The sequence below is a fragment of the Castor canadensis genome, chromosome 11 (genome assembly GCF_047511655.1).
Source record: "Castor canadensis chromosome 11, mCasCan1.hap1v2, whole genome shotgun sequence".
NCBI lineage: Eukaryota > Metazoa > Chordata > Mammalia > Rodentia > Castoridae > Castor > Castor canadensis.
The window spans coordinates 20778684-21056299 of record NC_133396.1 but is presented as its reverse complement, the minus strand read 5'-3'; the positions used below and the strand labels follow the sequence as shown (position 1 = coordinate 21056299).

Genomic DNA, 277616 nt, shown 5'->3' with positions numbered 1-277616 from the left:
TTCATATTGCATTTCTATGCAGAAGACTCCCAGACCTGTATTTTAGATCCAACTTCTTTCGACCCCCCCCCCATTGCCAATTCTCTGTGGGACATAACAGCTTGTTCCAGTTTTACTTTATGTGGCACATCCTTTTCTTTAGGTCAGTTCCTCCTCCTAATGGCCCTTTTCTGTTATTATTACCATCTTTGTCTAGTAACTCAAGTTCAATGTCTGACTCATCCTTAATGTTTCCTCTCTTTCATCCCCAAGTCCTCCTGATTTCTTTCACTGTCGTTAATCATATTCCCTGCTTTATAATTTTTTTCCATTTCTCCATTCACCATTTCTTTGGTCCATATCTTCATTTTCTCAAGCCTGGATTATTGCAGTATTTTCCTAGTTCTTCATCACCCCTTCCCTTCCCTCCCCTACAGGAGTGCATTCCATCTAAGGCCTCATCAACTACCAACTCTGCAGTCACCCTCCTGCATGGTTTGGATATGAAGTGTTCCCCCCAAAAAAAGCTCATATATTGAAGGCTTGGTCCTCAACTGGTGACACTACTGAGGGGTGAGTAGATCATGAGAGCACTAAATTCATCAAGGGATTAATCTACTGATGAGTCCGTACTAAATGGGCTGTTAGGAAATGGGGTCTGGAGGAAATAGCCCACTATGGGCACACCCTTGAAGGGTATACCTAGTCTCAGTCCTCCCACATTCTTTTGCTTCCTAGCCACCATGAGGTAAGTAACTCTCTACTCTGCCACATGTTCCTTACCGTGATACTCCACCTCGCCACAGCCCAGAAACAAAACCAAATGACCATAGACTGGAACCTCTGAAACCATGAACCAAAATAAATATTTCCCCCTTTGTGTTTTTTTTTAATCAGGTATTGTGTCACAAGAACACATCACTCACCTGTAATCATCTTACCCAGATGTGATTCCTTTTTCCTTTGAAATTGAGTAACAATTTGGGTTGCATCCTTTCTATGATTGTCATCACACTCTATGGTTTTTATTTATTTGCGCACATGTCACCTTCCCCACTAGATGAAAGCCACTGAAAGCGGAAACAAGACTAACCCATCTTCCATGGCAACACAATACACAACACAGTGCCTTATACCACCAGGCCCCTGACACACATTAATAACATGGATGAAGGCAAACATGTGACAAGGAGGAATAGATATATTCTTGGGGGAAGACAGATGTATTTGTGGAAATAGAGTAAATATTTATCTCAGCTAAAAACAGAGGAACAGATGAAAAAAAGAGGGATGTGTCCTGAAAGAAATGTATCTTTGAGAATGAATAGGTATGTTCTAGGATACATGGGCATATAGCTATGAATAGACAGGCATGTGTGAGAGAATGGATGTGCATGTACACAAAGAGGCAGATATTTCAACAAGAAAGAAACTCTCTAAAGAGGCTGAGGGTGCCACAAGGAAAAAACAAGTGTCTCCATGGAATACAAAGTTGTTTTGTAAATGTTTTTGGTGACTTGGCAAGTGCATACTAAGGAGGGATTGAGATAAGGGTTCCCTGATGAAAACTGGGCTTATTATACAGGGAATACTGTTCATATACAGAAATGGTGAGTTGCAGAGAAGGGCTAAGTCAGTCCCTAGAAAATGGGAAGGTGTATTTTTGTGTGTGTGTGTGGTATTGGGGCTTGAACTCAGGGCCTAAACCTTGAGCCATTCCACCAGCCTTTTTTGTGACTGGTTTTTTAAAGATAGAGTCTAGCAATCTATTTGCCTGAGCTGGCTTTGAATCTCGATCCTCCTGATCTCTGCCTCCTGAGTAGCTAGGATTACAGGTGTGGGCCAGCAATGCCTGATTAGGAAGGTGTCTTAAAATAATTATCAATATGTCTTAGGAGGCTGATAGAAGGGCCTACCTAAGAATTTGGTTGCTATGTAAATAATGGCTCTCTGAATCCAGGGTCCAGTATTTCTCAGCCTTGAGCTTTTTCCAAATCACATACATCATCTGGTTGTTGGCTTTAGTGGACACCAGGGGGCAGTGTGCGGCCAGGCTGTAGGCCACACCCCAGTCTCAGACAAAGTGGATGAAAGCCTGGGACCTGGAGGGGGAGTGGTCAACCTAGTAGAGAAGCCCCCACTGCCTTTGGCCAATGCTAGGCTCTTAGGGGTGGATTCTTGATACTAGTCAGATTTCCTCTTCCCAGGCCCTGGGAGTAAACTGAGATACGCAAGTTGGGGGAAAGTCAGGGCTCCTGGATAGCTTCTCTTCCTTCTTGCAGGAGCCACAGCAGAGATTCTTCCTTTGACCCTCCCCCAACACCTCCCTAGTCACAGGCCCCCAGCTGCTGTCCAGACAGGAAGGGAGTCTCTTCCTGCTAGTTTCCTGGAGCTGGAGTGGACAGGGGCAGGAAAGGCCCCTCCCTGAGAGGAAGGAGTATAGGGGTATGGTTTTCATGTGGGGGCAGTTGAAAAAAACAGAACGGACCATCTAGAGTCTTCCAGCTTTGCTGCCCAGAGCTAAGGGCCTGCAGGACTAGCGTTGACTATGAAAAACAAGCTGCACTACAAAGGGTTCATTGTACAAAAAAAATTTATTTTTTATTTTGAAGATTACAGAAATTGTCCACGACCCCACCTGGAGACCATTTTTTATCAGTCCAAGGATCTGCAGTGGGGATGAGAGTGAAAGAATGGGATAAGAAGGGTAGGAGAGAGACCTGGTGGGGACAGGGGAGAGGAGAAAGATGACTGTTGAGAAGCTTGCTCCACGCTAGGACTGGGCCTCACTGTCTTTACTCCTCCACACCACAAGAGTGACGAGGAAGGGAATAAGGCAGATGGGGGCTATGATCATAGCCAAGAGCACATCTTCCGGGGGATCAGACAAGGTGGGCTGCACCAGGGAGCAGTTGGCAAAGTGGATCAGGTGGGTCTCAAAGATGATTCTCTCTGCCCAGGGATTGGGAAAGCCCAAGCCAAACTCCTCTGCTTTGTACTCCAAACAATACTGCAGGTCACTATAAGGCCTGGGGGCAGTAGAGGACTTGAGTGAGGGAGGGGTTGGGCCCAGGAGAAAGCAGTGCCCCGCATTCACTCCAAGTCCACCCACAAGGAGTAGGCCTAACTCTTGGCCTGAGCCACCCCCGGGACTTCCCTTACCTGCTAATCATGGTCCAGTCACACCAATCCTTTTCGATGGAGTCCATATGACTCTTATAATCATTCCAGCAATGAAGAACATTTGCCTCATAGTCCTCCACCATCTTCCCTGTGGGTACAGATGCTGCACAATGACCATACCCCTGGTCCTCCCTCAAAACCTTCTGGCCAGGTACTTCCAAGGTGGAGCCCCTGCCTTTAAACATAAAAACCCCTGCAAAAGTTTTTCCTTTTTTCTGGCTGAGGAGAGCGTCTGGCTCTGGAATCCTTTAATGACTTCCATATGCACAATACTTTCTATTCCAGCCCCACAAGCACTTCCACACACACCTTGTTTGGGATGTTCTCACCCACCTGTGATGTGGGCCAGCTCAAAGTCAGACAGGAACTTTGTGGGATGAGAGGGAGAAGGATCACAAGGAACCTCAAGAGAGAACAGGGAGTGTAGTGGGGGTACCCACTGGGGGTTGGGTACCCACCTTCTGACTTCAAGGTGTCCAGGGTGGGAGAAGGCTGAGCCATGGAGTCCTGGAGGTTGAGGACAGCTGTGGGAAGAAAAGGGAAAGAAGAATGGGATGGTGGTGGTCTGGACAGTGGGGTCGAGACTGAGACCCTAGAAAACCAGTGCTACCTTGGCAGAGTGAGAGGAATAATCCATCCCCCCATAAGTTGTCTAGTGACTGGTGTGTGGGGGGGTACCAGCTGCTTCCCACTTGCATCCCAGCCAAAAGCCCCTTTCCCCCTTGCCAGCCCCCCACCCCACCTCCGCCTCCCAAAACTTCTCCACTGGGCCCTGGCCAGGACCCAAGCTTCCCTTAAGTGGTGAGCCGCTCGCCTGTTCCCGCTCGAAGATGAGATCAGGGGCCGTCGGAAGGGCAGCGCTGTCAGCCCGTCGGTCCGCACCAGCACCGAAGGTCCAGTCCTCCTCCCCTCCGGGGCCTCCCGCGCCTCCCGCCTGAGTCCCGGGGCGATGCACTCACCGCCCAGCAGCAGGACGAGGAGGCGGAGCGCTGCCGGCCGCCCGGCGCGGGTCGCTTGGAGCCGCTGGCCACCGGCAGTGCGCTCCGTTCGGAACGGGGCCATCGCGCGGCGAAGAGCCGAAGAGGGGCGGCGGAGCTGAGCCGGGCCCGGGCGGGGGCGCCTATATCCCCGGCCCGAGCCGCAGGAAGCCGCGCCGTTTCCTCGGAGGGGCTGGGACGGCTGCGGCCACGTGGGGGGCGGGGGCGACGCCCCGGGCCGGCGGGCTGGAGGGGGAGTCGCTGCCGCACCCGCGCCTGGCGCCCGCGGCTCCCTCCGCCTTGGGGGCGTTGGCCCACGCTCTCTTCCAGTTCACCCTGCGGGGCTGGACAGCTCCCCTCGTAACCCCAGAACCGGGATCCATTTCCTGGGCCCGACCGCGTGGCGCCCGGGACTGGCTCCGGTCTCCCCGCATTGGCTCCCGGATTCCAGTCGTCTCCTCCCTCTCGGGCTGGAGAGATGGGGGCGAGCTGCTCTCTCTGACCTGGAGAAGAGGGAGGGGGCTGCGAGCTCCCAGGACCTCTCAGCGCCGTGGTATCTTGAGGCAGGGGGTTGGGGGCTGGCCTGGGACGTGGGGGAAGGGGCGCCTGGAGCTGGGCCTGCGGCTCAGAGTTCCTTTTCGCTGGGAACACCCACTGATGTCAGCCGGTCTGCCAAAATCGGGGAAGAGAAGTGGGAGCCAGCCCTAACGAGTAGGGAGAAGGGGCGAGAGCCTGGGGAATGGGGTAGTGGGGAAACCGAAGTCTAAATATCCTCCCTTTAAGGCACATCCTAGTTCCAAGACCCACAAACCTGATGGCGGGCGGGGGCGAAAGTAAAGCGACTGTATTCCCAAGGAGTAAGGTGATCATACTCTTCCAGATCAAGGTTGCTGGAAAGAAGGGAGGGGTTTCGAGTTTACGAGGTGCCACTTTATGTAGGAGGTGGCTTATTAGTATTATTATTGTATGGTTTATTAGTCTTATTATTACTGGGGATGGAACCTAGGGCCTTGCACATACTTTCTACACTTCCACCTTCAAGTGGGTATATTATTATCACCACTTTACACTGCAGGAAGCTAAGGCTCAAGGAAAGAGCCCAGGATTTGAATTCAGAAGCTCTGGGTCCTAATTCTAGCTCCCCACTCTCCAGCTATCCAGCCTTGAAGGAAGTATTTTCCCTTCAGGGCTTCTAATGTAAAATGAGTCAAGACCCTGCCATCCTCCCTAACTTGTAGTGAGGCATCATATGTGCAAGGGTGTTGCATTCACTCCAGAGAGGCTGATTTCTTTTTCTTCTTTCCTCAGTGACTTATCTTAGGTCACATTGCAGAGGAGCTCCAAAGCTGAGCCTGAGCCCCCAGGGGCCCTGCCTTCTGCCACAACACAGCTGCCTCTGCATCCTGGGCCAGCATTTCCTTAGCCTGAAGCAGCCCAGGAGCTAGTTTGGCCACGATGTTCAACTCCAGACACACAGCTGTCAGCACCAAACTTTCTTAATTACTCCCAGACACTGACCCTTGGACTCAGCTGCTGCTGTTGTATTGGTTTACTGAGTCTTGTCCTTCACAAATTATCTTTCATGATCTCGCTTAAAATCATCATCTCAGAATCTCAGGCTCTTGCATCATGGCCACAGATAGTTTGTTGTTCTCTTCCATGGCTAGAATCAAGAGACTGCTTTAGCAAGGCATCTATGAGATTGGGGAGGTGACCCACTTGACATGTGCCTCCAAAGCATTTGTGGTTAAGGTTCATTCCTGAAATGGAGCAGAAAAGAGCCAAGCAGCCTCAGAGCCACTTCAGGCTGGGGACAAATCTATCTCTTCCCTCCTACCCAGAATTATGCTTTTTAAGAAGGAAGAATGGTCAAGAGGTTTCTGGGTGAAAAAAATGGGAGGAATGAGCAAGGAGGGGCAGAAAGCAAAAGAAGTCATTTCCACTGGTGGGACCAGAAGCATACCAGCCCATTGTGGGTTAAGACTAGGTCCAGGGTCAAGATTAAAGGTGACAAAAAAAAAAAAAAAGGAATTAAGAGATTCTATAGTTAAAAAAAGAAGTGGAATTAAAGGTGACAAGAGCAAATGTTGGGTTTTAAATAGGACAGTAGAGCATAATGGATAAAACAACAAACATTGGTTAGGATTCTATTCTGAAAGCAGGTTCTGTCTCTGTCATGCTGTGGAACCTTGGGCAGGTCATTTCCCATCTCTGGAGTGGAACATTTTCATAGATAAAATGGTCTTAGAATCAAAAAGTTAGCTTGGTAGGAACTGGATATTTCTTTTTTCTTTCTTTTCTTTTTTTTTTTGAGTAAAGTCTGTATCATGATGTAGAAGCTGCCAAAGTCATTCCTGAACTTGGGAGTCCGAACCCTCAAGTCGGAGAATCTGGGATTTTTCTCTTCTTTTAATTTTCCTCTTCCCATTTTTCCATACCAGTTGGATGTTTGGATTTTTCATTGACTCCCCTGAAGGCATCCTGGTAACTGAGGGTCTATTTGGGGGTCCTTTGGGACTGAACAGGGACTGGAGACTGTACCTTCCTCTTCCAAGTGGTCATAGGAGATAGTCCCATGACCTGCAGCAAGGGAGAGTGAAGGGCTTCATGGTTCCTTCATGAGAGTCCTTTGTTTGCTATCTCTAAGGGCCATTACCTTCCCTTTCTAAACCCACCTCTGTTTTGCTATTAAAAATATGCTTTATTTTTTGCAAACAATACACAAGTATAAAAATACTTAATACAGAAAACTTTATACACCCAGTCCTGTCTCACCTCCCTACACGTTTTGGATTCTAAAAAAGCATAAATGGGATTTAATATGCCTATTGTTGAGTGACTTTTTTTTTTTTGAGACAGGGATTTGCTACATAGCTCAGGCTGGCCTGAAGCTCACCATTGTGGCCCAGACTGGCCTCAAACTCTCAATCCTCCTGCCTCAGCCTCCCAAGTGCTGAAATTACAGGTGTGCACCACCCTGACCCTCTAGTCAGTGACTTTTTTTTTCCCCTGGAGATTGAACCCAGGGCCTCCTAGGCAAGCACTCCACTGTTGAGCTACATTCCCAGCTCTATTTAGTGACTTTTTGATACTTGGCTGTTTTCCCATGATACTGCATATAAATATGCCCATTTTCTTTCTTTCTTTCTTTTTTTTTACAGTACTGGGGTTTGAACTCAGGGCCTCATGCTTGCTAGGCAGGTTCTCTTACTGCTTGAGGCATTCTACCAGCTCTTTTTTTTGTGATTTTTTTTTTTTTCCGAGATAGAGTCTTCTAAAGTATTTGCCCAGGCTGACTTCAAACTGTGATCCTCCTGATCTCTGCCTCCTGAGTAGCTAGGATTACAGGTGTGAGCCACTGGTGCCCAGCTCAACTCCTCTTTTAACTGTCCGATAGTATGTGACAAGTTTACTCTTTATTTCCCCTTTGCATTCAGTGCAGTCTAAGTCTTTAAGGTTCTTACACACTCTCTTATCCCCTGCTCCATCCCACCGCTGATGCCCCAGTGCTAGCAAAGAGAGACATCTGATTCTTACCCAAACATTGTCCTGAGATTTCTTGCCCCAATGCAGATTGATTCCTCCTGAGTAGGGACCTTGCTGCCATGTAAGTTTTCCTTCTTGTTATAGGCCAAGGATCATCCTGCCTTTTTTGGGGGAAAGAGGTGACTCAGCCTTTTGAAGGAGTGCCATTTCTACTCTTCGGCCTCTGCATCCACATGCCCACAAATCCAGAACAACACAGGAGGGAGTAAAAAACACTGGGGGCCTCCTACACTATGAAATTCTATGTGGAGCATCCTGAAATTAGTTCACACATACATGCTGGCCTCTTCCCCAGCTGTCTGCAAAATAAAAAGCAGAGCCCAAGAGAAGATGTGGGGGAGAGTCAGGATCAGGAAAGCCAGAAGTCCTGGCTGGGAGAGGCTGACCCTTCTAAACCAGGGAGGAGACATACTTCCTCAGAGGAAAGGAGGGCAGCAGGGAGAACAAGAGAAGCTGCATCCCAGGAGCCCGTTGGCTAAGGGAGGGAAGATGAAGGGGGTAAGGACACAACTCCTCCTCTCCCCAGCCTCCACATGTCCAGAATATGCCACACCTGGTATGAGGAGCCCAACTACCTCTCAGAGGAAAGTATGGTTACTGGAGGAAACTGTGGCTCCCAAGTTGGTAAAAAGCAAAGAAAAATGATCAAACTTCTAGTTCAATAGTTACGCGTTTTCAGTGAAACAATGTATATGAAACACTGAATAGATTGCATGGCACCCTCAGAGCTTGGTACATAAAATGAGTGTACCCTGTTACACAGCATCCAGGCTCCTGGGGTGCTGAAATGAGATAGAAGTGTTCCTGAGCGTGGTGTCACAGAATGGGTCTGAGGAATAGGGGGAGGGACACAGCAATCCTGGCAAGTGGCATTGGGTTTGACAGGAACCATAAATCAGCCCCAGGTACTGAGGGACTGACTACCTGTGTTCTCAGCTACTGCATAGCTACCATTTATTCAATACTTACTATGTGTGTTGTGCTATGTGTTCTTTGATACATTCTGAGTGCTTTGCACATATTCTTTTTTTTTTTTTCTTGGCACAGTGCCAAGGATCAACCCCAGGACCTGCTGCGTGTTTGGTAACTGCTGTACCATTGAGATATACAGCCAACCCTTTAGTGCACATTCTAAAAACCTCATCAGCATAATGTCAGAATTATCTTTTTCATGAGAGAAATGAGAGAATGAACAGAGTTAAGGTCCTGGAGAGTAATGACAAGAGCTAGGATTTGAACCCAGGATTGTTTGATACTAAGGTTCATGTCTTAACCAATATAATTTATCACCTCCCTATCCCTCCCACTCAAGTAAAAAATATACATTTCTTACTGGGTCTTTTTTTTTGTGGGGGTACTGGGGATTGAACCCAGGGTCTCAGACATATTAAGCATGTACTCTATCACTGAGTTGTACCCAAGTTCCACTTACTGGATCTTGAGAGGAAGAGAGAAGGATAGTTTCTCCCACAGCCAGCTGGAGTTCTCCAGAAATAAGAAAATTCCCAGACACGTGCACAGGCTTTCTCTTCCCTTCTTCCCTGACCAAGGCTGGACCATGACATCACATGGTATAGGCTGTTTTTTGAAAAGAACCCAGGCCAGATTTGTAAGAATGACACTCAGACAGCGTGACTGAGGAGGGCCATGGCCAAATGACCATAGCACACGCCCAGCAGTACTGAGAACACAGCTAGTCCCTTAGCACCTGGGGCTGACTCATGGTTGCTGTCAGGATCCAATGCCAGATGCAAGGATTGCTGTTTCCCTCCCCCTATTCCTCAGGGACATCAGGCAAAAAGTCTTCCCCAGGAATTCGTTTACCCCATCCCAGCACCCCAGAAACTTGGATGTTGCATACCATCCTAATGGGTATAACATGCTAATATCCCAAGCTCTGAGGATGCCATGCAGGATGCTTAATGCTTCCTACAAATTATGTATCACAGCAACCCATGTGACAGACAAAGAAACCAAGGCTCAGAAAAGTTAAGTAACTTGTCTAAGATCATGCTTCTAACACTGACAGATACTCAGCTCTGCTTAATGCTGAAGTCTGAGCACTTTACCTCCAGTCCACAGCACCTGATGGAAGCCAAGCTGCTAGACAGAATCAAACAGAAAGGGATGAGGGAGACTGGCCAGAGGACAGCCAGACATCTTGGTAGAGTGCCTTCCCCACTCAGTACTATCCATCTCCTCACTGTGCTTGTTTCACCTGTACACAGTATCTTTGCACATTCTTTCCCCCAGTTAAGACCTTAATACATTAGACAATGAAACAACCCCATGACATCATGAAATAAATCATTTTCTCCATCATAACAAGAATCCAACATATATTAAACAAATACGACAGTAATAGCCCAGAAATGTGGTGTCTGTAGTATGAGCTTAAATAATATAAAACGCAATGTTTTCCTTCATTGTAAGATGGGAATGATAATATATAAAAGTTATAATCAATAATACACTTAAAGCAGAACTTGGACCATAGTCAACGTACACTGCAATTGTTGTTATTATTATTATTATTACTGCTTTTGTGTTTGAGAGCAAACACTTTGGAGTCAAGTTGACTTGGGTTTGAATCCCAGCTCCATTGCTTATTTAGCTGTATCTGACTTTGTGCAAGTTACCTAGTCCCTCTGAGCTTGTTTTTTAATCTTGGAAATGAGATTTCTAGCATGGATCTCACTGAATGGTATAGATAATATGCATAAAGCATCTGGCCCAAAGCCTAACACTTAATAAGCATGCAATAAATAGAAGTTACTATCATAATGTGTAATGCATATACTTTTGACAACTGTATTTCCAAGATATTTTGGGATCTTCCCAGTCTCATAGTGTTCATTACATAACACTCCTTTTATTGAAAAGAATGCAGACTTTGGAATTGGACCCTAGCCTAGGTTTGAATTCCAGCTGTCATCCTTATCACTATGTGGCCATGGACAATGTGGTCAGTTTCTTTGGGTTCAGTGTTCTTCTCTGTAAAATGGGAATAATATGGCCTATCTTTCAGGCATCCATTGCAATATCTGCTGATTGTGTGAATGCTAAAAGCAATTTTCTAAATGTATAAATAAATGTAATTAAAAAAAAATTTTTTGGCAGAACTGGGGTTTGAACTCAAGGGTTGCAGTTGCTAGGCAGGCACTCCACAACTTGAGCTATGATCCCAGCCCTGTGATAGTTTTGGTTTGTTTTTGTTTTCTTGAGATGTGGGGAGGGGGAGGGTGTCTCACGATGTAGCCCACATTAGTCTCCTGCTTCTACCAAGTGCTGGAATTACAGGAACGTGCAACTACAACTAGTGATTTATGTGATTTATTTTTTGTTTCTTTACATATGGTATCATAGACATGATATGTAGATCTATGTATTGTGAGTAGAGTGACTACTTATCTTGCTCAGAAGAGTCTCTGTCGACCAGTGTCCCATCCTCACCACACTGAGGTTCAAAGGACCATAGCAGCCACAGTGTGGGGCCCTGCTGATAAGCCAGGAAAGAGAGAAGGGAAGTCACAGGACCAAGGGGAACTCCCTTTTCCTGCCTGGCTAAGATTTGTTTGTCTTCCATACAGACTGTTCCCTACTGATATAGGGGTTTGTGGAGTGTCCAGCTTTGATTGGCATCTTCAGTACACAGGGAGAAAGGAGCCCTTTAACTATCAAGAGCTATTTTCCTTTGGATTTGCAGACTAGAATCCCAAATACATTCTCTTTCTGGCACCACTGGTGAGAAGAGAAAGCCGTGGAGAGAATCCAGAATCATGTCAGAGCTAGAAGACTTTGGCAAAGGGAGGAGGTATAGTGGAGTGGTTCAGAGCATGGATTGAAGAGTCAGAATGACAGGGCACAAATCCTGGCCATACCACTTACTAGTTGCATAACGTGGGGAAAGTTCTAGAATCTCATAAAGCCCTAGTTTCCTCAGCTACAAAATAAGGAGAATACTCCTGACTTCCTATAAAATGAAATGAACCCTGTAAAGCATGTAGCACAGTCCCAGACACATAGGGAGTGCTCAGTATTTGTAGGCTGCTATCATTTTTTTTTCTTGTTCTACCATTTCACTTTTACAGTTGAGTATCCTAATGGCCAGAAAGGAAGCATAGCTCATTAGCTGTCCAGCTGACCAGAGCTACTTCCCAGGCAGGGCTGTGCCAAAGGCGTGTCCTAAGGGATCAAGGCTCTGCATTAACTGTGCTGAACTCACGGAATGAGAACAGGCAGCACCATCCTGTGCTGTGGGGTTGGAGCTTTTAAGAGTGTGTGCAAACCAATGCATGAATCCCACCCAAGAAATCCCCAAAAGACAAAGTCCCTTCCGGCTGGAATTATTGATTTTGTAATTAACAAAAGCTAAGGAAGTCCTGTCTCATATTTTGGCTTGGTGGCTCAGAGTTTAAACTTCTAACAGCCATGGACAAGGGTTTATTGTGGACTTGTTCTTACTTGCTGAATCAAATGCATTATTATGATCCCTAAGCGACTAAGGGTCAGGAGCTAAGGACCTACGGCAGAAAGTGGGTTTTCTGAGATCAGAGGACAAAGTGTCCAGCAGTGGAGAGACTTCAGAAATTGAGCCATTTTTCCAGCTCCATAATGGCCAGACGTCGACTTGCTTTGGAGCTGCATTTGCCTCTAAGTGTTCAGGGAGGGGTCTGGCACTTCAAGTGCCCTTACCAAGTCCTGGGCAGGGCCCCAGTTTCTCCTGACCTTCATGCAGCCATTTAGGTTGTATTTTGCTTTGTTTTCTTATTTGTTTCCTCATGGCAGGGTGGCCTTTCCCTGCTTCTGGGTGGGAACTGGAGGAGGGAACATGGTTTGCTCTCATCTCTGCAGCTGTGTTTATACTTCCCTGTCAGGGACTGTCCAGGGCCCAATCTTTCCTCAGTCCTTTGTGTCCCCTCCAAGATTTGCTATTTGATATCTCTGTGGCCTATGCAAAGGAGAGGCAGAATGGGCCAAGGGGGTCACCATCCAAAGGGGACTCAGGTTAGAAGGGAGGCAGGAACAGTACAGAAAGCCCTGTTTGAATTCTGGGAAGCGTCATCTCTATCTCTTTCTACTAATGGCCTGAGGACCAGCAGAGGATAAAAGTACACTTAGAACTCACTCATCCCAGAAGGAACAGAACATGTGACATGTTTCTAATCACTGGGTTGAACAAAATCTTTCTTTGTGATGAGGGTGTGAGTGCATACAGCAGGGAGTCTTCCCTCAGGCTTCACTGGGGCTAGCGGTCAGAGAGACATCATGTTAAAGCCAATAAGATTTTGCTAAAATCTAAGCAAATTAAAAAGGATTTAAGAAAATAGTCAAGTAAATAATGTTCTTCTCCAGGGAGCAAGTTGAGCTGGTATTAATCAGTATACTTGTGTTGCCAGACTTTCAGCCAAGCTGGGGAGAATGACTGCCAAGGCAAATCAGGCATTAGGTTTCAGAAATTAAACACATAATTTTATTTTTCTGTAATAGGGGACTTTCAGAAAAAAGAACCAGTCCTATTAGACTACTTAGCACACTTTGTCCAGTTTCTTACAGCCCCAGAGGCCTCCAATTTGAAAGCAAGATGAGCAACAAGAAGCCAAAAGTGACACAGTTATTCCTTTCTCCCATTAACTGCAGGGGGGTGGGGCCGGGAGCAGTGGGGCAGGGGTGATAGTACTGTGTTTCAAAGGTCCAGTTGCTGACCACTGGCCAACACTTTTTCTACGAATTTACAGGACAAAGACCTGAAGGATTAGAAAAGAAAAAGAGATGCAGAGGAAAAGCTAGTCAAACAGAGGTTGGCTGATTGTGTCTTATGGAACAGAGTCAGTTGAGAAAGAGCCTGGTGTCAGAAAAAAAAAAAAAAAAAACCAAAACAACAACTCTTCCAGCACAATGAGGAGGAACAAACTGCAAAACAAATTTCTCCCCAAGAACCCTATACTTGCTGGTGATGTGGAAAGCTGTTTTTATAATCCTTCAGTGAACGAGGATTACTAAATTTAGTGTTTAGTCCTATGCTCAGTATTATGGTGGAAAAGAGATAGAACTAAAAGTTGAAGCATCTAGAGGGTCCAGGGGGGCAAGAAGTCTTAATGAAGAGGTGGGACTTGACTTGGGCTACGCAACTCATCCTCAGCTTCAGCATAATCTCTTCAACTTCCTTCCTTTCCACCTCAAAATATCTCTTTAACCATACTATTTTTTTTTTTTGTGGCACTGAGGTTTGAACTCAGGGCCTTGCACTTGCTAGGCAGGCATTCTTACCACTTGAGCCACTCCACCAGCCTTAACTATACTTTCTTATATATGTTTATTGTTTTTGGCAATACTGGGGTTTGAACTCAAGATCTCACACATGCTAGGCAGGTGTTCTACTACTTGAGCCATACCTCTAGCCCTTGGCATGCTCACCTAAGACAATGTTATCCACTCCCATTCTTTCATTTGCCAACAATATGTTCATGGCTCCCAAATCTCTCACTAGTCTCTATCCTGATACTCAGATCTTCTGAGTGTCTCTCCTTAGATAACCCACATTCTTTTGGGACAGCTAGGAACCACCATGAGAGGATAGAAAGCAAACAAACTCCTGGGCCCCAAGCTTGTTACCAGGTAAAAGAATGGCATGTTTGTTTTTGCTTTTTCTATCCCAATCCTCATGCTTACTCAGCCACTGCAGCAACTTAAGCTCCTGAAGTCCTTTAGGCTAGATGATGACTGCCCCCTTAGCCCACCCCAGCAAATCAATACAAATACCTCCCTTTGTTTGGGGAGAAGCTGGTCTCCTCCTTGGTCAGTGCTGGCTCCCTTCTATTCATGAACCTAAGCTCTATTAAGGTCTTGCCTATATTCCTGCACTTTTGGCTCAGTCTCATTTTTATCATTTCCATGCTGAAAGGAAAATTTCAGCATGCTTTCAGCATGCTGAAAATGGTAACACTTTCTTTCTATAATTATAAGCACAGTGCAATGGTACTCATGTTATGACTACATGTTATAATCACTTGAGAGCTTTTAAACTCCTGAAACCCAGGCCATACCCTAGACCAACTTAACAGACTTTCTGGGGTAGGAAGCAGTCCTTCTTAGCTAGTAGGGCTTCCCAGGTGATTTCAATGTGATCAAGTTTGAGAATCACTTATCTAAAAGGCATCAGAAATGAAAAGGCATGACATTCCAGGTAGAGAATAAAGGATTATTTGCCCTGATTGGTAGTTAAATAGGGAAAACAGCAAAGTCAAAGTTTTTGACATAAGGAAAAGAATAGTAAATCTGGAACCAAGAGACTTAAATTTTCATCTGTGTAAAGGATGTCATTTAACTCTTTTATGCCAGAGTAGCCTGGTATATAAAACTGAAACCTGCCCTACCTACTTCATAGGGCTGGGGGTGCGTTCAAGTGGTAGACTGCTTGCTCCAGGTCCTCAGTTCAATCCCCAGTACAAAAAAAAAAAAAAGAAAATGAAATAAAATTATTTGAAAGAAAAATTCTGTTTGAGACAAAGGCAAAGTAATAAAGTAATGTTATTTTGTATTTTAATTTTTTAACCTTTATATTTTGAAATTTCAGATTTACAAAATAGTTGCAAATATGGTACAGAGTTCCTGTATACAACTTCATCCAACTTCAAGTAAATGATCAATACCAGAAATTAAGATTGATAAAATACTACTAACCAATCTACAGATCTTTTCACTAATGTCCTTTTACTGGACTGAGATTCAATCCAGGATCACATATGACATTTACTTGTCATCATGTCTCTTTAGTCTCTTCCGGTCTTAGACATTTCTTTGTCCTTTGTCTTTCATGACCTTGACACTTTTGAAGACACTGGTCAGTTTTCTTGCAGCTTGCAAGATTTTCGATTTGTCTGATGCTTCCTCATGAGTGAATTCAGTTTATGCATTTTTGTCAAGGATTTACAGGATGATTTCGTGCCCTTCAACATTGCATCATATTGAGAGTATCTACTAAGTATATCTCGTCACTAGTGATCTTCCTCACCTGTAAAGTTACTTTTTCCCCTTTTGTAACGAATAAATATCTTTCGGGGAGGCATTTTGATACAAGATTATTGTTTTCATTTAAGTGACTGGAAGCCGGGCGTCGGTGGATTATAGATATAATAATCAGGAGACTGAGATTAGGAGGATCCCGGTTTAAAGCCAGCCCGGGTAAACAGTTCGAGAGACCCTATCTCGACCCTTCACAAAAATAGGGCTGGTGGAGTGGCTCAAACCCTGAGTTTAAGCCCCAGTTACACACACACACACACACAGTGAATGGAAGAACCATTGACAAAAATAATGTAATCAGGTGTAAATAAAGCAAAAACTCAAAGCCTTTTCTGCAAGGGTGTTTTGGGTATTAGTAAGTGTGAAACGTCAGTTTGAAGGGCTTCTAGATTGGCCTCAAACGCAGAAGTGAGAACGTGGCTTGTCACCAGCATGTGGGGATGGTGTGCCGCTGGATAAAGACTTCAAGAAGGTATAAGTGACTTTAGTAAGGTTTCTCCACAGCCTCTCTTCTCCCCTGACAGCGCCAGCTTGGAAACTGTCAGGCCTCGGTTGCATCACCTTGGTCGCCGAAGTCAGAGCCACCAACAGCTGAACAGCAGATTGGCGAAGAAGGAAGCCCAGGTGCTCCACCCACTCAATGCGCACGCGCGGGGCGGGGCCAGGGCGCGGGGGCGGGGCCGCGGCGCGCAGGCGTCCTAGCGGCGGGTCCCTGCGGCTCGGGATGGAGGGTGAGTGAGTAAACAAGCCCGGGCTGGGCGGTGGGGCTGGGCCTCGGCACATGGCCTTCCCGACCTTCAGGAAGGACCGGCGAAGGGATCTGGGAATTGGGAGGAAACCGAGGGATACACTACCTGTCGGTCCCGGGGTAGCGGGGCGCCCCTCCCCTTTCTGAGGTCTGAAGGGACGGGGGTGACCCGGCGCGAGCGAGGACCACGTCCGAGGCCCGGGAGGGGTGTGTGTCTGGGAGGAGGAGCGGCGGGGGCGGGCCACGGGACGGGTAATCCCGTTGGAGGGCGGGGTGGGCCGGTGGGCGGGAGCCTAGCGCAGAGAGGGCGCGGGTGGGCGGCGGCACCTGCTGGACCCCTTAGCGAGGTGGACACAGGTGTACCTCGGGGTGTGTAACGGAGAGGGTCAGAGACGCGGGCTGAGCTTGCGACGGCTTTGGGGGGATGTTGAGGAAGTGGTGACAGTGAAAACCAGGGCCGGAACTATGGTGAGGTGAGCCAGGCTGCTGAGGCGCGAAGTGTAAGGGGCAGTGACTCTCAGGTCGTGCGAGTGCCCACTGAGCGCATCCTTACCTTACCTTTTGCACGCTGTCCTTCGCACTCGCCTCCCTCCATTCTCGGTCCTGAATAAGAAAACTCTCCATCTCCAGACTTGGGGTTGGCTCCAATCACTCCCTGCCTGCCCTCAGAATTCTCTTAAAGATCAAATGATAAATGAAAGTGCCTTGAAGAGAAAGACAAAGTGTTGTATTTGGGACGAGCCTGTCAGGAAAGAAATGTGGGACAAACTTTTTATTTCCGTAAAAAGTCACTACTGAGCCGGGCGCTGGTGGATCACGGCCTGTAAGCCTAGCTACTCAGGAGGCAGAGATCAGGAGGATCGCGGTTCAAAGCCAGCCCCGGCAAGTAGAGCGCGAGATCCTATCTTGAAAAAGGACATCACGAAAAGGGCAGACGGAGTGGCTTAAGATGAAGGCCCTGAGTTCAAACCCCAATACCGCAAAAATAAATAAATAAGTGGCTACTGAGAAATTGGGGGTTGGGAGGGGAAGAGATGCGGAAGGATGTTTGTGCTGCCAGTGGAATATTGAGGGCAGGCTTTTGATGGGTGAAGTACAGGATTATAAAAGAAGTAACCCTAGTATAGTTGGTGGGAGAAGACAGGGAATAGAGCCAAGGTCCATGAACGATTGGGTGTGCACAAGAATGGCGTTGAAAGTGTCGGTTTCTTTTGGTACGTTTGTGACCATGATGCCTCTCAAGAGAAAATCCCCCACTCATTGATTTTAAGGAAAAGGAATTAAATGAAGTTTCAAGCCTGAGAAGGTGTTAACTCTATGAGAGGCTTCTTGGAGAGCTTGCCTATTTTAAAGCTTGGGATCCCCAGTGTGGCATTTGATAAAAGAGATGACTAACTTACATAGGAGATACTGTGAGTTAGGAGAGAAGTACTTAAAAATATACAAACACAGGAGAAAGGACCGTCTATAAAAATGCAGTAATACTTTTATCATCAAGCTTTATACTTGATGTATATATCCCAGTGTGAATCAACTCTCCAAGAGTGGGGATATTTATCTTTTATTTGCTGATGTACCCCAAGCACCTGCAATAGTGCCTAACAGGTGCTGAAAGCTTTGCACATGTTTGTGGAGAAATAAATAGTTGGAAATTTTATGGGAATGAGAGTTAGCAGATCTGAACCCTAATTCTGCCACTAACAGAGTACTTCTAGGCCAATCATGGAAGATGGTGGTAAAACACAGCTTTAAAACTCTGAGGTGTAAATGACCTCTTCATCATGGTGGTTCTCTTAGTGCCCTTTGAAAATACCTCTAGAATAAGGAGTCTGGAATTTTAAACTGAAATTTTACTTTCAAAGAGACTTTTGGGAGAAGAGAAAAAAAAAAGTGAGGGCTAGCTCAGTGGTGCTGTTTGCTTGCCTAGCGTGCATGACTCCCTGGGTTCCATCACCAGCACCACCACCACCACCACCCACCAAAAAAAAAATTTAAAAAAAAAAAAAAAAAGGAAGGAAGAAAAGGGGAAAGAGGAGAAAATATAGTCAGATTTGTTACTCTTACAATTGCCTTTGAATTAGTAAGCCTTTTTAAAAAATGATTTGAGGGTAAAGTGCTAGCCTATCATGCTCAAAGCCCTGGGTTCAATCCCCAGCACCACAAAGATAGATAGATAGATAGATAGATAGATAGATAGATAGATAGATAGATAGATACTAGTGGCTCATGCCTATAATCCTAGCTACTCAGGAGGCACAGATGAAGAGGATCATGGCTTGAAGCCAGCTAGAGCAAACAACTTGTGAGACCCTATCTCAAAAAAACCCATCACGAAAAAGGGCTGGTGGAGTGGCTCAAGGTGTAAGCCCTGAGTTCAAGCCCCAGTACCATAAATAAAAAAATAAAAAAAAAAATGTTCATTTTGCCTGTTTAATTCTTAGAATTTGAAACCTAGCTTTCTTAGTCCCTGTAATAGCTCCTGCCCTTGATTTGTATCTTAATCATGAACTGTTAACAATTCATTTTATTAAGTATATCTTTTTGTGGTCTTGGATTTTATGTTTAAAAAGTTTCTACTTTGTCCACTGTGTCTACTTTGCTCACTAGCAACTTCCCAGAAAAGATTTGAGGCAGCAAACCTTCTATCTAGAGGATAAGAAAAAAGGAGAGAGAGAGAGAGAGAGAGAGAGAGAGAGGAGAGAGGAGGGGGGAGGGGACAATGCAGAGAAAGGTAAAGATAATTATAACAGATTGATACTGGAGAGGGACATTCAAAAACAGAAAACCTGGCTGGTAGAGTGCTTGCCTGCCATGTGCAAGGTCCGGGGTTTGATTACCAGCAGCATCACCAAACAAAGTTCTCCTAGGAAATACTTTCATTCTCAATTCCAGCTTCTTTTGTTTTCTTTTGTCTGCACTTGTGTTGGGTACCTTCAGTTGGAACTTGTATTCCAAACCCTAAACTCATGAGTTACGTAATGGGTGGTTGGAATTCAGTGTCTCTGGTGTGTTATATTCTCTGACTCATTTACTTTTAGTAATTTGATTTAAAATAGATTTCACTATGCGCTGGGGTTTGTGGCTCAAGTGGTAGAATGCTTGCCTAGAAAGCATGAGTCCCTGAGTTCAAACCCTAGCATCATCAGGCTGGTGAGGTGGCTCAAGTGGTAGAGCACCTACCTAGCAAGTATGGAGGCCCTGAGTTCAAACCCTAGTACCACCAAAACAAAAAACAAAAAACCCCAAAAAAACAAAACATAGCATCACCAAAAAAAGAAAAAGAAATAGACTTAAGTAAAGTTTTGTTTCTATTGATTGATAATGATATTATGTGTGTGTAAGTGGGACTGGGGTTTGAACTCAGGGCTTCATGCTTGCAAAGCAGTCGCTCTTCTGCTTGAGCCATACCTTCAATGTATTTTGCTCTGGTCATTTTGGAGGTACAGTTTCTTGAACTGTTTCCTCAGGCTGGCCTCAACCTTGATACTCCTGATCTCAGCCTCTCAAATAGCTATGATTGCAGGTGTGAGCCACTGGGACTGGTATGTGTTAACTCTTCTAAATCAACATTGTACATCCCAAGAGCCAGCATTTTCCTTTGGGTCACCTAAAAAGCTTATACTACTTTGATTTGTGTCACTCTTGCCTCCAGTGCAAATGACCTGATTCTTCTAATGAAGCACTAGAAATATTAGTGTTATAATTTGATTATAACTTAAAATTCAGGGTCCTGTTAATAAGGTTTTTTCTGTGCATATATCACTCAGAAGCTAAAACTAATGACAAATGTCCATACCTTGGAAAAGGGGGAAGGTATAAATGAAAGACATGCTTAATAAACCCTAATTGAGGCTCTATTTAGCTGTGTACTTTGCCACAGAGTTGATTTTTTTTAAAAATTTTGTTCATTTATTTTTTGTCAGTACCAGGGATTAAACCCAGGGCCTGTTAAGGAAAAAGTAGTAAAGATGTGTCACTTGTTCTTAAAACAAGCTGCTTCTGCAAAGAGATGCTTTTTGTAGATGAAAGAGTTTCATAGTTTTTTTTTTTTTGTTTTGTTTTTTGTCTTTTCTTTTTTGGTGCTGGGATCGAACCCAGGGCCTTGTGCATGCTAGGCAAGCGCTGTACCACTGAGCTACATCCCAGCCCAAGAATTTCATAGCTTTGTATGAACTTTTATATTCTGATCTCAGTCTCTCTAAGTTAAAGAAAGTTGTTTCTTAAATGTTTTATCCTCTCACAATTCCCATAGTGTTTTCCCATTTTCAGTTAGTTGACAGACAACATTCTAGTTTTAGCCTTTGAAGCAAATGAAGATCCAATTTTCTGGGAAAGAGCTCCAAGTTTTTATGGCTTTCTTTTCCTGAAGACATATGTAAATAAGGTAGTTCTTATTGCTAGTGATTTATATTTTTTAAAATTTTAGGTTTTAGAATACTTTTTTTTTTTTTTTTTACAAAATAAAATGTAAAACTAGTACAGGAGCTCCCATTAACTCCACATCCAGTTTGCCCTGTTTTAATATATTTCACTGGAGGATACATGATGCATCTGTTACAGTTAGTGAACCGGTATTGATCCTTCTATTATTATTTTTATTACTCATTCTGAAGTCACTGAAGAGTTTAAGAAAATAAAACAGGTTGCTGGGTGCTAGTGGCTCATCCTTGTAATTGTAGATACTTGGGAGGCCGAGATTGGGAGGATCTTGGTTTGAGGCTAGCCTGGGCAAATAGTTTATAAGACCTCATTTCAAAAATAACCAGAGTAAAATGAACTGGAGGTGTGGCTCAAGCAGTAGAGTACCTGCTTTGCAAGCAGGAAATCCTGAGTTCAACCCCCAATCCCAAAATAAATAAATAAATAAATAAATAAATAGGTGAAATTACCAACAGATTTTTTGAGATGGTGGGGGGACTCTTAATACATGGCGTAACCTGGCCTGGAATTCATAATTCTCCTTCCTCAGCCTCTCTAGTGGCTGGGATTACAGACACTAATTGCTGCACCTGGCATGCCTGCAGAGTTTTAACAGTAAAAAGTCTCTAGAAAATACTAGGTTGATCTATCATTCTTATTTTTTCTCTAATTAGCTTTATTCAGGAGGTAGAATTGACATACAATAAATTCACCCACTTTATTTATATAGTTCACTGAGTTTTCATGTGCCTATAGTCATGTAACCATCTCCATAACCAAAGTAAAAGTGAAGAACATTTCCTTAGGCTAGAGGTGTGGGTCAAGTGGTACAGCACCTGCCTACCAAGCACAGGTCCCTGAGTTCAAACCCCAGTACTGCAAAAAAAAAAAAAAGAAATTCTGTCACTCCAAGAGAGTTCCCTTATGTTCCTTCCCATCTAATCCAATATCCAGTCCAGCCTCTGGCAACCACTAATCTACTTTCTGTCACTAGTTTTGCCCTTTTCCAAATCATTCTAATAGAATGCCTTATAAGTAGAATCATACAATATATAGTTTTTGTGTCTTCTTTCATTTTAGCATAATGCTTTTGAGATATGCCCATACTTTTTTTATTTTAATTTTTTTTTTTTGGTGGTTCTGGGGTTCAAATGCAGGGCCTTGCACTAGGGAGGCACTCTACCACTTGAGCCATACCCAGCCCTTTTTTACTGCTACATAGTATTCCTTTGTGTATACATACTCCATCTTGTATCCTTTAGCCAATCCATTGATCTTCGTGTTGTTTTTACTTTTTGGCTATTATATATAATGATATTATGAACATTTTTGTGTACAGGTCTTTACAGGTACATATGTTTTCATTTCACTCGGATTAATAATTAGAAATTATATGTCAGGTTGTATGTTGAACACATATTTTGTTTTTTTTTTGAAAACTTGCAAACTGGTTTTCTAAAGTGGCTGTGCCATTTCCCACTGACAGTACTAATCCTTGAGGATTTCAGTTGCTCCATGTCCTGACCAACAATTTGTGTTATCAGTCTTTTCCATTTTAGCCATTCTGGTGGGTATGTCTAGTGTCTCATTCTGATTGTAATTTGCATTTCCCTAATGACTAATGATGTTGAACATCATTTTGTCTATTTGTCATTTCTATATCTTTTTGGAGAAGTATCTGTTTGAATTTTTACCCACTCTTTATTGGCTACTTACCTTATATTGAGTTTTTGGGGTTATATAAAGACTTATGAGGGGACCGGAGGTGTAACTCAAGCAGTAGAGCACCTGGCTTTGCAAACATGAAGCCCTGAGTTCAAACCCCAGTCACCCCACGTAAAAAAAGACTTACGAGGGCCAGGTATGTTGGCTTATACCTGTAACCCTAGCTACTCAGGAGGTAGAGATTGGGAGGATCAAGGTTTGAGGCCAGCCCAGGCAAAAGGTTAGCAAGACCCCACGTTAACAAACATGGCAAGCATGGTGGCATGTGCCTAAAATCCCATCTACTTGGGAGACATAGGTAGGTGGATCATGGTCCAAGGCTGACCCCAGGCAAAAATTCGAGACCCTATTCAAAAAATAACTAAAGCAAAAAGGGCTGGGGGCGTGGATCAATTGGTAGAGCACTTGCCCAGCAATCGTGAGACCTTTAGTTTTAACCCCAGTACTGCCAAAAACCAAACTTAGGCCCAAAACAGCATATGTTTTGGAGTTTGTCTTCAATGTATAAAATGTATACTAAAAGGCTTTAATTATTTAACTGAAATATGAGAGCTGTTTTGCTATATAAGTAACAAGAAAGCTCTAATATGAAGTACTAGAATTAGAAATATGAAGTATTTTTTGTGTGCCATTTCCTTTGTCCAAGATGGATGACCCCATTTCTCTCCAAGCCTGTTCTAATGAATGCTGACTTTTTTCTTTGTTTGTTTTTTTTTTTTTGACTTTGATATGATAACTGTTGGTTAGGATCCAGCTGCTATGACGTCTTATGGCTGTCCTTCAGGTGTTTATTTTAATCATATCTATCTGTCCCCTACAATATGTTACATCTTCCTCGTACACTCTGTGGGGACTGATCAACTGCCAAATAAACTTTTAGAGACATTCAAGACCCATTAAAAAGCCAAATGAAACAAATGTTGGCTCATGGACACACAGATTCAAATATCACTTTAATCATAAAAGGAGGAAGTGGGGTTTATTTTACATTGTGACTGGTTAGAGCTCAGTGGCGTTTTCACGTATATGTGTATGAGCCTCTGGCCAAATAAAACACTCGAGAAAAATTAGAAGTGGTGCCATTAAATGGTAGATTATTGCGATGTGTTTACTATCATCTCTCATGACAAACTGTAAGGGTCACATTTCATTTAGGGCTCCTTTCCTTAATGAAAATACTGATATTTTTCTGTGTCTGTTTCCTCTAAGAAATCTACACACACATACACACACACACACACACACACACATACACATACACATACACACACCAGCAGCTGTGGCCTGAGTAAGTTATTTTCCGTGACTTGGTCTCTAGTTTTAAATGGATAGAGCAATCTGCTCTAAACTTACTATTTCAAAAAGGGAAATGAAGCCGAGTATGGTGGTGCACAGCTGTAATCTCAGCACGCAGGATGCTGATGCAGAAGGATGTGGAGTTGGAGGCAGCCCAGGCTACAAAGTGAGGTCCTGGCTCAAAAAAAAAAAAAGAAGAAGAAAACTCATTTCAAAATGAGTTCTGAAATTGAATTGAAATTAATTGCTGTTCAAGTTTTTTTTGTTTTGTTTTGTTTTTTGGGCTTTTTTTTTTTTTTTTTTTGGTGTTACTGGGATTTGAACTTGTACTTACAAGGCAAGTGCTCTACCACTTGAGCCACTCCACCAGCCCTGTTTTGTATTGGGTTTTTTCAAGATAGGGTCTTGTAGTAAACTATTTGCCTGGGGCTGGCTTTGAACCTTGATCCTCCTGTTCTCTGCTTTCTGAGTAGTTAGGATTACAGGCATGAGACACCAGTGCACAGGCAAAAAAAACATTCTTTTAAGGGAAGTTGTGATGTCTCATTGAGCTGTAATTTTATAATATTTAGGTTTCAGTGAGGGTAGCCTAAGCCTTATGGGAAAGCTATTTTTGTCCTTGACTGAAACATTTTTTCATTTCTTGGACTATGATTGAGTTTGTGCAGGATAGAAATTATAAGAGCAATCACTAATAGTGCATGCGATTATGGTATATGTTCTTTTTGGGGTTTTTTTTGGTGAGACTGGGCTTTAAACTCAGAGCTTCATGTGTTATGCAGGCTCTCTACCACTTGCGGGAAATTCTCTTTTTAAGGGTTGATCACTTGATTTGGGTTAACAGTAAACACGGAGAATCTCTCTGCATCTTTGCTAGTCCTCCTCCCTTTTTGACCCCATCTCAAAAGACAAACAAAGCTGGATGTGGTGACTCATGCCTGAAATCCCAGCACTTGGGAAGTGGAGGCAGGAAGATTACAAATTTGAGGAGACCCTTATCTCAAAAGAACCAACTAACCAACAAAACAAAAGCAGTCACTGATTTGCAGTGTTGTCAATTTTCACTCTTCCCTAAATTTAACATCACGTTAGATGCTCTATTTGGTTCTTTTTTACTTCTTCTTTTTTATGGTATTGGGGCTTGAACTCAGGGCCTACACCTTGAGCCACTCTGCCAGCCCTTTTTTGTGATGATTTTTTTTGAGATAGGGTCTCGTGAACTATTAACCCAGGCTGGCATTGAATCATGAGCCTCCTGATTTCTGCCTTCTGAGTAGCCAGGATTACTGCGTGAACCACCAGATCCTGGCAATTTGTTTCTTCAGATGAAACATTCGTGTATAGTCCTCTTAAAATCCATGTGCGTGAGATACTATATTCAAGATCTGATTGTGGCATATGTGTGGTGGTAGATTAAATTTTGCTTTTTTCTTGTCTGTATTATTCATTTCTTATAGGCCCAAATAAGTAATTTTAAAACTGTTCTTAAGAGGAAATATAATATTCTACTCTGAAAGAAAAAAGGTTTTTAGAAATTTTTTTTTTTTTGGTGACACTAGAGTTTGAACTCAGAGCTAGATAGGCATCTACCTCTGAGCCACTCCACCAGTCCCCAGTTTTTAGGAATTTTTTTAAAAACACAGTCTGAAATTCTAGTTTCTGTTTCAATTTTTGACTTCTCATAACTCCTTGTAATGTTTTTTGGAGCTTAAAATGCTTGGTGAAATGAATAGAGCTAGTTCTCTAACAAACCTAACTAATTAATATAGAGTGAAAACATCACACTGTGAATTTCATTGAATTGTCATGTATTTAATGTTTGTTGGACCTGCTGGCTAAGCCTAGAAATTGGTGAAAATAGCATTTACAAACATGGTGACTGTGAGAATACACTTATATATTTATTTAGGCAGTATTGGGGTTTTGAACACAGGGCCTTGGGCTTGCTAGGCAGGCATTCTATCACTTGAGCCACTCCTCCAGCCCTGCAAGAATACATTTGGGCACATCGATGCAAGGATAGAATTTACTAAAAATCACCAAATATTTTTGACACCTGACTTATGTGCAAAAGTAGTGGTAGCAGAGACCTTAAAGGCTTCCTAGTTCTGGGGGAGCAGCCTGCTCAGGGCTGCACCGATTTCTTAGAGCCACCGTCTGTTCTCTTTGCAAAGCTGAACGCTTGTTCTACCTGCGCATCCTGCCGTTCCTCTGAAGGACAGAAGCACCTTAGAGCCTCTTGTACTTCCCCCTTGCACTCTGTGCTATAGGTAAAGTACCTTATGGTAAATTCCTTAAATTTTTGAATGCTAGGTCAGATACCAAAATGAAAGTGATTTGCGGCGTTGTTAGTTTTCATGTCTTGCTGTTGATTTGGTGATGAGATTATACAGTTGTCATATTGCGTTTTTTAATTACTAGGCATGTAGTAGGTTTAGGTAATTTGGTCTGGACATTCTTGTACTGTGGGCAGCCCTTTCCATGAAGTCCTTGGGTATGAGCTTGATTCTATCTGAACGTTCTGTTAAAGTAGTGAGTAGCCTGCCATATATCTAAGAAATCAAGTTCGTAATGTTTGTGAGAGAACCTTCTGTGTGTTTGTGTTTGTCTGGTCCTGGGAATTGAACCCAGGGCTTTGTGCATACTACACAAGCACTCTACCCCTGAGCTACATCCCCAGTTCTTGGTTTTTTTTTGAGACAGGGTCTTGCTACATAACCCAGGTTAGCCTTGAACTCAAGATCTTCCTGCCTCTGCTTCCCACATGCTGGGATTACAGGCACACACCACTATACCCAGTAACTTGTTTTTTTTTTTTTCTTTTGCAATACTGGGGATCAAACTCAGAACCTTGCACATTCTAAACAGGATTTCTGTCAGTGAGCCATACTCTGCCTTTCCCTCACTTGAGGGTAGAGACTAAGTCTTTTGATAATCACACTGGAAGTCCTGGCTCTTTAAATTGAAACTTTTTATTAAACTCAGGTGTTTGGGTTCTATAAATGTGTGTTTTATGAGTAAATTTAATGAAAATAAAAACATAATTGATCATTTGAAGAATGCTTCATTTCCAGGTAATAAAATGCTATTTCTCTTCTCTGTGTCTCTTAGAGTACAGCAAAATGGATATACCAAATCCCCCAACCTCCAAATGCATCACTTACTGGAAAAGAAAAGTGAAATCTGAATACATGCGACTTCGACAACTTAAACGGCTTCAGGCAAATATGGGTGCAAAGGTAAAAACAGTTCTCAAGAGAAAGGTGATACGTGGAAGGGTTGGAACTTTTTTTAAACTCATCTTGATTTTTTTTTTTTTTTTTTTTTTTGGTGATACTGGTGTTTGAACTTAGGGCCTTCATGTTGAGCCACTCTGCCAGCCCTTTTTGAGATAGGGTCTGGCAAACTATTTGCCCAAGCTGACTTAGAACTGTGACCCTCCTGATCTCTGCCTCTTGAGTAGCTAGGATTTCAGGCATGAGCCACTGGTGCCTGGCTTGTCTTGAAATCTTAATAGTTTTTTCCTTGGCTTTACTAGGCCCTGTATGTGGCAAATTTTGCAAAGGTCCAAGAAAAAACCCAGATCCTTAATGAAGAATGGAAGAAACTTCGTGTTCAGCCTGTTCAGTCAATGAAGCCTGTGAGTGGGTATCCTTTTCTCAAAAAGGTACTTCTGGGTCTAAGCCCGCCTTCCTTTCTCCCTTGGCAATGAAGTTTTTTATGTATTTGTGAGCTCTTGGAAAATAAATAAATAATGAGGAAATGGATTCAGCTATTATAGTCAACTTTGAATAATTAGGATAGCAAATCTATAGCTTAAAATAATCTTTTCAGAGCCAGGGGTAAGAGTACACAGTTGTAATCCCAGCACTCAGGAGGCTGAGGCAGGAGGATCATAAATTCTGGGCCAGCCTGGGCTACATAGAAAGACCCTCTCTCAAAATAATAATAATAATAATAATAATAATAACTTTTCATCTGTTGTTCTCCTCAATGAATGAGTATGATAGTGACTTTTATAGAAAAATAAGACATTTACTGTCAGCTTTCCTGGGCTCTATGTCCAAGCTCCAAAGTCCCCTGTTTTGTGCTTTGTTTGGCTTCTAATGTACTTTGACATTAGGAGAGGAGTGCCCTGGGTTGTGGGTAGAAGTATATAAGGTTAGAGGGACTTCCCTTTTGGAGGCATTGGAGCTCGAACTTAGGAGCTCACAATTGCCAGACAGACACACTACCTCTTGAACCACTCTGCCAGCTTTGTGTTGGGTATTTTTGAGACAGGATCTCTCAAATTATTTGCCTGGGCTGAGTTTGAACTGTGATCCTTCTGATTTCTGCCTCCTGAGTAGCTAGTAGTAGCTGTAGTGGCCCTCAGGTGTGGACCACAGGGCCTGGCTTTTCCACAGGTTTACAATCTAGGGGTTCCTTTTAGGAGCTGATGTTTCAAAACCCTCAGCTTATTAATTTATAAGCATTAGAAGAACACTGGGATCTTTTTTGGAAGCAAACTATAATTGTTTCTTGGATTGTGTGCTTGCCTTTCTCTCTACGTCATTGCTTGTGTTTCAGTGTACCATAGAGAGCATTTTCCCGGGGTTCACCAGCCAACATATGCTAATGAGGTCTCTGAACACCGTTGCATTGGTTCCCATCATGTATTCCTGGTCCCCCCTCCAGCAGAATTTTATGGTATGTACTGAAAGCACTGGGGTAGTTGTTTAATCTACACAGTTATCTTATGTTGATATGTTGACACTCCTTTTAGGGTAGAGATTGTCAGAATATTTAGCAAAGTTTGGGCACGCAGAGCAAAACATTATTGTAGTTTACTTACTGAATATATTTACTTATTTTTGGCAGTATTGGTTTTTTGGGTTTTTTTTGGTACTGGGGCTTGAACTCAGGGCCTACACCTTGAGCCACTCCACCAGCCCTATTTTTATGAAGGGTTTTTTTGAGATAGGGTCTCTCAAACTACTTGCCAGGCTGGCTTTTAATGGCAATCCTCTGATCTCTGCCTCCTGAGTAGCTAGGATTACAGGCGTGAGCCACCCACGCCTGGCTGCTAGGACTACTTATTTTTCTGATAATTAGTCTTCTCTAAATACTATTTTTGCATATCATCTGCCTGGTGACAGATAGGAGTACTGCTGATTAGAACAGAATATGAGTCTACAGAAGTGAGTCATCTCTAAGAATAAAACTTCAGAGTAATTTTGCTTGATACTGGAGACTTGAGAATGACTGTCTTGGGATTGGGGGGGTGTAGCTCAGTGGTAGAGCATGTGTTTAGCATGTGTAAGGCCCTGGATTCAATCCCCATCATGAAAAAAAAGAATGCTTGTGCTATGTTCTCTGCTCAGTCCCCCACGATCCTTTACTATCTGTTATTTATTACCCACAAATATCCATAGCCTATATTGCAGTTGACTTTAAGTTTCCATTGAGTCTGATTGGTATGAGTTGTACCCATAATTTTTTTATTAGTGGGGAACCAGTCTGTTTTCTAGATTATCCTCTCCCTCAATTTTACCATTGCTCAGTTTCTTTTCTAGTTCTATGGCAAATCATACCCTGGGAGGCCTTCCTATTCATTTATCTATCTTCTGAAAGCAATTAGAACTTTTGACTTTTTTGTTTTGTTTTGTTTTTTGCAGTACTAGGGTTTGAACCCAGGGCCTTCACCTTGAGCCACTCCACCAGCACTTTTTTGTGATTTTTTTTTTTTTTTCAAGATACAGTCTCACAAAGTATTTGCCTGGGGTTGGCTTTGAACAGCAATCTTCCTGATGTCTGCCTCCCAAGTAGCTAGAACTACAGGCATGAGCCACTGGTGCCCGGCAGAACTTTTGACTTTTGACTGTCGTTTATGTGGTACTTGTACCTATTTCACAAATATATTTTGTGGGTAAAATGAGATAATGGGTGAAAATGTTGTAAAAAATGAATGTGCTATCAAATTCTAGGTGCTTGAACTGATAGAGTGGCTCAAGCAATAAGAGTGCCAGCCTAATGATTGTAAAGCCCTGAGTTCAAACCCCAATGCCACAAAAAAAAAAAAAAAAAATTCCAGGTGCTGGTGGAAGCCTTGTTGTTCAAATCAAGCTAAGCATTTGGTAGCTAGTATCAACTAAGCTGACTTCTTTTCCCCTTACGAGTCACATTACCCCTTCATTTGACAAAACAAAATGGCCAATTTTTAAAATGTGGGAAACTCTGTGACCAAAGAAATTTGCAGGAGACCCAGAAGCAAACAAAACAAAACAAACAAACAAAAAACAACCAAAGAGAAAAAAGTGCAGCAAAGGTTTCATCAGTAGGAAAGAAGAAACGTATAATGGCTCATGGAATGAATCACTCTGGTTTAATTTCAGGTAGAAGATGAGACGGTTTTGTGCAATATTCCCTACATGGGAGATGAAGTGAAAGAAGAAGATGAAACTTTCATTGAGGAGTTGATCAATAACTATGATGGAAAAGTCCATGGTGAAGAAGGTAGTGGTGCCAGACTCTTTGAGAGAAAACTGTTAGAATAGTTCCTCTTCTTTGGTGTATCATCATCCCCATGGAGGGTACATGCTGCAGAATCTTTTGATGTCATCACATGACTAGGAGTTTAAATTTTATATTAAAAATATCCCAATTAAAACTGGGTGCCAGTGCCTCCTGCCTGTAATCCTAGCTACTTACTTGGGAGGCTGAGGTTAGGAGGATTGTGGTTCAAGGCCAGCCTGAGCAAATAGTCCACAAGACCCCATTTCCAAAAAAAAACCAGAGCAAAATGGACTAGATGTCTGGCTCAAGCAATAGAGTGTGTACTTTGTAAGCACAAAGCTCCAAGTTCAAACTCCAGTTCCAACAACATACATGTATATATTTTGGTTAAACTTTAAAAGGAGTCGGGACACAAAAGGATTATTAGTAATCAGTAGCTGGAGAGAAAGTTGGTTGTACAAATAAGTTTATAAATTTTTCCTTTTGGGTGGATCTGGGATTTAAATTCAGCCTTCGCACTTGGAAAATAGGCACTCTACAGCTTGAGCCACACAGCCAATCCACAAATAAGTTTACTCTTAGAGGTTTTCCATAAGTCCATCCAGGCCTGTTCTGTTCTTCATTTCCCTTTCTCTGAGAATAGCAATGAACATAACCTCTCTGCCATATTAACTTTGATCCAAAGTATCTTCTGGATCTCCCAGAAGTTGGCTTAAATATCCTTATTTCATAGAAAAACAAATCAATTGAACTTAGTTGTAATTCAAAAAAAGGGTGTCAGTAAATAAGAGTAGGAAGAAGAAGAGAAACTCCCCATGGATTTGCAAACCCATAGCTCTCCCTGCTCTTTTGCCAATTGTGGGTGCTGTTGACACTGCTCAAATGCATCACTTACAGCACCCCTAGTGTTCAAAGGTGTTCTCTCACATTATAATAGTAAAACCCCATAAAGGAAAAGTGCTGTCTTTTGATTTAGAGAAGTCACTATGGATTCATCCACAGCAAAACCAAGTGAATTTTCACTTTATTATTCTCTCTCTGCCATGCTTATGATTATTGACACACTTTTTCAAGATTTTTAACCATAAATACAGAATTGACCTGTGATTGAAGAAATGAAGTATCCCAGTAAGAATAAAGTCTGACTGGGTTTTCTACTAGTCTGCTGAACGATTGCAGTTGTAAGAGCTGATCAAATGATTGTAATTCCCTGACTGTCCATATGAAAATGTTCATATGTTACCTCTCTGGGCTTTGGGACTGAATATAAGAAAGCCTGCCTAGGAGGACAGAGTGTGAAGTAAAGCTCATCCTTCTATCTTCATGTTTCAGAAATGATCCCAGGATCTGTCCTGATTAGTGATGCTGTTTTCCTGGAATTGGTAGATGCTCTGAATCAATACTCAGATGAGGAGGAAGAAGGGCACAATGATACTTCAGATGGAAAGCAGGATGACAGCAAAGAAGATCTGCCAGTAACAAGAAAGAGAAAGCGACATACTATTGAAGGTGCATACCACTGCTTCCATATTCCATTTTCAAAGTGATAGGGTTAGGAAAGAAGAGAAAATCTTATTAAAGGCTGTTGGTACTTTTCATTGGTCTACTTAAAAGGAAAACAAGTTCATTAAGTGATAGCTTAACTTGGCTGTGACCCAGCTGAAGAAAAAAGTAGAATGTACAGAATATTCCTTGTTCCTTTCTAATTATGCAAGTAATGTGTTTGAAAAACCTGGAAAGTTATAAAGAAGAAAATAAAATTACCATATAATCTTGCTACACAGGAATAATAACCAGATGACTATTTCCTTCTAGACTTAAAAAATGGACATACATAAATCATCATGTTTACTTGTTATGTGAAATTGGGATTGTGCTATGTGTGTATACAATTTTTTCTCATTTAACCTTATGAGCATTTTTCCATATTGTTAATATTTAACTAATATTTAATTTCTTGATTATACTGTGCTATTTAATTATATTATATATCCATGGACAGAGTGTCTCTCTTTTACTATAAAATAGCTGTATTATCAGTCTTGTTATATAGTGTAAACACTATGATAGGATTTGTCTATATTCAGCTCTTTATGAAGACTTTTCACCTCCAGATTCTAAAAGGGACTGTGGATTTTGTTACCAACTTATTTCAGTGTTTAGGTTAAAAATGTAGCTCTAGTCCAAATGCTATGAGAAAGGAAAGAGGCCAAATAGCTTTGTTTGCACACTCTGATAATAGTATTCAGAAGTTTGTCATTTCCAATTCAGGCAACAAAAAGAGTTCCAAGAAACAATTCCCAAATGACATGATCTTCAGTGCAATTGCCTCCATGTTCCCTGAGAATGGTGTCCCAGATGACATGAAGGAGAGGTAGGGAAAGCTGTCCCTCGGGGGTCTTATACGGAGTATTTGAGCAACACTTATTCAAGGCCTATTTTGGGGTGGGGATTAATGAAAGTTAATGGTAAGTTCATTATGATTTGCCTGCACTTCTGATTGTTGCTTTCTTACCTCAAATTCCTCTTGACATATTAAGGGTCATCATGTGCTGGCTTTTGAAGAAGTGTGAGCAGAAAACTTACTCTGCCATTCTTCTGGGGAATGACTTCAGCATCAGATATATCACATCTTCCCTCCCTTACTTTCAGACATATGCACAGCCCCACATAATTTCAATAGTGTACCCACTTAGAAACCATTCCCTCCTCTACCAGACCCATAAAAATACCTATCCTCCCTTGGCAGCCCAGGACTATCAATACCCAGTCCCCATTTTCTCAGTGGAGACACTCCCTTGGAAGAACTCTTCTCTTTTCTTAACTAGGTATCGAGAGCTAACAGAGATGTCAGACCCCAATGCACTTCCCCCTCAGTGCACACCCAACATCGATGGCCCCAATGCCAAGTCTGTGCAGCGGGAGCAATCTCTGCACTCCTTCCACACACTTTTTTGCCGGCGCTGCTTTAAATACGACTGCTTCCTTCACCGTGAGTGGGGCTTCTCTGTTTGACATGCTGTCCTCTTTTCCACCCCCACCTCCATCCCAATCTATTGTATGGAGTACCCAGCCTCTCCTCTCAAGAGGGTTTCACGAAGGGCCAGTTCTTTTTTCATTTGTTTAGTTATAAAGTTTTGCCTGATGGAGACAAACTTATTAGCAACCTAATTGTCCCTCTGACACCTCCTAGCTTTGAGAGGATTGTCTTGGTATTAGTATACCTTGATGGTTACTGTTTATATCAAATTCTAGCTCCTATAATAGCTCCCTAACTCAGTTTTGTTCCTCTTTATCTTGCCATTGGAAACACTTCAATTTTTGTTTTCCAGCTTTTCATGCCACCCCTAATGTATATAAACGCAAGAACAAAGAAATCAAGATTGAACCAGAACCATGTGGCACAGACTGCTTCCTTTTGCTGGTAGGTTCTTAAGCTGTTCTGGCATTGTTAATTCTGTTTAAAATTGAGCAGGAAATGTTCCTTGGGCTTTCTGCCCCTGGGAACACAAGCCAAGTGAGTGAGTACACAGCACTAGGGGTCATAATGCCCAAAGAAAACATGGCTTCTGCTCCTAAGGAATGCCCCAGAGATAGTAGGACTGTGAAGTTAGTCTGATAGAGTAAGATTTGGAGAACATTAAAGGATTTTCTACTGTAAATATCATCTACTTAGATTTCAGAATCTAAAACTGTGTTGTTAGATTTGTGACAAAAGGGCTGGAGGTATAAGGGCCAGTGGTACAGTGCTTGCCATGGGTTTATCCCCAGCACCAAAAAAAAAAAGGAGTTGGAGCAGAGAGTAGCCATGTGGCAGTATGCACTCCATTTTCTTTGCTGTCTTCCTTTTTTTTAAGCACTGGGGTTTGAGCTCAGGGCCTCATACTTGCTAGGCAAGTGCTCTTACCACTTGAGCCACTCCACCATCCCTGCTGTCTTCCTTTAAATGAAGACAGTCATTAAGAAAAGGATCACACGGAGGCAGAAATGTCTTATTATAATCAACTAGATGAATCCTCCCTAATGGGCAAACTTTATGTAGCTGCATAAATTGTCCTGCATATCTGGTGGGAGGCTATATCTTCAGAGCTAGAAGGGAATAGGTCAGTTGTGTTACCAGACCCAGGTCTGGCTTCTCGCCACTCAAAAGTTGAACTTAGGAGGTAAGTGTTGGGGTAAGAAAATCAGTTTTATTCAACAGCTGGCACCTAAGAGAAGGAAGGGGGGCTATTTTCTCAGAGACCCATCCCAAGAAACTCAGGGGCACCAAGGGCTTTTGTAGGGAGGAAAAGGAACAGGGAACAAGTGGGCAGGAAGGCTACATACTATGTAGGATCTTTGTTATCCAGGGCATGTGTTTTCTCTTTTTTTTTTTTTGACTGGCACATCTCCACAAACCTTGACCTTCTGGAGCTAGTTCCTAGAATTCAGTAGATAGACATATCACTTTTCTGCACGTTAAACCTCACGGTAATTTACATGCTTTGTATTAGAGATACACAGAATTAAAGAATAAATAGGAACCCCTACACATTCTGATGTTATTATCTGAAAGAAGGTCACCAGCTGTTCTGGGTTCTGTAAATCTACAGAAAGATTATTTAGCTGTTAACAACTTAATTCTTTAGGTGTACTTCTCTTTAGAATTTAGAATACTGGGAAAAATGAGGGGAAGTAAATGTAACTGCCAAGACATCTCTTGGGGCTGAGGGGCATTGTTACAGTTCCTCACTGTCAACCCTTAATTCCATTGCTATGGAAAACAGGGTGATTCCATTCTGGCTCCTTCCTGCTAAACATAGGCAAAGAAGAGGGATTTTGGAATAGAAGGCTTTTTTCTTAGGGAACAGTGGTCAAAGGCAGTGGTTGGCATAGCTTGTGTATACATAATACAATGCTTATAAACCCTGTAGGCTCCCATTATTATTAGGAATGTTAGCCTTAATTTTAAAATTCCTTCAAAAATAGATCTGATCCCAGATGGCATCCAATATAAAAAATTTGAAACCAGTCTGAATCCTTGGGGAAAAAAAGTGGTGAAATGCTCCACAATCTGTTGGAGCCAGGTAGCCTGTTACCTAATTTTATCAATGCTCATTTCTATTTTGGACTGGGTATTAATGTACAAGCAACAGGATATATTAACAATTACTTAAACATCCCCCCTGGTGTGGGCACTGGTGGCTCACACCTATAATCCTAATTACTTGCTAGGCTGAGATTGTGAGGATTGAGGTTTGAGGTCAATCCAGGCAAACAGTTCAAGAGACCCCCCCCCATCTCCAAATTAACCAGAGCAAAATGGACTGGAGGTATGGCTCAAGTGATAGAGCACCTGCTTTGCAAGCATGAAGCCCTGAATTCAAACTCCAGTCCCATCAAAAATAGATAGATAGATAATAAACACCCACCCAGACTGGAGGTATGCCTCAAGCAGTAGAGTACCTGACTAGCAAAGCAAAGTCCTGAGCTCAAACTCCAGTACTGGAAAAAAAAAAAAAAAGGAAAGAAGAAAGCCAAATCAAATAAACAGAGTACTCTTAAAAGAAAAAACCAAAAAACCCCAAATTTCCCCTGAAGGAGAAGCTGGGAATACTAGTCTCAGAGTCTTGTGTCTGTGATTGTAGCACCACAAACAGCCTGAGTGAGGTCCAAATGACTATTTAAGCCCCACACAGTAAGGATAGAGATTCCCAGTGTGCACCATGGTGCAATGTACTCAAACTGAAGTCCTTCTACTCCTTAAAAAACTTATAATCAAGGGCTGGGGGTGTGGCTCAAGTGCCTAGCAAGGTCAAGGCTCTGAGTTCAAATCCTAGTGTTGGGGGAAAAAAAAAAAACCTTCAGTAGCCATTTCCTTCTGCAAAGAGTGTTTATAGGCAGTCGATGTCATGAGGAGGAGAGAAAGGAGAATTCCTAAGAAGAAAAGACTGAGCAGCTGCTGGGAAGTCCCTGCAATCTCAAGTGCTGGGTCAACTTGACACAAGCAATTGGCTCTTCACAAGTGATCATTGCTCCTCCCATAGATATCAAGAGGGCACAGATCCTGGCTGACTTGCCAGATGTGTTATTGGGCGTTTTTCTGGCTGGGAGACAAGAGTTAATAGAAAGGAAATCAGTTTTACTCAAGGGCCAGAATCCTGAGAAGATGGGGAGGGTGACTACTGACTCAGATCCAGCTCAGGGAACTCAGGGGCACCAAGAACTGTTTTGGGTTTTTTTGGCAGCACTGGGGTTTGAACTCGGGGCTTCACGCTTGCTAGGCAGGTGCTCTTACCCCTTGAGCTACCTCCCCAGCCAGGCTTTTATTTGGGGGGAAAGGACAGTGGGCAGGAAGGATACATGCTGTATAGGTTCTTCATCATCCAGGGCATTGTCTTCTTTTTTTCTCTGACTGGTACATTGCAATGAACCTTGGCCTCTTGGGGATAGTTCCTAGAATTCGATAAATAGGGATATTACTCTTCTGCAAGTTAAACTTCACAGTAATTTATATGCTTTGTGTTAGAGATGCACAGAACTAAAGAATAAACAGAAGAGCTGGAGGCTTGGCACAAGTGGTAGAGTTCAAAGCCCTGAGTTCAAACCCCAATATCACACTCCCCCACAAAAAAAACCAAAAAACTAAAAACTAAAGAGAAGTCACACCTAACAATGTTAATGGCTAAATAATCTTTCTTTAGATTTACAGAATCTAGAACAGCTGGTATCCTTCCTTCAGATGATAACATCAGGGTATATACTGGCTCCTGCTTATCTTCCACTAGACATTTTTGGTTTTTGGTGGTTCTGGGGTTTGGTTTGGGGTTTGAAGTCAGGGCATCATGCTTGCTAGGTACGTGCTCTACCACCTGAGATACTCTACCACCTCCTTTTTGTATTTCTTTTTTTTTTTTTTTGAGATAGGGTCTCGAGAACTATTTGCCTACTGGTTTCGAACCACAATCCTGCTGATCTCTGCCTCCTGAGTAGCTAGAATTATAGGCACAAGCCACCAGTGCCCAATATATATATATATATATTTTTTTTTTTTTGGTGATGACTTCTCTTTAGAATTTAGAATACTGGATAAAGGGAGGGAAAGTAACCTTGCAAAGGGCAAAAGAGGAGAAGTAAAAGTAAGTGCCAAGGATACTCTTCAGCTTTCTACAAAACAGGTTGAGTTTAGGTAAAGAATAAAATATCTTGCTGGGCACCAGTGACTCAAAAAGTTCATGAGTCCCCACCTCAATGGAAAAAAGCTGAATGTTGGAAAAAAGCCACAGTGGGAAGCATAAAAATAGTTCAGGCTGGCCTGAACAAAAATGAGATCCTATCTCAAAAATAACCAGAGCAAAAAAGAGCTGGAGGTATGGCTTAAGTGGTAGAGCACCTGCCTAGTAAACACAGAACCCTGAGTTCACAACACAATAAAATACCTTAATAAAATTTTTGATATCAATTAAAATTAGATTATATAGCCAAGTGCCTTTGGGAACGTCTTTAGAGATAACAGAAGGAAAAATGGTAGAGAGTGCTGTTTGGTACATATGGCTAAATGAGCCATGTGGTAGCAAAAAACAATAGGAGCTGGTAAGTGGCTCAGATGGTAGACTGCCTGCCTAGCAGGTGTAAGGCCCCAAGTTCAAACTTCAGCACTGCAAAAAAAAACTTAATAAGGAGGGGCGTGGTGGCAAAGTCTGTAATCCTAGCTACTTGGGAGGTGAAGATCGAGAGCATCATGATTCAGGACCAGCTCGAGCAAAAAGTTGATGAGACCACCCTGGGTGCCGTGGTATGGACCTGTCATTCCACCACATGGTCCAGACCAGCCCAGGCAAAAATAACCATCACAGAAAGAGCTGGGGGCATGGCTCAAGTGGTAGAATACCCGCTTAGCAAGCACCAGGCTCTAAGTTCAACCCCTAAAACCACCAAAATAAATAAATAAAAAATAAGTGAATTTTATTCAGTTAATTTTCTTCCCTAACATGTATTTACTCCTTCCTATGTTCAAGTACCATACTAGGTCCTTAACATACACTTAACAAGACTCCGAGGTGGAAGAAGTTATGGCTTATAGAAGTTGCATATTTTGCCCAGAGTTTATTAATAAATCAGTGGTGTAACAATGATGAGATTCAAGGCCTGGTCTAACTCCACAGCCCATGCTTTAATTATTCCATGCTCTTTTTTTTTTTTAACAGCGTGCTACATCAACATTCCAGCATTTACATAACTCAAAAGGCTATTGTCCTCTCACAGTCATCCTCTGGAACCCTGCATTTGCATCAGGAAGCTGCGTCAGTGCCCAGAGTATGTTCACTTAATGAGATACCTCCAAAAGTGAACTTACTTTGCACATCTTTTCTTTTATTGCTTTTTAGCTATGTATATATTCAAATATAATGCTGGAATATTTCCCTCAACTTTTGGTTTTCCTTAAGGACAATATCTTTAATCATAACAAGATGTCTAGCCCTGCCAAAATAAAATCAGCTAAAAACTCAAGAGTTGCTCCTCTCCACAGAAATCTTTAGTAAAACGCAAAGGGTTTATGCAATCTGAAGAAAGTAAGAATATTCCCTCAAGTTTTTATTAAAAACTTTTTTTTGTGGTACAGGGTTTAGAACTCAAAGCTTCACGCTTGCAAGGAAAATGCTTTACCACTTGAACCAAGTCTCCAGCCCGATAATATATTCAATCATGCAAAAAACGTTGAACAAGTGCTGGTGGAGTGGCTCAAGTAGTAGAGCCCTAGCTTAGCAAGCATGAGACCCTGAGATCTAACCCCACTACTATAAAAAAACAACAAAAACAAAGTTGAATGATACCTTCTCCCTGGCTTTTAAATATTTTTCCATATTATTTTATCTATATTTTGGGGAATTAGGTTGGTGCTGAGAATTGAACCCAAGATCTCACACATGCTAACCATATGCTCTACCACTAAGCCACATCCCCAGCCCTGCAGTTTGGGTTTTGTGATCATCACATTTAGTACATGTTGCTTTTTTTTTTCTTTTTTAAATCTCAAATAATTACACTGCTTGTTTCTTCTTTTTGAAAGTCCCAGGCCATTTGTCTTATACGATAACCCACATTCTAAATGTGTCTGGTTTTCAGTGTGCCACTTAAGTTGTTCCTTTATCACCTACTGTTATAAACTAGAAATTAGCTCTGGAGGCTCGATATTATTTATGTTAAACATTTTGATTTAAGAATACTTTATCTTCAGGCGTGGTGATACATGCCCATAATCCCAGCATTTGGGGGCAAAGGCAGGAGGATGGCAAGTTCAAGGGCAGCCTGGACTACATAATGAGACCCTGTCTCAAAAAAACAAGAAAATTAAAAAGAAAGCACAGTTAGTTTTTAGAAACAGCAAAAAGTCTTTTTGAACCAAGCCTGGTGAAAAGGTATCAATGATCAAGCCAAGTCATAGTCATTTGTTTTTTTTTTTTTTAAAGCATAGAAATAAAATAGTATTTCTATAAAGAAATGAAATAATATTCTTCTGATACTTCAGTAAATTTTTTGGCCATACTGGGGTTTGAACTCAGGGCCTCTTACTTGCTAGACAGGTGCTCTACCAGTTGAGCCACTCCACCAACCCCAGAAATAGTATTTTTCTGAGTTTCGTTATAGACTCAGGAGGAAGTTTCAAAATTTAGTAATAATAGTTAACCCATTCAAGAATTACACAGTTATTATTGAAGCAGAGGCAGTGTGGTAGAATGTGAAGAGCAGTAGCCTAAGGAAAGAGCCCTGATTCTTATGCCCACAATGGAACACTGAGTTATATTCTCTCAAACAGACCTCTCCTCCCTCTACCTCATTTCCTCATCTGCAGAAGATGTTCTCAAATTCCAAGTGTGAATGAATGCATTTCAGGTACACCTCCCTGGAAGATTCAAGATGGATAGATAATATCTTTTTTTTAAGATTATAGGACAAGTCTTTTGTGAAAGGTATAAGTTTTTAAGTTTTAGAATGTTAAGCAGCAGCTCTCATTGCAACATGGTCACACTTACATGGAACAGTTTTCTTTTTTTTCAGTATCTTTGCATTTAAGCATAGATGTTGATAAAGATCAAGATGGTGACTCTGGGCCTGTTCCTATTTACTATTGTAATGTGCCCACTACAGGAAGGGGCAAAGGAGTATGCCAAACTCCATAATCCCCGCTCCAAGTGCTCTGGGCGTCGCCGGCGAAGGCACCATGTGGTCAGTGCTTCCTGCTCCAATACTTCAGCCTCTGCTGTGGCTGAGACTAAAGAAGGGGACAGTGACAGAGACACCGGCAATGACTGGGCCTCCAGTTCTTCAGGTACAATGTAAAGAAAATGAAGACCTTTCCTTTCCTCAAGGATGCTGGTAAAACCAGGATCACTGTGTGACTCAACATTTCAACCTTTTATAATTGTTAACTCTTTCTACCAGTTCACCTATAAGTAGAGAAGATGGGGAAGTTTATTAAATAGAATGACTTCTGAGTTTGTGACAAGCTACTAATGACAACTGCATTCCATTGTCTTATGTTTCTCTTTCTTCTTTGCTTAGAGGCTAATTCTCGCTGTCAGACCCCCACAAAACAGAAAGCCAGTCCAGCCCCACCTCAGCTGTGTGTTGTGGAAGCCCCCTCGGAATCTGTTGAGTGGACTGGGGCTGAAGAATCGCTTTTTCGAGTCTTCCATGGCACCTATTTCAACAACTTCTGTTCAATAGCCAGGCTTCTGGGGACAAAGACATGCAAGCAGGTACTTTGTGAATGAGGCATCCTTTTATCTATTGCTCTGTCCTTCCTTTTGCCACTTTATCTGATTGTGTGTGTTTGGAGAGAAATCGTTTTAGGTTTAGTCTTTCATGAGCCAGGGGCCAATCTGCAAATCCAAGTCCTGGCAGTGCTTGGAGATCTGCTGAACACTAACTTCTGCCTCTAGCCACTGTTTAACTATGCAGAATGGTCCTACACTTCATTAGCTGCTTTGTGGATCCTGCCTTCCATTCTAAATATATACCCTGTTTCTAGAAGGGACTCTTAGGCTCTCTGTGGGTCTTTTTACTGCCAGTGTAACTGTTACCCCTCCCTGAGCCTCCACACATGCATTATTCTCCAGACTTTATATCACTAGATTTTCTATGCCATCCCCAGTAACTAGGCCCAAACCTCAGTCTTTCTCGCTCATACTGCCACTAGAGATGCAACTTGACTGCAGCCACTGCTGCTCTGGAAGCAAGAAAAGACTGCAATGAGAAGTCAGAGTATAGAACAAGTTCAGGAAATGGGGGTTTGGGCCAGTCTTTCCCATAGGAAGGGAAGCCCAGTGCAGCAGCCCTGCTCCTGCAGCTTCCTAACTTCTGGAGATGTCTCTGTGACCTCTTCTTGGGATCAGATCCCCAAGCATTGCTAGGCCTGACATCTGCAGAAGGATCCATGTTTGGGAACCTATGTCACACTCCTTTACAAAGAACAATTAAGAGAACTATGAGTTGAAGTGCCCTGGGCTTTGATTTTGGAACCCATACCTATTTCCTTGCAACACAGGTTCTTCTCCTAAAAGTCTATAAAATTGTATGCAAAAAAAAAAAAGTGTATTTTTCTTGGGTGCCTGTAATCCTAGCTACTCAGGAAGCAGAGATCAGGAGGATTGTAGTTCAAAGCTAGCCCCAGGCAAAGTTTACGAGACACTATCTCAAAAATGCCCATCACAAAGATGGGCTAGCAGAGTGGCTCAAGTGGTAAAGTTACCTGCCTAGCAAGTGTGAAGTTCTGAGTTCAAACCCCAGTGCCACCAAAAAATAAAAAACTTGTGTTTTTTCCTGATAAGATTTATGACTTATACTGAATCTCAAAAGTGCCTATAGCCAACGAGAGAGAGAGAGAGAGAGAATATAAAGCAAAGGGCTGGGGGTGTGGCCCCTAGTTCAAACCCCAGTAGTGCCAAAAAGAAAGAAAAGAAAAATGTAAAGATGAGTGCTATAAGAAACATGATGAAAGACAACCAACTTTCCTGAGATGCTGTCCTATTGAAATAGTCAAGGCTCTTACATCTTTCTACCAACAGAGGGAGCTACTGCTTAGGCCAGTGGCAGGGTTCACATCAGGCCTAGCACTCAGTTTCACAGCGCACACACAGTTGCCCTTTCTAAAAAAGGCAGGTCCGTTAGTAAGAAGCAGCCCACTTGTGACTTAGTGGAAAGAGCAGTAATTGAAAAGTGCTGATCAAGGAAGGTGTTACTGTGCTCAGTGTTTCTCTCTTCCTGAGTCATTCCAGTGGTACTCTGTTTCTCTCTGACTAAAAGGATGTCCAATCTGCTGCCTGCAAGCTCTCTAGAACTCCCACAAGCCTAGTATCTGGCTTGGCCACTTAACTAATCACCTGGCCCCAGAAGGCATGACAGGCCCTGTTGGATATTTCTCTTCCAGGTCTTTCAGTTTGCAGTCAAAGAATCACTTATCCTGAAGCTGCCAACAGATGAGCTCATGAACCCATCACAGAAGAAGAAAAGAAAGCACAGGCAAGGGTTGGACAAAGGACTTCTTATGGCTAGGAAGTTCTCTGTTCCCTGACCTCCCCTTGGGCTTGCACCTGCCTCCCTCTTGGCCAGTGCACAAGACTGAGTGAACCCATTATTCAGCACACACAGCTGAGCACCAGTGTTCTCAGTTCTCCCTGAGGGTCCAGTCCTGCTTCTGCCCCCACAGGCTGTGGACCCTCAGGCAGCTGTCAGGTTTTCCATTTAAGCTCCTGGCCAGTAGGACATAAGTTGGCTCATAACTTCATGCTAAGGCCATTTCTTCTCACTGGGTGGTTACCACATTACCCACTTCTCAACTCTGACCAGTTTATTCCTTTTCTTTGTCCACATGTATTGTTTTTCTGAGTTGCACAGCACTGATTTATAGCTAGTGTTTATTTAAGATTGGAAGTTTTTTTTTAAAAAGTCAGCACTCTGCCTTGCTCTGTTTCCTAATGGCTGTTACCTACCAAAGGAAGGAGCTGATGCCAGTTCTTGAAACAGAAGGAAGTTCCTGTGGCTCCTCCCTATTAGTTGGTTCACTCAGAGAAGATTCCTGAAAGGCCTTCCCACCTGCCATCTTAGAACTCCCCCACATCTCCACCTCAGCAAAGAGGGGAGAAGGGGGAGGTTAGGATGAAACAATAGTCATAGATATGTAAATTTGGGCTTTGTTTTGTGTGATTTTTATTCTGTTATGTTTCTTTGGGATGAGGTTGTGTTAAATGTAAATCTTGCAGCATAGGTCAGCTGGATATAAGATGGGCTCTAACTTCTGTATACAAAAGTAGGGCCCTCCTGTTAAAGGATTTTTTTTTTTTTTTTTTTTGGCAATTCTGGGGGTTGAACTCAGGGCCTCATGTTTATTATAACAAGTGCTCTACCACTTGAGCCATTCCACCAGCCCCTGTTAAGGGATTTTGAAAGGATACTTCACAGTTATTAAACAGTCCCTTAGAGAAGATCACCCTGTCATTTCCCTACATCTGCAGAGCTCCCAAAGGCCGTGACCCAGACCTATCCCTTCCCTTTTTTTAGATTGTGGGCTGCACACTGCAGGAAAATTCAACTGAAGAAAGGTAAGTTCAAGGGGAGAAGTGTAGTTTAGTGACAGAGCATGTGCTTAGCATGGACCCCTGGGTTCTATCCCCAGCACCACCAAAAAAAAAAAAAAAAAAAAAAAAAGAAAAGAAAAGAAGAAGAAGAAAGAAAGGAAAGGCAAAGAAAAAGGGAGGTAAGTTTTGCCAGGTCCTGCTATAGCAGTTCAGCTTGAGGCCTCACCCTGTGCTGTCACCCTGCCCTGCCCCACCTATAGCTGCACTTGTTGACTGTGGCCGCTTCCGCAGATTGCAGATTTCTGTGCAGAAGCTGGAAGAGTTGAGCTCACTGCAACTGAGAAGACCTCTGAGGAGACAGAGTTAAGGGCCTTGTGGTCCCCAAGTTTCTTAGTGTGCTGTGTGCCAGGCTCCAGGCCTCTTTTACTATTTCGAATAGCTGCCCTCTTATCTCGGACTATCTCTACACCCTGCCCACAAAGCAAACCGCCCATGTAGCTTGTGCACAACGGTCATCTGCACTGTCTTCTGACTTCAGGTGCTATGTTGGTGTCCAAGTTAGTTAGAATGAACCTGCTTTGACTCAGGACCCTGGAACATTTGGAGGGGAGGGCAGTGAGGGAGCCTGGTCACAACTGTGTCCTGCTTGATTCTTCTCTCTTCTAGATAACTCTTCTACACAAGTGTATAACTACCAACCCTGCGACCACCCAGACCGTCCCTGTGACAGCACCTGCCCCTGCATCATGACTCAGAATTTCTGTGAGAAGTTCTGCCAGTGCAACCCAGACTGTAAGAGAACCAGGCTTTCCCCTATAGTCTACCAAAGTATTCAGCCTCCAGGGTAGCTGAGACTCAGGTGTGTGCTACCTTGCCCAGCTGGGAAAGTCATTTTTGAAAAGCCCTTAGGTTCAGCTTCTAGAAGCAACAATTATACAGAAATAACATGCTTCTTCATCTTTTCCCTTCCAGGGAAAACTAAAAAACAGAAATCTTTTTCCTTAAGCCTCAAGGTGCATGCACAGTCTCCTTTATCAGGATATTCTGAAAAAATTTTTTAGCTGGGTGCAGTAGTGCACAGCTATAATCCCAGCGTTCTGGAAAATGAAGTGTGTAGATCACTTGAACTCAGGATTTGGAGACCAGCCTGGGCCACATAGGGAAACCCCGCCTCAGAATATATACATTCATAATTCTTTAGATCACAACTCTGTGTTTAATAGCTGGAGGGTTGTTTTTTCTTTTTCTTAGTACTTTTTCTTATTAGCATATATTAATGTTCAGAGTAAGGGGTTTCGTTATGATATTTCCATATATGCATATTAGCTGGAGTTTTAATAACAGGTAGGAGACAGGGACTGGATGTCAGCAGAGGCTAAAAGCAGTTATCTCTCCTTTTATCCTTGCCATGCCCATCCCCATTTGGGGGTGAGCAGTTAATGGCAGCCCCCAGGGCCTGCAGATGGTGCTCAGGCAGTTGTCTGTAGCCACCTCGTAATAAGGTACAGATACTGATCTTAGCCACAGCAGAGAGGTGCCGGTGGTGAGGAAGGCCGTGGGTGGAGGACGATGGTGTAGAACGGATGCATTCTGTTCTCAATATGATGCTTGTTTTGATGGTGAGGATTTACCAGTAAAAAGCCCTGATTTTATTTTTTCTGGGTTTCTCTCCACCTCCTTTCCAAATTCTGCCAACAAGGACAGATTGGGGGCACTGTTGAGGAATCTCCAGGAGACACTTCTCAATAGTCATACCTACTTTTTTTAACTCACAGCTATGAGTGTTGGAGGCACTTTGTTTTCAAAGGAAAAACATTGAGAACATGATTATTGAGAAGGAAGATTCTGCCCTGTTTTGCCAAACATCCTTGAACACATCACTACTCTGCTATTCTTGAGTACAACCTGTGCCCAGTCTAAGTCTGCTTCCTGATCGTACCTGTCTCTCCATCCAGGTCAGAATCGTTTCCCTGGCTGTCGCTGTAAGACCCAATGCAATACCAAGCAGTGTCCTTGCTATCTGGCAGTGCGAGAATGTGACCCTGACCTGTGCCTCACCTGTGGGGCCTCAGAGCACTGGGACTGCAAGGTGGTCTCCTGCAAAAATTGCAGCATCCAGCGTGGTCTCAAGAAGGTGGGGCCTTTGTGCAAGTTGAGATAATGGAGTGGGAGAGAGGAAATAGTCTCAGGCATCTTTTTTCCTCTGGCTCCTTAGAGGGCTTATATATGAAAGTGCTTGATAAACCCTAACAGATACATGTTGTCAAATTAATAAAGTTTTCTGTCCTACTAAGGGATCAGAAGTGGCCCCTTTGAACTGGTCAAACTGAGTGCCATTGATGTATTGATGTTGTCCTTTTTTTTTCTTTTTGGTACTGGGAATTGAACCCAGGAACTCACAGAAGCACTCTACCACCATGCTACCACCCAGCCCCAGTGTTGTTCATTTGGACCTCCCACACAACAGTGAGCGCCCATAGACCCAGACCCAGGAGGTCCCTGGGGAAGAAGACATGTCCTAGTTCATTTCATCACCTCTCCTTCTCATTTTCCCTCACCAGAGCAGATTAGCTTGGACCTGTTTTCAGATCCTCCTAATAGTTGCTAGTTATGTCCACCAGCCCCCACCACACACGTGCATATGCTCACAGGCCCCTCACCCACACCCGCTTGTCATCTGAGGCTTGCCTCCCTCTCCCCAGCACCTGCTGCTGGCTCCCTCCGATGTGGCCGGATGGGGCACCTTCATTAAGGAGTCTGTGCAGAAGAACGAATTCATTTCTGAATATTGTGGTGAGGTGAGTGCTGTGAGTCTGGCCCATGTTCTTAGGGGAGATGCTTATGAGAAACTTGATTTTCTGTGGGTTAGGCTTCTGTAATTTAATCTCTAAATAACTCAGCTGAGCTCTCATGTGGCCTCTCAGGGGACCCCACAGAACTGTTTGCAGTCCTGAAACAAACCACTGTTCTTCAACTCTTTGGCAACTCAGAGCACACAAGGTGGTTGTGGGGGAGGGGTCTCTCTTCAGCCTTAGTACTTGGCCTGGGTGGAAATGGAAACAATATAGACTGGGCTGTCTCTCCTATAGTTCTCATCATCATGTTCAGTGAGCACCTATATGTAATACTGCCTCTTCCCAGCCCTTTCTGGAGGCAAGGTGCCATGCCCCAAGCAGGTAGCCAGACACCCCCGGTTGTTCCTTGTCTGTGTCTCCAGCTCATCTCTCAGGATGAAGCTGATCGGCGAGGGAAGGTCTATGACAAATACATGTCCAGCTTCCTCTTCAACCTCAACAATGGTATGGCAATGGCATCTTTCTCTTGTCCCAAAGTGGTCTCATGCTGATCTTTCTACCAAATCACCTTTGCTATTTAGTTCAGCTTCAGATCACATGCACAGAGCAAGGTGTTGAGATCAAACTCAGAGACCCCATGGGCTCTTTGTAAGTGCCTCTATGTCTGGGTTGTGTTTGGACTAGGGGCACTAAGCACTTCTGTTTCAGAAACCTCCCTGCTCAGTACATAAGAGGAGGAGATCTGCAATTGAAACAAAGAGGTGAAACGTAAGGGAGTGCTCCCACTCAGTGTAGAATGCTCAGGCTGCATGCTTAGCACATTGGACTTCACAGTTCCATTGGACTAAATTGTTTCTGTCACAATTTAACTGATTTTAAACTCAGGCTAAAGAAGTGTGGAGTTGCCTAGTACATTCATGGTCTTCATTTATGTCATACAGACTTTGTAGTAGATGCTACCCGGAAAGGAAACAAAATTCGATTTGCAAACCATTCAGTGAACCCCAACTGTTATGCCAAAGGTGAGTTCTCAGTAACCTAGGAGTGGAGTGGGGGTAGATGCCTCATTTGCTATGATTTCTATCCACTATTCAACTTCTTTCAGAGTCGAACTATTTTTTGTCCAAAGTTAATCATGATTAGTATCTGGCATCATGTTAGATCCTTTCTCTCCTCTCTTTTCTCTTCTCTCACTGTCTCTCATAACCTACTTTTTTTGACTGACTACATTAAAGTCCCTTTCTAAATCATCTTAAGGTGATTGTTTTCCTGTAACCACTATGACAGATCCAGAAGCACAAAGATAAGTGCCTTCATTGATTAGTTTCTAATTCTATTCGATTCCATTTGGAGAAACCCAGCCCAGAATCCTCTTGAATGCGGACGTGCAGTGACTGGGAAGCTAGCCTTAGGTTTTTACTGTTTGCAGTGGTCATGGTGAATGGAGATCATCGCATTGGGATCTTTGCCAAGAGGGCAATTCAGGCTGGCGAAGAGCTCTTCTTTGACTATAGGTCAGGAATGATCTTCTGGAGGCAGAAGGGGTGGCTTGGGGCTTACGGTGGGTATGGTGGGTGGAGAGGGTCTCCTAGTGGTCAGTGTTGATCCCAGAAGCAAGACATTAAAAATGGCTGTTAGGGTGGGAGGGGGTGTGAAACAGGAGGGGACCTCATGTTTTCAATCACAGAAGTCTTGAGAGTAACCTGGTTCCTCCTCCCTACTCTGCAACAGGTACAGCCAAGCCGATGCCCTCAAGTACGTGGGGATCGAGAGAGAAACAGACGTCCTCTAGCCCTCCTGGCTCTGCGCCAGCATTGTGGTAGCAGCACTGTCTTTGCTTCATGCACACACCACTGCTGCTCAAGCTCCTGCACTATGTGTCTTCCATACCCCAAAACTCCATCCCCCACTCCTTCTGTAGTGAGGCCTCAACTGTGGCCCATGAGGACAGATCATCTCAGTGAGAGAAGAGACAGAGGCAGCCAGGGCCAGGTCTACAGGAAAGAGCTCTGATGTGGGAGGCTACATCGCAGACCTCAGAGGAAGAGGGCACAGGCAGGGTGGATGAGAATGCTTGATTTCTCCTCCACACCCCAGACTGTGGACCTCAGGAATCTTGGCAGTTCCTAACAGGCACTGTCATTTTAGCTTTCCCAGTCAAGGGTTCTTATATAATTGGGGTGCCAGGTATATCTGAGTGAAGTCTGGTCCCTGGCGCCTGCAAGTGCTCTGGGTTAGAGGCAAGTCTGCAAGTAGTGCAGACTGAATGCAAAGGGAGGTGAGTCCCCTGCCTACCTCTTCCATCTGATGGGGTCCAGATTGAAAGAGGGATGCAAGGTTGGAGGAGGGAAAGCTAAGTGCCGCCCCTCCCATGAACAAAGCCAGCCAGATGACCATAGTTCAGCTGCAAAGCTGGGGCCCAGGAGGCTTTGAGAAGGCATTCCCTATACTGTAGAAAGAGTGGGTATTTTTAGACTCCTGGGAGCAGATGCCAGCACCCCAGCACCTTCCAAAGTGTGACTCAGTGACTGCAGGCAGGCCTTATGGTGATGAAGCTTTGGTGTGTGTCTGCTTCGCTGGACACGTAGTTGTTCTTAGGCCTTTCCTTCCCCAGAGAGGCTAGGTCCAAGGGGCCAAGAATAGAGGGACCTGGTTTGGACTCCAGAGGGAAAGGTTTTTGGTTTGATTTAGTCCCTGTCTGAAGTGCCTGCTGTTTGAAAAGGGTAGGTTGGCAGTATGTGTTTGCAGGTGGATGCATGTGTTTAGGGTGGCATCATGGTGCTGGGCAGACTGGCACAAGGTGCTTGCAGTGTGGAGAAGCAGTAGGCAAACCACCCGATCCAGTTCAAGCTGCCATTCTGTCTGGGATTCCTGCAGAACAAAGCACTTTAACTTTCTTTTAGAAGGTCTGTAGATTAGGGTAGAGGTTGAATCAAGGTCTCTGGAGGACCCACCCAAATCTCACTTCTGAAGGAGGAAGTGGGGGTGGTGGTGGATATTTTTCTTCTGGTTCTAACTCCTCTCCTGGGGGAGGCAGGAGGAGCTGGCTTGACACAGAAGAATTTACAAGACTGGAGCCAGCAAGAACAGCCTGAGTCTGTGGCAGGTGTGCTGAGCTGGCAGGGAACAGGAGCATTGTGCTGGGTAGAAAGGGCTCGGACAGGTGCCAGCTGGCCTAGGGAGTGATGGAATGGGGAGTAGGCTTCTCCATTCTTTCTGGGAAACCAGAAACTCTCCTTCCCCAGTCTATGCTGGCACTCCCTTCTTCCCACCTCAGTGGTTGTCCTATCAAAAGAAGTGGGCCCCTATGGCATGGCATGCACATGGATGCACACACACACACACACACACACACACACACACACACACACACCAGTGGGCACATGTGCGTCCCACCATCAGCACATGCACAGCCAGCTCCTGATGGCAGCCTCTCCCCCCACCATGATTCTGAAATCTGTATCTGCTGTGCTTTGTATTCGTTGAGTGGGTCAGGGATACCCTCATGCTAGACTCTGGACTCAAACTTACTCATTAATTCTCGGGGAAAATCAGAGACAGGTGGAGGAGGCGTTTAGGTGTGTCTGAAATGCCAGGGGCTGGTCATGAGGAATAGGTTTTTTAAAAAATTCCAGCTTTCAAGAGGTTAGACTGAACCTACCCTTCCTTCAGCAAGTATAATCACTGGTCAATCCTCTCCTTCCCAGTTCCAGACCACTAATACTCCTGTTCCTCCAGCATTCTCATCCTTTGTCCCAGTGTACCCTACCTTTAATGACGGGTCTCAACCCCTCCCCCATGTGTGATGATGATGGATGGAGTGAGGTGATGGGGACTGGGAGGAGGGGGTGGCTGGTGTATGTGTGGCTTTATCACCAGTGAATTTCAAGCACTTTAAAGTCCTGTGGCTTGTGACCTCTTATCTAATAAAGTATTAGAGTCCATTTGGGCAAGTTGTGTACTATGTGCTTTGGGGCTGGAAGGACAGAGATGGAAGTACAGGAGCCAGTTGGGCAGAAGAAAACTTCAGCATTCCCATCCCCACTATCCACTGAAATGAGGGCCAGTGGAGCCTCTGGCAGGTTATTCAAATGTTCTGAGAGCTAGAAATGCCCAAGCCCTTGGATTATTTCCTTTAAAATTCCCCCCTACTTATCCCCTGAAGATGACGTTAGCCACCACACACAGACCAAAGCTCTGCCACTTTGCTTTATTGGACCAGCTCAGAGTCAAGGGCACAGCAGGCTCTGCCCTATGCCGAGCGGGCTCATGAGTGGCTGGCAGGACTCGTGAGATATCCGACACAGGAGGAGCTCACTACAGACTGTGGCACAGCACAGGACAAGACAGCAGACTGAGTTTTTCTTTTATATATAAACATAATTAAAAAATTAGAATAATATATAGAATTTCTCTAGAGAGAGACTTTGCAACAAAAAATATATATAAAGAATATGACCTCCTGGGCAAATGAAGCAGCATTTCTGAGCGGAGGAAAGCAGGCTCCTCATGCATTGGAGAGGGGGCCAGGCACCAAGCTATTGCATATCTTGGAAAAGGGTGGAGGCGCAGAGGACTGGTTAGCAGGGTGTTGGCACTATTTTTTCTACTTGCAGAGTTTTTATGGCTTTGGCTAAAGCAAGTGAAGCAGTGGGGGTACTAAGGTGCTAAACTGAGGCCTCTTGGTCTCTGTGTAAAAACAAAAAGGGGGATGGGAGACAGCAGTGAAGCCCTCCCTCACCCCCAGCTGAGACAAAGCAGATGGAAGAGGGTCAGTCAGTGGGGCAGGTGGGAGGCTGGGGGATTGTTTTAGCAGCCTCCTCCCCCCATGCCCTGTGCAGACCTGCCATCCCACACATCTGTCCCTATTGATGATATGCGTGGGAGGAGGGGCAGTTCATCTCCCCTACACTCTGTTGTTAATCCCCAGCAGCAGATAGGGCAGAGATAGCAGGAAGGTCTGTCTTAGCCCACGAGGCTTCTCCTTTGGGGCAGACAGCCAGGAGCCTGGGGAAATGGATGAGCAGGGCATTGGTTTAGGCAGTGAGGCTCGGCCACTCCCTTTGGTCCCATCTGTAGCTCTGTCCACCAAACTTGGCAGGAGGGGAATCTTCTGGATGAGCAGAGCCAGCTAAGAGGAGCCAAATGTCCCTGATAGGATGGAGGAGAGGCAGGAATTGGGGAACTCAGAAGAGTTGGACTTGGTCCCTGAAGCCCTTCTCCTGATTCATTCAGACCTGGATTCCTCCAGAATTTGGGGTAGGTTCTGGTCCCGGGGGCCTGGACCAGAGGCAGGGGCTGGGGCTGGGGCTGGAACTTGGGTGGGAGTTGGCGTGGGGGCAGGGGCCTGGGCAGGGCCTGAAGAAGGTAGGGGAGTTTTGCTGCCAGGATGGTAATCATGGGCAGCCTTGGGCTCATTAGTGTGGTAGGAGCCCTTGTAGCGATGATTTTGCAGATAGAAGAGCACCAACATCCCCACCAGCCCGAGCAGCAGGAAGGCCACCAAAACTAAAAGGAAGAAAAGGAGTGATTCAGGGAAGAGCTTTGAGGTTTCACCTACACATAGATACACTCGCACGAGCTCATGAGTGCACACACACACATTTTAGCCCAAAACACTCATGTACAACTGTGACCTCATCACTATAGGACCTCATCAGAGTTCCTGGCTTATCTCCTGCCAACTTCTATATCTAATATTCTCTTTCCACTTCTCTAGTACTTACCCTAATTTCCCATCTGTAGCTGTCACTGCCTCCCTATTTCCTCATGTTAGCTACAGCTACATTTTAATATTTCAATTAAAAATTTAGAGCATCCTCAAACATTAAGAAATCTCCAGCTCAGTTTTATACTACTTTCAGCATAGCCTATCTCATCCTTCTTTGTACCATCAGGAATGTATCACCTTTACCACTCTTAAGCCTTGGGGATAGGGCAGGGAGAGAATGGAGATCAGGTTTGTGGTCAGTGCTACTCACAGCCTAAAAGTATGGCAACCCATCCATCGTCATGGTAGTACGGGAAGTCTGAAAAGGAGAAAGCACCAGTTAGGAGACACCTCCCCCGTGTTAAGGATCATTTCCCTGCCCTGTCATCCCTCATCTGTGTCTCAGGAATGTACCTGGGGGCAGATACCAGGGATCAAGCTCTGGTGGCACCTCTGAGACCAGACGTGGCATAGCTCCACAGTTAGATTCAGACAGTTCGCCTTGAACTCGCAGGGCCTCAGCCAGTTCAGCAGTCATCGGCCGAGGGGTTCGGAAGTGGGTCTTGAGGGGAGCGACATTGTTGAACCGAACACCAGACAGACAGCCTGAGAAACCTGGGGTGTTGTAGCGCTGGATCTCCGGGTCAATGACTCCTGTCTCTGAGGGAGAGGCAAGCCCAGAAGGAGAGGGTCTTGGACCACCCAGAAGTCTTGCCCCTCTTGCCACCAATCTTTCTTACCACCCTCACCACAATTCCTAGAGTGCCTCGCTCTCTAGGCTCCCAGGACCTTACCCAAAACTCCTTGCCCCATATCCACCATCACCCACAGCTTACCCATCACACGCCCTAGATACAAGGCTTTGGGGGAGTCCAGCTGGCTGTCCACTAACAGTGAGAACTTCTGTTCTGTCAGTGGGAAGTAGTCCACCTGTGGGGAGGAGGGCAGTGAGGGAGGGAGGGAAGGAGGATTCAGACAGACACAGCCAACAACCACAAAGGAGCTTTCACTCAACTCTCATTCTGCTCAAACTAGAGCTCCCATGTGTGAGTCCAGGGGTAACTCTTGGTCCCAGATGTAGGACTTGGCATGTTTCTTTCTAAAACAATCTGGGTGTTTTGTGTTGCTTTGCAGTACTGGGGATTGAACTCAAGGACTTTGTGCTTGTTGGGCTAGCACTTTACCATTTGAATCATGCCCCCAGCCCTTTTGTTTTTATTTTGTTTTTGAGATAGGGTCTTGCTAACTTTGCCTGGGATGACCTCAAACTTGAGAACCTCCTGCCTGCACATCCTGAGTAGCTGTGATTATAGGTATGAAACACCAAGCCAGGCAAATAATCTGGTTTTTGAGCCCTGTCTTTGCAGCACTACCAGTTTGACTTTGAGAAAACCACTTTATATTTTTCTGAGCCTGTTTATTGATTTGTTAAATGGAGATCAGAATGTTTGCCAACCAAACTATCTCAAAGAGCTTATAGGAGAGTCACATTAGGTAACACACACGAAATCCTCAGTGTGTTTGCCAACCAAACTATCTCAAAGAGCTTACAGGAGAGTCACATTAGGTAACACACACGAAATCCTCAGTATACTGAAATATGCTTGACGCATGTTAAGCATTTGACATTTTCTTGGGTGCCACAACCAAGATTATGAGGTTGTGATCAAACTGGTCCACCTCTCTCCTCACATACCTGGATGAAGAGGTTGCGGTAGACCCGGGTGATGTTGACACTGTGGGGCTGGCCATCGGTTACTGGCCGGGTAGTCAGCTGGTACACATAGGGACTGGTACCCAGCTGATAACGCAGCTGCAAGGTCCCTACAGGACGGGGAGGAGAAATAAGTTCTCTCAATTCCCACAATCCCCATCTTTTCAGAGCATTTGGGTCCTTGTGAGTCAATAGCTATGGGAATTAGGGCACCTGGAGGAGGCTAGGGAGGGAGCCTGTGGGTGGGGAGGCTTACCATCTTCCTTGATGAGCACAGCCATGTAGTCACGCACAAAGGAGCTCACATACAGCAGGACTGCCGGGGCGGAGTTGGTACTGAAGCTGAAGGAGACCTCCTCTCCTGTCACGTTGTAGACAGGCCCCCGATACCCAGGTACAGGCCGGCCAGGCCGTGGGTAGTCAGGCAGGCGGTACCCAGGACCATGGTAGCCAGGCACGTAGCCAGGGGTATCATAGCCTGGGATGTAGCCAGGCTCGTAGCCTGGCACCGGCCGGCTTAACATATGGGAGAACTCCTGGGCTGCAGAGCGTAGTGCTGACTGGAGGTTATAGCGCATCCAAGTGCCCGGCTCAAAGAAACCACCAATATCTGAAGGCAGAGGCAATGAGGTCAGGACCCCTGATTCCTCATCTCCAAATGCAGAGGGTTTTTATGTCACCTGTACACATGCACCCTGAGACTCACTTCGGTTTCTGCCACTCTCAATACCCCCATTTATTTTTAGGTCCTTTTGAGGCCCTCTGTCCCAAATGGACTCTTGAAGCAATGAGAAACTTGAAAGATCATCTAATCTGACCCCTGCATTTTACAAGTGAGGAAATGGAAGCCCAAAGATGGGTAGTGATTTGCTCAAAGACACACAGTGGAGAGCCAAGATTAGAATTGAGATACCTGATTTCATCCAGTATATGTGCTTCTACTCACACTCCCAAACCAAGACTGAAGTCTTTCGTTGGTCCCTAAGTCCCTGTATCTCCCTAGGCTGCCAGACTCCTCCCACAGCAACCTACCTGCTCATGAATCACCCTAGGTCAGCCTTAGAGAAGATGCAGTCTGGGTATCTGTGCAGAATCCTGCTATGCTGAATGTCAAAGGCTCGCCTTAACCAAGAACCCAGTTGTAGACATGCTTTAGGAATGCAGTGACCATCAAGCAGGAAATGGCATGGGACAGCATCGTGCAGTCAAAAGTCAGTATGCATGTAAGGGGGCAACCTGTGTTACCTTGGTGATAAGTAGGAAAACGAAGTTATTTGCTTCATGCTTTTGAGCTCTTTTAGCACCAGCTAGCTTTAGCATCCCTTCCTTGTCCCCTCTTTATAACTCTGGAGTCAGCATCTTCAACTGCCCGACTCCCACAGCTCAGAGCTCAGGAACCCAGCAACAACTATAGTTTTCCAGGTGCTAACTTTGCACCCTTTTCCCTCCCTCCTTCCATCCCATTATGCCCTATGGCTCTCTGACCCCCGTAACCAGCGGCACTGACCGTGGTTGCAATACGGCCCATCAAAAGCTGTGAGGTCACAGTCGCATGTGTAGTAACTGTAGCGCTCCACGCAGCGGCCTCCATGGGAACAGGGAAACCGGGGATGAACACAGTGGCCTGTGCAGTTGGGGGATGTGCCCTCAGAGGCATTGGCACGGCCCTCCAGGTTCAGAGTGACTCCGTTCAGCCTCATAGCCCTCAAGCAGCCCACAAATGGGCGCCTCTTAAGCTCCGCAGATCCTGGTCAAGAGAGGAGTGGAATGGCTGGGGGTGTAGCTTGGGGGTGGGTAGAACATGCACATAGCATGTGCAAAGCCCTGGGTTCCATCCCCAGCACACACACAAAAGGCTACAGTCAGAAACAGAATAACTGTTGTGGGCAGGAAGAGAGCTAAGGAGGCTAAAAGAATGTCCTAGGATGCCAGGGAGGGGAACAGCAGCACCTTGGCTCACTTTGAGGCAGTGGGGACTGGGATCTAAGACATGCGGTTCCTGGAAACACAGAGCATGGATCTGAGATGGTAGGAAGGTCAAGGAGGCTCTCACCCTACCTCTGGGTTGCCACTCACCAACATAGAGAGGCTGGTCATACTCCAGCCAGACGTAGGTCTGCAGGGGCATGGGCCGCAGCACCCAGGGCCTGTGATCCACTCGAAGCCGGGCCTGCTTCACATTGATTTCAGCCCTGACCAGGTGCCACTCGTCGTCATTGAACTCAAAGTCATCTGAGTGTACAGTCAGGTTCTCATCCCCATTCCCCACATCAAAGGCAAAGACCACATCCCGGGACGCTGGACAATGTGACAAGGAGCAAAGGGAGAAAAGGACTCGAACCTCCAAGATACCCACAGCTTCCTTGCTCTGCCAAACCTCTCTTCCTTATCTTTTATGAGCCCCCTCAATATCCTTCCAGTTTGTTCACAGCCTAGGACAAAACCTATAAACTGTATAAAACTGCATACCCTCCATCTCCCCACAAATCACAGATTCCCAGACCCAGCTTCCTAGCCCCGCCTCTCAGGCTAGAGGCATAGCTAGCTAGTCAGAGGTGAGAGAGACCTCAGCAATCCAAATCCTCTCTTCACAAGTAAGGGGTTAAGGATCAGAGAGGTAAATCAAGTGCCTAATATCACCCAGCCAGCCATCAAGACAGAGCTAAGTCTAGGACCCAGAGTCATCTAAGGCCCTTTCTCTGCTACCTCTCAAAAGGATAACTGGCCTGGTCTCTTACCCCAGCCTCCCCAGAGATATCCTTCATCTACCCCACATCCCTCCCAGAGTCAGCCTGCTCACTATTGAGCTCCACCCGCACGTAAGGCCGGCGCCACTGGCAGTAAGGGCCCCCCATGTTCTCCAGGAAGACCCCTGAGGGAGCCGAGGTCCTGAAGTAGAAGGAGACGTCGAGGCTGTGGTTGGCACGTATTGGGGGAAAGCGTAACGCAGCCCCAGTGTGAAAGGAGATAGTGTTCCACGAATTTCCTGCAAAACCAGAGAGAGGCCTTGTCAGGGAGATAGGAGGATGGAGGAACAGGAAGCCTCAGCAGGGTGGGGAAGGGAGGCCAAAAGGGGATTGGGGGTGACCAAAGGAAGACTAAGGAGTGGAATGAAAGAATAGTAAGGTGCAGAGGAACAACCAAGTTTAATATCAGATCACAGCAGGAGTGTCTGGAAATGTGGCCTAGAGACCTCCAGGGGGGCTGTTGTCCTAGATTTTGGAAACTGGAAAGCCAAGCCAGAGGATACACAAAAGGGGTCTGCTACTCACGGTCGCCATAGCAGCGCAGAGGCCTCAGGAAGAACTGGGCCTCTGAACTGGAGCGATTTGTATCCCCTACCACCACCTGAGTGACAGGCAGATGGTCCACAAAGGTCAGCAGCCCCTTGTCCGTTCTCCTGTGGGGACAGGAGGTGGTGACTCAATCATGCCTCTAAGCAACCCCTGGAACCCTAAAAGCTCTGTCCCCATGAGCTGGTGGCATGGCTCAAATGGCACTGCCTAGCAAGTGCAATACCCTGAGTTCAAACTCCAGTGCTGCAAAAACAAAAACAAAAAACCCTGTGCCTTTGCCCCCTCACCACTGGGGCTGGTCAGCATCACAGTTGCAGTGCAGAGCAGGGTCCACACAGCTCCGGTCCAACCCACAGGCACAGCGCTGGATCCCAGGCTGAGAGCCTCCCCAGTAGAAGTGCTGCTCTTCATTCCGACCAATCCAAAAGCTGTAGGGGTAGCCTCCTGGGGAAGACAGGCAGGCAGCTTCCAGGCCCTACCCCTCCATTAGCCTCTGGGCTCCTTGTACCCTTCCAACCAGCTCTGACTGACTTTGCTTGAGTCCTTCAGCTGAACCCTCTGGCTTCCTCCTCCCAACTCCCCAACCCCTATCTCCACTCCAGCTCCTCCACCCCACCCTCCCTGATACCAGCCAAAACCTGCTGTGTTGAGCAGCCGGGAGTTGTAGCAGGAGAACTCAATCCATTGCTCACAATGCTGGGAAGCATTGGCCAGGGCACTGACTTCCTCCCAGGATGCATTCCAGTACTGGACAGCCCCCAGGAAGGGCCGCTCCATGCTGGAACCTGTCACCCGAGTTGTCCATAGCCTGTCATGCCGTACAACTGTCCATGCTCGGTTCTCTGGGGGTGAGGGGAGCAGACAGAGCTTTGGCTGAACATAAGCATTCTCTACCCATATGCCCTGCTCACATCCATCAACCACCACTGCCACTTAGAGCCCATAAATGTAGCCAACAGCTTCACTCCAGCCCAGTCCTGGGTCCTCCACTTTGGAGGTAGGAGACAGCTGGAATAGATCAGGAAGTGGGAGTTTATCTGCAAGGCTAGATTACAAATTCTTAAGTGTCCCCCTTCTCCTCTGTCCTCTTTGGTGGCACTGGGGCTTGAATTCAGGGCCTCATGCTTGCTAGGCAGGCACTCTACTACTTGAACCAATCCACCAGCCCTCCTCTGTCCTCCTTTTACCCTCATCACAATTTCATCTTACTGGCTCCCACCCCCCATTCTGTGCTTCCCTATTCTCCCCACATCCCCTGCATTGTCTGGCCAGCTGCCCCCTTACCCACCCATCAGAGCCACTTACCTCGGATATCACAGTACACTACAAATGGTTTCAGAGGGCCACTACCATCAGGATCAATGGTGAAGTTTCCAGAAGTTTTCCCACTGAGTCGATAAGCCTCACAGGATTCCTTATATAAAGCTAGTAGATGGTAAAATGGGACAAAGCCAATTGTGGGGTTAGAGGGCTAGCAAAAGGGCCAGTCCCCGGAAACTTCTTTCTCCTGACTCACCACCCCATCTGGCTTACGTTGGTGGCAGGTTTCTCCCTTGTAGCCAGTAAGTTCGCAGTAGCAGATGAAGTCATCCCAAGATTGGTAGCAGCGTCCATCGTGCTCACACATGTTAGGGCTACACCTAGGAAAGGGGTCAGCACCAAGGGAAGGGGCTTTGCTGGGAGTTTATGAGGGAGTTCTATCCCTACAAGTTCCACTCCCATTTTCCCAGAGCACCAGGACCCAGTGTGACACGCATCCCACCTAGTCTCCATTACAAGCACTAGGTACTAGGCAGTCCTCAGGCTCAAGTATTGCAGTTCTTCCTTCCCAAAAAGATGAAAAGTACCTTATTCCACTCCCCCACCCCCTGCCAAGAAAAAACCCTCTAGGAGTAAGAGCAGACCCTTTTACTCCTTGCTCATTTCCATTCTGGAAGAAATAGTAAGTGAGAAGTCAAAGAGGAATCTTTCCCCAGGTTGAGGGACTAAGGAGCTAAAACAGGAGAAGGGAGATTAGGGGTAAAAAAAAAGGCCACTCCCACTAGGAGACCATGGATGAGGCCTTCTGAGGAAGTCACTTCTTATTAGGGAGAGGAGCTTCTGGATACCTATCAGTGATGCCACATGTGTCAAAGAGGACCTCAGCATAGTATCCAAGCCGCCGGCCCTCCACCAGAGTCAGGTTGACCAGTTGACCATCCACCTTGAGCAGCTCCATGCAGCCATGGAATGCCGTCTGGTTGGAGTGGCAGCCCCATCGACTGGCTGGTTTGGGACAACCTGGAGCAACCACCCCTGTGAGGCCCTCCCCAGGGAAGACCCCAGAGACCCTCCCCCAGGGAGATGCCAAGAGGGAGCCAGACATAAAGGAAGAAAGAAGGATAGAACCAAAATGTACATTATGGCAAGAACCTTCTATTTCCCAAGGCCCCAGAAATGAAGAGGGCTTGAGCCGTACAAAACTGTATGTGGCCCAGTCTGGGTGAACTTGGAAGGGGCCTTCCCACCCAGAGAAAAGGGTCTGGCCAGGTTGGCCCCTACTTACCACCAAAGAAGTATGAGGTCCCTGTACGGATCAGCAGTGGGTACGAGACCCTTACTTCTGCCCCCTCCACATCATCAATGCTGATGACTGCATGGTTTTCTTGTGCCACAAAGTTCACCTCATGCCAGAAGCCATCATTCAGGCGATACCCTGGACAAGGAAGCAGGATGGGTGCATAGTAAGCAGTAACCAGATCAGGAGAAAAGGTCTTTTTTTTCCCAGTACTGTGATTTGAACTCAGGGCCTACACCTCAAGCCACTCCACCTGCTCTTTTTTTGTGTTGGGTTTTTTTTTTCCCCCCGAGACCCGGTCTCATGAACTGTTTGCCTAGGGCTGGCTTCGAACTGTGATCCTCCTGATCAACTAGGATTGCTGGCATGAGCCACTGGCGCCTGGCTTCAGAAGAGGTCTTGAGTGGGGAAACAGCAGCCCCATTCTGTGTCCCATTGTTACACTTTTCCACACTGAGCTATGACATCTCTGAATGTCCCTCATCACTATCCATAACCCCATCAATTGGCAGAGTCTGAAAAGTCTGAAATGAATAACATCTCCAGGGACTCCCCCGGAGCTGGAGAACACCAGGACTCTCAGCCTTCCTGCTTCTCCCAGAGCTCTTAGTCCATCAGACCTGCTCCATCCTCTCCCATCTTTCCAATACCATGGATCGCCTGCCCTGCTCCCCTCCTCTCTCTAGTATACAAAGGCCTCCCTACAGCCTATAAAGCACCTGGTGCTCCCTTACCCTTCTCTGGTCTACTTGTGCCTTCCCAATCCCCTCTCACCAGCAGCGAACTGAAGCTTCTTGCGGCCAGTTTGTGCGATGGACACATTGACCTGCCCTTCACTGAGCATCAACTCCACGTGGCCCAGCCCGTCCCCCATGCTGGAGAAGAGGAGCAGCCCAGTGAGGTCCCAGGTTCGAAAGCGAAAGGAGACTGCTAAGCGACCACGACGCGGGAAACCAGGCACTAGCACAAAGTTGTGAGGGCCTCCAAAGTTGATGGGGTGTGGAATGGGATCCAGGCAACGGAATGCCACCTTACCCTAAGGGCAAAAGAGAAGCTGCATCAGCACAGGGAGTCCATGCACTCTGACTCTGTTGGGAATTGAATTTTCACACTTGTCTTAAGATCCTATTCCCTCACTCCCTTGGTGTGTGGTGGGGGGCTCCACCGGCAGGTGAGACTTCCACCCAACCAAACATATCCACTTGTGGAGGGGTACCCAAACAAATCTGCCTGCATGTCTCTCTGCTCTCCTGCTTGCTTTTTACTGCTGATCTACACTGTCTGCAAGGTTACTACTTCCTTCTTTTCCTTTGAGTGTGAGAGGCAATTTTGGGCCACAAGTCAGGCTCCCTGGCCCAACCCCCTACCCTGTTTTCCGGCTGCTGAGCATGAGGCTCAGAGACAAGTGTGGAGACTATATCAAAAGAGCCCTGGATTCAAGTCCCTACTCAGTCACTGGGCAACTGCATGATCCCTGGTCAAGCCACTCTCTGTCTCTGCTCCTCATTTAACCTCAACTATTAACTGAGGTGATTTTTGCACTTCCTGTGCATGGCTCTTGCACCTCCTGTGAGTCCCTGACACCCCGCACTTGACAATCTGGCTGAGAAGAGTCCTCTGATTTTCAAGATCTCTTCCCGCTCCACCTGTTTGCTTTCCAAGCAGCTTTGGTGTCCCCTCCTCCCAGATCCCCCTGCCCACTGGCCTCGAAGGTGATCCGTGAATGACGCCGCACAGCCAGGTCCGCGATGTTAACGCGGTTGAAGATCACGTTTTCCATGCAGCCTCGGAAGTTATGCCGATAGGCGAGGTTCTTCTGCGCGGCTCCTACCAGACCTCCGATAAACATCTGCAGCAGGAGTGGGGAAAATAAGGACCCTGTGCATAGGGGCGCGCTTGCCTTTCTCGTACACCCCCTCTAAGACTCTTTCTCCAGCGCTTTAGAAAAGACTTAAAGAAACATTTCCCCAGGGTCGGTACTAAAGCTTGTGTGGTGGCTTCCCGAGGTTTGGGTTTGAGCCCTGACTCCACCACAAGTTGGCTGTACCCCTTGGGCAAGTCAATCAACCCGTTTTAGATTCTTTATCTGCAGATCCGGGACAGGGTTTATCAACCCCACAGAATTGTGGGAAGATCCAAGGGGACAATTTTCCTGTCTTGCTTGTTCTCCAAACTCTGAATTTCTAGACACCATCTCAGTAGTGGGGCCCAAGACCAAAATCCCCAGGTTTTTCTTGGCAGCAAGTTTGTCAAGAGAGGCTAGGAGAGAAGGAGGGAGGCAGAAAGGGAGGGAAATGGGCGGGAGGGGAGAGAGAGAGAACCTCCACCCACTCGCTCAGCTTCACACCGAGCCAAATGGCGCCTCCCCGCTCACCTCCGTGTCCAGGTTTAGCCTCTCAAAGTCTCCATTGAGCACGAAGCGCTGTACATAGCCATCCAGGGTGAGATTTGCTTCGCGGCCATACCGGTCCACACGCACGTAATGCCAGTGCTGGTCGTTGAGGACGCCGCCAGCGCTCACTGTCGTGTGACCCGGCCTTGGCTGGATGGGACTGCTGCCTGAAGGTGGGACGGACGGGACTGAGTGAGACCTCGAGCCTGAACTCCAGAGAGCTTTAGCACCTGTCCAGGAGCAGTCACCTGGGGCAGTGTGCTCCGGTGTGGAGCAATCGCCATTGGCGAGCACGTAAAGCCATTTAACCTCTCTGGGCCTCATTTCCTACCTGTAAAACTAGGGCTACGATAGCTATTTGTATCTTATTACACAAGTGTTATGAAAATGAGATACAAAATAACTCGTGGTGTGTGTGTGTGTGTGCGCGTGTGTTTACAATGAGCCTACCGAGGCCCGAGGAGTGCCTGGTCTAAGGTCACACAGCTGATAAACGGTAGAACCGAGACTAGAATCCAGTTCTCCTGACTCCGATGGAGTCCACCGTTTTGCTAGCACAAAGTGCTACAAGAAAAGGGCAGTTTTGTAGGGTGCCAGTGGCTTGCGTCTGTAATCCTAGCTACTCAGGAGGCAGAGAGAAAGAGGATCGCAGTTCAAAGCCAGCCCAGGCAAATAGTTCCCGAGAACCTATCTCGAAAAACCCATCACAAAAAAGGGCTGGTGTACTGTCTCACGATGAAGACCCTGAATTCAAGCCCCAGTACAGAGAGAGAGAGAGAGAGAGAGAGAGAGAGAGACACACACACACACACACACACACACACACACACAGAGACAGAGACAGAGACAGAGAGAGAAGCAAGCAACAAAGGGCAGTTTGGTCCAGACAGTAAAGGGGAAGCGTGCGTGGGCGCGGGTGCGCATCAGGAAAGCGGCACACGGTGTCACCAAGCTCACCCAGGCTCATGTGCAGCAGCAAGTGCGCCCCCTGCAGCTCAAGCGTCACGTAATCGCCCTGGGCGCCCTCCGCGTGCAGCAGGAGTCCGTCCTTCTCTTCGGTCTTGAAGCTGAAAGCGAACACGTCCCACAGGCTTCGGCTGACCCCTCGCGGGAAGCGGTACGAGATGGCATCGTCGCCGTCGAAATAGAGGATGTCCGACTCTGCGCGAAGGACCGTAGGTGGGCGAGGGACCGGAGACATCGTCTGTCTCCCGGGCTCCCTCCGCGATCTCCGCACCCTTACTGTAAGGGCAGCCGTAGAGACCCAGGCGCAGGCCGATCTTGCCGCGTGGGTTCCACGCCAGGGGAACGATGCGGATGTAGCGTGCGGTGAAGTGGTAGTGCAAGTCGTGGCGCACCACCGCCGACTCATTCACGTTACCGAAGAAGGTCTGCGGGGGGCGGGTAGGGTTGAGGAAAGTAGTAACCATGTCCCCAACCTTCTGCTCCGTTTCTCCACAGCCTCTCAGGCTATGGTTTTCAAGGGCAGGGGGTGGGGGCACTCCTTAATGTCCCCTGCTTGGCTGTTATGCGTACACAGTTTCCTTAACCTAGCGTGTTCTCACCACCATCCTATTATTTCCTCAAAGCCCAAATCAAATGTCACCTCTTTCTGGAAGTTCTCCCAGAATTGTGTTAAACCCTGTGATCCCAGAGTGTCTTGCACTTGTGATGAGGTGATAGTCCCACTGGACTTAATCCCAGGAGTGGAATCAGGCCCTCACCCCTGTCCCCTCCCCTTCTCCGCAGGCTATTGCCCAGCCCAGGGCCCTGAGCAGAGGAGTGTGCACGCCTGGGCGCCAGGAGTACCGCGTTGTGCCCTTGCTGGTAGAACGGCGTCCAGCTGTCCACACGGTCGCCGTAGAGCAGCATGTAACGTGTGACCCAATCCCAAGAATTAAAGGAACCCTGTGTGGCCACAGCTCGGATCCGGTGCTTCTTCATTAAGTCTATCTGGAGCCAGGGATTCGGGTCCCCAATCCGGGGCGACCATCCACTTATGCCTACAGAAAGGGCAAAGGCTTTTACCACCCACCACCTTCTCTCTGCAGCCCTCCCGGGTTCCCCACCCAGTCCCCTTCCGCATGCTCACCGTGCAACCTGGCGAAACGGGCCGTGGTGAAGAGCCCATAGTAGGAGGAGGCACCCAGGGAGCGTGCATACAGGGGCCCCACAAGCTCCTCATCGCAGCCATCTAGGGTGAGAAAATGGACTTGTTAATCAGTGTGGCCCTTCTTGGGCCCTTCCAAAGGCCTGGCCCATTGGGCAGTCAAAGCTCCCTCTTTTCTGCCCCCCCCAGCGGACCCCAGCCCTACCTTAAAGCCATCCATTCAACCTGGGCTGCAGCAACAGCTGCTTGCTCAGGAGAGGCTGCCTTCTCCTCCTAGAGAAATCCTTAAGCTGGATCTATGGGTCCACTACCAGACCCTTCTTAGCCCAGTATCTGCCCTGGTTCAGTACTCCCTCAAACACAATCCCAAACCTCAGCATGTTTCAGAACCTAAATCAGCCCAAAACACCAATTGGTCCCACCCATCAGCCCCCAAACCTGCACCAACCCCAAATCCAGACGTTGCTCCCAACCCAGTCACCTCCCAATCCCAGACCTAACACTGTCACTGGCTCCATGTCCAGCTTTGGCCTCAGTCAGGGTCAACAATTCCTTTTTGGATTGGAGCCATAAAACCCAGCCCCAGCCACAAACTCAGCCCCAGCCACAAACCCTAGCCCCTGGGCCAGCTTCAAAGTCCAGCGCCAGCCCCTGGCAAAACCTTACCCCTAGCCTGGGTCACCAGTACAACACTTATGTTCAACCCTAACCTCAAATCCAGGCATCAGTTCCCTCTTGGATTACAAACCCAAATCCCTGCCTGGGTAGACTCTATCCTCGGCTCCCAGCCCAGCCCCAGTCCGGGGCGCGCGCAGCTGTCTCGGAGCTGCATTGCGGAGCGCGGGGGAGAGGCAGGAAAAGATGGGAGCGAGCGGCCGCGCGCCGACCGGGAAGGACCGGCGACCACCCAGCCGCAATGCGGTTCGTGACCCGCCCTACAGGCTCTGGACTCCTGGGCCCCACCCCACCTGCCTTGGAGCCCAGCACTCACAGTAGCCCCAGCCCCAAGCTCCCGAGACCGCGGCGGCGAGCAGGATGATGAAGAGCCCGAGATGCATCTTGCAGGGCTGACCGGCCCGGGAGGCCGCCTCCCTATGCCCGGTTCCGGCTAGGGATCCAGTGCTGGCTCAGGCTCTCAGCTTCCCTCCTGGGGTTCGCAGTAGACTGCTGTCTTTTCTCCCTACCCACCCCTCCCTCTCTCTTTTTTCCCCCTGAGCCTGTCTGTCTCTCTCCCTCTCTCTCTCTCTCTCCTCTCCTTTCTCCTCTCTCCTTCTCTCTCTCTCTCTCCCCCTGGGTCTCCGCTCTTCTCTTTCCTCTCCTTTCCACCCTCTCTCCTCTCACCTCCCCCCTTCCACAGCCTGGCTCTCCCAGCACGCGCGTTTTCCCAGAACCCGCGCAAGCGCGCACCTCAGCCCTACTGCGAAAGGGCGGGGTAGAAAACCTCCAGCCATCGGGAAATCCCCCCCCCCCTCATGTAACCGGAGGCTGGCAGGGACTGGAGCAACAGAGATGGCGAAAGGGAGTCAAGAGCCAGAAGGATCCTGAAAAATTAAAAAAAAAAAGAGAGGAGGAGGGAGAGGGGTAGTTAGAGATGAGATAAAGAGTAAGTAAAAGAATAACATTTTCTTAAGGCCAGTAATGCCCTAGACTCGGTGTGGGCACTTTCTTAACACTCACTATGGATTCAGCATTTTTATCTTATTCCATTTTGCAGATGAAAAACCTGAGGATCAGAGAGGTCAAAGGACTTCTCGGGATCACACAGCTAGATAGCACACGGTGGTATTCCAAAATCCATTCTCGGGGTTGGGAATTTAGCTCAGTGGAAGAGCGCTTGCCTGGCAATTGTAAGGCCCTGAGTTCGGTCCCCAGCACCGAAAAAAAAAAAAAAAAAAGCAAAATCCATTCTCATTCCACTGGCAGGGAAATCCTTTTAAGCGAGGTGGAATGGAAAAGTGAGCCCCACAGACCCTAATCCTCACCTCCCCTCGGTCCTTCTCCCCGCCCCTTCCTTCCTGTTTCGTTAGTTATTTAACTTCTATCCCCTGCGGCTATACCTCAGAAACCCTTGTAGCCAGAGATGGGGACGGAGCCCACAGAGCAGGTGGGAGTGGGGGCAGGGAGGGGGAGAAGGGTTTCAGAAAGGGCGGAGAAGGGGAAGGGGTGGGATTTTCTACCTGACAATGGGCCTCGGCCATCCTATGCCCTATACAAGGGCCCAAAAGCCTGAGCCCCAGCCTGTGAAGATTCCTCTTGACATGAGTGGCTCAGTGTGCCTATGCTGAAGATAGAGGTGGGATAGGGGAGTGAAGGAGGAAAAAGAGACCGAAACCCACTCCACACTGAACTCGGAGTCCAGGGTCCAGGTCTGACCTATGGCCTGCATCTGATCGGCCTTCCAGGAGAGGGCGCTGCAAAGGGAACAGAAGAGCCAAGGTATATTGATAATACAAACGCTCTATGGAGAGCAAGATGCTTCACATTCATTATCTTCCATATTTCAAACAGTCCTCATTGCAAACCTTGCCAGATGGGCTGGACAGGACTTCTGTTTTCGGCATTACGTATTAGGTAACTGAGATCGAATAAGAGCAAGTTGCTGTTTGCTCAATGTCACCCAGGTAGTTGGAGGCCGAGATAGGAAGGGTGCAAGGGAAGCCAAGGCCTGTTCAGGGGAGTGTTAAGAAGAGTATAGGAGCTTCTGTTTTCTCCCTGTATGCTGTTATCATTGATCACACAGGAACTCTGAGCGTGGAAGGCGTGTGTGGGAGGGAAGGCGACGTGGGAAGATGTCTCATAAGGTCCCTCCTCTCATTTTGACCTCCCCAGGTTTCCTGGGACCCCTACTCCGGGGATGATGAGGAGGCATATTCGACTGAGCTATTGCCCGAGCTCTGCTACAAGGCGGATGTCCAGGCCTTCAGTCGAGCCTTCCAACCCAGTGTGTCTCTGACAGTGGCTGCGCTGGGTCTGGCTGGCAATGGCCTGGTTCTGGCCACCCATCTGGCGGCCCGACGCACTGCTCGCTCGCCGACCTCCGCACATCTGCTACAGCTGGCCCTGGCAGACCTCCTATTGGCCTTGACCCTGCCCTTCGCAGCAGCCGGGGCTATTCATGGTTGGAGTCTAGGAGGTGCCACCTGCCGCGCCATCTCGGGCCTCTACTCGGCCTCCTTCCACGCCGGCTTCCTCTTCCTAGCCTGTATCAGCGCTGACCGCTATGTGGCCATCGCGCGGGCGCTCCCAGCCGGGCGGCGGCCCTCCACGCCTGGCCGTGCGCATTTGGTCTCAGTCATCGTGTGGTTGTTGTCGCTGCTCTTGGCACTACCTGCGCTCCTCTTCAGCCGGGACGGGCAACGGGAAGGCCAGCGACGGTGTCGCCTCATCTTCCCCGAAGGCCTCACGCAGACCGTAAAGGGGGCAAGCGCCGTGGCGCAGGTGGTCCTGGGCTTCGCGCTGCCGCTGGGCGTCATGGCAGCCTGTTATGCACTCCTGGGCCGCACGCTGCTGGCCGCCAGGGGGCCAGAGCGCCGGCGTGCGCTGCGCGTCGTGGTGGCCCTGGTGGCGGCCTTCGTGGTGCTGCAGCTGCCATACAGCCTCGCTCTGCTGCTGGATACCGCCGATCTACTGGCTGCCCGCGAACGGAGCTGCCCTGCCAGCAAGCGCAAGGATCTGGCACTGCTGGTCACTGGCGGCTTGGCCCTCGCTCGCTGCGGCCTCAATCCCGTGCTCTATGCCTTTCTGGGCCTGCGCTTCCGCCAGGACTTGCGGAGGCTGCTACGGGGTGGGGGCTGCAGCCCAATGCCTCACCCCCGCGGCGGCTGTCCCCGCCGGCCCCGCCTTTCTTCCTGCTCGGCTCCCACAGAGACCCAGAGTCTCTCCTGGGACAACTAAGGCAACGAATCCAGTGGAAGGGGAGGGCTAAGGGAAAGATTCCAGGGAGGGTAGTGGGAAAAAGGAGTAGGTGGGGGAACCCTAGGTCCTAAAGGCATTGCTTCTGCGCCTTGCTGCACATTAAATTGATAACAAGGAAATGAGATGCAACCCAAACAACTGTTACTATTTTTGAATCACCGACTTGGAAACGATTTGTAGCAGGACAGAGACAGTGGGTTATACCTCCCACCCCACCACCCACCCCACCCCCGCGTTTGAGTCTGAGTGGGAGGCGCCGAGAGTGTGGGGGGGGGGGATGCTGAGTCTGCTAAAGCTTTGAGCACTGACACTCCACTCCCTCCACCTTCACTCAGTCTCTGCCAAGAAGAGGTGAGGTGGGAAAGCAGCCAGGCGAGGAGGGGCGGGGGTTCCTCTTCACATTTAAGGCAGGGCTTTCTAACAACCAGAGCTCTATCCAGTAATGGCTGCCTTAGCAAGTACTGAATGTGCAAGCTGAAACTGTTGGGCTCTGTGTGTGCCTATGCCTGGTGTTGAGGTAAGAGTAGGGGGCAGGAGATTCCCATTTGGGGTGGACGTTTGGATTAGATTACCATTTTACAATCCCATATATAATTCAGTGATAGAAAGAAAAAAGGGGAAAAGTTGAGTTTGTCAGTGTGGGGGAACACGCCTGTAATCCCACCACTCGGGAAGGTGAGTCAGGAGGATCTTGAGTTGGAGGTCGGTTTAGACCGTATCAGTTGGAGGCCAGCCTGAGCAACAGAGTATGATCCTATCTCCAAAAAAAAGGGAAAGAGAAAAGACTGAGTTGGAGTTTTTCATCTTGGAGAAAAACCAAGGAGGGAATTGCAATTTACAAATTTCCAAAGAATAATGGGAGTGATAGGGATGAGAGGATGCTTTGCCCTTCTCCATCTAACGTGGGGAAGTCAGAGGGAATGCACTGAGCCTGCCAGGAAAGAGGGAAGTTAGACATCAGGAAGAACTTCCCTGCAGACAAGGGTCTGGGATCCAGAAGGGAAAGAGAATTTATGACTGTGATGTCTCCAGCCCTAGGAAATCTCAGTACAGAGCACTTTCATCTGAGGCGAAAGTACTGCCAGGATGGCCTCTAGAGACGGAGGCATTGACTCTTGGTCATTATTTTGCACAATCACAACAAGCAGAATGGTGTTCACGTGCAACAATTCTCACAGTTTAATATCCGGTCAGGAAAGCTTTACCCACCGCTCCAGCCTGGAGTCTAGGGACGAAAAGGGCGTGGCGTGGTGAGGAAGTCTCCAGGGAGGTGCTGGCCTGAAGTCCCCGCCCTCTCCCGCCCCACCCAGACGGACTACCAAGAGCCTCAGGGTACAGAGACCGAAAACCTGGGCCTCTAAGGCCCACGATCCAGAGAAGGCCCGAAAACGGCACCGATCCTCCAAAGGGTGCCGCACGCCAGCCCTCGGGAGCGGACCTGGAACCCTCCACCACTGACCGCGGGAATCGCCGCTGAGTCAGCACCGCGCGCGCGCACCCGCTGTCTCCTGCTGTCGCCTCGGCCCCGCCCTGGACGCCGAGCGCCTTGATTAACCCCTTCTTGCTCAGAACCGCAGAATATTCGCCCTGAGGGGCCTCCACTGTATTCGGAGACCACAGAATTCCCTAGGATGCCAAGCCACTCTCCCTAGTCGAGTTCAGTGAGCTATGAGCTCTGAGGACGATTTTATTTCCGGTCTAGGCCTGCACCTTGCCAGAGTCACTGCCTCAGCTTCTTCACCTCAAAAATGAGGTGACTCGGATTTACACACTGGGCTCCTAAACTCCGGGGGTGGAGGGCTACCTCTAGAGGTGGGTCCCGTGGGCAGGTCCGAGCCCCCACGCGGTAGCTAAGGCTCGTCCCTTTTTCAGGAACCCTGAGATCAGACAGACGAGCAGAGGGCAGCAGTCGGGCTTCCCTCCAGCCCCACGCCCTACGGTCTCCAGAGCTCTTTCTGAAGAGGGTTTTTAATTTGCTGGTTGGTGAACCAAGAGTTAAAACAAGAGCATGAAGGCGGGCTTCCGTGACGTCACTGGCACCCCGCGACCGACCTCAGAGATTGGGGAGTGGTTAACACGCACCGCCCCCTCCCTCCCCATTTCTCCTGTCCCTCCCTGCTGTCACCCAGCCAGGGGCACATGATGCAACCCGCCGCGGTTTCAAGCGTGTGATTGGTGGCCGCGCCCGGCGCCTGGCACAGGGATTGGGCGGAGGAGGCTGTGACGCAACGCGAACCCGGCCTGGTAAAGAAGGGAGGAGAGAAAAAAGAAGGAATGGGAGGGGACCTTGCGGGGGAGGGGGCTGGGGAGGCGGGGTCCGGGAGCTGTGCTCTCGCCCCCAGCGCGCCAGTCCTGGGGCTGCAGGGAGCGCAGCGCGCGCCGCCCGGGTCCGGGCCACCGGACTCCCTACCGGACACGACCCTCCCTGGAGCTTGGACAACTGCCCACCTTGGACACTGCACCGGACACTGCCCCCCACAGGGCTGGACATTACAACGGACACTACTTCCCAGCTCCGGACATTGCTCCCTCTCACTCCCCTTCTCCACGGCCTTGGACGCTTTCCCCCTCCCCCTCCGGGGGCCCAGACATTGAGCCCCCCGCAGGTTCTAGCTAGCGTCTTCTTGCACTCCAGCACTGGACACTGACTCTTCCCAGTCCCACTCTCCCTCCTCCTCCCGCCTCATCTTTACCCCTCTTGGGTCGGAGCCCCGCCAGTTTCTCCAGTCCTCTGCTGCTCGGCTGCGGCTGCCTGCGCCCCCATCCCCCGGCTACTCGCCCGGATGCCTCTCCCCGGGGGATTGTGGTGGCTCCTCTGCTGCCGTCGAGGTTTCACTCTTCTGCACCGGGACTACGGGGACGGCGAGCTTAGCGGGGACGGGGACGAGGACGAGGACGAGGAGACCTTTGAGCTACGGACCCCAAGTCCAGCGGGCGGCGGGAGGGTAAGTCCCAGGGGATTTGGAGCCTTGTCGCAATCCCTTGTACTACAACCGACCGCCACGCCTGATCCTGCTCCAGACTCCAGCCAAACGCTGCCGAGCTCTTGGCGAACTGGGGATGGGGGAGATTCTTTGCCTGGAGGCCAGAGCCCCCGGGAGCTCAAGGAGTAGCCCTACTCAGAATGTGCCTGTGGGCCTCGCGCTGCACACTGGGCGCTGTCCACCTGCTGGGGGCCCTGGGGCAGAGGAGGCGTCACGCGTGGCCCGACCTAGCCTTGCCTCTCCCTTCCCTGCCGGGTCGGCGTCCCATCCCGTCTCCTTCCGCCTCCGCCAGCGCCAAGGAATGTGGCGAGGCCGGCTGGGCGGCTCGAACGCCTGGGTCCGCTCTGCTCCCAGTTCATGAGCTCTAGGGCCAGATGCGGGAGCTGCCACCGCAGGAGCCTGGGCGAGGGGGGAAAGGCATCCTAAGACTGGGGTCCGCGGCGAGGACTCCACGGAGTGGGAGCCGGGGGCTCTGGCACTTTGAGAACCTCTCCTTCTTATCCTGCCGTTCAAGGCAGAACTCTTCGCCTTTCCTGGTGAGGCTCCTGGGAAATCCTGAGGGAATGGTGAGGAACACTTGGTTGCCGGGTTTTGTCAGATCTCCCCATGGGGAAACTGAGGCACGATTAGATTGTCAGCCCTCCATCCCCTGACGTGCCTTCTTTCATACCCAGTGACCAGACTCCCGTTTTCTGTGACCTGGGTCAGGCTCCCATCCCCCGCTCAGGGGTCCCCAGCAGGCCTTGTGGCTCAGTGCCCGGGTGGGGCCGGCTGCACTGTCGGGCAGGCGCCAGCACCTGGCGAGGCAGAGGGCAGATAAATATAGAGGGGAGAAGGAGGGAAGCAGGGGACTGCGATCAGGGGAGTTGGTCTAAGAGGGTGATCTGTACCTGCCTTTGTGGTAGTGTGGAGGATAGCCCTACCCAGAAAATAGGTGCTCCCATGGAAGGTGCAGGACCCAGGTGTCCCCTCAATTCCAGCCTGGGCAGATCTGCTTTGTCAACCACTCCATTGCCTTCCTCGGTCCACCTCCACCCCCTCCTCTCCAGAGCTTGGGGACAGGTGTCTCTGGTCCCCTTTCCTCCCTCCTCCCTCCTGGCTTTAGCAGTCTGAGCACATTGGGACCATGGCACCATTCCTGCCTGGCTTGGCTCTGGGTTGGGTTTTAAGGCCTCTATCAGACTCGGGGCTACAGTTGAAGTTTCAGGGCAGGGGTTGCCCGTGGACTGGGTGTGAGAGAAGGGTAAAATCCCCAGCTACACCTGACCTGAGGATTGTGTGCTCCTCAACCTGACCAGGCCTGGTTTCCTGAGACCCAGCAAAGAAAGGTCTCCACTCACACCTAAGTCTCAGGGGTGTCTGTAGAAGAACATAGCTTTCTGAGAAAGTCCCATACTAAAGGGTCCCTCTTTTTATTTATTTATTTTTTGATGGTACTGGGGTTTGAACTCAGGCCTACACCTTGAGTCACTCCACCAGCCCTTTTGTGTTTGGTGTTTTCCAGATAGGGTCTTGTGAACTATTTGCCCAGGTTGGCTTTGAACCACAATCCTCCTGATCTCTGCCTCCTGAGTAGCTAGGATTACAGGCGTGAGCCATTGGTGCCCAGCATCCCTCTTCCCTTCGTTCATCTCTATGTCCACTACCTGCCCTATCCTGGCCAACAAGGCAGAGTGGGTGAAGGAAAGATGAGAAGGAGGGAGTGACTTCCAGGTAGCCACAGTGAGAAGGGACTTCATCACCTCTCAGGTTTCAAAGATGGGGAAACTAAGGCCCAGAGATGGGAGGAGACCCTAGTGAGTTAGTGATCCAGCTGGTATTAGAACCCAGGTCTCCTAATTCCCTGCCTCCACCCTCTCCACCCCTGATTGCATCTTCCAAGGGTAATGGAGACTAGGCACGAGCTTTGGTTTCTTAGCTTCTGGCTGTTTTGTAGAGTCGTTACTCTGAGACCGGCACAAGGGGCGATCCCAGAGTGGATCTGGATCCGCCGCCTGGTCACTATCCCAACTCCTTGACTCCTTTCTCAATCCCCTGATCGGCGCTGTCCTAAGCGCAGAAGCCACAGGCATTACGCCGGGAGAACTGATGCTGAGCGTTTCCCTGCCTATCTCCCCAGAGTCCCCTGGACGTGACGCTGACCCAGCCGGTGAGGAGCGGGCCGGTCCCGGAGAGGTGAGCCTCGCCTCTGCGTCCCGTAGTTTTGAGACCCGGGACGGTTCCCAGGACCCCCGTCCTCGCTGTCTTCCCTCGCGGGGTTGTGCAATAAGGGAGAGGCCCTACGCCGCCGGACGCTGTGGTTTGGCCGGGGTCCCGGGGGGCGGTCCGGCCGGGGGCGCGGGGAGGAAGGGGGAGTCGGGCTATTTCTGGTATAAGGTCAGAACGGCCCCGCGGTTCCCACAGCCTGGAGGATGGGTGCTCAGCTTGGAAGGAGGCACCCCTTGCAGTCCGGGGAGCCCCTATGGAGAAGCCCCCTGGAGGCGGAGTGGAGGCCCAGCAGCCTCGCCCAACTCTCTTTCTCTGGCCCAGGCTGCCGAGCTGGGAAGAGACCTGGAGCCTCATCCCAGAAAAGGGGCTGCCGGAGGACGACCCAGACGTCGTTGTGAAAGGTGGGGAACCACTGTCAGCGCACCCTAGAGACCCGCAATACGCAATACCAACCCTTCAGGGGATAATGCCTCTTGCTAATCCCCTTCCCTCCATCTCCTCCCAGGCTGGCTGTACCGGGAACCCCGGGGTGTAGGGGCGCGGCCATGGCTGCCCCCACGCCGAGCCTGGTTTGTGCTCACGCGAGACTCCCTGGACCAGTTCAGCAGCAGCGGGAAGGGGGCGAGGCGCCTCGGGAGCCTCGTGCTTACGAGCCTGTGCTCTGTGACTGGCCCGGAGCGAAGGCCTAAGGAGACCGGTGAGACCTCTTGGGAACCGTCCTATCTACCTGGCAGGGGCGCCAACAGACCCTGATTGCCTTCTGTGCCCTCTCTCTCCACCAGGTCTGTGGTCAGTGACTGTGTCTGGACGGAAACACAGCGTTCGCCTCTGCTCCCCGCGCCAGGCAGAGGCAGAGCGCTGGGGGGGGGCCTTGCGTGAAGTGATTGCCTCAAAGGCTCCGCTAGAGACCCCCACCCAGCTACTCCTCAGGGACATACAGGTGAGAGAGTGGAATCCAGTGAGAGCCAGGGGTGGTGGGCCCAAAAGCTTTCTGGGCTCATAAAGAGCTCCCTTCCCCCATCAAGGTAACCCTCTTCTTGGCCTCTAGGAGAGTTGCGGGGACCCAGAGGCAGTGGCCCTAATCTACAGGCGGAACCCAATTCTGAGGCATACCAGTGGAGCCTTGTATGCCCCGCTCCTGCCCCTGCCCTATGAAGTCAGTGCCCCAGGTGAGTGGTGTCCAGGCTCAAGTCCCCTGGATGGGATGGGGTGGATCAGAGGTAAGAATCCAAATGCCTTAACTGCAGGGAATCAAGAGTCTTCAAGGGCTCTTGAAGGTGAAACTTGAAGCTGGCCAGTATGCCTGGGAGAGAAGTCAGAACAGAAAAAAAGGGCACACTGTGACCACTTCCCTAAGAATCTCATTCTGACCACAGATGTTCCTTCAGGAGTGTTTATACTCTCCTTTATTTTTTTCCATTATAGCCTTAAGACCATGTCACATTACCTTTACAAGTGATGGAAAAGCCATCACTTGGAGGAAATGTGGTGGTCTCACCCAGCTATACTTTTCTCCCAAAGGGTATAGTGATTTGCCCAGTTCCTAAACCTAGAGGTTTAAGAAAGCTGGGAGGCTGGGAGAAGAACGCTGGTTTTCTGATGCTCAGTCAGGCTCATTTTTTGGCCCACAATGATGGCTCTTAGTACCCAGTTAGAGAATCTGGGATTTGAACCTAGGTCCCTTTGTTTTTCTCTTTACCTTAATAACTCAAAGTCCAGGATTAGCAGGATAAGGGGAGGGGTTCTTGGGAGGCAAGGGTTGAGAACTTGGTTCTGTGGGACCATTGCTTTCCCTTCATTCTTCCTGTCGTTCGTACCCTCCCCTCCTTGCCATCCCTGATCCCCTTACACTCCCTCTGACCTTCTCCTGGTTCTTGCTTTCCTCCCAGGGCACAGCTCTGTGTTCCCTTTCCAAACCATCCCTCCGCCCCAACCCTCCCGCAGGTCCAGGCTATGCACCTTTGCGAGAGGAGGCAGTGCGGTTGTTCCTGGCACTGCAAGAGCTGGAGGGAGCAAGGCGCCCGGGGCCCCTGATGCAAGGTGTGCTCCAAACCTGCAGGGACCTGCCTGCACTCCAGGACGAACTCTTCCTGCAGCTGGCTAAGCAGACCTCAGGTCCCGCAGGTCCCCCTGGGCTCCCTGCTACTCAAGACCCTGCTACCCTGCGGTACTGGCAGCTCCTCACTTGCATGAGCTGCACCTTCCGACCTGGGAGAGCTGTACGGGGGCACCTCCTAGGACATTTGGAGAGGTGAGAGAAGAGGGGCCAAGTGTGAGACCAAGGCAAAGAAGCTACAGGACTGGGCAAGACAGGCAGGCCTTTGCAAAGAGTTTGGCAAATGTAGAACCTAGATCCAGAGAAGGGAAGAGACTTGCCCATGGTCAGGTCTGGTGCTAATGTAAGCAGTGTCACTGTGGGAATTACAAGATCATATCCCACTTATGACTAGATAAATTACAATAAGGCACCCCCTTTGAGCAGAGCAATTATTAAAAGACTGTTTTCTCCTCCGATGATGCAGGCCAGTGTCTGGGCTTAAGAAGGCTGGGTTTAGGAAAACGTAGGAATGTGGCTCAATTTCAGATTTCAGCCCAGATCACTAAGATGTTGGAAGTGGATGGGTCAGTTGGGAGGGAACTGCCTGGAAACTTTGAAAGCAATTTGGCTCCATGCAAAGGACCGCAGACATTTAGGCTGTTCTCAAGGAGCATGAGTTGGAAAGGAGGAAATTGGCCAAATGAAATAATTTTTCTTTTTTTTTTGCGGTGCTGGGAAGTCAAACCTAGGGCCTCAAGCATGCTAAGCAAGCACTGAGCAGATGAAATAAACCATAATACAAGAAAGCGAGAGGAAGAGGGAAGAAGATGGGAAGGAAAGCCTTTGGAGCACTGATCCTTGGATTCTTCCTAATCCAGGACCGAGCAGGCACTCCCAAACTCAGAACTAGCAGAATATGCACGCTTTATCCGGAAAGCGCTGTGTCGAACACGTGGCCGAGAACTAGTGCCATCGCTGGCCGAGATTTCCGCGCTAAGTAGACGGCAGGAGCTGTTATGTACGGTGCACTGTCCTGGGGCTGGCGCATGTCCTGTGGCCATCGATTCCCACACAACAGCCGGGGAGGTGAGGCCAGAGAAAGGCCCCGCTTCCGTGACCCGACCTTCTAGTTTCTCATGCCTGGCCCTCCGGGCTCCTGGCTCTAGGTTTGCCCCAAGTTTCAGATTTCCTAATTTCGGTAATGGAAGTGACAGGACTAAGAAGACCTCTGTAGTTGGCTCAGTCCTTTTCCCAGAATCCTGGCAAGAGCCCTGGGTGGTCTGATTTTCCCCTTTCCTTCCCTCCCCTCTAGGTGGCTCGAGAACTGGTGGGGCGGCTGGGTTTGACCCGGAGCCGTAATGCATTTGCGTTGTACGAGCAGCGAGGGGCCCAAGAGCGAGCCCTAGCTGGGGGAACCCTCGTGGCCGACGTCCTCACCAGGTTTGAGAAGTAAATGTCCAGTCCCAGTCCCATCTATTCAGCTTCGGTCAATCGCTAAGCAAATGTCTATCGAGTGCTTGCCACTGCCGCTGATTTACAAGCTGACCTCCTACCCGCGGGTGGTGTGTCGTCTGACTTCCAGGTTCACCTCTGTGACCCCGCCCGAGCCCCGCCCAAAACGTGTGGCCACGCCCCCACTCGTGCTTTCTTCAGATGCCGGCGCCTTAGGGGCCCCAGCTTCGCTTTTGCATCCCGTCCTTTCCTCTTCTGCAGTTTGGCCTCAGAGGAAGCCGGGCAGGAAGACTCGCCGGACTCCGGGTGGAGACTATGTCTGCGTCTTCACGGACCTCTACACCCTGAGGGGCTGTCCCCAGATGGTCACGAATTGCCTTTCCTCTTTGAGCAGGTGAAGATTTCCGCATTCATGCCTACAAACAGACCCTTAAGCCTGAACCCCTCTTCTTCCGGGTCATCTCATTTAATCATTATGGCAACCCCGCAGGAGACTTTCTCCGAACCCAGACCTCAGATTCCACGCCCCGACAATATTTTCGCGACAATACCGTCGCCGCTCCTAACTGACGCGAGCTGCCTCCCTTGCAGGCTCATGCTCTGCTGCTGCGCGGCCGGCCACCTCCGCCCGACGACACGCTGCGCGCCCTGGCGGCGCTGCGCCTGCAGAGCCTGCACCGGGACTTCTCCCCGCGGGTGCCCTTGCGTTGTCTGGACCGCCTGCTGCCACCCCCCACCCTGCCGCGCGAAGACCCGCCTCGCCCAGCCCCCAGGCCGCCGCCCTCCGCCGCCCTGCTGGCCGGGGCACTCTGGAGCCCGGGCCTGACCAAGAGACGGGCCGAGCGGGCCCGGCGCGGCAGGACGGGCCACACGCCTGGAAGCGCGGTCCGCGAGGGAGGAGGCATGGCGGCTGCGGTGCTGGGCGGCTGGAAGCGGCTACGGGGCATGGGCCGAGCTGAGGCTATGGCTGCCTACCTGGCTCTGGCGGCGCAGTGTCCGGGGTTCGGCGCTGCTCGGTATGACGTTCTGGAGCTGAGCACGGTGAGGGGGAGAAGGGAGAAGAGGTCTCTGGCGGCCCAAGCCCCACACCTTTGCCCCAGAGCCACAGGCCCCCAGTGGGGGTCATTTCATTCCCTTACATCCTGAACAGCTGTACCTATCAAACCCCAGGAGTTACCAGCCTTTGGGTCTGCACCTCCCATTGCCTTAGCATCCTTCCCACATGCACTGTGAATCACATGGGTATCAGGAAGTTCCCTGATTACTGTCATCACCCTCCACCAAAAATAATGCTGCAGCATCCCCTCCTTCCACTTGACTCTGTCTGCAGGAGCCTGGTGGAGGTGCTCCACAGAAGCTATGCCTGGGCCTGGGAGCCAAGACCATGTCCCTCTCCAGGCCTGGTGAGACAGAACCCATCCACAGTGTCAGCTATGGCCATGTGGCCGCCTGCCAGCTAATAGGCCCCCACACTTTAGCATTGAGGGTAGGCGAGAGCCAGCTCCTCCTTCAGAGTCCCCAGGTGAGTGGGAAGAAGGGTTGTGGAAGAAGGGAAGTCAAGAAACATTTAATAAACATCTACCATGCATACAGCTGTAGACACTGGAGTTTCAGCAGTGATCAAAGACAAGTTCAAGGAGCTTACTTTTGAGTGGTGGAGTCAGACAATAAACAAGGAATCAAAGACTGAGTTAGAGATAAATGCCACAAAGGAAGTGACTGTAGTGGCCATAGCATTAGGTAGTCAGGGAAGGATTTTCAGAGAGTGACAGAAGGATCTTTATTTTTGACACAGGGTCTCACTATGTAGCTCAAGCTGGTCATGAACTTTAGATCCACCTGTCCTCACTTCCCAAGTGCTAGGAGCATGTGCCACCACACCTGGCTCTAGAGGGTGACATTTAAGATAGCCATAGGAAGATCTGGGGAAAAGCATTCCAGGTAAAGGGAACCACAAGTGCAAAAGTCCAGAGAAGAGTAAATTTGGCATGCTAGGGGAGCAGAAAGAAGTAACAATGCCCGGCACAGTGGGTAGAGTGGTGATGGGGGTAGGGAAGGGTGCCAGAACATTCAGAACATGGTGAAGAAGCTGGAGCCTTAGAGCCTGGATAAGGAGAAAGAAGAGAATCCAGCAACTCCCGTTGCACACTGACCTCTGCCCTCTCTTAGGTGGAAGAGATCATGCAGCTGGTGAATGCCTACTTGGCCAACCCCTCCCCGGAGAGGCCCTGCAGCAGCTCTGTTCCTCCATGCCAAGACCTGCCAGACATCTCCCCTCCCAGCCAGCACCAAAGCCTGGACGAGACCCAGGGACAGTCTGGCTGTTTGGGGCAGCTGCAGGACTGAGCCTGCCAAGAGGTCACGACTTTTCTTCTGCCTTCAGCCTGGGCCAGGACTGCTCTGAGATTTGAGGAAACCATGGACCTTTCTGGCCCTGCAGGGACAGGGTGCACCCACACCGAAGGGCTGCAATGGGTGTGGACAATTTTCTAGTTTGTTTCTTAATTTATTTGTAGAAGAGAACCAAAAAAAAAAAATCCTTATTTACACAAATCCTTCCTGTGGGAGTGTTGTCAGTGGGACAAGTTGGAGCTCCACTGCTTAGAGCTCTGCCCCTGGGGACGCCCACACTATGTGCTTTCAGCAGGCATTGAAGGCAGTCTGGATACCACAGAGCTCCACCCTCCTTGACCTTCTGGATTTAACCTCCTCCCAGCCAGAATGCTGCCATAGGGTAGTGGGTGGGGCAGGGAAGAAGGCAGTATTGGAAGCTGGCAATTACTCATTCTCTCTTCTCTATTGAGTGTCGTAGGGTGGACCCTTGTCATCCCTGAGGCTGGAGGGCAGTGAGTCATCTGGAATGGCACTGCCCATTTCCTATCCTGGTATCCAGCTTCTGAGCTCTGTTTGGGTCCATCTTTGGTTGCCCACTGCTTTGGGACTGAAATGGAGAGATGATGGGGCAGCACACAGTCCTAAGGACTTCTCTGGCACAGAAAAATAACAAAGGTTGGGCTCAGCCCTACTCCCGTGTTCTGTTCCTGCTTATCAGGGTGGGTTGAACTGAGTTGAGTTCCTGAGACTGGTGGTCCTGGGCACTGGCAATCCAGAGTCTCAGCTTTTCTGACTTACTGAGAATACAGTGGGCTCTAATCCCTAGCCCCCTTATCTCCATCCTGAGTGGAGGAGGTTCGGGCAGCTTGACCCATGTGGGGACGGGAGCATAGGAACTGAGGAGACCGCAGATATCATACACCTTCTAATCTTTAGAGAAGGGTTGAGTGGTTCAAGGCAAGGGATGCCAATGGGAATAGTAGACAAATTAAGACCTGGACTAAGTGGCAAGAAATTAGAGCAGGTGAAGTCCATTCTACCATCACATGTCTGGAAACTGAGGATGCCCTCACCATCCCCCATATTCATAATCAAGCCCTGACTATATTCACCACTAAGCTTTATTACTTTATTAGAAGTGAACAAGCAAATCAAGAGCTCAAGAACCAGGAATAGAACGGAGGCTGTTAGAGGCAACTCCTGGTTGGAGATGAACCTAGATGTGGTGAAGTTGGGTCAGAGAGTCCAAGCATTGTGGGGGCTGTGCTTCCTGTTCAGGGAGGGAGTGCAGAGAGAAATCACTGCTCCTGGGTGCCCCAGGAGATATAGTCCGGCCTTGTAGCTGCATGGTACTCATCAATAAGTTCCTGAACAACCTCCCGGGACCTGTCCATCTCATCAAAGTTATCCTTGAAGATGTCTTCCTTTCGGAACTGCTCCAGGAAGGCCCCACGCTTCCACAGCTTGTCGTACTGCTGGCAGGAACTTTCAAAGAGCTAAAAAGAAGGAAATCTTCAGAATGGAAGCAATTTTAGGGGATTAGGTGAGCCTGGTGAAGTTGGATAGTAGAATAGAATGGTCAAAGAACAAGAGACTGTACTCACCGAGGAGATACTGGTGTGGTTGGCCATCATGAGCCCACTGACCCGGTGGGCTGAGGGCAGGTAGGGAGACTTCCTGGATAGGGCCACCTGGATGCTGGCTGGGCCCCAAGGGATGAAGTTGGCCAACTTCCGTTCCCGGATCCTCTGTAGGCTCTTGTGGACCTGGGGTACAGAGTGGTGAAGGTTGCTTCTCCTCTACCCTGTGGTCCAGGGGGTAGGGCGAAGGGGCCTCACGTACCTGGGTGGGGTCTACCTCTCCCTGGATGATGTTGAGGATGGCAATGTAGCAGTGGTTGGTCTGGCGGTCTCGGCCTGTGGATACCATCACATTCTTGGGCTGTAGCAGTCGCCTCATGACATCCAGAACTGTGGTCTTCCTCACACTGGCCACCTGAGGGGAAGTGGGTCACAGGGACCAGGCCAGCATTCAGGGCTGAGTCCAGAGATGCACAGATAGAAGACAGTAATCATCTGGTTTGGGGCAGGATGGTACTGGGGTTTGAATTCAGGTTCTATGATTGCTAGGCAATCACTCTACCCCTTGAGCAAGCCCTTTTTGTTTTACTTAATTTTTCTAAAGGATCTCCCATTTTTGTCCTGACCAGCCTGGACCAACATAGCTGGAATGATAGGCACGCATAACCATGACATCTTGCTAACTTTTTCCCAGCTGGCCTGGAACCTGAGTAGCTGGGATTATAGGTGTGAACCACCATGCTTGGCCTAGGGAATGTCTTTAGCTCATTCTACACTGAATCTTTGCCATGGAATTAGAATATCAACTCTCTGTAGCTCAGCAAACTCATGCCCTTGTACAGGAGCAGAAGCTGATCCCATTCAGACCAGCCCCTGTAGGAACCAAAGGCAGAGGGATAATGCAGACTAGGCAGTAAGCAAGTTGTATGCTGTGTGCCAGTCTGAGCACAACACCTCTGGGGGCTGCAAAGGGAAGCTCCTGGGACAGAGGAAGAAGAGAAAGACAGGGTCAGGGTCTGCTGGACCTAGGGCCGGGGTCACTGAGGGCTCTTACTGATTGGTCCGTGGTGAGGGGGGTGTAGCCGGTCATGAGGAAGTGGAGCCGTGGTGTGGGAATGAGCGAGGCAATGAGGCCAATGAGGTCATTGTTCATGTAGCCAGGATAGCGCAGGGTGGTGGTGCTGGCTGACATGATGGTGGAAACCTGAGGACAGTGGGAAAAGGGTGCTGTGTCAAGGGCCTCAACCTGAGTGGCCCTCCCTTAATGTCTCTCCAGGAAGAGGGCTTCCAGTTCAAAGGAGTCCAGAACTAGGGGCTCACCAGCTGGTTGATCTGAGAGAAGGATGGGTTTTGGATGTGCAGGCGGTCTGTGGCGATCCGGTTAAGGGCTGTGTTGTCCAGTACCACCTGGGAGGACAAAAGGGGAAGGTCATAGCATCTTTTGAGGAGAAAGGGACATAAAAATAAGATATAGTTAGGCTGGGGCATGGCTCAAGTGGTAAAGTGACTGCCTAGCAAGCACAGAGCCCTGAATTCAAACTCAAGTACCACAGAAATAAAATATAGTTTAACTTCTGCTAAACTCCAAATCCAAGAAGTAGGTTTGCTACTTTAAAAGGAAAGTACTGTCTCTGGGGCATATAACAAGATATCTATAGACCATGCAGGACAGTAAATAAATATGTGAGTGCCCTCATGTGCCACACACAATGCCTGACTCTGGAGAGACCATAGAAAGAAAAACAGACATAGTTTTTGCCCTCAGGAGGCCTACAGTCAGTGGAGAGGGACAGGTATTCAAACAGGCTGTAAGGTGTAGCTCAGTAGTGGAGCACGTTTAGTATGCATGAAACCCTGGATTCAAATTCCAGTACCAAAAAATAAAAATAAATAAAACAGTCAAGACACACATTTGTAATCCCAGCTGAGGCAGGAGGATGCAAGTTGAAGGCCAGCCTGGAAAACTTAATGAGATACTGTTTCTAAATTAATTAAAACAATAGGAGAGTTTGGTTAACAATTTGGAATATGCACAAAGAAATCTGGTCTTGACTGGGTAGTTGGGAAGGTTTAGCTAAGAAAGTAACCCTTGATTTGGGAGTTCAAATATGAGTAGGCATTGAGTAGGCAAAATGAGGGTACAAGGTGGGGGTGGAGCCATAGTCACTATATTGAGAGTCTTTCTGCCTAAAAGAACTGGAAGCAACTTGGAAGTTGGGGCCTTGTTTCATAATTTGGGCCACACAGCATGACTTTGTTGGTCCTCTGTTCTCTGTGTGGGCCAGGGCTTGGGAAAGATAAAGGTGTATGTGATTGACTGGCCTTGGAGGGCAGTCAAAGCCTCTGACTTGCTCTTCCACTGCTCACCACACAGTCTGCGTTCTGGGTCAGCCTCTTGAGCGTGAGGAGTGAGTTGTAGGGCTGGACCACTACATCGCTCATCTCATCCTGGCTGGGAAACACTGAGTATGTCTGCACCAGCTTCTTAGGATACCTGAAGGCCAGGAAGAAGGAAAAAGGTAGATCCCTTTGGAAGGACCCCTATGACTGCCAGCCTCTGTCTTCTCTAGGAACAACAGGGACCATTCTTTTCTAAGTGCCTCTGTGTTCTTGTACAAAAGAAGTAAAAGCAGAGCTGGGTCTTCAGAGCCAAAAATAAGCCACAAGCATCAAATTCTGTAGGTCCTCTCCCCACCCTCCCCCCTGCCCACCATTACTGCTTCCTAAATGTTCCCTGGGTGGTCTGTCCCTATGATTCATTGGGGGCTAGTGGCAGATCTTCTAGCTTAAGAGACAAAAGTGACAACATAGAACGACTTTACCCAGTAAACCAGGTCTAATGCCCTCTCCTCAAATACCAGCTTACCTGTCATTAAGTCGCTCCAAGAGGTAGGAGCCCAGACCAGAACCCGTCCCTCCAGCAATGGAGTGACATAACTCAAATCCCTATATGGGGAGAGATGGAGAGGCAGAGTCCAAGGATCTAGAGGAGAGACTTCAGGCTTGTTTCATTCTCCACTTCAACACACCCATGTCTCATGGCTTCCTCTTTGTTCCTCCTGCCCCAAGACTCCTTGGCAATGTTCACAGCCTGAGCAGAAGCTGAATGATTCATGTCTAAGGAGCTGATGCCACCTAGATTATTATTGCCTTGAGATCAAGGACCTTATTTACCTTGGCATCCCACATGTGATGCCCTGAAACAGGTTTTCAGTTGAATTGTCTCCATCACATCACCTGTTCAGGCTACCACCTGATTTTTTTTCCCCCAACACTCTAAAATGAGGGATAACCTCACCTCTAGACTGTCACTTCCATCTGCCTCTCGGTCTATGATGTCAAAGATATCTTCATGGATTTTCTCACCCTGTACAGAGATGAGTAGAGGAGTGTCAGGCCAAACACTCATTTTAGCACCCTGGGACACTGTTGCCGCCCTGAAGCAGAGCCTCTGTGTAGTCTTCAACCAGAAATACTACTTTGTGAATGATTTACACAAAATTTGCATAAACTTTTCCCTAGCTGTCCCTCTTATCAGGGTATCCATTTGTCTCTTATTGTCAATCTAGTCTGATTAAATTCCAAGATTGCTTGAGCCTGCCTTGCCATTGGGTACCACTATCAAAGGAGTGTGGAATCCATGAACACCTGGGAGAATCCCCTGGCCCAGTTGTTGCCAGCTCCTCCTCCATGCTCTGCCAGGTAGATGTTCTCTGGGTTGTAGAGTTTGGCGTATGGGGAGTTGAGGATGGAGTGGATCACCCGGGGCTCCAGGTCCAGCAGCACTGCCCTGGGGATGTAGTGCTCATCGTCTGCCTGTCAAGGTGAGGGCACAGGAAGGGGCTCAGCCTCCCAACTCATTTTTCTTTGCGGGGCTGGGTATGGAACCCAGGGCCTTGTACATGCTAGGCAAGCACTCTACCACTGAGCTGCCTCCCCACCCCCCTCTCAACTCTGACTCCTACGGGTCCTCCCTACTCAAGGCCCCACCTCCCACCCTGGACCCTCTGCCTAGCGGGTTTCCCAGTACCAAGCCGCTGCCCTTCCCTTCAGGGCCCCTGGACTACTGCTGGCCCTGGTCTAGTCGCTGGGGGGCACCTGGTAGAAAAAGACGTCCTTGCGGTCAGTGCCCTCAGTGGCGAACTCCTCCACGATGCCCTCGGGACTGATACCATGCTCGGCACACAGTTGTTTCCAGAACTCGAACCCAACTGGGGGGAGGAGAGGAAGACGCCCGGGTCTGTTAGAGCCATAAGGCCTGAGGAGCCCGGTGTTAGGCTCAGAGGCTGTCATACTCAAGAGAGGTGGACCCAAGATGCCTGGGCCTGGGAGTCATCACAGCCCAGGGCTAGAGGGGCAGTTCTTGGTCTGGCTCATCATGCGCAGTAGGGCAGGTGGTTCATGAAAGAAAAAGGGGACTGGTGGGTGCCAGGCAGTTGAGTGTGGCCCTAGGGGTAGAAGCAGAGGTTGGCGGGGCCCGGCGCTCGCTTGCTCACTCTGGTTGCCGCACTGGCCCAGCTGCAGGGTGATGATCTCCCGGGGCATCGCTGCTCAGACGTGGCCCCGGCCGGGCGGGAGTCACGGCTGAGACAAATGCCTGGCAGCCGGGAACCCAGGATTCAGGGAACGCGAGCTCTCTAGGTCTTTTGCCGCGGGTGCTCGGTCTGCGCGTGTGCAGTGGGGGCCTCTCCTCAGCCGCCGAGCCGTGGAGCCCAACCTGGGCATCATTTTCTCCCTTAGCAGTCGCAGCTGGAATTCAGCACAGGCGCAGAGTGAGGCCACGCCCCCTGCTGCCACTGTTCTGCGCCTGCGCCTTGAGACTTTCGCAGGGTCGCGACCAGAGTATGGGGGGAGGGGAGGGAAGGGAGGAATCAGGTGGACGCTGCTGTCCAGGTGTGCGAAGACCTATCTAGGTAGGTGAGAGATTCTGCAGGCTGTGCAAGCTCGAAGGGCTGGATTCAAGCCAACTTTTTAAAAAATTGTGTTACGATATACATAGTAGAAAAATTACCATTGTAATCATTTGTAAGTTCTATGGCATTAAGTACATTCACATTGTTCTTTAACGACCATCAGCACCTTCCTGAACGTTCTCATCTTCCCAAACTGAAACTCTGTACGCTTTAAAGAGTAACTTTCCTTTCCTCCTCCCCTCCGCCTGACAGTCGCCATTCTTTGTCTATGAATTTTTTTTTTTTTAATATGGACTGTTTCACGAATTTGGGTTTCATCCATGCTCAGGGGCCATATTAATTTTCTCTATATGTTCCAAGCTGAAGCGAGCACGGTCTATGAGTTTGATTTCTCTGTGAACCTAAATGGAATCCTACAGTATTTATCCTGTGTTGACTTCTTTCACTTAGCATGATGTCTCAGGGTTCCTTCATTTTATAGCTTGTGTCAGAATTGCTTTCCTTTTTAAGACTGAATTTCCATTGTAAGTACTACTTTTTGTTTAGACATTCATCCCTCTCTGGCCCCTTGGGTTGCTTCTACTCTAGTTCTTACCAATGCTGCTGCTTTGAACATAGGGGTACAAATACTTCTTCATGTCCCTGCTTTCAGTTCTTTTGGATGAATACACAGAAGTAGAATTGCTGGATCAAATGATGATTTCATGCTCAATTTTTTAAGGAATCCTCATATTTTCCACAGCAACTGTAAAATTTTACATTATCACTAGCAATGCAGAAGGTTCCAAGTTCATCGCCCCCCACCCCAACAGTTGTAACTTTGTCTTTTCATAATAGCCATCCTAATGGTGGTGAAGTGATATCCCATGGTGATTTTTATTTTAAATTTCAGAAAACTTTGATGATATAAGCATGATTTTGCATTTTAACTAGTTTTTTATTTTGAAATTTTATGTAAGTGGTATGAAAGCATAAAATTATAGAAAAGCAGTGTGTGTTTTTTCTCCCTACACTAAGGTTGAGATTTAGCCATGTTTATACATGTATATCTATTTATTTATTTTTGGTCCCAGGGCCTCACACATGCTAAGCACATGCTCTACCACTAAGCAACATTCCCAGCCCTGTTTCATTCCTTTTATACTATTTCATTGGAAAATGAAACCAGTTTATTCTACTTTTATAAGCCCAGGAGTTGTCTGCTTGTGAACATAAATGAAAATGTCTGTATAGGGACACATGTGACTTTAGCTTTACCAGATTTTGCATATTTTCTCTTAGATGGCTGTTCAATTTATACTCTTATTAGCAATGGAGTTCTCATTTCTTTACATCCATATCTACACTTGGGTTAGCAGATGCTAATTTTTGTCAGTTCCGTGGGTGCTGGATGGGATTTCATGGCTGAAATTTCCATTTCTGATCACAAGCAAAGTTGATTCATTTTTCTTTTTTCTTTCTTTTCTTTTTTTTTTTTTTGGTGGGACTGGGGTTTGAACTCAGGGCTTTGTGCTTACAGGTGTTCTACATCTTGAGTCACACATTTAGTCCACCATTGTCCTTTGATTATTTTGGAGTTTGTAAACTATTTGCCTTGTCTGGCCTAGAACCTCTATCCTCCTGATCTCATCCTTCCACATAGCTAGGATTACATGCATGAGCCACCGGTGCCCAGGTCACTTTTCTTTTGTGTCTAACCATGTTCGAGATTCTTCCTCCATAAATTATCTGTTCATATTCTTTGCCCATTTTTCTGTTGTGTTGCTTCTCTTAGACATTTTAAGATAGTCTGTAGACCAGGTGCCAGTGGCTCACATCTGTAATCCTAGCAACTCAGGAGGCAGAGATCAGAAGGATGGCAGTTAAAACCAGCCCCAGGGAAGTAGTTCTTGAGACACTATCTCAAAAAAATCCATTACAAAAATAAAGCTGGTGGAGTGGCTCAAGCAGTAAGAGTGCATGAGGCCCTGAGTTCAAACCCCAGTGCCACCAAAAAAAAAAAAAAAAAAAAATTCTATAAATTAATTCTCAAGTCCATGGCTTTTTTTCTTTAATGGCACTGGGATTTGAACTCAACGTTTCAAGCTTGCTCGGCAGGCGCTGTACCTGTTGAGTCACATGTCCAGCCTATGGGTTTTCTTTATACGTCGCACATGGAGTCTTTTGCCATGGATTTAAAAAAAAATTTTTTTTTTCTGGTGCTGGGGAAACCCAGGACCTAGCAAAGCATACACTCTATTACGGACCTACAGCTCCAGTTCAAGATTTTAATTTTCATATACATAAAGTCATCCATCTCTCCCAGTATGTTTTGCATGTCTTACACCTTGTTAAAGAAGCCTTTCCCTATCCTAGTACCATACAGATAGTCTATGTTTTCTTCCAAAAACTCCATAGCAGTTTTGCTTGTTCCCTGTAGGTCTTTAATTCATCTGGAATTTATTTGGCAGCCTGCTGTGAGATAGGGATCTACTTTATTTTTTCCATATGGATGGCCAATTGTCTTCAAACCAATTATTGAGGAGTCAGTGCAACTCCCCCACCCCCTGGAACATTCCAAGCCAGCACTCGCTGGGACATGGGCCGGCTTCTGGCCTCTCTGGGGCTCCCGTGGTCTGTCTGGCTGTCCCTGTCTGGCCGGCTTTCTCTGGGAGCCGCTGCAGAGGAGCTGGCAAAAGTACCACCGCCAGGAGTCGTGCTCAGAGGAGATTTTTTGTTTTCTTTCTCTTTTTTTTTAAAGAGAACTCGGATGCCTTCCAGCCCCCGCCGGACCAGAATCCTCTGGGCTTCTGCAGAAGGTTCTGCCTTGCCCCACACCCACCCCCTCCTTGTCCTCTCTTTGCCCAGCCCAGCCTCCAGATCTTACCATCTATCTCTGGCCTGGAAGATGCCCCATTGTGTGGCCTTTTCAGGGAGGTTCTGACTGCATTCTTTGAAGTTTAAGAGTTGGGTCCAAGCTCATTCATTACCTTGAGGCGCCCCCACCCCAACCCCTCAAAGGCCACTGTCTTCAGAGGCTTTGCCAGGACCCTCTCCCAGAGTGTGCCCAGGTGGCTTTAGAGATGAGAGCAAACTTGCCTCCTCACCGTGTGAACCTGGTAGGGCTCAGTTTACTGCCTTTGAAATGAGCTGTAAACAGCTTATGAACCCTTGGGAAACAGGAGAGTTCAATTTCAGCCTTTCTTGTGATTAATAACAGTACCTTACTCCAACTTTTAGTTGGTCAGAAGTGGGAAAACTTTCTTCAAATCCTAGTTTATAGGCAAGCAGGTTAGAACGTGTAGATTTACCCAAATTGGAGAATTGGCAGTGAAAGTTTCATGTGAAAAGCCACCTCTGCCGAGCCCCAGTGGCTCACACCTACAATCCTAGCTACTTGGGAGGCTGAGATCAGGAGGAGGTGGCCTCAGACCAACCAGGGGAAATACTTCATGAGACCCCTATCTCCAAAATAACCAAAGTCAAATGGACTGAAGGTGTGGCTCAAGCGGTAGAGAGCCTGAAGCCCTGTTGGTTAAATGAGATGATGCCATGAGCAGGTAGCACATGCCTGACTGAGTAAACACTCAGCAAACATTAGCTGCTATTATTGTCACTAGATGCAATCGGAACTGAAGTATACCTTGGCTGCTGCTGCACATGACAGGTCTTATTTAGGGTACAAGCAAAATGAGTGTTTACTTTAAATAATTAAAAAACAAGCCCATGTATTTATGATTCTACAAATTCCATTTCAGGTGTAACGTCTATTGAGGTTGAGCAGGAAATCCAAGTTCATGATCCTTCAGATCCAGAATCTCAAGGTCATTTATCCATGTTTTGATTGTGGCTGTTGACTTGGCTCCAAGTGCTCTTATACAGGTTGTGATAACATAGTTGTGGTGATCTTTTGTCTGAGGCCTGGCTTTGTCTTTGATAATAAATGTAGCAGTTGTAAACTTAGCAAGTGTGTTAAATGTCCAGAGTCTTTATTGGATATCCCAGGTTGAATAAAACGTGTTTTTGGATCCACCTCAGTTTCTGGCCTTTCCTGCATACCTGGCCTGAAGGATGTCTGGGGCTCAATTATCTCGTGGGAGTGAGGAGATGTAGGTGCGAGAAGGGAAATTGAGGCTGTTTCTCAGGAACAGGATGGGGAAGAGCATGTGCTTATCACACAAAAGCAGCTAATTAGAGCTACTTCCAGTCATGAGACAGGGAACCTGTGACCCACAGGAGTTAACTTTCAAATTAAAGAAAGGAAAAATTAGCCAGGTACTGATGGGTCACACCTGTAATTCTAGCTACTCAGGAGGCAGAGATCAGGAGGATCATGGTTCAAAGCCAGCTGGAGCAAACAGTGCTCAAGACCCTATCTCAAAAAAAAAAAACCATCACAAACAAGAGATGGTAGAGTGGCTCAAGGTGTAGGCTGTGAATTCAAACCCCAGTACCACAAAAAAAGAAGAAGAAAAAAGAACCAAATGGAGCATCTAACGTGATGTTAAAAGAAAGAAAGGAAAAATTAAAACAATGAAGGAACTGAAGCTCTTTTTTTTTTTTTTTTACTTTGGATGCCACTGGGGTTTGAACTCAGGGCCTCCATGCTTGCTAGGCAGGCCTCTACCACTTGAACCAGTCCACCAGCCCTCTTTTTTTGCATTGAGTATTTTTGAGGTAGCGTCTTTCAAATTGTTTGCTCAGACTGATTAGGCGTGAGTCAGTGGTGTCTGGCTGAATTTCTTTACATGAAGGGAATTATGGTAAATTCATGTTTTGATTTTGAAATAGATCAAAACAGATTGGGCTTCATTGTTTTTGTTTTCTGTATTGTTTTCTCAATGGATAGGAAATAAGCCTAAAAATAATCAAGTAAAACATTATGGTTTGTTTGTTTATTCTTTCATTTTTTTTATTATGCACCTATGGCTATATGAGCCACACTGCCTTGACCTGGGTAAATAGAGATAACAGGCCAAAGTGCTCATGGTCTTGTGGAGGAAATAAACATGCAAAATGAGGAAGAGTGCAGAATGGGGAACTGAACTTGATGAAGGGGAGGGATAGTGCAAGGAAAAGCCTTTTTTGGAGAAGGTGGCACCTGGCCCAAGTCTAAAAGTCTGGAAGGAATTGGCAAGTGGAGAAAATAAAGGGTAATGCAAATGAATAATAAGAAAATACTCAATGCCTGACACCAGTGACTCACGCCTGTAATCCTAGCTGCTCAGGAGGCAGTCCAAGTAAAATAAGACCTTATCTCAAAAACACCCATCACAAAAAAGGGCTGGTGGAGTGGCTCAAGGTATAGACTCTGAGTTCAAACCCCAATATGTTAAAAAAAAAAAAAAAAACCTCAGAAGAAAGTGGGTAAAGGGAATAAAAAGTTCATGATAAATAAAAATAAATAAAAGATGCCCAGTCTCACTAGTAATCATAAAAATACAAAAATTTAAAGCAAAAAAAAAGGGATGAACTGGGAATGTAGCTCAGTGGTAGAACACATGCCTAGAATGGCACAAGGCTGGGCTCCATCTCCAGGAATGGGGGGGAAGATTAGAGGAGCACAGATTTAAGGATTGATAGATATAATATCTACTGTTGATGAGGATTCAAGAAATGTGTATTTCTACATACTACTTTTGTATAGAATTAGCAACATTTCCAGATATGTTCTTGAGAGTAAACTGATAGTTCTGTCTCTCTCTCTCTCTCTCTCTCTCTCTCTCTCTCTCTCTCTCACTGTCTCTTTCTGTCTCAGGCTCTGGGGTTTGAACTTAAGGCCTCATGCCTGCTAGGCAGGTGCTCTGTCACTTGAGCCAGTCCTCTAACCCTTTTGTGCTTAAGTTATTTTTCAGATATCATCTCAAGATTTTTGTTGGGGGCTGGCCTCTGACTACAGTGCCCCTGAGTAGCTGGAAGAACTACCAGCAAGGACTACCTTGTTGAGTTTGTTGGTTCAGATGGGGTCTCACTAACTTTTTTCTCAGACCAGCCTTGAACCGTGAACCTCCCAATCTCTGTCTCCAAAGTAACAGGGATTATAGTAGTGAAGCAACCACACCCCGCCTGGTAGTTTTCTTGACATATAAAATGCATATAACCTTTGACCCAGCAAGTCTACTTTGAAGAGTCTAACCTACATAAATACTAGGACCTGTGTACAATGATGTATGTATAGGGGTGTTTCCTATATCCGTGTTTATAATGGTGAAATATGCTCATGTAATCTGTGCTACTTGGGAGGCAGAGATAGCAGTATCATAGTCCTAGGCCAGCCTGGACAAAAGTGTGAGACCCTTTCTGAAAAATAACTAAGACAAAAAGGGCTAGGCATAGCTTAAATGATAGCATGCTTGAGGCCTTCAATTAAAAAACCCCGGAACTTAAAAACAAAAAAATTTAAGAATAAGCAGGCACCGGTAGCTCATGCCTGTAATCCTAGCTACTCAGGAGCTACTAAGGAGGCAGAGATCAGGAGGATTTCCAAGCCAGAGATCTTTTCTCAAAAAAACCCATCACAGGCTTGTGGAGTGGCTCAAGTGGTAGAGTACCTGCATAGCAAGCATGAAGTCCTGAGTTCAAACCCCAATACCACAAAAAAAAGAAAAACATCACAAGAAGGGCTGGCAGAGGGCAGTAAAAGTGCCTGCCTATCAAGCATGAGGCCCTGCGTTCAACCCCACTGCCACCAAATAAATAAATAAAATTTAGAGTGTACCTAAATATACTACATAAATCATCATGAAGGAATACAAAGGAGCCATTTTTAATAGAAAAAAAAAAGTTAGAGTTATCACTGGCATAGAAAGGTGACTGACACAAGGTAGGTGACAAAAACATGTTACAGAGCAATATGCATAATCTGATCCCATGACAAAACCAAAACTACTTTTTGAGTGCTTCTGTGTGTGTGTGTGTGTGCTGTGTGTGCTGTGTGTGCGTGTGTGCTGGGGGAGCTGGTGGTATACAGAAAGCAGCATGTGCACAGGCCAGATGTGGGAGATAGCTAGTTGAGTTGAGGGTGACAAGGCAAGTTTCAAATAGTGAACTGGGTAAGTCAGGAGGGGTTTGATCTGGATTCCACTTGTGGAATATGTCAGTGGTTCACACCTGTCATCCTAGCTACTCAGGAGGCAGAGAGCATGAAGATTGTTGTTCAAAGCAAGCAAATATTTCATAAAACCCTATATCGAAAAAACCCAACACAAAAAAGACTGGCAGAGTGGCTCAAGTGGTAGAACACCTGCCTACCAAGTGTGAGACCCTGAGTTCAAAACCCAGTACCACCAAAAACAAACAAACAAACAAAAAACAAGAAGCCAGTGAAGGATCTTCAAGGGCTGGGCCAAAACAGAATCAGATTTGCATTTCAGAAAGAGTTCCTCAGCATCAGGGAGACAGGCAGGAGGCAGGGTTGAATGGAACAAAAGGAGAGGCAAGCTGGGTGTTGTAGTTCACAGCTGTAATCCGAGCACTTGAGAGGCTGAGGCAGGAGGATGGGGAATTCAAGGCCAGCCTGGGCTACATAGTGAGACCCTCTTAGAGAGAGAGAGACAGACAGACAGACAGAGTGAGGTCATTGCATTAATCAAAGCATGAAATGAGGAGTGTCCTTCCGAAGGATGAAGAGGGTAGTGAGTGCAGAGATTTGGAGTGGAGAGAATTGTCAGAGTTGCAGGTTAGTGAGAATGCATAGTGTGGAATGGTCCTAGATGGGAAGAGGACTGCAATGGAACTGAAAAGATTTAAGGCATAGAAAGGAAAATTCTTTGCAAAGGAAGACAGAGGAGCAAACAGCAAAAGCAGAACAGCTAGTGTATCCCTAAGTAATTAAAGCTATGCACATAACCAGGGCCTCCCAGGGAGAATGCATAGTGTGGAATGGTCCTAGATGGGAAGAGGACTGCAATGGAACTGAAAAGATTTAAGGCATAGAAAGGAAAATTCTTTGCAAAGGAAGACAGAGGAGCAAACAGCAAAAGCAGAACAGCTAGTGTATCCCTAAGTAATTAAAGCTATGCACATAACCAGGGCCTCCCAGGGAGAATGCATAGTGTGGAATGGTCCTAGATGGGAAGAGGACTGCAATGGAACTGGAAAGACTTAAAGCATAGAAAGGAAAATTCTTTGCAAAGGAAGACAGAGGAGCAAACAGCAAAAGCAGAACAGCTAGTATATATCGGTGAGATTGGCTTTTCCTGTCTGTTCCAGGAAGTGCTCTGATTTTGTTCTGCATTCTACCTTTCTTCCAGATGTGGTAAATCCTGATTAATCCAAAAACAACTGTGGTTATCATGATTCCTTGCCAGGGACTGATGTAGGGAAGGGACATCTGATGTGTCAGGTCAGTGAGATGTGAGGAAAGACTTCTGGAGAAGGTCTCCTCACTGATTAAAAATAATGAGACATATTTGATTATGGCACCTAGAATTACTTGTGGCTTCTCCAGAGAAGAACCAATAAGATAGAGATACAGATATAGACATAGATGTAAGAGAAGATTTATAGGCATTGACTCCTAGGGTATCTTAGTTCATTTTCTATTGCTGTAACAGAGTACCTGAGACTGGGTAATTTATAAAGGTTAGAGGTTTATTTTGACTCACAGTTCTGGGGCTGGGAAGCCCAAGGATATAACAGTGATAGCATCATGATATGGTGGAAGGTGGCCAACCCTGATGATGAATGTGTGTAATCCCAGCACTCAACATGCTGAGGCAGAAGGATCATGAGTTTGAGGCCAACCTGGGCTCCTTAGTGAGACCCTGTCTGAAAAAAAGGAAAACAAGGCCAGGTACCAGTGGCTCACGCATATAATTCTGGATACTTGGGAGGCTGAGATCAGGAAGATCACATTTCAAGGCCAGCCTGGGCAAATAGTTTGCTAGGCCTTATGTCCAAAATAACCAGAGAAAAAAGGACTGGAGGTGTGGCTCAAGTGGTAGAGCACTAGCTTTGCAAGCACAAAGTCCTGAATTCAAACTCCAGTCAACTGGTAAAAGGCAAGGGTAAAAGGACAAGATAGTACATGCAAAAGAGACAAAACATTAGGGGCTCACTTTAAAACAATCCAATGGGTTGACTAGAATTTGGAGGGTCCATAAACTTGGGCGGGGAAAAATTACAGACTTACTCATCCCCAACTAAACCTCAGCATTTCCAGAACTGGGGGACTAGAGTAAGTGGTGGAGTGCAAAGCTTTGAGTACCCTAGTACCAAAAAAAGAAAAAGAAAGGAAAAAAAATAGCCTGGCGCTGGTGGCTGCTGTCTGTAATCCTAGCTACTCAGGAGGCAGAGATCAGGAGGATTGTGGTTTGAAGCCAGCCCAGGCAGATAGTTCCTCGAGACCCTATCTCGAAAAACCCTTCACAAAAAGGCTAGTGGAGTGGTTCAAGGAGTAGGCCCTGAGTTCAAGCCTCAGTACTGCAAAAAAAAAAAAAAAAAAAAAATCAGCCTTTCCTTCAGTTATGAATACATGTATCACTTTTCAGTAGTATTAACAGTAACTCTGATTTTGACCCTTGTGAAAATCACAGCTATTTTTTATATCATATTACAGTTGATACAGATGTTGCAAAATATTATTTATGATAATCACTGCTTTGAAAAATGCAGGAGTTATTAGTCCACTTCTAGACCTTGTTATTTAATGCATTTATAAAGGACACACAAAAATAAACAAAAGAAATTTGTGTATTTCTATGTCAAAAATTGTCATAAAACTTATTGCTGTTTTTGGTGGCTTATACCTATAATCCTAGCTTTGCAGGAGGCTGAGATAGGGAGACTCATTGTTCAGGGCCAGCGGGGGTGGGGGAGGGGGAGAATTTGTGAGTCTCCATCTCAACCAATTACTGAGTACAGTGGCATGTGCCTGTCATCTCAATCTTTAGTGGGAAGCGTAAAATAGGAGGATCGCTGGCCTGGGCAAAAAGGGAGATCCTATCTCCAAAATAAACAGAACAAGAAGGGCTGCCTCGAAAGTGTGAAGCCCTGAGTTCAACCCCAGTACCATCAAAAAAAAAAAAAAAAAAAGAGCAAGGCACCAATTGTTCATGCCTGTAATCCCAGCTACTCAGGAGGCAGAGATCAGGAGGATCTCAGTTGGAAGCAAACCCTGGGCAAATAGTGTGAGAGACCCTATCTCAAAAAACCCATCACAAAAAAGGACTGGGAGTGGTTCAAGTGGTAAGAACACCTGAGTAGCAAGCATGAGGCTCTGAGTTCAAACTCCAGTGCTGCCAAAAAAAAAAAAAATCCACCTAACTGTCAGAGATATCTATGGTTTGAAAAGGTGAAGATAATGAAAGGTGAGAAGGGAAGACTTGTACAGCCGAAGTGATAACTTGCCTTTTTAGAACATAGGAGAGGCTTCCATATTGAAATAGTGAAGGGACCCAGAGGGGATTTGGAGAACCAAGGTCTCTGAGGAGGCTGGAGCCGGGCTCAGGTTCAGGGATTATCTACAGGAAGGAAACTTTTCCCACAATAAAAGGGAGTAAAGGACGAGTGTGGATAAAAATAAATGTTCTGGTAGGGTGGGAGTCGGGGAGCAGGAAGTTGAGGGGGCTTCTGCCTGATGTCTTCTATTTTCACTGTCAAGTAGGAGTGAAATTATCTACAGAGAGTGAGAATGCAAAGGAAGGTAGATAAAAGTAGGAAACAGAAGAGAGAGAGCTGACAAGGACAGCCCAGAAGGACTCCCAGCTTGGGGGTTGGGGAGGCGGGCAGAGGTTAGAGACAGTTGTCATGGCAACTCTGCTTGAGTGTGCACTGTCTTGGTCTATGCTCAGCTGCCATCCAAGAGTAGGAGTAAGAGGACAGAGAGTCAGCTAGAGCCAGGCCGGCGCAGGGTCTCATCACAAGGATGGGTCAGGAGATCCAGGCTGCGTGGAGAAGAGTGGAAAGCGAGAAAGGGGCAGAGTGCTTGAGAGAGTGAAAGCTACATTGGAAGAAAACTGGGACAGAGAATGAGGATATGGAAGTGCAGGAAGTTGTTGTGTAAGGATAAGCCATCAAGCTCAAGGTTAAAGAGTAGCAGCATCTAGAATGGCAAGTGCTGAGAGCTGCCCATAGTGTGAGTAACTAAAGCAGAGAAGAGGTAGAGGGTGTTGGAGGTGAGGAGGTTAAGGAGCAGCCAGTCCAGCCAGAGCTGTCCATGAGGATGTATAAGTCACCTATGTTGATGGTGAGGCTTCATGTGCAGAGAAAAGTCTCTGGTGAATGTGGAGGAGTAATTTAGAAGTAGGCAGGTAAAGGCTGGCTCTCTGCCTAGCAAGTGTGAGGCTCTGAGTTCAAATCCTTGTACTGCAAAAAAGAGAGAGAGAGCAAGAAAGAATGCCTACTGGTCATGGGCTGAAAAGTGGGATCCATGGTCTTTCTGTATAGTGAGGGCTTTAAAAAAATAACTAACCTTGGCCCAGCACAGTGACTCACACATATAATACTAGCTACTTGGGAGACAGAGATCAGGAGGATCATCATTTGGTTGAAGGCCAGCATGGGCAACATCATAGTAGGAGTGGGGCAAAACTGTCCATCTCGTGGCCCAGGATCAAAAGAGAAAGGGGCTAGAGTCCTATAATCCCCTTCAAGGGACCTAAATAAAGTCTTCCCATGAAGTCTCACCCTTTAAAGACTCCATCACCTCCCAATATGACTATCCTAGGGACCAAGTCTTTAACACATGGACCTAGGGGGACATTCAAGATCCATACTGTAGAACCATGTGTTCTTGCTGACTTCCGAAGAGGTGCCTAGCAAGGGACTGCCCATCTCTGGATTTAAGTGAGAAAAACACACTACCGTGTTATTTATTTAAGTTAATTGGATATTTAAGTTAGCTGGATATTCTGTTGATTACAGATGCTGATGCATCCCTACATAACTCAGTTATAGGGCCAGTTAGTAACAGAACTGAGGTTAAACCAGTCCCCTCCCCACCCCCCTCCCTTTTTTTGAGGCAGAGTCTTGCTGTATAGCCCAGGCTGGCCTCAAACTCACTCAGTAGTCCAGGCTGGTCTTAAACTCCCAATCCCCTTATCTGCTGCCCAAGTGCTGGGATTACATGTGTGGACCACCATACCTGGCTAAACCCAGATTTTTATTCTCTTTGACAACAGTGGTTCTCAAATTATGGTCTTAGATACACAGCAGCAGTGTCACCTGGGAATTTGTTAGAAGTGAAGAATTTCATACCCCTCCCCAGACCTTCTAAGTCAGGAATCCTTGGGGAGGGGACCCAACAATCTGGTTTAATGAATTCTCCAAGTGGTTCTCATGCATCTGAAGGTTGAGGAGCACTGTTGCACAGCCGTGCTCTGAGCTGTCAGGTTCTGGAGCAGCAGCAGCGGAGGTATCACTTGGGAGTTGAAAATGTCCCATCTCTAACAAAGAAAAAAAAAGAAAAGAAAATGCCCCATCTCAGGTCCCACTCCAGACCTATTGAACCATAATCTGTATTCTTAGGAGATCTGTGGGTTACTTATATTCAAGTTTAAGGAGCATTGCTCTACAGTATTATCTGAATTCAGTCTTTTCATTTTTCTTATTGAAGTAGGAGCACTAAAAAGATAGAACTGACCAGGCTGAAATTACATATTCAAGATTCAGCTATGCATTCACTCCATACAATGCAATCTAAACATTTCAGAAATAAAAGGGTACTTGAACATCAGAATTAATGTTGTTTAGGATGAGCATTTTTTATAATTCTTTGGGTTAATAAATATTTTAAATATTTTTTGGTTTACTTTTGTAATATGTACAAAAAATATATTAATTACTGTAATATGTACAAAAAATATATTAATTACTACCTTGTTAAACATCTTTTTACTAGCACAAAGTTTTTGTATTTGAAGACTGTCTTTCTACAATTGTGTTTAGATATTCTATAGATATTGTTTATATTCAAATATATAAATATAAATATAATTTTGTATTACTGATACCAAAAATACATTTCTTAAAGGTTAAACCATTCACCTCCATACATACTGGGGGAAGCATTCTAGTATCAGCTTGCAAAATAGTTCTTAGAAACCTTATTGGAGGGAATAAGGAACAGTAATGTAAAAGTGAAAGATTGTGGGGTTTTGTAGCTTGTGGTGATGGTGGTACTAGAGTTTGAACCCAGGGACTCATGCATGTGCTGTACCACTGAGCTATACCCCCTGCCCTACCCCAAGATTTTGCATTTTACTATGGTTCAAAATTGAGCTGCTGTTTGTTGTTGATTTATTATCTGAATATGTAAACTTTTAAATTTGGATACCTTAATTCATAAATACTGCCTCATATAATTCATAGAAAATCCCAATCATTGAGAACATTTAAATGTATGCATATTGTTGGTGGTATACATATCATTCTCTTATACTCTTATTGAAGTATATTATAACTTATTCTTCCAGAACTTCATTTTGTGTGTATGGTTTGTGTAATAAATTTTAAAGTGAAAAAAAAAAAAAAAAAAAAAAAAAGAAATAAAAGGGTACGACCAGGAGCCAGTGGCTCATGTCTGTAATCCTAGTTTCTTGGGAGGCTGAGATCAGGAGGATCTCAGCCAAGGCCAGCCCAGGCAAAATAGTTTGAGATACCCCATTTCCAAAAGTAACCAGAGAAAAATGGACTGGTAGAATGCTTGCTTTGCAAGTGTGAAACCCTGAGTTCAAACCCCAGTCCACCAAAAAGAAAAAAAGAAAGAGCTGGGGCATGGCTAAAGTGGTAGAGCACTTGCCTAACAAGTACAAAGCTTTGAGTACAAACCCTAGTACAACACCCAAAACAAAAAAGGATGTAATCCACAATTGAATTTATACACTTTTGGTTATAGACATTTAAATTTTATTTTTAAAAAAAGGTAGCAAGAAGCCAGGCATGAACCAGTGCCAGTGGCTCACAATCCCAGCTACTCAGGAGGCAGAGATCAGGAGGATTGAGGATCGAAGCCAGCCTGGGCTAATAGTTCAAGAAACCCTATCTTGAAAACAATCTATCACAAAAAAGGGCTGGAAGAGTGTAATCCCAGTAGTTGGGAGGCTCAGACAGGAGGATTGCAAGTTGGAGACCAGCCTGGGCAACATAGTGAGTTCCAAGCTAGCCTGAGTTACATAGTGAGATACTGTCACTAAAATAAATAAGTAAATCGCAAGAATAGTATCATTGTACCTTGTGCACCTCACAATTGACTTTTTTTCTTTCTTTTTTGTTATTAACCTATAACAAATAATGAAAGTCTGTAGTTCTAGTTTTTTTTGGGGGGGGAGGCAATACTGGGGTTTGAACTCAGGACCTCACACTTGCGAGGCAGGTGCTTTACCACTTGAGCCACTCTACCAGCCCCTCACAATTGATTTTAAATGAAAAATTTAGCCCAAGTATACCTGCGGGAATATTCTTTTGGGAATCAGTTGAATGCTAAGGTAAACTTGTGTTTGCCACCAATGCCTCTCCAAAATAAATTGTTTCTATATTTTTAAAATGAAGGAATGTGTTTTCATAATTCTACCCATTAGAAAACAAATAAATTTATATTTGCATCTATTTTTAATACTATTTGTTGGAATTTACATATTTCACAATGGCATTTTCGGGATTCTGTGGCTGTCCTTAGTTCATATCCATATTATCTTTAATTGACATGTCCTGTCTCAACCATCAGCTACAGTTGCAGTTTTCAGGGCCTCACACTTGCAAGATAGGTGCTCTTACGCTTGAGCCACTCTACCAGCCCTTTTTTGTGATGGGTTTTTTCGAGATAGGGTCTTACAAACTATTTGCCCAGGTCTGGCTTTGAACCAAGATCCTCCTGATCTCTGCCTCCTGAGTAGCTAGGATCACAGGAGTGAACCACTGGAACCAGGCTGAGATGTCTTCTTTTTTTTTAAATTTTATTCATATGTGTGTACACACACACACACACACACACACACACACACACATATATATACACACACATATATATGTATATATATATATATAAAGGCAGGAGAAAACTAATAAATATTTTAATAGTAGAAGACCCACTTTATTCTGTGTAAAATAATAACCTCTACTAGGTTTTATGTGGTACCAAGGATCAAACCTTTGGCTTTGTGCATGCTGAGCATACACTGTACCACTCAGCAACCCCCAGCCCATCTACTAAGTTTCAAATATTACAACAAAGAATATTTATTGTAATGCAAGAGGCCCTGAGTTGAATCCCAGTGCCACAAAAAAAGATTTATTTTAGTAACTATAGAAATACAGGTAAGCAAAAAAAGGTAAAATAACCTGAGAGGATTCACAGTGACCTTTTAGGAATTTCTAACTGTTCCTTTCAGTACTTAAGTATTTAAATAGTATTAGATGGTGCTTGAGTTAATTGTAAACCATAGCTAGCAGACTTCAGTTCAATAGCACCTCAAGATGAATATTGAGTTCCTGGTAATGACAGATCAATAAGGCTTTATTTCTGGCATTGTGTAAAAGAAAGCCTATATGGATTCGTTTTATATGCATCTCTTTGTTTGGTTTTTCCCTCACCAAATGATGTGATGGGTATTTTTTACTGTCGTTGCTGTTGTTTGTAAGACATTTTTATTAACATAGATTACTAATTTTTTTTAGTGATTCTTGGGGCTTGAACTTAGGGCCTCATGCTTGCTAAGCAAGCACTCTACCACTTGAACCACTCCACCTGCCCTATTAGCGTGTATTAGATGTACAGGGCATTTCATTGTGACATTTTCACATACGCTTACAATTTACCCTGGTACCACCATTTCTCCCTCATCTTCCTCCCCCCTATGTAAAACAATTTCAACATGTTTTGTTGTTATATACATATATATATTTGGTTTGGGTTTTGTCAGTACTGGGGTTTGAACTCAGGGCCTCACCCTTGCTAGGCACATTCTGTACCACTTGAGCTACTCTACCAGCCTTTTTTTTTCTTTTGTATTTTTGAGATAGGATCTCTCCTGTTTGTCCAGGTTGGCTTCTAACCTCAATCCTTTTGATCTCTGCCTCCCAAAAAGCTAGGATTATAGGCGTGAGCCACCAGCATCTGACCTCATTGTTCTATTTTCATACAAGTATATAAAATATATTAACCATATTTACTCTCTATTCATCTTCCTCCTCCCACTAGTACCTACCCCATGAAAGGACCTGTTTTACATTCCTGTCCATGACTTTTTAAGTGTACATTCATTGTTCAAAGGGATTTCACTATGGCATTTCATCCATAAATATTTTGTTCTTTAATCAGATAAATGCTCTCTATTGCTTTCCCCCCACCCATTATTATTCAGCAACTTTCAGTGTATTTTGTTATACCAAAATGATGAGTGTGTTTCATTAGCTGAAACACAAATATGTGTGTGTGTGACTGGGTTTTACCAAGGGTTACTTATGCTCCCGGAAGATCATTAGAATTAGATAATGCAAAACTCTGATAAGGAGCACGTGGCTTCTATTCAACTTGAAAGACAAGTCATGGTGCCAGATGGTTCACTGCCAATGCTAAGCTCCTTATCTGCACTAGCAGAGACTGGTGTTGCTCATATTTCCCTGAAGCAGAATATCCAAATGGCCTCTGTGTCCTTTTTGGAATGCATCACAATCTTAGACTAACAGACTCCTGTAGAGCCCCTTATTTTACGCCCCTAGTCCCCTAATCAGATATAGGTATTTCCCTTCCAGTTCATCTAGTATCTTGTCCAACCTCCATGAGAGCCCTAATCACACAGTGAGTTATTTATATAAGACATAAACAATACAGTGAAAAATTCTTTAGCCATCTTTGTAGTCTTCAGCACTTAGCACAAAGCCTAGAACTTAATAGCTTCTCAATAAATATTTGTTAAGTGAATGAATGATGAAACCAAGACCCAGGGACAGGAAGTGGCCTGCCCAAGATCACAAATCTAGTTAGTAACAACATTCTGAGAAGGAGGTTACTATGACATTTTATTAATTTGCACTGTCTGAAAACACATAATAAGTCTGGGCATGATGGATGACACTTGCCTGTAATCCCAGCACTTGGAAAGCTGAGGTAGAGGATCTTAAATCAAGGCCAATTTAGGCTATATAGTGAGATTCTCGCTAAGGAAGGAAGGAAGGAAAGGGAAGAAGGAAGGAAGGGGGGAAGGGGGAAAGGAGAAAAGGGAGAGAGGAAGGGAGGAGAAAAGAATAAAATATAAAACTAGGTGCTGTGGCTCATGCCTGTAATCCTAGCTACTCAGGAGGCAGAGATCAGGAGAATCTTGGTTCAAAGCCAGCCTGGGAAAATAGTTTGCAAGACTGTATCTCAAAAAAAAACCTTCATGAAAAGAACTGGTGGAGTGGTTCAAGGGGAAGGCCCTGAGTTCAAACCCCAGTACCACCAAAAAAAAAAAAAAAAAGAAGAATAAAATACATAGTAAGAGGTAAGAATTGGGTTGAATCTTGGAATAAAATTTAGGTGGCAGATTATTCACAGAATTAGAAATTCATGTAATAGTCCACAACATCAAGAGTGGATTCCAAGATCTGTCTTAAGACTTTTGGGGTTGTTTTTTGGTAACTTGGAGTTTTGTTTTCCTTTCTAGTCAGAATAGTAGTCCATGTTTGTGAAAGAAGTTACCCTACTTGGTTTCCTTATGGTTAGGAAAGGATAGAATGAAAGAAATTCTGGCTAGGATGTAGCTCAATGATAGATCATTTGCCTCATATGCACAAGACCTGGATTCAATCCCCAGCACCACTGGCGGGGGGAGAGAGAGAGAGGGAGAGAGAGAGAGAGAGAGAGAGAGAGAGAGAGAAAGGCCCTATAGTCCTAAAGTATGGAAGAGCAAGGAGATCTTTCCCTATTGCAGAATTCCATAGGCCCTTGATTGTGTCCAGGGTAAGTCTTTATGAGAAAAACCTATAGCAGACCCCCCTCTTATCTATGGGGAATCCATTCCAAGACCTTTAGTGAATGCCTAAAACCAATATAGTGCAGAACCCTAAATATATACTGTGTTTTTTGTCTATATGTACATCCCTATGATAAATGAGACTCCATAGAGATTAATAATAACTAATAATAAAGTAGAACAATTACAACAGTGTACTGCAGCAAAAGTTACTTAAAGTTTATGAATTGTTCATTTCTAGAATTTTCTACCTCATGTTTTTAGACTGCAGGAAACTGGAGCTGGGGAAAGTGAATCTTCCAAGAAAGGGGGAAACTGTTGTAACCCTTTTCAGCAGAGTTGGGGAAGGCTGGAGTTGACCTTGTATGCACATAATGTCTTCTCAGGCTCCTGCCAGAATCAAGGCAGGTTATGGTTTGTAGAGACAGAGAAGGTTGGACTGGGCTGTCCATATGAGAGTATGTGGATGGCTGTGGCCTTTGAGGAAGTAGAGTGACCCCGGAAATGTAATCTAGACAGTGGCCGGGTGGTAGTAGATACTGAGCTCAGCAGTTTCCCCTGAAGATGGGCTCTGGAACATGTGCTCCAGGAGGCCTGGAGATGCTGGAGCCACCTCCAGCTGTGGGAGACAAACACAAAGACAGAAGGGAAAGGAGGGAACAGGTGTGGCCCAGCTGACCAAGAGGAGGTCCTTTTCACCCACTATTGCAAAGTGATCCAAGAGTAGCCAAGTCACCGGGCTGGCCTGAATGGGCACAGGGAAGGGTGTGTAAGTTTAGGCTGGATCCACAGGTAGTCATGTGCAGATGAAGGTGGAGGGAGGGACCTGTGGCATTGTCAGAAAGGAACTGCTCCTCATCTGATCACAATGAGCCTGCTGCCTGAGCTCAGTAGATTGGCTTGGATCTCAGGAATTAATTTGGCCAACTTTTTATTTTTTTCTTTCTTTTTTTTTTTTTTTTTGAGATTGGTTCTTGCTATGTTGCCCATGTTGCCCTCAAACTTCTGGGTTTCTGTGATCCTCCTGCTCAGTCTCCTGAATAGTAGGAACTACAGGCGTATACCTCTGGACTTGGCTCGGTTAGCCAACTTTTGTTCCCAAATCGTCTGCAGGCTCTTATGCATTCAGGGAACTACTAGGGAAGTTAAAACTAGGTTTTCATTCTTCTGATTGTCTGTTAAGAAGCGTTCTCATTTCTTACCATCAGGATTCAGTTGGAATCCCCAAGGATGGGCTTTTTTTTTATGGTACTAGGGTTTGAACTTGGGGCCTCATGCTTGTTAGGCAAGCACTTTACCACTTGGGCCATTCCACCAGCCCTTTTTTGTGTTGGGTATTTTCAAGATAGGGTCTCTCAAACTATTTGCCTGGGCTGACTTTGAACCTTGACCCTCCTGCTCTCTGCCTCCCAAGCAGCTAGGATTACAGGCATGAGCCGCCAGCCCCCAGCTAGAGATGGCTTTATGAGTCAAGAATGTATTGAAATTGTTAGAAAATCCATATGTGTATTTTTTTCTGGGGAAAGGGCCATAACAGGTTCTCAGAAAGATTGATGAATCAACAAAAATTGATTTGCCCTGTTGGGGTAGGGCAAAGCAGAAGGAACACATACACATGCATTTGTAGGGCCTTGTTCGCAAAACAGGAATATAAATGGAGTAGGGCAGTAGGTAGCACTCAGTTTGGTGGCCCAGACCTATGGATTAACAGCTGCCAAATCACTCCATAACAATAGGTAACAGAAAGCATGTGCACACGTGTGTGTTATAAGTGGTAGTTAGGAACTTGCTGAATGAGCTCAGGACACCTGCAATGCACACAGAGAAATAAATACTGTGAATAGTTGTTTAGGATAGAATAGTCACTCTGGAGAGATCACCAAACATGATTGGTTCCCAGAGTAGATAGAGTATTAGACTAGTCTCAGGCTTGATTCAATAGACGGTTCACAAGAGGCACAAGTCACCAGGATTTCCAGGTTCCACACTATACTTCAGTTTAAGGTTGTCTCCTGCCCTGGGCAGGTTCTCTCTGTCGCTTATGGTAGTATCTCAAAGGCAGAAGTAGCAGTCTGGCCTGCTTTAGCCTTTGACCTAAACCATATTCTGTTCGTTTGTATTTTATCCTTTTCATGATCGTTGGGGACCTGGTATTTTTTATACCATCCCTATGGCTAGTGATCACTGTGATTCTTTTCTATTCTTAGGGTTCAGGCTGATGAAAAAGTCAGGGTTAGAACTATTTCTAGAACTGGAAATCTAAGTGGGCAGGAAAAGTTTCAGAGAGTCATTTTCTGAAGGCTCAGACATCCTAAGGAAGGATGGGACATAGAGAGAATGGAAATTGTCATAGAGAACTATAGGTCAGAGGAAGGAAGATGGATCATTTTTAAGTCTTTGGGCTAGATTTGGGGCTGTTTGGCCCAATGCTTTCCTTATCAGCCCAGCTGTTGGTTGGTGATATGAGGTTCTCACTCCTTACCACCTCCTTCTGGCCCTCTCTTGACCTTGGCTGTGCTCCTTTGCTATTGCAAAGTTGTCTCAGAGTAACACATCCAGTTGGCAATGTTGTTTTATTTTGTGGGTGGCCCTCCAGCTGTGCCAATTCTGACCGCCCCCTTTACCCAACTGACCGCAGTTCATCAGGCCTTGGAACTGCTTGGTGCAGCTGTCTGCAGATCCAGTTCATGATTCATGACTATTATTTTATCTTGTAGGAAGTAAAATACTTGTAGTTACTAGTTTGCTTCCATTAAGGTGCTGTTGTATCTTGTATAGTGTATCCATTGGGAAAATTTCCAAAGGATCAAATATCAGAAATTCAACTACATTAAGTTATTTGGTTCCTGGTATCATAAGTTATCCATCCAGTGTAAGAATCCTTTTTTTTTTTTTTCTTTGCCATACTTGGGTTTGAACTTAGGACTTATACCTTGAGCCACTCCACCAGCCCATTTGATAGGCTGGCTTCAAACTGAGATCCTCCTGCCCTCTGCCTCCTGAGTAGCTAGGATTACAGGCGTGAGCCATCCCCTGGCTCAGTGTAAGAATCTTGAAGTATCTTCACTTATGTCATGCATAAAGTGAATTTTTAAAATAATTTCTAGTTACAGAAATTATTATTTTTTTAACCTCCTTTTCCACTTTCTCTTTGAAAACTGTCTAGGATTAAAGTTACCTTAGGGCTGAGGTAGCTCAGTGGTAGAGTGCTTGCCTAGCATCTGCAAGGTCCGGGTTCCATCCCCAGCAGACACACACAAAAGTCACAGCATTCCTGAGCTGTAGGCAAACATTATGCACACATGAGTTTGTCCTGGGGGCATACTCTTAATTATGTGGCAAGCCTGTTAATGTCTTCTTGTTAAAGGAAAAGCAAGAAGAAGCTATGACCTTGACATCATTCCTTCATTTGTTCAACAAATGTTTATTGAATAGTTACAATGTGCAGGTTCTGTAGATACCAGGGAAACAGAGATAAAAGACAGTGTCCTAGCACATAAGAAACTCCTAGACCAACAGGGAAGACATAAGAGTGAGTCATTAATTACAAGATGCGGGGGTAATTACTAGAACAGGGTTCTAGTAGTCCTGAGAAGGGTCACTGGCTCTTGCAGTGAAAAAACAGTAGCTCCTCGTTGATTCAGTCCTTCATTTTTATCAGGAAAAATATTTTTCATGTAGATAAGTAACTTAAAACATTTTCCAAGCTGGACATCGGTGTCGCTCATGCCTATGATCCTAGCTACTCAGGAGGCAGAGATCTGGAGGATTATGATTTGAAACCAGCCAGGACAAATAGTTCATGAGACCCTGTCTTGGAAAAACCCTTCACAAAAAAGGGCTGGTGGAGTGGCTCAAGGTGTAGGCCCTGAATTCAAACCCAGTACTTCAAAAATAAAAATTTTTCCAGGGGTTAGAGATGTGGCTCAAGTGGCACAATGCTTGCTTAGCAAGTGCCAGGCCCTGAGTTCAACCCCCAGCGTGCTCTCTTCTTTATGTTGGATAAGTAAATAGATGTACCCATTCCAGGCAAGTCGTCATGTAGAATTTGCTTAACTAAGTTCAGTGGAGAAGGGACTCATTCCTCTACCTGGAGGTAGTATTTCCTGCGGGAATTCTTTCTGCTGAGGTGCTGGAATCTGCTAGACTCTCCACTTGTCTTACTCTGTTCCTGGAGTGTCACGCAGTTGACAGCCATCATATATTTGGCAATCTTATTTTCTCTTTCCAGGAAGAATTTGAAACCTACCTTGTCCACTGACTAGCTGTGAGACTCTGAGCCTCACTTTCCCCTCAGCTTTATTTTCCTCTCTAAAAATTGGGATATGGTCATTTCTATCCAGATAGTTGTGGAAATTAAGTGAACTCATGTATGTGAAGTACTTTGAATGGTGCTTGGTGTATATTAAATGCTCAGTAATATTTTTAAGTTTTGTTACTATAATGTTACATAAAGGACTTAAGATTGAACAACTTAATTTAATTTAAAGAAGCAACAAATAACTGTATGGTGTGGGACATTTGCCTATAATCCCAGCACTCTGTAGCACTCTTGTGAGCACTTTGCAGATACTTGGTGTATTAATTAAGAGTGGGAGGACCTGAGATCAACACTTATCAGCTCTATGATCTTGGGCAAGTTATTTAACCTCTCTGAGCCCATTTCCCTCTGATGATAAATGGCAAATATCCGCCTCCAAGGGCTCAGACAATTAATGCATGCGGAAGTGCATCATGCAGGGTTAACTGCTGTACAAAGGGGAGTAATACTACATTCTCCCCTCAAGTAACCCTTTTGGTAAGGCCCATTGTGAAGCTTAGTGCTGGGCAATTTAGTCTCCAATTTTTTCCCCCCACCACTGGGGTTTGAATTCAGGGCCTCATGCTTGCTAGACAGCCACTCTTACCATCTGAGGCACTCCACCAGTCCTTTTTTGTGATGGGTTTTTTTGAGATAGGATCTTAAGAACTATTTGCCCAGGACTGGCTTTGATCCTTGATCCTCCTAAATTCTGCCTCCTGAGTAGCTAGGATTACAGGCGTGAGCCACTGGTGCCTGGCTCCAATTTTAAGAAATGCTTGCTTCATTCTTGAGCAAATATCTGCCAGGCCTTAATTCAGCCCTGTCAGCCATATGTACTATTTCAAGATTTTCTAATCAGTTTCTGTGGTGTCCTTTTATTTAGAGTGACTAAGAGTCCCTGATTTCTAGGACTGAGGGATTGTGGGAATTTCGGTTTTAAAGCAAATGTAAGGGGTTTTGTAGGACTAAGAACTTCTAATGCTAAAACCAGGATGAACTGGACACCCTGTTAATAATTCAGTGATGGATTTAAGGGTTGGAGGGAAGATTTACCTACCTCTGGCTTCTATGGCCAGGGTCACAAATGTGGTAACACCAGAATGAGAAATGAAGAGGGTATTTCTAACTAGGCCTCCTAGGGAGTCTTAGTGAGGTTTGCATCTCTGTAAAACACTTGATTTTATCTATTCACACTGCAGTGATCAGGACCTAGGGATTTTAATTAAAACTTGTGGCTGGTGGCTCATGCCTGTTAATCCTAATACTTGGCAGGGTGGGATTAGGAGGATTATGGTTTGAGACCAGTCAGGGAAAATAGTTCCCAAGACCCCATCTCCAAAATAACCAGAGTAAAGTGTGGCTCAAGTAGCAGTGTGCTTGATTTGCAAGTGTGAAGCCCTGAATTCAAACCCCATTTCTACCAAAAATAAACAAAAAACAAGAAAAATTTGAAAAACCTTGTGTCCTCGTGTAGCAGTAATAGTTCATCATGTAATCCCAGTACTTGGTAGGTAGAGGCAGGAAGACTGTGTGCTCGAAGCTATATAACAAGACCCTATCTCAAAACAAAGTATAAACCTTCAACAACTTGGATGTGATGGATTAGTAAACCAAAATGTCAATTTAAAATGTTTCGGATACTATTCTAGGCAGCCCCTTCCCTGTTTAAGATCACAGTTCGAAACCAGCCTGGGCAAATAGTTCCCAAGACCCTATTTTGAAAAACTCCAACACAAAAAATGTCTGGTGGAGTGACTCAAGTGGTAGAGCACCTGCCTAGGGCTAGTATACCTAGCCCTGAATTAGAGCCCTTAAATTCAAACCCCAGTACCACCAAAAAAAAACCACACAAAAACAACAATGAGAAAAACCCAACCAATCAGCATATTTTCCAAAGGTACAGTCCCTAAATTTCGAATTCGTTTACACAACTCTTTTTTGGGGTATGTGGTTCTTGCCCTAGTTCTCTCTCATGTGTGTTCCAAGGCCCATGGGGTCACATCATACTGAAGTGTTCTGGGAACATTACCTTTAAATGCCTAATTTTCTCTCATTCGTTCATTCAGTCAAAAAAGAAGTTCCTATTCTAGGCTCCAGCCTTCTACTTTCTCTCCAGCTTTTCCACAGCAGCTCCTGTCTTTCATCAGGGCAGTTCCTTCTGTGGCTTGCAGTCTTTCCGACCACAGCGACTTCTCACTCCCAGCACCACCTGCTCCCTGATTCCCAGAGGCCTCCCTTTCCACCTGGCCTCTGAGCAGCGTTGCCCTCTGGATGACACAGTTTGGGGTTTGCTGCTGGCCAAGAACAGGGAGGGGCTGCCCTGGTGTGGGGTGATGGCTAATCTGGAAATAGCCTTGGGGGAGGGGCCTGGCCTTGAGACTGGGGTTGAAGTGCTTGTTTGTGCTCATACTGCCTGCTGCTCAGTAGTCAGAAAAAGGAGGCATCTTTGCAAATCTACTTCTTTTTCCCAGAGTATTTATTCATCCCTCTGGGCTAGTGACTGTTTTGCTATTCAGACAACTTTTTCACTCTGGACTTCCCATGTTTCCTTCTACCTGGGAGTCCACACATTTAACTGGATTCTGCAAAGGAAGGCCCTGGGATTGCTTGTGGCCTGGAAGTGGGCCAGCAGGCAACTCATAGAAGCCTCACTACGCTGGCCAACTCATGATCCACACTCAATACCAGCCACTCATGCAGATGCCCCAAAGGATGAAAGGTTGGACATCAGGAGCAGGGCCAGTGAAGGGAAAGGACTGAGACGAGGCACCCAGGGGTGCAGAATTAAGAGGCAGAGCTGAGCAGGGACCAGGTGCACTGGTTTTCACCAGTCATCTTCCTCCCCACTGGGAGAACAGGCAGCTGGCTAACACTAATCAGGCTAGCTGTCCCTGAGTCAGCTCCCTGCAGGCCCTGGCAGATGATTGTGACAAGCTGGCTGCTTTGACGAAGGTGGTGACAAGTTTGTGGACTCCCTGCCAACTCCAAGGCAATCCAGAGCTTGGCTTCCAACTGTCTATTCTCTGCCCTTCAATTTTGCAAAGGTCCCCTCTGTTCACAGGGGCTGGCCTATGTATTGCCCCCTATCCACATGCAGAACTGAAGGATAAATAGGTTTAAGGGAGGAAAAAGTGTGTCCCCAAGCCAATAGAGAAGTATGCCTAATTGTCTTATTTTTTGTAATGCTGGAGATTGAACTCAGGGCTTTGTGTATGCTAGGCAAGCATTCTACTACTGAACTACACTCCCAGTCCAGTAAGTATTGGCCCCAGATAGCTTGAGGGTAGGCACAGGTCATCAACTACCCTGGCCTGGGTGAAGGATACTTTGCAGGTCAACCTGAAGCCAGTTGAGGCAGGCACTCCCCATTTCACGATTGAATCTGCTTTCTGCACAAGAATTCAGCATCCCCACATCCTGACAACCATGGGCTTATTAAGTGCTCTAAAAGGGTGCAGAAATGAGACAATTCTATACTAGGTTGTAAGGTACATAAGGTAATGTAGTGCAGTGGTTAGAAACACAGATGCCAGTCAGTCCAACCAGACTTTGAACCAACTTTGCCATTTACTAGCTAGGAGAGTTAGTTAACTACTCTTGACTTCAGTTTTCTCACTTAGAAAATAAGGTTGAGGGCTGGTGGAGTGGCTCAAGTGGTACAGCATCTGCCTAGCAAGTGTGAGGCCCTGAGTTCAAACCCCAGTACCACCACCGATAATAATAATGTTGGTACTACCTACCACTTAATAGGTTGTTGTGAAGATTAAACAAAGTAAGGTACTCATGCATGCACACTCACTATCACTACAATCCTGACCTGTGGGGTATATAAGAGCCTAACGGGGCCCTGACAGCCCACCAGTCAAAGGAGAACCTGATTTGCCCTTTTGATCCTAAAGGTGTAAGAACCTGGCACTCTAGAAGCTGAGCTACCTTGCACTTAGGATGCTGTGTGGAAGCCAAAGCTGTACTTCCTGCACAGGCCCTATGGCCAGCTGGGCCCCTTAGATGAGAGCTGTACCCAGGCCAACACTATAGCTTGGCCACCCAACAGCAGCCCTAGCACCTGTAATTGGCTTGCCTGTGGCTGCATTCCAACAGCCAGGTTTGATGGTCCAGATGGCAACTGCCACAGCTGGTGTGGCTGGTGGGCTCTGCTGTTGGGCACATACTGGATCACACTATCCCGGGGGCTTCAGTGCAGGTAGACATGCTGAGCCCTCCAGGCCTGAAATCACTTACCAGGAGCCCCAGGAAACCCAGCTGGTCCAACAGCAGTAGCAACAGTTTAGTAGCCCTTGTTTTTATAAGATAAAATAGTTTTTGAAGTATGCCCAGAATCAGGGTGACTTTAAACTGTGGGAGGGCTTCAAAGAGGTATTGAAACAATGCAGAATTACAAATGGTTAGACTAACCAAGAAATTCACATCAAAGAAATGGAAAATTACCTGTAATGAGCAGGTTAATTTAACATAAAAATGTAAATGACAGTGAAAGTACAGCATGTAAAACTGTAAGATGAACATCTCCTTATTAACAGCTTCATTGTTTCAGAGTGTCCACAGAAGAGGATGTTGAGACTGGAATAGGGGTTCACTGAAATGGCATAGTTTGTGGCTGGAAAGTGTTTGTGTGGCCTCTTTAAACCAGCTGTTTTGATGTTATTTTGAGTTAATTAGAATAAAGTGATTTTCTTAAAAAAAAAAAAAAAAGATGTAAGAAGCTATAAATTCATTACTTTCCTGCAGTCTTCCACCAGAAGTATAAGGCACGGACTCCTTAAATAACGAGAAAACCTGAAAATAGAGCTATGGGTCTTAGCTATGGAACCACTTTTGGCCCTGTTTAGTTTGGGCTTTGGACTTGGTGTCCAATTTGATGTTCCTAGATTCCAGCTGTCTGAAATTGTTATTCTCCAGGACTGGCTCTGTAGCACTGCCCTGCTGGCTAGAAGGTAACAGGCACTTGGGCTAACTTACTTGCCCAGAGCCTAGGAGTAGGGTGGCGACACCAGCCTGTTGCAATGATCAATAGAACAGTCTGATGTGGGAACATGAAACTGGTGGAATGTTCCCCTGCTAGAGTGGAAGGGAACTGGGACCAGAGAAGGTTGGATAGAAAATGTATCTGTGGGCCTTCTTACCCTGGAAAGGAATTTCAGGTGGACAAGATCTCATTTGTATGCTCCAAAGGGAAAAGCAAGAGGAGGCTATTTGCTCAGAGATGAAGATGCTGGAAGTGGGGGCAGACCTGCCAGTGATAAAGAACAGGCATCCCTGCAACCCCGGCTCTGAAGCCTTCAAAGCAACCAATGACTTCATTCACACCCAGTGCTTTATTAAAGATAAATAGTCTCATAAGAGAAGTAAATGTGTCCCCAGGCCAACAGAGAGTGCATGTATGTGTGTGAAAGATTTGTGAGGTCCCTGATCTGTGCTCTGAGGAGTGGTCAGTCAGGCGGGGCCTGGGCCAACCGGTAAGGCAGATGAGGGTCTCTGTCCTGGGGGAATCACTGCTCCTGGGTACCCCAGGAGATATAGTCTGGCCGAGTGGCTGCATGGTACTCATCAATCAATTGCTGCACAATCTCCCTGGACGTGTCCATCTCATCAAAATTGTCCTTGAAGATGTCCTCCTTGCGGAACTGCTCCATGAAGGCCTCTCGTTTCCGCAGCTTGTCAAACTGGCGACAGGTCCGCTCAAAGAGCTTAGGGTGTACAGAAAGCAGGGACCACAAAAAAAAAAAAATGGAGGAACAATATGGCCCAGACAGCCAGGAACCAGGGCTGGGTTATTCCCATAGCAAGATGCTAGAAGCAGGGGCAGCAGGGATACAGAGGTAGGGCACAGCCAGGAAACTGACTTGGGAGATAAAGATATAAACAGAGACTCACCGAGGAGATACTGGTGTGGTTGGCCATCATGAGCCCACTGACCCGGTGGGCTGAGGGCAGGTAGGGAGACTTCCTGGATAGGGCCACCTGGATGCTGGCTGGGCCCCAAGGGATGAAGTTGGCCAACTTCCGTTCCCGGATCCTCTGCAGGCTCTTGTGGACCTGGGGTACAGAGTGGTGAAGGTTGCTTCTCCTCTACCCTGTGGTCCAGGGGGTAGGGCGAAGGGGCCTCACGTACCTGGGTGGGGTCTACCTCTCCCTGGATGATGTTGAGGATGGCAATGTAGCAGTGGTTGGTCTGGCGGTCTCGGCCTGTGGATACCATCACATTCTTGGGCTGTAGCAGTCGCCTCATGACATCCAGGACTGTGGTCTTCCTCACACTGGCCACCTGAGGGGAAGTGGGTCACAGGGACCAGGCCAGCACTCAGAGCACAGTCCAGACAGGCACAGATAGCGAAGAGTAGTCAACACGTGTCACTATCAGGTTCAGAGAAGTTTCTCTGGGTAATGTCTTTAGATCAGATCTACCTTGAGTCTCTGCTCAAGGATCTCAGTCCTCCTCTGCTTAGCAAACTCATTCCCTTGTGCAGGAATAGAAGCTGACCCCATCCAGCACAGCCCCTGCAGGAGCTAAAGACCCCAAGGATGGAGGCAAGACAGCAAGTAGGTGGCCAGTTTATGCCAGCCCCTGAGCAGAGGGCCTCTGAGGGCTGCACAGGGAAGGTCTTTGGACAGTGGACGGAATAGAAAGCTAAGGTCATGGTCTGCTGGGTTTAGGGCCAGCCTGGAGTGGGACACTGAGTGTTTCTCTTACTGACTGGTCCGTGGTGAGGGGGGTGTAGCCGGTCATGAGGAAGTGGAGCCGTGGTGTGGGAATGAGCGAGGCAATGAGGCCAATGAGGTCGTTGTTCATGTAGCCAGGGTAGCGCAGGGTGGTGGTGCTGGCTGACATGATGGTGGACACCTGAGAACAGGGATGTTACGTCACAGGCCTTGGCCTGGGTGGGATCTTCCTCCCCTGATGGCCCTCCAACAAGAGGGCTTCCAGCTCAAAGGAGACCAGGAGTAGGGGCTTACCAACTGATTGATCTGAGAGAAGGATGGGTTCTGGATGTGCAGGCGGTCTGTGGCAATCAGGTTCAGAGCTGTGTTGTCTAGCACCACCTGGGAAGACAGAAGAGGGTTACAAGTTTATGAGAACAAAGACATACAGAGTTCTGCCTAAGCCTAGGCTCTGAAGCCTTGAGCCTCGTGGCCAGAAGGACCCATCCAAAAAGGATTTACCGAAGTCTAGGGGCAGGGAGGAGCTCAAAATAGACTTTTTAAATGCATGAAAAGAATTAGATGGGTGTTGGGAGTAGGGACAGATAGAATCCAAGACTGACCACACAGTCAGCATTCTGGGTTAGCCTTTTGAGCGTAAGGAGTGAGTTGTAGGGCTGGACCACCACATCGCTCATCTCATCCTGGTTGGGAAACACTGAGTAGGTCTGCACCAGCTTCTTGGGATACCTGGTGAGGTTGGGAGAAGGCAACAAATAGAGGTTTGGTGAACATGAGGCTTCTCGGCATATCTGGAAGCAGCTAAATCTGAATGGGGAAATTGGGATGAGGTGAGAAGATCAGTAGAAAAGGAAGACTTGACTTTTGAAAGTCTGTAACCCCAAAGGGGGGAGGGGAGAGACATCATAGGAATTAATATTCCAACTGTTAAACCAGGCCAAATTTTCCGTGGATCTTCAACAAGGGCCCAGATTCCAGGCCCTGGCTGCAACCACTTGGAGTAAGATTGGGTTTATTCCATTGTAACTTCACCTTCCTTACTATAGAAGGGGCTCTTTCTTTCTCCAGCAAATAGGGAGGTATGTCTGATGGGCCTTCTAGTCACTTAGGAATCCAAGTTGAAGCCCATGTCTCCTCCTAACCCCCAGACACAGACTTACCTGTCATTTAGACGCTCTAAGAGATAGGAGCCCAGGCCAGAGCCTGTCCCCCCAGCAATGGAGTGACAAAGCACAAAGCCCTGCATGGGAAAAGGGCCATCAGTGTTTAGGTATGTAGTAGAAGTATTTTAAGTAGCCCCATCCCAAAATGTTTTGGACTTTTGTCTTCCTGAGCCCTTTTTTCTTGTCCCTTCATACATACAGCTTAGGAGATTCTGCCTTGTCTTCAGCAAGCCATGATTGCTTTTGTCCAGTGCAATGAATAAATGGGTGGGTCCTTTGCTTAACAGATGTCTCCTAAAGGTGTTGCCAACCCTTCTGTTAGGCCCCACCAACATTCCTGGGACACTCACCTCTAGACTGTCACTACCATCTGCTTCTCGATCTATGATGTCAAAAATGTCTTCGTGGATCTTTTCTCCCTATACAGACATGGAAAAGGTCAGAATAGGACAGGGCCATGCAACAAGGAACCTACCTCAGAATTGTCACCTTGATTCTCCTTATAGCACCTAAAGTCCTTCTAGGGACAGCCTTGTTCTCTATCTGCACTGAGGGAATACAGCACATTGGTTACAAACAAGCACTCTATCCCCACAAATTTTTGTATCCATAAGACCTATTCATGTTAGCACTAGTTGTTTTTGTTTCATAGTTCTGGGGAGAGAACCCAAGGTCTCACACATGCTAGGCAAGCACTCTAAACTATAGCTTTACTGTTAGCTGATTAACTCTAGAAAGATTACTTAATCTTTCTATGTCTTTTTTCCTCATCTGTATAATGAAGGTTATGATACAGGTCCATAATCCCTTATCTAAAACTCTTAGGATTCATCATATGTATTCTTTTTTGTGAGACTGAGTTTTGAACTCAGGGCTTCCTGCTTGCAAAGCAGGCCCTCTACTACTTGAGCAACATGTCCAGTCTAGTTTGCTCTGGTTACTTGGGGATGGGGTCTCACACTGTTTGCCCAGGCTGGTTTTGAAATGTGATCCTCCTGATCTCAGCATCCCAAATAGCCACCAGCTCCTGGCTCATCATGTTTTTGAACTCAAAATGTTTCAGATTTAGAAAGGCAGTTTGGCACATATAATGCCTATTAAAGAAAAGACCACAGGAGGGCTGAGGTATATTAATCAAATATATTAATATTTATGCCACGAAAGGTATGAGCAATGACAATAAATTGCATAGAAGCTATAAAATAGCCTGTCTCCATTGAGATTTAGTTTTGCTTCTAAACAAGTTAGGAAATGTCTTTTGGCTTCAGAGCTTTCTGGATTCTGGAAAAATCGATAAAGAGACTGTAGAACCTTTAGTGTTAAGAAATTTACATGAGGTAATATATATAAAGCACTTAGAATGGTTTGGCACATAGCACTATTGTAGGCTGTTGTTTTTTGGTTTTGTTTTTTTGAGACAGGGTCTTGCTATCTAACCCAGCCTGGGTCAGAGAGCTCTTCCTGCCTCCACCTTACAGGCATGTATTACTACCCTGGGCTCTACTGAAAGCTCTTAATGTTGCACAGTTAACTCTCTGCAGCTATAATTGTCTTCCTCCAGCCCTCATACATCGACTTGGTTTCACCTCTCTCTAGGAAGTCATAGGGCCTGTCCCCAAACAGGGAGTTGTGGGCCCTGCTGGGGAATAGCAAATGACCTGGGAGAACCCACTGGCCCAGTTGTTGCCAGCTCCTCCTCCATGCTCTGACAGGTAGATGTTCTCTGGGTTGTAGAGCTTGGCATAGGAGGAGTTGAGGATGGAGTGGATCACCCGGGGCTCCAGGTCCAGCAGCACTGCCCTGGGGATGTAGTGCTCATCGTCTGCCTGTCAAGAGGAGGACGGGAGGGGACCCGGTCAGCTAGAGTGGGTGAAGTCCTGAGTCCTCCCAACTGGGTCTCCTGCTGCCGCTCCCTCCCCAAGTCATCAACCCTGGACCCTCTGCCCAGCGGGTTTCCCAGTACCAGGACGCTGCCCTTCCCTTCAGGGCCCCTGGACTACTGCTGGCCCTGGTCTAGTCGCTGGTGGTGGTGGGGGGGCACCTGGTAGAAGAAGACGTCCTTGCGGTCAGTGCCCTCAGTGGCGAACTCCTCCACGATGCCCTCGGGGCTGATACCATGCTCGGCACACAGTTGTTTCCAGAACTCGAACCCAACTGGGGGAGAGGAGCAGGCGGGGGAGAAAGAAGATATCTGGGTCTGAGCAGGTTCCAATTAGCAGCTGGAGCACTGAGCGCCTGGGTTCAGGGGTAAAAAGTCTAGCCCCAGGTCTCTCCAGTATCTGAAAGGCTGCACGCTAACGACAGTACATAAGAAGGCCTTTTGGGGTTGGGCAACTGGATACAGGGTCAGGGATGTCCCGCCTTTCGGAGAACTACGATTCTGGGAAGAACAAATGGAATCTAGGACCCCACAGTGAGATCTCACTGAATCTAAGGAACTTGGCTAGCGGAGGGGCCGGAGGTTTGCTCACTCTGATTGCCGCACTGGCCCAACTGTAGGGTGATGATTTCTCTCGGCATTGCTCCTCAGGTACCAGCGTTGCAGCCGCTCCCGCCAGCAACGCCGCCGTTCGCCAGCCCGCTTGCCGCAAGACGCAGGCGCCAAACAACCCGCTCCACCCTCGAACTTTCTCCGCTCCAATGAGAACTGAGCTTAGAAGAGGCCACTTGTTATTCACTTGGCTTCAGCTGTGAGGATTGCGCGTGCGCAGCTCCGGATCCTTTTCGGCGTCTCAGTGCGGGGGGCGGGAGGAGGGAACGTATTTTGACGCAGCATCCTTCGCTTCCCCTCGGTGAACACGTGCTCAAGCCTGTGCGCATGTGCGCACGGTGAGAGCAGACCGTCCCAGTCAAATTTCGCATCTGCGCAGTTGGTGTTATTGTGACTGTCGGGCCGAGCGAGGCCCCGGATGTTGTGGCTGCCGTGGAGAGATGGCGGAGGCCGAGGGGGTGGCCGTGGCCCCAGGCCCAGCTTCAGGCTTGGCTTTCAGGGGCCGCCGAGTTATGTCCGCTTCCTGGGAGCGCGACCAGCAGGTTGAGGCAGCGCAGCGAGCCTTGGTGGAGGTCCTGGGGCCCTACGAGCCTCTTCTGAGCCGGCTGCAGGCAGCCCTGGTGTGGGAGCGGCCAGCCAGGAGCGCCTTGTGGTGCCTGGGGCTGAATGCGGCTTTCTGGTGAGAGAACTGGACCCTCAGAAACCCTCAAAGGCGCGAATTCGTCAGGTTTCTCTAGGGCTCTGCCTCTCGCCTGCCTTTTCTTCGCTGCACTGCTTCCTCCCTGTACCTGCTTAATTTTGCCTCACCTCCTTCCACTCCATCCCGCCTCCACGCTTTGCACTCCTGCTCTTACCAAGGCCTTCCAGCTGTCTCTCCACCCTTTCCTGAGCCCGCACATCTGGTAGGAGCTTCTGGTAGCATCTTGAGCGGATCGCCGTGAGCCAGGGCGCCTCTTGTTAGCTAGGGAAAGCTGTTTCAAGGCCGTCACTTCCTTTCTCGTGTCTGCTCAAGTGTGGTTTGAAGACTGTCTCCAGAAACTTCAGTAGTTATTGTGGTAGTGGAGGTATAAGGTCTTGAAGAGATGTGATAAGAAAACAGGCTTGAGCGGTTAGCATAAATTAGCATGTTAGATATTCTCTCACCTAGCCAAGAAGTTGAAATCCAGCGTGGACATCCAAAGCTGCAATTTGAAAGGAAATTATAAGCCTTTGAAAAACAGTTATGAAATAGTGATCGTGAGATCTCACCGTTTCAAAGCCACTTACGATTGCAGCGTCTGCCAGTTACGAGGCATTAGAAAGGCATCCTTAGCTAGCGTTTTATAAGCAAGGAAATTAACACTGTCTAATAGTGTGAATTTTCCTGAACTGGACAAATGACACTATAGATATGTGTTAAGTATATGTGACATGTCCTGGAAAAATGGAACTGCTGCTCCTCTCCTAAGTTGTCACCCAAAGACAACTTAGGTCTTCAAAGAATCTACCCACTGTAGTTTGAGTTTATTAATAACTAGAGAATTATTATTGATCCAGTTGGAAGGGAACAGATGCATTGAGTTGCTTCTAGAATGAAATAAGACTGTCCTGCATAAGTGACAGTGAGTTTTTGTTGTTATTTTTGCTAGAAATAGCTTCTCAAAATTCTTGGCTTTAAAATCAAAACATTATCCTTTGAAAAAACTTTCAGTAAATTGAAGCAGAACAAATAATTCCAATTCCATTGACTGTCAGTTCTCTGCCAGTTTGAAGGAAACCCAAGCCATGTCTAGCTTTTCTTACTTTCAGGGTCTTTAGCAAATTTGATGGTAAACTTTTCCTAGTACATCACTTTTTTTTTTTTTAATGGTGGTATGGATCAAACCCAGGACCTTGTGTTATGCATACTAGACTTGTGTCACTGAGCTACACATCCAGTCCTTACGACCTATTTGTGGTAATGCTTCTTCACCCCTAGGTACCACCTTCCCTCTGGTTTGTCACTGTAAAAGCCCTTCACTATAGCACCTCATTCAGGAGCATTTATCCAGGCAAAACTTCATTTCCCACAGGAGTACCCCTGGAAAGAAAGTTGTCCTCATTAAACCAGTTTTTTATTATGTGGGGTTGAGGTTTGTGTATGAGGAGCTGCTCTGAATGAGACATATCTTTAAATGAAACAGTAAACTTTCATTTGCTGACTCCAAACAGTGTTCACTAAGTAAACTATGTTTAGAATCTCACTCAGAACCCCCTTTTGTACTCTGGGTCTCTTTATGGCATTGTTGTGATTCTTTTTTATCTCTAGCATTTCCTAGTAGATTGACCTGTTGTGTATCCAGAACACAGTTACGCTTGTTACATTCCCATCACACTCTTAAGAAGGTGGGAGAAAGAGAGAGCAAAATGAAGGTGTGACTTGCGACAGAAAGAACAGTTGCTGTGGCATTTTGGAGAGGACCGGTAGTGTTAAGGGTCCAGGTAGTGTTAAGGTTCTGGAGACTAGAGTATTGGAATTGGAATCCATAGAATTGTTTGGGGGAAATGAGCGTCTTTGGAAAGTAGTTGAGGTTTAAACTGAAAGTCAGACCTCACATACTATTAGTATCTTACTGAATATGTGAGTGTTGACTTTTCGCTTAGAAATGTGGAAGAATGTTTAGTTCTCAGTCATTTTAAATGTTTAAGATAGGAAAGAGGATCAGCAGCTTAGGTTAGAAAAATCATATCTGAATTACTTAATTTTTTCTTTCATTGTCTGTTAAGAATAATGGTACAGCATTAACAGATGTTTTATGCATTTTGAGATATTAAAAGATTAGACAGTAGGCCAGATGCCAGTGGCTCATGCCTGTAATCCTAACTATTCAGGAGACAGATCAGGAGGATGGAAGTTTGAGGCCAACCCGGGCCAATAGTTCGAGAGACCCTGTCTTGAAAAAAAAACTCTTCACAAAAAGGTTGATGGAGTAGCTCAGGGTGTAGGTCCTGAGTTCAAACATCAGTATCGAAAAACAAAACAAAAGATTGGCTAGTAGTACCAAAAAAGTTATCAGAATTCAGGTAGGTAGCTTTTCACTTTAGGTGTTTTATATTCTCAGTCATGGTTTTTCAGGGTTTTTTTTTTTTTTTTTTTTTTCTTTTTTTGTACTTGTGAATGTGTCCCTTTTCACCTTAAATAGGTAATTAAGAGAGATCAAGTAAGTAGCTTGTCACCTTAATTTTCCAAGGCTTTCACCCTCCCACCCCTCAGGTTCTAGAATAATGGTGGCCATATCAGAGATTATTCATCCTAGTTTACTTTTGGCCACTGATCTGTTGTTACCTTAGGATAATAATAGCAATCTCAAGCCTTCGCTGCTAGTAGCTTGTATTTTCATTAGCCTCAGTTCCACCTGATGTAAATGAATGATTTGGGGGACGAATATGAGAGTCAGCAAGAGTATTTCCTGACAGGATCAGAGAAGAACAGGTTGCAATCACTTTTTGGTTTGACTCATAGAAGATAAGGGAGGGTGAGGGTAAATGAACCCTAGAAATGTGTGAATGCTTCAGGCTCCCTGAATAGTAGAGAGTTCAAGGAGGGCTAGATGATTCCTGAGCTCCTTTCTAGCTTTTAACATTGTGATTCTAGGTGGTCCTTGGAGATACTGATTGAACACAATCTACAAGCCGATTCTCTGTTGAGATCTCTGTTGGGATCTGCTTTTACAGTCACTAAAGTGAGTTCACCATACTATACTTTGGGGAGTCATTGTAGAATCTGTTTTTACAAATTAAAACAATGTTTCCCTTTCTCCCTAAAAAAATGACCTGGGAAGTGATTAAGGGTATACAACAATTCTGGCTTAAAAGGTTAAAATGGTTAGAATTTGAGTAAAAAACAGTGAGGAGGGCTGTGGTTGTAGCTCATGTGGTAGAGCTCTTGCATAGGATCAGCATATACAAAGCCCTGGGTTCAATCCCCAGTACTGCAAGAAAGAGAGAGAGAGGGAAAACAAACAAACAAACAAAACCAAAAAACAGGAACAGCAAATGGGATGGAGGGCTTATTTTTTTATTAAAAAAAAAAGTCTGCACATCAAACTTTAGATAAAATCAGTTGAACAAATGTTTCTAGTGATAGTCTTTGGAGGGATCTTATTGATGTTTTTGGTAGCCAGGAAGACTCCCAAGGATGTCTTGGTTAACTGCTGCTTTTTGCCTTCAATTTTTTCTGTCCTAAATTGTAAGAGGGTTGGTGTTTTCTCTTTATTAGCATATGGGTAGATCATTAGCAGCTAGCTGCATGCAGCAACTATCATTACACAATGCAGGTTGACTTAATTTTTTTCTTTTTAATTTACCAGTGACTGGCTCATTAACCAGACAGTCACAAGTGCTGTATAATAATGGGCTTACTGTCCCTGTAGGATGGGAAGCTTTGTTCTGAAGTGCCATTGAAACAGGCTTACTCTGTTATGACCAAGGAAGCTAGAAATAGTATATTTTTTGATTGAAAATAGACATGTAGTCATAATTCATGACTTTGTGTGTGTGTGTGTGTGTGTACACAAACATGCGAGTGTGCTACTTATGATTAAACCCAGGACTTCATATATGCTTGTCAAGTGCTATTATTTCTGATTATAGCAAACTCTAATTTAAACCTCTATGGATAATGAGGATCCATGGCATAGTTAACCTCAAAAAGATTATGTTTTTTTCTAGACTTTCTGATTGCCTTTTTGGAGACCAGATTGTTATTGCAAGGAATATTTTATTTAACTTGAGGATTTAATTGGATTTTAGCCCCTGACAAAGTGAAGAGACAGTATACAAAAGGGAAAAAAATTAATGGATATATAAAATTTCATTCTCACTAGAAATGAAAATAATTCAAATATATGTGTTATTAATTTCTGCTCAAGTTTTTTGACAGTACTGGGGTTTGAACTAAAGACTTTGTGCTTATGAGGTGGATGCTTTACTGCTTGTTTAATGCCTTCTTCCAGGGCTGGAGGGAGTAGGGAGTGATTGCTAATGGGTATGGGTTTCTTTTTGCGTGATTAAAATACCCTAAAATTAGATAATGGTGATAGTTGCAGAGTTCTGTGAATATACTAAAAAGCCATTGAGTTACATAATACAAATTGGTGAGTTTTACGGTAAGCAAACTATATCTCAATAAAGTTGTTTTTAAAAAATTAATGCCTCTTGACCTAGTATTCCACTTGAAGTAGTTATCATTGGTGAGTACAAAGATTTATGTTTAGTGTTGCATAGTTTGTTTTTTCTTTATTACATCAAAAATTGGGCCTGGGCACCAGTGGCTCACACCTATAATCCTAACTATTTGGGATGCTGAGATAAAAAGTATCATGGTTTGAGGCCAACCTGGGCAAATAGTTCATGAGACCCCCCCATTTCCACAAAATGACGAGAGCAAAATGGACTGAGGTATGCCTGCTTTATAAGCATGAAGCCCTGAGTTCAAACCCCAGTCCCACCAAAAATAAATAAATAAATAAATAGAGTAAAATAAAATAGGCCAGTCCTGGGGAAAAAGTGAGACCCTATCTCAAAAATAACCAGAGCAAAAAGGACTGGAGGCATAGCTCAAGTGATAGAGCACCTGCCTACTGTGAAGCCCTGAGTTCTAACCCCAGTACCACCAAAAAAGGAAAAAAATAATTGGGCCCAGGGACGCAAAAAAAAAAAAGGAAACGTCTTCCTTTAATTGGAGAAAGTTGGGTTTTGTTTTGTTTTAGATACTAATGGAGGGCTGGGGATTTGGCTCAGTGTTACAGTGCTTGACTAGCATGCATGAGGCCTTGGATTGGACTCCTAGCACCACAAAAAAACAAAGAAATAATATGGTGTGGTCATTTTAAAAGTTTTTTTTTTTTTAATGGGAAAACTTGTGCCGGTGGAGTGGCTCAAGTGGTAGATCACCTGTCTGGCAAGTTCAAGGCCCTGAATTCAAACCCCTGTACTATCAAAAAAACAAACAAAGCTGGGCGCTAGTGGCTCCTAGTTACTCAGGAGGCAAAATTTTAGAAGGATCGTGGTTCGAAGCCAGCCTGGACAAATATTTCCGAGAGAACCTATCTCAAAAAAACCCTTCACAGAAAAGGGCAGGTGGAGTGGTTCAAGGTGTAGGCCCTGAGTTCAAGCCCCAGTACCACAAAAACAAAGTAAAAGTAGGAAAACTTGTCTGTATCATTGAGTGAAAAAGATTTTTAAACTAACTGTGTCATGTATTTCCAGTTTTAATTTTTATTATTTATTATTTATTTGCAGCACTGGGGATGGAAACCAGGGTTTTCTGCATGCTAGGCAAGCACTCTTCCACTGAACTACATCCTTAACCTTTCAGTGTTGTGGTTTTTTTTGTTTTATTTTGTTTTTTTTTTCAAGACTGGGTCTTGCTGTATAGCCAAGACTTGCCAGAACTCATCATGATGCTCCTGCCTTGACCTCCCAAGTGCTATGATTATAGATGTGTGCCACCATGCCTGGCTACACAATATATGTGAACTTTTTTTTATTTTAATTTTTATTTTTTTATGAACATTTTATTTCTTTCTTCTTTTTCTTTTTTTTTTTTTTTGGTGGTACTGAGGTTTGAACTCCAGCCTTTGAGGCTTGCTAGGCAGGCGCTCTACCCCTTGAGCCACGCCTCCAGACCTGTGAAAGTTTTTTTAAATGAAAGGAATCATCATATTTTAGAATATGTATATGGAAGCTAGATTGTTTTTAAAACTTTTAATTACAGATAACTCAAAACATATACATACATAGAATAATATTATATACCATCACGTACCCACCTTTATCAATCAGGGCTAATTTTGTGTCTTCTGTACTCTAATTTTCACCTCCTTCTTATTGTTTTGAAGTAAAACCTGGATGTCATATAATTTAATCTGTAGGTATGCTTCTGTAAAATAGATTTTAGAACAAAATACTACTGCCATTGTCACTTATAAAAAAATTAATGATACCAGTGTTCAAATGTCCAGTTTTCTCATAAGTAGTACTTTGGGGGTTTTTTTTGTTTGTTTTGGTAGTACTGGGCAGAACTTTGGCTTTTTAAAAACTTTTTTTGGGGGGGGTTAAGAGTCAAGTGAAGTCCATTAATTGTAACTGATTGCTCTGTGACGAAATCTTTTTGTTCTAATTGCAGAAGCATGCCAACTGCATCCCTGTGTCTTAACATGTCCCTATCTGTTACGTATTTCTTGTACATTGGTAGGTAGATATAGGGGCTTGATGAGATTCAGATTCACAAAGAAAAAATTGATTTTTTTTTTTTTTTGATGGTGCTTGGGCAAAATAATTGGGAGAAGGGAACAGACATTTCATAGATAGTGATGTACTGATTTCATTTTTCTTTTAATTATTCCTTACACTTTCTAAAATTTCTTCAGTAAACATGCTGGCCTGTAGAAATAAGAATAAACATTAAGAAAAAAATTGAGTTCAACCTCCAGTACCACCAAAAAAAATAGTAAGAAAAAGAAAATGAAAAAAAATAGGTCTTTATCCTACACTGAGTAGGAAAGATTGGCTAAGGTAGTTCTCAGTTGAATAATTCACATGTAGGGAGGGGCTGGCAGAGTGGCTCAAGTGGTGGAGCACCTGCCTAGCAAGTGTGAGGCCCTGAGTTCAAACCCCAGCACTGCTTCCCACACCAAAAAAAACAACTGCATGAATAATTCACATGTAAATATTCAGAATTGACTACATTTGTAGTTGTATTTTGCTAAATGGAAAGTTTTTATGCCGATAGTGGTTGTGGAAAGTGTATTACAGGTTTTCTTTTCAAACGTATACACTGTTAATCTGCTTGTGAATAATTGGGCCTACATGAATGGACATTGAAGGACTAAAGAAGAATCTTTTTTTTTTTTTTTTTTTTTTTTTTTTGGTATGACTGGGGTTTGAACTCAGGGCTTTGAGCTTGCAAAGCAGGTGCTCTCTACCGTTTGAACAACACCTCCAGCTGTTTTTGCTCTGGTCATTTTTGAGATGGGATCTAGGGAACTATTTGCTCAGGTTGGCCTGAAACCAGGATCCTCAGTCTCTGCCTCCCAAGTAGCTAGTCCTCTTCCTCTCTCTCTCTCTCTCTCTCTCTCTCTCTCTCTCTCTCTTTTTCTTTCATCTCTATACCTTTTCCAATCTCAAAAGTGCCTTATCTTCGAGTATATCTTGACTTTTTTCTGGTGGCTTTCCAAGTTACCTCTATAAAATTAGCAACATGTGACCTCATTATATCCCAAACATATCAATCTGAGATTGATACTCATTTTGTTTGTTTTTTGTGGTACTGGGGATCAAGCCCATGGATTTGTGTGTGCTAGACAAACATTCTGTCATTGAACATCCCTAGCCCTTGATAGTCCTTTTGCATTTTGTATTTAGGGTTGGAATGAGAGGAAGAACATACACTTATCCATATTATTTGACTATCATATGATAGTCAGATCTCTGAGGGAACCTTAATAATAATTGTCTAGTTAGTATAAAGGAGTCAATTCTAGTTCTCTGAGGTGGTCTTTTCCATTAAGATCTTTTTGTGTGTATGTGTTGGTGTGTGACTGGAGTTTGAACTCAGAATTTCATACTTCCAAAGCAGACTCTACCACTAGAAGCACACCTGCAGTCCATTTTGCTCTAGTTATTTTGGAGATAGGGTCTTGAGAACTACTTGCCTTGGCTGGCCTCAAACCTGACCCTCCCAATTTCAGCCTCTCAAGTAGCTAGGATTACAGGTGTGAGTCACCAGTACCTGGCAAAGTGGGTTTGTTGTTGTTGTTGTTTTGGGTTTTTTGGTTGGTGGTGTTGCTGTTTTGCAATAGGGTTTTGCTGTGTAGCCAAGGCTGGCTTCAAACTCAATCCTAAGCCTCCCAGTACTTTATGCCACCGTATGAGATATCCATTGAATTGCCATCTGTTTGACAGAAACTATTTGGCCAGGAAATGTTATTTTATACCTCATAGAAAAACTAGTTTTCCTCTGAAATTCCTTTAGTAGCTTGTTCAAGAAAGGCATTCACCTGGGCCAAAAATTGATCTGTGAACCAGGATTAGTTATGTTTGGGAACATGTTCACAATTTTAGCCTTCAAGACCTAGAAAATATACCCTTTGCAAAACTGGCTTACCTTCCTCTTCAGGATTAACCTCCCCCCCAGTACCCTTTGTCATAAGAGGCCCTTCGTGACCTGACTTCTGCCTTGCTTCTCATACTGATCCCAACCCTCTGTTCTCTTAGTTCTGTCAAATTGCTCCTTAAGTGTATGTTGCTAGCTCACTGTTCTCCTGTCTGAATATCTTTTCGTTCTTCCCTATACCCTTTTGCACTGTTTTCTCACCATTCATCTTTCAAATTCCAGCTAGATGTCCTCCTCTTTGTGATTATTGCCTTGTAAGGTTATAAACATAAATCCACTTGAGAGTGAGGTTCCTGTCTTTCTCATTTCTGTAATTGGGCTGCTTATCACAAGGTCTTGGCAAGTAGTCAGTAAATGTTCAATTGAGTTGAACCACAGTTTAGAAGAATGGAAGATGCGGACTAGAGCAGGTTACTAAAATAGTCCAGGTTTTGGAGAAACACTAATTTTGTTGCCGTCATGCTCAGAAAACCACCCTTCCCAGGAGAGTTTGGTAGCCTTTCCCTACTCCAGTTTCTGTTGGTGTTAGTAATCATGCTCTGGAAGGATGACTGCAGACAGTGTGGACTGCTCATTAGAGAACTTTAAGGTGATTTGGAGGGAACAACAGTTGTACCACGTGCCGCTGCTGGGATGAAGCAGCAGCACTGGGGAGCAAGAAGCTCTAGAGCCCTTATCCATGGCCTTGTTAATTTTGCTTATTTGTTTGGATAATGCACTGGCTTTAGAAGATTAATGGTGTAGAGCACCTCTAGAGGTTTAGTTTTACTAAGCTGCTTTCACTGGTTAATCTCATGTATAATTGCAGTATCTTTTAAATGATAGTGTAGAAAAAAATTGGAATAGGGTTGTCATTGGTGACTAGGTGTCTGATTCTCCTTATTTCCTTTCATACCTCATTTTTTACGTAGTTTTAAAACTAATATGCATTGATTTTTATTGAAAAGAGTTAAAAACTATCTGGAGACAGAATTTAATGGTTTATTGCCAATTCCTGTGTACAAATTTATTTTTGTGGTGCCAGAGATTGAACCCAGGGCCTTGGACAAGGTTTTTAAATCTTTTATAAGATGATAGGAGAATTGTTCTGTGATTATATCAAGTCTTTATTTAGGTCATGTATTGAGTTGAGGTCATTCCAGAGTGATCATTTATAACCAGCTTTTAATCACTCTTAGTTTGATCAGTTGCTACAATAATACCTAGTAACAATACTACATTTGTAAGGTTGAATACAACTATGTGCTAAGAACATATTGTATTTTCTTCTTGGCTTTTTGGCCAAGGTGATTTAAGTATGTTGTAAGAGTTGTTTCTAATACCCACAAACAGCTCTTTGGGATTTGTTATTATTAACATCACATAATGGATAAGGCAGGTAATTTACTAAAGGTTACATGACTAATGGTGAGACTCAAACTCAGGTCAGTCTAACTTTAAAAGCTGTGTCTTCATGGGGAATAGTGGTGAGCATCTGTAATCCCAGCACTCAGGAGGCTGAGGCAGGAGGATCAGTTGCATTTAGGAGTTTGAAGACCAGTCAGGGTGGCATCGCAAGACCCCCATCTCAAAGAAAAAAGGAAAGAAAAAGCCAACTGTGGTGGTACATAGCTGCAGTCCCAGTACCCGGAAGGCTGAGGCAGGAGGATCATGAGTTCAAGGCTGGCTTGGACTACGTAGCAAGTTCAAGCTACGTACTGAGACTCTATTAAAAAAATATTTTTTAATTAAGGGGGTGTGAATCAAGTGGTAGGGTGCTTGCCTAACTAGTTCAGGGACCTGTGTTCAATCCTTAATGCTGTAAGCAATTAATTAATTAATTAATTAATTAAAAAGAAAAGCTGTCTCTCTGCCCTGCTGTATACTACCTCTTCGCTAATGCATCTGGCTTCCCTCTAGATCTTGGAACAGCATTTCTCAAACCATCTTTGGTGAAGGACCAATGTTTTTTTTCCCCCCATTCTGTTGCAATCGATGCTTTTCAAAAATATAAATAACTAGAGAAATTAAATTTAAAAAGAAAATACAAGCCCAAATATATTACTAGATTCAAAATTATTTAGTCAGATTCTATAAAAATTTCTATACGCTTACTTTGTATTTCTGTACTTATTTCCCCACAGGTTGGTACAATCTGCTTGTCGGCTACTGCTAAGTAGTAGACACTGCAAGGCGCCACCTTAGAGGCTTTAGGGTGTATAAAATAGAAGAAGGCAGAAGAACTGGGTTTTATTTGTTTGTTTAACATTTTATCGTGAAAGATTTTAAGCATATACGGAAGTGGGAAGAATAATGTAAAGAAACTCATGTCCCCTTCACACAGCTTGAGCAGTTAACTAACTCAGTAGTCAGTCTTGTTCCCTATAATTTTATACCATTTATCTTGCCAAGGTTATTTTGAAGCAAATCCCAGATTTCATTTTATTTATGAATATTTTTTGATACTTTTGAAGTTTATTTGTAAAAGATAGTGATTGTTTAAAAACAGGTCTGGCAGAGTGGCTCAAGTTAAGAGTGCCTACAAGCACAAGGCCCTGAGTTCAACCCCCTAGTACCACCAAAAAATGAAAACAAACATAACTATTCTAATGTCACACCTAAAAACTAATAGTACTTTCTCCTTAATATCAGATTTGCTGGCTGTGGTCAGATTGCTTATAAATATCCCTTTTTTGAGGAGGAGTTGGGACTGGCATTTGAACTTAGGGCTTCGCATTTGCAAAGCAGGTGTTCTACCACTTGAGCCACACCTCCAGTCCATTTTGCTCTGGTTATTTTGGAGATGGGGGTCTTGCTGTTTGCTTGGGCTGGCCTCCAATCTCCATCTTCTTGATCCTAGCCTCCCAAGTAGCTGTGTGCTATTGATTCAGTTTGCTTGTGTTTTACTGAAGGTTTTTTGCACCTGTATTTATAAGGGGTATTGGTCTGCAGTTTTGTGTCTAGATTTAGTATCAGGGTAGTGCTAGCCTCATAAAATAAATCAGTAAGTACTCCTTCCTTTTCAGTTTTTTAGAAGAGTTTGAGAAGCATTGGTGCTAATTCTGAAGAACTAATTTTTAGACGTAGTTTTAGTGCTAACTTTCTATCCTTCATCTGTAATAGGATACCTAGTTGAATTAAATGCTTTTTTCTTTTTTTAACAATACTGAGGTTTGAACTCAGGGTCTTATGCTTGCTAAGCAGGCACTCTCCCACTTGAGCCATGCCTCAAGCCCAGAATAAATGCTTATATTTAATATCTCTGTCAGTTCATTGCCCTATAATGGAGTCTAATTTGATAGAAAGATGTTTGTTTTCATCATATCATCTTATCAAGGATGAATTGTCTCTGAAATTATTAGAATCACAGACTGGAAAGTTGAAAGGGATTTTAAGAGGTTATTTGATTTAGTCCTCTGCAAAGAAATTATCTCTGTAGGTAAAATAGCTGAGATCCAGAAAGTTTAAATGATGTACTCAATGTATATAACTAGTATGTGTTGGAACACAAAAAAAAAACCTAAAATTCAAGTGTATTTACCACAGAACCGAACCTATAGCAAACATGTGGTCTCTTCTGAAATTAGTTTAATTGCTTAATGACCTGTTTTCCCTTCTCTGTAGGTTTTTTGCGCTGACATCACTTCGTCTTGTATTTTTACTTGCATTTGGCTTGATGATCATTGTCTGTATTGATCAATGGAAGAACAAAATTTGGCCAGAGATGAAAGGTGAGTTTGATAGCAGTTAGAATAATCTGAACTGGAAATGGCCTTTTTAAAATGATTTTTGCCTTTAGTTTTGGGTTTTTTGAGAACTAGTGGAGCTTGGGACTGCTTTTGAAGTCCAGTCATTTACTTTAGGAGATACTTCAAAGGCTGTGCCCCATCTGTGGGTTTTTAGAACTGGGTTCTGCCTTTCCCTTCTTAGCAAATCTGTATCCACTATTTGGGATGTTATTGCCAACATTATTGGCCCGAGGAATAAGTAGTCCTTAAGATTTTTAAAAAATAAATAACCTTATTAATCATCTTTACTGAGGAAACATCAGTTTACCTCTCAAGAATTTCTTTTAAAGTATTTGCAAAGATAGACATTGTGTCCTACGGAAAGTACCCTCTAAAATGATACATTAATAATATATACATACATAAACGAAAGGTAATGGCAGTTATAGAACAATACCAGAGATGCCATAGTGCAATTTGTGACTAATAGATTCATTTATTTTGGTCCTAACTCAAGCCTTGAATGAAGCAAAATACTTGGAAAGTGAAAAGAAGAATGTGCTTCTAAACAGGCCAGTTGCTTGATTAGTTTAAGGAAGCACAGCTACAAAGCATCTCCTGAGTGCAGAGAATTGAGCATTTTGGTGAGAATGAAGAGTTCATTAAAGGAATGCTGGGAGATAAAATTGAAAGTATATTGGCATTAGATTTTATAAGACCTGAAAGTTTGAAAGTTAGTTTTAGAAAGTTTAGACTTCATCCTGTAGATAGTGAGTGGTCACTGAAGGGTTTTGTTTTGTTTTGTTTGTTTTACATTAGAGCTCTATGCTGAGATAATAGTAAAGACTAATTTGGTAGCATTTTATAGGATGGCATGGAAGGAGCAAAAAAGGGAAAAGAGGACGATTTGTTAGGAGTATGTAGCAGTATCTTTGTGGGAAGCAGCTAGAGAGATGCCCGTGAAAACAAATGACATATGGTTTGGAGGGCTGTGAAGGAAGGAGTTGCATCAAGACTGATAAGTAGTTGGATGGGAGTTAGAAGAGCAAGGGATAAAAGGTGACTTTGGGATTTTAAAGGTTGGAGAGTGGGAATGATGTACAATTAGAAGATATAGGCAAAAGCAGGCAGGGAGTTGGTTCAGGTGGGGGTGTAAATGAGGAAAACTGATGGGGGTTCTCGACATGTTAATGTTTAAGTGTTGGCAGGATACCGAATCACAGTGTAGTTTTAAAATACATTCACCTCTTACAGAGGCTTCAAGGAATCAGGTTCATCTGTCTGTCATGGCCGGTAAAGGTCAAAAGACTTTACATCATTCAGAATGGATAATGGGTGTCTGTTCAGAGAGAATAGGCAGATTTCTAGGGTTGGATTAGTTTCAATATGCCTCAGTAGCCTGGCACACACTGACATGTATGAACAGCTCAGACACACTCAAGGGATGGAATGGACCGTTTTTCTTATATACCATGGCTTTCAGCCAAGTTAATTAAAAGGGCGCTAGTGGTCCATTTTTCCCCTCCTCTTCCTCAAGAAATGAACAGGTATAAGTCATTCTCTTGTCCACAGCTCCCTAACTCTGGCAGTATAACTTGGTGTCTCCTTTGTATTGGCTATTACTGTTTTCTTTTTCCAAACCTATTAAACTTGAGTTGTCAGACCAACAGCCTAACATTTTCGTGTTTAGTTTTCCCTACCAACTAATGCTGGTGTTTGTTTTAATATTGTAGTGCCAAGACCCGACGCATTAGACAATGAGAGGTATGGAACACTAATTCAATCCGTTTTTGTTGTTCAGGTTGATTCTTTTGTAATACTCTGGTTATATGTTGTTAACCCCATGTTCTGGACACTTCTCTGTTCCAAATAATTATTTTAACAAATCCCAAAGTTCAGGCAGCAATATGTTGGGATGGTTAGTGTCCTCTGATCCATATAAGGAGAAATTAAAAAAAAAAAAATTACAGTGCCTCATAACCTGACATGCCAGGGATATGGCTGCATTATTCAGTCCCAATGTGTAAACTTAGAGGCAACTAACTTTATTTGTCTCCTGGCTTTTATACCAGGTCATTTAGTGTTTTCTGTGACCTGTGCCTATTTAAAGTTCCTGGTCAGAAAACACATTGATTCCTGGCATCAGCAAGCCAATGCCAAAGATTCCTCTTGTGTCTTATAGCTCCTGCTTTCATCTCAGTTCATACACCCCATATGTTTGGTCCAAGGAATTTGCTATGATTTATTTTGGTTTTGCCTTATTTATTTCCTGAAGGGCACATCCACCATTGCCTTCCCCTTGGCAGGAATGCTGTCAGTCTGACTGCTTTTACTTGTATCCCTGGCTTGTAGTCATTGTGAATTGCCATGGTGTGAGTGCAGGGAAGAAAATGTTTTTAAACACAAAGGGACCTTGGAGCTAGTGGCAGGTTTACACATGTAGATTGGACCGCTTGCTCAAAGGGTGGAGTTGTCAGAACAAGTTTGCTCTCCTAGTTGCTAAATTCAAGTTTCAACCTGGTGAGCCAAGAAGAAAGTCATGCTTCACCTCCAAAGCACCTGGGACTAGCCACTCCCCAGCCCCTGTTTAAACCCAGAAGCTGCTTACATAACAAGATGGGGGACCCTCAACACCCTCCTTTCACAGCTTCCCTTCTCTTTCCTGTAGCTGGGGCTTTGTTCACCCTCGGTTGCTCAGCGTGCCCGAGCTCTGCCAGCATGTAGCTGAAGTCTGGGTTAGTGGGACCATTTTCATAAGGAATCTTTTGCTTTTCAAAAAGCAAAACCCAGGCAAGGTAAGACTTTCCTTTTTCACTTTCATCTCTGGCCTCTCTCAGTTCAGTTCATGCTAAATTGAAACAGCTCCTTTACCTTCTCCTCATTCAAGGAGGAAAAGACTATGACATTTGTAGGAGCAAAGGGAAGTTGTAGGGTAGGAAGGGGCTTCTGACTGGCCATTAGGGTTAAGGCAAGAGCTTGATGACTTCGTTTGGTGTGCTTGTCACTTGAAGTAGGCCATTTTCTTTTTTTTTTTCCTATGCGGGGGATTGAACCCATGCATGCTAGGCAAGCACTCTACAACTGAAGTACATCCCAAGCCCCATAGAGTAGGTCATTTTCTTGCCCAAGGTAGGAAAGAAAGCTTGCTTGTGTGCATTGTGTATCATATTAAACATGTGGTAAGTTGTTGGGTTTTATTTTTTGGTTTTCATTTTCTTTGACTTAAAAAAAATCCACCACCAACACTTGCTTTCAGAGAGAATTTTTTGCTAAGTCCTATTCATACCAATTTCCTGGCATGAAAGGTACAACTGTATGGAGTTAGGCATGTAAATGGAGTTTGAAGAAGAGAACATCCTTTTTCTTCCAAACAGTCACCACTGGATGCAAGAGTAACTACATCTGTTACCCTGACATGTCAGTACTTGACTCATCATAAGGAATCTTCAGTCACATCTCCACCATTAATCTCCCATCCCCACCCCAATCCCTTGAAATGTAGCAGAAACTTAATACTGCTTCTTGATTCTTATAGTTCTGCTTGCTGAGCTGTGGGATACTGACCTTTTTGGCCGTCATAGGTCGCTACATCCCTGGGCTCCTCCTGTCCTACTTGATGCGTAAGTATGGCATACCTCCTCTCACAAACTGCACCTTGCTCATCACCTTTCTGATTACAACTAATTCTGGGGTTGAGGGGAAGACTTTTGTATTTTGGGTCTTCAGAAAATGACTTTCATATTTTTATGACCTATTTAGTGTCACAAAAATGCCTTCTTATCCATAACAGACTCTCCACATATAAAGTCTTTTTTTGTGTGTACGGTGCTGGGGCTCAAATTCAGGGCCTCATGCTCAGCAAGTATTCAGTCACTGAGGTATATCCTTAACCCAAGCTCATTTCTTACTAGGTTTTGGAAATTGGTGAGTCCAATAACATATATTCCCAACTATAGCGGGGTTCCTTTACTAGATTCTTTATTACTGTGGAGGACTTTCCTGTCCCTTGGATTATATTTTTATAAATATAGTTACTTGTTGGCACATACTTGGATTGGGACTGGAAGAACTGAGCAGTTCCACTATGGCTATTTATTATCAGAACCTCATATGATTGGTTATATAGTTTCTGATTCATTGTTACCATTTAGTTGTGTTTATAGCTTGGTGACACCTATGTGCAAGTGTCCATGGTGCCTGGTTCTGCTCTTGGGCCGTCAGTAGCATACTATGCTGTGTATAGCCCTGAATAGGTCCTGAGGGTGGGTACAAAAGACCCTGCCCTCAGAAACCCCTTTGTGTGGTAAGGAGACTCATGAAGGTGACCCACAGAATTAAGCAGAACTGTTCCGCATTAAATCTAAGTCCTAAGGACACAATAGCAGAGGAATATTTAGGATTGTTTTATAGGGCCCACTCATTTTTGCCACTACTCCCACTCCTCTTCTCAGTTGTCACTGTCATGATGTGGCCTCTTGCTGTGTATCATCGACTGTGGGATCGAGCCTATGTGTGGCTGAAGCCAGCTCTGCAGCGGCTAGACTTCAGTGTCCGTGGCTACATGATGTCCAAACAGAGAGAGAGACAATGTAAGAGTCATAGGGAGGCTTCCTTCCACTTGGGCAATTTGGGGAAGAGAAAGAGAAGCCTGATATACTGACTTGAAAATGGGAGAAGTGGGGGGTACAGGGTGGTAAATAAAAGCAGTAGCTATTCTAGGGAGACCTGTGCAGGCTTGCTAGTCCTCATTGGAATCCTAGACTCTCCCCATTTTAAACAACTCTGAGAAAAACCCTGCCAAGTTGATTAAAAGGCAGACATTGAAGATGTCCCTAGTATTATGTTATTTATGAAGCATTTTCCATGGCTGCTTTGCATACATCATTTTATTTAATCTGTACAACAATATTAAGAAGTAGATGGTTTTATCCTCCTTTTCCAGTTGAGGGATTTGAGGCTCATAGTTAGTAAATGTCAGTGCAGATCTTTCCAACTCCTGGGTCTGGTCTCTTTTTCACTACTGGAAGCTACCTTCCAAAGGCGATGAAAAACGGTCACCACAGTGGCCAGAAGTGTACTAGCTAAGATCTGCCCACATTAGTGATGGTAGTGCTAACTTTTCCCTCTCTTTGGTCTTGTCAGGTTGGGTGTTTCATTAAGTCATGGCATTCAGAGAACCCCATACATGGTCACCAAGGCCCAACTTCTCTTGTGTCAGCTACTTGAAAAGTAACAGTCCTCAAAAACCTGATTTAACAAAAATGAACATCCTCTTTTGCCCCTAGTTGATCCTGACGGTTGTTGAGAAGCTTGGTAGTCGGATCATCTGACCAGATTAGAAATGGTGTGCAGGTTGGTAGAAGGAAGGATGTTGGAAGAGAGATGTTCTCTCCTGTGCTGTGAGCTCACCTTACCATTTAGGCACAGCAGCCTCACTCTCAAGTATTATGTAGGCTTAGGGCCGCTTTCTCTCATGTGCTGATTTATGCTGTTGAAGTCCAAAAGGTGGTCGTGGGGGATGCCCTCGAAGGAAGGTATCAAAGCCTTCTGCCCTTTCCATATAGTGCGCCGCAGAGCTCTACACCCAGAACGTACTATGGACAACCACAGTGACAGTGAAGAGGAGCTTGCTGCCTTCTGTCCTCAGGTATCTTCAATGTGGGAGCTGCTTCACTGGACAGTTTTTTTTAACTCCCTTATATTCATCTGGCAGCTAACATTTAGTCTCATCACGGGCCCCTCCAAGGTCATAGATTCCCTTTGTTCCTGTAGCAGTGACAAGGAGAGAAGCTAGTGTTATAGTGGGACTTTGAACTTAGACCTCAATTTGAGCCCTCTCCCATGTCTCCTTTTACTCTACCATCATGGAAGAACTTCTGGAGCTGGCAGAATCATCTTTTAAACAGGACCTGTAGGTCTGAGCAGCACATCCTTAGGTCTGGGCAGCATATCTTCCTACTCACCTGTGAAAAGTAATCTCTTAGTTACTTGCTTAAGAGTAATCTAAGATTGCTTTCCTTTCTATGCTTTACATTGATGAATAAGAGTTTTCTTTGGGGAAGCAGCCTAACAGAGGTCAAAATTTTGAGTGAAGTCTTCATCTATCCCTGATTACAGTGATGGCCTTAGGGTAGCTTTTAGGGTCAGCTAATTAGTAAAGCTGTAACTCTAGGGACTGCTCTTGATTGCTGCTGGCATCATCTCCTCAGACTAACTGGTCTTTTCTTTTCCTAAGCTGGATGATTCTACTGTTGCCAGGGAATTGGCTATCACAGACTCGGAGCACTCAGATGCTGAAGTCTCTTGTACAGACAATGGTACATTCAATCTTTCAAGGGGCCAAACACCTCTAACAGAAGGTTCTGAAGGTGAGGGGAACCTCTGACCTCTGATCTGAGTTGACAGTGGTTTTGTTTCCTGTCAGCCTCCCTGGAGGATAGACAGAGAGGATACTGGTACCCTCCCTTTTCCTAATCTGAGCTGTGGTTCAGGTAGCAGAGCAGCCTGGGAGGGGGGAGTGTGGCTACTGTCAAGATATTACTTCTTTTTTTTGTGTGAGTCTGGGGTTTGAACTGAGGGCTTCACACTTGCAAAGTAGACACTCTGTATCACTTGAGCCAGTCCTCCAGTCTATTTTACTCTGGTTATTTTTTGGAAATGGAGTCTCATGAACTATTTGTCCAGGCTGGCCTTGAACTGTGATCCTCCCAATCTCAGCCTCCCAAGTAACTAGGATTATAGGCATGGGCCATCAGCGCCCAGCTGTGCTGTTCTTGAAGCCTTCAGACATAGTACAGGAAGATGAGCAGTGAGTTCTCTGACCAGTATAGTTCATAACCATCTATGAGTAGAGGGGAAAATGCTAACCAGTCCCTTGGGTTTTGCTTCATCCTGAGAAATGCAGGGCATGAAAAATCCGGCTATGTGGGATTGACTTTTTATGGGTCTGGGACATAGGAGGACAGGTACTTCCCATGTCTTACATGCCTGTCTGTTCTGTCAGACTTAGATGGTCACAGTGATCCAGAGGAATCATTTGCCAGAGACCTTCCGGACTTCCCTTCCATTAATGTGGATCCTGCTGGCCTGGACGATGAGGATGATACCAGCATAGGGATGCCCAACTTGATGTACCGTTCCCCACCAGGGGCTGAAGATCCCCAGGCACCCCCTGCCAGCCGGGATGAGGCTGCACTGCCAGAGCTCCTGCTTGGTGCCCTTCCTGTAGGATCCAACCTCACCAGCAACCTTGCCAGCCTGGTCTCCCAGGGTATGATCCAGCTGGCCTTGTCAGAGGCCTCCCAGGCAGGCCCTTCTGGCCCACCACCCCGGAGAACAAGAGGCTTCCTCCGGGCTCCTAGTTCAGACCTGGACACTGATGCTGAGGGAGATGACTTTGAACTTCTGGACCAGTCAGAGCTGAATCAGCTGGACCCTACTAGTTCCAGGAGCCACTGAGAAGACAGACACTTTTTGGGGGGATCACTGCGGTTTAGGTTTTTTTTTCTTCCTCCTCATCCACTTAAGGACCGGGCAAAGGAAGCCAGGTTCCATCCCTTCAGTTATGTTTGTAGCTGGCTGGCCTATCTGATGCTCAGAGGCTTGCTTAAGAGAGGACACTCATTTCCCTGCTGCCAGCTGGACACCCTTTTCTCTGCTTAGTCACTGAAATGAGAATGTGCTCCCCTAAGGGAAGCTTCTCTCCACCAGGATGGTACTTTGGGTAACAAAGTAGTCAGGGATATTGATTCCCCTTTGGAGGTGCTGCTGTTTACTTTTAGGTCTGGGTGCTCAGGGCCCTCACTGAAAGACAAGCCCATCCCTTCTTTCCTCCCTTTACCTTCCTGGAGTCCAGAAAGTCAGGCAGCAGCTGCAAGAGTTGTCATCTTCTTTTGTTAAACCATGATTTTTTTTTTTAAACAAATAAGCTTGTCCTTTGGCTCTGCAGAGCAAGCCTGTGCCCTCTCACCTAGCCCATCTTCATTTCTTTAGGGCTGACCCTCGGTGTTCCAAAATACTGCATGTGAAATTTAAGAAATGTGAAAATGATGTGGAGATGGGCCTCTTCTACATCACCTTGAGCCATAGGGGTCAGCTGGCTAGGAGGGTTAGTGTCTCTGGATCTTAAGCTCTCACTGAATCTTTTGGAGCTGTGTGGTTGTCTTTGGTGCTGCCAACCCCTAGCTCCATTTGTCCATTGGCCTGAGCAGTGAGCAAAGCAATACCATACCCATTTTTATGTACCTGTTTTTTCCCTTGCTCCTCCTTTGGAGAAGCAATAATTCCATGGGGGATGGCAAAGTAGCACTTTACAAATGGCTTTGTGGCATTCATCCCAGAAGCCACCAGCTCCTTTTTGCACCAGCTGTTCTTACTGCCTTTTCAGCTCCTGTACTGCTTTTATTTACAACTGCTTCCCAATTTGGCAGGGCTGCCTTTAAGGAGGAGCCCAGTTAGCAAGAATGTGTCTACAATCAGCAGAGATCTGTCTGAGGGGTAATGTGTTCTGCCAGCCCCAGTAAAATCGTGAAACAAAAAACCCAGAAATGATCATTGATTCTAAACCTGTGTTAGCCCTACTGCCTCTCTCGGCCTCTCCAATCAGAGCTCAAGCCAAACTCTTCTATCCTCTCTTCCCTCTTCCATTAACCCTTTGCTGATCCTCAGGGACCACTCCCCAAGCACCCCCATACGTGGGTGAGGGGTTTTGGACAGAGCCCATTTTCATGTGCTGCAGGTGGGGATGTACAAACATGTTTGATCTTACTTGATGGGCAAAGTTCAGAGATTAGGGAGTGGAGATAAACAGTAAGAAGGGGAAGATCTCAGTGCCTGATTTCATAGTCACTTAATCGAGTATGAAGGTTAAGGGGAAATGGCATCTCTCCCCTTTAGAGTTCTCAAACAGACTTAGGATGACATCTCTCTTCTTATAGCCTAAATGTGTAACAGGTGAGCTCTGATACGGAAAAAAAAATGGGAGGTGAGGGAAAGGAGTGGGATTTTGTGTGTTTGCATGAGTGTGTGTAGCTTCAAGTCTTGGGAGTTGGCAAGAGGGAGGGAAGGTAGAAGAGCAAAATCTTTGCAAGGTCTTTGTTGTGCCTGGGGGATCTTGCTCTGAATCTCCTTAATCCTCCACTGTGAATTAGGGGTGAGTGGGTGGGAGTTGGGGAATAAATCTTTAAGAAATTGATATTGAATGGTGTCCTCCCTTGATAGGTCTTTCGTTGGTAACCTTAATAATGATTAATTTGAGGGGACAAGAGCCTCAGAAGAGGAAGCACAGGTGTAAGGGACCCACTTTTTTTTTTTTTTTTTTTTTTTTGGTGGTACTGGGGTTTAAACTCCGGGCCTCCAGCTTGCTAGGCAGGCACTCTTACCACCTGAGCCATTCCTCCAGGCCCCCCCCCCCCATTTTTCTTTGTGATCAGAATTACCGCAGTATGAGGGCACTTCCCCTCCTGGAGCCCAGTCGCAAGTGCAACTGGCACTCTTGGCTGGTATTTAACCTGCAGTCCCATTATTTCTTATTCTTAATATTGTCCGCTAAACACGTAGACACAAGCACTTGTTTCAGAGGTTTTAGATAGAAGTCTAAAAAAGTACCATGCTCTTCCATTGGGTTTTTCGATCCGCAAGGCAACTGCTCTTCGGCCTTCAGCTGACCTCAGAAACTAAAAATACTTATTTCAGGCTCTGTCCCACTGGCCACTGTGGTCAGGAGTGGAAAGCACCTGCCAGGTGTTGAGAGTCTCGAGAGTGCCTGAGCTAACAAGAGTCTTCTACAAGCTTTGTGGCTTGAATACCTTCCCCCTTGCACCCCTCGCGCGCGCCGCGCCGCGCCTCCCCCAATTGTCCTTTCCTCGGGTTCAAAGCACAGTAGGTGTCGAGCGCCCCCTGTGTGCGAAGCTCGGTAACGGGCAAATAAGGGTTGTGTTGGCGCTCGTTAGGTTTTCATAACCACCCGCAGGCAAATACCCATTGGTCCTACTTTACGCGTGATAAAACTAACCGAAGGAAGAGCACTGGAAGATGGGTTCAGGACACGTTCCTCAGAGTAGTTAGCACTGTCCCTTGAGTTAGTAGTCCCTTGCCCAGCACGGGAGTAGATCCCCGAAATTTCTTCCCGTTCCAACACTGGACTTAGATCAAGGTCACGGTCGCTCAGCTGCTGCTGGAACTGAGTCTCAAGCTTGGAGGTCGCTGCTTACTACAGCCCACGTTCCGGGGCGGGAGCCTGGGCGGCTGGGCGGCTGCGGTTGTCTCAGCTCCCACCCAGGGCTTGGGAATAAGGCCGGGAGGCGCAAGCTTCAGGCCGAATAGAACTACGGCGTCCGCGAGGGGCCGCGGCGATCTTCCGGAAGGCCAATCACTGCCTGAGGTCCCCCTCTCCGCTGCCGGAAGGAGCCGTTCCCCAGAGCAACCCCCACTTCCGGCTATCTGAATTTAGCCGGGAGAGACATGAGTAAAAGCCGGGCGGAAGCGGCGGCCGGAGGTAAAGGAGCCGCGGGAGGTAACCGGGCGCCCGCAGGACACGGGAGGGGAGCGAGTGGGGAGGCCGGTTGAGTGCGTCTCTCTCCCGCCTTGTCTCCCTCCGCAGCCCCTGGGATCCTCCTGAGGTACCTGCAGGAGCAGAACCGGCCCTACAGCGCCCAGGACGTGTTCGGGAACCTGCAGAGGGAACATGGACTGGGCAAGGCAGTGAGAACCCTCTTTTGTGATTCCCTCTCCGCGTGCGCAGGACACGCTAATCAGGCTGGGGTCCTGCCCTCCCGAGACTTCGGCGTTTTCCCCGTCACTGTGAAGTCTCTCCCCTGCCCAGGCCCAAAGATTCCTCTGATTGTCCCACTCTCTGTCAGGCGGTGGTCAAGGCGTTGGAGCAGCTGGCCCAACAAGGCAAGATCAAAGAGAAGATGTACGGCAAGCAGAAGATCTATTTTGCCGATCAGGTGAGAATAACACCCATGTGAGAGCCCAACATTGAGTGAATCAACTCCTAGACAGTTGAGGTACCTCATGAAACTAACCTATCGCACGCCACTAAAAGGGCCTCAGACATCCCCTTCTGTGGTCCAAATTTCATGAGGTCTCCAGATTTGAAATATGACAGATGAGGAGTCTTTGCTCCCATTTCCTACATGCATGAGGGCAGAAAATGTTTCTCTTTTTCTCTTCCCCTCCCCTTGTCTATACTTTATCCTGTTATACTAAAATAAATCCTTGCTAAAACTTTCAAAAAAAAAAAAATATGACACATGGATGACAAGATCCTGAATTGTTACTACCAAGACCCATTTCTGTATAAACCTGCCAAATGATTTTCCTTCTCCCTCCACTTTCTTCCCTAAACTCACATACCACATTTGTATTTTCCAGACTTCCCCTGGACATCTCAGACACCAATAGCAGTCAAATACAGATTTTTTTTTTTTTTTTTTGAGATGTGGTCTTGCTGTGTGGCCCAGGCTAGCTTCAAATAGGGAATCTTCCTGCCTCAGCCTCCCAGTTGCTGGGATTAGAGGTGTGTATCACCTCTCTTCACTTTATTTTTGGTGATACTGGGGTTTGAACTCAGGGCCTCATTCTTGCTAGACAGGTACTTTACCACTTGAGCCACTCCACCAGCATCACCTCTCCTTGGATTCACTCTCTCCTTTCTATCTGCTGTCATGCACTCTTGACTATTACAGTGACCTCCTAACATCTCATCTTAAACCTGTCTTGAAGTTTGCAGCCAGAATGATCTATCTAAATTCAAATCTGGTCATACACCTTCCCTACTTAAAACTCTGATGGCTCCCATGTGCTCCATAGAACAGGTAAAAGGCAGGCCTCTCCTGCCCTTATTTCTCCATCCTTGAATGCAAGTCCTCCTACCTGGACTTTTAATTCCTTCTGCCTCTGCTCAGCTCTTACTTATCCTTTTGGATTTCACTCAGGCATAACCTCCAGAAATTGTTCCTGAATGGTCTGCCACTTTTTCAGGCTCCTCTGTTTTTCTTTTTCATTTACTTAGCACCCCTATGTGTTTCATTGAAACAGACTACCTTCAAGGCTAATTTTTTTGTGAGTGGGAGGCACTGGGACTTGAACTCAGGGCCTCATGCTTGCTAGGCAGGCACTCTTACCCTTGCCCTTTTTTGTGATGGGTATTTTTTGAGATATGGTTACAAACTATTTGCCCGGGCTGGCTTCGATTCATAATTCTCCTGATCTGATTTCTGCCTTCTGAGTAGCTAGGATTAGACACCGGCACCTGGACAGGCTAATTTTTTTAAAAATAACATTATATTACTACCTATTGAAAATCTCCTAAAGGAAGGGTTAGCAAGCTTTTTGTATAAAGAGCTTCACAGTATTTTTAGATTTTTGTGGTCTCTAGTCACTACTGAACTCTGCCAGAGTAGAGCAAAAGCAGTCATAGACCATATAAATGAATGGGCACGACTAAAATTTTATTTTCAAAATTGTAGCCAGGTGCCAATGACCCATTCATGCCTATAATCCTAGCTACTTGGGAGGCCAAGATCAGGAGGATAGTAGTTTGAAGCCAGACCGGGCAAATAGTTTGTGAGACCCTATACCCAACACATGCAAAAAAAAAAAAAAAAAGTGGGGGGAGGTTGTGGTTGGCAGAGTGACACAAAGTGGTAGAGCACCTGTCTAGTAAGCATGAGGCCCTGAGTTCAAAACCCCAGTACTGATTCCCCCCACCCCACCAAAAAAAAAAATGCAGGATTTGGTTTGTGGAATATTTTCTGGTCTCTGTTCTAAAGGTTCACCTTGCCAGGCACCAGGGGCTCACATCTGTAATCCTAGCTACTTGGGAGGCCAAGATTGGGAGGCCAGTTAGGGCAAAATAGATGGAGAGACTCCCATCTCCAAAACAACCAGAGAAAATGGACTGAAGGTGTGGCTTAAGTGGTAGAGTGCCTACTTTGTAAGCATGAAGCCAAGTTCCAACCCCAGTCCCACCAAAAAATAAAGGTTCACCCTGCCTAAGTAGAGGGTCCATACTACCCAAAGTAGCAGCCCCATCCTTTCTAACCTGCTGACCATCACCAGTTGTGACTCTCTGATTCTTAGTGCTTTTTTTTCTAGCAACACTCTCAGAGAGAAGTTGCTTAAATTTTCATAGGAATCCCTTACCTACATAGGTTCCATCGGGTCTATACCCGTGAGGTTCTTCCTATTGCTTGCTATTGTCCCTATTACCTATTCCATGATCTAGGTTTCCCCAGCTTAGGGAAAATACTATTGTTCCTTTAAGCCCTGTGAGTGGTCTTATCACTGGTGCGGAAAGATACTTCTGCCCTTGTCTGTATACTGCCATCCTGAAGCTCTTGAAGAACAGGCATCAGATTTCAACCTTTATACCTTTTTCATTGGGACTAGAATTCAACTGAATATTTTCTCAAAAGTACTTTTCTAGCTGGGCCTGGCAGCACATGCTGCTAATCCTAGCAGGAAGATCATGTGTTCAAAGCCAGCCTTAGCTACCTAGCAAGACCTGTCTCAAAACTAAAGAAAAGTACTAAAGAAAAGTTCTTCAGTATGAACAACATTCTGAAGTATGTTTCAGTCCTTGTGCCTTACATTAACTCACTTATATTTCTCTTCTCTGGCAGGACCAGTTTGACATAGTGAGTGATGCTGACCTCCAAAGCCTGGATGCCAACATAGTGGCCCTCACTGCTAAGGTGCAGAGCTTGCAGCAGAGCTGCCGCCATATGGAGACTGGTAGGTCCCTGCAAGGTGCCCATGGGTTCAGATTGAATCTGGAGGTCAGAAATCACTTAAGTGAATGGGTGACCCATTGGTGCAGCATCTTGTTGCAGCTAAGATCCCTTTGCTGGGCTGCCTTAGGCATTACGTTAAAGGAAATGCAGGCTGCGAGTGGTAGCTCAGGCTTATAATCCTAGCTACCTAAGAAGTGGAGCTTGGGAAGATTGCTGTTTCAGGCCAGCCTGGGCAAAAAGTTTGTAAGACACCATTTCAACCAATGGCTGGGGTATGGTGGCACATACCTGTCATCCTACCTACACAGGAAAACACAAATAGGATTGTGGTCCAGGCAGCATTGGCCTGAAACAGTAACAAATGCAAAAAACAACATACACAAAGGAGGGGGGAGAGATGGCCCAAATAACGTATACACATAAGAATAAATGAATAAACAATAAAAAAAAAAAAAACCATACAAAAAGGGCTGGCAGAGTGTCTCAAGTGGAGGCCCTTAGTTCAAGCCCCAGAAGTGCTAAAAAAGAGAGAAATGCAAAATGGCTTATGTGTACAAACGAGCAAAATATGCATTTGCTTTCTTGCCATGAACACTGTCCCCATGTTTCCCCTTATTCCCACCCCTGTTTTTTGGCAGTACTGGGGTTTGGACTGAGAGCCTCATGCTTGCCAGGCAGGTACTCTACCACTTGATTCACTTTGCCAGCCCTTTTATGTATTGGGTATTTTTGAGATAGGGTCTTCTCACTTTTTGGGTGGAGGCCTGGGGTGGCCTCAAACCACATTCCTCCTGATCTCTACCTCCCAAGTAGCTAGGATTGCAGGCATGAGCCACTGTAGTGCCTGCCTTTTTCTTTTTTTCCTTTTTTTGTTGGTGATGTTGTGGTACTAGAGTTTGAACTCAGGGCCATGCACTTGCAAGTCAGGTGCTCTACCACTTGAGCCACATCTCCAGCCCTATTCCTACGTCTTTAACTGGCTCCACACCAGTCTGCTCAGCCTCACTCCCCACACCCTATCACTGCTTGTAGATGGAGGAAAGATAAACTTGTTATTCTGTAAGTCTTATTTTCTCAAACATCTCCAGAATGTGGGATCCTACTCTGGGTAGATAACCAGGGCAAGATGTGCTCCCACCTCAAGAAGCACCTGCTGGGATAAGACAGAGCTCTTCCTCAGGGATAGCAAGTGACCCCAGGGGATGTGGTTTCAGAGCTGAAGGAGTTAACTAGTACCCTGACCACTCCGGAGATGCAGAAAGAGATCCAGGAGTTAAAGAAGGAATGTGCTGGCTACACTGAGAGACTGAAGAACATCAAAGCAGCCAGTAATCACGTCACTCCAGAAGAGAAGGAGCAGGTGAGTTGGGAGAGAGGTTAGAAGCTGAAGACTTCCTGTGCAGGTATGGAGTGAATGTGAAGGTCAACCTCCAGCAGGCTGCTGTGAGCCTAAGGGGCTTAAAGGAACTTCTTTCTTGTAGGTATACAGAGAGAGGCAGAAATACTGTAAGGAGTGGAGGAAGCGGAAGAGGATGGTGAGTGAGTGCTCCAAGGGTTTAGCTCTGGAAGTGCTTTTAGAAGTGGCAGCAACTAGAGAAACTGCTGCTGAATATCATGAGCTGGCAATGCACGGTACTATGCATCTGAAAAGGGGTGGCTTTGTTTCTTGCCAGGCACAAGAGATGTGTGATGCAATCCTTGAAGGATACCCCAAGAGCAAGAAGCAGTTCTTTGTAAGTGGCACTCTCTTTTTTTCCCCGGGGTCTTTGCCCTGGTATGTCTCATTGACTTCTCTCCCTGCCACACAGGAGGAAGCTGGGATAGAGACGGATGAAGATTATAATGTCACACTCCCAGACCCCTGAGGGGCTCTTGGTAGGAATTAGGAGATTGGAGCAGAGATGCCCTGGCTACTTTTTTTTTTTTTTTTCCATTGGTCTTGCTGCTTTCCATGCTTGAGCCCATAGCAGAAAGAAGAGAGGCATGGGTCAGAATATTGGGTGGAGGGAGGGATTCACTGCTAGTGTCTAGAAAGGGATGGTCATGCCCATTTTGTTGTCCACAATGCAGTGGCTTGAGCTGAACACAAGGACTTGGAACAGTTCCAAAGGAAAGCATTTGGCAATATTTATTGTAATAATTTGATATAAAAATATTTAATTTCCTCTGGATATTCAAACCTCCCAGATAGCAAACCTGAGTAAGGTAGCAGGAAGCTTGGGAGGTAGAGTGGGTACTATGTATTAGTATTTAAGAAGCCCAAGACATCACTCAAGACTAATGCCAGGAGACTTTCTGAGTATCTTCTGTACCTTTTTGCCCCACCCCTAAGTCCTGGGAGAAATGCAGGTACCACTGGGAAATGGTAGAGACCCAGGTATCCTGAACAGAAAGGATGGGGTGGTTTTGAGGACCAGCTAATTTCCCAAAATTGTAAATGTAGCAAAACTGCATTGTTGGTGTTTAGAAAAATAAAAAATTTCAATTATGTAGTGCTATGTCACACCTGCCTTTGCCATGCAGTGCTACTGCCTGTGGGAACAGGGCAAAAGTAGACAGGGAAGTTGCTTACTGTTAATACCCATGGCAAGGAGGAAGGAGGTGATAGAACATGAGGTTACAGTAGGAACCTAGTATACCTGCCCTGAGCTGGCCAAAAAGCCCTAGCCTTACTTCATTCTGGCCAGACAGCCCTAATCTAGGCACAAGTGGTCTTTCATCCTGTATGACTGTGGGTCTATTTCCTCCCACTCCTTTTCTCCCACCCAACTATTGCCAAAATGTCCAAACTTGAGCCAGATGTTGCCCAGAGACCAAAACAGAGGCAAATAGTTTCCAAATATATATAGATCATGAGCAAAAACCCAAGGTGTAGAGAAAGGGCTGAGAGGCCAGGAGCTCTTGGGGGGTACCCAGAAAAGACTCCTGTCCTGAGGACTTCTGTTGGGAAGGGGAAGAAGACTGGGTAGGGTTGACTTTGTTGTCAATATAATAAATTAATCAGAAGCTTTCACAAAACAAACACTCCCAGTCCCACTGAAAATGAAGTGGGGCTAGGAAAACCAAACACCAAGTAGAAAACCAGCTGATCGGTGTGAGGTGTTGCAGTCCAGTCTTATAGGCCCGGCAGGTCCATGGTCAAATAGTAGACTCAAAAGCCTCTTGTTAGCTGCTCTGCAGGTTTCCAGGAACCATCAGTACAGCTGGTTTTTCAACTGATGCAGGACCCCAATCACGATCTCTCGTAGGGTCTGGTGGGGGTGGCAGGGAAACAACATTCAGGTGACTGCACACCCTTTGAGATACCTACCTAGAAAGGCCATGCTCTTTAAAAATGTACATTTAAAATAGTCCCCTAGCTGGGCACTGGTGGCTCATACCTGTAATCCTAGCTACTCACAAGGCAGAAAACAGGAGGATCGTGGTTCAGAGCCAGCCTGGGTAAATAATTCATGAGACCTTATCTCAAAAAAAACCTTCACAGAAAAGGACTGGCGGAGTGGTTCAAGGTGTAGGCCCTGTGTTCAAGCCCCAGTATGGGGGGGGGGTAAGGCCCCCAAGGCTGGGCACTAGTGGGTCACGCTTATAATCCTACCTACGTGGGAGGCTGAGATCAGGAGGATGGTGGCTCGAGGCCATCATGGGCAAATAGTTTGTGAGACCCCCCAAATAACCAGAGTGGACTGGAGGTGTGGTTCAAGTGGCAGAGTACCTGCTTTGCAAGTATGAAGCCCTGAAAACCCAGTCCCACCAAAAAAAAAAAAAAATTGCAAATCTGAGGTCAGTCTGGGCTATGTAGTGAGACTCTTATCCCAAAAAAAAAAAAAGAGAAAAAGCCCTGTGAAGCACTGATGTCTATAGTTTACTTTGAAATACCCCTTATACAGGAAGGAGAGACAAATGCATAACAAAGAAAATACAATAAAATCTTACTGGTAGACTTTAGGTGGTAGGTATGAATGTTCACTGTAAAATCCCCTCAGTGTTATACTATGTTTGAATCAACTGTTAGGAATCAAGTGAGAAAGTAGAAATCTCAGATACAGGTTCAAGCCTGAGAAAAAATAGTTAGGCCTCAAAAGCACAATACAGTGCAATACCATTAGCATATCTTTCTGTTATAAGTAAATACTAAAAAAAAACCATTGTGGCAACTGTAGTGGGCCTAAGAGATGGGGTCCTGGAATCTGCATATTTCCAAAAACTCTCAAGTAACTGCTACTGGTGCCTGGACCTTCCACACAGGGCAGCAGAGGAGTGGTTAATAAGGCAGCAATACTCTGGGCTAAACAAGCTGAAATCAGGCCTGGCATTGAGTATGACACCTTAATTGCCAGATGAGACCTTAACATGAAATCCTAGGCCAGTCAGCAAAGAAGGAAACAGAAGAATACTAAAAGTTGTAGATACTCTCAAGAAATTCTAACAGCAGCTACTCTGCTTTTCTGAAGAATCATGGCTTGAGCCACTTTACCTGACAGTACCAAGAGAACATTAGGCCCTGTGATCATTACTGCCCCATACCTGAGGCTTACAGTGCTCCTCAATCCAGCTGAAGACACAAGCTGACAGCTCCTGGAAGCTGGCCACAGAGATGGAGGCATTGAAAGACTGGAACAGGGAGTCCATGATGCCTTGAAACACGTTGAACTTGACCTGGTCAGAGACCTGGTCCTTCCCTTCGTGGGGGTTGTCCTGGTGTGCCTTCACAATCTGCTCATAGTTCCTGAAAGCATGCAGGCAGAGCATAGCTGCAGTAGCCTAACCAGCCCAGAAAGAATGGAGGGGTCATCCTGTTTAACTCCCCCCCTCCGCCCCCCCCCACCCCGCAACCAAAAGGAAGTCCCAGGGAGCTGTGGGAATGTACTCAACATCAGCTTGTCTGCTTTTAAGTCAGAAGTGGTGACTCTCCCTGCAGCCTTCCCTGCATTAATCTATTATGCATTTATTTCCTGAGTGTATGCTATGTATTAAGGGGCTACTGGGGACAGAAGGCCTGCCTTGCAGTGTAGCTCAGAGAGTAAGAGTATTATTTATATGTATTATCTCACGTGGCCTTCAAAAGGGAAGGTGTGCACTGAAGTCAGCCTCAGAGTCCCCTAAGAAACCCTGATTTCCCCAGTCCAACACTCCTCTTACACTTTCATTATCTTTAGAGCCGTGACATCCTTTCGTAGTGTGGACACCTCCTCCTCCTGCTTTTTCTTCTCCTTGTGCAAAAACTGGATGTAATCAATGGCTGGGGTGGGGGCAGAGAAAGGGAGTGAATAAAGAGGAAGTCTCAACCTGGAGGACAAGGCTGACTTTGTTTCCCCTTCCCCCACTAACTCAACTTTCCCATTAAAGCCACTGCCACCAGGCCCAGACCAGGTATGTGTCGCTGGCCTCTTTACAGGTCCTGTTGCCTGCCCCCTGCACCACTACCACCAGCGCTCTCCCTGGCCATACTCTTCTGTAGAACGATGGCTTTGCTGAGCTTTTGGGAGCCAATGGAGAAGTCCTGCTGCTGGCAGGTGGGGACGATGGTTTGAAGGTCATCATAGCCTCTCTGTGGAGACAGTAGGGAAAATAGATTCCTTAATCCTGGGGGGTGGTTAAGGCAAGCTGGCAAAAAAGTTTTTCCTCCATGACAACAGTTCCAGGAGGGAGATGTTTTTGCTCAGGGACTCCCTTAGCTTTCCCCCAAAGCTGTTTGGAACTGTCTGAGGGGTCAGGGCACAATGTGTCTGAAACATGCAGGGTCCTCCCTTGCTGGCTGAGGCACAGGTCCCCCAGTCACCTTGATGGCATCCCTCCTCTTCTGCTCTGCCTGAGTGTGTGCTCGCCGCCGCCGGTCTTTGTAGGACTCCTTGTAGGACTCCTGGTGGTAGTCACTGTCCTCGTCATCTACACTCAGAGTTGGGGGCAGGGAGAAAGTCACCTTTGGGCCCAGTTGGGGTCCAGCTAGCCCACCATTCCCTAGCTGAGAACTTGGTGCCCAGAGATGATGGGTGGACAGAAGAACCTAATTCCCTGGATGAGGTGAAAGAGGTGAGAACCTGTGTTTGGTACTCCTGTTCCAGTAACCCATTTGGATTGGTGGAGCTTCCCTGTCTGGCAAAGATACTAAAATGATGGCATAGCTGAGTCCTCCCTGGTGGGAGGGAGATGAGTGTTATGTTGCTGCCTACCTGTATTGGGGACGGAAGAGGCACTGGTGGAACCGATGCTATTAGCTCTGGACACTACACTCCCCTTGCGGGTGCTTTCTACAAAAAGCCCTGCAAAAGAGAGGAGTGGGGAACATTGCCAGGCCCTGAGATATACCTGTGGGCACGATGGCTTCCTCAAAACACTAACCTCTCCTTTCAGCCCCAAAGCCAGTCACACTGGGCCACCCACTTCCTGCCGTACCATGCAATATTCTCATCCCCAGTGTCTACACTGTGTAACAGGCTTACAGTCACACTGCCTGGTCCACAAAGGGGCATCTGGGCGTTATGAGCGTGAATGACCAGCTGCAACTATTTCCATCACTTCCCTGCTCCAGAGCAGACAACCAGGTGTCACCCTTGGTTGCTTTCTGCCCATCCTCCAGCTCCTCCCTCACTTCTGAAGCCAGGACCTTGGTTCAGGGACAGTGGACTGTGCTCAGGTGTGGCAGGCAAAGCCACGAGAATCTAGAGCTGAAAGGGAGTATCATTCCAGATTTGAAGACGGTGAGGGAGACACTCACCAGGATCCAGGCTGTTGTCACTGTAGGTATACTCCACCTGCGGCACCAAGCAGGGGAGAAGCCTGTCAGGAGTTTGCCTCTAGGAGAAGGCACACGCACACACGGCGGTGCACCGACGGCTGGATGGTTCCCCCCCCCCCGCGAAAGCAAGCTGGGATAGGCCTTAGGAACACCGCCCCTCTGCGTGATCCCTCCCGCCCCCACTCCACCTTCCCAGCCCCACCATGTTCCCTCACACTAGCGCCCACACACCTCGTTTGTCTCCCTACCCTTGGCACAAGCAGGGTGAGAGCTTTCTTCTCTGCAGCCCTGGGGCCGGCAGAGCAGGGGAGACTTTAGGCACAGGAGGGAAGTCCCTTTTCTTCCTGACCCTCTACGTGCACGAGCCCGACCCGCCCTTCCCCAGACGGCGTGCGCGCCCACGGGGCTTGCCTTGACCCAGGGGTCCTCCGGAGAGGCGCCGGGCTCGGTCATCGTGAACCTGCAGAACCGGAAACAAGCCAGCGGGAGGACCCCCTGCAGCGAGGAAGAGGCGAGGCGTGCCCACGTGATCTGAATCCACCAGTCCGCGCCCCCGGGCAGGAGGGCGGGACAAGAGTGCTGCGCATGCGTGGCCGAGGACCTTAACTACCTGCCCGAGTCAGCTCAGCCTAGCGTTGGCTCTAGGGCTAGCAACATCGGGAGTTTATTCCTTGCAGGTCCCTACCCTCCTCCGGGTTAGTTAGTCTGTAGAGTGGCAGTGACATATGGCACCTTCTGTGAAATGGGATCCCATCAAAAGACTTGTGTGAAGGCCTAAGGGTGTATGGAGCTCAGTGGTAAAACCTATGCTTAGCATGCAGGAGAAGCTGCAATCCACTTCCAACAATACACACAAAACTTCTTAAGTGTTGGGTTGTGTGCACATGCGCACGGTTAGGACTGTGGTCCATCAGTAACTGGGCAGTGATACCCTGTCCCATCATCTGATCCCACCAGGCTGTAAGCTCTGTGAGGACAGAGCCACTACCCCTAGCAGTGATCTTCCAACACCCTGGCCGGTATCTGGCAGGGCACTTGAATTAAACAACGCTGTCAAAAAGCCTGTTAAGTTACGCTGCTTTATACGTAAGGAAACAGGTATATCTAGAAAGTCTATAACTTACTCAAAATCACACAGCTAGTCAATGGTAGGTAGGTCCAAGGCCAACTTAAGCCTGGCTAGTTTCAGAGGCCATGGGCCATGCACTTAGCCATAGCACTCCCTGGCTTCTGGTTCAAGTCTGGGCCCTGAACTTGTGACATAAGAATCCAATGATACTTGGAGGCACAGGACCAGAAAGCAGACACTATTCAGGCAGCACATGGAAACACTCACTTTTAATTCTGTTACATGTTCCAGTGTTTGCCCTGACCCCAGTCAGCAGTGAGCATCAAACACCTCATGGGCAAGAATGGGATGAAACCCAGAGGGGCCTGCTTCCCCATAAGCCACGTTCTCACTGTTGGTCTAATACCGGGATGCCAGGTAGGCATCCTGCGTTTACTAGGCCCAGCCATGTCCTGCACAGCTTAGCCTGAAGCCCTCTAGGCCTGACACAGTGTGAGTATTACAGCTCCCTCTCCTCCTCTCCACTGCATCTGTCAGCTCCAGGGGCTAGTCTGACCCCACAGAGAACTTATTGTCAGGGCTGGGCTTGATGAGTCTTAGGGATGCGCTTCTGCAGAAGATTCCAGGCTTTTTCCACCTTTGGGCAGTTCAGAATGTTGGAAGGAAGAAAGGACAGAGTCAGGCAACCACTAGATATTTGCTTCCCACAACCCAGCCTTTACCTAGGCACCAACCTGGCCTTGGGTGATATGTGGCTCCCACAAAGTGCTCAGTACCACGTGGCTCTGGTCCACTAACTGCTGCCCACTCATCTGGCTTTGCAGCCTGCTTCGAGCAGCAGCTTCACTGAGGCCATCCCTCTCTACAATGCGTCGTACAGCCTGAGCACAGACAGGCATTGGTCAGGGATGATCCCAGTTCAGCCCACTGGATCAAAGCAGAATACCATCTGTGGGGGGCATGGGGTGAGGTGGGGTCCAGATACCTCAGTCTCAGGGATGACAACGGTCCACACCTCATGTACCATGTTCTGCCAGCCGGCTTCAAGCAACATGGCGGCATCAATCACACACACATTCTTTCCTGCGGGGAGACCCCAATCACAGCCAGTAGTACCCTGACACTTTACCAGTCAGAAAGCCCACAAAACAACCCCAGGTAGAGTGAACAGTCCAGCCCGGGGAAGGGAAGCTCCCAGGAGGGAATCTGCTTAACTCTCCCCCTTTGCTCCCATCATGCCTCCCACTCACCCTTAGCCACAGCGAGATCCAGCTCCTCTCGGGCCAGCTTTGCGATAACTGGCCACATAATGTCTGTGAGTATCTTCAGCTGCTTCTGGGGAAGAGCATAGAGGGAGGGGGCAAAGGTTACCCTTCTTGAAAGATGGAGCCAGCCTGGAAGGTGGGAGTCATGAATAGTTGAGCAGACACTGGCATTCTGAACTGGACCAGGGAGGTCCACTGGATCCCAACCCATGGATCTAGTGGCTGAGAAGCCCTTGGAGAAGTGTGTGTTTACCTTGTTCCCAAACACCCGGCTGCCGAGGATCTTCCTGTTGATGATGCCATCTTTATGGAGAATATCTGGGCAACAGAAAAGGAGGATTAAGCAAAGAGACCAGGTCATCTCCTCACCTCAGGCCACTCCAGCCCTCCTCAGTTATTACCTGTTCCAAAGGCCTCCACTACAGGCTGGTAGGCAGGGCCACCTGGGGCATAGGCCCGATGGCCCAGGTGGTCACTGTCGATGACAAATGCCCCCAGGCCCTTCAGCCGCTGAGCTACTGAGCTCTTCCCAGAGCCACTGATGCCGGTCAGCCCAAGCACGTAGAGACCTGAGGGGAGTTCTGGCCTCTTCTGGGGGTAGATGAATGGGAACCCCAGAGTTATAGGGTCCCTCAAGCTCATGCTTGGGGCTGAACCCCTCAGTTTCTACTCTCCAGCATTTCCCACACACCCAAGGAAGAAAGGAAGGAGGGAGGAAAGCCTTACATTTGGAGGCCGAAGCAGGTTCCCCAGGATTCGTTGGCGGAAGGTGGAGGAGCTGACTTTATCCTCTTCGTTCTCCTTGTGGTTTTCATCCTTCAGTAGCTGGATCTGGTACAAGGCAAGCTCCTCCAGGCTCTGAGATAAAGAGGGAAAGGTGAAAAGAGATAGAAGGACAGATTCTGACTCCTAACCTGCCCTTTATCCTTTCCTACCTATCCCAGGCTCCATTTCCAACTCAGCGGGCAAACTCAGAATCAGTTACTTTGGCTTCTTCCTACCACACTGAGAACCTCCATACTTTCAAGAGCCTCCCACAATGACTTCCCCCTCCCCCTCAGGAGTTACATTCTCAAGGCGGAAGCGGTTGACGGCCATCCCCCCACGATAGGTCTCCTCGCTGACCACCAGGAACTCCAGGGAGGGGTCAGAGCCAGCCGGCCCATAGGGGTCCAGTAGGGGAATGATATCAAAAGCCAAAGAGGGCTTGATGTCCACCAGGAACTCACTCAGATGTTCCACGCGTTCTGTATAAGGTTGGAGCAGTTCAGGGAGCAACTTGCCTGAGGAAGGAGCCCAGAAGAACAGTGAGATCTTTTTATTGGGGAGGAAGTATGGGCCAGTTTAGGAAGGAGTGTTCCTAAGCACTCTATCTCCAGAGGAGAATAGTATGAAGGGTTAAACTGGGGAGGTCTGTGGTAATGGGGAAGAAGGGGTATAATAGGGAGGAAACAGGCAAATATGTCACTGCAAGAACTGGCATGTGTCCAGAGAACAAGCCACCAAGAAATTATTCCAGAGCCAGGTGCCCATGGCTCAGACCTGTAATCCTAGCTACTCAGGAGGATCACTATTTGAAGCCAGCCCAGGCAAATAGTTCCTGAGACCCAATCTCAAAAAAACCCACCACAAAAAAGGGCTTGGTGGAGTGGCTCAAGGTATAGGCCCTGAGTTCAGGCCCCAGTACCACAAAAAAAAAAAAAAAAAAAAAAGAGAAAAGAAATTTCTCCAGAGAGAACTAGTAATAACAGTGGGTATCAGAGAATTCCAAGAACCACACCATCCTTGAGTCCCCTCTTACTGTTTGTGGCACTACTGCCTATAACTTGCTCATCCATTTATTCCCAGTGTTCAAACTTCAGTTGTGAAGTGCATACAACTTTCAGTTGGTTCCACATTTAAGGAATTCTGACTGACCTGAGCATAACTGAGCGGACCACGTGCTGAGGAACCTGAATTTACTTTTAACAAAATTTCCTTAGCACCAACTGAGTGGCAGGCACTGTGACATTTGAGAAGGGTGGGGAACAATAGATGATACTATCCTTCCTTGATCTTGGCATAAGGCGGTGGGGGGAGGCAAGGAAACCTGGGAAGGGGTCCTGCACTGCCCTAATCAAGGGTTCCATTCACTCACTCTTCAACAGATCTTTGTCTGCTACTCCCACCACAAGCTGCTCTTGGGCCAGGACACATGCAACACTGAGCAACACCTTGTGGGCATTGTGCAGGCGGTCAAACGTGCCACCCACAGCCCCACGGTGGTAGCCACGCACAGGCTGCTTTGGAGACCGGGCTACCGGGGAAGCTGGTCTGATGGTGGAGGGTAAAGGGGCATCCAGGGGCTCCACGGGCTGCTCTCCAGTCCCATAATCAGGGTATAGCAGTACTGAAGACAGGTGCGGACAACAGCTGTAACAGCTGGTGGCATATCGCTCTAGTTGCTGTTTAACGGGATTGTACTGGCTTCCATCCAAGGTCTGGAAATCCGTCAGCACTACTTCTGGCGGGTGGGCCAGATTCTGCACTGAAGTGGGCAGAGGAGGCAGAAAGGCGCTCTTGGCTTGGATATTAGTCAGCAGCATTCTGATGTCCAGGTGCCTATGCAGATCAGCGCCAGCATACAGGTGCGTGATGAAATCCAGAACCTCAGACGTGGCCTGCACGGGGCTGGACTGGGGCTGTGCCGGACCCTCCAGGCTCATGCCTGGCTGCAGGTGTACATAGAGTGTACGATTTACCAAGCGGGCCGCCGAGGTCAGGATGGGAGCCAGGCGAGGTGCCAGGGAGGCCAGAGGCGTAGTCAGCACCAGGAGGCCCGACCGGAATACAGCCATGGTGCCCAGGCCTGCAGACAGTCTGGGAGAGGGGAGACGAAGCGAGAGTGTCTGTGGGGCTTGCAGCAGAGGCTGAGGCCTGCATGGGACTTTGGACCCAGGAGAAAGGAACTTTGGGCCGGGGGTGGGGGGGGGAGGGCAGACAGCTCAGTGACTTCGCTACAGTAAGCCAAAATCCTAGTAATGGAGAACTGTACAGGAACCCCTGAGTCATAGGACTGCGGATCGGATAATCACGGGCTCCCTTGCTACACCGGGGTCTTCACAGAATCGAAGTAGGGGACTAACGAGGGAAGCTCAGGCTCAGGCTGGTTGTTCTACTCACTGAAACCTCTGGGCTTTAGTTCCATATACACCGCCGCGGAGGCAGCCCAAACTGCGGCCCGGAAGCACTACCTCAAGAACCACAACTTCCGGTTACGGAACGCAGAGAGGTCAAACATCTGAACTTCCATACAGAAGGAACTCTCGCGAGACTCCTCGTTGGGCGGGGTTGAACGCGGAGTCTCTGGGAAGGGTAAAATCTTAGTTCCAGTTGCGGTGCAAGGCAGACTTAAAAACCCGTTTCGCGTATTTCAAGCCTGGAAAGGAGAAATTTCTTTTATCCAGATTACCCAAGAGCCAGTGACAAAGCCAGAATTAGCACCCAGCTTTCCTTTTATTTTTTTTTGCGATACTGAGGCTTGAACGCAGGGCCTACACCTGAGCCACTCCACCAGCCCTTTTTTGTTTTGTTTTTTTTTTTTTTGGTGGGACTGGGGTTTGAACTCAGGGCTTTGCACTTGCAAAGCAGGCACTCTACCACTTGAGCCACACCTCCAGGCCAACCAGCCCTTTTTTGTGATGGGTTTTTTCGAGACGGGGTCTCATGCACTATTTGCCCAGGCTGGCTGTGAGCCACCCGCGCCGGGCCGGCTTTTCTTCTTCACGCCGCGCATAGAGGTAGGAATCACAGGGTGTGTTTGCTCTAGAGCCGGTGTTCCCATTCCCATCCTGGTGCGCTCCCAGCCCGAGGACTGTCATTTGGGAGGTTACTGGACAGCTCTACCCACGTACCTGTTTCACAGTTGGAAAAATTGGGGCCCTAAAAGTTCCAGGGGCAGTAGGGACCGGTCTCGTGGTTTCCATGGATGCTCTCCACAGCTCGCAGCTTCCGTGCGCCATCGTGCAAATGAGCAAGAGCGTATGCTGCCAGGGTCTCTGGCCAGGAAATGGCGGGAGATCCAGTGGTAAGGATTTACAGCGAAGTCAATGAGGGCTGAAGAGGCTAGACCTGGTAGTAGCGATGTGAAAGGGAAGCCAGCATTTCAGATAAAACATACACGGAGATCTCAAAAGGGAGAAAGCCTAATCTTCACGATTCCCATAATGTGCTGTGGTTTATTTTCCTGAACTAGAACAATGCACACTTTGACACTTAATTGTTTTGTGTGTATGCCCGCGCGCGCCTGCTGGAGATCTGTGATCTCACCCAGCCTTCACCACTGAACTACACCCCAGGTCCAGTCTGTTGTAGTCTTAGGAAGGGCCTTTAGGCCTCAGACTCACAGATCTGCTTTGGATCAAAGAGTTGTAAAGGACCAGGATTCTTGCAAGAAGACATTTTCAGTTGGATTTTAAGAGAGGACTTGATGTGAAGAAGCAAAAAGCAAAGTCTGTCGGGATGTCCCAAAACGTCTGGATAGTCTCATTTGTCACACAGAGTTTCTCTTATTCTCAGTAAATGTGTATTTAGTGCCGGTGAACAGAAATAAAGCCTCTGCCTTCCTGGAACTTAGATTCTGTGTGTCTTGGGATGGGATGGTGAATAAACAATGGACAAATCTATAATACATCCACTGATGATGAGAGCAATGAAGAAAAATAAAGCAAAGTAAGGGAGGAGAGGGAATGCTGTTTTATAGGTTGGTTCAGGAAAACAGCAAAGACCTAAAGAAATAGAATCAGAGATCAAGGAAAAGTGAACCAGACAGAGTACAGCACTTGAGGCAGGAGGCCAGGAAGGCTGATGATGAACCATGGTGGAAGATGAGGTCAGGAAAGAAGCAGGGGCCTGATCACAAAAGGTCTTGGAGATCTTGGGGGAAAAACCTTGGGTTTTACTGAGATGGGAAGTTCCAGAAGGTGTGCCCCCACGCTCAGTGCTCTGTGCTGGGGATCAAACCCAGAGTCTCATGCAGCAAGTGCTCTACCACTGAGCCCCAGGCCAGCCCAGCCCAGCCTAGCTCAAAGTGTTTGAGCAGAGATTTGTTTTCTTTTTCGTTTTTTTGTTTGCTTTGTTTTCAGAGAATCTGGTTGTGTAGCCCAGACTGGCCTCAGCCTCAGCCTCCTAGGTGCTGAGATTACAGACATGCACCACTATTACATCTGGCCACTTTCTTTCTTTCTTTCTTTCTTTTTTTTTTTTTTTATGGTACTGGACCTTGAACTGGACCTTCACCTTGAGCCACTCCATCAGCCCTATTTGTGTGAATGATTTTTTGAGATAGGGTCTTGCAGAACTATTTGCCCAGGCTGGCTTTGAACCTCGATCCTCCTGATTTCTGCCTCCTGAGTAGCTAGGATCACAGGTGTGAGCCACCAGCGCCCAGCTCATTTTTAGAAAACCGACTGGAGGTGTGGTACAAGTAGTAGAGCACCTGCTTTGTAAGTGCAAAGCCCTAAATTCAAACCCCAGTCCCACCAATAAATAGATAAAATGAAAGTATTTTAGCCACATGCCGATAACTCACACCTGTAATCCTAGCTATTCAGGAGGCAAAGATCAGGAGGATCTCAGTTCAAAGCCAAACCAGGCAAATAGTTTGAGAGACCCTATCTCAAAAAAAATCTTCACAAAAAAGGGCTGATGGAGTGACTCAAGGTGAAGGCCCTGAGTTCAAGCCCCAGTATGGAAAAAAAAAAAATTCTGACTGCATATTTCCGTTGGTGAGCAAGAGTGGAATCTAGAAAACCAGTTCAGAGGCTATTGCAGTAATAGTTCAGGGAAGATAGATAATAGTGGGCAGAATAGGGTAATTTTTCAATATGCCTTGAAGACTGAAAGTAGTGTTGTCAGTATCTATCTGCTGATTATGAGAGAGAGAAGAAACAGATAGACATTGGAGTCAATCAGTAGTCCAAGGTTTTTGTACTAAGCATCCAGGCAAGTGGAGTTGTCAGACACTGAAATGGAGAAGACTGGAGAAGGAGCAAGTATCCCCCAATCAGGAATTGGAGTTTGACCTTATTAAGTTTATTAGACATCAAGTGGAGATGTTGAGTAGGCAGCTGAAGACACCAACCTGATGTTTGTAGGAGGCAATGCGTTTGAAAATACTTGAAGTTTTTTTTGGGGGGGGGTTCAGGGGACATCACCATGTAAATGAATGGTATTTGAGATCATACAATAGTATGAGATTATCACTTGTATGAATGTTTGGAAGAGAAAGGAGACAGGTCACACCCTACCCCCTGAACTGACCTTGTGAGTCCTCTCTCTCTCTCTCTCTCTCTCTCTCTCTCTCTCTCTCTCTCTCTCTCACTCACTCTCAGCAGTTGGGGTGGAGGCAGGCTCTGGGAGCAACTCCCATGCCTCAGAAATTCAGACCACCGTGGTCCTCTACTCTTTTTCCTGGATGCTATAGGAACAGTGGACTCATCTGGACCAGCAGGGCAGGGAAATGGGCAGGGGTGAAGTGGCTGGGAGGCTTTCTTCTCCAAGAGCAGAGGCAGTTGACAGTCCAAGGGGACCAGAGAAGATCCTGCCTATCTGGTAGGTAGGCAGGTTAGGATGTCCAGTTGGGATGTCCCTGACAGAGCCCAAGTTCTCCAGTAGGTTCCCCTCTACTTCCCAGGCTCTCTGTGGCCATCCCCATCCTTCACCTCCTCCCAGACATGAACCCCCAAGCCTAACCCTACCCCAATACCACCCCACCCTACCCCCTGAGCACACCCACACCTTTTTCTCTGCCAGCACCCTCCTTGCCTTCTATTTGTTCTCCCTCTCCTCCCTAGCAGACCTCCACACCTTGCAGCCCCCACCAGTGGCTCCTGCCCTCCTGTGCCCCTCTGCATGCTGGGGAAGGAGAACAGACCACTGGGCAGACTAGCCAGGCCTGGAGGCCCATCTGAACCTGAAGGAGAGAGGCACCTTTGTGGGGGAGGGGAGGGATGGTGAGGCCTGCTCTAGCTGGGTTTGGGCTGAGGTAGGGACATGAAGGGGGACTGAGCAGGGTTGTACCTTTGGATTCATTTAGCCCGATCCTTCTTTATACATTTGGTCTACAGGGGAACAGATCGATAGTAATTCTAACTGTGCTGGCTGTTAAGGCATCTATATTAGCATCTTCAGGCAATTATTCCACGTGAACCAGAGGGAGCGTTGTACTGTTGTGATACTGTACAGATGTGAAAACATCTGCCGAGAAAGTAAGGACCGTGCCTTGGGGGGGGGGTCTCATGACTAATTAGAGGACCAATTTACAACCCAATACTCCCTGGGGTAGTGCTTTCCTCCTGTGTGACCTCGGTTTCCCGCGGAGTGTAATTGGGACTAATGTGATTTGTCCTGGTCATTTATCCACTGCGCGCCAGCACAATGCAGACACCACCCCATTCCCCCGGGACCGCACTCCCGGAGAAGCAAAGGAGGACGCGAGAGGCTACGGCGGACAAAGCCTTTATTTTGGGGCAGCGGGAGAAGCGCAGAGCTTAGGGTCCCCTAGGGCTCTGGCCTTGGCCTCGGCCCCCTCCACCTGCTCCTCGGAGAACACTGCGCGGTGCATGGCGGCCACATAGCTGCAGCCGCTGGGGTCATCCAGGCGCAGCCGGGCCAGGGGCAGGAAGTTCTCCGTACTGAAGTAGCGCAGGGCGGGCTGCGGGTCACGCAGTGCGGCGAGGAAGACCTGAGGCGGCAGGAAGAGGGGCGCAGATCGCCGCATCTGCCTGGGTCTGGCTCGCCGCTCCCGCCAACACCCCGGCCCCGCCCCTTCCAGCACCCACCTCTGTCACCTCCTCCGGATCCTGTGCCTCTTGCAAGATGTGCTCGTAGTGGCGCTGGTAGAGTGAGAAGAGGTGGCGGGTCTGGGCATCCGCGCGGTCCAGAGCCCCGCCTGGGCCACCCTCCAGCTTCTCGTAGAAGGCTGTGTGCACCGGGCCACACTCAATGAGGCTCACGCTGCGGCGACAGTGGAGAGTGGGCGAAAACGGACAAGAGCTTCCCATCCCCCCAACGCCTGGCCACAGAGCCTCGAAGAGAGGATTTAAGCAAGCGGCTGCGCACGGGCATTTAGGATAGGCACAGCGTTTTTAAAGCGGATCACTGCTGGAAAAGCGCTCCCATGCCCATTTGAGAGTACGAAGGGAACTCTGGCGTCACAATTCGAGCCTTGCTGGATAACTTACAGGTATGCGACCCACAGAAAGTCAACCAGCCTCTCTGAGCCGATGCATCACAACATCGACGCATCAGGAGCTAGGGTAGCATGAGAAGTGGGATAACGCGTGCAAAGCGCCCAGCACAGAGCCTGGCATACAACTGTGCGAGCCGGGGAGGGGCCAGGAGGGCCCAAGAGCGGCTCCAAGACTGGGTGCTTCGATTGTCAAGCTCGGGGTTCAGAGGGTTCGGGTGAGTGGTGACTCACTGGACACCGAAGGGCAGCAACAGAACGGCCAGACTCTCGCATAAACCTTCCAGCGCGAACTTGCTGGCACAGTAAACGGCGTGGAAGGGCAGCCCTTGGAGAGGAAGAGGAAGCTGAGGCTTCGCCCTCTCACGGTCTTCTCGCCTGCGACCCTGCCCTTCCGCAGGACTCCGGCCCTTCCACTAACCCATCAAGCCTCCCACGCTCGCGGTCACCAACACGCGTCCCGAACGGCGCCGCTTCATGTCTGGCAGGAAAGCTTGCAGCATCCGCACGGTTCCGATCACATTCACGTCCAGCACCTGGCCCACGGCGTCCAGCTCGTGCGCCTCTAGCGGCCCGAACAGGCCCCGGCCCGCATTACACACTGCGGAGACAGAGTCGCGTCCCGCACGTCTCATGCGCTGCTCTCAGCCCCCGCCCGTCCCCTAGTGTTCCTTGGGCACGGACCATCCTGGTTTGTACACCTGGTGAGGACGGCTCCGTCTACAGGTGTCTCAGGGAGGCTCACCCAACACATCCACTCGGCCCTCAGTCACGCGTGCCCGCGCAGCGGCCACAGAATTTGAATCCCTTACGTCCAATTCCAGTGTCTCCAGGGAGTCAGAAGGGCACCCCCGGGCCCGGGCCAACTCCCACAGCGGGCCCTGTGCCTTCAGGTCCCTCAGCGTAGCATACACTAGAGGTTTGGGAAAGGAGGAAGATCTGAACACCCTGCTTACCTTCAGGGTTCTTCCCTTTTCTCCATGTCCATCCTCCTCCATACCTTTGAAGCTCCGGGATGGGTCTGAAGCCAGACGTACGGCCAAATGCAGGCCGATGCCCGAGGAGCAGCCAGTGATGAGCACCACGGTGCGGTCCATGAGGATCCTGTGAAGAGGCTCAGGAACACTAGTGTCCCTAGGCATGGGTCCCTAGGCTGGATATCACCTGCTTTGCCCCGCCCCCGCCTGCAGGGGCCCCCATCCCTTGTTTTGTCTGCATTGCAATCTCAAGGGCAAGCCTTCCCAGGTTCCTAGCCAACTCTCCCTGCCCAATAGTGGGCTGAAGCAGAGAAAAGGCCACTGATTGTAACACCAAACTGTGGTCCTTGCTGACCAGAGGGAGGGGGAGGCTTTGCAAGCAGGAGGCCTGGGCACCGAGAGGCACCCTGGGCAGATTTCCTGGGTAGGCCTTTGTCCCCAAGGACAATTACAGTTACCAGTTTGCCACTGGCCTTTGGGAGTACATTCTCTGTTCAAAAGCCAGAATTAGAATTCAAGTGGAGTAACTGAGACAAGGGGAGGGAGAATTGGCCCCACCCCAGGGTCCATGCTATACACATCTTGGCAATGACCTTTTCATTCTGACAGACTCACAACAATTCATCAGTTTATTAAGTTGGCAGAAAACAGTACTTTAATACCAAATGTGGGGTTGGCAGCAGTGGGCAGCTCATTTTCCTCCAAACCATGCATGCCTCCTCTTTCCAGGTGTGGGGACACCCTATGATGATGCTTTATCTAGTCCCAGGCTTCAAAACCTGTCCCAGCCTGCAGTACAGGAGAACATGACCATGACTGGATGGTGATTAATCTGTCACAAAGATCCAGCAACCCCCCGGGGGGAATATTTGAGGAAAATCTTCCTGGCTAGGTCCACAGTGTCACCTTGGGGGTAGATAGGATATCTCTTCTTGCTGAGAACAAAGGCCTGCTCCACCTGGAAGACTTTCTCATCAAACTGGTGCTGTTGGAAAGGGACACCCTGGGCCAAGCTATCCACCAAGGTCTGGAGGAACAGGCCCCAGCGGGGCTTGTAGTAATCAGCCACCAGTCCAGACAGCTGCTTGTTTGCATAGTCTAGAATGTTGCCCTCAGGCCCCCACAAGGTCAGCTGGAAGCGGCTGTTCTGCTCGTACAAATGGGCCTCAGCTTCACTGACTGCCACCCCTCGGGCCTGCTCCAGCCAGCTGCCCAGCAAGAACCGGCTGTCACTAGCCAACACCTGGTCCAATGCAGGCAGAAGCTCATAGACCAGGATGCCTCCAGCTCTGAGCAGGGAAATGAGCTCCTTGTTCATATAGGCAGTCCTCGCCTCCTCATAGTACAAGCTGACCAGCTCCTGGACTGCCTGGCGGGTGACATCTAGCAGGTCATAGCGGAAGGCTGGGTTAGTGGTCAGGTTGGAAGCAGCTATTAGCAGCAGCCGCCAGGCCTCAAACACATCTGATCGGTTGTACCAGACAGTGGTATTCATCTGCAGGGATGGCCGCTTGACCAGTGGGCTGTGGTTGTGCCCTCTGCAGGCCTCACCAGAGCAGTTGTAGACACTTCTGAGCAGCAGTCTCCAGGCTGCCTCTGTCTCCCGCTGGGAGACCCCATACCGCCTTGCAGCAAAGTTGCTTACCCAGGCTGCCAAATCTGGCACTGGCTCTTTCCGCCACCCCAGTTCGGCCATGAGGGCATAGACCACTTCATTCTGGCCAATGCCCTCAGGGGCTATGCCAGTGCCTACCATGGTGGAGTTGGGGAAGAGGTGAGCAGCCTTGGGGCCTTGGTTCACAGCCTCCAGAGCTCCAAATAGGCCGTGGTTACCCCCAAAGTTATGTAGCATGCACCAGATGAAGGGCTGGCCCTGGAAGGAGGCTGTGCGGGTGTATACAGGCTGGTTCTCAGCAAACAGGTCCAGAACTAGGAGGCGACCTTGGGGCACGGCCCCCAGCACAGCCTTGACCTGGGGGAGTCCCCAAAATTCGGGCTGGTGCTGGAAGAGCCAGCCTTGGAGCAGCCACACGGCATCAGGATCCACTGCAGTTGGGGAGTGGAAAGAACAGAAAGGAGGGGTGATGAGAGGAGAGAGGGCCAGGGGACTGTTGACCTCATTCTACAGATGAGAACACAGGTCCCAAGAAGTGACTGTCACAAGATACACATTCCCCTGTAATTGGCAGGATCACCATCACCATACCCTCCCCATCCTGTCTCCTCCTGACTGCGAGCTCATCTGGGTCCTGGGCTTCAGAACTATACAGAGGGCTTCTTAAAGACATGGGTTCCTGGGCCCCAGCTTCTGGACCATTCAACTCAGGCGATTGGGGGTGGGGTCTGAGAATTCACATATCTGGCACTGTTACGGTTTAGGTACAGTTTGAGTGTGTCCCCCAAGGGTTCATGTACTGAAATTTTATCCCCGTTGAGAGGTTGTAAGAGGGTGGAAATTAACCCAACTAAAGTGGTCAGAGGTGGGGGCTTTGGGAGGTGATTAGGATTACATAAGTCATCAGGGTGGAACCCCCATGACAGAACCCTGGTGGCTTTATGAGAAGAGGGAGAGAACAAAGAACACATACACCTGCACTTCCTGTCTCTCACCATGTGATGCCCTGTGCCCCTTAGAAGGCCACCAGATGTGGGCCCTTGAACCTCCAGAACTGTGAGCCAAAGTAAACCTCAGGTATTTTGTTGTAGTAGTGAAAAATGGACTCATGCTGATATGCTTCAGGGGGATGCTCATGCCACTGGTTGTGGATCACATTTGGAGAGCACTACTCAAGGAAGCCTAAGCCAATCTGCTCCCTTTCTGGGTGACACAGAGGCCTCCTCACCAGGCCATTCCTGACTTAGGCCCCTCTGCCCCTCATCCATAAGTGGTGGAAGGGAGCCCTGGGTTTGCATTTGTATAGCAGGATGGATACTTTACCGTCTTTGGGCACAAACCTTAACCTCTGGCCTGCTTGACCTACTTCAACAGTGAGGTAGACACCAGCTAAAATCTCTTTACAGTGTCCTATGAGGCTGCCCCATGGTTCAGAGGAAACCACTGAGACACTGGGAAGGAGGTAGCTTGTCAGAAACCACACAGCTAGGAATTGTTAATCCTGGAGTCTGTGGCTCCAGAGTTTACCTCTCAACCTCAGTGGGATTAAATGAGCTGGTGTGTGTGCACAAGTGCTGGGTAAGCGGCCAAGTGCTGTGTGCTACAGTGGGCTGTTCTTATGCCCAGTCCCTCCTCCCCCCTCTATTGACCTCTGCCATCATCATCTCCCTGCTGGTCTGGGAGTTTCTCTCCCCTACCCCTCCAGGCCCCATACCAGTGATCATGGCTTCATAGACAGCAGCGGTGGCTGCAGTGAGGTAGGAGGGTTCCGAGGAGAGAGGCTGCATCTCATTGAAAGTGTCAGCCCCATAGATGTGGTCTGTGCCAAACTCTTTGATCAGTTCCCATAGGAAGAGGCTCCCGATGAGGCTGAATACAGTGTCTTCTGGAGCCAGAAGGAAGGAGCAGGAGTAGGAGCAGTTGAAGTGTCCCCAACTACCCAACTGGGTGACATTGGCCTGTGGAAACACCCTAATGGGGAGAAAAAGCTCAGAGTGTCTGGAGGCTGACACAGTATTCTTGGCTTGTAATCTTTCATCAGCTTCATAACACCCATAGCATCAAAATTCGTCTTTGTACGTCCCTACGCTTTTGCACATGCTGTGCCCTCTACCTGGCATCCCGTCCTCCTCCTTCTGCTTATCTACTTACTTCTTCCTTACTATCTTTTAAGTGTCACCTTTCTGGAAAGCTTTTGCTATCTCTCCCCCTTCCACTGGCTGGAAAGAAAACACTTCTTGTTTATTACCACTGGGCTCAACAATATCTTTGCCATAAACCCTTTCTGCCCCTCTTCCATGGGGACCCACATATATTCCTGCCTTGTTACTGTGTCATTTTCTTCTTTCAAGTGTCTCCCATTAGGAACAAAGCCTTTCCAGGACCCAACACAGAGCTGGATCTAGCAGCCTCAGACAGCTGGATAAACATTCACTGAATGAATGAATGAGGTTCCTGTTACCTGGTGAGGAAGGTGACAGGGCAGCCAGCAAGGCCAGCAGCAAGCTCAGTGCTGTGGGAATGGTGGTGACCAAGTGCTCATGCACACAAAGGAGACTCCTGGGGGAGCTGGCAAGGCTTGCTGAGAAAGGGGAGGGCTAGGCTGGGCCTTGAAGCCCTTCCTGGCCAACAGGAGGATGGTATAGCCCAGAAAAGCAAAATGACAAGGACCAGTGCGACCCCATACTACTAATAACAGCAGTCACTTGGCTGGCGGAGTGGCTCAAGTGGTAGAGCGCCTGCCTAGCATTCTCCACAAAGTCATACACATACCCAAACTTCATGGTAAAGTAGGTTAGGATCCCATTTTACTAGTGAGGAAACTGAGGCTGGGAGCAGTCATGTCATGACTGGTAACAGAACCAGGAATCTAACCCAAGGTCAACATTCAGAGCTTAACGGTTTTTTTTTGTTTTATTGTTTTGTGTTTGTACTGGGGATTGAACCCAGGGTCTTGGACCTCCCAAGCAAGTGCTCTACCTTTTGAACCAGGCCCCCTGCCCTTTTACATTTGGTTTGTCTTCAGATAGGGTCTAGAGCTAACTTTGCTATGGAAGGCCTCTGACCTCAATCCTCCTACCTCTGCCTCCAGAGTAGCTGGGATGATAACCATGCACCACCACGCCCAGCTTTTAAGTTTTTCTTCAAGTTATGTCTTACAGAGGAAAAACTCTCTGCTCAGCTGAGTGGGTGGTAAGGGAGAACCTCACCTGGTGATAGCCTTGGGGACATGCCCTGCAAATGCAGGTAACACTGGGATCATGCCGAAAGAGCGCATCCGGTCCAGGATCCGATGCTGGGAGGAATGGATAGCAGCTGTAAACAGGACCACTGCTGGGGAGGCTCTCACTTGCTCAAGACAGAGCCCCAGGGGTCAGTTAAAAGCCTTGAGGCTGACCGAATACCACCCTCCATGGACCTGTGACCATCCAGTATTAATTCCACTGCTTCCCTTCCCCATCATTTTACCTGCAAGTAAAGCTGCTTGATGTGCCAGAAGCGGGTCAGGGGGCCACCCCAGGTGTGCAGATTGCCCATGCGCCCCCAGGCCAGGAAGGCAGGACCAGTGAAATACTCATTGATCTCTGACTGGGTCAGGCCCAAGGCCAGGTACACCTGAAGAGGAAGGCAATCCCCACATATTAACACTTACCTTTATTCTCCAATTCATTCATTCAACAAGCATTCATCATTGCTTCTCTATGCTGGGCACTAGAGCTACCAAGACAAAATTGTGCCCTAGCCTGTAGGGAGCCCACAGTCCAGGTGAAACAGACCTGTGAGCAGTTTAAGTTCACCAAAGTGCCACCTTTGGGTGAGGGGGTGGGGCAAAGGGGCTTTCCCCAAACCAGGGACAATTTTGGAAGGTTTCATGGAACAAAGTGAGCTACAGGGAAAAAGAAGGAAAGCCAAAGAACCATGAGGCTCCTAGGGAATGGGCCAAGACAGCTAATGAGGTAGAATCTACCTTTAGATCGGGGGTGGATATGTGTGCCTTAGTGGCTTATGCTGTTTCAGCAGAGGGCTGGGGGGGTCTCACCCACAGTAAATACTCAGATATATTCATCTCACTAATGGAAGTCTCAGTTTCTGAGGGGCTGGAGCCATCATGCATGACACAAACACTTCTGGAGCCTTTATTCTCTGTGTACCAGGTACTGCACGGGGTGGGGGGGCAGGCACACAGGAGGCAGAGAATGAGGTAGGTAAGACTGTGTAGAGGAGCCAGGTGGGCACCCACCCGCTCCCAGATGGCCTCCTGGCCGTTCCAGGCCAGCGCCAGGTTGATGCCGTTCAGCGCCATCCAGTCAATTTCTTGCTCCCAGCGGGCCCAGTCCCACCATACAAACGAATAGCTTTGCGTGCACACATTCTGGTAATAGCGGTACCTGCAAGCAGGAGCACATTGCTGTGGGCAGAGAGGATGCCTAGCACCCCTGAGGGTCCATTTGTCTGGAAGACCTCAGAGACAACCTGGCCCTGAGACAACACCCCACACTCCCACACTCCCACAGCGGAGAGAGAGGGCTTTCAAACTGAACCCTTGACTGCTTCTCTCCAGGATCCACCCAGGAGGAGCTTCTTCCAGGGCCTTCTAGCCTGGCAGATATTTGTGGACACATGTTCCATTTTCATTCAACACTTTTTGAGTCCCTGTCCAGGAAAGGGGTCCCTGACCTGATGGGGAAACAGGTATGTGAACACATCCCGTCCACACAGTGTGGCAAGTGCTAGAACAGAGGCCTGTGAGCCGGGTGCGCATCAGCATCTTCAAAGAGAGAGAGAGAGGGAGGGACTAGAATTTACTGATCACAATTACGCCCCAGCCGTTCTACGCCCACGTCCATTATCGTGCAAATCCTCACAAATGCACGGTGGACGCCATTATTTCCATCTTTTCAGATGGGCCACCCGAGGCTCTGAGAGGCTAAGCGACTTGCTCAAGAACACACAACTGTTCGAGGTGGAGCTAGGATCTGACGGCACAGTTAATGGACCCCAGAGCCCGTGCTTCCTACTCAAGCTTCCAGGTTTCTGCAGCTCCAGCCCAGTGCAGGAATGGGTGGGCACCCCGGGGCTGGAGGCTGGAGGCAGCTGCCCCAGTGCTGCACGGGGCAGTCTGGACAGATACCTGTTGGGCGTGGCCTCGGTCAGCTCGTCAGGCACCGCGGGCAGCGGCCGCGGCAGGTGCAGCTGAGAGCCGGACCAGGCCACCTGGCAGCCGCAGAAGTCGCGCAGGTAGCGGTGCAGCCCCGCGGCGGCCGCCACACCGGTGGAGCCCCGCACCCGCACGCGCGCCCCGCCGCCACCGCTCAGGCTGTAGGTGTCCAAGCCTGTCTCGGCCGCCAGGGCGCGCTCCACCGACACCGAGAAGTCGGCCGCCGGCCCGGGCCCCAGCAGCCTGACCACGAGCGCCCGCACGGCCGCCGCCTCCCGGGCCTCGTCGCCGGCCGAGGCCCCGGCCCCCGCCAGGAGGAGGAACCCCAGCGCCACGGCCACCATTGCCGCTTCCATGTTCTCAGCCTGGAGACGGACGACCAATCCGGGCTCAGGACCAGAGGGGCGGGACCGCCTGCGTCCAATAAGCGGCGGGCCTCAGGCCACGTGGCACAGAAGGGCGCACTGCCGCTACCCGCGGTCGGACTTCGTTTCCGGGTCCTGACCGCGCCGGCGGATGTCTTCCGACTACATGCGGTGGAGGAGCGCGTGACCCCATCACAAGTCCAAGGCCGGGTGCGGCCCCCTCGCCTTCCCAAAGCGCCTCACGTACAACGCAGTTTCACTTGCAAATCATTTCCTTTCCATCCAGCCAACCACACAATAAACTTCCTTTTTGGAACTGTTGGGTTGAAACCAGGTCCTCAGGCACGCAGGCAAGACCGTACCCCTGAGCTACATTCCCAGCCCTCCATCTAATAAATTTGTATTTGTAATTTATTTTGTACCAGACATTGTCATAGCTCCTGGGATACAGGTAAAGAGATAGATGGCTCCTGATGTCTTTAATCTGAGGGAGACTTAGAAACCAAATACATAAGGATTTCTATCATGGTGGTGATGCCATGAAGAAGGGCAAAGGAAAAAAGCTTGAAGCTGGGCATGGTAGTGCACATCTGTAATCACAGATACTCTGGAAGCAGAGTTAAGAGGATAACTGTCCAAGGCTGGCCTGGGCAAAAGTATGAGACCAAATCTGAAAACTAACTAAAGCAAAATAAATAAGCAAAGCAAGTAGTAGAGTGCTTGTCTGGCAAACTCAAGTCCCTCAGTTCAAACCCCAGTAGTACAAATAACAAAGTGTAATGATGAAGGGCAGAGAAAGATTTATTATGCACCATAGGTATGTGCAGAAGAGTCAAAGTTAGCATTTCAGCCCATCTTTGGGGTACAGACATGAGCCTCAGGTTTAAATAGAGAAAGAATTGGGGTAGAGAATGAGAGACATACATAATTATTAAATAGTCCCGGTCACAGGTGCATTCTGGTTGATTATCTCAAGATTGATCAGGCAGAATCATTGTTGACTCTTGTCACAAGATGTTATCAGTTTTGTCCTTCCTGCATTCCAAAATGGCTGCAAAGTGACTGTTCAGAGCAAAGACACAAAAAGCAAAAAAGCAAAGACAGATGTAAGATGGAGGCAAGGAGGCCAAGTAAGGAGTCAGTGTTTTTAGCAAAAAGCAGCTTCTAAATACCTTTTATAATTTAACCTGAAACCCAAGGATGAGTATGAATTGTCTGGAGAAGAGGGAGGCAAGAGTCTTCCGGGCTGAGGGATGTCACCAGAACCAGGACCTGTTCAAACCCAGGGAGGCTTCTAGAGAGCATAACCTCAATCTGGAGTGGCAATTTTATGACACAGGATGCTGTATTCAGGGCAACCGTGCCAACCGAGTTTGTGACATCATCACAGAAAAGAACTTCTGGAGCAGTCTAGTTAGGTAAGAAATTGATAGAGTTTTATTTAGCAAAACAGAAAAACAGAGTCCATCTCAAAAGGCTGGGGGATGTGGGCATCTGAGAAGACTGAGTCTTTTGTGTCGGGTGTATTATGAGGGTCAAGTCACGTAGGGCTCTAGGCCTTATCTCTGGGTATGCTTCTTTGTTTCAACATCTGTCACGTTCATCATTTGCTGTGACAACAACCCTCCTCTAATTGTATTTTGTGTTCTTGGAATTGGTAAGTTTAAGATTCCCTGAGACCAAGCCTCCTTAAGCAACATAGGTAATATATCTGAGAATCTCCCAGGTCCTTTCTTTTAGAAGGTATTTGTTTAGGGCAGAAAAGCCCATTATTAGGAGGAAAATAAACGTTCCTCTAATGAGCTATCCTTTTTAGTTCAATGATGAGTTTTGTCAGATGTTTTTCTTAAGTTTTTTTTTTTTTGATGGGATTGGAATTTGAAATCAGGGCTTTGAAACTTCAAAGCAGGCGCTGTACTGCTTAAGCAACACAGCTAGTCCATTTTGCTTTGGTTATTTTGGAGATGGAGTCTTAGGAATTATTTGCCTGGGCTGGTCTCAAACCTCCATCCTCCTGATCTCAGCCTCCCAAGTAGCTAGGATTATAGGTATGAGCCACTGGCACCTGGCAGATTGTTTGTTTGCTTTGTTTTGTTTTTTTGAGATACTCTCCCAGGCCATGCTTATCCAGCGCTCTGGGCAAATCATTAGTGCAAGGTTAAGAACATGGGCAGCTGTTGTAGAACTAATGGGGAATGAGAGATTTCAACTTATCTATAAACACAGTGTTTATTCTTAGTTTCTGGCTCTTGGTTTCCATGCCTTACTTTCCCTAATTTAGTTTGCCTCACGTAGATGAAGGCCCCCAGAAGGTAAAGATGGTAGAAGGGTGGCCATGGGAGCTCATCCTGGCCTGCAGCAGGTCCTGGTGGGCATGGCAAGGCTGCCCCCAAAGGACAGTAGTAACAGGACAGGAATTGTCTTTATTTTACAGATTGGCAAACTGAAGCCAGAGGAAGAAAGTGCCTTGGGCAAGGTCCATAAGCAGTGGGGACTAGAATAGGGAGGTCTAACTCTTAGAACAGGGTCTTGTCACGGCTGCCTATCTGGGCAGGGAGAGGGTTAGTAGGACCACCGGAATGGTGGGCTCTGGAAAGACTACTATTTCTAAAAGGACTCTGAGTCCTTTTGGAGACAGGTGTTGACTTTTTCAGACTGCCATGGCTGAATGGAGCAGCTTAGGGACAAGGAGAAGGGGTCAGAGAGAGGTTGTATAGTCCACAGGACCCAGAAAGACAACAGGCATCCACTGAGTGCCTGTTGCTACCCCCTACCCAAGTGCAACTGCAGTACCCCCACTCTATTCTTGGCTCCCCAAGGAGCTCCTAGGAGGTGTGGCCCTACTTCACCCAGTTCTCATCTGGGGAGCTGCTCTAAGCCCGGCCTACAGCCTCCCCCCTCATCCTCACTCTCCCCTCCAAGACCCTCTTGGTGCCAGTTGAGATTTGTAAGACTTTCCTCCTCCTCCCAGGACCTGCTGTGTCCCCAGCATTTCTGGATCTTAGGGAACACATGGGTAGTGGGGGAAGGATTGGGCTGTAAGTCTGCCATCAGGCTCAGGGTGCCTCTCTGTGGGGTAGGAAGTCAACCAGGTAGTAAGGAGTTGCTGGGAGGGGCAGTAGATTCAGGGGATTGGTAACATGGCTAGCTGAGCCACTAGCTTCATGGATTAAATCCCTGCCCAGAGTTAATGTCTCTTTTCTCCTCTTTCCCTACAGGCTAGGAACTCAGATGGGGGAGAGGGAGCTGGTTGAATAAGATACAACTACAGGATGAAGTATTAAGCATTTGCATTAAAATGTGGAAGATGGTGATGAGGCTCAGAAAATGACATCCCAAAGTGTGGTGTTTTGGTTCAAACTGAGTTGTTTGAAGTAAATGACATTGCAAAGGCCTAGAAGCTGTCCCTCCCTTCTTCTCTTCCTTCTCTTCCCTTCCTCCCTCTCACTTTCCCTTTCCTTTCTTCCCTTCCCTTGCTGGGCACAGCAAAGTCTCTGACCCTCTCTTGTCCCTCTTTCTCTTGCTCCCCTTTCTCCTCCAAGCAGACCAAAGAAACTTTTAGAAAGCCTTCTTTTCCATGGCAGGTCCTACAGACTGGAAGTCTTCTTGTAAAGCAATCCATAAACCTACAACTAATTACTGTAATTTTCCCCAACTTTCTGTGTAAGAACTGCCTGTAATAAACATTATCAACATACCTTGTCTGATAGTAGGTCATGAACCCTGATTCCAGACAGGATCCTTCTCTATACTGGGAGGGAAGGAATTCTACCAAGAATCTGAACAAAAGGCCTTGCTTGTTTTCTCCCCTTTCATCTATTATCATTAGTCAGACCCTTTTCTCCCATCACATTTTTCTGTGCTAACCATTGTTTATTGAGTCTAAGTATGAAAATGGATAGTTTTTGAGTTTTGGGGTTTTTGAGTCATTGTTTCTCTTAGGAGGGGTGAGAAAAGGTGTTCATCTTTCTGCCCATACAATGTGTTTGCAAGAATTCAGAATATTCTGCAAACTATATTTAAAAAAAAAAGTCAAGCTGGTATGATGGTGCACACCTGTAGTCCCAGCAACTCAGGAGGCTGAGGCTGGGCTTGAGCCCAGTTTAAGACCAGCCTTTGCAACGTAGTGAGACCCTATTCCAAAGCAGGTGGGGTGGACAAGTCAAACCAATGAATGTAGTGCACTCACACTACCTTTATGTAGGTTTTCTTTTTTTTTGGAGGTTCTGGGGTTTGAACTTAGGGCCTCATGCTTGCTAGGTAGGTACTCTACCACTTAAGCCACTCCACCAGCCCTCCATTTGTGTTTTTTCAATAAAAAAGCTCTGTAAACAATGATTGCCCCAGGGAGGTATCTTGATGCTGGGGATGGAAGACTCACTTTTATACTTTGTACTATTTGGTCCTTTTAGCATGTGACACATTTTATTACTCTTTCCACTAATGCGTGAAACAAGTTGGCTGGATCTCATCTTGCTCTCCATCTCATCTGTCTTTTTGCCCCTGGCCAGCCTGACCCTCTGCCCATGTACCCAGATAGAGCTGTAGGATTGCTTCCATCTCTGCCCTGCCAATTCAGTTACCAGCCTGCAAGTTCAGCCCTGATCCTGGCCCACTTGACCTGAAGAACAGTCTTTCCTTGTGTGGCCACCAGGGAGCAGCCCACACTGAGGACGAGCCTTGGGTAGTCTGCAAGCGGGAGGGTCACTGATTGAACTGAAGGGGTGAGACTGCTGTCAGGCTCTGTGCCTCTTCTACCAGGGCTCCTGGGGAGAAAGCAGCACAGTGGGGCTGTTTATGAAGGCTGGGACTCCTCAAGTCCAGCAGGCCCACAGCCACCTTCCCTGGTTCTAGGACATCAGGGGGAGGGGTAGTCCCTGAATGGGCACAGACACACTCAGCAGATGTCTGGTGTTCAGCAAAAAGGGCCATGTCCCTTAAAACAGGAGCAATGGAACCATCCTGCTCTCTACTGTACCTCAGAGCCCTGGGATTTTCCACACATTCCAGCTTGGTTCCTGGTCAGCCATCTTTAGCTGGCTGGAGGTAACCCAAGGCCACTAGATTCTGAGAACTCAACAGAGCCAAGGGCCCATGAGCCCTGCTTTCCCCTTAGTGCCTGTCAACCAGAGAAGAGAGGACTTTCTCCCCAAGGAAGCCCTCCAGCCTCTCCGCACAATGCATGCTTATTGAGATTATGTACCAAAAGGCTCACCAGCTTAAAGTGTACAAGTCAGTGGGTTTCAGGGTGGTCACAGAATTGTGACATTATCACCATAGGCTAAGTTTACATTTTCGTCATCCCCCAAAGCAACTCCAAACTCATTAGCAGTCACTTGTCTTAACCTTTCTCCCCAGTCAGCATTCAGCCCCTAGTGGCCACCAGTCTACTTTGTTTCTATGGATCTGCCCATTCTGGACATTTCATGTAAATGGAATTATACATCTTCTGTGTCTGGCTTCTTTCACTTAGGCTTATTCACGTGGCAGCACAGATCAGCACTTTGCTCCCTCCACTCCAGTGTCTAGGTGGGCTATGCTGGCCTAGAGGATGCAGCCTTCCTCCCAACCTCCCAAAATACTGGGATCACAGGCATGAACCACTGTGCCTAGCTCTTCACTCCTCTTTTTTGCAGAGTAAAAACTGCTGATGGACATCTGGGCTTTTTCTATTTTGGCTATTATGAATAACGCTGCTATGAAATTTGTGTACATTTACATGTTTCTTGGATAGCTAGAAGTGCACTTGTTGAGTCTTCAGTTAATTTTATGTTTAACATTTTGAGGAATTGTCAGACTACTTTCCAAAGTAGCTGTCAGTTTATGTTCCCATCAGCAGTGAGTTGGGGTTCTTTCTGCCAACATTTTTTTTTTTTTCTTGGCTGTACTAGAGTTTAAACTCAGGGCCTTCACCTTGAGCCGCTCCATCAGCCCTTTTTTATAATAGATTTTTATGAGATAGGGTCTCGCAAATTATTTGCCTGAGCTGGCTTTGAACCACAATCCTCCTGATTGCTACTTCCTGAGTAGCTAGGATTACAGGCGTGAGCCACTGGCACCCCACTTGCCAACACTTCTGATTGTCATATTATAGTCTTTTTATTAATTGATGGTACTGAGGATTGAACTCAGGGCCTTGCACTTGCTTGGCTGATGCCCCATTCCTATTTGGGTATGTGTGTGTTGGGTATTTTCAAGATAGGGTCTTGCAAACTATTTGCCTGGTCTGGCTTCAAAGTGCAATCCTCCTGGTCTCTGCCTACTGGGTAGCTGGAATTACAGACATGAGGCAATGGTGGCCCTTTTTAGTGAATGTGGTATGGTGGCTCACCATAGCATTGATTTGCATTTCTATAATGACTAATGCATTTTCGCTGGGTTTGACCATTCATATGGTCATTCAGAGAAATGCCTATTCAAATCCTCTGCCCATCTTAAAAAACTGCCTCTATTCGAGGGTTGGAAGAGTTGTTTATACATTCTTTAATGCAAAAAAGTTTTGCTTTTTCCAAAGTCCAACTTATCTACATTTTTATCTTTTCCCTTGTTACTTGTGCTTTGTATCCTATCTAAAAAAATCACTGCTTGCCTAACTTAAGGTCAAGATGTACTCCTATGACTTCCCCTCAGTTTTCTAATTTCAACTCTTTCACTTAAGTCTACGTATGATTCACTTTGAGGGGGTTTTGGTTTTATTTTTTTAATTTTTTTTGAGATGGTCTCACTATGTAGCTCAGGCTGGCCTCAAACTCTTCATCCTCTGCCTCAGCCTCTTAAATGCTGGGATTACAGCTGTTCAAGTTTGTTTTTTATATGGTGAGGGAGCAGTCTAAACTTATTCCCAGTTGTATTAATTCCACTTGATGAAGATGATTCTTTCATCATTGAATTACTTTGATCCCCTTGTCAAAAATCCATTGATTGTGTTAGGATTTATTCCTGGACTCTCAATTTTGTTCCAATGATTCTAAATCTCTTCTGATTAGCTGTACCCCCTTTTCCCAAGTCTTAAAAGAGCTCACTGACCAGAATTTTCTGTAAACCTTTTACTAGGGGAGCCAGGTAGGGTGGGGGTGCACCCCAGGCCTGCTTCAGGCCGTTAGAGGGGAGAGAAATTTAGGCTGAGGTGATAACGATCTTGAGATGAACAGGGTGTCCCACCTCTCCTGGAGCAGGTGTCGGCCGCTGCTCACATTCCTGGGCCTCTGCCCTGGAGGCCTCCATAGGAATGAAAAGGGAAGAATGTGTATGCCTCATAGGGAAGTTAGGAGGGGAAGTCACCCTCCTTTCCCTTGCCCAGTAGGCTGGTTTTCTGACCTATTGCCTGCTTACCTCAGCACCTCATGTTCCAGCTACCCTGAGGAACCCATGCCAAGCCTCCACTTGCACCAAGGCCAAGGGCATCAGGGCTCAAAATAGCCGGGACACTGAGCCCTGGAAAGCACACAGTGAAGAGCGAAGGTGGGGGCCCAACTCACTTTCCCCAGGGCTGCTGGGATGTACAGGGAGAGAAGGGAGATGAGTATCAGTGCCTAGGCCTCTCCACACCATGGGCAGTGTCTGCAGAGCTGCCTTGGCTCATGGTAGTGGGAAGGCGCCTGGTAAACTTGAGATAAGGGGAGAATTTCACAAACTAACTGCCCAGTCAGGGCCACGCAGCTGTGGCCTCTGATCAGCAAGAGAAGCAGAAACTGGCAGAAGGCGGAGGGTGTAGAGCACTAGATGGGCTCAAGAGGGCTGAGTCAATTGACAAGGAGATATGGGCAGACACAGGCAGACAAGAGAGTCAAACACACTTTATTTAGCACAGGAATGTCTGAACAGAAGAGCCTTGGGCAGGGTCTCTGACAAGAACTCCTGCTCCAAACCCTATAGTAAGCAGAGCAAAGGTCACATGTAAACCAGGCACCATGGGGTAGGGGTCTCTGCACAAGGTTCGGGTTAGGTCACAGTGGACCAGGGCACAGTGAAGCTGGGGCAGAGTGGCCCATGCCCATCCCAGCCTGGGAGAGTGCACAAGCAGCTCTCAGTAACTCATTAGGGAACAAGGGTGGGAGGAAGATAGTGGAGATGAGTTCAGCTGGGGCAGCCCTACCAGGGGCTCATTCATCAAGCTTCCCTTCCCGAATGTGCTCAAAGGAGAAGGGTAGGAACTTGAAACCAGTACCGCTATAAAATTTATTCTGGAACTCAACCCTGGAAAGACAAAAAGAAGAGGAAAGTGATCATTCCACAGAAACGTTTATTTATTTTTTTTTCTGAGATGAGGTCTCCTATGTTGCCCAGGCAGGCTCTGAACTAGGCTCAAGTGATCCTCTTGACTCAGCCTCCTGAGTAGTTGGGATGAAAGAAAATGCTACCATTCCTAGCCCATAGAAACCTTTCGCTGGGTGCCAGTGGCTCATGCCTGTAATCCTAGCTACTCAAGAGGCAGAGATCAGGAGGATCTCAGTTCGAAGCCAGACCATGCAAATAGTTCTCGAGATCCTTTCTCAAAAATACCCATCACAAAAAGGGGTGGCAGAGTGGCTCAAGGTGAAGGCCCTAAGTTCAAGACCCAGTACCACCAAAAAAAAAAAAAAAAAAAAACCTCTGAAGCTTTTGGGACTTCAGTTGGACAAAAAAAATGTCCACACCCACCTGCCCCCGCAAGTCTCCCTTTCCGAGTGAGCTTGAGAAAGTGCACTTCTCAGCCTGCCGCCCAAGAGAAGTGGCCTTCACAGGGTTCCTTAAATTACAATACCATACTCCAATTAGACCTTTTCTATAAAAGTAAAAAAGTAAACTGAGGTCCCCTATACAAATTTCTACCTTCTAAGCTACTCCAATACTCAGAACCTCTTAACGAGTGCTTCCCTCTTCAACAGGCAATGGTAGGAAGAGGGCAAGTCTCATGTCCCCTTCCAGTTACCAGATCTAAGGGAAATTTAAAAACATCTAAACAGCTGTACTGATGCCCAAATACATTCAAGCTTTTATCTCTGTGATCCAAACCTTTCAACTGTCATGAAAGGATATTATCCTTCTAATAGACCAGACTCTTATCTCATTAGAAAAGCAATGGGTCCCGGCCCAGGCTACTCAGGTTGGAAATGATTATATGGCTCAAGCAGTAGAGTGCCGCTTTACAAGCAGAAAGTCCTGAGTTCAAGACCGGTGCAGCCAAAGTAAAAATAATAATAATAATAATAATAATAATAATAATAATAATATTTGGGGCTGAGGAAGTAGTTCAATGGGAGAATGTCTGCTCAGCATGTGCAAAACCCTGGGTTCAATTCCCCATGATTACTAAAAAAATAAAAAAATGGTAAAGAAGATAAGTGGCATTAATGTCACTTCAGCCATCTCATAGTAGAAAAATGTAGTTTAACTTAGACCAGACCCCTCATTCTTCAAGTGAGGAAACTGAGGCCCAGAACAGTTCAGAGACTTGCTCTCCAGAGTGTCAGGTGTCAATGTAAAATAACAACTTTACTTTACAGCAACAACCTAACAGAAAGCATACTACGGTGGACTCAGAGTCACAGGTGAGAGAGGTTCTCCTCAAAGATAAATTTCTAACAGTCAGCCCCAGATATTCGTAAAAAACTCAGACTGTGGCTGAAGGAAAAGTCATTGAACCAAGTAACACAGCAGCCATGTCTGTATTTATGGCTATGTCTGTATGTCCAGGACCTTACTAACAGGAGAGAAAAAGATAAGGGACACATGGCCTCATTGCTGCTCTCAGAGAGGGCCCCACCTGACTGAGGCCTGTATCCTGAACTTGCTACCGTGGTGGGCAGGAGGGTCACTTCTGCAGAGAATGCCTAAGGGGGGACAGCCCGGGAGACAGCCCCGCCCCCAACCAGGACCCTGCCCTCTGCAAGGGTAACCACTGGAGGGCTAAGTGCCCCCGTCACCAGATGGAAGGCGAGGTACCTCCTCCTATGGGTTGATGGGTGATGGGTCCCAGCCTCCTGTCCATACTCCACTTCTTGGCATCAATGTTGAGGAGCCATAATGGCAGAAAAACAAAAGGTCATTTTCCTCCTAGACAATGGAGCCCGTTTCTCTGTTTTACCTTTTTCTCCTGGTCCCCGGTCCAATGACAAAAGTTATCGTTTGGGGCAAATCTGGCTAGCCCCTAGAACACTAGTTTACCTGGCCTCTGGCCTGCTCTTGGGGAGACCTCCACTTCTGTCACTCCTTCCTCATAGTACCTAAAACTTCAGGGTCCCTGCTGGGATGGGATTTACTATCTCAATTAAAAGCTCATATTCTCCTCCCCCCAGGCAGCTATCTCTGCTGCCCCCTCCTTCAGGAACAAAGAGATTCCACAGTGTGGACTGATGAGATGAGTGTAGGGTGAGCCAGGATGGCCCTCCCTATTCAAATAAAACTAAAAAAATCCCTCACAGTTTCCACACCTAAAACAGTATCCCCTCAAGCCTGAGGAATGATGAGGCCTTAGGCCTATTCCTTAAAACAGTAAGGGCTACTAATTAGTTGCTCCAGCCCCTATAATAAATTTAAAATTCTTATAAAAGTTAATTTTAAAATACAAGTTACAAAGTAAACAACTGGAAAGGATATAGATAGGTAATAAATGTATTTTTTGAGAAGTTAAAGGAAAAAGGAATGGTTTTTTGGATGAGAAGGGATTTTGTAAAGAAGGGGTTTGTCCTAAAGATTGTTTCAAATAGGAAGGATAAGGACAAACCATCAAAGGGTTTAGTATGTTGTATGAAGGTCTGAGTAAGTTTGAAAAGTGTATAGTAAAAGCTTCGGTGTGTGATAAAGTTAAAGTTGAATATAATCTAAGAGTTGCCTAAAAGATTTTTAGGGTCATGTCAAACTAAAATCAAATCCTCTATATCTATGAAATAACAAGGTTATCTTAATATTCTGCTCTGAGTAACATCTACAAAAAAACATTACAGAGAAAGATTTTATCAAAGAAATTGTGTTTTCTGCTGATCTTGTCAAGCTTTAAGTACTACTAAATCAGAGTTCATTTACATATTTACATATTTGCTTATGTGTCTTAAATGACCACCTTATAACAGTGTTACGTTATACTTTATCTAAATACGGTACAAACATTTAAAAGGTTAAAAGTGTCAGTTTATATAAAATAATGAGCTAAAGCTCTCTTTTATCCAAGAGTGTTACATTTAAATCCTGACAGCCCCTACCTCCCACAGGCCTTAAAGGAACAGACTCACTCCCTGAGTCATAAGTGCATCAACCCAATCTTCCATTTCCCAACCCCCATACCATTAGACATCTTACAGCTTTCCTGGCAGTTACAGGATTTTGCGAATTTAGATCCTAGGCATGTAGTCCCTGAACAGACACCTTTTTATGCTCCTCCTAATATTCCTATTTGGGTCTTAGATATGTATGGCCACCCATTTCTCTTAGAAAACTTGCCTCCAGCAGACTCTGCTCCTCTGGCTGAGTACCTGCCTTCTCAGAGAACTTCTCAGAGAGCATGCAAACCAGATCCTGCCCCACTCTGTAACAATTTCTTTAAACCAGGGCATCTTGTTCTCCAAAAAGGATCTTCTACCTTCTCCATTGGGACTTCGATGGACCAGCCCTCATCTGGTCATTCTCATGACACCCACTGCTCTCAAGATCAATGGGATCCCCCAATGGCGGCACCTCTTGAGAAACAATTAGAAAATGGAGAAGGGAATTGGAGGACTCTTGAAATTGTCTAGGGAACATTTCACAGTGGTTCTCCTGGCCAATGCCCATCCTAATGCCTGTGTTCTTGCTCTCCTATTCTTAAGCTTCCTCCCTTGTATCATACTGCATGTCTGCTATTGCTGATCAAAAATGTAACCAGTTGTACCTCCAGGGATACCAACCTCTCCCTACACGAGGATAGTTGGCTGATACCCACCATGCGGAGGTCGGAGGATTGGCTCGAGACTCTTTATGATCTATGGCTATAAGGGACCTTCATCAACTTCAGGGAAGAGGAAATCTTCATTTTCGGAGCCTGGGTGTACGCCATCATGAGACTCAGCACCCCAACATTGTTTGCCAACTGACCCTCCCTTCCCCTACGCCGCCCCGTTGCCAGCTCGAAGAAGTCCCCCTTCCTTAACAAACAAAAAAGGGAGGAATGTTGGCAATAATGGCGCCGATGGGTTTCGGTTCTTACTGCACTCTTAAGCTTCTGTTTCCCAGGGTCACGATGGTGCTTGAATTCTCCTTCTGCCCCAACCTCCAATCAGCGTGAACCATAAGATTCTAACCAATCAGATCATGCCAATTCTCACTGAGGGTATTTAAGCCCCTGCCCCTCTCTTTCTCTCTCTCTCTTTGCTCTCCCCCTCTCCCACCCAGCAATAAAGAATCTCTTGGCCAGATCACTCCTCTCCGAGTGGTCACTTTTGGGGCCTACATTACAGCCCTCAGTAGGAACTCAATAGAGGATGAGAGGGTGAGCTGGTTTGTTCAAAGAGCTTGTTCTGCCTTTGTCCTGCTGGGCAGAGAGTGTGTTTATGCAAAACTCTTTGTAGAGGTATGTGCAAAAAGCACTAAGTCTCTGACAGCAATGAATGGAGAACATCTCCCTAGATGGTCCTTCTGGCAGGGACTCACACGTCCTGCCTCTAAGGGAAGCCCCTCAAGAGAACCTGGGTGAACACAACTGTTCTTGTTTGTTTCTTTGCTTGAGGGTAGGAAGAAGGGGGCTTCCAAGTGAACGATGAAGGTGTCAACTTAGGGAAGGAAATTCCTAGGAAAGCGGGTGGGGGGGTGGGGAGGGGTGGGAATGGGGGGATTTGGAGGGGAAGTCTTCTCAAAGAATTGGCAAAAATATTCTCCAACCACAAAAACATATGAGAAAGAATTCTTCTCTGGGGACTGGAAGGAAAAACAAGGCCTTAAGTCCCTTCCCAGGCAGTTGGGCATTCATTCCTGCTAGTCTCCTTGGGGCTCTTTCAAACTCAGAGGGGCAGGAAGAAGTCAGGAGCAGGCTGCCTGGCTACTTCCTCAGGCACACTCCCCTGGAGGGCTGCCCAGCAGCTAAACCACCACCAAATAAGGGCAGAAACATGCATGATTCGCAGGAGGAAAAAGATAGAGCTGTCCTGAGGCACGGTTTCCGTTTGCACCCATGGGACACCTCAATCCTTTCAAGAACAGGCAGGGAAGAGGAGCTGTATCAGGCTGTAGGGGCGCAAGGCCAGGGCTTCAAGAAGCCCACTGCAGCCTCAGCCAGGCATTTACCCTCCAGCGGAGAAGAAAGGAATTAGAGAGGGGGTGGGGAGGGTGGCCAGGACACTGTGGGTTCTCAGAGGCCTCTTTAGCCCTGGGGTGCTAGTTGAGGACACTGTGTGGCAGAGCTGCCAGCTCCACCCAGGGCAAGAAGTGTGAAGCAAAATTTTCTGTGTGGGAGTGACAACACACTGCTTTCTTCCTCCAGTCTCACATTCTGCAGGGCCTGGGCTAAGGTTCCAAAGCCTCCCAGGCCCTGGAAGCTTCCATTAGAGCCTACTCCCCAGGGAAAATAGGATCCAAGAATAGGAGAGTTCAGTGGAGCTTTGGGCTGAAGTTAGCCACAGGGTTGTTATAAGAGCAGTTCTGAACCAGGACCTGGATTCGCTCTACATCCCAATGTCTCTGAAAAGTAATTCCAACTACTGAGGCCGCCTCACTCTCCAGTGTACAGCCTAGTAGCTATGTCACCACGTGGTCTCAGCTCGCGGCCCAGGCAAATGTTGGCCTTGGTGGGCGGGGTGTGCTGCCTCCAATTCTAGTGAGTCATCCAGAGCTCTGACCCCTGTGACTGGCCAAACAATTCTAATTCCCAGGTGGGTCTAGTGGAGCAGAAGCTTTGCTTTCAGATGGCTATGGGGTTGCCACCCTTTTCTTGGCACCCTTCTTCTGCCTCACGCCCCCAGGGGGTCTGGCAGGGAGGAGGGGGACACATGCCTGGGAGGGGCATATAGATTCTGCTGTGTGGGCAGTGGGGACGCCCCTGGCTCATTTTGATGCTGCCTTCTCATCAACTGCTGCATGAGGATGGAGACTTAGGTTGGTTACAACCCCCTGGATGTCTTGCATCTTATAAAATTGTCCTTATTTTGTGGTGCTAGGCATGGAACCCAGTCTCACACATACTAGCCAAGTGCTCTACCACTGAGCTACACCTGCAGCCGTACATCTTAGATCTATCTAGGGATCAACCTGATTCCCCCTCTCTCCCCAGAGGTCCTTATTCCAACTCCCAGCTCAGAGTTGGAAAGCAGTTTTCCTGACAGTCTCTCTGCCCTGTTCCCCTGAGCCAGGGAAGTATATGCTTCCTGGGAAAGCATGAGCATGGGTCTCCCGTGCTGAGTGAGAAGCCCCGCTGGCTGGCTGCAATCTCTTCTTGCTGTGCCACTGCTGCATTGCTCCGCTCAGGGAGCCTCTAGAGCCTGCTGTACCAAAGCCACTAAACACACCTCTAGTCAAACCATTGTGAGGACAGCCTCAGGAAGTCAGCTGGGTTTCTGTCATCCTTTCCAGTGCTGGCACTTGGCAAGGCCTACCCAGTGACACAGAAGAACTAACTGGGAGAGCTGTCATGTAACAGGAAACTTTGTTTCCTTGACTGGGTGAAGGAGGAAGGCGTCCTGGGGCCCCTTCCCTTTCTGGCAGTTTTGGAAAGCCAATTCTGGGCTAAGTTGCTTCTTCTGGCTCTTTCCCCTCTCTAAGCAGTTCAGGGCTTGGAACACACATCTGTCTGACAGGTAAATGGCAGGGCAATGATGTCAGCCTCAAACTATATTCCAAGGGCTCTTACTTCTCCTGGGGCAGCCATTCTCTCACCTATCTCATGCTGTCACACTATGGCACTGCACTCTTAATAACTGCCTCCAACTCTGTCCCATTAATCAACAGACAGTGAGTGCACAGGTATCCATTTGACACATTGCAGCACCTGCCAGATAAGAAGGGTCAGGTTCCTTGGAACAGGAGCTGTGGACAACAGTCTACAGGGCAGAAACATCAGTTTGATGTCCAGTTATAACTCTAGTCAGATCCCTGCCTTATGCCTTTTCTGAGGAAGAAAGATGTCTCATTAAGGTGGGCAAGAGAAAACCAAACACACTTTACATGGTAGGTAGGAGGAAAAGAGAGAGATACAGCCCAGGAGACAGAACTGGAAGATCAGCAGGGTGCTGGTGGCTCACGCCTGTAATCCTAGCTACTTGGGGAGTCTGAGATCAGGAGGATCATGGTTTGAGGCCAGCCAGGGCAAACTGTTTGTGAACCCACTCCCACAAAATCTCAAAAATAACCAGAGCAAAAGGGACTGGACATGTGGCTCAAGTGGTAGAGCACCTGCTTGGCAAGCATGAAGTCCTGGTGGGCGCTGCTGGCTCACGCCTGTAATCCTAGCTACTTAGAAGGCAGAGATCAGGAGGATCATGGTTCAAAGCCAGCCTGGGCAAACAGTACATGAGACCCTATCTTGATAAAAAAAGGCCTGGTGGAGTGGCTCAGGTGTAGGTCCTGAGTTTAAGTCCGAGTATGTACTGCAAAGGAAAAAAAAAAAAAAAAGCATGAAGCCCTGAGTTCAAATTCCAGTTTCACATAAAAAAAAAACCACCCCACAAAAAAACAAGGGAATTGACAGATTAGTTCTTCACCTGCTGTTTTCAAATGTCATTTTTTTAAAATTATTTATTTTTGTGGTACTGGGTTTGAACTCAGAGTTGTACCTGAATCTTGCCTCCATCCCTTTTTGCTTTAGTTATTTTTCAGATAGTGTCTCACACTGTTTGCCTGGACCATGATCCTCCTACCTATGCTTTCCACATAGTTGGTATTACAGGCTCACACCACCATGTCCAGCTCATTGGTTGAGATGTAGTCTCATTAACTTTTTTGTCTGGACTAGCCATGAACTGCAATCTTCCTCTCTCCACTTCTCAAGTACTTCAGATTCCATGTGTGAGCTACCACACATGGCATCACTCACTTTTTATAACCCTTCATGAATCTTAGACTAATGGTTTATCTAATATCAAATCAAGTATTTTCTTCTTATCCCCACCAAAGAAACCCAGAATTTATATGACAAGGTAACCCTTCAATTAGCAAACAAGGGGACGAAGTGAGAGGTATGAAGATGCCTATGTCAGATACCAGGGAAACCAAGAGTGACATCCTGAGGTCATTTTGCACAGGACCAACTGATGCCACCCCTCCTCTGAGCTCAGCCTGAGCTCTGAGTTCCAACTTGAGCCTGGGGGGACAGGGAAGAGTCAAGAGTCCTTGGTGCACATTTGAATTTGGCCAGGAGAGGGTGCACAAGCACCAATTTCAATAACGCTAGGCAGGTGCTCTACCACTTGAGCCATTCCTCCAGCCCTCAGTCACTTCTTGGTAGATGACCCAAAAGTGCCACAGGCCACCACCCCGCCAAAGATGCTATTCTGAAAGTTTAACAGAGGAGGTCACTATTTTTCTTCTTCTTTCCACTACTTCCACTACTACCAAACAGACAAAAGTGTGGCATGTATGGCAGGCCTATCTATCCCTCATACACTGTATCTGGGAGAACTAAGATGTAGCATGTGCCTCCTTTGAGGTCTCCTCTCTAGGCAGGCTAAAAGTGGTTTCTTAATGGGGCACCCAGCCAGGTACCCTTTCTCCAGGGCATTCCACTTCTCAACAGAGCAGCCACAATTTGTAGTTATCTGTTTGTGATGTGCCAGGCACCATGACAAACACTTGGTGTGAGCATCATTTCCTATTCATTCACAGTAGCTTGTCACACAGATATTATCGATACTCTCTCTCTCTCCACATGAGACAAAGGCAGGTTCAGAGAGACAGTGCTCTGTCTGATTGGGGTCACCCACCTAGTATCAGGGCTGGGATTCAAACTCAGGTCTGCCTGACTCAAAAGCCTGCTCTCCTATCACTCATAACTTCCTCAGGTTCCTGCAGAATGGGGGAAGATACCGTCACCTGAAGGCCATGGGTGAGCCTGAAGAAGTAGTTAACTCCTCTGGCAACAAAACATGCCATCCATGTTTTGGATGCTTCAATTCACTTGAGATGAGACCCAAACTCAGGTGACCTTCCCTCATGACATGGTGTGTCACCTCACCGATCTGTCTGACCACTGTGTTCTAGTTTTGAGCATGCCTCATCATGCCCATTGAGGATACAACTAGCCTCAACAAGGACTGGAATCAAAGTGGGGTGGTTACTGTTCCTTTAAGCCCATCATTCAGGAGACAGAGACGTGAACAGGAAAATAAGCAGGCCAAGAGGGCAAGAAAAAGTGAGTCACCATGGGCTGGTTACGCAGATGCTCCCTCATCCTGAGTGGCTGAGGAAGTGTGCTGGGGAGAGCTCACTGATAAGCTGAGAACAGGGTGTGGAGTCAGCAGTCTGAAACACGCAGCACTCCCAACCTTCCAGGCTCCACAGTAAACAATGGCGCTGGGCAGGGAGTACAGAGGCCAGCACGGGGGAAGGCCAGGCAGAGAAGGCAACATCTACTACCGCATGCAGCAAGAGACAAGTTTTTGAGGAAAGAGTAGCCCCAGCCAAGACTCGTCCTATGTGCCTCACTTCTCCCCCATTAATTTGGCACAACCAACAGCAGAATCTGAGAGACTTGGCTGTGATCCAGCCAGGAGACACTCAAAGACCCTTCTCAGGGTCAGATGATGGACAGTATCAGAGACATTGAATGTGCTCTTTGGGCCTCAAGATCACTACTGCCACAGGTTACCTCCTCTAGGGTTTCTGATTACCATCAGTAAGTCAGTGAGTTATGTTCCTGACCTATAAGACAGTGTATGCGGGAATGAGTGTTCCTCTGGGGACATGGTACAGAGCTTCCAGAGATTCTAGGCTTTGAGTCCCACAAAACGGGGAGAATCACAACATAAGTGAGGAAATGGAGATCCAAAGAGAAAGAGTTTGAGGTAGGGTCGTCAGATAAAACAGTATCAGAATGTTCTGTGCACATTTGGGAAATACACAAAAAAAGTTATTCATTGTTAATCTGAAACTGAAACTTAACCAAGTGTCCTGTATTTTTATTTGCTACATCTGGCAACCTTTGTTTGTGATCAGTCTAGCCCAGACCCTATCTCTCTCCTTCCTGTGCTTGCTCTCCTTGAAAAGCCACCAAGAGTAGATTAATGAAAACAAACTCCTTCCCCCCCACCACCCAAAAAAAAAATCTGCCCTTCCTAAGCAGCTGCTTTAGTTGCCCAGTAATACAACGGAACCAGGAGCCCCCATCTAGTTGTGGAGCTGCCAGGGCATCTTCCCCAAGCAGCCCTGGCACAGTGAGAACAGAGGGACAGAGCTGAATGCACTGTACTCTAGTTGGTTCCTGAACAAAGAATCTATTCCAGTACTGTTTGTACTGCTCTGAAGACAGGAGTTACATGCCAGAGAAAAACAAAAACAAGAAAACCTCCCCCACAAAAAACAAACTCCAGCAGCTTTGTAAGCCACAATCAAGGGCACTGAAGAATGCTAAAGGCCAGAGGAGTGAGAGTCTGGCAACACTTACCAGGGAACTTTCCCAGGAACCCAGGAAGAGATGAGCTGGGCTTCTCTGTGGCCTTTTTCCAAGGCTCAATGCCTAAGTAGGCACTGGGGTATTGCTGAGAGAGCAGGCAAAGGGCCAGCTCCCACTTCCTAGAGGACAGACTCTGGGTTCTGGGCAGGAGAGCTACCCACTTCCTGCAGACAAGGACACATCTACCCCTACACCCACCCCATCCCTGGCCCACTGCCCCTCACCAGTGTAACCGCAGTGCATGGAGGAAGGCTGAGAGGCCCTCCATGATCAGCAGGATGGCTACAGTCAGGGTGGCGAAGGCTGCGAAGATGAAGAACAGCGCCAAACCTCCTGCCAAGCTCTTCACACTCAGGCCGATGTGGATCACCATGGTCCAAAGCACCTCAGACAGCTCTGGGGGTCAGGGAGACACAAGGTCTGGTTCAATGTGGCAGGAGATGGTTATGGTTCTTGTATTTTGCTCTGCATCTTCCCCTGATGGGTTCCTTGAGCCCTGGATTCCTGCAGTTTTGTTAGGATCACCATGCACAGCTGGCCTGGCATAAGTGCTGATCCTCCTAGCTGTACTCATTCTGCCTGGATTCAGTAGCTGGAAAAATTCCAGAACCTTTATGTGATTTCTATGCTGGGGAAGCCCTCACTCAACGGAGGGAGTTCCCAGAGAAGGGGAAACCCACAGCTCTGGATTTGAGAGAAACATACTCACGTGCATGAGCAAGGCTGAGGGCCCAGAGCCGCAGGTAGGAAGCAGTGTTGGAGATGCAGCCCAGGCAGTATTCAATGGTGTGGATGGCCTGGTGGACCATTGTGTCCCCAAAGTCAAACTGTCATGGGAGGAAACCAGGGAGAAGATATCAGGCCAGAAGTAGAATATGCAGGAATTCTCAGTCGGCCTCTTGAGGAGGCCAGTGCAGGGCTGGGGACCATACTCCTTCATGGTTGACATCTCACCTTTAGAGGGGCTCTGAGCACCCAGTGTTGACCTCAGGAGGTGATTGCAGCAATGCCTTCTTCAGAAATCCCCCGCCTAGCTTCCATCTGGGACTTCCCAACTCCCTCAGCAAACTACACTATATCATATCTCAATGAAGTTCTTCTCAGCATATTTTTTTCCTCTCCCTGCTGGGCTCTGAGCTCTAGAGCAGGAATATGCTGTGCCAAGAACACTCAGTTGAGAATGGACTTCCTGGACCCAGGACTGTAAGAACCTGCCGGTGGACTTAGCACAGCTGATTACCTCCTTAGAGCAACGCTGGCTGAGGAGTGAAGCACCCATGCTCAGAATACAGCAATGAGAGCAGGCAGGGGGTCCCCAGACAGCAAGTTCAGGCTGGAAAATGACTGCAGGAGATTCAGCCTTCATGGGCTCTTAATTTTTTTTTTTCTTTTAATGGCCTTTTGGGGTCAAGACAACCTTTTTTTCCTGAGACTTCTAAAAAGATTACTCAGAAATTTTCACACAACTCTTACACATTCCCACATGGATAGTTCATCAGTTCATCTTATATTTTTTGTTTTTGTTTTTTTTTTTCAGGTTTCCTTTCTTTTGGTTTTCCTTTTAACACCAAGTTTTTCTAGAAGAAAGGGGTAGCTTGGAGTGGTGTCACTAGCCTATGATCCCAGCACTTGGGAGACTGATACAGGAGGATTGCAAGTTCAAGGCCATCTTAGGCTACATAGACAGGTTCTGTCTCAAAAGAAAAAAAAAAAAAAAAAGAGGTGGGGGAAGATTCTCAAGAGTCCACTTTGCGAACTGCTTCAAGCACAATTGGGAGAATGCAGTTTTCTAAATTTGGGATGTTCTAGAAGCATTAGAAGGATCAATCAACAAACCACCAAAGACTAGGAGGTGGTTCCCTTCCTGAGCTGCTCTCTAGAGTCCAGGCCAGCATCACCATGGGCCTCCAGGCTCTTGCGGCTCAGTCAGCTGTCCCAGCTCTCAAGTCAGGGTCTATTTTCCACCACAGTTTCCACACTGTACTTAGGGGCTGGGCTGGTAAAGGCTTAAGGGTAGGGCTAGTGGGGAGAGGGGCCTGCTCTAGCATATTATCTCTGGGAGATACCTTGCTTCCTCTCTCCTCTATTTATGCCTGGTGAATTTCTGGACTTTTCTCTTTTCAAGCCTCCTACTTATCCTGAAAACTGGAGCAACCCTTGTTACCCCAAGTTACCTCAATTCCAGCAATGATGTGAAGCGCTCTTTTCCACAACTGCTGTGTGGATGGGAAGAAAAGTCCAGAGCTACAAGGAGCTCAAACCTTTATTCCCAAACTCAGTGACAGCAGAGGTCCTTGGGTTCCCTTAGAACCAGCCTCTTTCAGCATTTTTATCTACTCAACTTTTTCCTATTAAAAAAGGAAATGGGCTGGGGTATAAACTCCTCATGTGCCTGTGTCACTTCTAGCTCTTATTTTTTTTTTGGCGACACTGAACTCAGGACATTATCACACTCACTTGGCAGGCCACTCTTAATGCTGAGCCACTTCACCAGCTCTTTTTTGTGATGAGTTTTTTCAAGATAGGGTCTCAAGAACTATTTGCCCCAGGAATGGCTTTGAACCGTGATCCTCCTGATCTCTGCCTCCTGAGTAGCTAGGATTACAGGCATACCAACTTCTGATGGCTCTTTGTTGCCTAAACGAAGCAACAACTTCGTGGGTTGGTCTTCGTTGGTCTCTGCCAACCTTTAGTTTCATCAGTCCCTCAACTCCCGACTCTGTTCCAGTCAAGCGGAACCCTTGCTCAACAGGGAATGGGCCCATAGACCTTCATCTGTGTAACACGACAGACACTAGTGGGGGTCTGTACCCTTTCTTCTCACCCTCCCTCCAGAGACCCCTGTCTGGCTAGACTCACTCAGGAATAGCTCTCTGAAGGAATCCTCCCAGGTGTCTTCTTTTCACCCTCACCCCAAAATCTGTCAGGTATCCTTTCTATGCTCCTCCTACAGTATCCTGGTAAAGGCCTATAACACCATCTATCACCTAGACTGTCTCCCCATTTTGTCTCGGAGATCCTTAAAGGCAAGAACTACTTTTTTTCTCTCAGTTTTTCTATTGCACTAAATATAGCACTTGACACATAGAAGGATAAAGGAATGCAAAGATGAGTGGGTGAGTGTGTGGATGGGTGGGTGAATGCATGGCAGGATTAATGAATATACCTAGTGAAAAGACACAAAGGGGAGAGGGGTCGTTGACCCCTGCCGAGTAGTTACAGCCTGGGATGATTTCCCAAATATCCAGGGGCTTGGCCCTGGTTTGCAGTTAACTGAGTACCTCCCAGAGAAACAATGGCCTGTGTGCAACAAGCAAGTTTTCACAGCCAAGCAAAGTGGGAAAATTCTAGAGATAGGCTGGACTGTTTTATTTGAAATCATTAGCTGTAACAGTTATCTAAATTTGGTTGTAGAAAACCAATACCTGATAAGGTAAAATGTTATAACTATTGAAGAAGGCAAGGGAAGCTGAATCCCTGAGTAAATCTGGTGGCCAGAGACTGGGAAGGCTGAATTAGAGCCTATCTTCATTGGATGCCCAACCACTGGAGATAGGCTACAAATGAGGACATTGGTACTAGATGGTCAGCTGGACCATTCTGATAATAGCCATGGCATTGAGTGCTCGATGAGGAAGAAATTTAGGAAGCAGTATTGCTGGAGGTGGTGGTACGGGGAGAGAGCTGGGTTTCTCACCAGCATGGAACACCTGCCTCCCCTACCTCCCAGCCATGCCAGGCAACTCAGCCAGCAACTGTGCACAGACAAGTCAGTCCAGGAACAAAGGACACCCTTGATACCAGCAAAGGAGCCTCTCCAAACTTCAGGAAGACTAAGCACTGCCTGTTTTTTACCCAGAACAAACAAAGGTTTTCCCATTCTCATCCCACTGCCCCTTAGAGGACCAGGAGAGCCAGGAAAGGGAAAGGTACAGGTCTAGGTATTTTAGAGAGAAGTTTTGGGGAAAGATGCAAACAGTGCAGCAAGGCCTTTAAAAAACTCAATTCAAAATACATGTGTTTCTACATGAATTACTGCTGGGCTAGAAGGCCTTGTACTCTGGACATGCCTGAGTATTTAGTCAGCTTTCTGTTCTCTATCATTCTCTACATGTGTCTAAAATATGAACTTCTTCCACATGGATGGATTCTTTTTTCCAGGATGCATCTGAGAGGCAAAGCCTCCTTTTGAAAGCCATCTCTACTTCTCAACTGGGTCACATGGAGGTACAGCTAACCCCAAGCAGGGGTCTGGCAGTTCTAAGCTAAAGCATCACCAAGCTGATGAGGCCAGAAGAAAGAGGCTGGCTGCATTTGACAGGGAGAAAAGGTAAACTTTGCTCACAAGCACTCAGAGGAGAAGCGAGATAGCTTCCCCCAGTGGCAGAGCAACCACATCATCACAGGAGAGGAAGGCAGAGGCCCACAGGACTTAACCCCAAGGGGAGTCATTTCAAGAATGCCAGTGCAGACATTACTTGCAGCTCCTTCAAAGCCACTCTCAAAAGTATTAGATCAGCAAAGTCAATGACACAAAGACAGAGGGGACCAACATGAGATGCAGTTAATGGAGATGACCTCTTTTCGAACACAGGCTCACAAACTGGTTAGAAATGGCCAGTGAGATGCAGGATGCAGGGTATCATGTGTGTGGCCCCAGGGTGTGGCAGGTCAGCAGAGTGATCACAAGGATGGGAAAAGAGAAGCCCCAGATAAACATGAAGGCTTTGGTCTTACCACTTCGTCCTCGGTAGGCTTGAAAACACAAATTTACACTTAGTGGGAAGCCACGCCACAAACAGTCACAAGTTATGAGCACAAACTACTGATTGCTTCTTGGGGAGGATCATTAATGTTAAATGGGACTAACACATACACGCAAAGGGAAATCAGCAGGAATTTACAGCATTAAGATACATATTTTAAAAAAGCATCCCAACACTTGCAGTTAAAAAAAAAATCACATACATAGTCAAAGTGGCCAAACTAAAAAGTCCAATAGGAATGGGACCTCTAGTTCTATCCTATTTACTTTAAAAAGAATATAATGAATAGATGAGATTTAATAGTTCAATTCAGAGGCTTTGTGCAGAGTGGTCAGGCAAGGAGATTGGATTTTAAATAAATAGAGTTGGAGGTAGTGTCTTAAGGAAAGACTAGTGTGGCCTGATTTGTTTCCACTCCCTATAAAAAGAAGGCAAGTAACAACAACAAAAACCAAAAAAGCTCAAACAAAATATATATGCAGCAAGAACATCAGTGGGGTAGGACTTTAAAAAGTACCAGTGATTACAGCTGGTAAGCAGTGTAACTAGAACAATTCTTGGAAAGATCAGGGATGAAGAAGCTATCCTAAGTACTCTTGGCTCTGGTAACAAAAGCTGGGTGGGATGCTGGTGCTGCCTGGGCCAAGGAGAACAGTTAGTAATTGAGGTCACATGCAGAGTACTTAGGCACCATGGAATTCAAGAAGAGCAGAGCAAAGCTGCTGCGGGCTCTGTGAGCAACACCTGGAGTTTAGAGTTGAGGCCCACAGAAAAAGCTGTGGCACCCTAAGCAGTTCAGAAGGCAACCAATTGTTAGTACTTTTACTTTTTAAGGAGAAGACTAGAGTGAACCTCTTAGGAAAACAAGACAAGAGCTGACCTGAAGTAGAAGGAGAGGAGGCCCACACCACTGGATCTTACCTCTTCCGCGTCCTCAGAATGGGTGGAGAGCTGGTCATGCTGAATAATCTCAGCATCCTCCTCTGTTGGTCCGTTGCCCACCCTGATCCCACCAAAGTTCAGAGTTCCCTACACAGATGAACAGAAAGAGTAGAATTTGCCTGGGCTTTAATGTGACATTCTGTGAGGTGGGGAAGGGCGATGGTTAGTATATACAAACCTCAGAAAGGCATATATGCTAACAACAAAAGCAAAATCCACTGATTGAACAGCTAAGTAAAAACAATCAACCATTTCCATCCCAACCACCACCACTCCAGCCCCCACAGATAGTAAACTGTATTTACCACCTCATCATCAAGAGGCACCAGCCTCACCTTGGTCAAAAACCAAATAGAAAGCTGGATATGAACAGACTCTCATAACAAGTACAGCTCTATCTATAAAGCCTGCAAGGGCCTAAGTTTTGCTGGAAGTAAAGGTTAGAACGAGAGAGGGGAGGCAAAGGACATGGAGTGTATCCTGGTCTAATAAACGTTCAACAGGAGCCTAAGAATTCCAGCAACCTCTCCCAGAAATGTACTGGACCTCTGCCCAGTAACAAAGGAACTCCCTTAGTTGAGGAAGGCAAACACCAGCATAATGTACACCCATTTGTGGCTATCGAATACGGAGTTAACAAATGTAAAATAAATCAAAGAGGCTCCTTTCCATCAGAGGGTTCTAGAGTGTTAAAACAACTCCTCTACAGGCATGTGGGCAGTTGCTGACTGGGCATTTGCTCCTGTCTTTGCAGGTACAGTTTTCAGCAGGACCTTCAAATATAGAATTTTACAGTCAACTTTATTTGTAAAAATTTGAGTTTAATGAGGCAAAAGGACTCTCTAGGTACAAAAACCCAGGCAGAGTTGGGTTAGATCTAGTGGATGCCAATTAGTGCTAACCTGCAGCAGAGTGGGAAGGAACATAGGAAACAGTCCCCTTGTACCCCTCTGTAGGGTTTCTGTCCAGACTGGAGCTAGAGGACTGCTCTCTTAAAATACGGCCTTCCAGACAGCAGCATGAACAATGCACAAGCAGATCTAGCCAACTTCCCTTGGTACCCCTCCTCAGTTTCACTTTTTGGGGTGCTTCTTCTACCACAGTTCACTGGCCAGCTCAGACCCTGGCATTTGCATATATTCCTCCTCTTCCTACAGCAGTGGTTCAAGAGAATCAGCTACATTAGGTCATCTTGGAAGCTGCATTTCAAATACTATCCCCAGAAACTGTAAATTTAGGTCTGGGTTGGGGTACAGGAAATCTGTATTTAAAAAATATTTCCCTAAGTATAAATCGTGTAATCATTGTGAAGGATATATTAAAATGTAAAACACATTCATCCTTTGAGATTCAGCAATCCCACTGCTGGAATATCTATGCTTGCAAAACTTTAATAAGATACAAATGGACAATGTACCATTGTCTCTAATTGAAAAGAATTGGGAACAACTGACACACCCATCAACCACCCATCAACTAGATTGATTACACAATTTTGGCATATCCAACGAAATAATCTATAGAATGCTAAGCTACCATAAAAAAAGAGTGATGATCACTGTGAAACAACCTCTAAACTACACTAAATTAAAAAAAAAAAAATCCAAATAAATCAAGGGGCATAAGAGTGTTATAGTTTAAAGCACAATTCTTAATATGTCTCTCCTACATACACACAATTCTTCAACTGATGAACACATATACTGGAAGCAAAGCCCCTACCTGTTAACAATACCCAAGAGGAGGAGAACTATGGTGGGGACTGAGGTTTCTTCTTGGTTAGTACTAAATGCATTCTCTAGTCAAGTATACATATTGCTTTATTTTTTAATGTTAGGGGGACTGTCTGGGTCATGGAATTATGAGCAACTTTTATTTCTTCCACTTACTTGTTTTAATACCCTAAGAAACGAATTCTAAGTTTGCCAGGTGGTTCTGATGTGTAGTCAGATTTGAAAACCACTTCTAGGTCAGGCATGAAGGGCACCTGACCACCCTCAAAAGGAGGACTACAAGTATAACAAAGGGCACAAGACAGGACTCCAGCATATTCTGGGCTGGGTTATAGGAAGAGGAGGAAGGCTTCAGGATTCAAAGTGCCCAAAACGGAAGGCCATTTCTGAAGTTTTCCCCGCCAACCAGCAGTGCAGACAGGTTAAATCTCCCAGCCAGATGCTAACAAGTATCCCCTCAGACCACAAGGAATTAGAGTTACAAAAAGGGGGATGAGAGACACACAGTACAAAACAGAAAAGAAAAACTAAACTGTAATATACCACTTATAGACAATCAAGAGGACAAAAAAAAAAGAACAAAATCAGATTAGTGTTCATATCCTCAGCTCTTTGAGGTGAAGAATCCAGGCCCTTCTTGTCAAGTGATCATCCTGGTGTGTCAGCTGCTCTCTAGAAAACAGATGTTCAGCTACAAAACCAGTGGGATAAGAAGGCTCTGTATATGTGCAGGTTTCCAGGTTGGGGATCTTAATATGAAGTTTGGCATAGAAGATGTACCAGATTTAAAAGCATTAAGATCTTCTCGGAAGCACCTTCAATGCTGAGACTATCAGAAAGAAGACTGTGCAATGAGAACATCAGCAACAGTGGTATGTGCTTTATTTCTCATAGGAAAGGAGAGTTAGTCTCTACTTGAAAACAGTTTCAAGTAGCAAGATCAAAATTTTTTCTGATCTTAAATATCAGTCCGTTTAGACTAGTTCTAGAAGGATGACTAAACAGTTTTCAAGTTTAAAATGATGAGGAACCTCTACTGGAGGAAATAGCTATTCGTGTAAATATTTCATTTTCCTTAAAGGAATATGTGCTACTAGAACATGGAAGTAAGTAAGTAATCACTACCAGTGAGACTTTTAAAATCTAGAATATGTTGGGCTATTTTGAAATTATTGAATTTTAAGATTTTGGTTAAAAGATGCTTTTGAGGACAATTATTCAAATGCTGTTTGACAAATGCTGTTTACAGAAGATGACTTCGGTTATTACACCAAATGCGCAGTAAGCATGAGACACATGGGGAGTGAAGGTCTCAGTGAAAAAGGACATGAGGGCTTCTGAGTCTCTCACAATAAAGGAACACAAGTATACACACTCACTCTAAGGAGGGTAAGTCATCCCTAAAACAAACCAAATGTTCAAGCGTAACTCTGAAGTAGAACTCTAAAGTACAGGAAAATCAATTCAAGAATCACAGAGATGTTCTTGCTTCCATGCTGAAAAATCATCTAATACATGGTCACAAAATACAGACATGAGAGTGGATGAATCCAAAAGCTGCCACCTTAGATTAAGATGATGGGATTCAGAGAGGGTATAATAGCCACTGTACTCCCATGTATAGAACTATATTTACATATTTGAATAGAAATTTAGTAGACCAATGGTAAAGATGACATCAGAATCTATTCTTAAGAGGTGGAAAGCTCTTCTGTCATCATTTCAATGAGTAACAAGGACATACTTCCCTAGAGCACACGTGTCCCATGCTATTTAATGCTCTCATGCTCTCAATAGCATTAGAAGAATTCTGCTGCACTGTTTGCCACCTCTTTAATTTAAAATGTTTGGTTTGATGGATTTAATTCACTCACTGTTGCAGCCGCTGCTGCCTCTAGTCCCTGTTGGCTCGGGGTTGGGCTGACTGGGGCCTCCACAGGTTGCCCTTCCTGATAGTGAATGGAAGAAAAGAAGAAGGGAGAAGAAAACGAAAGAGGGAGGGAGGGAGAGGGAGACGAATGGGGGGGGTACATGAAAGGATGAAAATGGTCAGAAAAGGGAGAAGGAGGGTCTTGTAACTCAGCTGCTTTCCAACAGGAAGAATAATCTCACAGCCTCATGAGAATCATGCAACAAGATCTTTTGGGTTTTCCCAGGCAGTGCAGTAAGAAAGCATTGTTGGATAGCCAGAAGTTACACACAATACCAAACATTTGACAGACTTAACTTTGTGTGTATGTGTGTAGAATTCAGATGCACACATACATCAAGTAAACACATGTATTATGTATGTATGCTGCTTTTTAAAAAGAAAAAAAAAAAACCAATGTGCTTTAAATCAAACCTTTTCCCTAGATGTTTTGGTCAGTGAAAGTATCATGGTCTCATTTTAAAAGAAAATGTCTCAGCGCCAGTCCTGTGGTTGCCCAGGCAAACCACATAAGTGGGTTCACGGTCTGCACCTCATGTAGCCTTGTTTTGGCTGATGCTGCATTTAGACAGGCCTGGGCCTGGATTCTGCTGAGAATAGCATGAGTAAATCATGACCACAAAAGGTAAAAATGTATGACTTATTCTCTCTACTCAGCCACTCAAAGCTGAATCCAGATGTCTGAGCAGCAAATATGTATTTCTCTGACTTTAGCAGGCCCAGTGCTTATGCAGGGATACAAAACAAATGCACCTTAAGAATATATAGATTTTTGCACAATTAATTATATTCGCTGGGAAATTTCCTTGATTTTTAAAAAAGTAAATCTAATACCTTTCAGCAATAGAATTACACTCACCAAATGCTTCCTCCTCAAATATTGATGGCGAAGGACCAGTGGCTTACAGAGCAGCATCCAAGGTACACACAGTAGTGCAACCACTACCAGGAAACACTGAATTCCTTCCTGCAAAGTAAGAATAAGGCCTATCAGATATATGTTCGTTAATCAAATATGAAGTTTCCAGCTGTAGTGCAAATTTCCTCTGAAACAGCATTTCCTTACCAGTACATGAATACTACCTACCTGGTTTCTCAAAATAAGTAGCAGGTAACATAGCAAGCCCGTAAGACAGTAAAACTAGGTATAAATTCTATCCTTTCTGGACACAGAAATTATAGTGAACCCTCCCAAGCTAAGGAGGATGGTCTGAATTTAGATTTGGATATACAGGGCAAAAACCAAATACTACAGAAAGGTGTCTTCAGGCTTGCTTAGGGTCAGAGAAACATCTGTTTTCATGACCTATGGTAATCACCTATGACAGCCCTCCTCTGGGTTGACATACCTGTCCAGAATACAGCATTGGATACCCAGAATCTGGGTAGGAAAACAGGAACATGTTTATAAAATGGATCAGAAGGCTTGGTGCATTCTCAGATGTGTGAGCATCATAGGCTGTCCACTTGTAAAAAATAAGGATAACCAAGTAGCCAAACAAAGAGGACATGAAGATTATTTCAGGAATAAATCCAAAGTAGATATTCAGGGGCTTCTTGAAATAGCTAAAAGGGGAAAGAGGAAAAAAAAAATGTTAAAGAGTGCACAGACCCAAGGTCACTCACTCCTTCATTGAGTGGACTGCTCACTAGATTTTTCAACACAGTGTTCCCTCAGTTCTCTCTATGTCACTTTAAGCAGCAGCAGCCATAAGCTCTTAAATAGAGAATATAGGATTAACTACCACTCCAAACTTTTGGACTTTGAATAGCTCTAGAACCACCTGCATCATTTTCTCTACGAGAAAGGGAATGGAAAACCTACTATACTGAGACCATAGTTCAAAATTTTATGTGAGTTGCACATCAAAAAGAAAAAGAATTCACTCAGGCTGTGGTAGAGTGTCTACATACATGCTCAAGGCTCTGGACTCAATCAACAAAAACAGCAACAAAAGAACTCACTTTGATGAAAATTGCTCAAGTTTTGTGTGTGGTTTTTTTTCCCAGAAATCTTCATTACAACTATGAATTGTTAAGGGACCAATATTAAAGCCTCATTTAAGAGGAGTTTTCTTTTTTTTGTGTGGTACTGGGGCTTGAACTCAGGGCCTTCACCTTGAGCCACTCCACCAGCCCTTTTTTTGTGATGGGTTTTTTAAGACAGGGTCTCTTGAACTATTTGCCTGGGCTGGCTTCACACATTGATCCTCCTGATTACAAGTGTGAGCTGCCGGCACCCAGCAGACCATGAGATTTTAATAAATTATTTCTATAATACAGAGCTGAGGTCTGAGTTATTGATTCTCCCCAAAGATGTTAGGATTTCGTAGGCAAAAGCATTATCTAAACTATGAACATTCTTATGATGAAAGGAACGGAACTACTCACATATGATTGAAAAGGCTCAGGCTGACTCCAAACATCATATGGATGATACCAAGAATAACAGACATCTTCATTTTAAAGGAGTTGAGAAAGGTCAGTTTATTGGTTGCAATGTTCCAAATCTGTCACAACCCAAGACCAAAAAAAAAAAAGGTATTACTCAAAGAATTCTCAAATGGGGAAGTATGGTATTCATCTGTTTAAAAAAACACTTGTTTTTCACTATGGAAAATTCTAAACATTTAAATACAATAACAAACTCCTATGTATCCACTGGATTCATGCCAATCTTGCCTCATCATACTTTTTCCCTACTCTCTATTACTTTGAAATTCCATGTCATTTTATCTTTAAATATTTCAATATGGATCTCCAAAAGGTAAGGGTAAAAACATGACAAATACAGTCATCACACCAAAAAAGCATTAACAATTCTTCTTCTTCTTTTTTTTTTTTTTTTTTGTGCTGGGGATTAAATCCAAGGCTAGGTGAGTGTTCTACCACTGAGCTACATACTTGGCCCCAGCAATGCTTCTTTAATATTAGAAAATACACAGTCAGAATTCAAATTTGTCTTTTTTGTCTTTTTGGCAGTACTGGGATTTGAACTCAGGGCCTTGTGCTTGCTAGGCAGGCACTCTCTACCACTTGTGCCACATCCCCAGTCCTATTTTCAGATAGGGTCTCACATTTTTGCCCAAGCCTGCTTAGACTGTAATCCTCCTGTTTATGTTTCCCAAATAGCTGGGATGACAGGCATGTATCACCACATCCAGCTTATTGCTGAGATGGCGGTCTCGCCAACCTTTGCCCAGGCTGGACTCGAACCCTGATCCTCTCAATCTGGGATTACAGGCATAAACCTTCACTTAATTAACTTTTTTTTTTTTTTTTTTTTTTTTTTTTGCAGTACTGGGACTTGAATTCAGGGTTTTCTTGAGCCACTCTACCAGCCCTATTTTTGTGATGGGTTTTTTTGAGATAGGGTCTTGTGAACTATCTGCCTGGGCTGGCTTTGAACTGCGATCCTTCTGATCTCTGCCTCCTGAGTAGCTAGGATTATAGGCATGAGCTACCGGCGCCCTGCTTAATTCATATTCTTAAATTGTTGCCCCTGATTTTTTTTTTTTTTCTAAACACACAAACAATATTAAATCATACTTTATTTGCCAAAGTATTCAAGAAAAACATTCTGAGATAAGTTTTGGTAAGTATGTAAAGATAAGAATGGAAGCCTAAAATTCATATGCAAGAGAAATTTTTTTGTTAAACCATCTACTAAAAAAAACCAGATTAAATAGAAATAAATTAAGAACTAGGAAGGAGTACTGAAAAATCAATCTTTCCAGAGTCACTATTACTAGCTACCTCAGAAATAAGCAGTGTGGAGAAAAATATGTGGCTCCCCAAAACACATACTGAAGTACTTTGAACAAGTATGTCAAGGTTTTCCAAAAATATGTCAACTTAAAACCAAATAAGGGCTGGCGCTTGGCTTAAGTGGTAGAGCGTGTGTCTAGCAAGCATGAGGCCCTGAGTTCAAACCCCAATACTGCAAGAAAAAAAATCCAAAAAGTCAAAAACTAAATAACTACTTATATTCACTCTAATTCTCTCACTTCAGGGTTATAGTTAAAAACCCTGGAGATAGCATATAAAAAGAAGTGCTCTTACCGGATCAATGCCAAATGGGTATGGTCCACCAAAAACTCCTTGAACAGTTGGGTTCAATTGAAGAATAGGGTTCCCCCGAAGCGTGTCTTCCCTACCATGTTAGGAGAAAAGTCGTATTTATTTTTGATTGAGAGAAGAAAACGGCTGGGCACAAGAAAGGGAAACTGCTGGGCACTGGTGGCTCATGCCTGTAATATTAGCTACTGAGGAGGCAGTGATGAGGATTGTGGTTCAAAGTCAGCCCTCAGCAAATAGTTAGTGAGACCCATCTAGAAAAAAACCTATCATAAAAATAGGACTGGTGGAGTGGCTCAAGCAATAAGAGTACATGCCAGGAGGGGGTAGGGGCAGGGGGGAGAAATGAACCAAGCCTTGTACACACATATGAATAATAAAAGAAAAATGAAAAAAAAAAGAGTACATGCCTATCAAGTGTGAGGCCCTGAACTCAAACCCCAGTGCCGCCAAAAAAACAAAAAAAATTACTGGAGTCCAGAAACTATAAAGAGTGATCTGTTTGCAGTTTGATAAAAGAGGGACTAGTAGCCAAGAATGAGAAAGGATCAGACATAAAGAAAACTTAAACATACATATACAACTAACTAGGGAGTTGGGGGAATCTGCTTTTAATGTTACAAATAAACAAATGCTCTTAACATATAGTCTTAGTTCCTTGATACTTTCGAAAAATCACAAAGCGCTTCACAGATGGAAACATAAATAAGAAGAGGTACTGTGTTATTCTGAAATAGGGACATTGCCAACTACTTCCTAAATGGGTGATAGATTATCGCTTGTCTTACACATTAGAGTTGAATATAAAAGGAATTGGCTTTGACTTTTAGCTTCTGCAACTTACGTCCAATTATATACAGTGAACATCGGCCGTACACTCCAGGATGACCCAAAGATATTAAGAGACTTGGAAAAACAGTCATTGTAGATGAGGCCAGTGTAGATGGAGAACACACCCATCAACAGGATAATGTATCGACCACTGAACACGGTGCTAAACATCTGGGAACCAGAGAAAGAAGTAATGAAAAAGTACTGTTGTAGCTCATGTGGTGACAATGTTATTTAGAATATACTAGCCTTTTTCACTACTTTACACCATCCTGGTTCAGACAGCTTCAACTTTCTTACAATAAATAGCCTCTTTTGTATTCAAATGAACTTAACTTCTCTATTCCCTTTTGATAAGTCATGAACTTCTAAGATCATTATTTTCATAATGAATGTTTGACAAATTGTAAGATTTCAGTCCAATGTGGATGCAACTTAAATATTACCTCATTCTCGCTCTTCTGGGAGAGGATCCGGCTCTCCCTTAACACCATCCACACAGCAAAAAGGGTCATCAAAATGCCATGGCCAAAGTCTCCAAACATCACAGCAAATAGAAAAGGGAACGTGATGATGGTGTACGGAGCTATAAAGAAACCAAAAAAAGAAAAACACAAAGTACATAAAAGCCTAACAATCTTCCAAACACTACATTCTTCTAAGATCCAATCAGATGAGTCCAATCAGATGAGCTTTTTTTGGTAGTGGTGGCATTTGAACTCAGGGCCTTGCCCTTGGTAGGCAAGTACTCTACCACTTAAGCTATGCCTTCAGCCCTGCAATGAGCTGTTAAAGAAGCACTATCTGCCAATACATTTGCTCCTTATGTCAAATGGGCACCACTTTCACAGGAATTGCATACAAGCTGAGGTCTTGACAACATCTTTAGTTTTAAGCCAGTTGCTCAACAGGGTGTAAGAGTGAGGTGTTAAAAGACTCGAACAAGACAAAAACCTCTAAAGGAAAAAGAGTCAATCTTTTTACCTGGGTTTATCTCTCGGTAAGTCCCAATTCCATAAGCATCTACTATGTTCTGAAAGCCGTATGTGAACTTGTTGGTTTTGTTATAGGTCGGGGGAGTCTGGTTTGTCTGCATCCGGTTCAGAATGGAGGGCACAGTGGAACCACTGTGTTCCTGGGAATCAAATCAAATATCACTTTTTTGTTTGTTTGTGGTGCTGGAGATTAAAGTCACATCCTCACACGGTAGGCAAATGCTCTATGTTTGAGCTACATTGCCACCCCACCAAATGCTACCTTTTTCTGAAGCTTTTTCTGATCACTTAATTAGAAAAGCTACACTCTCCCCTCTACACCTATCTCACTCTTAGCATGGACTGTCTTGTTTGTTTTATGCCAACATTTTCTGATAAACTATAAGATATGTGATGCATGTCTGTATATCTCTGTATATATCTAGGCCCTTAGATCAGTGTCTTAGTGCAGTTGCTCTAATTACAAAACAGGAGTACTCCAATAGGAAACTGATGTGGTAGTCATGAAGTATCCTAAAGAATCATGGGTATATGAACAAACCACTTCACCTCACAAAACTGCATTTCCACATCTGTAAAATAAGGACAGTATTCCAGACTACATACAAAATGTACTGTGAATATGTATTAAACAACACTAAAAGTTAAATTGTCAATTACAGCTTCCTGCGGGGTCATGGCAAACACTGTTGGTCGGGCAAATGAAGCCCCAGATACTCCAGACGATGTGGGAGATTGGCTCCAGGGCATCTACCACTTTGTCACCAATTGACATCCAGAGGAACTTGATCCTTAATTTGGTACTCTTTGCTGCCAGAGTTTGGCTGGTCAGGAGCCTGAGTGACATTGACCTAGTGGCCCCTCAGCCAGGGGTATAGCCAAGTAGACAAATGGAATTCCTGTGCTGTACCCACACCTTCCAAAAACACAGCCTAGAATATGTGACCACTGCAAGATAAGGCCAGATGGCAGCTGAAATCTCTCTTTCCTTAACTCCCTTCTGTGGTCAGCAGTCAGCTTTAACTGAAGTGTTGCCTCTGTTTTTTAAAGTTCTGAACATAGTTCCCAAATTTCTGCTGGGGTGATCTATGCTCATGTCCTAAGAAGTAATAATAATGTTTTAACAAATATTTGAAATAAAGGCTGCACACACACACACACAAATTAAACTGTCATAAAAATGGTATTGATTGGCTGGGCATCAGTGGCTCATGCTTGTAATCCTAGCTGATCAGGAGAATCATGGTTCGAGGCCAGCCTGGGCAAAAAGTGAGACTCTATCTCAAAAATACCCAACACCACAAAAAAAAAAAAGTTATTATTCTTATTGGTGAATAATAATATTCACCAATATTATATATTGGTGAATAATAATATTGGTGAATAATAAAAATAATAAAAAGTTATTATTCTTTTCCTAGATACAAGCTTCTCTGCTACCTCTGGGGACTCACCGTGCCCCTTCTGAGCGCAAACTGGATGGAGTCAAGGTCAGTGACTGGGCACCAAACCTCTGCAATCAGGCATTTCTGGGTCACGTCTATGTTGCACAGGTTCAGGGTGTGGTAGATAGCCTTCATCTTCCGCACCTTGATGAACCAGACCCGAATGTTCTTAGCAGCTGCCTGCAGAACCCTTTGGCGGTGATCCTCCGTTTGATTCAGAACCTGGGGAGAAAGGAAAAGGGGAGGAACCCTTCTACCCCAAGTCTTAGATCTCAAGATAGGAATGGCAAAGAGGCACAGCTTTCTAAAAAAGGGTTTCCTTCCTCTGGCTAGATTTTGTTGTTGTTAAATTATAAGAAATATGAGTTCTAATTAGTAATATTCATTTTCATTTAGCTTCAAGCTGAAGAGAAACCTAAGAAAACATTTTTTAGCTTTTCTGTCAATATTCAACCTTATCACCCACCCAAGGCACAACAAATGTTGGTCCCTTGCTTTTACTTGAATTGTTAAAGAGTGAAGACATTCTAGGTAGAGCCTTAACTCAAAGGAGGGAGTTGCACAGACCCCTACAAATGAACAAACCCACACTTAAGAACAGCAAGCTGTAGACTACCCTGCACATGAATGAGTATTATGAAAGAGGCTATGCCAACCACCTGCCCATCCCTGGAACATGAGCTGGGAGACACTGTGATATGAAGCACACCCATAGCCCCTATAATGGTCTGGAATGCCACATACCACTACCATAATGGGTCACGCTTTTGAAGGAAAACAGCTAAACCCATTGCTCCCAACTGGAAGGAACCCTCACACTTTTGTAGGAGAATCTACCTTAAATCCCTGCATTTCTTTGAAGAGGAAAAAGCATCATACTAACAATGTTAAGCACAAGTCTTCATCATAGAAGGTTCTTCAAGTTAGTTCAGAACAAGGTAGCAACTACTCCCTGAAAAACTGTCCTGTACAGAGGAAGATGACTTCCACAGGAAGATAAAAGGAAATTTTTTTTAAAGCCAGGGAAACTGTGTCACTTTATGAGCTACTTTCTTTCCTTCTAGTTGTTAACTACTTCATAATTAATATCAAAACTTCTTCTGGAATGATGCTAAATAAATTTGCAACCAAGGTACTAGTTGCTTTTCTCTTTCCTTATCACACACCTTGCTATTCAATTTCTTTTTAAAGTTTTAATTCCTATAGTTAGACTTTTTTTTTTTTTTTTCAGTACTGGGGTTTGAACTCAGGGCCTCACACTTGCTAAGGCAGGCGTTCTGCTTGAGCCACTCTGCCAGCCCATAACTGGACTTTTTAAAAATCAAATTCTAGTCATTAATAATGACTATTGCACATGGTCTTTAAATATCCTCAAAAGCCTGGAAGGAGACAGCCCTAGACACCAGAATGTGCTAATATAGCTATCACCCACCAGTTCTAAAAAAACTCTTTTACTCTGATTAAAAAGGTATGAGTATCTCAAAAAAGCTGACAATAGGTCATATACAATGGGGGTTGAAGGGGAAGACAAGAAAAGGAATTGAAATGGGAGTTATTACATATCCCTCACAATTTTGTCACTTCTAGAAGGAATGTCTTTGGAATGAGGTGTAGTTATTAATGTTTCAATCATTACAATCCCTCTTTCAAATAGAACAAGCCCCACTAGCCATCCTTTCCTTCCAAAGACTCACAAATTATGACTCCTTTCTTAGAACCCTGAGATAACCATTGTGTGCATAACACACACTTGGTAAAACTCTAACTCAATTTCTTGTTGGGTTCAAAAGTCATGCTGAGGCTATTTGGCTGGACTGTGTGGTTAAGATCAAAGGTGACCAGGAAGATACACCACGCTGTTAAAAATAGCTGCCTTGGACAGCAGTGCGTGCAAGAGGGCAGAATGGACTTTACATGTACTTCTGGATTAACTGATTTTATTCTTAACTAAGCACACTTAATTTTTTTATTATAAAAATAGCTCACAAAAAAAAAATCTCAGACTTACGAGGTGAAGGGGAATTGAATATGCTAAGCAACAACAATTCCAGATGCACAACATTCCTGTCTTGTTTGAGACTAATACTATTTTTAACAGTCATTCCCTAAGCCCTGAGACTTTCCCCAACTCCCAGGGGGTCTTATTATGCATGGACGTTTTTTTCTTTTTTTGTATCTTAAAATGCTACAACTGCCTAACAAACAGTAATTCAAGTAATTCAGTAATTCAAGGAAGAAGAATGGTACTCTATTGTAGAGTTCACAAAAACAAATTCCCTCCGCCCTCTGTGTACCATTTGGAGATCATCAATCCTGGTATTGACTCCAGAAGCCATTTCTTTCCTCTCCTGTGGTGTCTCAGGACAGGGATAGAGTGAAGCTCGGAACCTAGAATGTATGGACACAGCTTTAGAAACATCATATTCAATTAAATAATCCCAGAAAATAATCCTAACTAACAAGGAGGATCAAAACAGAATTAGGTCAGGCTGATGTGTTAATCAATATTGATTATTTATGTGAAGTAGCCTGCAAATACAGCAATAAAATTTGAACTATCTTGACATTCTTTATAACTATGAAATTCCCTTAAGATTGAAAAAAAAATTATAAAATAAATTTTATTATAGATTACTGAAGAAAAACAGCATAGAAAAAGCTCTGGTCATAAGACAGACTTTCAGAAAACTTAGGTACACAGTACTTATGGCATTATGCTGGTATGTAAACCCACTGTCCCAGAATAAAGGAAACTGTGGTTTTGACAACACTTTTAAAAAAAGAACTTGGAAAAAAGAAAAAAAAAAAAAAAGAACTTGGGCTATTTCTAATGGTTTAAAACAGTCCTACTATTATTTAATGATACATTCACTGTGTCAAAAAGGCTCAAAATGATCTGCACTTCACTATTCTGAATCTTAAGGTGTAACAGTTAAGCAACATGGCTATACCGTCTTGGGTGGAGGCAGGTGTCTCTTACCCTTCACAGATTTTCTTCACTCTGTTTTTCAGCTGATCGCCTTGGAAGAAAATGATAAACACAGACTTGTGCACGTAGTCACCCTAGGCCCCAGAAGCAAAAACCAAGAGTTCAGACCTCTAGATCTGGATGTAAATTTCTTAAACATCTTGGCTTTCTCTGTGATATAGGAATTATAGGAATTCTTCAAGGATAGGCCTCCTGCACTCCATTTCTTAAGCTCCATTTTAAGAATGTACTATAGCCTCTAATTCACAAAAATTTTCTATTTTCAGACACAACCAGAAGAGAAGCTAGCTAAGATGATATTCCTCTTAGCAGTTTAGCCTTATTTTCCAATTCAACTTTAACTCTTATATTGCATGAATGACCAAAGTATAGAAGAAAGAGATGGAAGCACTCTTGTCTGTTCCAGGGCTTAGAAAGTTCCAGATAAAGGGAGTTGAATAACTACAAGGAATTAAGTTACTGGGAAGAATGTTGGTGTAGAATCTCGCAAATCATGCCAATTTGGATTTTATGGTGCAGGGAGAAAGAATCAATCCCAAGTTTACACCTGGAATATGATGCAAGGACTAGAAGCAAAGATCCCAATAAAATATGGTAACAGGGTATTAACCAGGATTGTCCCTGCTTGCATCAATTTCTCACATTCATGTAGAATATTACTGCTTTTATAAAAAGAAAACAAAAGTTTAGAAGGATAAAAGAAAATGACAAAAGAATGTCAGGCCTGAAAATCCTAAACCCCTAAATTCTCTGGGCTAAACTGGAGCTCATTCTTTGTGCAGCTACTCTATCACAGGTGTCAGGCCCCCCTTCCATGGATTTGTGGATAAAAATAATCTTTCTGTTGCCAAGGAGAAATGTGACTGAATATTCCTAAAATGAGCTCCATATTAGGTGTGATCTCAGATTTCAATGTTTCTACAACCCAGTGAGATTGTAAAACGACACACCAATGTAAAGGGATTCACCTTATGTGTCACCCCATTCCTACCTGATACGGAGCATAAAAGCACGTATTAGCACAATCCACCCAACCTGAGAAGTCTCAAAATTCAATCTCTCTTCTTATGGTAGAGCAAAGAATACTAATTTAAAACATTCATAAAATACTCTAGGCCAGAAAAACCAACTCCAGGCATCTAAATAATACTAATCCAAGAGCAAAACATTATTTTTGTAGGACATTTCACCTTTTCTTAAAATCCCTGAAATGAGAACTATGTTCATGTAGGTTTAGGTGATGAACTGTCCCATTACATCAGATACAAAGATATCAGGCTGTTCCTATTTTCCATAGTAGTAGGTGGGGAATATCACCTTATCTTGTACAATAGCTATTCTTAAACTAAGTTTCTGATTCTCCCAGTAAAAAAAGCAGAAAATAAAGTCTTACCAAGTAAAATTTATCAACTTATAAAGTTTAGGAAATTTCTCCTCTTTTTACACATGAGTATCACTAAATTTTTAACCAGATGTTTTGCTTTAATTTTCATAAAAGGCAATTTTTCTTTCAGCTTCAGACTAGCAACAGGAAGTATATTAAGTCTAAAATAATTGGAAAAAAACATTTCCAATAAAAACAAATACCTACATGGATAAGGCTTGAAAATATATGTGTCATGTATACATCAGATGTACACACAAAGGGAGTTAAGTTTGAGGAAAGGAGCAGTCCTTCAAGTTCTCAGATCAAAGCAGGAATAAGCAGAAGGGCTCCTCTGTGGAAGGGGAGGATTCAGGTGGTGCCATGCTGTGCTACTGCTCTGTGCTCCATTTACAAGACCTACTCCACATGACACAATCTCCTTGTCTTACAGTTACAGGATCCTCCAGGGGGTTCTCGATTTCAGCCTGTCTCAGGAACACATTCCCTCGGCACACTCGCCAAAGCATGCGTTCAAAAGTAGGAATGCGCTCCCGGTTAATCACACCAGCCACGAAGCTGTGGGGAGAAGAACCAGATTGGGAACTTTAGTCCATGATAGGGTATGGGAAGTTTTAAATGAGAGAAGGACAAAGATTATATACTACACATGAGACTATGAACTGTCAAGTTAAAAAGCCCACCAGAGTCTTATTCTGGACCCAGCAGAGGGTTGACAGACAATTCAGGAACTGAATCCAAAGATGGAGAAACACTTCTCAACAAGCTCAGAAGACAGGCCATCCTGCCAACAAGTTAATCCCCTGCCTCACTGCTCTACTGAGCAGGAAAAAAAGAACATGACCCCACTGGGTATAGGAAGTCTGGAGTGGTACTTACCCAAGCCTTAAAGGTGTGCCTCTTCCCATTTCACTTGGCTCCAAGAGGGATGAGGACTCTTCCAACAGGTCTGGATCCGCCATCTGCTGATGATGCAATTCAGCCTGAATTCACAAATCAATTAATATCTAATGAAAATAGTTAGTGGCATGCAGGGAACGAGGAGCCAGGAGACAGGTTCAGAAAATAAAGGTGGGAAAAAAAACAAAACAAAACCAAAAAAATCAACCAAACCACCTAAAGAGAGGACACACTCACAAAAAGACGCAGAATAGAAGAAGAAAACAAAAGAAATAAACAAAAGGTAAAAAAAAAAAAAAAAAAAAGCATAATCACCCCAGTAAAGCATCTGGGAAAATGGTTTCAGAAATAAAGAATAAAAGAAAAAACATTAAATGATGGTGACATGTATAAATCTGCTACTTGGTGGAAGCCATTTTCTCTTCAAAGTTACCCTGAATGAACCAGGAAATACCTTTATATATGGACAGGAAGCTAGAACACTCTCCTTTTTGAGCCAAAATGAAGCAGCTCTGTAGATACTCACAATAGTTAATTTCTACACAGTTACAAACTAGAACCTCCTCTGTGTGAGATGTGGAAGATAAAACCTCTCTTTCCAAGTGAGAAGCAAGGGCCTGTACTCTCTTGAACACAGTGTGATCTGGAGAAAGACAGGGGTACTTACAGATATCTAGGTTTTCCAGGCTTTTAAGAAATTCAGAATATGAGAACTGACAATATGGCCACATATATAAAATACCCCAAAACATGGGATTTAAAGAGTATTTGTTTCTTCCAAAGGATAAGGACAATAGCTGGGTAGGCCTGGGCTTCCACTGCACCCATAAAGGGAAGAGAAAATGAAAACATATTTGAATGTCCAATTTTCTGACTAGGAATCTAAGAACACTGAGAAAGTTCATAAAGGCTTTACAGTGAAAGAATTCTTGAGAGCACAGCTCAAGAATCAAGTAAAATGAAGAAAAAGTAATAGATAGTAAGCAATCTAGAGGTCCTTGGCTGACTTAATTGGCTGAATTTAAAATGATTTCCACCATGACAGTTTATACAATGAAATGAAGAAGGACCTTCCCATACTATAGAAGTCTATTATTTCCTGGCCTCACCCTACCCAATACATCCTATCACTTTTTATTCCCATCAGAATGGAGAAGCTGCCATAAAAAATAAAGTCTGATCAATTTCTCCATTGCCTGACCTCAACTTTAATATCTAAGTACTCCTTGTTTGACCAAAGACGAAAAAGCCAGAACAATCTTACTATTCAAAAGCCAAACAAAACATCAGAATTTTTCTCTATCTGAAAATTTCAATTTCATTCTACTCCTGTCAACTATGAAAAAATGTCACATGCTTATCTTACTGTAACAAAGAAGGGGAAAAATTAAATATAAAGTACGTAAATCTGAAAGCCAAAAAGGTAAAAAACAATAGTTTTGGGAAGTGGAGATCAAGGCTCATTTAAAGAAAAAGAAAAAAAAAAAAAGTGTGCTCAATCAATAGAGTACCTGCTTTGCAAGCACGAATCCCTAAATTCAAATCCCAGTCCCACCAAAAAAAGTGGGGGGGGGGGGCTGGGACTGTAGCTCAGTGACTTACTGTTTGCCCAGCATGCACAAGGCTCTGGGTTCAATCCCCAGTATCACAAAACAAACAAACAACAAAAAAAAGCATTCATACCAGAAGGGCAGAGAAATATTTTCATGAGATTAGAAATGTTTAATAGGGCTGAGGGTGTTGCTCAAATAGTAGAGAGCCTGCCTAGCCAGCACAAGGCCCTGAGTTCAAACTCCAATATTGCAAAAGTGAAAAAAAAAGTTTAAGATGAAACAGTGGGGACACCAGTTATCATTTGCTTCACATGGAAGTTTAAAGGGGTTCATTTTGATTCAATATGAAATCAAATCAGTTGATTGATTGTTCTTGAGATAGCCCTTGGCAAAAACATTGAAACTGACTGCTACTCCCAAAACCCCTTCTACTTGACTGTGTGGTTCACAGGACCTAAGATAAGTAAATCCTAAATATCAAGTGAAAACATATATGCTCTAGAGAGGACAACTGACAGAATAGCAAACAGCACTTAGCAACTAGACTACTCCAAAGAGTATTGGACTATCAAAGACATCTTTATCTGGGAATCTGAGAATAAAAAAACAGCGGAATTAAAATTAAGCAGAAAATTCAATATTCTAAATATTAATTTCACTGCTTTATACTTAAGAATGTCTCATGTTAGAGAGGAAAGTTCAAAACTTATAAATAAAATTGTGCCTGATGGGAAGCTAGGATGACCAGAACATTAAGTGAGGGTCTTTAAAGCAGTATCTAAAACCATGCTGTTGAGCATGCAAAACTTATTAACAGAGAATCTAGGTTCTCTAATAACTAACCATAAATATACTACTAATGTTCCTCTAAATCACTTGCTATAGCCTCCGGGTTACCCCTTCTCCCATTCAGAACACTTAAAACTATCCTTAAAAAGGGAAGCAGCAGAATAGAATTTCAGTACTGTTTCTATAGCATTTAAGAACATGCAGCATATTCAGTCAAGCTGTATCAATTCTAAGAGCAAACACTTTTACCTTCCACCTACAATAAGAAAGAAATTACATTTCATCATTTGAAATGTGAAGTATTCACCCAAGCCCCAAAGGAGATGGCAGATGAAAAAGAAAAATAAAGAAAGCAGATGGATGGAAAACTCAGAAGGAAAGGAAGGCAGGGGTCTGCATGCCATTAACCATTACTTTTCCAGTCTTCTTTAAGTTCGCATATGTTATGGTGCTTATGGTAAAAGATGTAGAGAAACCTCTCCAGCTCTTATAGTTCTTCATAAGCAAGAAGACTGAGAAAAGGGTAATCATTAATAAGTCATTTTAAATGCTCTGGATAAGAAATGGCTAAATTGAATTTGTAATCATCTTAAATTGTAAGAATATTTGATATGTTCACTTTTCCCTTTCTATACACTCTGTCAGTTATAACCCCTATGCCTAAATATAGAATCAATTTCTGATTTAGCCATTTTCTGCACATTACTGTGAATTATTGCTTATATTCAACAAATTATAAAAAGAACAGCAGCTTACAATTGGTAGTGCTTTAGGCCATTTGCAAACATTACAATTTCAAGCATGGAAGAAAATCTCATGAGAAACTCTAAGTTTCTAATATTTAAGGGTGCTCACCTTTTTGCACATCATCACTTTAAAGGGTCTCACTATGTAGCTCAGACTAACCTTGATCTAGCTTTGTAGGCCAAGGTTGATTTCAAACTCAAGATCCTCCTGCCTATGTCTGAATGCTAAGTTACAGGTGTGTACCACCATGCCTGCCTCCTCTGCACTATTTAAATGTGCACTTGCATGCACAGATGCAACCACTCTGTGAGGTCTCTGATCATGGCAGCAACACCTGAGATTGCTACTTGGCAGCAACAGGGCTTATGGAAAGGGGCCTGACTGAGGCTATGAAATCGTGGCAAGAATGGGCAGGGTACTGATTGTGCACTTGCGAGAGAAAAAGCAGAGTGGTTCTTGCCAGAAGGTACTAGGAATGAAAGGGGATTGGTGGCAAAAGCAGTGGGAGAGACTCTCACAGCCAAGGTCTCATGCTCAAAAACAGCAAGAGCAAAAGGTTTTGTGTTCACCATGGAAAAGGCATGAAAGTCATGAAGACTGGAGTCTGCATTCTTAGGACTTAGTAATCACAAAGTAAAATCTCTAACTTTCATCTTTCCAAGTACTACTTTCTTTTATTTTCACTTTTCTTTTTTCTTTTTCATGGTACTGGGGTTTGAACTCAGGGCCTTACACTTGCTAGGCAGGAACTCTGCCACTTGACGCATGCTCCCAACCCGTTTGCTTTAGTGATTTCTCAGGCAGGGTCTCAAACTCCCTGCCCAGGTGGGCTTGAACCTCAAGCCTCCAGATCTCCACTTCCTAGGTAGCTGGAACTACAGCTGTGTACCACAACACCTGGCTTTGTGGCTTTTTTTTTTTTTTTTTGGAGACATGGTTTCACTATGCAGCCCAGGCTGACCTCAAACTTTGTTTTTTTTTTTTTTGTAGTACTTGGGCTTGAACTCAGGGCCTTCGCCTTCACCCACTCCACCAGTCCTATTTTTGTGAAGGGTTTTTCAATATAGGGTCTTTCAGAACTATTTGCCTGGGCTGACTTCGAACCACGATCCGCCTGATCTCTGCCTCCTGAGTATCTAGGATTACAGACGTGTGCCACCAGTGCCCAGCTGGCCTCAAACTTTTGATCCTCTTGTCTCAGCCTCCCAAAGGCTGGGATTTAAAGGTATGCAACCAGCTGGGTCCTGGAGGCTCACACCTATAATCCTAGCTGATCATGAGGAGGATCTCAGTTCAAAGCCAGCCTGGCAAGTAGTTGGCAAGACCCTACCTCAAAAATCCCATCACAAAAAAGGGCTGGTGGAGGGGCTCAAGGTGCTGGTCCTGAGATCAAGCCCCAGTACCACAAAGAAAAAAAAAAAAAAGGTGTGCACCACCACACCCAACTTAGAAAATTAATAGCTTAAATAACTATTTCCCATAAGGGAGCCCATTTGTTGGTCTTTATTCAGAATTTCTTGCAAAAGGAACAACCAACAGGGAGCTTACTTCAATTCTTAATCTCAGGAGATCATGAAATGCTTTCTTTCTTTCTGTCTCTCTCAGAGATACTGAGGTTTGAACTCAAGGCTTCACATATGCTAGGCAGGCACTCTACCACTTGAGACATTCTGATAGCCCCCCTCTTTTTTTTTTTTAAATTGATACAGGGTCTTGCCATGTAGCCCAGGCTGGCCTTGAACTCAAGATCTTCCTCAGTCTTCTGTGTGCTGGGATTACAGGTGATGAAACACATCCCAGCAACATCACAGCAGGAAACTGAAGGGCATTATCAAAAGGGGAAAAGCCAGACATGGTGAATATCTGTAATCACAGCACTTGGGAGGCTGAGGCAAAAGGATCACAAGTTCAAGGCTAGCTTGGGCTACACAGCAAGACCCTTATCTCAAGAAAACGGACGGGGAGAGGGTAACTGATAGTAAAAAGTTCCAAATGATGCTAAAAGTAGCTGAGCTAACCCTGAGGGCAGGAATACATCAGACTTGTGTCCAAGCAGCAGCTTGGACACATTTAGAAAAGCACACATCTGTGAGCATAAGGAGCACGATATTCAGGGATATTTCTTTATATAATTAAATGAGAAATTCCTTGAACACAGGAACCATGTCTTATACAACTTGTGCCTCACAAACAGTAGGTGCTCCTTAGATACTTGGGGAATTAATGGGTAAGTATACAATAACGTTTAGGCAGTGAACATAGTGAAATTCCACACTATTTGTTCATTACAACCATATGGCATGAGTGGCTACGCCTGTTGCAAAAGATCTTAAAACACTTGGAAAGAGTTAATCACACTGCCCCACACCCTCTAATGTGATGACACACACTAGTGAAAGACACTACACCAGTCTCAGAATTCTCAACTTGGTGAGCACACTGAGTACTCACACAAAACCTCTACTGATGTATAACCAGATTCTGATTCTTGGGAAGACCCAGCAATTCAATTCAGATGAGCTTTTCTCTTTTCTTCCCTCCACAGACCTTTTTAATTACCACAGTTTCTCTGAGTCAAATCTGTAGTTACTGAGGAATGTATCACATCCTCAGCAGATTTTCTCTAGACTAATGTTTTTGAAAACTATCATGCCTCAGAATCACCTGTTAAAACAGATGGCTGGGCCCCACCCCAGGGTTTCTGACTCAGTAGGTCTGGGGTGGACACTGATAATTTGTATTTCTGACAAAGTCCCACATAAGACTGTTGCTGCTGGTTGGAGAATCCCTGCTCCAACAGACAAATGGTCTCTTCTCCAGAGACAGAAATTAAAAGTAAAACATAACTAGATGTTAACTGAAATGGGCCCTCTATCTTTAAAATCTTAACCAAGTTTTTTTTTTTTTTTTTTTTTTTTTTAATTAAAAAAGGCAAAGGAAGTCAGGCGCTGGTGGCTCACAACTGTAATCCTAGCTACTCAGGAGGGAGAGATCAGGAGGATCAAGGTCCAGCCCTGACAAATAGTTCTGGAGACCGTATCTTGAAAATACCTAACATGAAAAGGGTTGGTGGAGTGGCTCAAGGTGTAGGCCCTGAGTTCAAACCCCAGTACTGAAAAAAAAAAAAAAGGCAAAGGACATAAACTTTAGGGAAGGCAACAACCTCTGCAGTGTCTAATGTTTCTCATGATGGCAAAGACCTGACTCCAGGCCGTCAGAAAAACCACATACAGGGTGAAACTTAATACTTCTTCCCAGGTTTGTCTGTTTGTTTATTCTTATTCTTTTCCTTCCCAGGTTTAATTGGCAGAAGAAGCCTGACACTAAGTCCTTTCAAGGGGGTCACCTCAGAAACCTGTCATCTGGCAACTTAAGTTACCTATTTAGCCCAGGAACTTAGTAACATTTTTCCTCATAAGGTGATGAAGTTGTGTTTTTATAGAAATCCAAATAAGCATCCTTCCAATATCTCATGACACAATGAAAAACTCTTAGAAATGTGATGTGTGCTATCTAGTGTACTGAAAAATGTGCTCAAAGGTTGATAAATGAACACAAAGAATAAATTAAATTTTGATGACAAAAGATTTAGAGATTAAATCTTTGTTATAATTTTTTTTTGAGATTTAAATCTTTGGTATAATTTTGTGTAGAACCAGATGTTTGTTTCTTCAACTTTAACCTTAAGTACATACTTACCTTACCATATATATTTATATATATATATAAAAACGCAAAACTTTTCACTAACTACATTTATTCAATGACTATAGGGCTCCTTTCCCCATCTTGAGATGAAAATTTGCAGGAAATGTGAAAATATACCAAACCATGGCTGACTGTGTACTGCATGAAAAATGGAACATAATCTGACATTTCTTCAACTAAAACAGGGTGCAAAAATGGTATTGCTTCCAAACTAGCAAATTAAAATAATTATTGGAATAAAACTATGGCCCATGTGTGTAGGTGTAGTATCAGCTGCTCAAACACTAGAAGAAACAATAGTCTGACCTCATCAAAAAACTGCTGAGTTTTGCGAAGTATAAATTTTAATTCAGTTAGTTCCAGGAAATTTCTCTTCAGAGCTTCCTGGTTTGTGTTGATTTCCTTCAGTTCATTTTCAATCTTCTCAAAATTGGCCTAAAGGAAAAAAAAAGAAAACTAAGTTCAGTATGCTTACTCTGAAAGACATTAAATGAATTCACCATACAGAACTATCCTGCTGATAGGTCAAACATAATACACCTACACAGCAAATGCTATTATTCTGCTAGACTAATTTTCTTCACGCAAATTTTTTGCTGAAGATAGTCTTTGTCTATAGATTCTATTGTACACTCAGTAAATTGCTCAAGGTATTACAGATGGACAAAATATTACAAAAAGCTCAATGACTATTCATTTAGTCTATGAGGTTAATAAATTACTAGGTAAATTGACATTAATCCCTTTATAAGGGTTCAACAGACCAATAAAACTTTTTTTTAGTAGCATATGATACTGTTTGAGATCTGTTTGATACCATAAAAAAGGAAATTCACTTCAATCCTTCCTACAAAGAACCTTACAATCAATAGACGATGTTCACAAGGTTAGCAAGAATTATTCTACTCCCCACTAACTCAGCAAGGTAATTTCTGCACTTAGGTAGGAAAAAAGTTATCTGGCTTTCTCAGAATTGTTTACCTCTAAGTCAATCATGTCCCGGGGGAAGGGAACCTCTGGGTTTTCACCAGTGTCCATAATTGGGATGTTAGCTTTTCTTATCTCTTTCTCAACAAATCCTAAAATGATAGAGTCAAAACATTTATGTCTAGTGAACATGCTGGAATTGCCATTTGAAGAAAACAAACAAGACCTAAAACCTGGTTACAAAGCATTTCATTCTAAGAAAGAAGTTTCATATTAAAAAAAAAAAAAAAAAAAATGCACCTTTTTTCTCCACATCTTTCTTGTACTTCACACTCCTTAAAGCTATCCTAAACAGGATGGTCAATACATAACTGCCCGGCTTTCCTCTCCTGTTCTTAAAACTGGCCTTGCCAGGTGCCGGAGGCTCATGTCTGTAAATCCTACCTATGCAGGAGGCAGAGATCAGAAGGATCAAGGTTCAAAGCCAGCCTGGGCAAATAGTTCTCAAGCCCCATCTCGAAAAATACCTGACACAAAAGGGGCTGGTGGAGTGGCCCTGAGGTTTGAAGCCAGCCCCAGGCAGGTAGTTTGTGAGACCCTATCTCAAAAAGAATCTAACACAAAATAGGGCTGGCAGAATGGTCTAAGTGGTAGAGTGGCTGACTAGAAAGCATGAGGCCTGGAACCACAAACAAACAAACAAACAAACAAACAAAAAAACCTGACCTTCATTCACTTCAGCTCTCTAACCTATGTAACTGCTCCCCCCAAGTCTGACAGTCCTCTTTACAGATATTATTGGCTAAGTACAACTCCATAAATCTAAATTGAAAGCAATCATTAAAGCCGGGCCCCAGTGGCCCATGCCTAGCTACTCAGGAGGCAGAGATCAGAAGAATGGCATTTTTTTGTTGTTTTTTGGGGGGAGGTGTTGGTAGCACTAGGGCTTGAACTCAGGGCCTCATGTTTGCTAGGCAGGTGCTTTACCACTTGAGCCACGTCACCAGTCCAGGATGGCAGTTTGAAGCCAGCCCAGGCAAATAGTTCACAAGACCCTATCTCAGTAACACTCAACCTAAAAAAGGGCTGGCAGAGTACCTTAAGTGGTAGAGCGCCCTCCCAGCAAGCATGAGACCCTGAGTTTAAACTCCAGTGCCGCCAAAGACATATTTTAAAAGTTCTATGAAGAAATAGCCAGTGTTTTCCGCTTGTAGCCTATTGTTTGAACAAGGTTTCTATCAAGTACTACCTGGCTCAAACTCCACAAAACCTATTTGCATATAATAATGTCATGATCACAGATTTTTTTCCTTTTTTTTCTATAATATTTTCTTGCTTTATTGAGGACTGATGTTTCTAATATACAAAAATGATTCATTATAGAAACATCACACAAGACTAAAATGCACATACGAAGCTTTCGATCCATTTCTTCACATCTTCTAACTTCATTCACAAATTTCCGCTGGAAAACATTCACATCTGGATTTAACTGAAAAATAAGAACACATGATAAAACTTCAAATATTGCATCTATTTCTTCTTCTTCTACAAGCAACATATCCTGCAAAAAAGAAAACCTAATTTCATGCCAATGTGTGTTGTAACACCAATCAAAATTGTCTGCTTATTCCATGCACACTGCTCTGGGACCAGTCACACAAGCTTAAGCTAAAACCTCCTTTCTTGCTAAAGGAACACATTCCTGGAATGGACAGCAAAGCAGTGAGTTCCCTTTTCACTACTTAAATTTTGGGAAATATATGTAATAGAAACTGATTTTTCTTCTCCCTTTCTTCCCAAAGGAGATAGAAAGCAACCTTTGCTTGTTCTTTTGCCTCAGGGTCTTCACCTTCTGGTGACAGGCTAGTTTATTCATTCACACACCATAGCTAATTTTCTTTTTTTGGGGGGTGGGGAGATGGGGCAAGTACTGGAGTTGGAACTCAGGGCCTCATCTTAGCTAGGCAGGTACTCTACCACTTGAGGTACTCCACCAGCCCTTTTTTGTGTTAGGTATTTTAGAGATAGGGTCTCGTGAACTATTTGCCCAAGGCTGGCTTCAAACCTTGATCCTCCTGATCTCTGCTCCCAAGTAGCTAGGATTATAGGCATTGAGCCACCAGCGCCCAGCTCACAGGTAATTTTCAAAGCAATGTGACAGATAATCTTTTTTTTTTTGTGGTACTGGGGCTTGAACTCAGGGTCTACACCTTGAGCCACTAAACCAGCCCTTTTTTCTGAAGGGTTTGTTTGAGATAGGGTCTTTTGGCTGGGCTGGCTTTAAACTACAATCCTCCTGATATCTGCCTCCTGAGTAGCTATGATTACAGGCCTGAGTCACCAGCACCCAGCTGTGACAGAGATTCTGGATACACACTCAAACAAAAATAAAACAAGATCCTACTTATTAAGAAGCATGTAATTGAGAGCCAGACTAGGTGATTCACACCTATAATCCTAGCTACTTGGGAAGTTGAGATTGGGAGGATTTAGGTTCAAGGCCAGCCCTGGCAAATAGATCTTGAGACTCCATCTCAAAATAACCAGACTAAAATGGGCTGGAGGTGTGGCTCAAGTAGTAGAGCTCCTGCTTTGCAAGCACAAAGCAGAAAAAAAGAAGCCACTCACAAAAAACTACGTATTATATTATTCTATTTAGAGAAACTGTCCAAAATGGGTAGAGCTACTTTAACAGAAGGTAGATTAGTAATCTCCAGGGGAAAGTGGGGTGTAAGGAGTGTGGTAGTGGAGGAAACGGTGACTGTTAAGACTACAGAGTGCCAGAAAGTTCTAAACCTGCAGAGATAGAGGCATCTAGGAATATATTAAAAACTACTGAGTTTTATACTTTAAATGGATGAATGGGATGGTACGCGAAAAAAATATGTATGTGATGTAGATATAGATATATCTCAGTAAAGCTATTTAAAAAAGAAAAAAGAACAGGAAAAACATTTAGCCATGTAATTCACAAAATTAAAAATAAAGAATATCCTCAAAAGATGAAAAAAATTCCATCATTCCATAAAATTCTGTCTTTTTTTCCCCCCATGTACTGAACTCAGGGCCTATACCAGTTCTTCTTTGAGAAGGTTTTTTTTAATATAGAGTCTCTCAAGCTATTTGCTCGGGCTGTCTTCGATCCATGATCCTCCTGATCTCTGCCTTCTGAGTAGCTAGGATTATAGGCCTGAGCCACCAATGCCCAGATTCTACATTCATTTGTGACAAGAACTTCAGAAGATAAAAAATTGAGCCAGTCGTGGTGGTTCAAGCTGGGTGCAGTAGTGTAGTCCCTATAGTCCCAGCTACTTGAAAGGCTGAAACAGGATCAGATGAGCCTAGGAGTTTCAGGCCAGCCTGAGCAACTATGAAATCACATCTCAAAAAAGGAAAAAAGAAAAAGAAATACATGTTGCTAGATATAAGAATATAGAAAAAAAAAAAAACTGTCTTTTTTTACATGAGTCAAACCCAAAAAAGTTAAATTTCAAAATGACACTAACCACAGCAACTTAAATAAATTTAACTCAGAATAAGTCTAAATAAAGATATGCAAAGACCAGGTGTGGTGATGTAAATCTATGATCCCAGTTTCTCAAGAGGCAGAAATTGGGAGCTTAAGGATTAAAGGCCAGTTTAGGCCTTTAATCTCAACCAATAAAATTAGCTACTCTGGAGGCACAGGCAAGTCCCAGGCAAAAACACAAGACCAAAAAAATAACTAGAGCAAAAAAGGGCTGAGGAGTATGACTCAAGTGGTAGAGCAGCTGCCTAGCACCCCAAGCTTAAACTCCAGTACCACCAAAAATATATATCTATACATATGCAAGATTCTTAAGGAGGAAATTTAACTACCAATAAAAATTCATGGAATTTAACAATCTGATTCTAAATTCTAAATTGAATATAGAACAAAACAGGAGCCAGTATAGCCAAGACAATTCTGATAAACAAGATGGGAGAATTTTTAACCTATAAAATATTAAACATAGCCCAGCACGGTCCATGCCTGTAATTCTAGCTACTCAGGAGGCAGAGATCGGGAGAATTGTGTTTGAGGCCAGCCCAGGCAAAAAGTTCTCAAGACCTCCATTTCAACAGAAAAAGCTAGGCATTGCGGCACAACACCTGTCATTCCAGCTACTGCAGGAAGTATAAATAGGAAGCTTGTGGTATAGGCAAAAAGCAAGACTCTATGAAAAATAATCAGAGTCAAAAAGGCTGGAGGTGTGGCTCAAGGCCTATAGTGCCTGCCTAGCAAGTGTGAAGTTCTAAGTTCAAATTCTAGTACCCCTCCCAAATCAAACCTTAGTATTATGACAATTATTGTTCTACAAGCCCAGCAATAAACCAGCCAATGGACCAGAACACAACCTAGAAACAGACCCGAAAATGTATGAAAACTTGGTATTTTAGAGATGAAATCACAAGTCATAAAATAAGGACACATCCGAAAAGTTCTGAGACAACAGGTTATTCATGGGTGTGTGGGGGGTAATAAACCTACTTCCTTTCATACAAAAATAAAGTCTAAGGAGAACAAAACCTAAGCATAAGACATACTTTTAATTTTGCAAGAAAATATAGAAAAAATGTACTTATCATATTACGATAGGGCAGGAGTTCTTTTTTTTTTTTTTTTTTTCTGAGATAATTCTGTAAGTAGTCCAGGTCGACCTTGAATTCGAGCCTCCTGCCTCAGTCCCCCAACTACTGGGAGGATTTCTTAATTAAGACACAAAAACCACAAGCTATAAAGGAAAAGATGGGTACATTTCACTATATTAAAACTTAAAACAGGCCAGGTGCTGGTGGCTAAACCTGTAATCCTAGCTACTCAGGAAACAAAGATTTAGAGGCTTGCGGTTACAAGGCAGCCTAGGCAACCAGTTCACAAGACCCTACCTCACTAACCCTGTATGGCTACCTTAAACAAACAAAAATGACTTTTTTTTTTTTTAAAACAAAAACAGAGAACAGGAAGGCAAAACAGGTCCCGTCTGGGGGGCTGGCACCAGTAGGAGGGGGTATAATGAAAGGGTGCACAAAGAGGAATATGGTGGAACTATTATGTACATTTCATCTATGACAATGGAAAATGCTGAAACTATTCCAGGAATGGGGGAGGGGATAAAGACGAATGATAGAGGGGATGAATTCAACTATGATATACTGAAAGAGCTTTTGTAAATGTCACAATGTACCCTAGAACAATAATAAAAAAAATTTAAATACTCAACGCAAAACAGGGCTGGCATAGTGGTTCACATGGTAGAGCACCTGCTAGCAAGTACAAGGCCCTGGGTTCAATCCCCAGTACCTCCAAAAAAAAAAAAAAAAAAAAAAGATGGGCTGGGTGTGGATGTGGCTCAAGTGGTAGAATGCCTGCCTAGCAAGTGTGAGGCCCTGAGTTCAAACCCCGTATCACCAAGCCAAGGGGAGGAAAAAAAAAAAAAAAAAGCCACAAACTTAAAACATATGTGCTCACTGGCCAAATTAAGAACAATTTGAGCATAAAAAGAAAACTGACAACATAAAATCATAAAGACTTAATAAATAACAGCAACAAAAATCCATGAATTGCCAATGATTCTCTGGGGGCGTGGTGAGGAAAGGAGGAACAGGATGAAAGAGGGAAAAGCTCTTTATTAATGGAGAATGAGGTAAGCATAGCTCTGTGGTAGAATGCTTGTCTAACATGATCTAGTAAAATATAAAATAAACTTGCATATGATTTCAGGGTGGCTTGTGATCCCTAACTAGAGCAGACCTAAGTGCATTTTTTAAAAAAGAAAAACAAGCATGATATTAATAAATGCCTAAGAAATAATAGAATTAAAAAATCATTTTTATAAGACCACAGTAATCACTGAAATAGGAAAGAGTTGGATAAAGTACACAAAAACTATTAGGTAAAAAGGTTTGGGGAATGGGATATTCACACAACTCTCAAAAGTATCACCCCCTCCCCATTACTTATTAATCACAATGGGGTTAGATACCTTTACAATGGGGAAATCCAGCAATCAATACCTTAGTCAAGCGATTGAATTTACCTTCACTAGTAATAGAACAAATGACATTATGTGCCTTCTAATATAGAGAAAGGCATACTATTATTTAAGTAGTATGCTTGCCAGAAATGTTTAACTTACAACAAATCACAAGGAAACAATCAGACAACTCTGAACCAAGAGACCTTCTGCAAACAAGTGGACTGGACTCTTCAAAAACATCAATGTGAAAGACCAAATACCAAGCTATATTCTGTGAATAGGAAAGGGAGGCTGGATTTCTCCTGGGCTACTCCTCCCTACCCCTTTCAGTGGTTCTTTATTTATAGCAGCGCCCCGTATTTCTCACTTCTCCCTTATTCCACTAACACAGGTCAAAAAAATTAAAACAAAAAAGAAAAAACAAAACCTCAAACCCAGCTTTACAGGCCATCATTTGGAACAACTAGGACAGTCAGAATATGACTATACATTACTGTATAAATATTACATTCCTTCCCTCTCTCTCTTCTTTCTTTTTCGAGACAGGCTCTCACTATGTTGTTCAAGTTGGCATGGAACTTGTGATCCTCCCGCCTCTGCTTCCCAAGTGCTGGGATTACAGGTTTGAACTAGCATACCTGGTTTATATTTCTTTAATGTGATCGTTAGATTGTGGCTCTGAAGAAAAATATCTTTTCTTAGGTGATACATAATGAAGTGTGAAATATTTAAGGACAAAACGTCACAATGACCACACTTTATCCTCTAATAGTACAGCAGAAAAATATAAAATGTGCCGGCTGCTGGTGGCTCACACCTGTAATCCTACCTACTCAGGAGGCAGAGATCAGGAGGATCATGGTTCAAAACCAACTCCAGAAGACAGTTCCGTGAGACCCTATCTCAAAAAAACTCTTCACAAAAAAGGGCCGGTGGAGTGACTCAAGTTGTAGGTCGAGTCCCCAGTACCACCAAAAAAAAAAAAAAAAAAAAAAATATATATATATATATATATATATATATATATACACAAACACACACACACACACAAACACACAATGTGACAAAAACTGAACAATTGGTAAATCTACATAAAGCTATTCAGGCTTGAAAATTTTTCAAAATTAAAAAAATTTATAGGAAAAAAAAAAAGATAAACAAAAGGAAAAATTTTATGTAGGACAAAAGGAAAACCAAGACATAGCCTGGAAGAATTAGTAAAGGATTAGAAAAAGATTTGCATTCAGAATACATGAAGAACTTTTAAGTCAATAAGCAAAATTCAAGTGACCCAACTGAAATATAAGCAGACGAAATGTACACACTTTTCATGGAGGGGAAGCCTACATGTCCAACAAACAGATAAAAAGAAGTCAGGTGTGGTGGCGCACTCAGGATGTTGAGGCTAGGCAATGGCAAGTTCAAGGCCAGTACAGAGTAAGACCCGGTCTCCAAAAAAAAAAAAAACCCAGGAGGTTAACTTGTTTAAGGTACACTGTACCATGTCATATTCTGATATGTATGGAATTATCCCAGGGAAATCTTCTTGTATTATTAATGTACAATAAATAAATGAAATAAAATCATTTCTAAAAAAACAACAAAAAAATGATACTAACTATACTAAGGCAGAAAATGCAAGTTAAATCAGGATACCATTTCATCCTCACTGGATTGGAAATTTAAGTCTAAGCACACAGGTGCTGACACAATTGTGGACTGGCAGCACCAGTGGGAGCATGAACAGGTAGGTACTTCCATTGTGATGACACTGAGACGACAATAACAGAGCTAAAGATGCATAATCCTCAACAATATCCCCTCTTAGCTATAATCCCTATAGCAGCAGGTCCTGTGAGATCAAAAGCACAAACACGTCATTCTCATTCTCTCATGAGTGTTCAGTGAAGTTTACCAGAAGTTCATGATGCAAGGTATCACAACACACTGAATGTAGAAGCAGATATGAGATCTAGCTATCTCATATCTGTGTTCTATTAATTCAAATGATAAATTTCCAAAAATTTAGGGGTATAGTTCAGTTCAGGAGCAGAACACTTGCCTAACTAGTATTCAAGAAGCCCTGGGTTTAATCCATAGCATGCAAAAATGTATGGAAATATCACAATGAAACCCCTATGTACAACCAATATATTCTAATAAAAAATGTCAAAAATGAAACTGGGCACCTGTGCCTCACGACTAATCCTAGCTATTCAGGAGGCAGAGATTAGGAGGACTGGGGTTAGAAGCCAGCCCTGGCAAATAGTTTACAAGACCCTATCTTGAAAAAAACATCACAAAAAGGGCTGGTGGAGTGGCTCAAGTGGTTGAGTGCCTGCCTAGAAAGTATGAGGCCCTGAGTTCAAACCCCAGTGCCACCAAAAAAAAAAAAACAAAAAAAACAAAAAACAAAAACTGTCCACTGTCTCTTGGAATCTTCTCCAAGGGCCCAAAATAATGGATTACCAGTATATGTATTTATATATCTATAACTGGGTACCTCAGATTTTGTTTAATCAAAAAAAAAAAAAAAAAGTCCTACTGTATGGAAGAACTACAATTTTTTTTTTAAATACCATGCTGTGGATGTAAAAGAGCCCAAAGCAAAGCGAAAGGTTAGTTTGCTATCCTCCCCTGAATTCCAAGCAATTACTTTGAGTGTATATAATGATTCTCAAAGGAAGAGCTAGCAAAAACATGGAATGATTGACACAAAGCATTTTTACTTCTATGAGACAACCTGAAGCATACACTCTATTAATAAAAGATGGTGTTACGATGTTATTTTTGCAAATTAAAAACAAAACACTCATGATAAAGCATTGAGCAAAACAAGAAAAACAGTTCAGTGGTAAAGCAACTCATAACTACTTACATCTCGAAACTGAACCTTTCCGAGTTCTCCTAATTCACTGACGCAACAATAAGCAGCTTCTGATTGTAGAAATAACTGAGCCAGCGTCATCTCCTCACTCCGGAAAAGCTCCCCCATGGTGGCAAAAAAGTAGTGAACCAAGTCTGGATTTCACGACTACCTGGGGCGAAAGAGAAAAATGACTTTGGGAACTACCTAGAAGACTAAGATCAAACAACTCCCCAGTAAAACTCTTTCATTTAGCATTTTTATTTCTTCCACCCCCTGCTGACAGGTCTTTAACAATTGTTTTGAAATCTTGCTAAGAAAAATGGAAACCAGCAGTTGCAAAAGCTGTTACTGAATCCTAGACTGCAGAATGTCAGATGAAAAGTCATTACCTTTGCAGTCGACATCAGACTTGAATGACTATCTTTTGGGCAATTCAATACATAATGTACCAGTACTAAAGACAGAAACTGGGAATCTGACTTTTTACCCAGACAAAATATTATGAAGTAGTGATATTCACACTACCTGTGGTTTTGTTGTTTTTACTTTTGTTCTTTTATTTGAGCAAAGCAAAGAAAAAAAGGTGATTACTCTCTAATAAAAGATGACTTCATTGTAACTCATTTTCTCCCCTCTACTGATAATGCCCATTTCCAACAGCCAAAAACCCAGCACTATTCAAAAGCTACGGCTACATTAAAACACCATTTCTCCACTAAGGAATTCAAACAAGCAACCATTATCTTTTTCAAAAGTGGCCACCTTGCATATTACACTCAATTTCAGATCATGCATGACAGGAACACATAAGTAATGACAAAGCAGTTTTAACAAGCCAAGCTTTCCACCTCTGCAGCTTTTTGCTTCTCATCCCCATCTTCAAGATATTTACATTCTTCTGTACATTGAAATCTTCTCATGCATAAGCCACTAAAGGTTTCGATTTATATCTGTTTTACTGTAGCCCGGTATGAAAGACAACTGGCGCTATCAGTGGTCCTGAAACTAAGATTATTTTTTCTCAATTGACTAGTACAAGACACAGACTGTACGGTATCTAACCTTAGCAAAACAGACACCATTTTTAATGTCATAAGGTAGCCTGTATTCCATATCGATAGATGAGACTTCAAAGGAAGATTTAGTCTTGGGAAAGACAGGAAGACATTTCCAGAAATCTGAATGACAAAACCTTTCTGCATTTGATGTTTAAGGGCAGCAAAACAACACATTCAGATAAGAGCAAGGCTTTCTCAAGAGATTAAGTACACTGACTTTAAGAATGTGATACTTGAATCATCCAAATCAGCTGTTACCAAATCACCCCCACCACCACACACAAACCAAACAAGGATGCATCCCACAACCTCAAAACACATGAAATTAGGCCTGATCAGCATAGTTCAGGGGCTGCCAATAATGATAGCCAATAAACCTCCAATGAGTTGCCTCTCTCCTCCTGTTCTTTAATGATTACAGGTCTCTCTAGAATATATCTGCCCCCACCGAAGGCAACCAAAAAACGAATTTGGCCAAAGCAGTTTCGGGGGGAAGGGGAGATGGTCACATAATGAAAGATGAAACAGATGCAATTCTACAAAATAAGTCCAAATACAGCTCCCCTGCGCCCCTCTGCACTTCTACCTTCAGGAGTCTTGCTCCTCGCTTCCTAGCAATATTCACCTGCTTCATTTCCTATCTACCCGGTGAGAAAGCAGGAATTCTCCAGACCCAGGCACACCTTTACCCTGACGGGGAGAAATCCCCAAACTGGAAGAGCCCGTAACACTCCCCCTCCCCCAATTCTTCTGCCTACTCAATAACCTTGAATCCTTTCGTTTCCCCTTTACATCGCGTCCTCCAAAGGGCAGTAAACCTCCGGTTCCTCTGCCCACGGTAGGGGGTACGCAGAGAGGGGGGCGAGCCCCCATTTTCTCCCAGGGACTTGCCATTTTTTCTTTCACCAGCGAGACTGATATTAGGAGTCCCTGCGTGCCTCGAAGGTCACTCTCGGACGCACTACACCTACAACCCTCGCTCACCTCCCACCGCCGGCCCAACCGCCGCCACAGCAGTCGCCGCAACAAAACCCACGACCTCCGCGGCTCCGGGCAGCAGCGCCTCGACGTGCATGCGTCAGCAAGACCACGCCCCCACCATGACCTCATCACAGTTGGCCAATAGGGTGCTGCCTCGCCCGGACTGCCGCAGTGCGGAGTCACAGGGGCGTGGGCGAGTTCCACCGTCCTGACGCCATCTTGGTTTCAGGGCTGTGCATCCCAGGGTTGAGGGGCGGGGCTGGTGGTGCTGGTTTTGGAAGCTTTTAGTCCCTGAGCATTTCAGAAGCCTTTCTCCCTATCCCTCCTTCCTAACACTTACCCTTCAGGCAAGGTTGTGTGCCCTCCCTATTTTCCAAAAAACGGATACACAGCTTTTTCTCCTTGAGGAAACGTAGCATGAAGGAAGGGGAGAGATCATAATGAAATGACCTGAGACACACTCCCTGCGTTGTGAGAGGACCTGGGAGCTGGAGGGGAGTTTGACAGTGCATCCAGCCCAGACTTCTCTACACACATACCCTCAGTAATTATTTTATGGATGAGGACGTTTTAGTCCCAGACTTGGGGATGATTTGTTTAAGGTAGATCCCATAGTACAACCTTATACAGCGTCCGATCCACTTAAGCGGGGAAACTTCGCTTTGAAAAGCTGCATGATTCCTTCCGTCCAGCAACTGGCCAGAGTATACCTTTCTTTTCTGAGGAAAAACCTCATTAGACCATATGTTGTGAAAGTAACTTCTTAAATCTTGTTTGCTAGCTGCCTATGGCCCCATTTGACCACTTAGGGGTTTTCGTTTCCTCAAAGTCGTTAAAAGAATGATAATTTTTCAATGCAAAGATATGCCTATCGTTTTCTAAAAATGCCTTTCTCAAATAGTAATGATGATTCCCTTTTCTTAATCTGTCTGTTAAAGCAGAGGAGGGCTCCCAGGTCGTTTGAAATAAATCCAGGTCATTTGTAATAACCTGAATCACATCATGTACACTTTGAGAACTGGTTATTCGGTGTCTGTGGGTGGTGGAACTCGACTGAGATGCAAGTGTAATGAGGGAGATCTTTCAGATTTTAAAAAAAGCCAAAACAAAACAAAAACTGATGCTGATAATTTTGTCTGCCTGGCAAAAACAACCCTATTTTACTAGCCTGAATGAAATAGTGAAGGACAAAAATGGAATTTTACTTGAATTTTCTATCTCATAAGTGAATTAGGCTATAACCTCATTATAGTTTTCTTGAGAAGCGGTGTCATAGAGAGACCCAGACTCTCACTTTTCCCTGCATCCTAGCTCTCTCAACTTTCAAGGCAATTCAGATAGAGACCTACATTTGAAAACCTGCCAAGTTTGGGAAAACTTTTACACAATGACTATCACTTCCTTCCTCATAGACTTAAAAAAAAAACCACCTCAGTCAGCTGCTTGCTAACCACAAATTTTTCATACCTTTAAAACAGCCTTTCCTCTGGTCTCAGTTCAGTTCCCTTTAACTCTCTTCAGGGTTTCCTTGAAAGTACATTGTTTCAAAGCTCCTTTCTTTTTCCTTTCATCTCCTGCCATCAGTCTTTTCCCAGTGTTCTATTTCTTTTCCCTCTCTGCTGTCTTCCTTGGCCATCTTGCCTATTGCCAGACTTAAATGTCTGGATGTAAGACTTACATCTATTTTTCTTTCTCCAAGGTTCAGAGTTGGAATTTCTGCTTATTTGGGGTTTGTTTTTTCTGCCCTCTCCCTTCCCCTCCACTACTGGGCAGTGAGCCTCTGAGCTTGCTAGGCAAGGCCTACCACTTGAGCCATGTCCCAGTCTCACTGTTGGAATTTCTAACTGCCTGCTGAATAATGCCTCTTAGGCAACAAATACTTGTTGAGACCTACTATGTGCCAGACACCATACTAGGTACTGGAAATATGAAAAGTAAATAGACATACTATATATCCTAGAAGAGTCCACATTTCCTTGAGAGATAGAATTCCAAGAATCACAAGAGAGAGAGAGATGAATTAGTTCAATGATTAATACTTTGCTATGTGCCAGGGATTTTTCTAAGTGATTTGTAAATATCAACTCATTTAATTCTCACATCTCATTTAATTCAACTCATTTAATATAACCTGAGGAGTTATATATATTCATTTAACAGAGACTATGGAAGAATTGAGAACTTTGTCCATCAAAAGCAAATTGTAAATGCCGTTAGGGCTTGGAGTGTAGCTCAGTGGTAGAACATGTGCTTAACAGGCACAAGGTTCTGGGGTTCAATCCCCAACAGGGGGTGAAAAAATGCTTTTAAGGCCAAGTAAAATGACATCTACCTATAGTTCCAGCTATTCCAGAGGCTGAAGCCCAGGAATTTGAGGCCAGCCTGGGCAACATAGTGCAATCTAATCTCACACACTGACATTAATAAATAATAAAATACTATTGACTACACTTATAACCCTAGAAGATGTGAGCAATTCCGTGGGAGGCTTAGCCAGTAACACAGTGTCTAAACAGAGATATTTCTTAGCATTTGTGAAGTGCTTTTTTTTTTTGTACATTTGTGAAAATATCTAAAGAACAGTTGATTAGTTGTTTACTACCAAAACCAAGTAGAGAACAGAGCTAGGGATAGAACTGAGCTGGGCACTGATGGCTGGTGCCTATAATCCTAGCTGCTCAGAAGGCAGAGATCAGGAAGATCTTGGTTTGAAGCCACCTCAAGCAAATAGCTTGAGAGACCCTATCTTGAAAAAACCAAGCACAAAAAGGGCTAGTGGAGTTGTTTAAGGTGTAGGCCCTGAGTTCAAACCCCAGTAACACACACACACACACACACACACACAAAGTTAAAATTGTCTATGTAGTGAAGGGCTAAAATAAGTGTAGGGGTTTTTTGTTTGTTTGCTTGCTTTTTCCTATCTCTTTTCTTCTTCTTCTTTTTCTTCTTCTTTTTTTTTTGTGTGTGTGGTATTAGAGCATGAACTCACACTTGCAAGATAGGTGGTTCACACTTGAGCCACTCCATCAGCCCTTTTTGAGGTAGAGAGCCACTGTCACCAAGCCCTTATGTCTTTTCTTTCTCTTTATTTTTTAGTTTGAATGAATCTGGTACAATTGTCCAGATTTCTACCAGTGAAGAGTTAGTTCCTGTTTGCTCATTGAACTTAAACTTCTAGATGGGGCCAGAGGAGAGTAATAAAGTTAAACCAAGTGTTTCAAAATACAGTATTTGCTCAAGTGTCACTCTTTTCTGTATGATTCCTGTATTACTTTCCTAGGGCTGCCATAATGACCATAGACTGAGTGGCTTGAAACAATAGAAATTTATTCTGTCCGACTCCTGGAAGCTAAAAGTTTGAAATAAAGGCCTTGATACTTCTGAAGCCTGTCGGAAAGAATCCTTCCTGTGTTTTCCTGGCTTCTGGGAATTGCTGGAGATCTATGGTGTTCCTTGGCTTGTAGATACATCACTCCAATTGCTACTTGTCTTCACATGGCATTCTTTGTGTGTATTTGTGCGTCAAAATTTCTCTCTTTTTAAAGAGACCCCAGTCATTGGATTACAGCCCATCTCTATCCAATATGACCTTATACTAACTTGATTATATCTGCAAATACCCTATTCCTAAATAAAGTCACATTCTCAGGTTCTGGTTAGATGTGATTTTGGGGGGGACAATATTCAACCCAGTACATCTCCCTTATTAACTTGGAGAAGGAAATTTTTCTCTGCACAGTTTTCCAGCTGCAAGTGGTGGCAGCAGAAATGTGTGGCAATTGTCCAACTGTCTACCAGTGAAGAGTTAGCTTCTGTTTGCTCACTGAACTTAGATTTCTAGATGGGGCCTGCAGGAGAGTAATGAAGTTAAACCAAGTGTTTTGAAATACAATATTTGCTTTAAATTAATTTTTTATTTAAGTTTTACTTCTGGTTTTCCATATTTTTGAGAGGACAGTAATTAGGTTCAATGATTGCCAGTGTCTAGGAAAATAATTTTTAAATGTTTTCCTTTTATTTGTAAATGAATTCTAATTAATTCTTCATCTGTTCTATCAAGAATCTAAGTGTTAGATGACAAAATTCTATTACAACTTTGATATAACTTTTGACCATTGTTCTTAAAATGTTGATTAGTAGATTGCTTCTACAGAAGTCGTCCCTTTCATAATTTCACTTGAGTTCCTCAAAATAACACTTCTGCTTTTGTTTCAAAGTCTGAGAATGTTTACAGTAAAGGTCTTTTGGCAAAAAGCAAAAACTTCTTCATAATAGCTTTGAGCCTTCCTTTGAAGCTAAAAGAAGGTCAATTTCCTCTAGCTCTACTAATGATTTTATGGACAAGAAGATAAGAATGAGCCTAAGGCATGTGATATTTTATGCAACCCTTGTGAATCTTGTGACAGACACGTGAGGCAGGAGACATTTAGCTTGTGGGAATTAAGAATGCAGATTAAAAAAAAAATGAAGATAAATGAACTGTCCCTGCCCTCACTCCCCCCCACCCCCCCACTCCCCACCCACCCACACACATTGTTGGGGCAAAGCTCAAAAATATGGAAAACCAGAAGTAAAACTTTAAATAAAAAGTTAATTTAAAGCAAATTGCTTAAAGGTCCAGTACCAGCCAAAAAAAAGTGCTATGCACACAGGCTTCCTAAAGAAAATGTGAGAAGGCTTGAAATAGGAAGAAGGAAAAGGATGGAGTGACAGAGGGCAGAGAAGAAGCCTTTGTGACATTAAACCTGAAATACTTGCCCGGGAAAATGAGAAACTCATTTTCAAGATTTCTGAAGTGAGCAATCTGGTAATGTATCTGTATTGTGTTTCTAGTGATTTGAAGAAAGATGAGGCCTGAAGCAAAGAACTACACTAGAATATTCCAGAAAATATTCCAGAAAAGATCTAATGGATTCAGTGGTGGGCACAAAACCCCAAGAGGGGAAGGGACCCTTCTGTTTCCTTTACCTTGTAGTTCCACTGCCTCTCCTAGTGGCTGGCATTCGGTACATACTTAATAAACTACATGCTACGCAAATGCTCCACCACTGAGTTACATTCCCAATAATAAACATTTTTGTAAGAAAGAAAACAAAACTGGGAATGTAGTTTCTTGTGACAAACAAATGTGGGTTATTTGCATTTGTAATCACGTGAATATATTTTTTTGTTTTGTTTTGCAGTACTGGGGCTTGAACTCAGGGCCTACACCTTGAGCCACTCCACCAGTACTTTTTTGTGTTGGATTTGTTCGAGATAAGATCTCTCAGAAGTATTTCCCCAGGCTGGCTTCAAACCTCGATCCTCCTGATCGCTGCCTCCTGAGTAGCTAGGATTATAGGCTTGAGCCACCGGCATACGAGTTTTAGTTAAGCCTGGAGACTGTTGTGTTTTACAGTGGAGTATGTTTGTTTATTCTACTGGTTTATTTATTTTTTTACAGTGCAGGGAATTGAACTCAGGGCCTTGGGAATGTTAGGCAAGCACTCTACCACTGAACTACATCCTCAGCCTTTTTTTTGTGTTTGTTTTTGGTTTTTAGAAGCAAGTTTACTGAACTTATGTGCTATTTTAAAGAGGAAGCTATAGAAAATTATTGTCTGCAGGAAACATGAAGGTATATATGGATATATGGACATGGACATGGTCTGCAGAGAAGAAAAATGTTCTTAGGAAAAGCAGAAAATTATCCAAAATGGAAGTTTCTATTGAATATTGCCTTAAGCCCTATGTTTATTACATATTTCTTTTTGTTTGGGATTTTAGAGACTGTGACTACAGAGGAAAATTAATTCAGTAAAAATGTATTTTAGGACCTTAAAATTTTTGCCTGGCACCTGCGGCTCATGCCTATAATTCTAGCTACTCAATAGGCAGAGATCAGGAGGATCACGGTTTGAAGCCAGCCTGAGGAAATAGTTTGAGAGACCCTATCTCGCAAAACCCATCTCAAAAAAGGATTGCTGGAGTGGCTCAAGGTGTAGGCTCTGAGTTCAAACCCCAGTACTGCAAAAAAATAAAAATTATTTGAATATATAGCTACTAACAAGACTGCATTTGAACAAAATCTGTGAGGTAGGTGAATGTTAGTAGTTTTCCAGTCACCTTTTAAAATTTTTATTTATTTTTGATGTGAGGTCTATGCTAGCTGGCCTCAATTTTGTAATCTTCATGCCTGAGTTTTCCAAGTAGCTGGGATTACAGATGTGCACCACCACACTCAGCTGAACTTTTATCTCTTTCTTTTTCTCCCTGTCTATGAGTTTCTGGGGATGGAACCGAGGACTTCATACAACTAAACCAGGCACTCTACAACTAAACCACACCCCTAGACCAATATGTCTCTTTTACGGCAGTTAAAATTGTAGCATTATTCACAATAACCAAGAAATGAAACAACACAGGTGTCTATCAATAGATGAATGGATAGACAAACAATGTTGGCTTGTACACACAATGAGCTATTATTAAGCATTAAAATTAAATTCCATAAAAAAGGAATGAAATTCTGATACATGCTACAATGTGGACAAATCTTAAAACATTGTACAAAATGTAAATCCTAGCTACTCAGGGGGCACAGATCAGGAGGATCTTGGTTCAAAGCCAGCCCATGCTGGCTCCACCACAAAAAAGTGCTGGTGGAGTGGCTCAAGGTGTAGGCCCTGAGTTAAAAAAAAAAAAAAAAAAAAAAAGACCTACATAGTGAGCTCCCAACCAACCTGGACTACATAGTAAAATCCTGTCTCAAAAAGAATTAAAAAAAAGACAAATACTGTATAATTTCACTTACCTAAGATATAAACAAATTAGTAGAGACTGAAAGTTGGTCACAGGTTACCATGGGAAGGGTAAGGACCAAATTGTTGTTTAACAGGTACAAAGTTTGTGTTTGAAGTGAGGAAAAAGTTTGGGAACTAGAAAGTTGTGATGGTTGTACACATTGTGAATTAATTAATACTACTGAATTGTACACTTAAAATTTGTTTAGATGGAGCTAGAGATGTGGCTCAGTGAGCCTAGCATGATTTAAGTCCTGAGTTAGATCCTCTGCACTACCAAAGGGCGGGAGGATGGAGAGACAGAAGGAGGGAGAGAGGGAGGAAAGGGAGGAAAGGAAGAAAAAGGAAAAAGAAAAAAATTTGTTAAAATGGCAAGTTTTATATTTTACTACATTTGTTTTTGAAATGGGGGTGGTCTCACTATGTAGACCAGGCTGGCCTTGAACTCATAATCTTTCTGCCTCAGCCTCCTGAGTGCTGAGATGGAACCTAATAGGGAGGAGCCTTCAGTGGTGGAATTGGTGGGTAGCGGAGTAGCTTAAGTGGTAGACCACCTGCCTAGTAAATGTGAGGCCCTGAGTTCAAACCCCAGTACTGCCAAATATATATTTTTTAAAATGATGGAATTGGTGTTAGAGGCATCAGTATAAACTCATAATTTCATATGCATATGTATACCACAAAAAAAGAAAAGAAAGAAGGAAATAAGGGTCTGGACGTGTGGCTCGTGTGATAGAGCACCTATCTGGCTAATAAATGTGAGGCCCTGGGTTCAAACACAAGTACCACACACATAAAAAATATCGTGAGACAGGTGCGGTGGCTCATGCCTATAATCCTAGCTACTCAGGAGGCAGAGATCAGGAGGATTGAAGTTTGAAGCCAGCCGAGGGAAATAGTTGGAAAGGCCCTATGGTTGAAAATACCTAACACAAAAAGGGCTGGTGGAGTGGCTTGAGGTGTAGGCCCTGAGTTCAAACCACAGTACTGCAATAAAATATATATATATATACATATAAATAATTTATATGTGTGCATGTATGTCTATATATGTGAATAACTACTGATTTCTCAGAAGCAATAAGGTTAAAAAACAGTAAAATTACATCATTGAAGTGCTGAATGAAATTATTATTAATCCAAAATTCTACAGACAGTGAAAATATTCTTCAAGCAAGAATGAACATTTTCAGATAAATGAAAGTAAGAGAATCTGTCACTACTAGACCTGAACCTATTAATGCTAATGGAAGTTGTTCAGCTGAAAGAAAACAATACTTAGTACGAACATACCTTCAGGAAGGAATGAGTAACACCAGAATTAATACATATGTGGTACATTCAAAAGACTGTTTTTCCTTCTTAATTTCTGAAAAAAAGTTATTATGGGGATTAGAACATTTGCACATAGAATGCATGTGACAACTATTGCCAAAAAGGGCAGGGGAGGAAGCACATGGAGCTATGTGATTTCAAGAGTCTTCTGTTTTTGTGGCAACTGTTATAACATTAAGTAGACTGTGAAATGTTGAGGATTTATTTTGTGTAATCTCTGAAGTGTCCATTAAACAAAAGGTGAAGAGGCGTAGCGAAATTGACAACAGGTAAATTAAAATAGAGATCTGTAACTATGCAATTAATCCCAAACAAGACAGAGAAAAGAGGAACCAAATGATAACTATGAAACAAAACAAAAGGAGAGAAGCAGAAAACATAGTAAAATGATAAAATCATGAATCTAAAATTAATATCAATCTCATTAAATAAAATCATGAACCTAAAATCAATCATATCAATCTCATTAAATGTGAATGGAATAAAAACTCCAATTATAAGACAGAAATTACCTGAAAGAATAAAAAAAGCAATTCTCTACTATATGCTCTCTATAAAAATTTTAAATAAGACACAGATGAATTGAAAGGAAATAGATAGGATTGGGGGCATGGCTCAAGAGGTAGAGCCCTTGCCTAGTATGCACAAGGCTCTGGGTTTGATCCCTGGCATCACATTCATACACACAACCCAGTTAGATGCACGGTAGTTGCCCCTTCTACAGGGAAGATAGTTTCTAAGATGCCTGGTGGATGCCTGAAACCACCGTTAGTACCAACATTACAGAAGCTTTATGTAACTATGTTTTTCCTATACAAACATAATGAAAGATAATAGCTAACAATAAAGCAGAACAGTTGTAACACTATACTGTAGCCAAATTCCCAGCATCACTACTCTTGTGTTTTGGGGTCATTACTAAGTGCTGATAACCAAGACAGATACTAAGTGACTAACAAGTGGGTATCATATACCATGTCCAAATACTAGGAAAAGGATAAGTGGGACTTTGTAAGAGTTCTTCATGCTACTCAGAATGGTGTACAACTTAAAACACCTGAATGTTTATTTCTGGGTAACTGAAACCATGGAAACCAAGCTGGGGATGTAGCTAACTGGTAGACCACTTGCCTAATATGCCCAAGATGCTGGGTTTGCTGGAAAAAAAAAAAAAAAGTGAAAAACAAAGCTGATGAGAAGGGGTTTCCATAGGCTGAACCACAGGCATTTATACAACACCATTCCCAACAACCATAAAACACACTTTTCTTTCCTAAGTACTGTTGAATCTCCACCAAAAATTTAGAAATAAAACACTTTTAAATAATCCATGGCGAGCTGGCATAATGGCACATGCTTGTAATCCTAGAACTCAGGAGGCTGAGCTAGGAGGATCACTTGAGCCCAGGAATTCGAGACCAGCCTGGACACATAGTGAGGCCTCTATCTCAATAAACAAATAAACAAAGAATCTATGGATCAAATATTAAATAATGAGAACTCAGAAAATGTTTTTTTTAATTTCTTTTATTCATATGTGCATACAATGTTTGAGTCGTTTCTTCCCTGTTCCCTCCACCCCCTTTAGAAAATATTTTAAACTTGATCATGAAAATATTGCATATCAAAATCATGCCAATTTTTTCTTTTTTAGTGCTACTTTTTTTTTGATGGGACTGGGATTTGAATTCAGGGCCTCATGCTTGCAAAGCAGGTATTCTACTGCTCCAGTTCATTATGCTGTGGTGATTTTTTTCTTTATTTTTATTTATTTATTTATTTGCAGTACTGGGGCTTGAACTCAGGGCCTACACCTTGAGCCACTCCACCAGCTCTTTTTTGTGAAAAAAAAGTATTTTTTGAGATACTCTTTCAAACTATTTGCTGGGGCTGACTTTGAACTGCAAACATCCTGATCACTGCCTCCTGAGTAGCTAGGATTACAGACATGAAAGTAGGGATTTATGACAGAGAGGCTGTGCCTGCCACACAGACTCTCAGACTAGATGTCTGTAAAGGAAGAGACCCAAAGAGAAGGAATGAAGAAGAAGATGGCCATATGATTGCTGAATCCAAGCCAAGGGAAAGTAGTTCATAGGAGAGAGAGCCTGTGTGTGCATGAGGAGGAATGTGAGGGTGGTGAGATGGAGGTGGAGGGGGACAAGCAGAACAGATGGAGCCCCTAAGCAAGTGAGGAAGCAAATCCCTGGACCCCAGACTCAGCTTCAGCTGACCATCTTGGCCTTGCTCAAGACAGTCAAGTTTGGACAGTTGCACCCCAACGAAGACTAGTCTCTCAGGCTTAGCTCTAATCTCCTGTGCTTTAAGTTTTCCACAGCCTGCTGGGCAAGCAAGAAATCTCTGCCCTGTGTCCTGTGGACCTGTCCAGCTTCCCCACCTAGTCTCTTCACTTGCCAATGCTCACTGGGGTGCCACAAGCCCTTTCTCATTCTGGACTTTTGTTGGTCTTGTTCCCTCTACTACCTGTAATGCTGACCCAGGACTGGATGCCAGCAATACTCTATGTGAAAAATAAACTAAAAGACCTTATCTAAAAATAACCTAAAAGGGCTAAAGGCATGGCTCAAGTGGTAGAGTGCTTGCATGCCTACCAAGCAGAAGGCCCCAAGTTCACCAGTACTGCCAGAAAAAAAAAAAAAAAAAATTAGGGTTGGTGGAGTGGCTCAAGTGATAGAATGCCTGCCTAGCAAGCGCGAGGCATTAAATTCAAACTCCAGTACCGCCAAAATAAATAAATAAAATCAGGAAATTCAACATGAACAAAATTTCACCCATGTCCAAATCATGTCTTTGGCTAACCATAGGGTCCCCCCAAAAAACACCGTTCAGAAGTCCCCAGTACTCACTTTCTCAGCACCTTTATTTCTTTCCTAACTTGTCACAACTTCTCATGTTTTTTTTTTTTTTTTCTTTCTGCAGTATTGGGGTTTGAACTTAGGGACTTATTCTTGCTGGGCAGTAGTTCTACCACTTGAACCACTCTGCCAGACCTGTTTTGTGTTGGCTGTTTCAAGATAGGGTCTCAAAGAACTATTTGCCCGGGGCTGGCTTTAAACTGCGATCCTCTTGATCCCTGCACTCCTGAGTAGCTAGGATTACAGACATGAGCTACAGGCATTCGGCTTGGGCTTTTACTGCCTTGTAACCTTGTCTTCCTTCTGGAAAACCAGCTCTCCCTCCCGCAGTTGCCTCTAGCCCACCAGCGCAATCCTCCTGGATTCGGTCATTTCACTGTCTGGGCAGCCCGGAGGGTGGAGTCCGCCCGCGATGACCACGCCTCCTGGGGGTAGGGGCAAGGCATGCAAATTAGACATGGCGTTTCAGCCCGGAATGCTGGGAGAAGCACGGACATAAAATTTTTGGTTTAAAAACTCGGGGAAGGAGGGAACTCTCCACGGGAGTCTAATGATATCCATGTGAGAATAAAGAGGCTCAGGAAAGGAAGCAAAGAAAAAGGAGTGAGATTGTCACCGAGAGTGCAATGTGGAGGGTGGGACAATGGCTAGGGAGGAAAGCAATGTAAGTTATCGTTTCTCTGCCTTTTGGTCAAGAACAAATATGGTATGTGTTCTTATTAGTTTAACATCTGATACGTTCTCTATCCGAGGACAATATGTTAAATAGGTTTTTGGAACAGAGAGATGGAATAGGGTCTTATTTCAGTACTTCCAGGAGCGGTGTGCATTTTCTCCGGCGTGCGCACGTTGTTGTTCAAAAGTCAGAAAGTGGAATGAGGTGTTTTGCGTTGTCTTTGGAGTGTGGGTGTGTATCCAGAAGTTAAAACTCTTTGTATATAGTTAGGTTATTGTTTTTTTTTTTTTTCGTTTTCTACGCTCTAGGGTATTTGTTCGGGCTGGCTTTGACGGCGATGCTGTTCAGTAGCTAGGATTACAGACAACCATAATTTTCTTGCAACTTTTCTGTAAATTTGAAATTATTTCACAATAAAATGCTTATAAAAATAAAACTCGATTCCGTTGGTTATCAATCCACTGAAAATATCAGATTTTAAAGAGATTAAATATGAAAGAGGAAAATATATATTAAGAAAAGAGAAATCAGCCCAGGTGCCAGTGGCTCACTCCTATAAATTCTGATCGTGATGGGCATGGTGACAACAGGCTTGTAATTCCTGCACTCAAGTGGCTGAGACAGGATGAGCAGAAGTTCCAGGGCAACTGGGGTGGCCAGCCTGGGCACATAGTTCCAGGATAGCATAGGTTACATAGCAATACCCTGTCTCTAAATAAATAAAGACAGCAACAAATTAGAACCCATTAACTAAAGTAGGAATCCAAGAGTCCTTACTGATATAAATAAAATATAAGGGCTGGTGGAGTGACTAGCAAGTGTGAGGTCCTGAGTTCAAACTCTGGTACCACCAAAAAAAAGAAAGAAAAGAAACAAATGGATGCTAAAACTAATGGGTGAAAACTTGTTGCTAAATTGACTATTAACTTAGTCTAAACATTTCAGCCTACAAAACATTTATGGTTTGCAAAGAGAAAAAAAGTAAGTGTACACTATAAAAGTCTGGCAGATACTGGTTTGTGAGGGTCTGTGAGGATTCATTTTTAAGTTAGGGAGCTTACTTAAAAACTCGGCAGAGCTTGATTGAGGAAACGAGCAAAAAGTAAAAGCACTCTAGAGCATGGATGTCCCAGGGAGACAGACTGAGCTATTTTGATGTGGGGTGTTTATGGTAAAAAGGTAGTGTAGGAAGTTTGGCTCAAGTTCACCCTAGGATGAGTGCAATCTTTTGTTCTGACACCTGGTATATTTAGCAATTTTTTTTTTGCAGTACTGGGATTTGAACTCAAGGCCTGCACCTTGAGCCACTCCACCAGCCCTTTTTTGTGATGGGTTTTTTTTCAAGATAGGGTCTCACAAGATAATTGCCCACGCTGGTGGTCGAACTGCAATCCTCCTGATCTCTGCCACTTGAGTAGCTAGGATTATAGGCGTGGGTCACCCATGCCAGGCTGTGGCCTTGAACTCTTAATTCTCCTACCTCAGATAGGTTCCATGGTGTAATGGTGAGAGCTCTGGGCTCTGAATCCTCTTGCCTCAGCCTCCAGCTAGCTGGGATTACAACATTCATCACTACGCTGAGCAAAAAAATGAAATTTTTCTAGTTAAATTTTTTAATGATTTTAAAATAATTTAAGCATTTAAAGGTGGTAAGTTTCTTTCAGATAGTTTCTTTGCATTTTGATTACTCTAATTCTGGAGCTTCTAAACCTCACCTTTTTTTTTGAGTGGGACCAGGCTTTTTGTTTGTTTGTTTTTGTCATTTTTGGATTTTTTGGGGCACTGGGGTTTGAACTTAGGGCCTCATACTTGCTAGGCAGGCACTCTACCACTTGAGCCACTCTACCAGCCCCCACAATTTAACCTCAAGTCTTCCCCCTTGTAAATCAGGCCCTCTATGCTTGAGCCACACCTCCTGTCCCTTTTGTTGTGGTTATTTTGGAGTTGAGGGGTCTTGAAAACTTTTTGCCTTGGCTGGCTTGAACTGCGATTTTCCCAATCTCAACCTCCCAAGTAGCTAGGATTTCAGATGTGAATCACTAGCACCCGACTGAACTGGTTGATCTATTTTATACTGGTTATCATTTGTACTGGTTATCATTCACTTGTTTAGAATGTTTTCTACTCTTCTACTTACTTTCTTCATGAAATTATTAGACACCCACAGATACAGATTATGTTTTTATTTCTTTAGCATTTCCCTGTGATTATCAAGTACCACTTTAACCACTATAGGCTCAGGGCATGAATGAGTTGAATAGTTCAGATGCCTCATTCAATTTAAGCTCATGGGAAAATCATTGAAATCCTCCCTCTAAATTGTACAATGGATCCAGGAGCAGAGGTCTGTGCCGCGTGCCCTTTCACACCAGTCATTGGCCCTTGGGATTCATAGAAATATATGTGTGTTGAGGGAAACATGAGTCACTCCACCAACGCACAGCTGGACTCTCACACCCAGAGCACAATGGAAATGTGCAGAAGTGGAACACCAGAAATCTCTACCCCAAGGAGAATTCACACTCTTCCTGTTCTGTTACATTGTGAAATGGAAACACTGTTTCCTGGGAAAACTGCCAGACTCCACAAATACAATGCACATAGCTGCTAAACACTATACTGTGCTTGTGAAGAATGGGTGGTTTAAAGATTTAATGTTGGTCCCTCAGAGAAATTTGAAAGGAAGGGGGCCCCCTCTCATGTATGACAGGTTGGGTTACCACAAACAGTATGTTAACAGAAGGCCAATTCTTTTTTTTTAATTGATTAATTAATTATTTTGCAGTACTAGAGTTTGAACTCAGGGTCTACACCTTGAGCCACTCCACAAGCCCTTTTTGTGTTAGGTATTTTCAAGATAGGGTCTCTCAAACTATTTCCCTGGGCTGGCTTCAAACCTCAATCCTGATCTCTGTCTTCTGAGTAGCTAAGATTACTGGTTTGAGTCACTGGGTGCCTGGGCCCCACCTCCTTTTAATAGAGCCACCAGTGCCAGGCAAAGTTGAATTTCTTTTAAAAATTGTTTACTGGGGCTGTAAATCAGTGGTAGAGCACATGCTTATCCTTCACAAGGCCCTGAGTTAGACACCTAGGACTGTAAAAACTAAAAATAAATTTCTTACTGTTCTACAGTTTAAATTCTTTACTAATTCATTTTTTAAAATAATTCATGTTAAGCCGGGAGCCAGTCATGCTAGGCAAGTGCCCTAACACTGAACTACATCCTCAGTCCCAAAAACTATTTTAGAGTCACAGTAAAGAGGATGCTATCAGGGCAGATGAAAGGGAAAGAGAGGAGGTTACTAAAGGAAGAGCAAAGAGGAAGTAACTGAAGGAAGAACCTACATTAAATTAAGAAAACAGTATAAATCAGTGCTAGGATTATAGGTATATACCACTATATATACCCTATATATAGTGTATACCTATATACCTATAAATACTATATAGGTATATAGTATAGGCATATACTATATATATAGGTATATATAGGAAGGGAGAATCAAGAGAGTGATGAGTACAAGGGCGGTCTGGGCTACATAGTAAGATAGTAAGAACCTGTCTCAAAAAAGAAAGGAAAAGAAAAAAAAAAAAGAAAGCTAGACATAGTTGTGTACATTATATGAATTTTATGATTCTTCTTCTTCGGGGGGTTGAACTCTGGGTTTTGAACTTGCTAGGAAGGTGCTCTTCTATTCTGTAGATAGGGTGCCACTTTTTGCCCAGGCCAGCCTTCTGTAGCTGGGATGACAGATGCACGTCACCACACCCAGCTATTATGATTCTGTTTATATGAAGAGTTCAGAATAAGACCATATGTAGAAAGAGATGGGAAGGGGCAGCTGATGGGATGGGTATGGGCTGACAATGTCGAGTCTTTACCTAAAACCTGTACTCCTAGAAGAAAGTGGAAATGAAAGGAATCTTCTCACCTTTTTTGTGCTCTGGGAAACAACTTACTATGAAGAACCTCTCTTCCTCACGTAATTCACAGATGTTTCCTTGTTTACCTATAGGGACAGATACAGACCCTTCAAATTCCCATTCTTTTCCTCATAAATGATTAGCTGAACTGCTTGTCCCCACTGATCACTCAGAAAAAACTTGCTTAGCCAAATTTTGTTGAAGCTTCTTTCCTTCTTCCAAGGCCCTGAACTTTGGCCCACACTCAGCCCAAGTCAGCACACAGCCCCTCCTAAAGATAAGCTGGCCTTGCCAGGCACCCGTGGCTCATGCCTGTAATACTAGCTACTCTGGAGATCAGGAAGATCGAGGTTTGAAGCCAGCCTGGGCAAATAGTTAGTGAGACCCTATCTCCAAAAACCCTATCATAAAAAATTGGGCTGGTGTTGTGGCTCAAGGTGAAGTCCTGAGTTCAGGTCCCAGTACTGAAAAAAAGAAAGCTTTTCTGCTGGGTGCCAGTGCCTCACACTGCAAAATTAAAAGGATTGTGGTTTGAGGTCATCCCTGGGCAAATAGTTCAAAAGTCCCTATCTCAAAAATATCAACACGAAACAAAACTGCTGGAGTGGCTCAAATGGTAGAAAAAACTTTTCCAATCAAATCTCTTTTTACTCAGTAGGAGTTTGTTTTCATTTGACAAGAGTTTCTTTTAGGGGTGATGAAAATGCTCTAAAATTGATTGTAACTACACAATTGTTTTGAATATACTAAAAATCACTGAATTGTAGTGTACACTTTCGGTGAGTTGTGTGGCATGTGAATTATATTTCAATAAATATGCTTTTTTTTTAAAAAAAAAACTTTTGTTTTTGCCAGCAACTTTTTTTTTCATGTTATATATACTATTCTCAAGGTACATCTTATGATATCCTTTTAACACAGTAGGTGTCAAAGCATTTTTTTTTTCAGCACTGGAGTTTGAGCTCAGGGCCTCACACTTGCTAGGTGGGCACTCTACCCCGCCAGCAAAATAGACAATATTTTTTTCAAAGCATGTTTGACATAGATTTCTTCAGGATCCCTCTCCTTTCTGAATTCCAAATGGAGGAATTGAAAATGTGATGTCAAGACTAGCGATCCATGGTGAAGTGGCTCAAGTGGTAGAGCCCTGCCTAACAAGTGAGAGGCCCTGAGTTCAAACCCCAGTACTGCCAAAGAAAAGAATGAAAGGATTGGCGAGCCATATTCTGTCTTTGGCAAGCTTGTACAGCACTATTGTACATATAAAAGAATTGAAAACCAGGAACCTCTTCAGTTTCTGAAACACTATTCAAGACTATTACTTCTACTAGGGGAGAGGGTACTGGAGTTTGAATTCAGGGCCTCATGCTTGCCAAGCAGGTACTATTCCACAGTGCCACTCTGCCAGCCCTTGTGGACTATTTTCAGGATAGGATCTCACTATTTGCTTGTGGCTGGCTTCAAACCACAACCCTCCTGCTCTCTGCCTCCTGAGTAGCTAGGATTACAGGTGAGAGCCACCACTGGTGCCCGGCTAGGACTGCTTCTTCTTCTTTTTTTTTTTGACCATACTGGGGTTTGAGCTCAGGGCCTACACTTTGAATCATTCCACCAACCCTTTTTTAGTGATGGGTTCTTTTGAGATGGGGGGTGGGGGTAGCTCTCAAATTGTTTGCCCAGGCTGGCTTCGAAACGTGATCTTCCTGATCTCTGCCTCCTGAGTACCTAGGATTACAAGCATGAGCAACCAGCACCTGGCTATGGGTTGTTTGTTTGTTTGTTTTCTTTTTTTGGTGGCACTGTGGGTTTGAACTCAGGGCTTTGTGCTTGCAAAGCAGGCACTCTACCACTTGAGCCACACCTCCTATCCATTCTGTTCTGGTTATTTTGGAGATGGGGGGTCTCTTGAATTATTTGCCAGGGCTGGCCTCGAACCTCTGTCTTCTCAATCTCAATCTCCGAAGTAGCTAGGATTACAGGTATGAACCATAGGTACCTGGCTAGTTTTAACTTTTTAAAGCATTTTATTTTATTACTGGGGATTGAACTCAGGACCTGTGCTTGCAAGTGTTCTACCACTTGAACCACATTCCCAGTTTTTTTGCTTTTGGTTTGTTTTTCAGGATCTCCTGCTTTTGCTAGGGCCAGCCTTAAACTGTGATCCTCTTACCTCCCCATCCTGAGTAGCTGAGACTACAGACATTGCAATGACACCTGGCTTTGTGTGTGTGTGTGTGTGTACTGGGGTTTGAATTCAGGGTCTCTAGGCAAGCACTCTCTCACTTGAACCTCACCCCAGCCCTTTTTGCTTTAGTTATTTTTTGGCAGAGTCTCATGCTTTTTGCCTGGACTGTCCTAGAATCTTGATCTCTGCCTCCTGAGTAGCTGGGATTACAAGTATGGGCTAACAGGCTTAGTTGAGATTAAGGAATTCTTTTATATTTATTTTTAAAAAGTTTTTTAGCATATAATAATTATACAGGGGAGATTCATTATGATATTTACACATGTGCTTACAGTGTCTTAGTTAGGTTTCACTCCCTCCATACCTTTCCCTACTTTTTAGAACCATTTCAACAGGTTTCATTATTTTATTTTCAAACACCTATACAAAGTATATTCATTATATTTTCTCTCCTTCACCCTCTCCATTTACCCTTTCCTCTCCCCTAGACGGGACCTATTTACCTTCCTGTCCCTCATTTTTAAAGTACATATTAACTGTTCAAGGGGGGTTTGACTTGGTATTTCACACATGTATATATCATACATTAATCATATTAGCCTCTCTTACTCTTTCTCTTGCTCTGCTCCCCTATTATTCAACAGTTTAGAGTGCATTTTGTTATACTATCTTCATACACAGATGCATTGTGTTCCAATATTATTCACTATCAGAGAGGAAGGAATTTTCAAGGAAGAGAAATAAACACTATAGGCACTTTTCCTATATGTCATAGAGACAAGAGTAGTGCCTATAAAGCTGGTGGGGGGTGAGGGGAATCTCTGCTGTGTGTGACAGCTGTGAGCCAGCTGCTGGGGGCTGGTCTTGGTTTCTCTGACACATCTTCTGTTCCAACTGTTTATTATTAACAAAACATCCCATCCCTGGGATCTTTCCCAGCTGGGATCCGAAGCTGAGTGGAACATATCATGCTTTTCGCTCCATCTCCCTTAATGTTACTGATAAGATCGAGGGCAGAGCCATGATCAGAGAAGATGAGCAATGTTTGGCTGCTTTTATACCTCCTGTTGTAACAGAGTTGCAAGGGTCCCTCTCTTTATACCTAGAGACCCTCTACCCCAAGAACCGTCTCCCACTCCCCCAGAAGTAGTGACTACTTTCTCTAAGCTGTGAAGCTGGTTTCCTCAGAGACTATGTGCATCTGTCTCCTTTGCTACACTGTGGGCTTGTCAACAGCAGACGGGGCTTTATTCATCCTCATGAAAGTCCCTAGCCCAGTAGCTGGCTCATGGGTAAGTAGTGACCCTTTATTGAACAAATGCATGCATGCATGGACAGACGAATAGAGAGAGCACTGTGAGATTTAGCTGCTGACATGGTTGCATCCTTGTGGTCTATGTCCCCCCCACGCAGGTCATAGGGATTATTTGCTTTATTCTCAATCTTCCTTTTATGGATTCTTTCTCAGCAGTTGAAAGTGCAGAACGGAACAGTGTACCTTTCAGCAAGGACAGTGAGCAATGGAAAATGCAAAACATCAACCACAAATGTGTTCAATGGCATGCTGAATGCAATTGCAAATAAAGAGAAACTGCTTATTTTCACTGAAATGAAGTGAAAAGCTCTGGAAAGGATTGTTCTGCTCCAGATCTGAGTGTCAGGGTTGGTAAAGTTAGTGTGGGAGGCTTAGCACACCCCCTGTTGAAATTATCTGGTATTTAATAAGAAGAGAAACAGTCTTGTCCATGTGAACATTTCTCTGGCATAGCTATGCAGGGGTTGGGCCTTTTCACAAAAATTCTCTGTTAAGGAGGCATCAAATGAGTCAGAGCTGCATTCACTGGACCATCCCTGGGGTATAACTTGACTCATCCACAAATGCTGACATTCCATTTTGAAGAAGTGGAACAAAAATATTTTCCTGGTGGGAAAGCCAGAATGATATGGACTTAAAAATTCCTTTTAGGGTTCATGGAGTGGCTGAAGTGGTAAAAGTACTTGCTTAGCAAGCATGAAGTCCTGAATTCAAACCCTAGTGGTGCCAAAAAAATTCCCTTTAGCAAGCCTGTAACCACAAAAAGAAATCGACTGCTAAAATTCCTCTTTAGCATCCTCAAGTAAGGTTTAAATTGTAATCTGTAAAGGTCCATCGGCAGGGAATTGGTTAAATACATATAGTACATCCATATGGTGGGAAACAAGGCAGTTCTACATGGAACAATCTGTAAGATATATTATTAACTAAGATATACTAATAACTGAAAAAAGTATCTGAATATACATACAGAAATTTTCTTTTACTTTTTGAGGTACTGGGGCTTGAACTCAGGGCCTACACCTTGAGCCACTTCACCAGCTCTTTTTTGTGATGGTTTTTTTTCCCGATAGGGTCTCCCAAACTATTTGCCTAGGCTGACTTTGAACCTTGATCTTCCTGAATTCGAGCCTCCTGAGTAGCTAGGATTATAGATGTGAGTCGCCGGCACCCGTAGCACTAAAGTTTTAGTTTTTGTTTGTTTTTCTTGGGTGGTGCTGGGGATAGAAATTTTCTATAGAAGATTCCACAAGAAAATAGTAACAATGGTTTTCTGGAAAGAAGTGAAATGAGTTACTGGCATGGGACTAGAAATAAAATTTCTTTTCACTGTATTTCTTTGTGTCCTATTTGTAATCTGTCACCTGTTAAAATTACCTAATCAATTTTAATTTTTATTTTATGGAGGTACTGGGGTATGAACTCAAGGCCTACTTGCTAGGTAGGCACCTTACCACTTGAGCCAATAATCAATTTTTTAAATGTAAGAACATTATGAAGGTCTAATAAGGCTCTCTACTGTCACCCACTCTTTTTTCTTAAAGTTATCCAATCCTCGATAGAAATATTAGCTATTTAAGAGGCCAAGATTGGGAGGATCCAGGTTTGAGGATAGTCAGGGCAAATAATTTGAGATCCACATCTCCAAAACAACAGAGCAAAATGGACTGGAGGTGTGGCTCAAGCAGTAGTGTACCTGCTTGGCAAGTGCAAAGCACTGAGTTCAAACTCCGGTCCCAAGCCCCCCCCCCGAAAAACTCCCCAATAGAAGGAACTTAAATTGCTATATTTTTCTTAAGTTCTTAAGTTGGCAATCTGTCAGTTCACGCAGATTTCACTCCACTTGAACCTTAAATGAGAAAGCCACTTGTTTCTGAGGAAACAGTTACTGAAGTGTTGGGGAGAGTATTTTATTCAATGTTTCTTAAAGCACTATGTCCAACACAGAGCTCTCCAGCTCTTTTATAGATTGGAGGACTCTCTGATTGGATTGATTTACACCTGGAGTCCTCACAAAATAGGTTTTCACTCTTCCTCATGATAATGGATGCCAGACTAGAAATGACCTTTTGCCCAGCCCATTATCCATCCAGCTGGGGAAACCCAAGCCTGGCTTCCTAAACAGGGAAAAGGTCTGCAGCGTTTGTTTCTGTGGGAAAGGGAGCTGCAGAGGCTCCAGGGACTCAGCGCCTGCATTGTGCTGAAGGCCAGATGTGAGAGCAGGGCAGCCTCTGTCTCCTAACCTCTGTGTGAATGTTTCTTTTTGGCCCTGCTGGGAACTGCCTGCTCCTTTGTACCTACCATGCTTCAGTTCATCCTCAGGCCAGCAGGCTCAAAAACTGCAACTATGGGGTGGCCAAGATTATCCAACTCCACAACCCGATGAAAGGTTCAGAGTGCTATGGTGGAAAGAATAAGGGAGTGGAAGTCCCCAGACACTCGGTTTAAGTGCCAATGCCAACATTAACCTACAAGTTACCTCTGGCAAGCCACCTGCCTTCTCTTGGCCCTCCTTTTCCTAGCTTTCAATTAAGGAGGTGGGAATCCATGGTTGCCCTGGTTGCTTGTGGGTCTGGAGAGGAGAAGAATGGACACATAGATCCTTCTCTCTGAGATTGTTGTCATCTAGACATCTTCGGGAGGGGGACACAGAAAGGTGATTTTAGAGAGATGAGTGAAAAACTTTCCTTTCTATCTCATTACCCAAATTATTTTGGTACTGGTGTTTGAACTCAGGGTTATGCACTTATTAGGCAGGCGCTCTACGGGTTGAGCCAGATCTCCAGCCCTTACTGCCCATCTTAATCCTACCCAGTTAGGACAATTCAAAGAGGAGCGTTAGAGGAGTTTGCAGACCCTCACAATTTCTGTGACTTTACCTTCACTCTTCTTCTACACACCACCCTTCAAATTTTTAGGATAATGGTTGCTAACTTTTTTTTTTTTCCGGTACTGGGGTTTGAACTCAGGCCCTACACCTTGAGCTAATCCACCAGCCCTTTTTCATGAGGAGTTTTTTTCGAGATAGGGTCTCGTGAACTATTTGCCCTAGCTGGCTTCAAACCGATTCTCCTGATCTCTGTCTCCTGAGCAGCTAAAATTACAGGCGTGAGCTACCGGCACCCAGCTAATGGTTGCTAACTTTGAGCAAGGGTGGGAAAGGGGCGTGAGAAGCCCCTTTGAAAAGATTATAGGGGCACAGGCAAATACAACATTTTGTCCATTTGCCATTCAGGATCTCACAGCGCTAGATCTTATAAAACTTAAGTAGGTTTGCAGTTGAGCCAAAAAAAAAAAAAAAAAAAGGAAAAGGAAAAGTAGAGCACACTCTGAGGACCTGATTCTTTTTCCAGCTTACATTCCTCCGCCCCAGTCCCGCTCCAGCCGCCTCCGCTGCCAGGGGGGCCCCAGTCTCCCGCTCCAACTATTCCAACCATCCTGGGCAGGGTGGGGCATTCCGCTCTTGGGTCCCCCCTTCGCTCTCCCTTCTCCACCCCCGCCCGAGTCGGTCTCCCCTTCTGCCCCGGTCCCTCCCTTTCTGGGGTGGGGCCAGCCAATGGGCTACGAGACTCCGAGTTTGGCCTGGGAGCCGGGCAGCGCACGGATCCCCTGCTCCACAGTTCTGGCCGCTGTTCCAGTGCGCACGGACGTGACTCCAGTTTCCTCCGCTCTCTACTCTCTGCTCTCCCTCCCTTTCCCCTTTCTCGCTCTTCCTTTTCTCCCGGTCTCTCGCTCCAGCTCCACCCGGCCGGCTCCACACGGCTCCGGGTAGCCATGGAGGACATCACGCTCCATATCGTCGAGCGTCCGTTTTCCGGGTTCCCCGATGCTGCCGAGGACCCGGAGCCCTCCCCGGTGGCGGCGCCAGCAACCGAGGAGCCGTCGGGGACCGGCTCTGAGGAGCTGATCAAGTCGGACCAGGTGAACGGCGTGCTGGTGCTGAGTCTTCTGGACAAAATCATCGGCGCCGTCGACCAGATCCAGCTGACCCAAGCCCAGCTGGAGGAGCGGCAGGCGGAGATGGAGGGCGCGGTGCAGAGCATCCAGGGTGAGCTGAGCAAGCTGGGGAAGGCCCACGCCACCACGAGTAACACCGTGAGCAAACTGCTGGAGAAGGTGCGCAAGGTCAGCGTCAACGTGAAGACCGTGCGCGGCAGCCTGGAGCGCCAGGCCGGTCAGATTAAGAAGCTGGAGGTCAACGAGGCCGAGCTGCTGCGGCGCCGCAACTTCAAAGTCATGATCTACCAGGTGAGCCGGCGGGGCGGACCGCGCCCTGAGTTCCCGCACCCCCCCTTCCCCGTACCCCCCTCTTCCCCGCCCCCCGCCCCCCCCCCCGCGTCCGTGGCCCTGGGCTTGAGGTGGAAAGACTTGCCCGCGGCGCGGCTCTCCCACTAGCCTGGTGGGAGCGGTCAAGAGATCCACCCTCCTTCCCGCGACCCTGGCTGGGGTGGGGCGTGGGGTGCGGCGGACTCTTGGGGAGCTCAGAGGGGCGCGCTCCGCACTCGCGCTTCCCTGCCCAGGCCCCTCCCTCTGTTCTCAAACTCCTGGTTGAACTATCAGCGGACAGGACTCCAGAAAGCTGCCCTTCGCAGACTTGGCTCTGTCAAACGTCTTCCTACTTGGGGGGAGTTTCTAGGGAATGTCGGGGGTTCCTGGTGGCCCGGGGGTCCCCTGTAAGTGGATACTAGCGGTGGAGCCCGGGCCTGGGGCCTCGGGCGTCGCGGGCCCGATATAGCCGGTGATTCAGGGCTCAGGAACGCACCCGCGGGGGCTGCGCCAGGCGTGGGAAGAGACCGCCATCCCCCCCACACCCGGTCCCGCGCCCCTTCATCAGCCTCCACCGCCCACTTCCATTCCCTTCTTGCGATCTGTCCTTGGCCTCCAGACACTTTCAAGTCCTTTGGGACACTCTAGTCCGCGGTGCGCGGGCGCCCTTGGCGGGTGGGACGGGAAGAGGTGGGCGGTCGAAGTGCAAAAAAGGGCTGGTGAGCGTGGGGGGGGTCGCGTGGTGTGGGCCCTGTGAATCACCCTGCATGCCTGTGGGAGCGGCGGCCCGGAGTCTGCGGGAGGAGGCTGACGCACCCCAGGCTCCAACCTGGAGACTCCTTGCTTCCTTTGCCCACCTCCCCATTCCTCCTACCTAGATACAAATGAAGTTTTGTATCATAAACCTCAAATAAAGCTGGGAATCTCAGTGTTGCAGCGCCTCTCCCCTCCCCTCCATAACGACATTGGCGGGAATGTACCCTGCTGCCAACTCCCTGCCACCTGGTTGTGTGTTGTTGATGCCTCCTACCCCAGGAGGGTAGGATCATAAGGGATGTAGGGGTTACTTTACACTCTCCCTTCCCCTTGTCTCCCTAACAAAAAGAAGAGGAAGGCTAGATTTCCCACAGCCGCTACCTTCCAGGGCCCCTGTTAGGGAGCTGTGGTTTCATTGCTTTGGGCCTGGGCAAGCTGGTTTTTAGTAACTGTCTGGGGTGAGGTGAGGTCTTGGCTTGGTCTCTCTAAGCGGAACTAAGAGAGATACAGATTGGAACAGGTGTTTGGGGAGAACAGAAACACTGAGATGGTGAGCTGTCACCTCTCTGAGGAAGTGGCAGTGGAACAGGGGTAGAAATCTCACTGCCCCACTTACTTTGGGAGTAACTTCTCCCACCACCAAACCCTTACTTAGCCTTTATAAAGCTTTGCTTCTTGGCGATGCACACCTGTGAAGGCCAGCCTGGGCTTCACAGCAAGACCTGTCCTGAAGGGGAAAAAATAAATAGATAAATAAAGCTCCAGTCCCTTCACTTCCCATTGACAGCCCTGCCTTGCAGAAAACGTTTACCCAGAGCTGTTTCCACTTAATCTCACTGCAGGATTGGGGGTGGAAGTGAGGTTTTTTTTTTTAGACCAGCCTCCCTGGCCATGGAGGGCATCAAGGAAATGGGAACAGGTAGAGGTCTAGGGCAGCAAACTAGCTCTATCTTTTCTCCAGAACCTACTGTCGTAGAGGGTTGCCATGAAGAGCTTGGATGGGTGATCTTCTCACTTTAAATGCCCTAGACTATGGAACCCGGGAAAGTTCTCAGCCTGGAGGTAAATCTCTCTTTGCCAAAGATGGAGACAAGGACAGGGAGGGAGAGATTTCTCTCCTGAGGCCAGTGGCATCCCTCTGGTCTGCCTTCACTAGCATTGGGCAGGGATCAGTGTCTGTATAGTGTGTGTGTTGCAGAGGAGCATTCCCACTGACAGGTGGCTTTGACTGCATCAGTGCTAAGCCAGGACCAGTGTGTGTGTGTGTGTGTGTGTGTAGGGGGAGGAGGGGTCCTAAGAGTTGAGGCAGAAAAAGTGGCTTAATTCTGGTGGGTATGGCTTAAGTGGTAGAGCACTTATTGTCTAGTATGCCTGAGGTCCTGGCTTCAATCCCCAGCACTGCAAAAAAGACAAAAAAAAAAAGGCTTAAGTTGAGCCCTAACCCACAGGGGAACTAAAGTATTTCCAAACCTAGGAAGAGCTTAGAGATTAAAAAAAAAAAAAGATTCCAGGGCTGGAGGAGTGGCTCAAGTGGTAGAGCGCCTGCCTAGCAAATGTGAGGCCCTAAGTTCAAGCCTTAGTACCACCAAAAAAAAGAAAAGAAAGAAAAATATTTCAGCCTGACACTGGTGGCTCACGCCTGTAATCCTAGCTAATCAGGAGGCAGAGATCAGGAGAATGGAGGTTCAAAGCCAGCCTGGGCAAATAGTTCAAGAGACCCCCATCTCGAAAAACCCATCACTAAAAGGTCTGGTAGAGTGGCTCAAGGTGTAGGCCTTTAGTTCAAACCCCAGTACTGGGGAAAAAAAATAAAAAAGAAAGAAAGAAAGAAAAAAAGATTCCTACAAGTGGGCTGTGGTTGTGGTCCCAGGTTGGGGAAGGAGGTGGAGCCTCCCTGCTGGTGGAAAGCAGAGTCTTCCTCCCAGGTCTGCAGAGCTCTAAGGCTTGAGAAGAAAAGAGTGAAAATAGCTGTGTGCCTGGCAGACCTAATAGGGAAGACTGGAGATGGCATTTATGGGAAAGTCAGGGTGAAGAGGCAGGATGCTTGAGTGACCAGGAGACCACAGGGAGAGAGATTTGGAGAAGGGGCTCTTGGGATAGTGTTAAGTTTTTAGAGGGGAGAAGGAAGGAAATGTTGTATTCCCCACTGCAGATGGGGAGGTGATGATGTGGCAATGTGGGGTAGTGGAGGGGAGGGTAGAGGAAGGCACCAAAGAGTAGGAAAGCCCCAGTTGTGGGATCAGGGTATCTGGGCACCCACACCCTATTCCTGGGGGTGGAGGGGAGGAGGGAGGGAATCACTTGTATCACAAAAGCTAGCAGTTTGGAATCCCATCCTATGTAGGCAATGGCTAGTGAACTAGAGAAATTCTACAAGTAACAGGAGTTGGTGGACTCAGGGCTGCTGGAGGGTCAGGCCAAATTGTGCACCTGGAGGCAGTTGCTCTTAAACACCTTTCAACTGGGCAGAGCTATGATTGTTATAGAGCCAAGTGTCCCAGGCAAGGATTTAGATATCTTTTTCTGTTGTTGTTATTTTGCCTACTGGGGTTTGAACTCAGGGCCTACTCCTTGAGCCACTCCACCAGTTTTTTTGAGATAGGGTCTTGTGAACCATCTGCCTCCTGAGCAGCTAGGATTACAGGCGTGAGCCACTAGAGCCCAGCGGATTTAGATATCTTCAGATACCTTAAGGGAGACAGAATAGACATAAATGTTTCTGGAATGGTTTTGATGAGGCAAAACTGGTGACCAGGACCTAAGACTCAACCAAGTGCTTTGGGGATAGGTCTGGAAAGCATTTAAGGGATTAGGTGGCTCGTGGCATTAAAAGGGAGGATAGCAGGGCTGGAATGAGGGCTTGCTGGTTTCTTCTCCCCAAATCCTAACCCAGCCTTTCACTCCTCCCTTCCTGGACTCCAGGTGAATCAGAAGAACCCTAAACCTTTGTCTAAAAATACTCTCAGTGCAGTGTTCGGGTCTTTTTCACCCTTTAAGCCTAGTGACCATGGAGAGTGCTTTCCTCAAGAAAGCTGAGTTTGGACTGTTTTTCTTGGTCAATGAGTCCAAAGCAGAAAGGGTATTTCTGAGACTGAAGGAAATCTTACTGCCTGCTCCTCCTTTCTTTTTTCTTTTTTAAAGTAAAATCTAGCTGGGTGCTAGTGGTTCATGCCTGTAATCCTAGCTACTCGGGAGGCAGAAATCAGGAGAATCACAGTTTGAGGCCAGTCCTGGCTAATGGTCCATGAGCCCCTATCTCAAAAATAACCAACACACAAAAAAGTACTGATGTAGTGATTCACATGGTAGAGTGCCTACCTAGCAAGTATGAGGCCCTGAGTTCAAACCCCAGTATTACTAAGTAGATAAAGAGAAAAAGAAAGATTCTGACTATTGTAAAGATCAAAATTGAAAAGGCAAAGCAATGGCATAGAGCAGGCAACTAACAGTGACAGCAGATGGAATATAATGGCCAAGCAACTTCAGAGGGGAGTGGTTTGTGCAATGTTTTGGAAACATACCATTGTGAATATTTCATCATCCTGTCATTACAGACCTTTTGAACTAGAAGATACCTTAAAGATAATTGACTTCATCTTCATTGTATAGCATTAGAAACTGGGGCCCAGAAAGGGGAATTTATTTGCATATTGTCACTCAAGTGTTTGGGGATCAAAACTGGGGCAAGAACTCAGATATATTCCTGTTTCTGCTGCACTCAGCACTACCACCCTGTCCCCCTGATCTAGGCCCTGAAACAGAAATTGGGGTGGAGCTGACCCTAACCCAGACTCCTTCATTCTCTGAGGGACACAGTTGCACAAGCCTGGCACTGGAGGTGGCTGTGTGTGTGTGTGTGTGTGTGTGTGTGTGTGTGCAGGCACATGCACTCTGTGTTGGCTACAAGTGACCAACATTGGTGGCGATTAGCCACTCAAACTCAAACTCATGAGTGCTAAAGTACAAGCAATGTGTGGTCACCCAACCCAGTGACAGTGTGAGGGGAGAGGTACAGTGCATAAAGATTGAGCTCCTTGCTGGCCATGGGTGTCCCCTGGCATGTACTCTGCATAGGAGAGGGCCATTTTGGTTCCCTCTCTCTTCAGCCTCCCTGCCACTCCCACCTCCTCCCTGTATCCTACAAAGCAGGTCAGAACCTGCTGCTTTGGGTTTTTGTGACTATGCAGGCCTTACTGAACAGTGCTGTTGTCTGAATCTGGTTGTGCTCCCAACTGTCCCTTTCTTGACTTCTTGCCCAAAGCAAGAGTGTCAGCTCAGTCCAGGAGGAGGGAGAGTTGGAAGCTGCCACTGGGTGCCCTGACATAGGCCCACCTGTTGTAAAAATAGCTTGGTTTTAGATCCTGATTTCTCTGTGCCTTTTAGTGTATGATATTCCAAGCCCTGGGTGGCAAGTGAGGCAGGAGGTGGGGACATGGCCAAAGAGAACTAGCTTGGATGTCCCTCTTCCATGCCTGTCCCCCTCTTTATCTGGGCTGGCATCTGGTGCCCACCTTGCCTCTGGGAAAATGAGAAACAGAAATGTGTGCCTTTGCTGGCGGAGCAGCTCAAATGGTAGAGTGCCTGCCTAGCAAGTGTGAGGCCCTGAGTTCAAACCCCAGCACTGCCAAAAAAAAAAAAAAAAGTGTGCCTTCTCTTTTACGCATCTAAGCCTGTCCTTAGAGTCCCACAACTGGTCCCTTAGAAAACATCTCCACACCCAGTAGTCATGGCCATCCCATCCCAGTGGCTCAGTAAGGGAAGGTGGAAGCCCAAGGATGGTACTAGAGAAGATTCGAAAGGGAGGGATGGAGGAGGAGGTTCTGTTTAAGCTGTGTTTATTAATTCATGCTCTTGGGTTTGTCCTATCCCTTTCAGCCCCAGGGCTGTCTAGATGAAGCATTTCAAATGTGGTTTCTTTCTACTCTAACACATTGTATGCCTTCTCCCTACTCACCAGCTCAAACTTTGCATGCCACAGAGATCTCTTTCTCTCAACTCTACCATATCCATCCAAAGTTCCATTTAAACCCCTTTTCCTCATCTTAGCCCCAGAAGAAGCTGAATGCACCCTCTGAGCGGGCCACACCCAAGATCGTGCCTTTTGACCTTCTGCCTGACACTGAGCCCTTTGACCTGAAGCCTGAGACAGTGCCTGAGCTCCCAGCCTTTGAGCAGACACCTAGAACGCTGCCCTATTACCCAGAGCCTGGGCCCCGGCCCACCCCAGAGCTGCTGAAAACCAGTGGGGGCATCTAGGAATTCCTAGTCCCCTGGGGCTAGTGGCATGGGGTGTCACTCCAGACCACTATCAGCATCAGTTTACTGCTGATGGTGGTCAGTGCCAGGATGGTGGCTTCTTCCAAGCCATGCCCTCTGTGAGCAACTGATGGGCATCAGAAAAACCCTTGTGTTATGCAGAGTTTAGGTGCATGTGGTGTGTACAATGGGGTGGGAGGTAAAGGGAAGGCCTCTCCTCTTTCTTGGTCCCTCCCCATGCTGGGGATTGAACCCAGGGCCTCATGCATGGTAGGCAAGCTCTCTACCACAGAGCTATACCCCCAGCCCTTGGTTTCTGTTTTAATAGTGGAGCTTCCAGCACCAGCCTTGAGCTGCACCCAAAGGCTGCCCTGCATGAAGCTGCATAAAACTGGGCATGGCTTCTGACTTTTTCTTCCCTTCCGCCGCCAGGGACAGGCCCATTTGGCTCAAAGCCTCTTTGGAGGGGGCCCTCATGAGGCCCAGGCCTGGGGACTGTTCTCTGCTCTTTCCACCCCCTCCCTGTAGCTGAGGAAAACATTTACACTTATTTTTTCCAGTTTTTTTAGAAAATGTTTTGCAAAAAGATCCCTTATGTTTGCCAGATCCTGCCCTGGGCGGGGCACTCAGAAGCTGCCAGCTCCAAGAGGACGGAAGGGAAGACATTTTAACTGGCTCTGGCTTGGATCCTCTGCCTCTCTATAGCAAAAAGTTTCTCAACCCTTTTTTTTTTTGGCAGTACTGGGGTTTGAACTCGGCCTTGCACTTGCTAGACAGGTGCTCTACCACTTGGATGAGTCTAATAGTCCATCAACTTTTTTTTTTTTTTTTTTATGATCATCCCAGTAAGGAGCATTTTTAGATACTTCCTAATTGTCTGGCCCACAAAATTTTAGTACTATAGTTATACTGTCTGTTTATATATGGTGGCTTTTTGGAACACCACAAGTGATTATAATAGCTAAGTCTTCCCTACCCTCTAAGAATCAGTTTTCACCCCCTTGGACAATATCACGCTTGCCAAGAAGGGTCCTTCCTTCTACAGAAGAACCTTCTGCCTCTGATGTCTCTTTTCCTTGTCTGGACAATCTGAAGTGGAAGTCCTGAGTTTTAGGATTCCCCTTTATTTCTCTTATTCTGCAGGGGTTCCCTAACACTCTCTAAGAAGGTCCTGGGTCTCTGAATTACCTCTCCAGTGTCTTCTCCAGTAGTACTTGGAGATAGAACTGGTTAGCATTTCGTTAAGAGAGGCTCCTACCCAGACCCCTGTGACACTTGTCTCTTCTCACTGACAAACGTGAAAGGCCCGGCCACGGGCCAGGTACATAACAGGTGCTCAATCAAATTATAACCATATAAAGACCTCCCTAAGTCTGAAGAGCTTAATTTTCTACAGCAGGGTTGGGAGGGAGAGTGAAAGAGACAGGAGCCTCCCTGGACCTCCTCTAAATCCATCCTGGACTTGTGCCTTCCTGGTTTGGGGAGCTGTGTGTGCTTGCCAGGGGAAGGGGTGGGGGAAGCTGTGTATGCTTTTGTTCGGACCTGATCATTAAAGGTAACTCTGGAAACCAAGTCCATTGGGAGTGGTGGTTTTGTTTAATTAAAAACGGAAAAACAGAACAACTAGAGCCCTTCCTTCTTGCACCCCCTGAGGCCCCTCCATTGGCTCAGGAGCTCTGCTAGGGAAGTAGGGGTGGGACAAAGGTGCCTGGCCTGTGTGCCCAGGGCTGGGGGAGGTGCTTTTGGATTGCGTTGATGGCTGTTGTAGCAACAGGCAGACTGGGTGGGCCCAAGACAGCACTCTAAGGCTGTGAGTCATGGGGGAATCCTGGCTTAAAAAGTGGGGGGAGGAGGGAAGAAATCCATTAATGTAGGGGAAAAGCTAATGGTGATATGCTCTCTCTAGAGCCAGCCTATGGGACGCTGCCAGGCATTCAGGTCAAGTTCCACCAAAAAGGCAGCTCCTCTGGTGAAAGCCTACAATGAATGGGCTATATCTCCCAGGTACATTTCTGGTGTGAGGAGACTCCTCCAAATCCTCCAAGTCCCCTCACTGGGACTGCACTCCGATACTGTACTTTGAGACCTTTCACTGGGCACTGGGAAGAAAGGATGGTCATGAGAAACCTGCAGCTCTCTCCTCAGCCCTGTTTTCCATGCTCAGTTGGCAAAGACTTTATCTAGAAAGCAAGAGACCATGAAAACCAGCCAGCTCAGCCTTTAGGGGTTGGGGTGGAGCAGGGAGGAGAATCAGAGATGCTGGGGGTGGGGCAGGGAGACAATGTGGATTTGTTCTCCAGCAGCTGGGACTGTTTCCTGACTATTCCCTGCAGTCACCCTTAATCCCTTCCTAGCCCATCCGTGTTGTCTGAGCTTAGTGAAAGGTGGGGCTCCTCCCCCCTCACACTCATACTCTTTGGTGGGACATGGGTGAGCTTTTAGTCTGGGAGACTGAAGGAGAGATCAGAGTTGATTTTTTTTTTTTTTTTTATCCTGGGGCTGTAGGTAGATTCTGAGTGAAGATCAATGCACAGGCAGCACAGTTTCATCCAGAGGAGTCCTAAAATGGTGTGTCAAGTCCTGATGTAAAATGTAGAGGCCTGATGTAAGTCTCCAGTAACAGGCAGGGAGAGGATGACTGCAGAAAACCCAAAGGATACAGCTGAAATCAGAGGGACTGCTGAGAGGGGTCAGGACCTTCCTACACTTGGAATAACAACAACAAAGCATACCCTCAGTGCCTTGGTGAATAAGAGGCAGAGGGATGGGCACATGCTCCAGGATGTCCTTGATAGCATTAAGCTACCTGTGTCAGATAGAGACTACAAATCCCATCATGCCCTATGCCTAGGTCACCTTGCCTGCTGGGAGGTGTAGTAGGGTAATACAGAGTTGGAGCTGGCTTGGTGCCAAACAGAGCTGGTGCCCAGTTGGGAGAAGAGGTGAAGCCAGCACTCGCTCTTTGTTCCTGCTAATGCTATTGACAGGGAGGGAAGGAAGTTGGGAGGAGGTGTTCCTAGCTTTCAGTGTAAACCAGGAAACTCTGGGGGGATGTTTATGGGAGGGAAAAGGAAGAGGTTGGGGGTGGGGCAGGAATTTCTGTAGCAGGTGGTGCAGAGATTCCATGTAGCCTATGTATAGATGTGTGTGTGTGTGTGAGAGAGAGAGAGAGAGAGGAGAGAGAGAGAGACGTTAAGAGGGATCAGTTCCTATTGCCTCATTTTCTCAGGAGATGGGATTTTCTTACAATTCTAGGAAATAATTTTCAGAAAGTTCTTTGGAAAAACTACTGCCTCTCATTCTTTGGTTTGAAGTACCTAAAGAGAGTCTGGGCCAAATAGGAGCTCCTTTTTATGTTCTGGATCAGGCCCCTTTCCCTCTCTGTGCTCAGCCTCCTCTGCTCTTTGGTGGTGGTGGTGGTGGTGGTGGTGGTGTGTGTGTGTATGTGTGTGGTGGGAGAGTAATTCTGAGATGGTGAAATGTTGATCCAAAGTAAGGATCTTGGAAAATCTCCCCAGAATGAAAACAGCAGTGGTGTTAGGTCCTCCTAGGGGAAGAGGGAAAAGCAAAGAGCTGGCTCTGTGCTCTCTAGGAGCATGGGTCAAACTACTCCAGGCCCCCCAGTCGTGGGGAACAAAGCAAGAATAGAGAAGTAATCCCTCCCTGTCTTCTATTCCAAGACAGGGAAGTCAGAACCAGAAGAAATGTTCAGGCCAGGCACTGGTGGTTCACGCCTGTAATCTTAGTTACTCAGGAGGTAGAGATCAGGAAGATTGTGGTTCAAAGCCAGCTGGGGCAAATAGTTCAAGAGATCCTATATTAAAAAAAACTCATCACAAAGAAGGACTACTCTTTCCTCCATTCATTTCTACATGGGAGAGGGGGGATGACCACTGGTGGAGTGGAACAGTATAATATGGAGTAAATGTGTGTGTGTGTATGAGGGGAGGGGATGGTGGTGAGACATGGGCCAAGCTCTCCTTTCCCAAAGCTGGTTCTGAGATGGCTCCAGTAGCTGGAAAATGCACTCTCTTAGGCCCGGTGCTGGTGGCTTACGTCTGTCATCCTAGCTTCTCAGGAGGCAGAGATCAGGAGGATCGAGGTTCAAAGCCAGCCCAGGCAAATAGTTCAAGATAATCTATCTTGAAATTATCCATCACAAAAAAAGGGCGGGTGGAGTGGCTCAAGGTGTAGGTCCTGAGTTCAAGCCCCAGTACTGCAAAGAAAAGAAAAGAAAAGAAAATGCACTCACTTTACCTTCAAGCTACCCTACTTGCGGTTCCCCTGAAATTGGCAGTGAGCTCATCCCCAAACTCCTCATTAACTCTTCAAACCCGCTTTTACTTTTTGGCCTGGCTGGGGCAGTGTGTGATTTAGGGCACCAGAGGGCGCTCTGCCATTTCCAAAGTCAAGCTGAGTCTCCTGAAATCACAGTGGTTTAATGTAATCACTAATCATAGAGTGCGAGGGTTGGAGGACCCTAGGGATAAGTTAGCCAAGTGTAATCATAATACAATTTTCCAGCCGAGGCTTCCTTTCCTCCTCGTGCTGTCTGTATAGTGACCATTCAACTCACATGTATGGAGTGCCCACGATGTGCACAGCTCTGTGCCGAAATAATCAGTCTAATTTCACCAGTACCACACAGGTCCCTCTCCAGGATCGCTCCCACCCCACCTCGGGTTCTCCCATCGTCCCTCCCCAGCGTTCTTTTGGCCGGCTCTCTCGGCCTCTTCTCATCTCGCTGTACTTTCTCCTTAGGATGAAGTGAAGCTGCCTGCTAAATTGAGCGTCAGCAAGTCGCTGAAAGAGTCAGAGGCGCTGCCAGAGAAGGAAGGTGACGAGCTGGGCGAGGGCGAGCGGCCCGAAGAGGACGCAGCTGTGCTCGAGCTCTCCTCTGATGAGGCTGTGGAGGTGGAGGAGGTCATCGAAGAGTCCCGCGCCGAGCGCATCAAGCGCAGCGGGCTGCGGCGCGTGGATGACTTCAAGAAGGCCTTCTCCAAGGAGAAGATGGAGAAGACCAAGGTACGCACCCGTGAGAACCTGGAGAAGACCCGTCTCAAGACCAAGGAGAATCTGGAGAAGACGCGGCACACGCTGGAGAAGCGCATGAACAAGCTGGGCACACGCCTGGTCCCCGCTGAGCGGCGTGAGAAGCTCAAGACCTCACGCGACAAGCTGCGTAAGTCGTTCACGCCCGACCACGTGGTGTACGCCCGCTCCAAGACCGCAGTGTACAAGGTGCCACCCTTCACCTTCCACGTCAAGAAGATCCGCGAGGGTGAGGTAGAGGTGCTGAAGGCCACCGAGATGGTGGAGGTGGGTCCTGAGGAGGAGGAGGGCGGTGCAGAGCGTGGCGAGGCCTCCGACCTGCTGCGCGGGAGCAGCCCCGATGTGCACACGCTGCTGGAGATCACCGAAGAGTCGGACGCCGTGCTGGTGGACAAGAGCGACAGCGACTGAGCAGGATCCGCAGGGCCCTGTCACTCCCAGCCCCTAAGCCACCAATCTTCTTTCCCTTTCAAACTTTCTCTTTCGCACTCTTCTCAGCCCCAACCTGGCTGAGTTTTGTTTTTTTTTTAAATTGAAAGCACCTCCCCTGCAAATCACAACGGTTAATCCCAGGGCAGGCGGCCCCCACCGTGGACAGCCTCAGTTTGGACATAGTCTGGGTAGGGATGGTTACCCAAGCCAGTGATCCTAGAGGAAGTTACTTGGTTGGGCCCCGTGAGGGACTGCCTACCCCTCAGCCTCCCCGCCACACCCTCCCACCCAGCTGTGTCATTCCTGCTCACTGAGCTCTTCTTCACCCCTGGAGGCTCTGAAGCCAGAATTATTGTCAGTGGAAGGAGTAAATCCTAAACAGGATCCTTACCCTCACTGGAGGTCTCCTACTAAAAGACTTGAGGGTCTTTGGAGAAAACTTGAGGCAAATTGGGAGAGGCAGAGTGAACCTTGACCCTGGATGAGGATCCGGCACAGTTCTGTCTGCAAAGGGTCCCAACCAGGAAGGCTGGAGGCCAGCGGAGCCTGAGGAATGAGGGGAGGGGTAGAAACACACGGTAGAGGAGGGGCACTTTTTCATATCTATTTGTCTGCACACAGGAGCCCGTGGCTATGGCTTATGGGAAGGAGAATGGGAAAATAAGAAAGGGTGGAAATGGGTGAAGAGAGGATTAGCAGCACAAGGATACACAGGACAAGAATCCGATATAACTGGGGTCCCAGGACAGCAGGGCCATTTTCAAGACAAGGAGAGAGGGCAGCATGAGAAAGCGATGATGCAAAGAGGAGGGAGAGATAAGCCTCACTGGATCCTTTATTTGGGGTCTGGGTGCTGTCCTCAGGGAAAATCTAGTTCCCCAAGTTCAGGAAATTAAAGATTCCCAGAAGGGGGCAGCAGCAGACTGTGGAGAGCTGGAAGTTAGGAGGGAAGCCGGCTGGAAAGAGCAGGGAGCAAACAGCCAGGCCCTGAGCAGACAGTTGGAGGGAAAGTGGGGAAGCAGGACAGGGTAGAGCAGCCAGGCTCCTCCTGGCAGCTTCTACTTCAGATTCTTCCCTAGGGCTAGTATCTAAACACTATAGAACTTGCCCACACCTCTCTGGGTTTCTTGTCTTTGGGGAAGCCCTTCCTGAAACTTAGGGGGTACAGGGGGCACTGCAGTTTGAGGCTTGATTTCTGTAGTCTACTGACCAGGTTCACCTGTTCCTCCTCATTAAAGGCTGTCAGAAGTAAGGACAACCCTCTACCCATGTCACACCCCAAAGGATGGCTGGAGGCTTCACCCTTCTCCACCTCATCTTCCTTGCTCTGCCTTTTTTTTTAAAGAATCGCAGCTAATTGTTTTAAGGGGGTGGGAGGGATCCTAGGGACACAAACCTTTTATACTTTTTTTTTTTTCTTTTCCTTTTCTTGGTTCCCTTTTCTGACGGGTTAGATACAAGTCAGCTGAGGGAGGATGAGGATTGTGGGACGAGGTCCCTTGGTGCTGAGGGGCTGAAGGGGCCTGAGTTGTTGGCAGATGCAGTTTCCTGTGGGCTCTGAGGAGCCCCTCATATTGCTGTGTCCTGGTGAGCAGCCTGACCAATAAACCTGCTTTTCTAAAAGGATCTGTGTGGAGTTGTGTACACCCAAAGCAGTTACTGAGGGTGAGCTACAGAGGAGTGGAAGGAACCAGGGAGGGAGGGGAAGTAAAGGGGGGAGAGGGAGGGAGAGAGAGAATGAGAACTGTTGGTATAAACTTGCTTTGCCTGGGCTGGAGAAGGAGGGAGGGAGATAACAGCCAATGGATCCACTAGTAAGGGTCTAAGCACTTTGGCAAGTGATTGCTTATTTAATCTGACAGCACCCTATAAGGTAGATTTTATCATCATTATCTCCATTTGAGAGAAGAAGAAAGAGCCACTTGTTGAGGTCACATAGGTAAGTGGCAGAGCTGGGACTCAAAAGGCAGATAGCCTGGCTCCACGTGTTTAAAGGTTACCGTTCATAATTCTATAGTCTGATCCCCTTCCCAGCTGTGAGAGCCTTCATCCTTTAGATGCACCCTGTGAACCTGAGCTTCTCCCAAATGCCATCCTCCCTGCTCCCCAAGGCCTGGAGGAGGCAGCAATCAGAGGTCCTGCCTCAGAGGGCTGGATGTCAGAGACAAAAGGTAGCAGTGCATCTGTATGCTAGGTGTATCCATACAGAGTCTCATTCTCCCACACCCCTATATTGGGCAACTATTGACTCTCTTCCCCAGGAGCAAGCTGCCCCAGGTGATGGATCTCCTAGAGCAGTGGGTTTGAATCATCCTGTGGGTTCTGCCTGCCTCCAAATCACCTAGGAGGAGTGTCCCCCCAAAAAGTAATGCCATCCCTAGGGTTGCACTCCAGCCTCCTGCTACCTCAGATAGGCTGAATATTCCTCCTGAGCCATGTATATGTTTCCCCCTTGACACCTCTGTTCTCATGTCCCCAGCAGCAGATTCCAGGAGAGCCCAGAAGTTTTTTTTGTCTGGTCGGTCTTTGGTGGGACTGGAGTGTGAACTTGAAAAGCAGGCGCTCTACCACTTGAGCCACACCTCCAGTTCGTCCAGTTGCTCTGGTTATTTTGGAGATGAGGTCTCACAGACTATTTGCCCAGGCTGGCCTTGAGCCTCGATCCTCCTAAGTAGCTGGGATTACTGGCATGAGCCACTGGTGCTTGGCTGAGCCCAGAGTTCTAAGTCTTTGAGAAAGGCTGGCTTCCCATCGAATAAATGGACACTGATGCTGAAAATTCAGACACTGGGAGCCAGAAAAGTTCCCCTCTGCCAGGAGAGGCACTCCAAGTCACCTTCTTCCTCAGGAACATAGATGTGCAGCTGTGAAAAGCAGAGAATGAGGCCAGGTGTAGCCACACTTTCCCTGGGATAGGAAGCCATCTTTTTAATTCTCACCCATAAGTTCCTTCCCTTTCTCCCACTAACCACTCCCTCCCTAGTCTACTGACCACCCTTTCAAGATCAGCAAGTTACCTGTCACCAGTGGCTCACCTATAAGCCTAGCTACTAAGGAGGCAAGAGATCAGGAGGATCGATGTTTGAAGCCAGCCCCAGGAAATAGTTCACAAGACCCTATCTCAAAATAACCCTTCACAAAAGAGGGCTGGAGGTATAGGCTCTGAGTTCAAAGCCCAGTACCACAAAAATAAATAAATAAATATTTTAAAAAATGTCAGCAAGTTGCTTTGCTGTACTGTGCTCACCAGCTTGATTCTGGCCACCCCTTTGTGAAGAGTGGTCCAAATTCTCTGAACAGCCATTTTCCCGGAGACCTCTGCACCCTGTAGCATCCTTCCTTTACCTCCTAGTGCCCAGAAGCCCAGCTAGAATCAGACTCTTCCTCTAATGTCTGAGGGTGGTCATAGGCGTTGGAGAAATAGTCCTGCCTCCCAGTAGGATTTGATGGGCATTCCAAGGTCCCACAGCCACACAGCAACTTCCACTACCAGTCCTGAATTTGCCCACCCATCATTAGCATTATTTCTAACGGTTATAATCAGACAATAAAGTAAGGGTACTGTCTCTCAAAGGACTCCATTAAGTGTTACTTGGGACTTAGGGAAGTTCCTCTTCAATCTCAAGTTGAGTTATCAGGTCCCTGTATGGCCTCCTCTAGTCCTTATTTTTATGAGGTGACTTTCCACCAGGTCGGAGACAGCTGCAGCCAGTCTTGGATTGGTGGTGTCCCTCATGTCTCTCACCTGGACCATCTGAACTGAGTTTGGTTCTCTTTCTATCCATTCTCCATATTTACTGCCAGAAATATACACAGATGGTGTCTGACTTACAATGGTTCAACCTATAAGTTTTCCACGATAATGTGGAAGTTATACATATTAAGTAGTAATTGTATTTTCAGCTTTGATCTTTTTCCCTAGTTATATGCAGTCTAGTACTCCCTCTTGATGCTGGGCAGTGGCCACGAGTTGCTTCTTCCAGTTAGTCACAGGCTCAAGAGGGGAGCAACCTATACCATACTATACAGTATACAGTACTCAGCAGTTATACAAGATATCAAACATTATTATAAAATAGGTTTAGCTGGGCTCTGGTGGCTCATGCCTTTAATCCTAGCTACTCAGGAAGCAGAGATCAGGAGGACTGAGGTTCCAAGCCAACCCCAGCAAATAGTTTGTGAGAGCCCATCTTGAAAAAAACCTATCACAAAAAAGGTCTGGTGGGAGTGGCTCAAGTGTAAGCCCTGAGATCAAATTCCAGTACCACAAAATAAGTGAATAAATAAGCAAATAAACAAACAAAGTAAAATAAAAAATAAAATAGGCTTTGCTGGGTGCTGGTGGCTCACACCTGTAATCCTAGCTATTCAGGAGGCAGAGATCAGGAGGATCACAGTTCGAAGCCAGCCCAGGCAAATAGTTTCCAAGACACAATTTTGAAAATACTCAAACAAAAAAAGGACTGGTGGAGTGCTCAAGTCTTCCTAGCAAGCTTAAGGCTTCAGTTCAAACCCCAGTACCAACAAAAAATAAACAGACAAATAAAATAGATTTTATGTTAGAGGATTTTACCCAAATGTAGGCCAATGCAAATGTTCTAAGCATATTTAAGACAGACTAGGTTACTTATTTATTTAATTTTTATTTATGTATTTTTTTTTCAGTACTGGGGCTTGAACTCAGGGCTTTCAACTTGAGCCACTCTACCAGCACTATTTTTGAGATGGATGTTTTTGAGACATGGTCTCATGGAACTATTTGCTGGGGCTGGCTTTGATCACGATTCTCCTGATCTCTGCCTCAGGAGTAGCTAGGATTACAGGCATGAGCCACCAGTGCCTGGCAACTTATGATGATCGGTATGTTAAGTATGTTAAGTGCATTTTTGACTTTATAATAATATAATTTAGGGTGGGTTTATCTGGATGTAACTCTATTATAACTCAAGGAACACCTGAAAAAAATGTGGAAAGAAAATACGTTTTGCAGGCTAAATGCCTTTCCTTTGGTCAAAGGGTTAAAGTCTGTGGTATGGCTCACAGGCCTCTTAAGAATCTGGTCCTTAGCTGGGCGCCAGTGGCTAATGCCTGTAATCCTCTACTCAGGAGGCAGAGATCAGATGGATCAAGTTAGAATGGCCATAATCAAGGATAAAAACAATACTGGTGAGGATGTGGTGAAATAGGAACTGCTGGTAGGAATGCAAATTAGCACAACCACTATGGAAAGCAGTATGGAGATTCCTCAAAAAACTACAGATAGAACTGCCATATGATCCAGTGATACCGCTCCTGGGCATCCACCCAAAGGAATGTAAGACAGGATACAGCAGAGACACCTGCACAGCAATGTTCATCACAGCACTCGTCACAATAGCTAAGCTCTGGAGACAACCCAGGTGCACTACAACTGATGAATGGATCAAGAAATTTATACATATACATATATATATACATGCAATGGAGTATTACTCAGCCACAGGGAATAATGACATGGGGTTTGAAGGTAAATGGATGCAATTGGAGGATATCATGTTAAGTGAAGTAATCAAGGATCAGAAACACAAAAGCCACATGTTTTCTCCCATACGTGGAAGATAGAGTCAAAGATAAACATATACACAAAACCACGCAAGATCATATACAAACTCAGATCTAGAGCATGTTTGTAACAGTGGAACGACTCTATGGACTCTTTGGGAAAGAGAGAAAGGAAAAGAAAATGATAGAGCATCAGTAATATCGCATAACTTAAGATGTGAAGGTAGAGGATATAAAGATGTGTACTGAAAGCTGTTAAAAAATGGGGGTTGAAAGAAATGTGACACAGGTTACTCCAGAGGCACCTGCACACCCATGTTTATTGCAGCGCTATTCACAATAGCCAAGTTATGGAAACAGCCAAGATGCCCTACTACAGATGAATGGATCAAGAAAATGTGGTACTTATACATAATGGAATTTTACTCAGCCACGAAGAAGAATGAAATCTTATCATTCTCAAGTAAATGGATGGAACTGGAGAACACCATTCTGAGCAAGTTAGCCAGGCCCAGAAGACCAAAAATTGTATGTTCTCCCTCATATATGGACTTCAGATCTAAGGCAAATACAGCAATGTGATTGGTCTTGGGTCACATGCTAAGGGGAGAGCACATATGGGAGGTATGGGGATAGGTAGGAAACCCAAAACTTGAAAGTGTTTGATGTCCCTACTGCAGAGGAACTAATACAGAAACCTTAAAGTAATAGAGGTCAATATGGGAAGGGCATCAGGAACTAGTGAAAAGGTCAGGTAGAGATGAATCAGCTTGGGTTCTAACACATTTGGACATGAAAGCAATGCTAGGAATCTCTCTGTATAGCTATCCTTATCTCAACTAGCAAAAATGCTTTGTCTTTCTTATTATTGCTTACGTCTTCTCTTCAACAAAATTAGAGATAAGGGCAGAACAGGTTCTGCCTGGAAGTGAGGAGGTGGGGGGGAGAGGGAGGGGGTGAGGGGCAGGGGGGAGAAATGGCCCAAACAATGTATGCACATGTGAATAAATGAATAAAAAATTTTTAAAAATCAGACAAAAAAAAATGGGGGTTGGAGGTGAAGGGGTAAGGGAGAGTAATGGAAGGGGTTGAACAGACCAAAGTAAAGCCCACCCACAGTGGACATACATTGAGACACCTCTTTGAATATCAACTTAAATGTTAATAATGAAAACCAGACTGTAAAATAGGTATTGTGGGGGGGGGGGCTAGTGGAAGGGGGGAAGGAAGGAGATTGAGGTGACAGCCTATGACAGATGGACTTCATATACCTATATGAAACAGAACTAAGAAATTTCTGCAATTGCAAGCGGTGTGGGGGCTGAGGAAGAGAGATGATGGGGGCAATGTAAATAATGTACAATATAAGTCTAATTGGAATTGTCACTATGAATCCCCCCTGTATCATGAATATATCCTAATAAAAATTTATTATAAAAAAAACAAAAACAAAAACAAAATTTCTTACAAAAAAAGAATCTGGTCCTGGTCCCAGTTCCTGCTATATGTCAACATGTTCTTAGGGAGTCTACTGGCCAGGAATGAACCACAAAATTTCAGGTGTGTTAGTCTTTGCTCAAGTTGAACTCCCTTTCTAGAATGGCATCCTCAGTTTCCACCTCTGCTCTTCCTTATTTTATTTATTTATTTATTTATTTATTTTTATGGTGCTGAAGACTGAACCCAGGACCTCACACATAAAAAGCAAGCACCCAGCTGGGCACCAGTGACTCACACCTATAATCCTAGCTACTCAGGAGGCAGAGATCAGGAGGATCAAGGTTCCAAGTCAGCCAGGGCAAATAGTTCTTGAGACCCCATCTTGGAAAACCCATCACAAAAAAAGACTGGTAGAATGGCTCAAGGTGTAGCCCTGAGTTCAAACCCAGCACTGCCAAAAAAAAAAAAAAAAAAGTCAAGCACTCAACTGATGAGCCACACTCCCAGTTCCCTCTACCTCTCCTATTAAACCAACTTCTTCCCCACTCTAGTTATACTAATCATTCCTTTCTCAGACCTCCCATAGATCTTTATATCAATAAACACTCATTAAAGCTGGGCATCAGTGTCTCACACCTGTAATACTGCTACTTGGGAGGAAGAGATCAGGAGGATCATGGGTTGAGGCCAGCCTGGGCAAATAGTTCCAGAGATCCTATCATGAAAATACTCAACACACAAAAAAAGGCTGGTGGCCCTGGTGGTGGTAGAGCACCTGCCTAGTAAGCATGAGGCCCTGAGTTCAAAGCTCAGTGCTACAAACAAAAAAAAAGCAAGCAAGCAAACAAACAAACAAAAATACTTGTTGAATGAATGGATGAATTAATTTTAGGATTCTTTTTCTTGCAAATGTCATAAACTCACCTCAAACCAGTTTCAGTTTAAAAAAAAAAAACCAGAGAGAATTTATATAATTGCAAAATTCTCTAGAAATAGATGCAGAATGGCTGGTGTAATACCAGGTTCTGGTAAGTTATCAGTCTTGTATCTTTTCTCTTCCTCTGTGCATGTTACAACATGTTAATCTGTGTTAATAATCAGATTCTTCCCACGTGGAGTCAAAGATGACCATCAACAACTAAAGTTTAGGCCTAACAGCTAAGTAACCCCAGTGAAGGGGATCTCTGTCCAGGTCCTTCCATCCAGCATCTCAGATATGATTCCCATTGGCCCCTATAGGCTGCATACCCAAATCACTGTGGCCCTGACCATAGAGAGGTTATATGATCCCTTCTTGACCCACGTGAAACATGGAATTAAGAGTGAAGGAGACAGAGGCTGCTCAGTCTCAAGCCTGACAGAGTTTTTCTCTATTCAGACTATAGCCCTTTGCTGCAAAGATGCTCCACCAGCATCTTTCCATTGGCCAGGTCAAGAAACATCCAAGTTTGATCCCCTCTTCATGTTTATTGGAGCAGCACTGTATGTGATACATCTGGCAATGTTCAGTCCAGATGTCAGTTGGGACAGGAAGAATAACCCAGAGCTCTGGAACAAAGTGGGTCCCAAGGATCAATACAAGTTCTACTCAGTGAATGTGGACTACAGCAAACTGAAGAAAGAAGGCCCAGACTTCTAAGTGAAAAGCCTTACTACAAAACTGCTTAAAATAAAGGTCTTTCAGAAGCCATTTGCACAATTTTCCACAGAACCAGGAAATATTTCTCCTCTGAACGCATGATATCATGTTCATTTGTTGGATTTACTACACTGAATAAGAAATCTCTACCAAAAAAAAAAAAAAAAGAGTGAAGGAATTGGCAGAATGGCTCAAGTGGTAAGAGTGCCTGCCTACCTAAGAATGCAGAAAAACAGGCACTGGTGGCTCACACCTGTAATCCTAGCTACTCAGGAGGCAGAGATCAGGAGAATCGTGGTTCAAAGCAGCCCTGGCAAATAGTTTGAGAGACCCTATCTCGAAAAAACCCTTCACAAAAAAAAGGGCTGGTGGAGTGGCTCAAGGTATAGATCCTGAGTTCAAACCCCAGTACTGGAGGAAAAAAAAAAAAGAGCTGGCACCCGAGTAGCTCAAGTGATAGAGTACCTGCCTAGAAAGCATGAAACCCTGAGTGAAGGAAAGGCTAGGGGTGTAGCTTAGTAGTAGAGCACATGCTTTGCTTTACAAGGTCCCAGCATTTGAGAGGCTAAGGCAGGAGGAGCTTGAGTTCAAGATCAGCTTGGACCACACAGAGAGACTGGCTCAAAAAAGAAGAGTGAAGGAGAGCTATTTGCCAGAGGAGAATTGGGTTGCTGTTATCAATGGAAAGGGAAGGAAGACAGGTAGACAAAACAACAAATGTTCTTTCCAAATGATCTGTTTGTGACTCTGTGTTAGGAGCCAGACTAAAAAGACAACAAGATCTAGTTCTTGATTTTAAAGGGTTTGCAATTAGTGGGAGAGGCAGATGTTCAAAACAGCTCAAAGAGCTGCTGTAAGAGAATAAAACAAAGTGCAGAGGGATTAACTCTGCCTGGGGAGTATGGGGAAACTTACAGGAGGAAGTGGGCTTTTTAGTTGCTATTCTAAACATGGTTAGGCTGTCAATAGACATTGCTGGAGGATAGAGGCAGTTTTACTTCATTTTTATGGTCACCTGAGCCTAAAAATGAAACAGGATTGCAGTGGTTATTGTTACTTGGTTGAAAGTACAATCACCCATTGCTTAAGTCCTTAGGCGATTTCGACATTGCGCAAACATCACAGAGTGATGTTACAGAGTGTACTTACACAAACCACATCACTGGGAGGTATAACCTTAGGGGACCACTGTAGTATATGTAATCCATCATTGACTGAAATGCCGTTATGTGGCACATGACCGTGTAAAGGAAAGGACATTGGCTAGCTTAAAGGGGAAACGCAAGTTCATGTTGGATCACTGCCAAGATATCCCTTGGACTCCAAGGATCATAGAGCACAGGCTAGGAAGAGTAGGAATTAGGGGATCTCCTGGGGCTTTTGCAGATGGGGTTGATGGACTGCCCTCTCTGAAGTGCTGACATTAATGGAATTCAGTTCTAAGGGCTCCCAAGCTCTGTGACTCTCAGTTTCAAATTCCAGATTCCTGGCAGAGAGAATCTGATTAGACCAGTTAACACTAGTGTTCACCCTGAGTTTAATAGTCATCTGTGGCCAGGAAGACAGGCTCATATAATACACGTGGCTGAAGGCACATATTCTGGCGTGTGATCGGGGGAGTTTCAAGGAGCAAATACCAGGAAAGGACCAGTGAGCTAGGCAAAACATCAGGAAGTATCTATTAGCTGGTGCTGGTGGCTCACACCTGTAATCCTAGCCACTCAGGAGACAGAGATCAGGAGGATCATGGTTCAAAGCCAGCCCAGGAAGACAGTTTGTGAGACCCTATTATTTATTTATTTATATAGTGGTACTGGGGCTGAACTCAGGGCCTACAGCTTGAGCCACTCCACCAGCCCTTTTTTTTGTGATAGGTGTTTTCAAGGTAGGGTATCTTGAACTATTTGCCTGGGCTAGTTTCGAACCAAGATTCTCCTGATTTCTGCATCTTGAATCCCTAAGATTACAGGCGTGAGCCACTGGCTCCTGGGCTCATGAGACCCTATTTTGAAAATATCCAACACAAAATGGGGTGCCTGGAATGGCTAAAGAGATAATGTATCTGCCTAGCAAGTGTGAGGCCCTGAGTTCAAATTCCATATCGCAAAAAAAAAAAAGAAGTATCTATTAAAACAGTAAGTGCTAGCCAGGCACAGTGGCAATGGCCTGTAACCCAGCTACTTGGGAGGCAGAGGCAGGAGGATTGGGAGTCTAGTCCAGGTAATATCCTGTCTCAAAAACAAAATATAAACAAAAGGGCTAAGCTGTGGCTCAAGTGGCCTTATGCCTGTGTTCAGTCCCCAGTACTGTAAAACAAACAAACAAACAAAAACATACACAAAAAGCCCCATCAGATACTCACTATATGCTAATCCCATAAAAACAGTGATATGGAGTAGGGGGGTTTCTCCAGGCAAGAACTATGTGCAGAAGGGCACAGGGGCAGGAAGACTCAAGGTATGACCAGGGAACACTTCAGAGAAAGTATTAGAACTGAAAAAGGTCTTGTTTTATAGATGAGGAAATAGAAGGTGTCATTTTATAGAAACTGCTACTGAGCCAAGAAAGAAAATGATTTCTCTGCATCTATCGAGGCTCAGAGCTAAAGAGTTATCAGAAGAAAGGTGCTGCTGGGTGCCTGTGGCTCATGCCTATAATCCTAGCTACTCAGGAGGCAAAGATCAGGAGGATCACAGGTTGAAGTCAGCCTAGGCAAATAGTTCGTGAGACCCTATCTCGAAAAAACCTATCACAAAAAAAGAACTGGTAGAGTAGCTTAAGGTGTAGGTCCTGAGTTCAAAACATCCCAGTACAGAAAAAAAAAAAGAGAGGGTGTTTGTTGAAGTGGTAGGATTACATGAGTTTGCCGAGGGGGGGAGTTAGGCAGAGAAGATAGTAGAATTTAGAATTGGTGGTAGAACTCTTGCCTAGCATGAATGAGGCCCTCAGTTCATTCCCAGCACAGAAAAATTAAAAGCTGGGTATGAATTTAGGATGTTGCACTTCCTAGGCAGGCTATCTACCACTTGAGCTATGGCCCCAGCCCAAGAGTGTCCTTCTTTAGAGGATGACGGAAGGAAGGAAAGACCAGCAAAGTAAACCATGAGAGAACCAGAAAGGAGAAGTCCACCTGCTGCTACAGGGTACCTTCCCAGATACGGTCTCAGGTAATTCCCAAATGTCCCCAGCTCTACAAAGCACTTACTCTTCCCTCCACGGCATTGTCTCTGTGGGTGACCAAGATACCTTTTCTGTCCATGGCTACTTTGTCAAGGATGGATATCTGATCCTATCTGAGCCAATGAAATCCTTTCTGCCAGAAATTTAGACTTTGAAGCTGACAGACACAGTCAGCTGAGTATTTGCAGTCAAGTCATGACAAGCAAAGGGCAGAACTTTAGAGGGATCTCCAGTTCCAAGAACCCCTGTCTGATGATCCAAAGGTGTGGTTGTTCAACTCTTTACTGGAATTTGGGAGCAACCTCCCTTTTCTTCCTTCCTCTCCTCCTCTCCTCCTGTCCTTCTCTCTTCCTCTCATTCTCTCTCTCTCTCTCTCTCTCTCACTTTAGCTCTCATCAGCTTTCAAGTTAATGCAACTGCTTCTAATCATCACTGTGATGGTCAAGGGAGGAAAGAATGTCTCAGACGGAAGAGGAAGATAATCAACAGCACCAGACTCTACAGCAAAGTTAAGTGCAATGACAGCTATGCTTGGTGATGCATACCTGCAATCCCAGCTCTGGGGAGGCTGAAGCAGGAGAATCTAAGTCCCAGGATAGCCTGAACTACATAGCAACACCTTCCCCACCCCACCCCCCAAAAAAGTTAAGTATGATGACCCAAAAGATACTGACTTTTTTTTTTTGGTACTGGGACTTGAACTCAGGGCCTACACCTTGAGCCACCCCACCAGCCCTTTTTTGTGATATGGTTTTTCGAGATAGGGTCTCACGAACTATTTGCCCAAGTTGGCTTTGAACAGTGATCCTCCTGATTTCTGCCTCCTGAATAGCTGGGATTACAGGCGTGAGCCACTGGCACCCAGCCAAGACATTGACTTTGATGACAGGGAGGTTCCTTGCAGATCGCAAGAACCCTGTCTTAGACAGGAAAGGACAGAGTCACCTTAGTGGAACAAGTGAGGGTGAGAACAAAGGGGCAATGATGGGGGAAGGTAACAAGGAAACATCAGAGTCAAGACAGGAGAGAGAAAGAATCTTCAAATACAGAAGGTAGAGGACAGAGGAGGTGGTCAGGAAGGAGAGAATTAATGAAGCTCAAGGAGAGGAGGGGTAGCACCACGAGCTTACTATTCGTTCACTATTGATAGGGGTACATAGTTCATGCTCTGCACTGTGCCAGGCACAGGGGAGCCAAGGAAGCACCAAACAGACAAGGTTCATCTCCTGGAACAGGACAATGAGCAGACAGATAAATCAAAGAAGAATTATAATGAGTTCACAAGAAGCAGGATATAGAGATTAGCTAGTTGGGAGTAACATTAAATGGGGGTGGCTAG

The 277616-nt window shown here is 45.5% G+C and overlaps 15 protein-coding genes, 1 long non-coding RNA gene, 1 other non-coding gene and 1 pseudogene across 55 annotated transcripts; 9 read left to right on the top strand and 9 right to left on the bottom strand.

Annotated features, from left to right (window-relative positions):
• Nucleotides 1-2554: 2554 nt before the first annotated feature.
• On the bottom strand, nucleotides 2555-4343 carry Ramp2 (receptor activity modifying protein 2). 2 transcript variants are annotated; one of them, XM_020165136.2, is made up of 4 exons: nucleotides 4122-4343; nucleotides 3621-3686; nucleotides 3142-3337; nucleotides 2555-3008 (listed from the first exon to the last, which is right to left on the bottom strand). In XM_020165136.2, the coding sequence occupies exons 1-4, from the start codon at nucleotides 4222-4224 to the stop codon at nucleotides 2753-2755; spliced, it is 621 nt and encodes a 206-aa protein (XP_020020725.1). In that variant the 5' UTR covers nucleotides 4225-4343; the 3' UTR covers nucleotides 2555-2752. The 2 variants fall into 2 exon arrangements, with proteins under 2 accessions (XP_020020725.1, XP_020020726.1); XM_020165137.2 differs by having other exon boundaries at nucleotides 3142-3250; nucleotides 4122-4339.
• Nucleotides 4344-16373: 12030 nt separating this feature from the next.
• Ezh1 (enhancer of zeste 1 polycomb repressive complex 2 subunit) lies at nucleotides 16374-50688 on the top strand. Of its 3 annotated transcripts, none has more exons than XM_020165180.2 (20): nucleotides 16374-16441; nucleotides 27010-27137; nucleotides 27437-27538; nucleotides 28468-28587; nucleotides 30273-30393; nucleotides 31726-31902; nucleotides 32665-32767; nucleotides 33222-33385; nucleotides 33726-33817; nucleotides 40522-40702; nucleotides 40936-41132; nucleotides 42803-42894; nucleotides 43933-43973; nucleotides 44616-44741; nucleotides 45905-46083; nucleotides 46652-46747; nucleotides 47167-47248; nucleotides 47686-47766; nucleotides 48174-48258; nucleotides 48476-50688. In XM_020165180.2, exons 1-20 carry the CDS (start codon nucleotides 16435-16437, stop codon nucleotides 48534-48536), a joined length of 2235 nt encoding a protein of 744 aa, XP_020020769.2. In that variant the 5' UTR covers nucleotides 16374-16434; the 3' UTR covers nucleotides 48537-50688. The 3 variants fall into 3 exon arrangements, with proteins under 3 accessions (XP_020020769.2, XP_073901887.1, XP_073901888.1); XM_074045786.1 differs by having other exon boundaries at nucleotides 27437-27565; XM_074045787.1 differs by lacking the exon at nucleotides 16374-16441 and adding an exon at nucleotides 26021-26168 and having other exon boundaries at nucleotides 27437-27565.
• Nucleotides 50689-50940: 252 nt separating this feature from the next.
• Nucleotides 50941-66924, bottom strand: Cntnap1 (contactin associated protein 1). Of its 2 annotated transcripts, none has more exons than XM_074045785.1 (24): nucleotides 66897-66924; nucleotides 64506-64607; nucleotides 64223-64416; nucleotides 63657-63804; nucleotides 63371-63574; nucleotides 62396-62580; nucleotides 61727-61870; nucleotides 60796-61057; nucleotides 60010-60159; nucleotides 59573-59744; nucleotides 58998-59104; nucleotides 58770-58889; nucleotides 58103-58306; nucleotides 57752-57908; nucleotides 57441-57568; nucleotides 56969-57154; nucleotides 56245-56466; nucleotides 55676-55915; nucleotides 54425-54778; nucleotides 54151-54278; nucleotides 53291-53384; nucleotides 52869-53114; nucleotides 52726-52773; nucleotides 50941-52252 (listed from the first exon to the last, which is right to left on the bottom strand). In XM_074045785.1, exons 1-24 carry the CDS (start codon nucleotides 66907-66909, stop codon nucleotides 51972-51974), a joined length of 4089 nt encoding a protein of 1362 aa, XP_073901886.1. In that variant the 5' UTR covers nucleotides 66910-66924; the 3' UTR covers nucleotides 50941-51971. The 2 variants fall into 2 exon arrangements, with proteins under 2 accessions (XP_073901886.1, XP_020020770.1); XM_020165181.2 differs by lacking the exon at nucleotides 66897-66924 and adding an exon at nucleotides 65515-65726.
• On the top strand, nucleotides 63455-64334 carry LOC141413731 (uncharacterized). The gene is made up of 2 exons (XR_012438568.1): nucleotides 63455-63592; nucleotides 64163-64334. It is a non-coding gene; the product is annotated as an uncharacterized lncRNA (long non-coding RNA).
• Ccr10 (C-C motif chemokine receptor 10) lies at nucleotides 65865-68663 on the top strand. The gene is made up of 2 exons (XM_020165135.2): nucleotides 65865-66627; nucleotides 67353-68663. Exons 1-2 carry the CDS (start codon nucleotides 66604-66606, stop codon nucleotides 68415-68417), a joined length of 1089 nt encoding a protein of 362 aa, XP_020020724.2. The 5' UTR covers nucleotides 65865-66603; the 3' UTR covers nucleotides 68418-68663.
• A 2081-nt stretch (nucleotides 68664-70744) lies between these two features.
• Plekhh3 (pleckstrin homology, MyTH4 and FERM domain containing H3) lies at nucleotides 70745-80564 on the top strand. 15 transcript variants are annotated; one of them, XR_002212479.2, is made up of 13 exons: nucleotides 70745-71383; nucleotides 73542-73597; nucleotides 73952-74031; nucleotides 74136-74327; nucleotides 74413-74570; nucleotides 74679-74799; nucleotides 75575-75881; nucleotides 76547-76754; nucleotides 76981-77117; nucleotides 77382-77514; nucleotides 77712-78136; nucleotides 78451-78642; nucleotides 79290-79426. XR_002212479.2 is itself a non-coding variant. In XM_020165174.2 (13 exons), the coding sequence occupies exons 1-13, from the start codon at nucleotides 71222-71224 to the stop codon at nucleotides 79464-79466; spliced, it is 2364 nt and encodes a 787-aa protein (XP_020020763.1). In that variant the 5' UTR covers nucleotides 70745-71221; the 3' UTR covers nucleotides 79467-80564. The 15 variants fall into 15 exon arrangements, 12 of the variants coding, with proteins under 12 accessions (XP_020020763.1, XP_073901870.1, XP_020020762.1 ...); XM_020165174.2 differs by having other exon boundaries at nucleotides 76981-77108; nucleotides 77712-78161; nucleotides 79290-80564; XM_074045769.1 differs by having other exon boundaries at nucleotides 73826-74031; nucleotides 77712-78161; nucleotides 79290-80564.
• On the bottom strand, nucleotides 80558-85800 carry LOC109687334 (tubulin gamma-2 chain). Of its 2 annotated transcripts, none has more exons than XM_020165169.2 (11): nucleotides 85531-85800; nucleotides 85133-85245; nucleotides 84683-84850; nucleotides 84333-84401; nucleotides 83901-83980; nucleotides 83402-83528; nucleotides 82355-82441; nucleotides 82089-82238; nucleotides 81297-81449; nucleotides 81059-81220; nucleotides 80558-80950 (listed from the first exon to the last, which is right to left on the bottom strand). In XM_020165169.2, exons 1-11 carry the CDS (start codon nucleotides 85577-85579, stop codon nucleotides 80753-80755), a joined length of 1356 nt encoding a protein of 451 aa, XP_020020758.1. In that variant the 5' UTR covers nucleotides 85580-85800; the 3' UTR covers nucleotides 80558-80752. The 2 variants fall into 2 exon arrangements, with proteins under 2 accessions (XP_020020758.1, XP_020020759.1); XM_020165170.2 differs by having other exon boundaries at nucleotides 80830-80966.
• Nucleotides 85801-112868: 27068 nt separating this feature from the next.
• On the bottom strand, nucleotides 112869-118618 carry Tubg1 (tubulin gamma 1). The gene is made up of 11 exons (XM_020165168.2): nucleotides 118436-118618; nucleotides 118006-118118; nucleotides 117623-117790; nucleotides 116315-116383; nucleotides 115962-116041; nucleotides 115404-115530; nucleotides 115096-115182; nucleotides 114833-114982; nucleotides 114254-114406; nucleotides 114016-114177; nucleotides 112869-113828 (listed from the first exon to the last, which is right to left on the bottom strand). The coding sequence occupies exons 1-11, from the start codon at nucleotides 118482-118484 to the stop codon at nucleotides 113631-113633; spliced, it is 1356 nt and encodes a 451-aa protein (XP_020020757.1). The 5' UTR covers nucleotides 118485-118618; the 3' UTR covers nucleotides 112869-113630.
• A 182-nt stretch (nucleotides 118619-118800) lies between these two features.
• Retreg3 (reticulophagy regulator family member 3) lies at nucleotides 118801-138815 on the top strand. 2 transcript variants are annotated; one of them, XM_074045778.1, is made up of 10 exons: nucleotides 118997-119134; nucleotides 122069-122156; nucleotides 131195-131301; nucleotides 133032-133062; nucleotides 133967-134093; nucleotides 134834-134918; nucleotides 135750-135887; nucleotides 136863-136945; nucleotides 137534-137666; nucleotides 138302-138815. In XM_074045778.1, exons 3-10 carry the CDS (start codon nucleotides 131247-131249, stop codon nucleotides 138754-138756), a joined length of 1107 nt encoding a protein of 368 aa, XP_073901879.1. In that variant the 5' UTR covers nucleotides 118997-119134; nucleotides 122069-122156; nucleotides 131195-131246; the 3' UTR covers nucleotides 138757-138815. The 2 variants fall into 2 exon arrangements, with proteins under 2 accessions (XP_020020749.1, XP_073901879.1); XM_020165160.2 differs by lacking the exon at nucleotides 122069-122156 and having other exon boundaries at nucleotides 118801-119134.
• On the bottom strand, nucleotides 136852-152940 carry Mlx (MAX dimerization protein MLX). Of its 7 annotated transcripts, none has more exons than XM_074045782.1 (9): nucleotides 152185-152940; nucleotides 151753-151789; nucleotides 151208-151297; nucleotides 150817-150923; nucleotides 150486-150585; nucleotides 150177-150276; nucleotides 149562-149763; nucleotides 137159-137261; nucleotides 136852-137064 (listed from the first exon to the last, which is right to left on the bottom strand). In XM_074045782.1, exons 1-8 carry the CDS (start codon nucleotides 152224-152226, stop codon nucleotides 137190-137192), a joined length of 750 nt encoding a protein of 249 aa, XP_073901883.1. In that variant the 5' UTR covers nucleotides 152227-152940; the 3' UTR covers nucleotides 136852-137064; nucleotides 137159-137189. The 7 variants fall into 7 exon arrangements, with proteins under 7 accessions (XP_073901883.1, XP_073901885.1, XP_073901880.1 ...); XM_074045779.1 differs by lacking the exon at nucleotides 136852-137064 and adding an exon at nucleotides 140905-148288 and having other exon boundaries at nucleotides 137158-137261; nucleotides 152005-152940; XM_074045780.1 differs by lacking the exon at nucleotides 136852-137064 and adding an exon at nucleotides 141311-148288 and having other exon boundaries at nucleotides 137158-137261; nucleotides 152005-152940.
• On the top strand, nucleotides 141665-148836 carry Psmc3ip (PSMC3 interacting protein). 2 transcript variants are annotated; one of them, XM_020165165.2, is made up of 8 exons: nucleotides 141665-141793; nucleotides 141899-141999; nucleotides 142158-142247; nucleotides 144927-145038; nucleotides 146252-146397; nucleotides 146519-146572; nucleotides 146711-146770; nucleotides 146846-148836. In XM_020165165.2, the coding sequence occupies exons 1-8, from the start codon at nucleotides 141760-141762 to the stop codon at nucleotides 146900-146902; spliced, it is 654 nt and encodes a 217-aa protein (XP_020020754.1). In that variant the 5' UTR covers nucleotides 141665-141759; the 3' UTR covers nucleotides 146903-148836. The 2 variants fall into 2 exon arrangements, with proteins under 2 accessions (XP_020020754.1, XP_020020753.1); XM_020165164.2 differs by having other exon boundaries at nucleotides 141745-141811.
• A 156-nt stretch (nucleotides 152941-153096) lies between the features above and the next one.
• On the bottom strand, nucleotides 153097-157410 carry Coasy (Coenzyme A synthase). 2 transcript variants are annotated; one of them, XM_020165133.2, is made up of 10 exons: nucleotides 157270-157410; nucleotides 156245-156966; nucleotides 155176-155390; nucleotides 154834-154965; nucleotides 154509-154698; nucleotides 154361-154425; nucleotides 154093-154177; nucleotides 153828-153925; nucleotides 153577-153723; nucleotides 153097-153479 (listed from the first exon to the last, which is right to left on the bottom strand). In XM_020165133.2, the coding sequence occupies exons 2-10, from the start codon at nucleotides 156942-156944 to the stop codon at nucleotides 153417-153419; spliced, it is 1695 nt and encodes a 564-aa protein (XP_020020722.2). In that variant the 5' UTR covers nucleotides 156945-156966; nucleotides 157270-157410; the 3' UTR covers nucleotides 153097-153416. The 2 variants fall into 2 exon arrangements, with proteins under 2 accessions (XP_020020722.2, XP_020020721.2); XM_020165132.2 differs by having other exon boundaries at nucleotides 156245-156955; nucleotides 157270-157378.
• Nucleotides 157411-161588: 4178 nt separating this feature from the next.
• On the bottom strand, nucleotides 161589-163836 carry Hsd17b1 (hydroxysteroid 17-beta dehydrogenase 1). The gene is made up of 6 exons (XM_020165131.2): nucleotides 163335-163836; nucleotides 163080-163247; nucleotides 162756-162935; nucleotides 162569-162662; nucleotides 161928-162102; nucleotides 161589-161830 (listed from the first exon to the last, which is right to left on the bottom strand). Exons 1-6 carry the CDS (start codon nucleotides 163474-163476, stop codon nucleotides 161606-161608), a joined length of 984 nt encoding a protein of 327 aa, XP_020020720.1. The 5' UTR covers nucleotides 163477-163836; the 3' UTR covers nucleotides 161589-161605.
• An 86-nt stretch (nucleotides 163837-163922) lies between these two features.
• Naglu (N-acetyl-alpha-glucosaminidase) lies at nucleotides 163923-170455 on the bottom strand. Of its 3 annotated transcripts, XM_020165159.2 has the most exons (6): nucleotides 170058-170455; nucleotides 169167-169314; nucleotides 168395-168541; nucleotides 168136-168221; nucleotides 166641-166897; nucleotides 163923-165357 (listed from the first exon to the last, which is right to left on the bottom strand). In XM_020165159.2, the coding sequence occupies exons 1-6, from the start codon at nucleotides 170438-170440 to the stop codon at nucleotides 164147-164149; spliced, it is 2232 nt and encodes a 743-aa protein (XP_020020748.2). In that variant the 5' UTR covers nucleotides 170441-170455; the 3' UTR covers nucleotides 163923-164146. The 3 variants fall into 3 exon arrangements, with proteins under 3 accessions (XP_020020748.2, XP_073901877.1, XP_073901878.1); XM_074045776.1 differs by lacking the exon at nucleotides 169167-169314 and having other exon boundaries at nucleotides 170058-170185; XM_074045777.1 differs by lacking the exons at nucleotides 169167-169314; nucleotides 170058-170455 and having other exon boundaries at nucleotides 168136-168241; nucleotides 168395-168531.
• A 7774-nt stretch (nucleotides 170456-178229) lies between these two features.
• Nucleotides 178230-229776, bottom strand: Atp6v0a1 (ATPase H+ transporting V0 subunit a1). 8 transcript variants are annotated; one of them, XM_074045761.1, is made up of 22 exons: nucleotides 229626-229776; nucleotides 227593-227752; nucleotides 220126-220204; nucleotides 218767-218864; nucleotides 218092-218220; nucleotides 210968-211071; nucleotides 210520-210646; nucleotides 208696-208778; nucleotides 208010-208103; nucleotides 205725-205937; nucleotides 204260-204410; nucleotides 203722-203861; nucleotides 203289-203446; nucleotides 202430-202520; nucleotides 200759-200877; nucleotides 199717-199933; nucleotides 199227-199334; nucleotides 194684-194791; nucleotides 193734-193751; nucleotides 189706-189823; nucleotides 189221-189392; nucleotides 178230-178645 (listed from the first exon to the last, which is right to left on the bottom strand). In XM_074045761.1, the coding sequence occupies exons 2-22, from the start codon at nucleotides 227707-227709 to the stop codon at nucleotides 178552-178554; spliced, it is 2538 nt and encodes an 845-aa protein (XP_073901862.1). In that variant the 5' UTR covers nucleotides 227710-227752; nucleotides 229626-229776; the 3' UTR covers nucleotides 178230-178551. The 8 variants fall into 8 exon arrangements, with proteins under 8 accessions (XP_073901862.1, XP_020020747.1, XP_073901863.1 ...); XM_020165158.2 differs by having other exon boundaries at nucleotides 210968-211050; XM_074045762.1 differs by having other exon boundaries at nucleotides 227593-227748; nucleotides 229626-229747.
• Nucleotides 229777-241286: 11510 nt separating this feature from the next.
• On the top strand, nucleotides 241287-241477 carry LOC141414214 (U2 spliceosomal RNA). Its single transcript, XR_012439290.1, has one exon. It is a non-coding gene; the product is annotated as a U2 spliceosomal RNA (small nuclear RNA).
• A 10793-nt stretch (nucleotides 241478-252270) lies between these two features.
• On the top strand, nucleotides 252271-266103 carry Cavin1 (caveolae associated protein 1). 2 transcript variants are annotated; one of them, XM_074045760.1, is made up of 2 exons: nucleotides 252271-252963; nucleotides 258784-260565. In XM_074045760.1, the coding sequence occupies exons 1-2, from the start codon at nucleotides 252490-252492 to the stop codon at nucleotides 258991-258993; spliced, it is 684 nt and encodes a 227-aa protein (XP_073901861.1). In that variant the 5' UTR covers nucleotides 252271-252489; the 3' UTR covers nucleotides 258994-260565. The 2 variants fall into 2 exon arrangements, with proteins under 2 accessions (XP_073901861.1, XP_020020746.1); XM_020165157.2 differs by lacking the exon at nucleotides 258784-260565 and adding an exon at nucleotides 263755-266103 and having other exon boundaries at nucleotides 252278-252963.
• A 6755-nt stretch (nucleotides 266104-272858) lies between these two features.
• Nucleotides 272859-273107, top strand: LOC109687305 (cytochrome c oxidase subunit NDUFA4 pseudogene; annotated as a pseudogene).
• The last annotated feature ends 4509 nt before the right edge of the window (nucleotides 273108-277616 follow it).

Bases quoted from the DNA above. Each gene is read 5' to 3' on its own strand.
- Retreg3 (XM_020165160.2), top strand. From the start codon at position 118,896: ATGGCGGAGGCCGAGGGGGTGGCCGTGGCCCCAGGCCCAGCTTCAGGC. The intron at 133,063-133,966 runs GTATGGAACACT...TCTTTCCTGTAG, and splicing joins GACGCATTAGACAATGAGAG to CTGGGGCTTTGTTCACCCTC. The intron at 134,094-134,833 runs GTAAGACTTTCC...TGATTCTTATAG, and splicing joins AAAAGCAAAACCCAGGCAAG to TTCTGCTTGCTGAGCTGTGG.
- Cntnap1 (XM_020165181.2), bottom strand. From the start codon at position 65,581: ATGCATCTCGGGCTCTTCATCATCCTGCTCGCCGCCGCGGTCTCGGGA. The intron at 62,581-63,370 runs GTGAGCTTGGTG...TCCCACCTTCAG, and splicing joins GCTGCTGCACATGAGCCTGG to GCAGCAGTCCCATCCAGCCA. The intron at 52,253-52,725 runs GTGAGTAGCACT...TCTTCCTTTTAG, and splicing joins GGTTGCCATACTTTTAGGCT to TTTTGGTGGCCTTCCTGCTG.
- Naglu (XM_020165159.2), bottom strand. From the start codon at position 170,440: ATGGAAGCGGCAATGGTGGCCGTGGCGCTGGGGTTCCTCCTCCTGGCG. The intron at 166,898-168,135 runs GTGAGGTTCTCC...TCTCCCCATTAG, and splicing joins GTCCCCAAGGCTATCACCAG to GGTGTTTCCACAGGCCAATG. The intron at 165,358-166,640 runs GTATGGGGCCTG...CCCCAACTGCAG, and splicing joins CTATGAAGCCATGATCACTG to TGGATCCTGATGCCGTGTGG.
- Atp6v0a1 (XM_074045761.1), bottom strand. From the start codon at position 227,709: ATGGGGGAGCTTTTCCGGAGTGAGGAGATGACGCTGGCTCAGTTATTT. The intron at 208,779-210,519 runs GTAAGACAAGGA...TCTGGGGCCTAG, and splicing joins CCCTGGAGGATCCTGTAACT to GGTGACTACGTGCACAAGTC. The intron at 202,521-203,288 runs GTAAGTTGCAGA...CTAACATGGTAG, and splicing joins TTCACTGTATATAATTGGAC to GGAAGACACGCTTCGGGGGA.
- Cavin1 (XM_020165157.2), top strand. From the start codon at position 252,490: ATGGAGGACATCACGCTCCATATCGTCGAGCGTCCGTTTTCCGGGTTC. The intron at 252,964-263,754 runs GTGAGCCGGCGG...CTTTCTCCTTAG, and splicing joins TCAAAGTCATGATCTACCAG to GATGAAGTGAAGCTGCCTGC.
- LOC109687334 (XM_020165169.2), bottom strand. From the start codon at position 85,579: ATGCCCCGGGAGATCATCACCCTGCAGCTGGGCCAGTGCGGCAACCAG. The intron at 84,851-85,132 runs GTGCCCCCCAGC...TCACCTTGACAG, and splicing joins AGGACGTCTTTTTCTACCAG to GCAGACGATGAGCACTACAT. The intron at 82,442-83,401 runs GTGAGCAGTGGA...TTGTCCTCCCAG, and splicing joins CCCAGAACGCAGACTGTGTG to GTGGTACTGGACAACACAGC.
- Ccr10 (XM_020165135.2), top strand. From the start codon at position 66,604: ATGGGGACGGAGCCCACAGAGCAG. The intron at 66,628-67,352 runs GTGGGAGTGGGG...TGACCTCCCCAG, and splicing joins GGACGGAGCCCACAGAGCAG to GTTTCCTGGGACCCCTACTC.
- Ramp2 (XM_020165136.2), bottom strand. From the start codon at position 4,224: ATGGCCCCGTTCCGAACGGAGCGCACTGCCGGTGGCCAGCGGCTCCAA. The intron at 3,687-4,121 runs GTGAGTGCATCG...TTCTTCCCACAG, and splicing joins CCTCGTCCTGCTGCTGGGCG to CTGTCCTCAACCTCCAGGAC. The intron at 3,009-3,141 runs GTAAGGGAAGTC...TACTGCCCCCAG, and splicing joins GACTGGACCATGATTAGCAG to GCCTTATAGTGACCTGCAGT.
- Tubg1 (XM_020165168.2), bottom strand. From the start codon at position 118,484: ATGCCGAGAGAAATCATCACCCTACAGTTGGGCCAGTGCGGCAATCAG. The intron at 115,531-115,961 runs GTAAGTCTGTGT...CAACCTCACCAG, and splicing joins TTAGAGCGTCTAAATGACAG to GTATCCCAAGAAGCTGGTGC. The intron at 114,178-114,253 runs GTACGTGAGGCC...TCTGTACCCCAG, and splicing joins GAGAGGTAGACCCCACCCAG to GTCCACAAGAGCCTGCAGAG.
- Coasy (XM_020165132.2), bottom strand. From the start codon at position 157,294: ATGGAACTAAAGCCCAGAGGTTTCA. The intron at 154,966-155,175 runs GTAACTCCTGAG...TCTTTATCTCAG, and splicing joins ACCGCTTCCGCCTTGAGAAT to AGCCTGGAGGAGCTTGCCTT. The intron at 153,926-154,092 runs GTGAGTGGGAGG...GTCTCCCCGCAG, and splicing joins GGATCTCGCTGTGGCTAAGG to GAAAGAATGTGTGTGTGATT.
- Ezh1 (XM_074045786.1), top strand. The intron at 28,588-30,272 runs GTATGTACTGAA...GTTTAATTTCAG, and splicing joins CCCTCCAGCAGAATTTTATG to GTAGAAGATGAGACGGTTTT. The intron at 48,259-48,475 runs GTCAGGAATGAT...ACTCTGCAACAG, and splicing joins GAGCTCTTCTTTGACTATAG to GTACAGCCAAGCCGATGCCC.
- Mlx (XM_074045779.1), bottom strand. From the start codon at position 152,226: ATGACCGAGCCCGGCGCCTCTCCGGAGGACCCCTGGGTCAAGGCAAGC. The intron at 151,298-151,752 runs GTGAGTGTCTCC...TCTCTTTTGCAG, and splicing joins TGACAACAGCCTGGATCCTG to GGCTTTTTGTAGAAAGCACC. The intron at 150,924-151,207 runs GTAGGCAGCAAC...CTCTGAGTGTAG, and splicing joins CTCTTCCGTCCCCAATACAG to ATGACGAGGACAGTGACTAC.
- Plekhh3 (XM_020165177.2), top strand. From the start codon at position 71,797: ATGCGGGAGCTGCCACCGCAGGAGCCTGGGCGAGGGGGGAAAGGCATC. The intron at 74,032-74,135 runs GTGGGGAACCAC...ATCTCCTCCCAG, and splicing joins CCCAGACGTCGTTGTGAAAG to GCTGGCTGTACCGGGAACCC. The intron at 78,643-79,289 runs GTGAGTGGGAAG...GCCCTCTCTTAG, and splicing joins TCCTCCTTCAGAGTCCCCAG to GTGGAAGAGATCATGCAGCT.
- Hsd17b1 (XM_020165131.2), bottom strand. From the start codon at position 163,476: ATGCCTAGGGACACTAGTGTTCCTGAGCCTCTTCACAGGATCCTCATG. The intron at 163,248-163,334 runs GTATGGAGGAGG...CCAAACCTCTAG, and splicing joins CCCATCCCGGAGCTTCAAAG to TGTATGCTACGCTGAGGGAC. The intron at 162,663-162,755 runs GTTAGTGGAAGG...TTCCTCTCCAAG, and splicing joins GAGCGTGGGAGGCTTGATGG to GGCTGCCCTTCCACGCCGTT.
- Psmc3ip (XM_020165164.2), top strand. From the start codon at position 141,760: ATGAGTAAAAGCCGGGCGGAAGCGGCGGCCGGAGGTAAAGGAGCCGCG. The intron at 142,000-142,157 runs GTGAGAACCCTC...ACTCTCTGTCAG, and splicing joins AACATGGACTGGGCAAGGCA to GCGGTGGTCAAGGCGTTGGA. The intron at 146,771-146,845 runs GTAAGTGGCACT...CCTGCCACACAG, and splicing joins AGAGCAAGAAGCAGTTCTTT to GAGGAAGCTGGGATAGAGAC.